The sequence below is a fragment of the Thunnus albacares genome, chromosome 13 (assembly GCF_914725855.1).
Source record: "Thunnus albacares chromosome 13, fThuAlb1.1, whole genome shotgun sequence".
Classification (NCBI taxonomy): domain Eukaryota; kingdom Metazoa; phylum Chordata; class Actinopteri; order Scombriformes; family Scombridae; genus Thunnus; species Thunnus albacares.
The window spans coordinates 11,385,242-11,671,337 of NC_058118.1; the positions used below are offsets into that span (position 1 = coordinate 11,385,242).

Genomic DNA, 286,096 nt, shown 5'->3' on the forward strand with positions numbered 1-286,096 from the left:
CACTGGGCTCCTCACCCTAATTACCTCCAGAAGCTCTCAGCTCTTCACCAGTGTATAATGGTTTTACTAATTAAGGGTAAGTCTTTCCTTGGTAGTGGAACCATAAAAAGGGAGCAAAAGAATTTGTAGTCAGGAATTAGTTGTTTTTTAAACAGGAAATGCAATGATGCACTGGTGGCCAAGCCCTTGCAGCAGTGTTGAGTGAAATGACTTATTGTTTGCAGACATAAAATAAAATGATTGCAAGCAAAGCCTCTGCATATTTGTTTAATTGTAAGGGTTGTTTTGTATGCAGGACCAGTTAGTGTGTCAGTGATTTACTGAAGGACATTATTGTACAAGTATTAAAACATGAGCCTTACTTTTGTAGTTTTGGCTATCATTTCTATCAAATATGGCAATGTTGTACTCACTAAAGTCACTGCCGAGGTCTGTGAACACTGTGACATCACTACAAATGTCTGACTGGGCAAAAAACATGAGCAGTTACATGATCAAATGAGTTGTAAACAAGCCACTAGTTTACCCAGAGTTATTTAAACCAGGAGGTAACACCAAAATGTCTGTGATAATCTTTCATTGCACAGGAAAACTGCACAAACATAATTACAGTAAGGATGGCAAAGATGGACCAAGAAGTCTGTCTGTAAATTATGATGGTTGTTTACAAAGGACAGCTTGGTCAATAATTTTACAGTTCACCTTTGTTTTCTCTCTCAAACGAGTTTTTCTAACCTTTTCAGTGTTGTTCATCAACCTCAGCAATTAATAATGTTATTATTAGATAGGAATGACTATTACTATGACTAAAACTACAAAAACAAGGCCCAAATTATATCAAACTAGAACTATCTGAAAAGGACCAATGGCTAGGGTCCAACTTGTGATTTTCAGTCATGTGATAGACTCTCTGTCATTATCTCTCCTTTTCCTCCTACACTGGAGGATTCATGCTGTAAATCTTCTCTTCCTCTAGGTCAGTATCACTCCGATGAGAGTGTGTATTCTATAAATTGCCCACAGTTTTAGAGATTGAGATCATTAATCCCCATAGTATTAAGTTCAAATATAACATGGGCCTCCTGATGTATGAGATTTATTTTTCCAAACCAAAAGCATTCTTTTTGATAAGGAGTCTGGCACAATTACAGCCATCAAACCAGCAACTAGATATGACTGTAAACCCAGGAATGAGGCAACTAGGGGAATAAATAAATATTTCCACTGGCTCTCCTCCAGGTTTTCTTCTATCTGCTCTTATCCAGGTCAGACTAGTCGGCCTTTTTTGACATATCGCTTCCTTCACAAAAAGTTTAAAAAATGTCTGAAACAAGACCTCCTGTGCTAGACACTGGCCTTTTTCTCAAAGTGCTCAGACATGCATAAGTCATTGTGTCCAAATCGCACAATTCAAAATTTCCACCTTCTCACACACAGCTGCATTCTTGGACTGGTCACAGACACAGAGAGGAAGTCCACATCACTGCACAACCATTGGAAAATATCTGTAGTTGCATGTGTGAAATGTTGACCGTGAAACAAATCCATGGCAAAGTGGAATTTATAGGCTACAGTGAAATGCTACAAGGCATGCTGGCCACCCATCTCCCCTTTGCCCTTACTGTAGCTGCAGATGTGAGAGCTGATAATTAATGTGGATATTTCACAGAGAATAAGCAGAGAACTCAAACATAGTACTGGCACATGTTTATAGTACATACTTGGTTTGATTCCTCTCTTTCTTCTGTTTAATTTTAATGCTGACCCTTGCCATAAGTTTGCTCAGCATGGATTCCGCAAGTTCTCTTCTTCAGTAACCCTCTTGAGGAAAAAGTACGCTTCACTCCAGCTGAAGAAAGACTTCTTTTCTAGGGTAGGTCATGGACCAATGTGGATGTCTTATATTTAGAAAGCTTAGAAATGCTTGATTCTTAAGGATTCTATGCAAAAAAAGAAAAGGGCATCCCTTCATAAATGTGTATGTTAGAAAGACTTTAGTCTCTTAGGTGTCAAATGAAATTAAATGATTGCAATTGACATCAAATAATTGTAGAACAGAAAAAAATGCAAAGTTTCAGTTATAATTTTTCATTAATGGCTTTATTTTTGGAATAAATATACTGAAATCAAAGACACTTACAAATGCCTGTGTAAAAAAAAAAAGGATTTAAAAAGTATTTACATAAATTTTTGCACAGAGCTGAATAAATGTATACATAGTATACGGTACAGCCCATGTAGGTCATTGGTTTCTTTTGCTGTACAAAGTGCAAAAGCTGATTAAAAAATAAAAAATAATAATCCAACTAATGCAGGATCCATCCTGTAGTTGGATGTTGGACTGGACAATGTGGCCCCTTTAAGAAACAAAACAAGAATATAATGGATTACAGGATTTCATTGAGTGTGTAGAAAGAACAGCTTGGCTCAGGCTGTGGGGCCATGAACAAGGAGATCCAGGAAAACACACATTCTGTACAGCATAACAGAGAGCTTGCCAGTTTTTTCTTCTCCTCCGCTTTATTGTTTCATTGATAATAAATTATCTGCTATAACTGTGCCAGACAGGCATGACTTAACAGTCTTCACAACTGGCTGAACACTATGAACTGAGAGGACAATCGTTGTGGTCAAATGATAGAGGAAATGAAGGAAGCAATCAAACATGTTGAACACAGAAAGCAAGAACTGAGCATTGTGTGTGTGTGTGTGTGTGATATCAGGTTAAACCCATACCTCAGATGAGCAGTGGAGTGTTGGATGCAGCCTGATGAAATCATTGTGAGCTAGCGACCACACCAGCTGACAAGGAGCAAACTGCTGCTCTTTGTTTCCTGCCCTGATTTGCTTAGTTAGATCTGTTACGAAAGCCACTGGTGTGACTTCAGATTCTAGTTTAAACTGTTTCCATGACTGGTGCTGAGTGAGGTCTGCAGAAGATCAGTGTCTGCAGTGCAGGTGATTTTTCCTAGTACCATGAAGATGAGAAAGGCTGGCTGCATCATTATTATTTATTTCCCATTTTAGTTGTAAAGATGTTCAAAATGACAGTGGTTGTTACTATCTCCAGTGAAATCTCCCCAATGTTGTATCAACCTTGATTTGCAACAACTATAAACCAACAAATTCAAAAATATATCTTTGGATTTGATTCAAAAAATGCATCAGAGGCCAACTAGTATCTTAAAACTAGGCTACATCTGTATAACAACACAAATAATTTCATTTCTGAATCTATTCCAAGGCTTTAAAAGTCAAAGATGGCCAACAAAGCGTACTATTCTTCATTGGGTTGTCTTTTTCTCTATAATGTGTTGTGTAGCAGACAGGCGTTACATTTTAGTCCAATATATAGAAAGTTGTCAATCCTGTCTTATTTCCTTTTTGAAAAATTGAAGGACAGCAGCCTTCACTGATCTATTTGCAAGACCAAACTAAAACTTAACCTGCTTAACTAAAACCTGTACAGTTCAATTATTATGACACAAAATGGGTTCCAGACTCATAAGGTAAACTCGATTGATCGCTTGTTTTGCCATCAGAGTTTGACCTGGATAATGTCTTTTGAAGTCAGAGTAATAGCAGGGGAAAAATATCTTCCAGCATTCATCCTGCGGCTTTCACTCTCCTTCTTTTATTCTTGTTGTTCTTCCAAGCAAGTGTCCCATGATGCAGGAGGAAAAATCTGCACCTGACAGACATGGTGTTTGAGTGATGCTTGCAGGAGGATTCAGTTCAGTCCATTTAAAACATGACAAAGATTTGTAGTTTATTTAGTTTGTTTAGCTTCTAGTCACTAGCAAGGCCTTAGGTTACAGAAGTCCAGCTCCTGTGGTTTGCGTAAGCCAGTGCAGTGGTCCCTCGGGAGCAGATGCCCAGTTTGGGTTTTGCATTGCAGCGGTCGTCTCTTGAAGCCCTTCCCACAGGTTCTGGAGCAATGCGACCACTGCCCAATATGCCACTCTGGACATGGGTCTCCACAAGCCCTGGTGGCCGGCGGTCTTTGTGAAGAATCACAGTCCAACCCTGGCTTCCCGTCTGCTCTCAGACACTGCACCATCCTCCTCTGGATCCCACTGCCGCAAGTTACCGAACACTGGTCCCAGTTCGTGGATATCCATTTCCCAAGAACAGGATCCTCCTTGCTGTAAGACTTCTTCAGGGTGTCACCTCCCTTCTCCTTGACACTATCCTCAGCCAGAACACTGTTGTGGGAGTTTATGCGATCCTCCTTCTTCAGAGTCTTGTCCTCCTTGGTCTGACGGGCGTGGTAGAAGGAGTAACGGATGCGAGGAGGCGTCATCTTTCCCGCACACAGCACCTCCACAGTGAGGACTTCTCCCAAGGGCTTCACAGCCTGCAAGGTCTCGGAGAGGCCGGCTGTGCCACTATAGCGCAGCAGGCTGCCCTTTACAGCGATGTCCCTCTCCCCAGCCGACACAATGTAGTTCCCATTGAGCAGGTAATGACCCTCACTGTTCTTCACGGCCAAATAGTTGTCATCACTCCTCATTCCCTTGTAGCCTCGCTGACGGATGTCTATGTTGGCTGCGCCCACTGGCAACATGACCACAAAGTTGTAGCCGTGCCTGCATGCCAAAACATATTACAATCAATGAGATCTCATAATGGTTGAATTGATAATGCTATCATGTTGGTGTATGGGAGGAAAAAAGGAAGATGTAAGCAATATTTTCTATGATGATGTGGATTTTACTCACACAGGCTTTGTAAATAGTCCTGACACCTTCTTGCAGCCCTTGTTATCACCGCCGCAGATTCCACACTTATCAAACTTCTTGTTGGAGCCAATTTTTCCATCACAGCCAGCCTTAATACATTTTCCTTGTACACACACACCTGTGGAGTCCGGGGAGCATGGAGTGCCATCTATGACCTGGAAAGGACAAACACTTTAAGGTCAGCCAAGTAAAAAGTCACAGGAAGCAAACATACTCTGATTTAAAACTTTATTCCAGGTCATTAAGATACTTTTTAGGAAATAATCTGATTGCACACAAATATTAAATTAAGCTATTTCTTGTTATATAGCTGTTTTTACTCAGTTCCTGTAATTATTTTACTACTACTGGAAACTGTTCTCACGCACCTTCCTTTTCTCTACATTCTCCCTCATAAATGTACCATTAACAGACATTAAAATAAACAGTAAAGACACAGGTCCCAGGATGATGTAAGACACTATATGTTCTGTAGTGGATATTTGTGCAAGCTTATCACAAACATCACCTTGGTCCTCTCAGCCTCACCTTCAGCTTAACACATGACCAGGAAGGCTGTCAACCAGATCAGCCTCACACTGCGTCTCTGTATGTGGCTGATAAGTTTGCGAAATGTGGTTGTGAGCACACTGACGTTTTTCCATCCTACATTGAATCATAGCTAAAAGCTGAGAGTTATTCAACCATTTCCACTCAATAATCCAGCTCAAGCTTTAAACTAAACTAAACGCACAGTTTACTGTAAATTTATTTTATGGTTCAGTGTTTAAAATATCCAGCTGCTCTATGATTCAGAGCTACGTGTCCCCTGAGTGCTCTTATCTACCCCTCCTCAGCCAGTATGATGGAGTGAAGTGTGAACTCTCTCTCACTGCTGCTCAAGCTCACTCCACACCCTGCTATCTGAAAAAGATAAACTCTCCTCTCCTTCATTCCTTCCTTCAGTCTGTTCGCTTAGACCAAAGGCAGCTGGCTGACATACGTATATTCACATGAAATCACTGTTATCTTGGCCGCATATCTCAAATTCTGAAATATCTAACCTTAGTGTTTTCAGATTTTTGTGTAATCGTCTTTACACTGGTTTATTGGAACACATTTGAGGTGTAGCTGTTTACCTTGGGTGCCAGGACGTAGAAGTAGCCCGTGCCATTCGCCCTGCAGATGAGTTTACACCTGTCATCTGTGCTCACTCCAGAGTACTTTGGTACCCACACCACCGAGGGGGCGATACGGTTACTGTTGAAACTGAGGCCGCTGCTCTCACACTGCTCTTCACGATAAGTCTTACCTGCGCAGAGAGGAGGGAGGGGGTGCAGAGGGTGAGAGGTGGGAATGCTTCAGGGGGAAAAGTGTCATTGGACATAGTTATCTGTTTTTGAGAAACTCTTACCTGTGTCAGGGCAGCGGTTCAGGTTGCAGGAGCGGTATTTGACCCGAACCCCTTGGCAGTATTTACCCCCATTTGACGGAACTGGGTTGTTACACTCCCTTTTAGACAGCTGGACGCCGCCTCCACACGTGCGTGAGCAGGAACCGAATGGGCCCCACTTGCCCCAGCGGCCGTCCACCTGGAAATACACAAACCAGCAGCATATTGCAAAAGGTATAACAACAAAGACCTACCTTAATCACATCCCAGTTAAGGTGTATGTTGATATCAGTCCGTGTGTGACTCTTACCTTCACATTTTGGACCTGTTTGTCAGTGCAGACCCCTCGGTCACAGACCCGTCCATCCCCGCAGTGGGTGCCATCTGCCCATGGGAAGTGCCGGGTCATACACACCAGATGGCCGTTGGACTTTCCAGTGCACCATAGACGACCGCATGGCGGCTGCAGGAAGGGACAGGGCTTGGAGCCTTCACCGAAAGCGAGCTCACACTGACGTTCAAGCATGTAGGACGCTCCCGGCAGCACATCAGGGAGGACCAACGGTTTTGGAGGCTGGTCGAGCAAACACTCCCCTAGAAGAGGAAGATTAGGTAAACAACACACTGAAGCAATAACCTCTGTTATCTCTGCTTTTAGGACCAGCTGAGAGCACTTATATCCATTTATTAAAGCTGATGCTTTAAACATTTCACCGAAATATTTTCCTTTTTCCTCCTTGAAAATAGGGCTTCAGAAAGTGCAGCTTGATGCAGTGTATACCACATACCACACACAGACATATGCACACAAGCATGAGCGCCCCCCATCCCCATCACATCCCCCTAAAAACCTCTCATGTTGATCCCACCCTTGTTGCAAGACTTGCAGGGATAAAGTTATATGAGAATAATCTCTAACTCTTAGATTTGAGCTTAAAATATTGCTTTAAACTCTCCACCAAGATGACATCCAGCTAGCAAACAGTGCCACCGTCGAAGGCATCAACTCCATTTACAATAAATGACACAGAAACTTTTCCAGGAACAGGCTAATGACAGGAAGAGTTTGACGAGCAGGTGCTTGGAAACATGAAAGATCAACGTCATTGGATGAGACGGGTTCCAAGAGGAGGTTTTTATCACTCTAAGACAAACACAATTTCTCACCCTTATGGGGAATTTACACATCCAAAAGAAGGGGGGAAAAACTGGGTTCCCTTACTTTGAACTGTTTATTATGCCATTTGTGTTGTGGTGAATTCACAAGAGATAATGAGGGAGTGAACGAATGAGCTGTAACTGGTGGCAAATTTGTTTCCTCCCATTTCACCGCAAATTTGGCAGAAGAAACACACTGATTAAATAATATGCTGCATAAGCAAGTCATTCTAGACTGAATAAGCTGAACCTCACCTCTTCCTTCCTACTCTCTCTCTCCAAAGAGTGATCATTCAAAACAATAGCTGGCATTGTGAGGAGAAATGAACAGGTTATGAATAATTTTGGGTGCAGCACGGCATGAAAACTGCCTCAAACATGTGGCAACATGTTTTTTTTTTCCTCTCCGCTGCTTTTTGAAGTCTAGATTTATGGCAGACAGCAAGGAGAAACCAAGTTACAACACTGTTACATAGAAATCACACCCTGTGAAGTCAAAATGTTCTACTGTATCTTGCTCCCAACCAGTTTATGTTGTTTTGTTCTCAGACCATCACTAAATAGAAGAAGCAAAAAAGTTGGTCTATTTGAAGTAAACCTGCAAGGGAAATGCTAGGCAGATACACCTCACTGTCCAAACCACTGTGGTGACTCTCCCCAGAACAAACCCTCTAATTTGGGACAAATGTGAGGGAGTTTTAAAATAAAACTTTAGCGTTGCTCCGGGGCCAAGTCCTGTGGTCTGTCATACTTGGCAGACAATCTGCATTCAACCAAATGAATTTCTTTTTGGCTTTTTGCTTGGCTTTTCTATGAGCATGGTACTATAGGAGGTTAGGCGGATGTCACATTTGAAGCATAGATGAACGCTGAAATTCAATCATGCTCTTACTGGCATTTACCTCAAATGATTGTAGTCATATTGGAAATCGAGAGGCTGTTAACCGAGAAGACTTGAGTGAAAACCAGAAAATGTCAAAAGAAGAGTCTGTGATCAACGCCTAACCAATACGAGCAGTGGGCCGCCTCATGGTCACTTAATAACAGCTTGTGTCTGTCTTAACTTTGGCTTCACACTTCTTCAAACACACTATGAGCCTGTTTGCAGTCAAACACAGGGGTCAAGGGACACAGAAACTCACCATGCCCACTATCCAGAAATTCAGTGATGATGGCAGCACTGCAGGGGGACCAGGGGCTGGTACGGTTGATCTGAATGAGCGTGGGAGACATCATGTGGTTATCCTGCAGTTTCCCAAACACGTCCTCACAGGCCCTCACATTGTCGTGCGGCATATTGAACACATGTCCTGTCGAGAGGGAAGGAGATGTCAGGTGTCTTTCACGAATGCACGTTTATCTGTGAATGTTCATACTGTATGCGCTCAGGGACTGGGAATCATCTAATGTGTATTGAATGGTGGATGGTGCTGGCAAGGCCCACTTACCAAGCTCATGAGCTGTGGTGAAGGCTGAAGGCAGGCCGTCGTCTTCGATTACAGAGCAGCTCCTCTTGGGGTCACACATGGTGCCAACGTCAGCCATACCGAGAGTGTCACAGGTGGAGGCTCCACACAAGTCCTGCACAACAACAAAAAACATACATTAGTGCATCTAAGCTGGTCGGAGCTAAAGACGAAGCCAGCAGAACGTGGAACTTGAAGAATAATTCCAGTTTATAAGTCCAACGGGGGAAAAAACAGGTTGTAAACAAACCAAAGGTTTCCCCAGATTAAACCACTTTAGTTGGAGGTAAAAACCAAAAGTAAGTGCTCCAGAAATGTTGATAATTATTACTCATTGCACGAGAAAACTGTGTGCACAGCCATGGTGAGTACGGTAGGTCAAAATTGAACCAGGAAGTCAATCTGTAAACTGTGATGGATGTTTACAACATAAAGTTGGATAATAATTTTACTGTTGGGTTTTGTTTTCTCTACCGAAAATGTTTAACTAACCTAAGGGTTTGTTTGAAACTTGTTCAATCGTCTAACTTCTTGTGTTTCTTGCTCTGACTTCACCATGTTCCCAGACCCCAGCAATAAACTTGGTGAGTAGAATGTTATTATTATTAAACTATGAAAATAAGACCAAAGTTGCAATAAACTGGAATGATCCTTTAAGTTGTCTTGTTGTTATTACAGTAAGATTTGTTTTCCAGAGATTGGGAAAAGATTCAATAGTGTTAAGCAAGGCTTTCCACCACCCAGTCTTTATGTGTTGTTCGTGGGCAACAGTGTTTAGAGCACACCTTCTTCTATGAGGTAATGTAACTGTCCCCAATCATAACATTTCCATGCCAGAGCAGAGTTTCCAAATGACCTATTTCTCCACCGCACAGTTTTAAACCCCAATCTTAGTGAGTATCCATTTGGAGCAGTTGACTGAGCCTCCTAATCACGGGACAACTTCTGCAGTAACCACCGCAGAGAAACGCCCATCTGCCCGGTCCCTAAACAGCACTGTCTCTACATACCCAGTAACACAGAAAAACACTGCTGGTCAGCTATAACAGATAAAGCACAGCACTGGTTTAATCCCACAATCCTCTGCTGCAGTGAATGTACACATAAAACACGGTGCCAAGTGAAGACCTTGAGCACTGTGACAAATCATTCCTAGAATGAACCACAAAACCACAATTGTTGGCCAGTGCAAATCTAGTCCAGATGTGCTCATGTGTGCAGGCGACATCTCAAAGTTTGGGCCATTTATGAGCAAAAACTAAAAACTGCGAGATGAACAGGGGAGAAGAAACAGCAATGTCAATGAGTTTGTTCTCTGCTATGACCTACTTCCCACATCTGTCATCTATCTTTGCATACTGCAATTTAAAGACAATATGCATGTTATCTCAGTAAAGAAATATTTCTATTTCACTTTGTGTAGAGATTTACAGTCCTTTAACTCTCGTGGCCTATATCAGTTTGTGCTTTGATTGCAATATTAAGTATCATGTTGCTCAGAGTTCCAGTTACTTTCGAAACTCTCGACTGCAAGGACTGGAAAAATAGGTCTGATACAGCAAGATCACAGACAGAGTTTATGAAATGCGGAAATATTTGGGTGTTCTCTTTTCCTTGTCAACCCATTATCTATCATGTAAGTAAAGTACAACCTCCCCCTCTCCAAGGAGAAATATACATTTGTCAGATTTACAGTAAGATTGAATCTTTTGGAGACTGGCTGTTCACATACAATGAACTTTTTGTGTAACTTAATGAATTGAGGAATCTTACATACTTTACACAGTGATCATGCTGGCTACAGAGTTTAAAGACATGCACGGTTGCCTCTGGACAACACCGAGTTGGTCTTCATAAAACCTACAAATTACACTGTGGGCTGGTAAACAGCAGACAATGGATGCAAAACCACAGTAAACTAAAACAATACCACTGACTAATTTTGAGTCACCGTGTCATGAATCGACAGACGATGGACTGTTTTCTGATTTATTTTTTTTTTACCTTTGCTAATATAAAGAGCAGAATGCACTTTTACATGCAATGTCATGACCATGTTAGTTGGACTCTGGTATACACTTGTAAAGTGACAGAATCATTAGTATCTTTACTCATAAATAAAGCTGAGATGTTCATTACAGGCATATGCACTAGCATATATATTACTGTTGTATCTAACTATAAGCTTTGTTTGACAGATGGTGATAAATGAGGTGCTGAAGCTTCTTAAACATTATTTACATTCTTTGTTTGTTTAGTTTAAATTACCATCAGTAGGAAGCTGTTTTTCACACTTAAAGGTTAGATCCACTGACAAGAAATTTTCTTTGTTGGACCACTTCTGGTGCAGTTGAAATACAGTACTTGTAACAGTTTGCTGCTCCAAGTAGCTTAGGTCACTCATTCAGTGTAATATAATGTTAACTCAAACAGTGACGCCTGTATTTCTGCTTTATATAGCAGATTACAGCCACATGACTCACTGTCTATAGGCAGGGTTCAGTTCACTATGAACGGGGTCATGTAGACTGGCCACAGCATTTAAACAGAGAGCTTGTGATCCCAAAACCTGGAAACACCCAAGATTTTTTTATTTGAAATATGGAAAATCTGTGAGGTGCCATGACTTAAACAGGAAGTGCATACTGTATGTGCATAGGAGTCTTACAGCGAAAAAGAAACTCTAATGAGTGAGAGAGGAAGAGTATGACAGAGTGAAGAATGTGTTGTAAAGATGCAGTCGTGCAGGCTGACTGCAGCTGTGGAGAGCTGCCCCTCTGGAGCAGCTTGTTTCAGACTTGGAGTGAGCAGGTGAGGTATAAACATTGGAGGGATGTGACATCTCTAACATGAATGTAGGAACCCCTCCTACATCAACCCCTCCCTCCCTCCATCTCCCCCTTCAGGGGCCTGTTTAATGAGGAGCAGGCAAGGTGGTGGGTAGGGCTGGAAAACCCACAGCTGGAGGAGGAATGGGAACGGCTGAGAGAAATAAGACACTTCCGACCAGCGCATCCCTGAGGGCGCTGACTGTCGTTACATTTGGTAAAGTAACATGTATAACAGGCGCTTGTTTGAGGTATAATACGATCATGTATGGTGTCATGTTAGTGACCTTGGCCAAAGGTAATTTATCACCTTATTAAGTTACCTTTAACTCTTTGAGACTGTAATTGCATCTGCAGTTGACCATTTCACTGAGCAACAGGTAATTCAAATGTTATAGGTTATATGTCATGTATCTGCTGCCGAGTCTTATATATCCAAATTAAATCAAACAGGCCAGACTATACAAGGCAGACAGCTCATCATACATAAGTGGGTTACACATCAATGTGAGCAATGATTTCATCTCTGACCCAGTGTCATCTGCCAAATATTTGGGAGTGCAGAAATCTTAGGTGGGTTCCAAGTCTATAAAATCATCCTCCAAGGATCCATGAAGAGCAATCAAGACTATTTCTCTGTTCCGGCTCAAGTTATTTCCTGTGTGACCCCAGCCTGAGTGTCAAAGCTGTGATGGTGTTGATGGACTGCATATTCACTGAGCGTCTGTTCCCAGAGTTCACCAGAGGTGGAGAGCATGTTTTGAGAGCAAACCAATTAACTGACACAGCAGGAGTGCTTGAGGGGGAGCCCGTCATGTAAAGTCTACAGCATTAACCAGGTTCCCGTCTTAGCATATATAAAAATACCTTAGGTACACAGGAAGATGTTAATATTGTTATAATTATAGGCTAATCATCACAGTCGTCACTACAAGATGAAAAAATATTTGCAGAAAGAAAATTAACAGATTTACGCATTTCTGTGCGTAATTGCGCATTCTACCCATAGCTGCTACCCAAGACCCTGTAGTATCACCTCAAATAAAATAAAAAAATTACCTGTCTGGTGAACAGGATTGCTGTGTCCCAGTAGTCTGTATGCTTGTCGTTGTTTTTGTTCATCTTTTTTTGCCAGGTGCAAAAGTTCCGCAGCGTCATGGCTGCGTTCCCGGACACCTTGGGTCCTTTGTCCGCCTCGGATATAATCACGATCTTAACAACTACGATGCTGATGGAGTTGAGAATACTTGGGTGTTTATAGAGCCTCGCTGCCACTGACATCAGTGTCAAGAGGTAGTGTTTGAGGTCATCTCCATGGAACAGCGCCATGGACTCGTCCGCCACTATGAGCGTCTCCACGTATCTGGGGATTGAAGCGAACCTCTTGGCTCTCCCCATCCTCTTCAGCATCGTTTCGGTCACATTGCTGTAGTCTTTTAGTTGCTTGTATTTCTCCAACGATTGCGCAACTTGGAGACTTATGTCGCTGTCCACTGCGCACCTAGAGGTTGAATTGAGCTTCAGGTTGTTGCTGGTTCTGCGCCGGATGACGTGCGCACTTTCTGCGCTTCTGGTGTCATTTTGCACCGGGCTGATAAAATATTCCCAGCCTTGGTAGCCAAATGCACCTTGTAAACCTTTGCAGAGGCTCAAAGCAGCATAAGAATAGCGGTCACCATTCACGTACCCGGAGTAAAAACACCGGCTCAAGTCAGTGGTCACATCGGTATTGGAGAGCCAGAATGCGTCTTGGTTAGAAATGGAAGGGGCAATGAATTTAGAGTCTTGGTGTAAATCGATCACTAACTCCTGCTGGAAAGCTTGTATTTTTAAGACACATTTTCCATTAAGGATATCCACGTCGTTGTCAGAATCCCCTCTGTCATACTGGTGGTTATCCAGTATAATCGGGAAGCAAAGTTCACTTTCCATGCAGCGAACAACTTTTGACAGTGACACCACAAAGTAGAGGAGAAAAGTTGTTCTGATAAACATGACGAAGTTTGCATCCAGTAAAGAATGCAATGACCAACAGAGAAAACCAAGCGATGTTTTAATCTGCAAGATCAGTAGAAGCGGTGAGAGCCACAGATCAAGATGAAGAGCATAATCCAACGCGCAGGACTTTAAAACAATGCAGGTCGTACAAGTCCACTCAGTGCAAACTCCTCCTGGTCATGACCCATTCCCATGCTCCACCTGTGTGTGCTGAGTCGACTGCTGCCTTCTGTGGACTTTATGCATTTTCGTCATGTGTAAAAATATGGAAACTCTACCTCTCGTTTGGAGGGGGCAGTCTTTGGAGACGCTCATTGGATGCGCGTCTCAGCTCAAGACTTTGTCTGCGGCCACTTAAAAATTTTGCAAACAGCAGGCCCATCATCATGTCCCAACACACTGTGATGAATTATTAAATCGTCCACTTCCAGAGCTTCGTGAGCTGCATGACTCCACATAATCGGCATAACTCCCAAGAAGTCATCACGACGGTGACAATTTTGGCCACATTGTGGAGAATAGTTTTTAAAAATACTAAAAAAAATGCTTTTAATCTCACATAAAGAGCAGCACTCTAGAGCAGTATAAATAGGCTATGTCCTCCCTCTCTAATCATAGTATATTTCTAGGAATGAATGATGCTTTAATTTCCAGACATTGGATTAACTGGAACATCAGTGGGTCGATGAATATTACAGAGATATTAAAATAAGGTGATCATGACACAAGTCACTGTAATAAGATATCTCTCACACAGTTTAAGTACCACAAAGGAATACTAGGTTACTGTGATTCATCATCAATTTTCATATCAAGGTCAGATCTGTTGTGTGAATCGCCTACGACATCTGGTGGACAACTAAAAGAACTGGGATCCTTCTGGGATCCAGTCGTGATCAAGTTGTGTCTGATTACTGCCTAGTTGACCGCTTATCCTTTAGAGCAATGACACGAGTGCAGGGCGGTGGTCTGACTGTTGTCATTCTGCATAATGAGTGCTTATACTTTTAATATTTTAAGTACGTTGTGCTGATGATACCTACTTTTGTACTTTGACTTTTATACATTTTGAATGCATGACTTGTACTAATAGTGTAAATGTACACAGCTATAGGCCATTTTATACTCAAGGCTCTGAATTGTAGTTTCTTCCACGTCAGATACACAGATGGAGACGTGGAGAGGTTGAGAGGCAGAGAGGTGGAGAAAGAAAAATAATGGGAAGAGAATGAAGTGACAATCATGTAGGGTGTAGCTGGTGGCTCAATCGGCATTTGATTTAAGCACAGAAAACAATGGGCAGATATTGTAGTGCGCATTTTGTGCAGAATGATTATTGGATCATCCAGGGAGTGGCACCCTTGTCTCTTCAGATGAGGTCGCTCTCCTCCAGCCACCCGCCTCCCTGCTTTGTTTTCAGTTTTCAGTTCGTTGCCACGAACGCAACGGCGGTTGCTATGCTAAGGACCCCTGCGTACGTGCTGTCCGCAGAGATGCCAGTTTGTCACTTTTGCATTAGCATTGTAAATAAACGATGAACATATTATTTACTGTTGAAGTACGCTATTAAAAGTCCAAGTATACAAATACTATATGTGTATGTGTGGCCAGTCAAACTTTACTACGTCTTTTGTTAATTTTGTGAAGCGGCAGTTAGACTTACTGTCGAGCAGTTTTGTTGTTACCATAACCAAAAAGTTAGAAAAAAAGAAAGTAGTGGCACAGTACATACAGTCTATGAGTGGCACACAACAGCAGTACAAGCTGTATCGCTCTAAATGAACATTAGCATCAACTGTTGGCTTTAAACCATAACTTGTGGGTTGTAGAAATTAAAATTCAAAAGTACACGTAATCTGTATTTGTTCAGGAGGGATGAAACAACCGTCTAACAGATAACTGACCGAATCTAACGGTTAGGAAAGTTGTAGCCTCCTGATGCCGCTCGTCGTCAACATGAATTCATATCACGTTTTGGAGCTGGTGGGAGAGGGCTCGTTTGGTCGAGTTCACAAGGGAAGGAGAAGATTTACTGGCCAAGTAAGTAAATAAGTAGCTTTTGTAGTAATATGGTTTGGTAGACTGGTTTGTTTGGCCTCATGCCGTGTTTGTGTCCATCAGGTGGTGGCTCTGAAGTTCATGCCAAAGGTGGGTCGCTCTGAGAAGGAGCTCCGAAGCCTCAAGAGGGAAATTGACATCATGAGAGGTCTCCAACATCCAAACATCGTCCAGCTTTTTGACAGCTTTGAGACTGAAACTGAGGTCAACATATTATAATCTTCTGTTTAAAACACCAAGAATACATCTTAGTTCACAAAATATTAATTTGCTATTTCTAACAGTTTATGATCTTTACATTTTGTGTGAATAGTCAGAGAGGAATCCCTTATATGTGTGTAACAGGTTGTGGTTGTGACTGAGTATGCAGAGGGTCAGTTGTTCCAGATCCTTGAGGATGATGGGAGTTTACCAGAAAGTCAGGTATTCATTTTCAGTTTTGTCACACATTCAGATTCCAAGTTGAATACTTGAGATCATGATTTCACATGACCATTATTTGCTGATTCTCTCCTTCTTCCTAGGTCCGTGAGATTGCCTGCCAGCTGGTCTCAGCTCTGTATTATTTGCACTCCCATCGCATTCTTCATCGCGACATGAAACCACAAAATATACTGTTGGGGAAAAGCGGGGTGGTGAAACTGTGTGACTTTGGGTAGGTAGCTGTTGATTCCTCAATGGAAAATCTGTTTGTAATAATCCTTACCCACATATACAAACAATATGTGATGCAATCTTGAATCAGGTTTGCCAGGGCCATGAGCGTCTCTACGCTGGTGCTGACTTCTATCAAGGGAACGCCACTCTACATGTCCCCTGAGCTGGTGGAGGAGAAGCCATACGACCACACTGCTGATCTCTGGTCTCTGGGCTGTATCCTGTATGAGCTCCACACGGGGGCGCCTCCGTTCTACACTAACTCCATCTTCCACCTGGTGCAGCTCATTGTGAGAGACTCAGTCAGATGGCCAGACACAATGAGCGACACCTGCACGGTACAGTACAGTACAGTACAGCTACAGTGTTACTGTATGTCTTGTTTCCAGTGGCCACACATACTGCAGTCGGCCAAAATATTGTGTTTTCAAACACTATTGTCACTTGGCAAGCTTATTACACAGTGTACACTCAAAGTCTTGTCATCCCACTTCAGAATTTCCTGAAAGGTTTGTTGACCAAAGACCCTCAGAAGCGGTTGTCATGGCCAGACCTCCTGCATCACCCTTTTGTTGCTGATGGTGTTCTAGGTGATGACATAGAAATGTGTTTTAATAGGAATTTTCAATATATGCATGACACTGGTCTGTATTTGAGATTACTGACATATGATGTCGTTTGCAGTGCTGTCAGACACAAATGTTTTCAGCCCTCTGACAGTCACACCCAGCCCAGACCTGGTGGCGCTGAAACTTAAGCAAGTGGCAGCGAAGACAGCGTCAACTTCAGGAGAGAGCAGATTATTGCGAAAGGTCAGGGAACAGAGGGACAACAGTAACGGAGGGAAACCAGTGAGCGGTGACGATGTGAAAGTGAGTCAAAAATGTATTTTTTTATCAACAGAATTAGTCACATGTAAATTCATGGAGGAGCTTTAAACTGACCCATGTGCATTTACAGAAAAAGAAGGATGGAGCGGGAAATGAAAGAGCTAACTGTGCACCGGCAGCGGCGTCCCATAGAGCCAAGCTTCCCTCAAGTGACGTGTCTGTTACCTCAGGTCACTCAGTCATGACAGCTGCCTATCAAAACCCCAATAATCAAGCCCACGTGAGATCAAAACACAGGTGTTTATGGAACTTAATGCTACAAAAGAGCAAGAGACAGCATTTAAATATACACTATACAGCAACAAAACAGACTGAGGTGTTTGTTCACAGTTATGGGTATTTCTGCTGCAGGGGTCAGATCAGCCGGGACTATGAACAGGAGTTCCCCTCCGTAGAAGTTGGACCACAGCTACTGCGAAGATGCACTGAGGACAGTCAGGCCACACTACATAGACAGGTCAGTTATATATTCTCCTCCAGAAACACATCTGCCTGGGTAATTAAGAAATTATCATAGAGGTGTCCCATCAGTTATTTTCTTGTTCTTTCAGGATGATGACAGTGAGGAGTTCTGGGAGAAACTGGCACAAGAATCAGATCCAAGCAGGCAGCAGAAAGATTTATTAAACTACAGTGCCATTATTCCTAAACTGAAATCCAAGATTCTTGCGTTTAAAGCTCAGGTAATTGGTTGCAATTTTCAACTGATCATGAAATGACTTGGAACAATTTTGCATTTAGTCTCTTTTGTTTGGTCAGCTCACAGGTGGTGTTGTCAAAGAAGCGTGGCAGATTCACCAACCGCTGAGGGTCTTACGCAACCTTATTCTGAACTCTGACCTGGAGAATTCGTACCACATCAGCCGTGAGATTGGACTACCCCATCTCCTCTTTGACATGGTCCATGATACTGTGGAAAACTCACATTTCATCAAGGTTATTGTTTGGAAATAGAACCATATTCAACAATGCATCAGTCAGGCATCTATACAACTGTATTCTTTACTTTTTTGGTATCTTTTCCTACTTTTTTGCTGCTCAGCAACCATGGATTGTGCCAGCACTAGGAGAAATTACCATTGTGCTGCTGACCTACTGGGAGAAGCACTGTGACTCGGTGGAAGAAGAACATAGACATAGGTTTGATTATTCTTTTTCTTCACTTCAGGTGATTTTTTTGAACATCACAGTTGTTTTAACTATTGTAGTTCAACAACTGTTCTCTCACTTTAGACTGGAAGAGTTCACCAAGCCCTTCATCACAATTCTCAGTCGAACAGACCTCAATCCTTTGGCAGTAAGTACACTTGAAGTTAGTATATAGTACATAGTTATATTTAGTTTTCCTTCCAGTTTTGTGACATAGTTGTTGTCTCTTCTTTAGCCTCTGGCTGCATCTGTTTTATCCGTGTTCACACAACACGAGGTTTATGTCGAAGTTGATGTGGACAATCTAACGTCCTTGCTGAAAAATCTACTCTTGGACTCATATGAGGTACTGAATCTTTGAGAAGTAATTTGTATATTTGGCAATAATTTTACATTTTTTTTAATATTTTATCCACTTTTGTCTGAGTTGCTATCCTCTCATCTGCCTTGTCAGCTTCAACTATCACTACCCTCTGGCTGGGGACTCTGTGATGGCCTCCTGTCTTTACTTCTACACACACTCTCTGAGGTCAGACACAAACAAAAATGTGAAAAATATTTGCTTGAATGGACTTCAGAGATATAACTGTACTTAACCTCTGTGCTTGCCCATATTTCCTTCAAACAGCATGAAAATGGCTCCAGATCTTCCTGTTTAGATCCAGTTATGTTTCTGGATCTATGGAAAAGAATTGGCACTTCACTTGCAAGGACAGCACCAGACACAGACTTCTGTTCAGCAAATGGTAAAACATACACAACCTATGAATCCCAACCTATTTAAACACACTTTTATGTGTTAAAAAGTTTGTTTTTTGTTTTTTTTCACATCAGGGCTGTATTCCTTTCTGTCTACTGTGCTCCTCGTCTTCACCAAGGATCCATACTCGTGTATTCCTCTGTTTTGTGCGAGCGAATCAAAATGTGTATACGCTCTTGGCTGGCTGCTGAGCGCTGACTGGTTTGTGAACACGATTACCTAATTATCCTGCTGTTTCATTTTTACCATCAATCTTAGAGCGGAACCGTTGCAATAACATCTTTTATACCCTGCAGCCTCTGTTTGTTTGCTGAAGGCAGTCCTGGGAGACTTGAGGTGGATTTGAGTCACAACAGCTTGTCCGTGTTGAGCTGCCACTTGCTGTGCTTTCCTTTTGCCCTGGACCTGCCTTCACACACCATGTCCAGGATTCTGCAGTTGTATGACAGCTGTGGTGTTGTTGCAGGCCTCCTGCAGGTTAGGGCCTTCCCATGCTCCAGTTTACACCCCGCTGACTGTTGTGGCAAACATAATTCTCTGATGCAACACAGGATAACTCTTGCAATACACTCTCATCAGGCACATATTACTGTACATCTTAATGTCTCTGTACTTTTGGGAGAGCATTGTGTTGCTTGTTGTCTGCTGTTTGATCTGTGACGAGGTGTCTGGATTATTTTGTTGTTGTTTTTTTTATTCTTTGACAGGTGATTCAAACTCTTCCACCTCCTCTACTAGAGCTGCCTCTCTCCTTGCTGAGCCGTTTGCTCCTGTGTGATCTCGAGCGCTCTGCTTCCCGCCTCAGATTAGCCGCTGTTGGCTTTTTCTCACCAGCCAGGGGCAGCCAGCTCGCTGCTTCCAGACATCAGACTGCACCAACCAGAACTGCCAGTTCTCTGCTCTCTGACTTGCTGCAGCTGGATGTGCTGTGGGACTCTGCCGTAGAGCTCCTAACTCTATTATCCCAAGTAGCCCGTTGTTCACCCCACCCCGCCTGCCTTCAGCTTCACCTGGAAGCCTCAGTGCTCCACCAGGCGCTTGCTCACTCTTATGACCAAATCAGAGCTGCCACATGCAGACTTTTGGGACATTTGGATCCGTTCAGGCCTCACACACTGACCACCCTGCAACCTCAGATTTTCAAAAGCATGATAGACTCTCTTCATGATTCATGCATGCCGGTCCGGCGGATGGCTTGCAGGGCAGTTGGGAACTGGTTGGGACATATTGCAGCGGGGGCAGGCTTGAAAATGAGTCAGTCCAATGGAAAGGGCAGTGACACTACAGGGTGGGGAAAAGAGAAGGGCAGAGATAAACTCAAGTGTTCACACCGTGAGGCAGGAGGAGATTTGGATACTATAATAGAACAAAGTGTGGATGATGAGGAAAGGAGAAGGTGGACAGAGGAAGCCGGGAGGACGGCGGCCATGCTGGCATCCCTGATCACTGACCCTGATGCCCTCACTCGTCGTCACTGTTGCGCAGCTCTGGGAAACCTGGTAAATGTTGATGGCGCTGTACCCATGCTGTTGGAGGAGGACGTGTCCAGCTTACTTCTGAGAGCTGCATGTACAGATTCCCATAATTCAGTGAGACAAGCTGCCATAGCAACCCTATGCCTGTACAGCCAGCAGGACGCAATACGTCAGGTAATGAAATGAACAGGTTACAGGAGGTCAGATGTTTCTGTTTGAAATGTTTTGGTTACTAGGACCTTTTTGTAATTGTTAATGTTTTCATCATAAAAAATATTTATTAAGTATATATCAAATATATTTAGTTTCTTTATGGAATAAAACAATTAACGCTGTTTCCTTTTAATGCCTTTAGTAGTGTTGCCTTGAGCTCATGCATTTTTTTCATAGATCACTGCAAAATCTTTCATGGGTTTGTAAAATATTTTGCCTGATTTTAAGACAATTTTCTCTCCGTCAGTCATACCTCCATGCATGATTGTGATGCTACTTTCAACATATTCAAAAGTATTTTCAAGTTTTTCACTTTCTTTTGCATTTATTTGAAGGTCCTGATATCCCTTGATGCCAATAAGAAACTTCTTCAGGCTTCACAACACGCACCTCCCCAATGTGACTATCATCAGCTCATTGGACAGCTGTGAGTCCAGACAGTTCACTGAAAATGAAAGCAGTTAAAAATGTCATGTGTAAATAATTCTTCTCCTCCTTCCTTTACTACCTCCTTCAAAATGGGAGAGAACTACTGACAACAATCATTTCCCCTGTTTTTTTTTTTTTAGTGTAGGCTGCAGATCAAAATGGTGCAGATAAAAAGTGACTTTTCTCAATGAATATCTGTGTTGGCTCTGCTGAAAGTATTCCTTAACAGTTTGCTCTTAATGTTATCTGATGCTTCATCTCATTTCACCAGTTGTTCTAATTTCATTAGAAAACATGTGACTGTAATCGAAATTCCACTAAACAACAACATATTTTCTTTGTAATTTGTGGAGCGATTGTTTATCATTTCACCATAATGTAGACTTACAGATTTTACTTTTCCTACTGCCCATTAATGATCATACATTGTCTTTATAAGAGCATCAAATAGATGGTGGATTAACTTCTGCATCAGTTGTTTCTCTAAAGTCTATGTCATAGCAGCGCAGGTTAGTCTTTGGCTGAATTTGGGTTGTATTTAGTTGCAGCGCAGATGTCGTTGATGTTTTTTTGGGAAGGGGGATTTTCTTTATCCGAAACGAGGATTTTAAAGCTCTGTGAGATAATGTTGCGCTTTGTGATTTTGCTTTATAAATAAAATGACTTGTAAAAAATAAAATGTCTTGACTTCAACTCCGCTGCACCGCGCTGAAAACTGCAAACACAAACATTTTTTTCGGATGTTTGGACGTTTCATTAATTGTTCGGTCTTTTTCGATATTGTTTCATTTTGCAGCATAACGTCGACTAAATACGAAGAGCTCAGTAAAAACTCTAATAATTGATTTGATTTCCTCTCAGTAGAGTTAAAGTGTCGGGCCCGACGCGCTTGTCGGGTCCATCAGGCCCTGCAGGTTTGAACTTTGTTTGCTCAAAAAATAATCCATTTGTTTCATTACATCCAAAAGGTCAAAACCTGTTTTTAAGACGAATTATACAATTTATTGTAATTTTTGCATCAGTCAGTGAATGCAAAAATAATTTCCAGTTAATTGACTCGGAGAGAAAAACTCCAAACAAAGACAAAACACAACGGACTGAGTTGATGACACACTTTATTTCTGAAATGAAACATGTCGACGACACACAAAGGTAACATGATTAAATGAAAGTGAAATTACAAAGTGTTATAATGTGAGTTCAGATTATTTGAAATTATGCTGCCATTAAACATTTTTGGTTTTAACAACCGGAGTTGATAGTACACCGCAGGAGGGGGAGGGGCAAACAGAAACTTAAATAGAAATAAATTCAGCGCTTATATTCAAGATTGTCTTCAAATAAATATGCATAGAAAAAAAATGATCCTCGGCATTTTAACAGTGACCTTAATATTTGCTTTGCAACAAATGAATTGGAAAAGATTTCCTCTTGCACCGAAGCTAACAGCAAAAGCCTAAACAAATAATCTAATGAGATTTTTTCAGTTAATTTTCTACAAAGAAAAGGCTATCACACTCCACTCCCTGAACATACAAAAGTTTTTACAAATTAGTGCAGATCAGCCAGAGGCCTAGAAAACTTATTGCCTTAACAAGCAGTTAGAGAAAGACTTGTATCTGAAATCCTAATTTTTCTATTGCAGAGAGAGAGAGAACATTTATGTAAAGACATGCAGAGGGAAGCTGCTAAACTCTACTGGTTACAATATTTGTTCATAAGAAAAAACTTTTTTATTTTTACAAAAGGAAAACCTGTATGTCATTGAAATCTTACCATGTAAATTGAAGAACAGAGGAGCTTTAGGTTTGTAGTCTCCTGCTATGAATCATCTACTGACATTTGTAGGACTGTTTCATATCCTGAGCTGCAAAATAGATTTTATAATTTTTGCAATATGCAAGTGACAAATATTGCCCAAAACACAATAAAGTGTTTCCACATTCAATTTGAGATAAATCAGTTCTATTTCGGTGACAGAATCTGTATTTTTGGACATTATTTGCAATCACCGCTGGAGAAAAAACAGGTGATTTGTTACTTAAAAAGTAATGCAAGTTATCAGGAAAATAAAACAAATACAGTAGACAATGTAATGTTACTAAAGCCGGGTAAAAATTTAGATGATTGTCCTTTATAAAAAAAAAAAAAGAAAAAGGGGGAAAAGGGAACTACATACCAAAAACATACAAATCCCACTAAGTAATAAATATTTAGGGTTGCATTAAACCTGAAGTCAATGAAATGCTTTGTCAAAAAGCACCAACAATATTAAAATCATAAAAAATGGTACATTTTTGATAACAAAAAGTCTTTTTTCTCTCTATCTCTATCAGCGGTTCTTTCCACAATTGTAAAAGTCAACAACAATTTTAATCTTTTAAAATATTCATAGCAATTGAAATATCATGTGCCGTTCAAGGGAGGTTAGAAATTTTTCTAGAAAAGTATTTGGATTGAAAGATGTGTTCAAAATGAAATGATGCTGTTTCACCCGTTGACACAACATACAGTACTTGACTACTTCATCCATTAAAAAGTGTGACACAGTAACTGCAAATAAAAATTTCAAATTAAAAAAACCAAAAACATTTAGTTCTATTGCTGACATCAATTCCAATGTAAGGCTATTCAAAATATTAAACCTGCATAATGAATAACATTACTTCTTCAGAAATAACCCTATTTCAATTAGTAGATTCACGCAGTGTGAGATCTATTAAAAATGATTGTCATTTAAAGCATTACAATGCCACAGTGCAGGCTCAAGTGATTAGAGTGCGAAAGCAATGGAAGCATTGAATAGAGTGTTGATTTAAAATGTAAAAAATAATTCACATTAGCAAAGCATGCATTTACCCCGCCCGCCATGAAAAAAAAAAAATTGAAACATTCAATTCTGGACAATCATAAAGACACAAAAAGCTCCACAATTTCCCTGTTATTCCCTCTTTAAATGTACTTGCAGGAGTTTGGTGTTACGCGGTCGTGTCCTGCTTGAGCCTTTGGCTACGGGCCTTGTAAACTTCAATCAGCAGGTCTTTGACATACTGGATTTCACGTTCTACGGACTCTGCCTTGTCCCGGAGCTCCCGGTTCCTCCCTTCAAGGCAATGCAACTGTTCCTCCAAAGAATCTAGCTCTGCCCTTTTTCGCTGGCGATACCTGCGTTAAGAAAAAGAACGATTAAAACGAAGATCTTTACCTGTGAAATCGTGCCCGAAGTTATATATTTTGTCAAGCGGAAACTAAAACTTACCTGTGAGCGGCAGTTTTGTTCTGATCTCTCTTCTTCTGTTTGCGCTCCCCGCCTTCTGCTGGAATGATGTCCTCTTCGTATTTGACAGCACAGTGGTCCTCCTTCAACCTACACGCTTGTCTGTGCCCTGAAGACTCCAAGTTCAGACTCTCCCTAGCCATTAAAAGACACTCTGGGCCCTGATCCTCGAGGAAGTTACAGTGTAAATCATGTTGCCCTATCTGTAGACTCTCTGCTTTGACGTGTTCATTGATGTTGCCTAAGAAGCTATGATAGGCCTCAGACTGTGGTGTTGCTGGAAGATAACAACCTTCGCTGCTCTGGGTCTTCCATGAAACAGTAGCTTTTGTCACCTCCACACTAGTTTTGATACTGTTCAACACCTCGCTGCTACCAGTGCCTCCGCTGACCTCTCTCATGCTATACATCAACAGATCCTCTTTCTTATGAGGGGCATCAAGTGATCCACCAAAACCAAACCCACCACCAACACCCTTTGCACCACCTATGACATCTTGACCGAAACAGCAATTTTTGTCGTCTTTTGGTAGAACGGCACATCTTCTGACTTCGACTGCGCTGCCCAGACAGTAGCTTTTCCCTACCAGCTGCTCTTCTTCTACGCAGCCGTAGTTGTTGCCTGCGAGGGTCACGGCTGAGTTACCTGAGTTATTTCCTTTGGAACCCAACAAACTGCTATCGTAGCCTTCACTGACCCTCACACCATCAGGAACTCTTTTCCTACCACACCCACTGGGGCGACTGCAGCTGTACGGGGCGTGTCTTGGAATTTTGGATCGCCCAATGGGCCCACCACAGATGCTCAGCAGGTCCAGTTCTCCGGTTGCCAGGGTAACAAGAAGTGGGCTGGATTCCGATTGGTTGGATGTAGAGTATGATGCGTATGGCAGCTGACTGAACGGCTGAGGACCCGCTGGCAGTGGACCCCTGTCGCATTTTCCCAGCCTTGGCCCTTTCTCTGGCAGTGGTTCAGACAGGAAGTAGTCCTCTAGTTGGGCAAGTTCCTCTTGCAGCAGAGAGGTCATGACCTCCAAGTCAGAGGGCACCTGGATATCATTCTGAAGGGGTGAAGGGGGAAGGGAGGCATTGGTGGAGGAGGGAGGGGAAGGAGGGTTCGGGAGGTACGAGGAGAAATCCACTTCTTCCGTCATCCAGTCAGTGAGACCATCACCTATTAAGGAGGGGAAAATATTGCAGTCGTTACAAACTAACAGATGAAGGAAAAAGTTACAGCTAAGTAATAACGTTCATGCAAATATTAAATAAATATCAGTCATCCAACATTGCATGTAGCAGTTTCCTAAAGGCATAACCTGATCGACAATAGTAAATGCAAAGCAATATTTTTTTTAGAATAAAGTTCGAGCATATATTAGGCATAGCTACTTTATTACTTACTGTTCAAGAAGGACGAATGTGCTGCAGTGCCGAGCCCACCTGAAATGGGGAAAAATATAAAAAAGCGTACTCGCTGCAACTCACCAATTAAGTGCTGACTCTCCTCTGACACCTCCCCCCTGCACCCCTGTGATTGGCTGTGGTTAGCCTGTGGGTGAGAGAGAGCGAGGGGGTCTGCCGGGCAGACACGAAGAGTCTTCCAAACAGGAGCTGATGTTGCCATCATTTTGTCTGCTGGTGCTTTGATTCAGTCCAAGTCCAAGCATATGCTGAGAGCAAGCAGGGTCTGACAGATGGGCCACAGAGAGCAGGGCTGGGTGAGCATAATGAAACCTAGAAGGTGAAACAGAAGCGGGGATCAGAAATGTGTCCAGCTAAAATGATCCAACTTGTTCTGTCGGCTGATGGCTGATTGATGATGATGATTGCTGTCCTCAGCAAGTTTTTCAACATGACTCAGTCTGTTTTGACAGAGAGGTGACAATGAAGAAATCACCAGCAAGTCCTCTTGTACGAATCATGGGTTTCAGTAAAATTCACAATTAACTCTCACGAACAAGTACATTTATAGCAAATGTCAATTACTGAAAAAAGCAGAGTAGAAAATAAACTATTCCAAAACCCAAAACCCTCAGAATTGACACGGTCAGTGATACAATAGTAAGACCTGAGTCCTCTGGGCTTGGAACTGTCTCAAAGCAAAATGCACTTGACATCCTCAAAACACATGGGACCTATGACGCTGTCAGGGGCCCAGCTGTTGACAAAAAGCACCAGCTTAACTACAGCATCTCTCTATCTGAGAGAGAAAGATCATTCAATTGGATTAAGGCAGATTAGCTACTTCCAATCTCATGTTCTTTTAGATGAATTACCTTTGATCACTTAAGCAGTTTAAATGACATAATGTGAAATCTAAATGAAAACCTGACGAGACTCTACGACTGAAAGTGGCTGAAATGTGATACCACTTTACAGTACATAGAGGTTGTACTGTAATTTACATTACATATAACTTATCTTAGTAACACAGCTGTCTTATAAACCCTGGGAGGAACGTTACTAAAGAAGCATGATAGGCAAAATAGACTATTTGAAGATATTAAAATAGAAGAAATTGTATATAGCAGAACAACCAGTCAAAGAACAGACCTCTCTGCAACTGTATGTGCAACACAAGGAGATAAACTGCGACAATAACAACATAGTAACAAACTTGCCACAGCTGTATGAATGGCGAGTAGAGAGAGTGTGACTTACTCCATTCTTGCAGAAAAACTGTAGAGCTTTTGGGGGTGCGTTGCAAAAGCAAAGCACGACTTCTTTTCGGGTCCAACTTGTTCACGAATTTAAAGAGCCATTTTTTTTTTTTTTTTTTAGCTCGGGATATCCAGAACAGCGCAAAAAAAAGGACGAGCTGTTGCTTTGTTGTGGTCGACCTGTAAACTGAGGAGCAGCTTAATTGTGAGAAAGCATCAGTTTCTTTCACACCTAGCAACCAACTGCGTCACCGGCACAACCCGTGCTGTGTGTGGATCCCTCCGCCCCCTCCCTCCGCGCCTCACCGTACTGAGTGTAGATCCCTCCGCCCCCGCCCTCCGCGCCTCGCCGAAGGACATCCCACAAACTCACCGCTGTGCGCCTTTGTGAAAACAGCGCCTTTACTCGTTACTTGTTGCTTGTTTCAAACGCGAAACAGCAGGAAACTTAAACAACCCATTAGAGAGGCAGAAGATTTAGCATAATTTACAAAATGAGGATATAATTTAAATATATTAATATGACATTGGATAGTAGTTAACTTTCAATGGAAAGGATGGAAATATCTGTAAAAAAAATCAAGGAAATAGCCATAGTTTTAGAGGACAAAGACTAAATTCAGCGTCAATAATTAACTGTGAAATCTTCCCTCTGAAGTGTAAGAGAAATAATAAGTGGTTCCGGCTTTGTTTTAGTGTTTAAATCGTAATCCAAAAAGTAATTCAATTACTTGTAACGCGTTACGCCCTGTCATTGTTTTCCCCATCGAAGGTTGTTGCTATAGAGACGGGGCAGTACCGACGGGGCGTCGCCATCTCATTGAAATGAAAGTCATCAACCTGCTGATGGGCTTGGTTTACGTGGACGCGGCTGTCAAATACAGACCCGCACTACAGCTCAGAGACTGTACGTTATTATGTGGCATGGTATTGTTTTGGAGTGGGACTATTTGATTTACAACATACTTTGTTGTTCAGTAGAAGTCTTGTGTGCTGTTGCATCTCTGTTGCATCAGTGGTCCAGGCTCACAGCGATTGGCTGCGCGTGCTCCGACTGACGCGCCGTCATTGGTTGGAATAGGTAACATGTGAAATTTGATTGGTCGACGGTAGGCAAGGCAAAGCATCACTTTGTTGTTGTCTTTTTTTTCTTTTTTTCTTCTGCAGTGCAGAGTGTGCACATGTTTCACGTAAACAAACCGGGTGTGGAGAACAGTGCTGCAGTTTTTAAAGCTGAGAAAAGCTTTGACATTTTGTGATGCAGTCTTGACATTTATATTGTCAAAACAGAACAGCTTGTGGCAAGCCTTTTGTAAAAATTTCTGTCTATATAGTTGAGCAAACTGATATGTCATTTATTATCATTGGCCTCAGACTACTAAAATAGGACTCTACTGTATGTTATCAGAGACATACAGTCTCTTTGTATTATTTTACAATTACTCTTGCTCATGATTTCATTTTTATTTGATTGACTTATTTAATCAATAGCTGTCAGCTCATATTGGTATCAACTTTACTGTTTGTTGTGTATTGAAATGACATTGAGTCAGCGAGTAATGGAAGATAAATGAATCACCTCATGTTGTTAACTGTCATCCTAATATACTTTGAGAATCCTTATTTTTATGGTTAACTTAGTGAGACGCAGCTGGCAGAACCAAATTAATTTACCGGTAATGATTGTCAATAACAATTATGTGAGGAATAAAGCTTTGTTTTTCCCCTTTCAGCAAATCCCGAAGCTGAGTGAATGTGCTGTTCTCCTGTTGCTATAGCAATAGCGGACACTGCCCCCTATTTTAGACTTGTTTTCTGGTTGCTGTTGCCATGGGATTTGCATCTCTCTCTCTTTCTCTCTCTCTCTTTCCCTCCATACCTACTGTTTTCCTCCCACCTCACCTCTGTTTCTGCGCCCCTCTCCATCCAACTCTTCCCCCATCTCATTTGCTGAGTTGCATCTCTGTGACATTATCATTTTTCCAAAACCAATAGGCTTACTTCCTTTTCTGCTGAATTTCCATATTGACGGGACACTCTCATCCATCCTCTAATAGATTTGTCCGCCGAGTAGCGTGTCTGTGTATTGAGTGGAAGGCGGGAAACATCCAACTTGAATTGATTGCACATAATCACATTATTCACAATGGCTAAGTGAAACATATCATTTGAATGAAGTTAAAGATTCCTTCCAGTCATGTTGTAAGGCATAAAAATACTGTGCTGTGAAGAATAATTTGTGTCTGATAAGGTTCTTCCACACAAAAAAGTTGATTTAACTAGTTAAAAATTCTGCTACTGCTTCTCCTTCACTGAAAAATTGAGAATCAATGACCAGTACTGGACACAACATGTCACATATTTCACTGAAAAGTGCATTGTGATGTCACAAAATCATCATAAACTAAGATTTCAAGTGAGCAGAGGGAAACTTTTGCTTTTCTCCTTTCAGCAAAGTCAGACACACTGTATCTACAGATTATATTGAATTTGAGTAAAATGTTCTGATTTACATAAATCCGTTTTAATCTGAGTCATTGAAAGGGACAGCCTTCTCACAGAAGAGCTGTTCAGCAAAATGCCCACCAAAGCTTCTATATAAGTGGAGTGAGATTTGTAGAAAGGCAGCCTGATGCAATCTAGATAAATGTGGTCGTAATGGAGACCAGATTGAGATAGTGGTAGCTGGTAAAGTTGGAGGGTCTCCCAGGAAATCGCTGACTGCTCTCTCTGTCTGTATTAATTGGTCCACTGAGGGCTTTCTGTTTGCGCATCATAAGAGAAATCCAAGGTGCTGTTCATGACAGCGCCGCTACATTTCCCTGTTGTCTCCGCTATTAACTACAATTTCCTGTCATTCATCAATAAGATATATAAAATGTGTTAGTCACACAGCAAAATACCATTAATTCTCCATTTTTTTATTTTAGATAAACAAATGGGGACATTGTCTCAGGGCATGATGTGGATAATCTAAATTTTCCAGGTTGTTAAAACAACACAACCAAACTTAACAATCGGTGAATTAAAGGAAGCCTGTTGGGCGACATGAACAACTTTGGATCCAAACTGGACTTGGATGTATTTGAGATATTTGTAATTGTTGTCTGTAGCGACATTAAGCTGCCCATTGATACCCAAATTCATTGTCTGAATATTGTGTATGAGCGGAGAAGTCAGAAAAGTCGATGCTGCATGCCAAGTGCACGTATGGCACGTTAGTGAGGGTTACACCATCATTTCATCATCATCTCTCTCAGAATTTATTGTCCTTAACTTTTGCCCCTCTTTGAACATACGATGAAAACATGGAATTCATGGTTACAACTTGTGAATGGAAGCATCTCAGAGGGGATTTGTGGTTGTTTTTGTGTGTGCGCGTGTGTGTGTGTGTAGCCTACAAATCACTCCCATTTGTTTCTGTGTTTGGCATAAAAACAGTTGATCAAGTCTCAAAAAAAAAAAGTGACAGGCATAATATAGTTTTCAATCATGAATGTTTAAACTAGGCTTCATTTGCATTCAGCCGTGACAGATGTGAACCAGCCAGTCACATGTTTATGTTTATTTACTGCTCCTCAAGGACTTCATGGTAAATTTGAGGTGTTTGATGTAAAGGACTACAGTGTCTGTTTAGTCTTCCTCTGGGATGTCACAGCTTTTAGAAGATCACTAACTCCTAAAGGCATCTTAAATGAAGCCATGCATGGCACACAGAGCTCAGCCTGTGCTGACCTTGCATGATAAAAATTAAAGCCCATAATGTAAAAGTTTACTTCACTATCAGCAAACAAGTTAATAGATTGACACTTGTTCTAGATGGAAAATTGTTTAGCAAGAATGAAAAGCCTTGTATAAGAAGTCGTGGGGGAGAAAGTTATAGAATTTACAGAAATTACAAATGAAGTGAAGAAAAACAGAACAACAATAATAGCAAAATAACCTATATTTACTGTAATATAATAGTCAAGGGTCACAGATTTTTACTTAGACTTATTGTTCGTGCCTCACTTGTGTTCCTCAAAATTTTAGCTCTTTAAGCAAACATGACAAACAGGTCCCAAATGACTTCTCAATGTCATTCACAGCACTCAAGCTGTGTCATGCTGCTCTGCAGAGCTACTTAAACCCCAGAGGCTCAACGTCTGTCACCTTTGAGCTTTACACAGCCAATATTTATTCAGGCCATATGCTTCATTGGCACTGGCGATTTATAACTTAATACACTTATCAAAACTGAAAAAATAGTTGCAGGGTTTTTTTTTTTTTTTTTTTTTTTTTTTTTTTACAAATATGTCTTAAAATACTCACATATTCATATGTATAGTATACTGAAATAATGATTGGTTGCTGTAATTGGTCCTCATGTTTATACTGGCCGCAAAGTGATCCTTTTTTATATTTTTCAATTTCAATATAAGAGATGAGGCACAAAATCCACAGTCCTCTTGACTTACTGTCCCTCTGCAATGGCTCAGCAAGCAAACACCGTCTGAGGGAATTTAAAACTAAAAACATACATTAGTAACTTTGGAAGAAACCAACTTGATCTGACAAACTCAGACTGCTGAAACCTCATATTAGTTTTAACTTAACTAACAAAGAATCAGGATTGTGGGCTTTGTCCCACATCACTTATATCACTTGAAATGGCTCCAGGATGTGAGTGGATTAAGACAGATTTTTTAAAAACACAAAGTTATCTTTTAACTTAACTGTCACATAGCTTTATTCTGTATTGACACTGGACTTTAAATTCTAAATGTTAATTCATCTGTGTAAGTACAGCAATTAAAACTGCTGGCTTAACTGTATGATACCATTACATTTGTATTCATCATCATTTATCATTTCCATCAAGTGAAGCAAGCGCTGACTTAATGTAGACTTGTGGGTAATCTGCACAAATGACATATGCAGTCTTTGTAGTGTCTGTGATGTAACAGTGATTGTACAGTTGATTTTATTTATTATATTTTAGTTGTGTAACTTATTCTTTTATTGAGATTATTAATTCAACTATAAATCACATTTCTACATCAGTGAATTTAGAAACAAACATATACACTGATTGTAAAGGTGAAGGTCATGGTTCCCCAAAACAATAACGTAACAGACCAAAACATTTTAAATAGAGCTTACATAGAGATGAAGCAATAACGTCATTATTTTCTGATACATCCACTTTCATTTTTACACCATGTAACTGTTTTTACTATTTGACAAATAAAACAGGGACTGAATACTGTACATACAGTTTGATATTCGACACTTCATAAAGTTTTCACACTGTGTTGATACTGGAAAGTACTTCACTTTCATGTCTGGCAGTCAGTGAAATAAAATAAAAACACTACCCCACACTGGGGTGCAGCTGTAGTGTTCATATGGATGTTTTCGTTGGCCTCATTAGGTCAACGCTGGCGCTTTTAGTTATTTTCCCCTCTGGATATTTTTCAGATATCATTGTTGTGCTTGCCATGAAATCCGAAAACATGTTTCTTTTTATTGTAATTTAATGATTTGTGTATCGTGTACGCCATGTTGAATTAATGACTGTCATTTTGCATTCCCTTCAAAGAGAGTGAAGATGATTTGTTCAAAGCTGTAAACAGTGAGCATGGAACTTTCACTGGTGTATCAGATGCATTTAGTGAAAGATGCTTTCATCTTGTATGTCTCTGTCTGCTACGAGTGTGTGTGTGTGTGTGTGTGTGTGTGTGTGTGTGTGTGTGTGTGTGTGTGTGTGTGTGTGTGTGTGTGTGTGGGTGTGTGTGTGTGTGTGTGCAGGCATGTTGGGCAGGAGATATTTCTCTTTAATCTCCTAAATTACTCTGAACTCACATGTGGATATGAGAACTTATAAATTACAAATGTCTGTGCTGAAATCTTGTGAAGGACGTGGGAGTGGAAGTTCTTTTGACAGGTGATGGTATAAACTTGCCCTCTGAGCCGAGTGATATCTCCATTTCATCAGAATCTTTGAGGCTGTTTTCAGACGAGGTTAATATCTCCCATTAATATTGACAAAATTGTGTGAAACCTTTACTAATCCACAGCCTGACTGTCTTATTTGTGCTCTAAAGGCCTGGAGGAAAGGTCAATCTGTGTGCGTGTGTGTGAAAGTGAGGGGAGATCACTCTTGGCTAATTAATATTTCACCAATAATAAGGCTGGGTGTCACTCATGCTCATCACCACCGTAATGAGCTCACACTGTTTATTATTCAGCCGGGCGCACCAGAGACTCAAAGAACGGCTCGACGTGTGAAAAGCTCCTCCTAAGGTCAGAGAGGCACAAATGGTGTGAACGTTGTCAGTGTATCCAGCGTCTCTAATGTCTGAGTTAGTAGGAACCTTTACCTGCACTGTGCTGGAGGAGGATTGGATGTTCATTTTAATAAATATCACTAAACATAACATGTTTTTCTCTACAAACCGGAGAATTAAAAATTAACATTTCAAGTGCTGAATCTAATTTGTACCTGTCAGGGGCAAGGTGTGTTTCTGTGATTACCTACGCGTCTGTTAAATATTCCAGTGATCCCCGCAATAAATTAATCACACACACACACACACACACACACACACACACACACACACACACCAGTCATACATTATTTATCCATGTGCACATGTACCTCTCTTTCACTTATTTGAACTAATACGGGCACGAGAAGAGACGCACTGTGTGAATATTTTCATATAGAAACTCACACAAGAACTTGTTTTTGCTTGACCGGAAAAAAGCGGGAAAGTTTTAGCGAGGCGTCTTTTCCATAAGATTTTTTTTTTTTTTTTTTTTTAAGTATGATTTCAAATTTCTCTATGTTGAATCATACATGTTAAGTTGCATGTAATTTCATTTCATGTTTTTTAGCCTGGTTTTATTTTTATGTGACCTACCTAGTGCGCAGCGAGCCGTATAATTAAACACACTGTGCCAGAAATACACTCAGCATGTGGGGTCAATACTTCCGCAACAGCTTCTGTAGATAATCGGAGCTAACGAGACAATTAACTAATTAAACCACCTGACTGTTCTTATGTAAATACAGAAAGTTGCAGTTTCTTAAAGGGGAACACCTATTGTGTGCTCTCATGTAAATGTGAATGGGAGCAGCTCATTAGGGTGTGTGAGATTGTTTTAAAGAAAGCTGGTAATTAATTAACTTGTTTGTGAGGATACTGAAAGACTAATTAAGGAAGCAAGAACACGTTGGTAACTGTGTGTATTCAGTTTAGCCCATTTGTCAGCAACAAACTGCCAGTTTATCAGACAAAACAAACCAACCGTTGCATCATATGTTGCATCATATATTTTCATTTATTAGATGTACATGGTAGTTTTACAATAATGTTATAGGACTTTAATATAATCTCATTTATGAATTTTGTTAAAATACTAATAAAAGGTTTTTCTTTGACATATTTGTGTAAAATACACATTAATGTTGCGTTATTTGAATGAAAAGCCCTTCGGAACAATATATAGAGTGATATCAACATTTGTATTGTAACAGTCTGACAAAACATTACATAAAGTATTTGGCACCAAGTAATGTTTCGATTGAATAAGTAACATAATTATATCTCTTTTTAAAATATTTTAGAATATTTGCTCATAAAATATGTTTATTTAATAGTGTTTTGAAAGATTAAGAGATTAATTTTTCATCTGACAAAAGTTAAGGGAAAAAGTACAAATGTATCAAAAAGGGGAAGGAAAAAAAAGGCATCAGTCAGAATAATAACACTGCACACATAGATCAGCTTCAGAGGTGTAAACAGTTTGAGCTTATATGAAGTAAGAAATCTTCAAAGTATTCCTCCTGAAGCCTCAAGAATTATTTTGTAATTATTAACAATGTGTTTTGGTGACAGAATGTAATTGATCTAGTTGAGAATTCCCTCCATAGATCCACTGGCAGGTTGCTCAAACTATTTTCCTTCTCATTCTGGCTAAGAGATAAATACAACTCATAAATTCTTTGAAAAGCACCTGTCGTTACTAAGCCTTCATTTGCGTGAAGGCATCAGGCTTTTTTTTTGTGAGAACCGTAGATTATTCATCTCCTCAGATGTCCATCTGTCACACACCATCAAACTGTGTGTCACCGATTTCAGCTCCGGCTCCGCTTCAACGGACAAGCAGCAGAGAGCAGCTCAGGTTGGCTTCCAGGTGTCTGGGTGCTCGCCCGGTCCCTGTCATCCTCCAAATCTGTCACCCAGTGGTCCCTCAGCTCATGAACTGCGTGTAGCCCTCGGCACCCGTTACTATGACATCCATCCAGATCCTCATGGCCTCCGGGGACGGGGCCACCATGTAGTAAAGGCGGTCGTGAGTTTTCACACAGAAGGTCAAAGATGGATTGGGGCTCTGGAGGATCACAGGGAGAGAGGGGGAGACTTTTTTTTAGACCAGAGAAAGCAAACTGCACCTGTTGTATCTTTTTCCTCAGAGACTCTTGTCTGAACAATAGAATATATGAAATAGTTCAAACATAATTGAGACAGATAGTCTGTTTAAAATAGACCTTTTTTAGAGCCTGTAACATTGTGCATCTTTGCAAGTTCAGGTAACTGATTAATTAAATTTAAAAAGTAGCAAAAACAACTTAATCCAGGTTAATTTAGATCCTTTACGTGCCTCTAAAAATAGCTATTCATTATAATTTTTATGTAGCAAAGACATTTTAATTATGTTCATGTACTCACAGATGCTCACCCCTGACATTTGTTACTGTTATAATAAATTGTGAGTGACTGTAGAAATGTAGTTTTATTCTAAAATTAGTATATCTACAATTAAGACCTATCAAACAAAATTATACATGCTAGTAAAATAAAAGTTTGTTATACGTGATTGTTGGAGTTAGAGATAGTTCAAACCTTCACTTAGAAAATAATGATTTTGAGTACAGAGTCATCTGTGATTTTGAAATACTGAGCTCACTTTTTTCCATTATGAATAAATAGCAGTTTTGAATTAAACCCGTCAGATTTTATCCCATTCAGTCTACTGATAAATGTATAATTGATAAACATCCATGCAGAACGTTAAGAAAACAGTTGATGAAGTAATGACAAAAAGAGAGTTGGTTACCTTGGCGGCACTGCGTAGGTGATCATAATAAACCTCTTCAATCGCCTGAAAGTAAATGAGCCCTTTCAGCTTGGTCTCATGCTTGTCTGAGAGGAGAAAAAGAGAAAAAAATATTAAGATACAATACATTACGTCTTGTACTGATGCAAGACCTCAGCCAGCCCAAGCACCAGACAGTAAAGCCAGCCAGTGATGTGAGGATACATATTGTGTGTGTTTGTTTTTTTGTCAAATATTAACAGATCAATTGCAAAAGTCTTTTTTTAAAACAAATATTTCTTATTATTTTTGGACCCAGGATCACACCTGTAGAAAAATAAATTAGATTTATGGTATATATGGTATATTTCATGTTACAGTATTCTGCCTTAAAACATCTGGCCTTATATTTACAATGACATCTTATGAAGGCATTTTCACTTGAAATAGGGGCAACCATAGAATAATTTAAAACAACAAAATAAGATATACATTTCCTTATGCCTCTAAATGATCTGTTTAGAAATAAATGACTCCAAAAAACTAATGAACACCAGCCACAAAAACATTTTTAGTTTTAAAGTGCTTCGTCCACTTTGAGTAGGTAAGGCAAGCTTACTGCAGAGGTAGAGGAATATGTATGTGAGTTTCCTGCTGGAACAATTGTTAAATGGTACACATATAAAATGCAAACTGCTGCCACAAATGTGAAATGCTGTGTAATGTAACGGACTCTATTGTACACTGGTGAGGCCCATTATTAATCCTGATGAATGAAGGATCTGGGGACATAATATATATATAATATAATCAGGTAACTTATCCGAGTTAAGATGTAACAAACTGACAAACATGATTAAACAAACTACACTGTCGTGACTTTTCCCAGGAAGTTGGCTAAAATAAATTTCCAAGTGAGCAACAAGTTAATTTTATTGGCATCACTTTATAACCACCATCAATGACGGACTTATGTGTGATTCACTTTCCTCTGTCTTTTCTTTCAGTGATGGATTGAAAAAATATAACTCAACGAGTGTAAAAGTGCCCAAAGCTCAGAGCTATTCAATAATGAATAGCAGGTATATTTGAATGGATGAGGATTGTTGTAGCTTAGTTGGATTACTTTATAGGAGAAATCTGTATCTTTTTGCATTCAGTCAGTCAAATCTTTATTTAAGCCTCAGAAATCATTGCGGTTTCCCTCATTTGCAATGATGTGGAGATACAGAGTTAAAAAAAACAAAATGTGTAGGGTTAAATAGATCAGAAGAGGACAATACTCAGTGAAAACAGCTGCACACTGAGGTGAAATGGTTTGAGATCATAGTCTTGAATTGTCCAGGGGTAGTGAGAGTGTCGATCCTGAGGATGTGTTGAAGATAATACTGTGTGTTTAGTACACACAAACTAAAGGCAGATTTTCCAAGTTCAGAATAAACCTGCAGGACTTGAAGCATAAGACAGTAGAGTGAGTTTGTGTCCTGTGGTCCAGTCCAGCATAGATGTTCTATTGGATGGTGAATGTCCAGTAAGGGATTTAAGGATGAAAACATACAAGTTTATCACGCCTCTGTGCCAGAGAGGACCAACGAACTTTGTCATACAGAATGCAATGGTGAGAGTTGTAGGGGTCTCTGCTAATGAATCTGAGGGCAGAATGAGTCAAGGGGTTTGAGGGTGGAAGCAGCAGCATGTCTGTAGATTACATCACCATAATCAAGGACTAATAGAAAGACTTGCTCAACTATACTTTTCCTACAACTCAAAGGGAAGCTGGATCTGTTTCTGTACAAAAATCCAACTTTTTGCCGCAGTTTGATGATGAGATTTTCAATATGATATTTAAATGTAAATATTTCATCAAGCCGAATACTATTTATACTCAGTGACTCTAGCGAAAAAAGTATGAACTTTGTTTTGCTTGCATTGAGAACTAGTTTAAGGGTGACAAGTGCATCTTGAGCACTAAAAGAAAGTTGTAGGTTATCAACAGCAAGTTGTACAGAATCAGAAAGACAGGGAGGTTTGGATTTTAGTCTATAAATATTGAGATCGCTGTTGTCTCCTCCTTTGTACAAAGGAATTACATGAGCAGACTTCCAGTTACTTGGAATTATACCAGTTGAAATTAAAAGATTAAATATGCTATTTGCTCAGTGATAAATGGAGTGGAAAGCTTTAAAAAGAATGGATCGAGTTTATCTGTTCCAGTTAATTTCCTTGGATTAATGGTTTGTAGTGCATCGGCTACTTCAACAGGAGAAATAGGTTGTAAAGTGAACTGAGAAAAGTGGCTTACAGGTTATATACAAGCACTATTAATAGGTGTGGATCCTGTATACACATCCTTAAATAAATGACCAGCGGCAGCAAAATGCTTATTAAAAGCTGGGCAGATAATACACAGTTATTATATTTGACATGTGCAGGTAAAAAATTAATTGTAAATAATAATTTGATTTGGTTTTCCTTACAGAGGCTGTGCATTTATTTCTCAGTTGCCTAAATGCAAGTCAATGGGATGTGTCCCCTGGGCGTCTAGCAAGAGACCCAGCTCTGTTTCTTCCTTTAAACAGAGTTGAAAGTTCAGGGGAAAACCTAAGATTTGAGCTTTTTGAAAGGAGCATATTTATCCATGATTGCAAGGAAGTTCTTTGAGAAACAGTCTAATGCCATTTCAACATCTGGGATTTCAGAGGTAAAATAAATATCACTATGATAAAGGTTAATTAAAGATTCTTAGATTTCTTTTGACAACATTTCTAGATTGTGTTCTCTTTTATCTGTATCTCTAACACAATCAGCTGGTCAGTGATCGCTTATTCCAAGATCGAAAACACCAGTGGCAACAATTTTATTACTCCTACTGGTTAAGATAAAATATATTAAAGTGGATCTGTTATGATCTTTTGGATTGGGCCTGGTAGGGTCAGTAATCAGATGTGAAATGTTCAAATTGTTGCACAGTTCCTTTAGGTGTTCAGAAGCGTTAAATAACCAGTCAAGATTAAAGTCACCTATGATTATCAGTTCTGAATGAGCATATTGAGAGATTAGGTCCTCCAGTTTAGCTGTGGAGTCAGCTGAAGGAGGCCCGTTGATCGCTATCACCACAGTGGAATTGTTGGACCCAAATTTAATTTTCAGGGCAATAAATTCAAAGCATTTAGGTACAGTAACAGCATACAGGATAGATTCATTAAAACAACTCTTAACATATATAGCAACACCCCCACCTCTACCAATCCTGTCTTTCTATATATATTGTAACTATTTATGGACACATCAGAATTAGTGATGCTTTTTCTAAGCCAGGTTTCTGTGACAACCAGAATATCAGGATCTGCCTGTTAGACCGATATGTTTAAATGATCAATTTTTTTTTTCTTGCCGACACAAACTTCTGATCTTCAAATGAATTCATCCTAAACCATTTCTGGATTTAAAAGTATGAGGATTGTCTAGGCAGAGTGAGGTGGACTCGGAGTGAGGTGGTGAGGAGACAGTAGGCTGAAGGGGAATTGTTTTTAGGTTTGGTGTCATGACAGACCGCTTTGAATGTTGCAGATTTATTCTTGAAGTAATCCTGACAGGAATGGCCAAACTGTTTAATACAAGGAACTTGTTTGAAACCAAGTCTCTGCTGTGTACAGTAATATGTGGGTTGCCTGGGTTGACGGAGGGGAATTACTTGGTTTCAGCGTTAGGTCCATATTACAGGCTAAGTACAATTTGCCTTTTTTGTTAAGATGTTAACCATCACAAGCAAATAAATCATACCTATTCCAAAATGCATTAAAACTGTTCACGAATGGGATGCTATGGGTAAAGCAGTATCCTTTCAGCCAAATGTGCAGCTGCCAGATACAGTTAAAATTTACATGGCCAAAACACGACGAGGGCAGAGGACAACAACACAGACAACACATTGTTGCAATAAATTAGTGCAATAAAATCATGTTTGAGTGTCTCCAATTGCTGAGACTTGATGTTATTTGATCCAATATGTAAGGATGGATGCAGCAGTGGGATATTTTTCAAGCAGGTCAGGGAGTGTTGAGTTTATGTGGCTTATCTGAGTCATTTTTAAAATTATTAATTTTCTTTTTACTGTCCAAAAATTCAATATTCTTCCATAAAAGTAGTTTGTGGAGAAACAATATCTTAAATTGAGATGGAAAAGCCAGACACAAAAACAGTTTTAGGAGAAAGGTGTAAAGTCTTTTTCCCAGCAACACATAAATCCATGAATAGGTATGAGCAGTGCTGTATCAGAGTAAAAGTTAATTAGAAGTGCAAGTCTATTTCAAGCTATGCCTGAAGTCTTTACCATCCTATTAATTTGACTTGTTTTCTTCAGTCATACTTTCTGGATTGTCTCTGTGGTTTTTTTGTAGCCTTTTCCCTGCTGGCGAGGTGGAGATCTTTTGTAAATCTTAAAAAGAAATGTCTCTTTTATATATCAGATTTGATCTTTCAGTTCAACATTTCCCTTCAAGCAGGTCAGACCTTCTGTCCAGTCCTTTGGATTGTCATTCCCTATTCACAGAGTATCTTTAAGCATTTTAAAATCACTTCATACTCAGGAGTTTGGTAGTTGTGTTTCAGTAAAACCTGAGGATGCTTGTAGGATGAAGCTTATCAGACACAGTTACTGGACTCATGAGGTTATCTAGTTTGTGGTTAAACCATAGATGTATAATGTGAAGGACTTTTCTCTCCTTTAAGATCAATTTTCATCAAATCAAATCAATTTAAAGAGTTTCTGGATTCCAGTCTTGTTCAGATAAACAGTGGTCTCCTCTTTTCGTCTCCTCCATGCACACTGGAGCGCCTGGCTAAGAGACAAACATCCACCAACAATTAAAGGCAGTCTTTTGAAATACGTCCGACACTTTCTCTCGCTTTCCCCTTTTTCCATAAGTCAAAACTGCTTAGTAATGAGATAAATGTTTTTGAAATGTGAGTTTCGTTTTATTAGTCACGAACAAGCCAGGAGCTAGCCTCCTCCCCAAGAAAAACACATCCAGAGAAAGTATTGCATCTTATTTCATCACCATCATCACCATCATCTTCGTCAGTAGTGAGGGGGTGAAAGGGCTAGGCAAGTGAGTGGAGAGAGAGAGGAGCAAAAAGAACAGGGGTGTCAGTAATGAAAATATACTTGGAACCTATTTTGAACTTGATTGTAAAATAACGTCTCAAAACACGCTTGTGAATTATTCAGAAAACTAACTGTTCTCATTTAAAATCCAGGGGACAGTCTGATAGACGTGAATTACAAACTGACTTCAATTTGAACACACGAGAACAAGGCGGAAAAAGCCACTTGGTGCAGTTTTAATTAGTGTTTGGTTCCAGTTGTGTAAACGCCGGTTGGGACAGAAGTCGGGTTTACTACTGCAAAACATAACGAGAGCGAAGTGTAATAGCCTCGGCACTGCTGTCGGGTGAACTGAATAAATCAGGTACAGCTGGGAACTTTTTTAACATAAAGTTTAGAGTTTATAAATACTACGTATGAGGGGATTCTTACGTGAGCCAATTGGTTTGATCACTTTAATCTGAGGCCCTTTGTGTAAATGTTGGGATCCTTTACGGGGAATCAAAAAAAAGTTCATATATGTAATGCTATTAGTTCTTTATCCTGTGCAGCTTGGCAGTGCACAAGACTTTGTGCAGTAATTAACTGAAGCTGTAACTTTGAGGCCTCAAAGGCATGAGGGAGGAGACACAAGCTCAACAAAAACCCAAAGTTCTTTATATTTTAAAGGAATGTTAGCAAATTTGGAACTTATTTTCCCTCAACAGGTACTTACCTCAGTTTACATTAAAAAAATGTTGTAGTAGCATATCAATTAAATCATCATTAAGAAGAGAAGCTAATAACCATGACAGCAGATCAGACAACATGTTGGCTTTTAAAGACACTTGTTCCCCTGAGAGACGTCTGATGGTTCTGTGTGACTGAATTATGTTGTTGTCATCTTGAATATGTGTGATTTGTCATGAGGTCTTTGTAAAAGACATTTTGATCTCAGTGAGACTTCCTGAATAAATAAAGCCATGTATATTAGCCCATAATTATGTAACTTTATATGATGGATAAAATGTTGTCGTATCTGTAACTATAACTGCAGATCCTCACCCACGTAGTAACAGAAGTTCCTCTTCAGACGGTCAAAAACGAACCAGCGTTTCTTCCATGATTTGATTTTGCCACCCATCTTCACCAGGTGACCCTTGCACATCTTCTCTGTGAGGATGATGTAGGGGCAGGTATCTATGCTGTGGCCGGACGACTCCACGTGGGCACGCAGGTCAAACTCCTCCTTACGGTTCGGCAGATAACGAGTCATGGGACGGGCCTGTGAAGAAAACACGTCATGTTGCTTTAATGTTGCTTACCAAGAGGTGTGAGATAAGGGAAGGATTATAATTGTTTGACACAAGTCTTCATAAACAAGGTCATTCAGGTCTGTGAATTCTGACCATTGAATTGAAACAGCATTTAAAAAAGTTTTTTCAAAGCTGTTAATTGTGTTTTTTTACATAGGCTGAGCTCTGTCAATACATGGGCCTCCTAATTAAATATTCAGTGTGAGAGTGTGAGACATCTGCCTGACGCTGTCTTATTTATTTTTATTGTTCCTGTTTTAACAAGTCATAACTTGAGACTCGAGTCAAGTCCAAGGCAAGACTTAAACTTGCATCAACAGAATTTTTGGCCACTTGGGTGCAGCGGAAACAAGATGTAAACACAACACTGACATATTATCACTTCAATATGTTACTTGCACTTGTTAGCATACAGTTAAGTATGCTAACAAGTGCATACTTAACTGCTTATTTACAGATCCAGCAGATACAGAGCAATGTTATCATTCATTTAGAGTCCTGTTTCTGGCCCCCTGATGAATGTAAGTCCAATATTCACTCTACTTCTAGCTCTTTTATGGTCTCCAACAACTCCTGAGGGAAATATCTGTCTCTTTTGCTGCTGAATGCACCATTATGTTCAACAGCTAGCCGCTAACTTTGTCTATATGCCGTTCAGCGCTGTGCAGGTGGGTTAATCTCAGTTTTTTGGCAGAAAACAGCTGCTTGCTGCAGCTGAAAAAATGAATCAAAACAATAAAGTCGTGCACATAAAACCAAAACATTGAGCTGAGAGATGCTAAAACGCTGGAGGAGAACTGGAGAGTTGGGTGATAATTCTGTGTAGGTTCATCATTTCGAGCAACACCTTTCACCTTACCCATAGTTATTTGAACCATTATTAATATAAAAATATTGATTGTAGCAGCTTTAGCAGTAGAGTATCTAACCTCCATATCGTGACATTTCCGAGTGAAACAGGATAGACAGGCAGGACATAACATTGGGAGGAATTTGATTTAAATGTTGAAAAGTGGGCATGTCATAATTAATCTTAGCTCTGAGCCACTAAAAGTTGAAGATTGATTGATGGGTGGATGTCATGATATTATTGGTTGAAATTGGTTGGTTCAAACCTACGTAAGCATCATATTTTGTTTTATAGGATGAAAACATGATTGGATTTTGATATAAAAATACAAAGAAATTTTTTTTGCAATTTTTTGGCCATTTATTGTTAAAAAGGTGGATAATATGACCAGGGATGTGATCTAAAACGGTTTAAAAGGCATTTTTCATTTCATCTTGACTTTAAGTCTGACTCAAATTGACAAGTTTTAGTTATAATAATTGGGGTAAGTGTATTTGTATTTGATGATTTGAGAATATTTGTTTATGTACTCTTGGTACTTGTACCACAGAAACTGGCAATTAAATACAATCAGCCAAGATTAAAGCAGGAATTATGAGTATATTATATTTTTTGTGCGCCCCCGCCCCACCTCACCCATTATTCTCTGTTGTTCCTCTCACACTCTCCACCCTACCCTCCATTCTCTCCCCTTTCGCTCCCTTCCCTGACAATCTTTGATCTTCCCTTATACCCAGCCTCTCTTTAGTGTCTTGCCTCTCATCCTCTTCCCCAAGCCTCCCTCCCCCTCCACCCTCCCCCTCTCCCCTCCTCTCTCTTCTTCCCGCCGCTGTCTCCTCCCGCTGCTCCACTGACCTGGGAGAAGTGCTTCTCTCTCATCTTCACCTCCTCCTCCACCAGCCTATGCCTGTGGATCGTCTCGTCCTGAAGCCTCCTCTCTGCCTCCTCTCGCCTCCTCCGCTCCTCCTCCAACATCTGCCGCCGAGCCTGCGCCTCCCTCTCCTGGGAGCGTCGGGAGAGGAGAAAGAGGAACAGATGGAGAGAAGAGAAGAGAAAACAGGGGGGAAATAGGAGACAGGGAGAATATGTTAATGGTAGGCAAATATTGCAATACAAAGTGAATGACTGTCAGAAGAGGCACATGAGAATTCAAGTCCCAATCCAGGGTTTTGTAAAATATATCCCTTAAGTCTGTATATAGAAGGGTAAGCTTTGCTGATGTAAAATGATCCTTTGCAGCTTTCAGACACTTACATACAAGTCGGCTTTGTTTCAACATGTGGAAATAATACAGAGGTAAACAAAGTACTTACAGCATCATTTCACCACACCTTAAACTGACAGATCGCTTTGAGAAAGTGTTTTCTATCCGCTGGAAAGGAGAAATACGAGACTCCTGTGATAAAGTTAGTGTTTATCGACTCTCAGGGAAGTTGGTGTGTTTGGTGATGATATGAACATAACATGTTATCAAAGTCTGTAGTCCAAATTAATCATTTCAATCAAATTGTAGTTAATTATAGGCTTGCTGTATCCATGTTTGAATGTAGTAGTTAATATTTATTGTATTTTGAACTTGTATTTGTATTAATTGCATTAGTGTTTGTATCCACTTTCCCAGGGACTGCAGATGGAAATTAGCTAAATCTGCTACAGTACATCTCTTCTCCCTGTGTGAGATGAATGTTTTCTTTTGGACCTGTCAAATAAATGTAACGAACCAAACTAAACTAAACTATAGCATCATGTGGCTGGAACGCACTTCCAAGTGATCTGAGAGACTTAACAGCTGATTATATATTTGATAGAGAGTTGAAAATGTGGCTATTGTAGAAACAAAAATGCTAACATGATATTTTATATATTTTCATCCTACTCTGTCCATCAGTGTCCATGTGTGTGTGTGTGTGTGTGTGTGTGTGTGTGTGTGTGTGTGTGTGTGTGTGTGTGTGTGTGTGTGCTTCATGGGTCCTTGGCATTTGTTTGGATCTTTTGTCTTGTCAATTGTAAGGTTCTGATTGTTATATGTGCTTGTATGTATCTGTCCTGTAATGGTTTTTTACCAGGTTTCCTATTAATTTATGCTTGTTTCTTTAATGTTTGTTTCTTTAATGTATAACATCAACCTACCCAAGGGCTGCAGACGAAAATTAATAGATACATCTATTATAAATTGACACATTTACATCATATTGATGTTAATTAATGTGTTTTGCCCCTGATAACTTAATAAAGTAAAGTGATACAGCAGTTTGTTGCATTGAACATCAGTTTGATTATTTTGGATGTGATTTGCAATAATTTGACATTTCTTTCCATATAAAAAAGGTTAATAACTTGGCACTGATTTTTACCCATGTTGCCCAGCCCAAACTCCAGAAACAAAAGGTGAAACCATAAAAATAATGCATATTTTCATAGTTTTTAATATATGCCAGACACATAAATATTACTTTTGAGAGCACAGATCCATTTTATGCTCACTACTGGAAACAGCATAAAAAATCTGCTAGTACAGCGAAAGTGATGCCAGAAGTGAGGAGGGGATAACCTCAGGATTACCAGCTGAAACTTTAAATGAACTTGAAGGAGATATGATCAGATTACTTTTGTCCAGTCATGTCAGGAAGAAGCATTCACATCAAAACTCTGCAGCACTAAGGTTGGAAACTTACTCGGGTCTCAATCAGCCTGGCTTTCTCCTGCTGCGCCTCCTTCAACATCTTCTCCATCTCTTCTATCCTCTGGGCCTCTAACCCACAGGCACTACAACACACAGCGGGAAGGAGCGTCTGATGACACGGATACAACAAGGCTCGGGATGAAAAAGTCAACAGACATGCCTGGAAACCAAGCTCTAAAAGCAGTATGAGCACCAGTAAACAGAGTCTTTGAACTTCTAACTTCATGGAAGACTGGAAACTTGAAGGGGTTGGCATGGCAACAGCCAGTGTACTAGTCACAGGAGCAGCCATGTAACAAAACATGTTGTCACGGAAACAAAGCTCAGTGACCCTTCTCCTGGGAGACGGGGCAGACTTGAGTGTTCCCATGGAAACAGAGCCAATTGCACATGTTTCCATCCTCTCACCTTTCTGGGGTACAGGCAGAGTTGCCGGTGGAGACGCTGGTCTCCATGCTGTCTGAGCTCTCCAGGCTCAGGGTGTCGTACGCCTGGTTGCCACTCGGTGGCGACTGATGATGCAGGATGGAGTGATGGACTGTGGGAGACAGATCTGTGCAAGCAGAGAGAGTGAAGACACAGCTGTTGCAGACTCACAGTGCCCTCTACTGATAGTGTTCAGTCATTGCCACTAGATGATTATAATCTGAGCGTGTTTAAAGTACTGTAAGTGGACCTGACACATTGGTGACATACTGTTCCTACTGACTTTAAAAGCAAGAGACCATATGCTTCCTCCATGTTTCAGAATTAATTCGCACAGCTCTCCTCTGCAGCCTTTTTTTCTGTCTAAAAGTTCAGAAGTCATGCCAGGTGAAATAGATGAGACAGGACTGACGGACTCAAGTACCTTTGCTCTGCAGAGCCAACAGCCTCCTGGAGTCCATGTCTAATGGGTTAGACATCTCTCTCAGCAGTAAGTGCAACCCCTGAGAAACACATGAAAAGCATCACACAGTGAACTACTGAGAGGGTTTGATTATAGTTTATATGTGTGAAAGTGATGTGCCCACCTTGGTGGATGCATTTTTCTCATGTGCAACACCACTGGAGTGTGGCGGAGCTGCAGCACTACTGACAGGAGTACACGATCCTGCCTGCCCAACCTCACCATCTGATTTGGATTTCAATAGCTGAATGAATAAAAACAGATCAGTTTAGTGTTTGTTTTTCTTTTGAAGATCCTCGCCTGCTCTTAAACCCTTTTCTGTTCTTACAGTCTGGAGGATTCCTTCAAAAGACAGAAAACTGAATCATTTTTGAGACTTTCCACAGCTTAATGATTCCCCAAACTGTTATCTGTCTATGACATTTTTATAATGTGTCTTATGGTTTTAATCAGAAGATTCTTCAATACTTTCTGTATATTTTTTTCTTTTTTGTGTTTTACGACTTGCTGCACCCAAGTTACCTATAAAGTCTGAACGCTGGAAAGATTGAACTCATCTGGGCAAATGTACTGTGTTGCTTGTCTTTTCTATTTTTTGTTTTCTGAAGAATGTAGCACTGCTGACGTCCTGGTCGAACTCATGATTGCAGTATTTTCTACAGGATGTTAGAAAATGCTTCTCTAGGTGCGACCGTGATAAAGTACTTGATGACTTTCACACTAATATCAGCAAATTTGTGCCATTACACATTCTATGGCAGTGGGAGAGGTTCACAGACTACCCTGTCTTCTTTGTCCACTAGAGGTCTTCCTAGTCATAAAAATATGGATAGTTGAGAAGCTAGAGAGAGGATCTGCTATATTCAGGGGTTTGAGACACCATGTTGCATCTGGCCTGCCATTAGTGCCCTTTAGCAAGACATTGAATTCTCACACTGACAACTAGCTACCATGAGAGCATGAAGCAGTGAGCGAGAAAGAGGGAAGAATTTACCTGCCCGTGTCTGCGTGCAGAAAAAGACTTTGCGGGCAGCGGTGGAGGACATGACTCAGGCTCTCCAGCAGCCATGATGTCCTGGTACCAGCGCTCGAGGTTAATAGGAGGCATTGCATTCCTGCTCAGCTCAGGCTGGCTCTGAGGTGATGAAAAGCATTCAGCCAAAAGGAGAAAGGAGCAGTGAAGCAACAGAATCAGTGTCTGAAGCATCAAGCAGGTAGGAAAGATTAACATTCACCAGTCCTTATAGGCATACCAAGCTGAGATAGCAAAGATCTACTTTGGATGGCTGCAAATGACAAAATAACAGGCACCCTAATGACTAGGAAAAAATAACCAACCTGTGCAGAGAGAAAGGAGGAAGGACCACATGCGATTGTGTCAGTGGAGGCAAGTTGGAATGATGGAATAGAGGAGGAAGAGGAGGGATTAACTCTCTGTATCCCAAAGATCTGGCTTAACTGACTGACCGTGATGTACTCCTTCATACGGACAACCAGATGGCACAGAAACACAGAGAAATAACACATACATGTACAGAACAGAGAGAGAGCAGAAAGTGGAAAAATCCATTAAGAAGATGCATCAATGAGAAAGATATTTTGAGATAATGTGCTTTGGTGGGTTCGGTATCTATCACATAGACAAGTCAGAGATATATCAGAGAGTATGGCAGAGAGCAGGCAGGGTTTCTACCTCACATGGCAGAGTTGGAGCTACAGCGAGGGAGAGGCAGTGGAGAGCAGCAGGGGAAGGAGAGTGAGGTCGCATAGAAGCATTTCCATACATCTTATAGACATCAGAAAGCCTGAGGTACTCCTGCATCAACAGCCAAAAACAAGAATAAGCATATATTCAACACTTAGATAAATCAAGCAAAGATTTACAAAGGAAACACAAAGACATCACAACTTTAAATGAGTATAGATGGCAGTCATTTTACAGTTTAATAACTCTCCACAAATGCCTCAATTCTCGATGGCATTACCATTAATATAGAGAATGTACAAACCTCTAAAAAACTCATGTTCAGTATGTAGAGAGAGGCAGAAACTTTCTACCAGCAGACACACTGCAAGCTTGTTGTTGTTTGTCAGTATTTGCTAACACACCATCATTTTTTTTCTTTTATTCAAAAAAAAAAACAACAAAAAAACTGCAACACAGGCATTTTAGGATTTGTTAGGGTTTTGTTGCAAAGAGGATTTTGTTGAGATTTACCTCCTGTAGCCTAACAGGAGAGAGTTCAGGGGAGGGGATGTGAGAGGAAGAGGAGGAGGAGGAGAAGGAGGCAGAAGAGGGACAGGAGCTATGAGGAGGACCGTCCACATGAGCAAGGTCAGGTTCGCTGATGTGAAGCCAGTTCTGTTTAAAAAGTTCATCTAAGTTAAAGAAATCCACTCGGAAGGAAGGATTTTTATTGCAGTAATTCTCCTCCAGGTGCTTGATATTGTGAAATCATGTCTCTCTCGTGTTCCTGCTCACCTCTTTCATGCTGCTGTTCGGTTTTGGGAAGTTTCTCCCTCCTGTCAAGATGTGGTACCTCTTCTCCAGGGCACATAACCTGTCCTGCTCCTAAGAGGCAGAACCACCACAGACATACATCACTATTATAAATGACATACACTGCATTTAACACAAGGGTTCATTAACAGTGAGAGGCTAACCTTGTGTAACAGCTGCACAGTCACCGTCCTGTCTTTAGCCATCCTCTCACAATCTTGAACCGCTTGTAACCCCAGCTGCTTCACCTGAGCTTCCAGAGCAGCCATCTTCTCCTGAGAATCAACATGTCCACTTTCTTGATGTCACGCCATATAATCTTGTTATATCTTACATACATATATGGGTTTTCCTCTATACTGTACATGTGACCTCACCTTCCTCTTTGCCACACTGCAGTGATACTCGGCTCGCTCTTGAAGAAGCTGCGAACTCTGAGTCTCCTTCTTCTCCTCCAGACTGCTTTCCTCCTCCAGCTGGCAGAACTCCAGCTCCTCAAACTGCTTGGTCCCAGACTCCAGAGCTTCAGCTTTCTGTCCACACACAGATACACATGTTTGAAATCACATTGAGTCATCCTTTAGTGGTTAAAGGATAAAGCTGGCGATATTCCATTTTTTTCTTATGGTTAACAAATCCCACAAAAAGATCAAAACCAACAATGAACTGATCTGACAAACACGTAAAAGTGTTATAAAACTATTTAAACAATACAACGTTTCTCTGGCTGACATGTTCAAACTAGAGCCCATGTCAGCTTGGGCATTAGTTTATTTTGACTCACATAGACCATCTTATATCGCTGCTGTAAATATTTATGCATTAATCTGCAATAGAAAATAGTGCCCAGCAAATACACTGCTTACTCCTGGTTGAGTAATGCTTTCTAAAAACTACAGTGCCCAGCTGTTTTAGAAAATTCCTGAGCCTTTTTGAAAAAAATGAAACTATATATTTGTGACACATTAACTGATTTTTTGGGGCCACTTGGGGGCAGCTAAAACTAGTTGTGAACACAACGTGACATATCATTGACTTTTAAGATGATATGTTGCACTTAGCAGTTGCTTATTTACACATTGAGCAGATACGGAGCAACATCTCATTCATTTGGAGTAATGTTTCTGTCCACCTGATAAATGTAAGTCCAATATTCACTCTCTTTTAGCTTTGTTTTTGATCTCTACCACTTCCTGAAGGAAATATCTGGCTCTTTAGCTGCTAAATGCTCCATATGTTCACCGTGTTAGTCACTAACTGCCATTTGGTGCTGAGCAGGTAGTGGACAGAGAGTTTTTAGAGCTTTTTCTTTGAAAACAGCTGTATGCTGCAGCCGAAAACAATGCTATGAGAGCGGTGAGAGTCAACCAAAACAGTAAGGTTGCAGTCGGGCAACTAAAACAATGAGCTGAAACTCGCTAAAGTTCTGTAAAGCCGAGAGCTGCAGAGTCAGGTGAAAATTCTCTGTAGGTTCTCACTATGAGTAACGCCTCTCATATTACACATTGTCATTTGATACATTGTTTTATGAAAAATATTTTATATATTTATAGTATAGCTGCTTTAATGATTTGCATTTTAAGCAGCAACTTATGATTCCTACTGAGAGGAGAGGTCAGAAAGTATTGACAGATGGACGAACGTATTTACCTTGCAAGGCAGCTGGATTCACGAGATAACACAGTCATGCCAGAATCCATCATGTCAGGCTTTAAGTTATGCGTTTGTCTCCGAACCACCGGTGGCTCGGACCAATCAGTGTCCTATGAGGATTCTCACGTGATCTTGTGATCTGGGGAATCCATCTGGCTCCATGGATGTATTATAAGAACTGGATAGGGATTCTTAGCCCTATCCAGCTTAGCCTTGCAGCCAGTTTTTCACAGTGATAGACACATGGTTCATCCAAACACCTGCCAAGCACTTTTTGAAAGTGTCTGCCCTATTCCAAACAGTTTCCAAGGACGACTTCTCAGATGGTTCTGTGTAACAAACCATCTGGCTTCAGCTTACGAACACATTGTTGGTTTTGGTGTTTTCATGGGATTTGTTTAAAATAAGAAAAATATACAAAAACAGCAGCCTTATCCATAATAGAGTATCCAACATTTCATACCATTAAGTCTGGCAATGCTCTGCCTGAAAACATTAAGGGGACTTGAATCACTCATGGTAAAATGCATGCAATTTTTTTTAGAGCGAAGCTGTTAATAACATTATTGATTATTACTAATTGCATTTGACATTTCAAGCATCCAGAATGAGGGAACAGCAGAGATTAAGCAGGAGTATTAAATTACTGCTGGAGTAGCAAAGCATCGCCTGCTGTATGGTCACACTTATAAAATGCATATATAATGAAAATGACATAATAAACTAATATGTTTAGGTAATGAAGGCAACAGCAGAAAAAGAGGAAATGCACAGTCTGCAGACTTGATGAGTGCTTCAAAACAGAGTCAGTGTTATGTCTGCGGCCGTTTCTGTGCAGATCATACAGGACTGTGGTATTCAGTATATTATAACTCACTGTTGCAAGCCAGTGGGCTGCGTGAGAACACTGACCCTGCTGAGCTGCTCCTGTAACTGTTCCCTTAGAGACAAGGGGCACTTATCAAACTGCCTCTTCAGCTCATTGTACTCATTCCTCTGCTTTTCCAGGACCTTCCGCTCAGCCGACACATTAGCCCTCCCCTAAAAACACATAGAAACACACACGCATACGCACGATCGTATCCACATTCACACACACGTACACACACACACACACACCAACCCGTGGAGAAACAAAAAAAAAAAAATCACAGATAACTCAAATCCATGCAGGCAAGCTAACAAGCCAAGGCAGTTAAAGTTAGGATTGAAGCAGAGGTTAGGTTTGTAGTGGTGTTAGAGGTTGCAATGCTTCACACATTTTAACATTAAAATGGGAGGAAAACAAAAAGGTATATGCAAGTCTGAATCAACATTTTAGTGTCACATCCAACTGAAAGCCTAATGCACGTGAGCAAGATTTCAACTGTTGTCTTTATAAACACAAGAACTGCTGCAGACTGAAGACAGTTTGGGTTTTGTATTTTAGGACAGACAGTAAGCAGTGCAATAGTCAGTTGAGATCCGAGAAAAGGGTCTATAGATACTGTCTATGTCCACTGTTTGCACATTCGGTGAGTGAGTTTTTATAAATTCAAACACAATCAAGAACATGTCCAACATTCACGTGCAGACACTTACTGTGCATGTAAGACACATAGTTATGAGTAAACGGACAGATCAAGTATTTATTCTGTATCACATTGTTTTGTCCTGGGTGCCCACCTTCTCCTTCTCTTTCTGGGTGGCCTTGTCCAGCTGGCTCAGTTTAAGCTGCAGCTGAGAGATTATTTCATTTTCAGCCTCCACCTGCTCCTGCTCTGCCTGCCTCTCTGCCTGTAGCAGAGCTTGCTCCATCTCCACCTAGAGACAGATATAGAGTCAGAGTCAGCAAACAATCGTGCAAAGGTGTTAACTTTGGCACTAAACACAACTCCTCCAGTTACAGGGTGCGTTGATCCAAGAGAGTACACATAGTATTTCATCAACGTGTTTTCTCTGCCAGAGCGTGTATCTGTGTATGTGTTACCTCTTGTTTGGTCTCTTGTAGCTGCTGCTCCAGCTCACTGACTCGGTGCTTTAAGTCATCAATCCTGGCTAAAATCCTGTTCCTCTCCTCCTCCAGGTCGATCTGCTCCCTCCCGGCAAACAGCTCTTCACACTGTCAGATTTGTATTTAAAAAAAACTTTGACAGAAGAAAACACTTGTATACTATATGTATGTGCATGGCTGCATGAATGAAAGTGTGTATTACCTCTTGATGTGTGCTTTCTGTGCTGCTAGACTCCTCTCTCTGGGTCTCCTCGTCATTCTCTCTCACCCTCTGGGGATGGTCTACTCCCTGAAGGGACATCACTGTGTCTGAGCAGGTGCCTTTAGTGCCCCCCAACAGCCCACTCCTCACCACCTCAGCCAGCTCCGCAGCACTGTCCTCATGGTTATACTCTGCACACAGATTCAGGATGGTCTCTAGCCTCTGCCGCTCCTATAAAAGAGATGCAAGTCATTAAGGGGGTGTTGTACTATGATCATATTGCAGAGTAGCTCCAAGTGTCCTTGTGTGACATTGTCCCATTTAGGCAGCTGTCCCTCTGCCACTGCCACTGGATGACTGTAACCTGATAGCGGGAGGGCCAAGGCTTATGTATTTTGTGTTTCAGGAGGGGGTTCATGGTAAAAACTGTCAGAGCTAGAGCTGTTCAAGAAAACAGAATCTAACACACTAATATCTGTGAGAAGAATACATTTAAAACATTGGCCAGTTTTGGTTGCTGACTGAAAGTTTCTCAGATTACAATGAGTAGTATGATTAAGTACACCACCTCTCATTTGGTTTTTACTTTCTGACCAGAGATGCTTTAAATTTTGCTATTTTTGTTTTGATTTTCCAATCTTAAGTTTTTCTTCATTGTGTTATGTATCTGTTTGATATGACATATGGTTCTAGCTTGTGGCCAGTCTATTGTCTCGCATCACTGCAAACAATGGGATGCTTGCTTTAATCCACCAAAATAACAGTACAAAATATGTAATCATTGTTCCTGTTGAACAATAATTAGGAATCTGGCAAGACTTAGAATAACTGTTCCTGATGCTGAAGCATTGTTGTTTCAACAAACACAGCCTACTTTTGTCTGCTATTTAAATTTTCCAGGCTGTGAAAATAACCACTCCAACTCTGTCATGAACATCCACTTCAACTGCAGGATTTATAGCTCACTGTTGTTTATACTTATTCCTTGATGAAAAGCAGCAATACCACTAAAACTGAACCATATTTATCTGAACTTCAGAGCTGGGAACTAAAAGGTTAAGTAAATTTAGGCATAACAATGTGAATCTAAATTTACAATGAACTTTGATTTACTAGGTTGCAAATTTAACATTTAACTTGAAAATGCAGGTCATTTGGAATAACAAAATAGTTCAACACTAAAATAAACTTCTCTATTTACTATTTATTATTATTATTGAAATGTTGCAGCTTAAGTTGCAGTGGAAATATTATTGTCTCATGTATCATCAAGGAAATTCTTTCAATTAACCAGAATCCTCCCAAAAACAGACTCAAACCAGCGGTTGGGCGTCTTCCCCATGGAACTGGTCTAAAATTAACTTTTCTATTACATCTCTTCCTCTCCAGCTATGCCCTTTACTTTAAGAGATAGGTGTAGGTTGGATTCAATGATGTGAAATTTAAAAAAAAACCCTGCATAACGGTGCCAAGTGTGCCATGAGAGCAGTGTGCCAAATATAGTGCATTCATTTCACTGACAGGAAATCCTTCCTTTGTCTCTCTCATCTATAGGTTTAACATTTATCAGTTTTGTGTGCTTCTTTCAAGGCTGCAATACCAACAAATCAAGAACATGGCCCAGGAGCCTAAACATATACATGCAGCTTGTTTTTCATTAAAATGTATTTGAAATGGCAACAGAAATGACAGGAATCAGAGAAATAGTTTGACATTTTTGGAAAATCTGTAAAAATGACAAGTTTTATAAGATATAAAATGTTAAGTAACGTTCATGAGTTTTACAGGTGCTGGAGCATTGACTGTATATAAATATGGACGTCATGACAGCTCCCCAAAAGTGAAGCCAAAACATCTCGATCGCCCCCTGGTGGCTGGCTGGAGCATAGGTCATAAATCTCGCCCTCTCTGTTTTAACAGATGGGACATGGGCTAAACTAAAATATCAAAGTACATGTCAACTAAATTTTCCCTAGAGATGGTTTCTGTAATTTTAGGGTAGTTCTTATCATGCTGTCTTATCTGTCAGGCAGCAGAGGGGGTGCGTCCTAACTCTACTGTGCAGACTCTGGCTCCAAATGACGTTGCACAAGCAAGATGGCAGCTCTTGGGCAGCTCCCGGAAAGGAGGTAGCTTGGCTTCACTTTTGCACAGCGGTAGGAAGTGGAGATGCGTTGTCCATATTTATATACAGTCAATGTGCTGGAGATTGTTTGTTTTTTTAAATCTTAGGACAACTAGTTGTTTCCCCCTGCGTCCAGTCTTTACACTAAACTAAGCTAAGCTAAGCTAACAGCCTCCTGGCTTCATATTGAATAAAAAAATGTGAGAGTGGACAAAATAGTGGACTTGCAAAAACAGCATGTGCATGTGTTGCTGTTTAGCTGTCACTTTCCTACCACCACATGAATGCAGCATAATATCAGTGGGTACAAATTAAAATCATGTAATGGAGGAAATCCCAAATATGGATCATGAACGAAATCTAATCAACATATCCTTAGACCAAGAAATATGTCTCCTTGCCCTCCTTGACTCAATGCAAGGAGAGGAGAGTAGCTTTGACACAAACATACTGTATCCACTGCTGTCACACCTGTACCAGTCCAACTTAGATGCATGTTGTCAGTAACTGTCTTATTTGTTACCAGAAACCTTTTGGTTCCTGAAATAGTCTGTGTACGTTGAAGGCTGAGAGTGAACCCCCCTTCACCCCTTCTCTGTGGTCCCTTCAGCTGTCAGAGGCAGGCTGGTGTGGGGGCTGAAGAAGGGTCGGGGGTGGGTGTGGATTGAGGATGGATAACAAGCATACAGTCTATGATCTTGTGTGGGTACGAATAAGAAAGAGCCTACAGTCAAGCACAGGCAGCTTTGAAAGTAAATACTGCTCGTCCTTTTGGTAAATATAGTGTTGAGCAATGACCAGCCACACCCTCTGCTCTGGACCTCAAGACTTGTGGAAGAATGTTCCCTCCGTGTCACTCGGTCCACATGAGCTGAGCTGGTGGCTGTATGCCAGGAGATTTAGACAAGATATCTTAATGTAGACATGGTGTCACCATGCCAGACGTGTCAGTACCTTCCCCAGTATTTACGTCCTTTTAAATCATGTTGTTTGCTCATGTAATCATGTTCTTTGGATCAGTCCTCATCAATTGTCCTGTGTTGTTTTTAATGCTGTTTGGTGAAGCTAAAATTAATTTGTCAAATTGTGGGCAATAATGTTCCCAACTAAATAAATGACTTAAACTCAGAACCACTCAAACCTATAATAATCAATATTTAACTGAGTTTGGGTTTTTGTCTCTTTCAGCTCATTGTTTTGGTTTACAGCAGGAACAATTATCATATGGTTCAGTCTAACCCCCACTGAGCCAAAAGTTGATCAAAGTAAATACAAATACCACTCATACCAAGGAACAAGGATAAATAAACCAAGAGCAGCAAATGTATTCTTCAAGACTTCCTGAGCAAGCCAAAATGCAGTACGGAGTTCACATCAGCATCCAAATCTGGACTGAACCATTTCTATCATATTGAAATATTTGTCTCTTCTCATATCAATTGCAAATCATAAAGTGCTGATAACTTACCAGCTTCTCCATTTCCTGCTCACGGAGCCTCTCCTCTCTCTGCCAGCGGTGGTATTCCAGCAACTCATCCTCATTGTCACTGATCTCAGAGATGCTATTCTTGCGTTCCCGGGTATATGATTTCATAAGACTTGGTTCTTTGCTGGATGATCCTGTCATGGTCACACAAGGGGTCTTTCTTTGGTTGTGAGGGCTTGTGAGAGGAGATGAACCAGACAGGGGACTCAAGCCTGAGATGAGGGGGTTTCCGGGGCCAGGCCTCAACTGCTTCTCCTGCCCAGAGATTGGTGATGGACTCTGGGCATACAGTGCCCTCATGGCTTCTGCTTTTGAAGGAGCCATGAGTTTGTGGTGGCCCTGGGGGCTCTCAGGGACAGGTTTAGCAGTGAAGCCTTGTGAGGCGAAGGAGGATGCTGAGCCCTGCGATCCTGGAGTACCTCTGCGGGACATGTAAGGGCTGAGAGGAGGAAGCTCTCTCAGGCTGGTGGGTCCAGTCGGCTCTGGTGTCCTGAGCCTTTGAGGGACATCTACATGAGAGAGCGACTGACCCTGATCTCGCATGGGGCTTGGGGATCTCTTCTGTAGGGAGGAACCTCTTACTCGAGGACTGGTTGGAGCTGTTGGGGCAAATTTGACATGGGATGGTTTGCGATTTAGACTAGAGTTCTCTGAACCTTGTCCAGACCCCCTGCTAGGTGGTGTGGGGCTTGATGTGGCCTCTGCCCTTACGTTCCTCAGAAGCTTTGGGCTCTCCTGGGCCCTCTGACCACCACTAGTGCTGCTGGATGCCACAGAGAGTGAAGCCCGTGGATGGGGGACAGGAGTGTTGGACTGGGTGGGTACTGGAGGGGTTTTGTTGCCAAGGTTCTGGCCGAGAGAGCTGCTACTGTTCTCATAGATGGACTCCTCTTTCATGGAGCCATTTCTCCCATTGAGCATGTTTGGAGGACAGGTCTGAGGAACAGGCTGTTTACCAGACCCTGATGATGATGATGATGATGAGGCCTTCAGCACCAGAGAGTCCTGGAGGTCTTTTGCTATGTTGTTGATTTTGGAGTCACCATTGCTGGAAAAAGACTGGTTCCCATTCAGGACGCTATGGGAGTCTGAGGAGGAGGAGACAGAAACACTTGTGCATGAGCTTTCCTGCTGAATAAATGAAGACAAGCACACTTAAATGGACAGTTGCAAAAACACACATAAACAAACACACAGTGGTAGGAATCTATCCTGTGTCACCTTTGTCCTTTTGACATCCACCACACATCAGGTCAGTGTTGTAAGACAAAGGAGGAAGCCCATAAAAGGAAAAAATCACATGCCTGGACATGTTGTTGCACACACATTGTGTCTCAGGGGGCCTAGATGGTGATAAATGTCTCAGAGCCCGTGTTCTCCTGTATGAACCAAACCCAGAGGTCGGGATGTTGTGCTCTTCAGTTGTGTCGTAATCCTTCAGGGATCTGGAGCTGCTAAATATAAAAGCTGCAGCCCTGTGGCTCATTCAAAGCAGATGAAATCAGGGCCTGGTCAGGAAAGAGTGGGCCATACACACTGCGCAGGGTGTGGCGGCTCTTACTGTACTGCTCAGGCACAGACAGCCAAACCAGTAAGGTCAGAGGAGAATGGATTCTAAATATCATTGACAGCACAAGGCAACAGTCCCAGCAGGCGGTGGGCCAGAATAATATAACATGTAAGTGTAACTGCAAGAAGAAAAAAATTACTAGAGGCAAAGCCCTTTTTACACTGTACTGAGTTTTCACACTTGTAAGTGTAACAACAATCTTTTTTCACAACGGGGTCAAACCTTGAGTGAAAACCAAGAGATTTAAATGAACCAGATCACAATGTAGGCCACAGATAATTAGCTCTCAACAAGCTATTTCTGCATCCTGTCCAATATTTCCTTCCAACATCAAGACCAATCAGACTCAAGATATGAAAATCAAGAGCTAGCAAGCTTAGTGTCCATCAAAACTTAGACGTACAAAAAAAAAAATTCCATTTGACATGAACATGCCAGTTATCATCAAATGTCATTCAGTTGTCGGTTGTCATCAAATTATCAAACTACTCAAGTGTAGCTTTTATTATGTTTGCTGCATCTCAGTAACCATTTGTGAGGACATAAGCCCTGAAACATGGATATTTAAGGAACTAATTATGCATTAATCATGTACTAATCATGTATGTCATCCTACTCAAAGGCCAAGACTCATAATTCTCTGCGACTAAACTGCATCAGATTGTACGATCCCTGCTCAGCATTAACGGGAACATCGTCATGTAACTTGTTTATTTTACAATAAGATGGTAGGAACCCAAAGTGGTTAGAATAGTTTATGTGACTAAATATCTATCAGCTCAAAGCATTTGCTCTTCCCAGAATAGCTACTGAGGAAACAAGTACGCACAGTTGTCACTGGCCATCTTATTCCTGGATCACAGGAATTGTTAATCTGGAGTTTAGATGTTGCTTTACTGTATTGTCTTAATTATCAAAGCAGGATCTTTACCAGAGGGATGAGTTCTTGGGGTGCTCAATCCGTGGCTCCCTCCAGGCAGCATGCTCTTCATCCTCAGGGCCTCTTCTGGATGGTTGAAGCGGAAAAAGGCCGATTGACCAAAACACAGCATGCACCCTGCCAGGAAAGAAGACCATGTGGGTTGCAAGCTGATGTGTCATCATCAGAGAGGCAATGCATTCGCATCACCATAAATGTACTGCTACAAAAAATTAAACTGATGTGATGTTGTTGTTTTTTTCTAATCTCTAACTTCAACTATTAAACTTTTTCCAATTCAATTTTGACACAATATCACTGTCATAATGGCTCAACAAATCACATATGTCTATAATATGCTGTGTGTACGCAAACCGTTTCATGATGCTGTCCTGCTTACTGTTGAACCACAGCATTTAAAAATAGGAGGTGTAAGAGTTACACCCATTGTTTTGTGAGATTTATTTTAACACCCTTGGAAAGAAAAACACATTTCAGCTTGACATGTGGTAAAATAAGGAATGAAAGTAAGTATGCATACAGTATAATGTTCATTTGTCCTGTTGTCAATAACAGAACTTTGTCAATTACGACCTTTAAAAAAAAGTTTTCTTCTCATTTGGTTGTTTCTGATGGTAATACTGTATATTCATCCTCCTATTGATTGTTTAATGTACATAAATAAACTTATATAGTAGTTTAACTCACATGTGATTAACCAGTAAGTGAAGTCAACTGCTTCTGTTTTTCCTGCATTTCCAGTAGCTGTCTGATATATTCCTGAAAGTCACACTCTGAAGTTTTCCAGTTATGGATATTCCACAGGGAGTTTAATACTTATTTAGTCCTCCAAAGAGAAGTCAAAGATCCATATCGCGTTGTAGCAACATTATTCCTCATGATATTAAAAAAAAGCAGTTTCCTCCATTCCTGAGTTGTTTTGTTCAGAGTTTCATGATTGTCCTTTGAATGCAGCAAAGCTTGTAAGTATTCTTGTTCAGCAGCTGCTGCCTCCACACACACTCACACACATATATACACACACACCCGGCTTCAAATGACATTCTGGTGTAGCTGCTGGCCAAGATCCCATAGAGAGGGGACTGAGGGGGCGGGACTGTTATGCCTTTTTTACGGCAAGTATGCGTGTTACTGGGAGGACATGCATACTGTTTAGCCACTGTGACGTTAAACCATGTCTTATGTCCACTCTGCGGCCAGTGTAGAAATCTAACACTCAGAAGAACCTAATTTATCTTCCAGAGCCCTTTGTATTGTAATACTGCAATGCATTTGCCATTTTGATAAATCATCTGACTGTACATCAGTGTGATTTCACAGATTATGGGGACTTTAAGAACTTCCAATTAGACTCTGCTTATAGTGGACAAGGCAAGCACTACTGTCCTGCCTAGATCTTAATCATTTGGTGGTTTTATGGCAAAGATTATTACATCATTGATATAAAATTCAAGAAAAACAAGCTTATAATTTCAGTCATTGAAGCATGTGACTGTGTTTACCTTGTGTCAGGCGATAGGGTTTGGTGATGGGAAGGCCATCTGCAGAGCATTGGTTTCCACATGGGTACAAGGTGATGCTGCCCGCCTGGTTTTCAATGTAGCAGTGCTGAGCCGCGATGCCGGGGCCCTGCAGAGGGATATCTGTCACCCCGCTGCCTAATGTGGTTCTCCCTGCAACGACAACAAACATTTTCCCAGCGTCAGTTACTGGAGATCCATGTAGACCTGTGACTACTTATGTGAAGTATTCTTAGGTCTGCGCTTCAAAGCCAGAGTTGATGGACGCTCATCTCAGAGGTCAAGGCCACATGGGGCAGAGTCACAAACAGAGTCAGCACATGGTTGAATGTTGAACGACAGGTGTTAGTCTCAGGAGATGAGCTTTAGCTGGCAGATGAAAGGCATCTTGTCAGTCATTATTAATATAACCATCTGCTATTTACTGTTTTGTAATTTGATTATCAGTTATATTCTGTAGCTGCCTGAAGCATACGCAAGAGATATAACCCAACACAAACACATATACTACTTATTCTTATTTGATAGCGCAAAGAAGATGCATCACAAAGAAAATCCCAGAAGGCTTTTCTCTGGGGCACTACTGTCTCCTCTCTCTTCTTCTATAGTGTCTGTGTTCGGTGCAAGACAAATGATGCAAGAAAATCACAGACAAGGGTGCAATTGCGACTGTGACACAGTATGAGTGACTACAAGATGGTTAGAAGGTGGCAATTCATGACAACTTGTGCCATTTACTAACTTTATTAAATAACAATTGACTTATTTTGAATCAATCATACAGTCAGTGCAGAGATGTCTGGGCTGATACAAACTGTAGTTTACCATGTCGGTTAAAGAAAAAAATGTCCACCGATATTGTTAGCCTGTCATTTAGTTGCAGATTATATACTTTATACATTATCAGGCAGGACCATATATATGACAAGCTGTTAGTGAAGTGTGCTTTGTACATATATGAGGCATAGAAACGACAATGACATGGACATATATGAAAAATAGATCATGAATAATCTTTGCATTTTAGTGAGGATTAATGACAATTTTGATGAGTAATCTGTGATCAGCATAAATTAAATTCTTAGTGTAATAAACCTGACACTGTTTAATACACAAACATTTGCCCAACACACACACACACACACACACACACACACACATAGAGACAGGTCTTCACCTTCTAGCAGTGGTAGCAGGGTGATGGCTGTGCTCAGGCGTCCACTTCCCAAACTAACCAGGTGGGGGCGCTCTGCCTGGACTTTCAGGGACTTGCCTGTCTCAATCAGGTCTAAAGGAGTACTCTGCCAAAACAAAATCATAGAGAAAAAAAAAAACCATCAGTATTTTATGATCTTGAGATTTTGTTGTCTTAGTTACTCACACACAGCACATGAGGTATTAACAGTTAAGGACATGTAGATTTTTCTGACATCAGTTTTGTATAAAATCCCAACAGTGAATAAATATCATATGAGCAGTCCAGTATGTGGACTTGATTCAGGCCCTGACATGTCCTTTATACAACTGAATAAGATACACGCAATAAAATAAATTTGAAGATATGAATGTGATGATACAACACTGACAGAGGGGCTGTAGTGTCTGTTCTGCTACAGCAGTAAATGAGGTGATACATTATCTAATACATACAGTAACTGTAGTAATTAATTATAAGGGGACTGATGTGGTATGACTTGAATGAAATTTTTTTCATAAATGTCAGAAACACTAAAAATAAAGACCCCAACAATTACAGTCCATATCAGAGAGACAGAGCATAGAAATAACAGTTAAATAACATTTACAAGATGTGTACTGTAAATATGTATTTTTTTAAAAGGTAGATATGCCACTTCATACAGCAAGCTCTGATTGGCAGATTCATTTATTTGATTTGAAGTTGATTTACTACTAAAATCTTACGTCTTAAATTCTTGAAACAACTGTAAGGAGTAATAAAGTCAGTTAAACTTGATTTATCATCCCAGTTGTATCAGCTGTAAACTGTCACTGTCACCTGAACTAAGACATGACTCACCTGTAAGACCTGGTGCGTCTGTCGCCCATGTTCCACTTTATTCCTGCTCATGCGGTCCATGTCGGCTGGGCTGTCAGAATGATCTGATGCATGAAGATCCTGAAGCAAACGCACACATACACACGGATAGAGAGAACAGCAGGGGATGAATGGGAGCGCTGGGAATACTGCTACTACAGTTGTACTACAATGGGAACAGTGCTTTCCTTACAAACCCTTCTGCCCCAGTTATAAGCCCACGTGACCAAACTGTTATACTGGGTAATTGTTTCTCTATAACCAACCAGACAAAACGATCCATCAAGAAAACTGACATTGATTTATGCCTCAATCTACAAAAGATTACTGATTTTACACATTAAAGAATGAACACAAGTAGACATTTGACAACAATCTTGGCAGAAAATAGCAGCCTGCCATTATGTGAATATCATCACTTCTGATGTGTAGCAGAAGGTGTGAATAAGCTCTGCAAGTGCCTTAGACATCAGGGGTCAGACAACTACTTCCTCTGATGAGTCACTGTGACTCGCATACAGATCTTTCAAACACACACACACTCTGTGTTTGCAGACAGATGCAACAGATTAGATCCAGCTGTCTGCGCATCACGCTCGCTTCAGACGAGAGGAAAACAACAGCCCACGAGGACCACACATGCCTCAAACAATCACACGTAGACACATAAGCTGCCCAGATGACTCCCCATATTATATCACCATAGCTGATATTCATGTCTCTCACCCACATGTGTTGCTCGCTTGTATCCACTCAGCATTCCAAGTAAAACTGAAATAGACACAACTACCTACTATCTAGTGTCTGTTTTGTCTGATATGGAGCAAACATAAATTACTGTATGCCACATTTGACTCACTGACTTTCACATTTCAAAATAGAAATATCTTTCCTCAGTAGGTGTTGGGACAACTTGTACTTTATGACTAAGTTATGTCTCTCATTTATTGTGTCTTCCTTTAATTTCTCACCAGTCTACATGTCAGGAAATGACCACATCAGCCCATTCACACACCAACACGTGACCGTTGCATCAAACAGAAATGCTTGAGGGCTTTGTCGCTCGATGCTGACATCACTCATCAATAAGAATTTTTGAAAAAAATAGTCAAAAACCATCCTCAGCTGCTGCCCTCCAAGTTTAGCCCTGGCTGTTTGAGACAACAGGGCGTTCTATCTGTGTCTGATGTCACTCCAGACGAGGCTGCCGGGTGAAACCACACTATATGACAATCCTGTCCAGTGTGTGTGAGTCTCAGTGGACCCAGTGACACGGAGAACAGACCGTCCCCTCTGTTCAACACTGACACTGGACCCCTGACGCCTCTTGCTGTCAGCCCACTGGCTGTCAACACTTGCCCTCTTTGAGCCACGCAGTCAGACACAGGACAGGAGAGTGGGCAGGGTAATGTGTCTCTGTCTGTCTGACTCACACACACACACACACATATGCACACATGTGCTCCTGCTCCCACAAGCCTCACTGATTTAACGTGCAGTACACACCCAGGCCGGAGAATAGTTTTAATGCTTGCAAATGCAGGGCCTTCCACTGTAACCTGTGATTATGGGGGCAGTTATGCCCTGCAGAGCTGCCATGAGCTTCTGAAAATAGACACCGCCAGCCACACAGTCTGGGCTGCTACTTTTAAAGAGAAATGACTTCTGGTGAGACTTAAATCTGACAAAACAGAGGAAGAAAAGGAAAATTGTACAATTAGAATGAATTAAATAAAGCGGAGTGACATTTTATAGAGGGGAAGATAAAAAACAGTCAATTTACAAACACTGCAGTGCTGGAAAACACAGTCAACAGTTTACTTACTTCACTGACAGACATGCAACTCTTACCATCTCTCTACTCTTACAGAGTCCAGACAACAGCTAGATCCATGATTTTGTCTGTAGATTCTTATTCCATTCAGTGTCAGAAGCAGTGTCCACATTATTGTTTATGTCTTGCTCCTAGCCTTTTTCATTCACTCACTGAGTTCCTCTGCTATTTCCCTCCTCCCAGCCCCTTCTCCTCCCCATCCCGGTGCAGAGTTACATCCCCGACACGCAGCACAGAGGGGGACCCGGCACTGGCACTGCCCTCCAAAAATGTGCTCTTACTTCCGACTTATTCTTTAATGACTTCCTTTCTCTTTTTGGCAAATAATCTTTGTGAACCCTATTAGTGAAGAAGAACTTCACTTGAACAATGAACTCTTAAGTTTCACAACACTCCATAATAAGAGAGGGGTGTTTGGTCAAAGTTCAGATCCTCCTCAGAGAGTCCCTGAGATGTATTTACTCCCCTACAGGATTTTCACTGATGGAAAGATCAGATGGACCGCACCAGATGATCAGAGGAGGCTAGAAACCAAATCCATGCAATGCTGTGCGTCCCCTCAGCGTTGTCGATTGGTAAAGCAGGTGTTAACAGTCTGACGGGTTGGAACCACGATCCAGGGCAGAAATAACATGTGGTGTAGGAGTAGGAGATGGAAAAGACCTTGTGTCCTTTGACTTCCTGCTGTGAGTCCTGTTCCACTGATGCAACCAAAAAACAAGGGGTTTTCCGCTCTGGAAAACTGTTGAATAGACATTTATGATAATATGAGTAAGCAGAGCATTATAATGCATCTACTGTGTTTGATACATCAGTGATGAAGGGATAGAGAAATACTATGTTCCACAGGAAGTGGGCGAACACATGTCAGCCATCTTTTCACATGTCCCACCGGGGCGATTTGGCATAGAGACAGACAGAGAGTGGAAGAGAGTGGGAGAAAGACCTCTACTATTGATCTCTCAAGGCTTTTCCCATGGTCGGGGCCAGAGGGGAGATGGAGGAAATGAAGCAGATGATGAGTCACTGAGGAAAATAAAAACAAACAAACAGAGGCAGCTAAGTAACCAGATGGTCTCAGAGCAAAGTCTGCAGTGAGGGTTGATGTGAGTCAGCCGCCTTCGGTAATAATGTTGAGGTGTCAGTGTCAGAGGGGATGAAAAGCTGGTGAATGTCCTTTAAACTTTTATTTTGGATGTAGATTTGCTGCAGACACTACAGACACTGTCTGCAGCAAATAAGCTAACACAGCAAAAGAATACTTAAAAGCAATGTCAATTCTGGTTAACAAAAGTTGGTAAATGGTATTATTAGCTCATTAATCCTGACAGCAATCAAATATGTGTGTTTGGCCAAAAAGAATACAGTTTCCACACCAGGATCTTAAGCATTAAATTAAACATACTGAATTTTGATGTGTCATATATTATTAATTGCAGTACATTAGCACATTTAACTTTTTACTAGGCTGCATTTAACGATTATTTTCATTATCAATTAATCTGCCAAGTATTTTCTTGATTCATCATTTAGTCAATGGAATGCTAAAAAATAGGGGAGAAATGGCATTCACAATTTCTCAGAGCTCACAGTGATGTCTTTGACTTGCTTGTTTTGTCCAACTAACAGTCCACAACCTTACGATATTCAATTTACTGTCAAATGTGACAAAGGAAAACAGCAGATCGACACATTTGTGAAGCTGGAACCAAAGAATGTGACTGAAGCGATTACTTGATTATCAAACTAGTTGCTGATTCATTTGACTTTAACAGAAAGTCTACAAATCACACAAATGCTTCAAGTCAGTAACATCAAGTTAAATAAAAAGATGATGTAAGGGTTCAATATTTCAAACTAAAACCATCCAGGCTACATATATAAAAAGGGTTTTTATTTTGCTCTGGAGTTTAAACATGGACAGGTTTACAACTACATTATGTAGAATGATTTAACTTGATTACTGAGCACTATTAAAGTTTGTTGTCTTGCCAAGGCTGTAATTTCATGCAACTTTCCCTTTAAATGGTCTCTGTCGTGGTTGTACGCCTGAACTGACTGCAGGGATGCCTCAGCATTCACACATGTTAGGAGCACTGTGCAAGGATGATAAATGTCCACAATTACTGGAAGATTTGCCAGCTGCAGAATGAGTGTGTGTGTATTTACTGATCACACTGGTGTGAGGATTTCTCACAGGTCTTGAATTATGTGTCTGCCCTGTAGTTACACAGTGCTATACACTGTCTACCCTGACCTGTGGAGCAGCTGTCTGCAGATCTCTGCAGGATATCTGGACATGTGACAGTATACAGATGGAAGAATTCAAAAATGCAATCAGGTACAAAATGCTTGAGTAGGATCCAGCAGGATACAGACAATGCAAACAGTGACTCAATCAGAGAAACAGGTTACATTCCTTCTCACGTGAAATTAGGTAACAGGGACATCCTTGCCCTGAACTCAGACAGCACTTCCTCTTAGACTGCTCACAAATTTCGCCTCTTCCGCTAAGATTGACAGGCCAAAACATAACATTTGCCCTTACCTTGACTGTTAACTTAACCATTTGAGTGGTGGAGCTTGTTGTGGTGATACACAAGCTGGGAGGAATGCTGCAGGCATGAGAAGCTCAACTCAAGACAAGAAAGACCCTTATTCTCAATGAGGAGTCATAAAAGACTGATTCACATGTGGGTTATAGAGATTAACATCGTCTACAGCACAGACCCAGACACTGTATTTACAGAGCATTGCCATACAGTTTAACATGGTGTCTAAACTGTGCAACGTTATCAGAAAAAACTAAACATATCCAACAACATACTGACTATAAGTACACATAAATGCCATCGGTGTCTTATGATTTGCTCCGCTTGATAAAACACCCACATTCTCATATACTGCAATCATCACACAATGCACATCGTACTAACACACATCATGTGATCACCCATATGCTACTCTGATAGGGCATGCACCCACTCACACTTAAAACGAATAAGCAAGAACAGGAAGTTGTTGATATTCCCAAAACCTTTCTCTTGAGTCTCCCACCTAACAGATGTGCTGTTTCCTCTCTAACATCTGTCCACTTGTCTCTCATAATTTATAAATAAATTCAAGAAAATGCAACTCAACTCTACATGCAAACAAGCTGTTGATCATTAAATATTTCTATCTGTTAAAACAAACGTAAAGGTTTCTTATCATTTTTAAGTTAAAAATGTACTCACTCAGGCACATGTGCACCTCACACTCCTGTCAGTGGAAATACTTGATCAGACTGTAATTCCACCAAAGTACATTACTGGACACATGAGCCCCAAAGGCAGCCTGATCTCACACACACATAAAAGTGTCCATTCACATTCACTGGGTTTGGCTCCTAATCTCTCTCTCTCTCTCTCTCTCTCTCTCTCTCTCTCTCTCTCTCGCTCTGTAAAACCAGATGATTTCCACCTGCTCCGACTGCTCTGTAATATTTAAATTAGAAAATAAGCCCATAAGAAGCCAACAACAAATTATTGTAAAAATGCTGAAAAAGTATGAAAACTCTCTGGCACACAGTGAACAGTGAGTGAGAAATAACTGGGTCATATTAGGCTGACAGCCATGAGCTGTAACGTAAGCTGCCACAATAGCCCCATTATCTCCTCTTCTCTCCTACTTATTCTTTCTCTCAATGCAACATACAAACACAGCAAATATTTGTGTTTCTCATTACCCGTGCTGGCTAGGAACATCGTCTTGTCTGTGGGATGAGTCAGTCCAAAGATTAAAAACACGGGGAGACGAGGCGTTCTCACAGCTCCTCGTGAGAAAAGTCTCCCAATGTAGTTCACTTCTAGAGGATGGAAATATGCTGTCAGTTCTTCACTGCTGTTGAGTTTGTTTCAAAGTGAAACATTCAGTACATCTTTCTGCCAGGTCCACCCCTCTTTCCGGCCCTCATCCTCTCCCCACTTATCGTTCCTTTTCCCATTCATCTGAATCTACCCACTCTGTATCCCTGCATTGCTCTCACAAAGCAGATTTATCTTCAGATCTCTAAATTCTTTAGATTTTTACAAGTGAGGTATGTCGAACTTAGTGGTGAACTTGGAAAAGCTTCCCCTCCTTGAGCTAACATTAGGTAATACCTTTTTGTTCCATTCACTGTTTCTTCAAGCTGTAATTAACAAAATGTGGACACAGTGTCTTTTGGATGAAGTCACTTCAAACTAGAGGATTAGACTGGGAAAGCCAATGTTTGTCTGCACTTGGGAAGAAGCATGTGTGACACAGACACTTTGTCTCTCAAGTCAACAATGTCTATAACTTCTGCCTCTCCCGTGAAATTACAAGAATACTGATGAAGCACAAAGACACAGACAAAACAAAAATCTCTAGGAGGTTTCCTTTTTCACTAACAGCTGAGAGGAACACCGCTGGTAAATTTAAAGTGCCAATCAGGAAATTATAGTCATCACAGCCAACGGACATTCAGGTTTTTTCCTCCCAGGCTGGAATTTTTAGCCTGGCTGTTGGTGTTGGACACGTTGTCAAGGCTAGAGTAATTGGTTCAGCCTGTCCTGGGCTCAGTTCAAACTTGGTGCGTCATGCCGCTTTTGCCACTAATAAAACAGTCAAAGCAGACAGAAATATCTGCAAGCTCTAGCTACTCCTGCTGAAAGGTTACAGGTGATTTTAGCTGCACATGTCTGAGAAAGCAAGCAATCTGTGCCACAGATGGCATCAAATGACTCCATGTCTTAAAAGAAAAAGGTTTTTAAAAAATATGCAATTATCAAGTTAAACTAATGGAAAGCTTTTCAGATATTTTGACATAATGTTGCTAATGGTGTTTAATGGTGCTTTCATTTCCAGAAGAAACACTTTCACCATCTTTAAAAGGAAGACATAATCGATATTGCGTGTGATTATGATCAGAATCTGAGTTGAATATCTGATGGAACAATGTGCGCAATGAGCTGTCTTCCATTGTTATTAAATAGAAAACACATGCACGGATAAGAGGGGGGGAAAGAGTGACAGCCCTTTTTCTGAGGAATGACAAGTTATTTGTACAAAACATGTATCCAAACTCTCAGATATGAAACATCTGACCTCTGGTGGCAAAGTCAGGGAAGTGCACTCCCTCTATCATGATAATAACTAATATTTTTGTGTGACATTGACTGATCTATACTATTGCTATTTACCACTATTGTAGCTAATATGTGCCATTTTGAGAAAACAGAGAGGACAGAAACTGATATAATTAAGATTTGAAACTCTTGGATGTTTGCAATTAAATCATTGAACTGTGTTATTGTCTTGACAAGGTGCAGAAAGCTTTTTTTTATGCAACCTGGTGTGTTTTACTGACATGTGGCTTGTATGATGGGCAGATACGACGTGTCTGTTTTACTTTCATTGTAGACTTTGTTGGCAAGCTGAGTTTTCAGAGTTTTCCCAGATCCTTGTGTTCACATTTGTATAAATAGGTAGCAAATGTTAATCTTATGATTGCCATGATGTATTCTGACTTTATCCAAATTGCCTTTGCGTCTGTCACAAGAAGAGTGTCTCATTTCTGGCACTTCTTAAATATTTCGGATGATGGAATTAAAATGTTGATGTTATTGCTTCCCTTGTTTACTCTTTGTACAAATACCATATGTATTTGATTGGATGCCACTGTAATCTTACTGGTAAACAGGCTGCAGTTGTTTGTTTCTTCACATGTAATGAGGAAACACCTGGAGCTTCAAGCAGAAAGAACCGTTACTGTGTTATGCAGGTCATAACCAAACAGATGTTTAAAACCCTAGTCAGGGCACTTTAACCCAAAGAAAACAGTTTAACGAATAAAATTCCACACGTGTTGCTCAAAACAACTCGGTCTAACTGTGAAAATGGGTTTATATGTCATCATATGAAGTTTTCAGTGTCTTATGTTTGATACTTGTGCAGTACAATAGCTCTGGAAAAACCCTCATGAAGATGATGTTTCAGTCTTTGGTGAAACTGTTTGTGTTTATTAAATATTATGGTCATTTTGGAGGGAGTAGCTTGTGATGCTTCTAACATTCAATTCATTGATATAAAAAAGTGAAATTACAGCAGCACAGGGTCAAAAATTACTAAATGAAGACCTCTATGACAGTTTCAGCTAAAACTTAATATCATGACCCTTTTGAAAATAGGATTTACTGCTGGTTTATTAGAGTGAGTCAGTTTCAGCTAAGTGCACTTAATAAATAAACCACGCAACTGAGTGTTAGATCAGGGATTATTATTTTTGACCATGGGGGTTTACACTCTACTACACTTCAGGTAAGCAGTATATGAACTCCAAAAGGAGCCCAAAGCTGCACAGTCATGGTAGTAAGGACCAGATGGACAGCAATCTGCTGCATGACCTGGCCTATGAAACTAGTCGTGCATGTCAGTGAGTCAAGGCCTCACCGTTTCCCCCATCAGACCTGTAATAGCCTGCTCAATGTTTATCAACCTAGCTGCCGAATTACACCACGAATTATACTTAGAGGCAGATCATGTTAGCCTGTCTGAGTCTATAGGACGCTAACAACGAACGGGAACGACCACTTTATTATAAAACAATGCGTTTATTAAATAGAAACATGCGAAAATGGAACAAGACAGCGATAAAGAGGAAAAGTTGCTCTTTCAAATGAGGGTGGGTGGCCCTTAAAAGGGCCTTTGGGGTGGAAGTTGTTAGCCAGGAGGCTAATACTCCTGAGACTGAGAGGAGGCCTTCTTTCCCGCCTTGCCGGAGCTCGGTGCAGACTGGCCGGTCTTCTTGGGCAGCAGCACGGCCTGAATGTTGGGCAGGACGCCGCCCTGGGCGATGGTCACACCACCGAGCAGTTTGTTCAGCTCCTCGTCGTTGCGTACAGCCAGCTGGAGGTGACGAGGGATGATACGGGTCTTCTTGTTGTCCCGGGCTGCGTTACCGGCCAACTCCAGGATCTCAGCAGTGAGGTACTCCAGCACGGCGGCCAGGTACACGGGGGCTCCGGCGCCAACTCGCTCCGCGTAGTTCCCTTTGCGGAGGAGACGGTGCACACGGCCGACGGGGAACTGAAGGCCGGCCCGGGAGCTGCGGGTCTTCGCCTTGGCGCGGGCCTTAGCTCCGGTTTTGCCTCTTCCAGACATTGTTGAGTTGATCTACCGTGGTTCGACACAGCAATCAAAGGTTTCCAAGTGAATTGGAAAAAAAAACAGCCTCACAACCTGGATATAAACCCCACGCTTTGTCCCGCCCTAAAACGCGATTGGCTTTTGCGGTGAAAATAGCTAAATATGATTGGCTCTGAAGGGACAAAGGGAAACGGAAGTCAGACACTATTGGCGTAGTTGTCCTGGTCTTCAACCAATTAGAACGGGCGCTCTAGAAGAAAGAAACGCGATTGGCTGTCTGGTTGTTTAGACGCAAAAGGGCGGATACAGAAGACCAATCCAGTGTCTTCCCTCCAGCTTCAAGTTTTTGGCGCTTACAAATTCTGCGGTAAAGCAGATCTAGTGCAGCATGTATTTTATGCACATTGATGCTGCATGTCACGTAGACACAAGCATATTTTCAGTTTACCTTTAAGGCTCGGTCATGTTTTATCTATTATCAGGCCAATTTATGAATATTCCAGGTATAGTTTGCCTCTCAGAATACTAAATTTGAAGCTTCACAGGGAGGATATGAAATACATCTGTGTCAGAACTCATTTTGATGCCTTTTATACAATCTCAGATGATGCCAATGGGCTCATTTAAACCTAAATGGCTCTACAAAGGCAAATTTTGTATTTATATCATAAAACAAAGGGTTCCATGCCTTAAGGTAACAGAATAATGCATGTTAAAATGGATAAAAATAACAATCAATAAGTCATTCAGTCAGATCCAGATTGAGGCTTCAAAAATAATTTATTTTCAATAAATTAAACATTTTCAAATATAACAACAGAAATAATACACATCTCAAATTTTGCAGCCGCCTTCTGTTTCACACTCCAGCCATATATACATATAATGTGCCTTTAGACACTGAAATGGCTTTGTTCATTTTTTTCAGCATTCTGAATTGGTTGTAGATTTGTAAAGCACATGGTGCATGTTCATCACAGTCCTTATATAATATAAATATCCGTTCCTTTTCATGATGCAAAATAAACCTGAAAATTAAATAAAATTACTTAATTTGGTTGCTCTGAAGTCCCATAATGAATGCAGTAAGTTAAAAGATTTTTCTTTTTCTCTAACATAATGCAAATGTATGTACATTTTTACATCCTGATTCTACCATTTTGCCTTTGAAGGATGCAGCATACTCCTTTGAATCTTAGCTTGAGTATCACGTCAAAAGGATCATATGTTAATTACTGTCTCTAGTTGCTAGTAGCCATTTCATATCTAGCCCTGAGTACGTCCACTCCACACATCACTGTGTCGCAAACTTTGAATAAATATCAATCTTGTTGCTCCCAATGTCTCTGCAGAGCATCTCTGAACACTTCCTTCAGACTTCAAAGTTCAGTTTTTTCCAATCCAAACTGCAGAATTGTTGCAGTATTCGCACTGATGTGAAACTTGAGGTTTACAATTAAAAATAGATGAATAATGCTCTAAATGTTAACACACAATTTAGTTTTTAGGTTTATAAAAGATTTTGCCTGCAAACAATGCAAGACATTTTATGAGAGCACATTAGATGCAACCTTGCTGCACAGTAATGACGGTTATTGCGATAATTTTATGTCCATAAAAGTATCAGCTGAAGTCTTAATAATGTGTCTAAATTCACTTTTGAATTAATTGGAGTCAACAGGAGAGACAAGGACAGCAGGACCTGGACATGTTTTTTTTTAGTTTAGTTTTTTTTTTTTTTTACCGACAACAGTCAAAATTTAAAAAGTTTCAACTTTGCCCACCTTGAAAAGTCTGCTAGAGATCCTACAGTATGTGTTTCACTGACACTGATAGACTGTATTTATTGTTTTAATAACAAGTCTGAGTTATTCTGAAGAGACGATTCAACTGAAAAGAAGGGTTGAAGTTTCAGAAGCAAACTGAAATGCATTTATGAGCAGAAATTTCAATGATATTTCACAAAGTACCTTTATAAAATAAAAAGTACAATAAATATATGATCTTTTTCTTATAGATACAACATTGAACAACATTCTAAAGCCATGTATAAGCAATTATGAATGAACATTACAACTAGATTAAGAGTGTTTTTTTGTTAACTTATTTAAACTATGTTTAAAATTACCTTTGTATGGAAAAACACAGCAATGTCTATTTTACAGTGTAATGCAACTATGATGACTTGTTTTAGTAAAATAAATAGCACTTGTTTCATGAGAACCACATAATAATAAATTACTTTTATACAACCCAAGGATTTTACATGTGCTGCTAAAAAACATAAAAGTCCAAAGTGCGACCAACAGTGTCATACTGGAGTTTTATATCATTAGATAGTTTTCGAGTATTTCCACCATCAGTCACAATCAAACACTCCTGCTATAGTTTGTGTTCGAATGGTCCACAAAGCAGCAAATGCCTCGAAAGAGATAAGCTTCATAATCACTTTTCAACTTCAATAATGCGATTAAGTGTGACTTCTGTCCTGAAAGTGCAATAATTTCTCTCCAGAGGAAAGTCCTTGCAGAGGTATCCTCCCTCTGAGATGTACAGGTGACAGCCCACCTGGAGTGTTCAACCTGTCAAAGACTGGATTCTTACAAATGTTTAGTTCTTCCTCTGACAGTAATAGCAGGATGACACAAGTCCTGTCCCTGCAATGATAATCAGTTATCCAGTGAGCTGGTTCCTCCGTTGGTACTGGTGGCTTTGCCTTTTGATTTGCCTGATGAACGGAAAGAGAAGCGTTTGATGAGACGCCGAGAGAAGCTGCCAGACTTTTTACGGCTGCTGGTTGCAACAGCAGCAAAATTAGTGTCCATGTTGGAGATGTCTTCATGCGACTGGCTGAGGCAGGACTCCTTCTCTCGATGTCTTCTGCGGAACAACAGCTTCGTACCACTCTGTAGAAAGCCCACTGGAGGAAGCAGACAGAGTACATCACTGCGTTAAAGAGGCACCGATCTGTGTAATGAATTAATTCACTGATTTCATGTGACAGCTCTACTGTCAAATAGAATGAATGTTCTTTTTTAGCACTCATAAGTCCTTTAAAGACCGCTTTGGTCTGGTTGGGTGTGTGCTGCAGCATGGACTCCAGGGGGCAGTGGCAGGACCGAAGTCATGTTATATGGCCTATAAATCAGTGATTGCTCAATTGAAGGTTTGATGTTATGTAAGCCTGATTTGTTTGCAGATTTGTTTGCATCATACATAAGTTTTTGCAAGGATTTATGTATCCACTCTAAACTACAATCAAATACAATAATAAGTCCTCAGCTGAACTCAGGCAGCTTCATAAAACAAAGAAGCTGCCTTTACAAGTGGAAACACAGCTGTGTACAAACAGGCCAACTACACATTTCAGGAGGCCGGTAGGGTAGCCAAACACAAACACTCCCAGAACCTGAAAGGAAAATTTGCATCTAACGACCCAGCTGTTGTCTGGAAACCACTGCGGACCACCACAAACTACAAAAAGTAAACCCCTCACAATTATCAACTTGCAAACGACTTCAATTTATTCTACAGATTTGACGCCTCTCAATCTGAGTCTGCTCCCCCATCCCCCTGCCTTCCACTTCAAACCCCCGAGCCACCCAGCAATCCTCCGTGCTTCTCCCCCCTTCCCCCATTGATGATAACCAAGGGGGAAGTCTGCAAACTTTTCAAAACCCAGAAAGCCAGAAAAGCCCCGGGACCAGACTCTGTTTCTCCATCCATCCATCCCCATCAGCTCTGTGCAGACCAGCTGGCCCCTGTTTTCACAGACATTTTTAACCACTCCCAGTCCCTCTGCACAGTCCTAGCCTGTTTCAAAAAATCTATCATCCCTGTCCCCAAAAAGCATAAAATCTTGGAGATGAATGACTACAGACCTCTTGCATTAGCATCCTTGGTTATGAAGTGCTTCGAAAGGCTTGTGTTGAGACGCATGAAGACCATAACAGATCCCCACATAGACCCCCTGCAGTTTGCCAACCGGGCCAACAGGTCAGTAGAGGATATCATCAACCTGGGCCTCCATTTCCTCCTCAAGCACCATGACATCCTAAACAGCTACCCCAGAATCCTGTTGCTGGATTTCAGCTTTGCATTTAACACCATACGACCAGAGCTGTACCAGCTAGGCGTGCCTGACCCGATCTGTCAGTGGATATTCAGCTTTCAGACAGATAGGATTCAGTGTGTGAGGATGGGTAAGTGCAACTCCAGCACCCTGTCCCTCAGCACTGGAGCCCCGCAGGACTGTGTGCTCTCTCCCCTGCTTCACCCTTTACACTAACGACTGCACCTTCACCAACTTCTCAAATTCACTGACGACACAACGCTGGTCAACCTCATCCATAACGGCGACAAGTCGGCCTACATGCAGGAGGTACAGCGGCTGGCATCGTGGTGCAGTGCCAACAACCTGCAGCTCAACGCCACCAAAACTGTTGAGATGGTAGTGGACTTTAGAAAAGGCGACACTGTCTTGCCCCCCTTCACACTAAACAACACAGCAATTCAATAAGTTCAGTCATTTAGATTCCTGGGCACCACCATCAGCCAGGACATCAAATGGGAGAACAAAACACTTTCAATCCATAAAAAGTCTCAACAGAGGCTCTACCTTTTGAGGCAACTCAAAATATTCAATCTGTCACATGGAATGCTGGTGCGGATTTACACCACCATCATCCAGTTCATCCAGACCTCCTCCATACTGTTCTGGTTCCTCTCAATCACCCAGAGAGAGAGACACAGGCTGCAGCCCATCATCCGCAGCTGCAGCCTGCCCTCCCTCCATGACATCCACACCTCCAGAGCCAGGAAACAGGCCAGGGGCATACAGACACAAGAACACTTTTTTCCCCTGCGCCATAAAACTCATTAACTCATAAGCCTAACTCCCCCCTCAGCCTGCAGACCTGCTGCTATCTGTCCCTGCACCTGCCACTAACGCCCACCCCACCCACCCACCCAGTGTAACAGTGTCATCATAACAGTGTCTGTGTTAGATTTTTTATTGAACCCACCCAATGTAACAGTGTCCATGTTATTTGTTAGATTTTTCACTGAATATAAATGTCTTTGTATGTTCTGAAAGCTGAACCAAGGCAAATTCCTTGTATTTCTATACTTGGCTAATAAATGGTCCTTGAATCCTTGAATGTGAAAAATACCACTACTACTACTGCTTTAATGACAAGAGAAGGTGCAATCAAACAATTTGCAAATCCAGTATCTTAATTGCAGAATTTTGTGTTTGCAAATAGCATTAGACACTAATGGAAACTGAACATCTCCCCCTATGCTTTTAGTACAAAGACAAAGCAGCAAACTGTTGTTGTCTTTGTGTGTGAAGTATTCAAGATATTCTCTGAGATCAAACCTGGTAATGTGCAGCTGAGGACTGTCTTACCTTTATGGTCCTTGAGGCTGCGGGTCTCCAAGGCACCAGTGGAACCAGTGTCTGATTCCACATCGTCTACAGATGGTCGCTCCGACACGTCGGAGGGTGTTGTTTCATCCGGGTCCTGGTGATGCCCCGCCCCGTAATGGTTGCCATGCATGGCGGCGTCCATAGCTGCAGCGTAGCCGCTCGATAATGCACAGTCATCTTCTGAGAGCGGAACCTGACGAGCAGTAAATTGAAACAAATGATGTCCTTTTTAAAAAATTAGCATGTTAATTAAGGGGTTATTTTGTCAGAGACAGAGAAACGGATGTTGGAATCCCAACTTAAAAACGCTGTCTGATGTTCATCTTACACTTTCAACATCATGACACTTACACATCCCAGTGAAATGTGTGTCAGGTTTCAACTGCAACCTCTTGCACTGAATACATTTCTACAGGCTTAAAGGCAAAAATCAGGTCAGAAGACTGCTGTAATGTGATCCAATGGAGGGCTGTGACTGTGGACTAAATTTGGATAAAACTCATTTTTCCTGGCTCCATTTCATTGTATTTTATATTCCCTAAAAGTAGCATTTGTAGACTTTGTTAATGGCTCACTGATCATGTATTTGGTGTGAAGTTTGGTAAATAATCAAAGAAAAACTAGCTGTGCAGGTAAATGACATCCTACTGGTAATAGTAAACTGAAAATGATCGAACCAACTTAATAAATATACTGCACTGCAGCTCTAAAAATGAATAGAAGAACATCTCATGACTCTAGTTTTATTTTATCAGTGAAGGCAGAAATTCTACAACATACTACATGTGACATAATTTCCGTTCTCTGACCTTTGACACGCCCGAGATGATCAGCGTGCTCCTTTTTGTTGGTGTCTTGCGCGCTACTTTGGAGGCGGACTCTGTCAGCTGACGAATGGCCGTCTCTGCAACAGGATCCAGGCCGTTCGAGAGGCGGCTGCCCTCTGAGCAACAAAAGCACAAATATGTAAATCAGCATTAAAGTAGTGAACTTTTTTCAAAAAGTACAGTTACTTTTATACAACCCAAGGATTTTACATGTGCTGCTAAAAAACATAAAAGTCCAAAGTGCGACCAATAGTGTCATACTGGAGTTTTATATCATTAGATAGTTTTAGAGTATTTCCACCATCAGTCACAATCAAACACTCCTGCTATAGTTTGTGTTGAAACATTTTTTATTGCAGTGCATGACAGTTTGAAAATGTGTGGCTAATCAGAAATATATACCAAACTACAAAGAATATTATTTTTATGTCTAAGACATATTGCACAGTTAAGAAGGTCTGTCATGTTAATCAGACTGTTTTGTACTTCCATATGAGCAAGTTGTTTACCTGTGACTTAACTACATCAAGGCTTTTTGAGCCTGGACATAGAGGGCATGCTGCATCCCTCTCATCTCGTGTTACACTGCTGCTTGTTGCTTATCCTACTTTGCATCTGTTATGTAAAACAATAGGTCTGGCCTGTCAGTCTAGAACTCACTGCTAAGATTGGGGCTGCTGCCGCCGCCTCTGCCATCAGACAGGATGGTGGGTTTCTTCTCGGTCACTTCCACTTTGGATGGGGAACACAAAGGGGAATCACCTGAAAGACATCATAACTATTTTATGTCATTGTTCATATTATTACAACATTTTTTTATCGCTCGTTTGTTGTACGTCCACCTCGTCACAATATAATAATTCGTGCTGTAAATTTACCTGGACTGCGTTCCAGTTTCAGTCGAGACTGGACCGTGGTCACAGTGGTGACGATGGTTCCGTCTGGCATGATGGTTCGGTCCATGTCGACTTTCTTGGTGGGAGTGAGTGAGGAACGAAGTGGTAAAGCATTGAGCGCGCGAGGTTCCTCTGATTCCACGTACAACAGCTGGAGGAGTCAAAAAAAACAAAACATGACAGAGACTCAGACGCTCTCACAATGATCACATTTAAGTCTTTTCATTTAGCAAATAAAATGTGTACTAGTGGTGGAGGTGGGCACTTTATTTAAACTCGCATCTGGAAATACAGGAGAAATTTTAGATGACTAATCAGTGAAGTTATAACAGGTTGCATGAGAGGTACGGGAGATGTTATCTCACACTCTGTAGGTTATTTTTTTCATCTTTTTGTTGAGAACAACAATGAATGTACCAATATGAAATGTTAGCCTACGTACATACTGCAGATGTTTTGTCTTTGGACAAAACAGCAGAGAAATCTGTCGATTTCAAGAAGGAAAAAAAAAAACAAGTAACCCTAACAATAACTCCTAACCTGGCTGAAAAGGCTAGAAGAGATCAGCTGTAAAGGCGTAACAATGGACTATGTATCAGCTGTTACACAACACTCTCTCTCCTTTTGTTGTGATTCTTTGTTTCATTCCAGCTTGCTTGATGTTAGATAATAAACTGTGATGTAACTGTTACACTTCATAGCACGACAATGTGTTTGAAACAGTTTCACATCTTGTCACTCACCTCTGCGGTGATGGTAGCGTTTGGTGCCAAGCCGTGGCCGGGGCTTATTGACAGTGTATGTTGTCCTGTAGGAACTTTGTGCTGGAGGTCCAAGGCTATGGAGGCGTGGCCGTGCAGGAACTCTACCAAGATTCAAACAAAACACACGTCTTAACATCTTTGTATAAACAGCATGAAAGCTGTTCATTAACTAGTAGTTCTGAGGCTGCAATAGGAGCATCTCCTGACATTTCTATTCCAAAACGCTAACAGAGGCCATTACAGTGAGTCTGCCAACAGAGCATTTTAGACATTAAAGGTTTTGCTTAAGCAGTCTAAACATTACTGCTGATCAGGTTTCTGAACAGCATCCAAAAGTAAATTGCTATCGAGCAGTGCCTTACGTTCCCTTCTGCCATTCCGCTCCAGAAGTCTTATTCTCAGCTCTTTGGTTTCTGGGCTCAGCTCCCTTCAACACACAGGACACAACTCTGTTAGCATTAAAGTGAAACCCCACGTCTACATTAACTGGACTTTTTCTCCAGGCTGGTTTTTCCCCTTTATGTCGGCATGAAAGCACACAATCATGACACATTAACAGCCGTTTGACGTCACAGATGCTTTCTTACAGAGTCATTTCTTCACTCCATTCCAGTGGGGCGTTGGGGTTGCTGGGAGCAGACAGGAAGCAGGTTGTCCTTTCTGTGGAGGGTTGGTCCAGGGTCAGGACGCAGCACAGCTCCCCCATTCTAGACCACTGACCTGCAAACACACCGCGACACAGTGAGACCTCGGGAATCAGCAGGGCGCTAGACTGAAATGATCTGAAGCTGAGAGAATATATCTGACCTTTACTTAAGGTCGCCCTGAGCTGCCGAAGCAATAGGCGTCGCACCAAGACGCTCTGGGGTACAGAATTTAATCCCACTGATAGATGCTCCATGGGGGCCTGAGAGCATGCAGAAAGAAGGGTTCAGAGCACAACAACAAAATCACTTCAGGCACAGGATCCACCATATAGCATTAAGTCACAAATGCATTTATTTCAGTCTTATTGCAGCTGTTGCTGTTAGCAGGAAAACAGGAGATATTTCTCACCAAAGGACTGGATGCACAAGTCTTGAGGTTGAGGACCATGGCTGGTTGAGTGCTGAACAGAGTATCTTCTATCAGTCCTTTAATCATGTCCAGGTCTGCCTCACCCTCAGTACCCTGAGAAGAAGAAGAATCAACAGATTACTCTCTGATGATAAACTGATATGTGTTGTAGCAGGACACTATGGACACAAATTGGGGCTTTTATTCAATTTTTATGTCTGATATCATCTAGGTCAGTCTCTAAACGTTTAGACTGAGGACAATCTCCCAGGTTTCGTTGTTAAAACTGGGTGGAAACAATTAGAGAGTTTAAAAATAACCCTGCATTGCAGAATCAATCCAAAGTCTTTAGAGCGGCCCTTCATGTTGGGGCGATGACATGCAGTTTACTACGGAGGAGGATAGGGGAAGAGCATAATTTCCGGTAAGGCGTGTCCCTGACAGAATGTAAGGGGTGTATGTTTGTTAGCGGCCGCTCTCACTGCCTCTCAAGCAACTACTGTGCATTTAGAAATCCCCGGACGGTAGGCGGAGATCTCTGATTGTCTGGTAATGCGAGACTAGATATCATCTTACTTCTAATAATATCCATGAAAAACAAATAGGATGTAAAAGTTTACCACCGCTTTAGTCTGAAACCAATTTAGTTTGTTCAAAAAACATTGCATTTTGGGGGGATTGAATGCATCCCAAAATATCATACTCATATTTGTCTTGACTACAGAGATCAAATTTAGACTTTTATTCGTGTTTAGATTCAGTGGGTATCCCAGAAGGCCTTTCATCAGTAGTGATAACAATGTCTTGTGCTACATATTTTGTTTTTGTTCCTTATTTTACTGCTTTTGTTACTGTCTTGACATTCAACTCACATGCAAAACATTCTATGTTAAATCTTAATTGAAAGAAAGTGTGAGCATCTTCTCAGAAAAAAAAAAAATTATATATTATTAATTAATTATTGTGCATTTTCTTTTTTAAATGTAAGGAACATTTTAGTTCACACACCCTGGTGCCCTCATGAAGCGGGCATATCATATTAGTGGTATCAATATCAGATCATCTCACCTGTCTCTGCAGCTTGCATGGAGACAAGGTCAGAATAAACGATGGCTGTTTGGAGAGAGTCCAGGACATCAGCAGTCCCTCGTCCTCCACGTCCTCCAGACACACAACCACCTGATGGAGACAGACAGGTGGAGCAGGTTTGGAAAACACATTAGACACAGAGGAAGACAGCAGGTCAACAGGCATGCGGTGGTTCTTTTACAACTGATCGCCACAGTATACTAGTAAAGATGTTATGTGTGGCATTTTTACATCAATAAGTAATTACCACACAATTTAATTTAGAGTCCTCTTCCTAGATAATTGGCAGCCTCTGAAACACTGTTTACATTAGAAAACTACAGGATGGGATTTTTTTATGATACAAAACATGTAGAGGGTCCTGTTCTTCCAGTGCAAAAAGAAATATTTCTTGTTATGCTAGGTGTTGGAAGGAGTGAAGTGCAGATATCAAAATATCAGCAAGAGAGAAAACAAACACTACTGTGACAGGAAGGAACAGAATTTATGGGAAATTGGTTCTTAATTTTGATCAATGTTAGATGTTCTTAACTATGATGTGATTAGTGTGCAGTGAAATACACAAAGGTTCTGTGATTAATGACAACTACAGTAAAAGCAGGACCAGTACATGCAATTTACGGGTACAAATTTGAATAACAATGCAAATGATGCTCTGATATTTTCATTTGTTTTAGAGGTCTGCCATCAAATGTGCAAATTGTGAAATCCAGGTGGTGTGCTTTTGTACCTTTGCCACCATAGGTGCTATACTGATCTGATAGGTATCCATGGAAACGGCAGCTGGTGACTGCTGGGTGACGGTCACGGGAAATGTCACTGTGTCCACCCAACATTTACAGTGTAAAACCTGTCAAACAACAAAAGGCTGTCAAAGGACAAAACTAGAAAGGGAGAAAAAGTTCATCCTTTGAGATGTTTCCGCAAAAACAAGATTCAATCATTACTAACAGACAGTATCAAAGTCCTCATACCATCATATCCTCTCTTTGACTATTGATTTTAATAGTCAAAGAGAAGATATGATGGTATGATCTGGTCTTACTGTTGTTAAATAAAAACTACACGATGACATACACAACTTTTGTATCAGATTTTCTGGCATGTATTGCTCCAATCAAAATTGACTGGATGACTGGACGGCTTTACAAGTTAAACCTGCGTTTATAACAGCTGTAATGAACATTTACCACAAAGATGACCTACCATTCGGTGTGATGATTGGTCAGTGCAGGTCACACTATCTATTGCGGAGGCAGCAGTAAACTGGAGACTGCTGTCAAAAGTGATCTGGATGGAGCTCTGGGAGAGAAAGAGGAAGAGAACAAACACCCTAAATATTACATAAGAGAACAAAGAGAGACACTTGGGGGTGACATAAAAGATTTTGTACTGCAGTGATACAGTCCTTAATGTGACTGGCTAGCCGTTAGTCATAATCCTTATGGATCTCTTCTGAATTAGTGAATGAAACTGCTTCTTTATCACTTGAACTAAAATGCAAATTAACTGGGGCAATTTATGAATTTTAAGCATGTTTGGTATCAGTGGTTGAAGAACTCGTAGACTGTCACATACACTGCTGATCATATAATTCTAATCACACACTTAAAAAATATAAACATTGTACTCCAGCAACCTCATCATCTTTGCAGAAACAGAAATGTTCCTTTAGGCAAAACTTTGTGATAGACTCCAGAGTATTAATGTGTAATTATTTTTTCTCATACAAAAGGTTCACCATGACAAAATGTCAGTGTTAAGTCTGATGCAGAAAAAAACATGAAGTTAATGTAATGTGGCAAAGCAGTGATTGAAGCTTAAGCAGCACTGTGGATTTGTGCATTCGGATGAATAGTGCCTGAAGATACTGGCAAAAGATTTACAACATATGTTTAACCAAAGGCTGGTAGGGAGTACATTCAAGTTAATATGAGGTTTTGTAATAATGCAGTTTCAGTTTCATTAAAATGTGACTCTTTTAAGCTGCTCAGAGGACACTGTGCTTCAGCCTCTATTATCAGAACTGCCTCCGTCAATGCTTAGTCACAGAAAAGCAGCTTTTACTGTCTGTGCGCTAGACTTGGAAGACACCCTTCACAAGAGGAATTAGTATCTCTGTAGAAAAACAATTCACCAGAACCGTGAAAACACCAGTGGCCTACTATCACTCTGTATGTGTGCCAGAGGATCTGTTTCACTGGATGGTTTTAATTGGCTCAGGAGATGTAAGTGAGAGAAAACAAATCCCCTATTGTCAGGGCATATGTTCCTCTAGGTCCAAGTCCAATCTCTATCAAACACAACGGCGGAGGCGGGGCAGAGGTGGAAGGATGATGTAACAAAGTTTGTGTCTGCGTGTGTGTCGGTGTGTCCAGCCAGAAGGGCAGGAAGCCAAGTGCAATGCTGCAAGCTTACGTAGGTTCCCTGGACCAACACTGCAGTCACATGATTACACCCTACAACCGGCTGTGTTTACTTCGGTTGGCTGGAGCCTCTAAAACAGCTCAGTCACCCAACCATTCATTATATCCAAAGTGCAGAACAAATATGATGTGAGGTATTTCAGATTGTGTAGCCTTAGAAAAACATTAATCACGGGGTTGTGTGTGTCTCATAGATGCATATTGCTAAAAAGGTTTGCGTCCCTGCAGTCAAACATCACAGGCATCTTTGCAATGAGGCTAATTAGAAACATTACAATGTTATGAGCAAATCCTCCTGAATGTCAGTGGTTTTTTGGGGCACCCACATTCTGCAAAAATTAGCATGATGGGAACCAATAGAATTACGTTTATATTTAGATAGTTTCTCAGCATTTTGCCTTTATTAGGCAGCTGGGAGTGTATGAGGATAGAGAGTGTGGTATGACGTGCTTGATGTTTTATATCAATCATGCTAATAATCCATGACGAAAAGAAACTGACAACTTAAAAATTCTGCATATTAGGACACATAGCAGTGCAGGACTGTCAAGATGAGTCAATCAAAATCTCGCATGCCTGAACCCATGCCTGGAGGTTGGGTCATCAGATTTTCGTTTCCATTCCATTTTTGTCAGCTTGGCTGGCTGCGTGGTTCTTGGGATGCCCATATTGGTTGGTCCACCAATTTGGTCCAGACTGAAACATCTCTACACATACTGTATTGGATGAATTGCTGAGAAATTGGATTAATTGTGCTTGTGACTTGTGTTTACCTGACCTTTAATCTAACACAATCATCAGGTCAAATTTCAAGCAGCCCAATACTTTCGTTTATGTCTAAATACTTTAAAAACTGATATTCTCATCAGCCTCAGCTGTACTTTGTGTTTCATGTTAATCAGCAAATGCTGGCATGCTAATATGCTAAATTAAGATGGTGAACATGGTAAACTTTATACCTGCTTAACATTGCTGTAGAGTGTAGACTCTTAGTCTTGTGTATGTCAAAAATGCTAATCCAGGACAAAAAGAACCTGCCAACTTTATATTTTTGCATCTTACTTTAGGACACACAGCAGCACAGACTTGCCACGATGTGTCCATGAAAATCTTGCAAGCCTGAGAGACGATTGGGTCATCAGATTTACAGTCTGTGTTGTTGCTGCTATTTGTTAAAAACAGGATGTTGATAGAATTTTCTGTTAAGAATCAGTTTCAATGCCAACATCGTATGTTTCGTGGACCGCAGTGTCAGTTTAAGATTTTGAAGCGTACATGTCTGGAGGTTTGGGCTGAATGGTGCAGCCATCAACCAGTCTGGTGTGTTTCCTCTCACATGTTTTGGTTTACCATGTCCCTGAAATAACATATGGTTGGAAAATATTCTAATATTACTGAATTGAATCTTTGAGGTAAAGCCTAAAACATCTAACTGGTTGTAGGTTTATGGTTTTCTATTCCTTCAAAAATTGATCCCACTGGCTTCTTATGTAGCCATCTGGTGCGCTGTGGTGTTGTGTATCCTCCTGGCAGAGGCCACAGAGCTCATTCTGTCATGGATAGGGCACTGCTAGCAGCATAACCACTTATTTGTCCTTGTGAATCACCACTGTTCAAGTGTGTACGTGCAGGGTATTTCTGGAAAGAGATAGTTCCTGAGGACATCTCTGGTGTCACTTTAGGTTTGTCAGAATCACCCCCTTTGGGTCCGACTGGCTGAACGCCTCAGAAAAGCATGTGGGTCAACCAGAAATACACTCTGCCGGTGGCTTTTGTTGACCCTCATCTTCTTTTCCTGCCTTTTCTTTTAGTAGTGTCTATCTGAGGTTCAGGTTACATAAGTGACAACACTTATGGCAAAAAAATACTTCTGAAGTAAGTTTAGTGATTTTGAGAAAACATATACAAAAAAATCTAGGTGTTAGAGCTGAAAACATTTTTTTTACATGAATACACAGTTTTGCTAAATGTTGGAGTGATTGTCCCAGTTCTCCAAAGTAAACCAAAGTGTGTTTAATGGGTTTTTCCAACTCGATATTTATCAGAGTTCGATCACACTTAAACTGCCTGTCTGGAAAGACTATATTTAGTAAATATATTCTGTAAAGTACTCAAGTAACCTGAGAGATTAATGTCTGCCACAGAAAGACTGTAAATTTTGGCTGATGAAGCGAAACTGGCTGGTAAATTTGCATCTTATCAGCGGCCGTGAGCGAGGGATAGAAAGGTTAGTTTACTGCACTATCATAGCAAATGAGTGCTGAGTGCTTAACGTCCCCTGTCGTTAAGAAGAAATCTACTTGAGCATAATCACAGGGCATTAATCATCTACCAGCAGCTTCCAGTCAGAGAGGGAAGATGTGAACTGTGGCCTAGGGCTAATCACCAGGCTCTTTGTATTTGTTGATCTTGAACGGACAGGGAGCTTCCTTCCCTGCAGATGCACACTTGTATGCTCTATTAGTCCTCCTCTACCACCCACTGAACCCAGTGACGGTAGCTTGACATAATGTGTCAGCTGCAGATGCACACACAGTCTGGCGATGCTATTATGATCCGCAGGTCTGAAGAGGCCAACCGGTCCAGTCCTTCAAGCCTCCTCCACGAGCTAATCCAGCTAGAAACATCTGAATGGCTCCATATCAAGTCCTTTTGCCAAGACAAGATTATATCCAGAGGCTTCTGCAGTGATACTTCAGCAGACAGACACTTCCTCTGGATAAACAAGTGAGTCATGAAACAAGCTGCATCATGGAATTACTGTCCAAAGACGCAGGAGGAAGACCAAAAAGACAGTATATGCTGTGGAGGTTAGCATTTTATGCTGCTGAACAGATTGTTGTTTCTATGTTTAACATGCCTATGTTTAAGGAAAACCAATACCGTGCAAACCATCCTCATAGCTTGTGTTTCATGCACATTAACCGCCAGCTAAATCAGATGATGTGATGTTATAACTGGTATAAGAAGTAAACATTGTCATGTTAATTGTACAAGTGTTTGTGGATACAAGTACAGTACATCTAGTGACCTGTGTGTGTGTTAATGCAGCAAGCGGACGTCCTTCGCCACATATAGCTGCAATGAAGCCGTAGGCCAAATTCATTATTATTAAAGGGGCACAGTGAGAGTGAGAAAAAGGGGGGTGGGGGTCAGTGGAGGTACAGTAGACTTGACATATCTTCAAATCTGTGAAGAACCCAGCTGCAACACAAGGACAGAGCTCAACCACTCTGTTTTTCACCCTGAGGTTGCGATTCTCTCCTCTAACCTATCTCTTCAAAGACAATGCAGCTGTAGAGCCATCAAACTCACACAGTATACTTCCATGTGTTGTAGTGTTTCCTGTATTTTGAGTTATTGATGTAGTCCTACCTAAACATCATGTATGCCCACTACAAACAGATATAGAAATGCAGGCATTAGTATAGGGCTGGGCAATATATCGATATTGTGATGTGAGACTAGATATCCTCTTAGATTTTGGATATTGTAATATCATGATATGGCGTAACTGTTGTCTTTTCCTGGTTTTAAAGGCTGCATTACGGTAAAGTGATGTAATTTTCTGAACTTACAGACTGTTCTATTATTTGCCTTTACCCACTTAGTCATTATATCCATGTTACTGATGATTAGTTATCAAAAATCTCATTTTGTAAATATGTGAAAGCACCAATAGTCATCCCTACAATATTGCAGCAATATCGATATCGAGGTATTTGATCAAAAATATTGTGATATTTGATTCTGTTCATATCGCCCAGCCCTACATTTGTGTTTACTATTTGCTGCTATTCCCTATGTCTATGTCACTACTCCCAACCTCCCTGTCAGGATTCAGTCTCTTGAATCATTTTTAGTCTGGTCTTGTTATTTTGAATCCTGGACTTCAGGAGTCAGGGTCAGGTTTCCCCTCAGGAGGGTCGCAGCATTCTGACGACACTAAGAATTAGTGATACATGAGCTGTAAGCTTGCACTGTTTACATGGACCCCCATGAGTATTGAAGCATTGCGTCACTCTCTACTGCAGTGAAGTCAAGAAGGCCGAAGAGAATATCAACAAGGACAGTCAGACCTGAAATGAATGTGAACTACAGATATGAACATCTTCATGTAAGACTGATAAAAAACTACCAGGTCACCAAGCACAGAGGAGCCTGCTCTATGAAGCTCAATATCTCTATAAATAAAAATGAACCCTAAAACACTCTTTGCCATGTAACAGTTTCTACCTAAAACTAAAAACCAAAATCTAACAATACAAGGCATTGATGACTAAATCCAACATGTTTGATATTGCTACTGAAATATCCGTAATGTTCATCCCTATTACTGTGAACAGCTTAACTCACTGAGTGCAGCTACCCAGTTTCCGGTGAATATCATGTTTCACAGTGATCTTAAGAGCAACCAAGTCTTAAAAACCCATGATGTGAAAGGCCACACTTACAGGCAACACCAGCCTGCATATCATATTAGCTCATTTTCCACATCATGTGTGAATAAAGAGTAAGATATTCCGACAAATTACCCAACTTGGGACCTAGTAAGACTTTCAGATTTTTTGTACCACAGCTCTAGTGAGAGCAAAGATACTGAAGAGGTTATGATACTCTTACAATAGATAGTTTCAGGGCAGTGTGAGTGAGGCAGTCATAATACACTGTCAGCTCTACGTTAAATAAAAATGATAGAAGGTGTATCCGCACACTAAATCAAAGCTCCCTTTAATTTCATTTGGTACTTTTTTCGACCAACTATTTTTCAGGCAAAGGGTGACTTAAAATCATGTAAGATCCAGAAATAATGGATAAAATGTGGCTAAAATTCTCTATCATGGTGTATGTCATTTTATACCACAAATTTGTGATATATAATACATTTTCTGAAAAATAAATTCAGATATTGTTAATGTATAAAACAGTGATACAGGAATTTCTGTTTTTGGTTAAACCAGCAAATCAAATAGTTAACAAATGGAGGTACTTCATCACATTGATGCAAATACATACAAATCCAACATGACCATAGAAACATTAATAAGAGCTATTAATAAGGCAACTATGATGATATAAACGGTTTGGTTAATAGCTGGACCCATAATCACTTTTAACATGGTATATTTTTCATTCACCACTTTTTGATGATGACCAACTATATAGTTTGAGCTGCAACTAACGATTATTTTCATTTTCACTTAACCTGCCAATTATTTTCTTTCATTAAAGGAACAGTTTCACATTAAGGGAAATATGCTTACTAAATGTCTTGCTGAGAGTTAAATGAGTAGATTGATGCCACAGTTTCAGAGTGAAATTTTCTGCCACAGTGCATCATTTCAAGTATCATGTATCATGTTGAGTTTCACATGGAGAAAGGAGAAAAATCATTTGTGAATCAATAAAAAAAGCCCAACATCATGGGGCCTGCAGAGTGAAAGGTTTTGCTGAACGCTGTTTATTAATTAACTTGCCTTTATTTGGATGAATTTCAACATAATTATTTAAAGACCTCTGTCAGCATCAATCTAAAATGCCGAAGAAGTACTTAGGCTAATGCTATAAAGGATTTGCATGCTAATCCCAACATGATGACACCGAAGCTGTATCTTCATCGCCCTGTGTTCCTCCGGAGGGGCTCATGTTTTGCTGATGTAGAAACATAATTGTGAAATGCAAGACAGAGGTGAACGTGAGTCTTTGGGACCACAGTTTGGGCCGTTGCTGTAGTGTCTGTTTTCCAAGCGGCCACAGCAACATGCCTGGCAGGTGGCAGGTGCTTATTGTATGTAAGAAGCAAAAAATATCTCCACGAAACACCCGACAGCAGGTTTTTCCAATCAAGTTTTGAGGGAGGAGGTGAAAAGCCAGATCATAAGGTGAACCAAGTTATAACAAACAAGACAAGGATTGTGTCTTCAATCACAAGGCCACGCCGGCTCTTAGATATACCTCTAGGTATATCTATGTAAAACAATGTTTGTCTTTTGTAATCTCAGTGTCATGTTCCAATCAGTACCATAAACAAAGTGAAAAAGTGATTTGCATACGCCCCAGACACATTCAGAACATCAGATTGCTCTGCATGCAGACACAATGACTGGTAGATATTTTATTGTGATGAGTGAGCTCGGGAAGCCTTGGCTCACACTCTCAGTTCACAAACTGAACGCCACATGGACAAAGAGGCGTGGACAGCTTGTCTCTCTCTCTCCACTGCCACTGACGCATTTATTCAGTCTGGAGAATTATCTTAAAATAAACGTCATATAACTTATCACTGGCAGGTGAAAAACTTGTTTCTACTTCTTTCTAGCCTGTTAATTGCATTTTCTTTTAGGTTCCCCAAGTGTTTCATAAGCCTAAAAGTCAGACAGTCACAGATCAAACCTACAGAGAGCCATGAAGATATAAGGTTCTTACATTAAATCAGGCTTTTGCTGAAAAATATCCATTGCAACCTTAAAAAAACAACGCCTTAAATGAAGCCTGTCTACTTTCTACAATAAGCCTCCCTTGTGTATTTATTATAGCCAAAGGGTGATTTAGATTCAAATTACTAGTTTTATTCCTAACAGAATATCTGTTCTATGAGCAATTACAGCTAGATTGTATTGTGATTTATTTTCCATGATTGTTTGAGAGAAAAACAGCATGTTTGTCCTCTGGAAACTCCATTAAAATCTCACTGCATACTCCAAGGTTCACCCAAAGTCACTCTAATGTTGTTGAGTTTCTTAGTAACTGACAGCAACAAAGGTCACATTGGATCATATAACCATTGGGCAATTGTAAGATAACTAAGCTGGCACACTCCCATTTACCACCATAAAGAAAGAAAGAGATGCAGTTCTAAAGATTCACTGAGCCCTCTAATTACCAACACAAAAATTAAGCTACTTAACCCTTTGATGAAAACAGATAACATAAAAAGCTCAGCGGGCTTAATGCTGCATACCAAAACATATGTGGTATGCAGAGAATATATATAAAGTAACTTGAGGGAATCACATGAAGAAACGTCAACCACTATAGCACCGTGTGTATACAGGACGGTAATGTTTACACATTTTCATGTATCCTTCTCAAAAGGAGAAGGTACTGTCCTCTTCATTTTTAATGAAGGTTCTGAACACGACACAAAGAATATCCAACTTTAAGGGAGCAGTTTGACATTTTGGTAAACACACTTGTTCACTTTGTTGCAGTGGCTTCTTGGAGTCTTGTCATGAGGTTGCGAGGCAACCAACAGAGACTCCCAAGAAGCCACTGACCCGGCCAAGAAATAGCTCCCTGTGAAACCACAACTTTTTTGGCTTTTGTACAGATTAAACAAACCAGAGTTAACATGTTAATTAGCTTTAGAGAAGCTGGAAAGTGTTATTTTCCCCTTTTGACAAAGCCAGGCTAGCTGTTTGCCTCGGCTTCCAGTAGTTATGCTAAGCTAAGCTAAACACTTCATACTTCATAATGAGTGTACAAACATGAAAATGGTATCTATTAGGGCTGCAACTAACGATTATTTTCATAATCAATTAATCTGTTGATTATTGTCTCGATTAATCGATTAGTTGTTTGGTCTGAAAAAGGTCCAAAAGTGGAGAAAAATGTTGATCACTGTGTCCTAAAGCCCTCAAGACCAACAGTCATCAACCCAAAGATATTCAGTTTACTGTCATTAAAAACAAAAGAAAACCTTAAAACATTCTCATCTGAGAGGCAGGAATCAGAGGACTTTTTTTCTTGAAAAATTACTCAAAACAATTAATTGATTATCAAAATAGTTGGCGATTCATTTAATAGTTGGCAACTAATTGATTAATCGACTAATTCTTGCAGCTCTAATATCTTCTCATAAAGAAAAAAAAGGCATTTTCCAAAATGTCAAACTGTTCCTTCCAGATTTACATTTATTACTAGTAAAGCTGGATGATAAGGTTTTATAAGATTTAGCAAATGTGTGCAAAATCACAATGGTTATTGTTGTCTGTTTATCATCATTATTATTATCATTATTATTTGGTTTAAACTTGGTAGACAGACGGCCTTTGGCCAAACAGATCAATTAATTTGGTTATGATGGTGATGAAACTTGGATTTCAATCATTGCATGTGCTGCCATCATATACAGGTGGGCAAGTCTAACATCTTTCTAATCTGGGTGCTAAAAACAGGCAAAGAGCAGCTTGTCATACAAACAGAGTCATATTCATTGCATCATTAGGCTACGACCAAATGTATTTTTTTCCCCCAAAACCAATATACCAAAACAACTGCACCATCACTGAACAAATATTTCAAAGTATTTACTTGAACATCTGAGAGGAAGTCTTTCAATCAGCTGACGTGAGGTGACCCCATATGAATCAAAAAATCGAGTGCTGTTTGTTGTCCATGTTCACTTCTATAGATTGATCTGACCCCTTTAAACTCCCCGTCAACTCATCTCTCCCTCAACACACACACTTTCTAAGCGGGGGATAGAGGATCCATCTCCTCTTCCACTGCTCATAGGAAACATCTGACTGTGTGGCAGACTTTGAATCACAGATCAAAGGAACTGTTTTCAAAGGAGAAAGACCTTTAGAAAGTTATGGTAAGCCTCTAACACATGCTTACTGTGTGGAGCACTGACCACACTGAAACCACTAGTTATGTGTGAAGCAGATCAGAAGCAGGTCAGACTGAGCTGGTTAGTTTGGTGGCAAAACAGTGATGCAGTTATTCGTTCAGACTTAAAAGTGACTTCCAGGTTTCTACTCTAAATGCTGCAGTTTTAATATAATTTGACAAACGCTGCTTTATCACTGGCAACAAAGGTTACGAGCGGCAGGAAAGGTGAGACAACCGTTCTTCTTTCTTGGACAACAGTATCGATTGTGCCTCTTTCTGATGTGATTGAACACCCCTCAACTCCCACCCTCCACCCTCAGGCAGAGGTATCAGACTATTTATATGAGGTGTGGGTGTTCATACTGTGGCTACGCTGACTGGTCTTGCCTCCCCGCTCTTATTCGCATTGATTCAGAGCTGTTACGCAAGGCTCTACCCCCCCATCCTCTTACCGATTAGAGACACTCCAACTCCCACACCTCCACCTCCCTGCCTACACACACACTCTTCCAGCGCACATGGGCACACCGACTGTGTGAGCCCTTGCTTAACTATGTATGCCTCTGCTTAGTGGAGTAACCTGCTCTTTTACACACTGCCATCATGTTTATTCAGTCCTCATCTGCAATATGATTTGTGCTACAACTCCTTCCATTAACAGCTTAAAGATCCCCTCCGATGTATTAAAACAAATAAAAAGACTGTTTGGAGCAATATTGTCTGTCTGATATGGTTTTTCCACAAAAAAAAGTGTAATTACCATGTTAAAATCCTTAAAATAACGTCTACTTCTTCTCCCTCATTAAAAATTCCAGAGTCTATGAATATGCAAGTTTCAAGTTTCCATATAACACTTGTGTAAGTTGAATGTTGAACCAGGATTGGCTCCAAACTAGTTGTGATGTCACAAATTATGCTCGTAGACCCGCCCCTTCAAATTGGATTTTTAATGAGCACAGAGAAACTTTCCACTTTCAACAGATGAATGGGAAAACAGCCTTCTAGTGTCAAATCTGCACATAAATCATTCTGTACAGTGAAGCTCAAACATCCAACTGAAGGAACAAGAATAAAAACACATTTTTGAGCGGAGGGAGACTTTAAAGATCTCAACTTACCCCATGCCTGCAGGCTTGCTCATTCAGAGCTTTGATCCAGGTTCTCTGCCAGTGCTCCCTGAAGGACTTGAAGGAGAACAGGGAGGTCAGCAAGCCTTTAACCCCGGCCTCAGATGCTGGTCCCCCATCCCGGCCCGAGCGCAGCTTCATCAGGAAGCCCCAAACACCTGCAGCCTGGCTCTGGCGGGGCTGCGAGAGGGGGAGCTGCAGCGAGGCTGTTCCTCCTCTGCCCAGCTTGGCTGTCCTCCTTGCTCTCCACAGCCGCAATACGGTCAGCGAGTACTGGAGCAGCCATGCCAGCACGATGAGCAAGGAGGCTAGGAAGAGACCCACCAGACACAGCCAGCCCAACTCCTGGAGCTCCATCACCGTCTCCTGGAGCCTCTCATATCACCAGGTCCAGATGGAAATATCAGGACTGTCAGTCAGAGCAGACCAGCCTCCTTTAGCCTGTGAACGGTGGCGAACAGACAGTCAATCATCCAGCATTTTGATGCCTACTTACACGCTATAACTGAGGAATAACCCAGAATACACAGGAGACACGCAGAGATGGTGGCTATAACCGCCATTAACTTTAATTTGCTTGTTTTGAGTGGCGTTAAAACACCGCTTGTGTGTGTATGAAGCACTGAAAACTGCATTAACATTACGTAGATGTCTGAGAATGAGTCGTGTATTATCACAGAGGACGATGCAGCGCAGGTTAACATACAAAACTCGGCGTCGACACTCAATTTGAGCTACAAACCAACCTACCGTTTAACTTGAACGGTCCGAGATGCAGGCTGGAGGGAATCGAAAGCAAGTAATCGTAACATGAAACGGGCTTCATGGCGATATGACACGCTGCCAGCAATAAATGTGTTTGTCCCATCTCAGAGTCATCTGCGATGTTTCTAACGATGTCTCTCTGCTGGCATCTACTGATTTAAAAGCGGAGCCATCACCTACAGGCTCCAGTAGGTTTAAAACCTCCGCTGCTCATACCCTCCCACTGTAAGCTCTCCAGAAACAGCAGCAGCGGCCCACAGATGGCGCTGTGGAGAAGGAAAGCGGCGTTATTTCTTTTTTACCACCCGCATTCTGAGAAGACCCGCCCTACTCTGCTTCTGATTGGCTCTGACCTTGATGTGCTTATTTTAATCCAATCATTTCACTCCTCGTGCCTAAACCTAACCAATCTAACGAAGGAAACGAGCACTAGCCAATCAGAAGCAGAGTAGGGCGGGTCTTCGTGCAATGCAGGAAAGAAAGCGAAATCAAAAAGGAAGTGAAAGACACAGCCATTCAAAATAACAGCAAAAACCTTAAAATGTCAAAATCATTTTCAAACCAGTTTTTGTAATAGTCGTTCACAGAGCAGAGGGCTCTAAAAGCCCCCAGTTCACCGTACATCAGTTGGGTTTTGTTTGTTAATATTATTAGTCGTATGATAACCTTGCAACATCCTACTACAATGTGCAATACTGGTGCAATATTATTTTCCTGGTTTCATAAACTGTAGTGTGTTTTTTAATTATTTTTTATCAATGTCATTGGTCTTTGGTTTTGTTTTTCTTGTTTTGTATGAATGATGTAAGGTATGTATGTGAGTATCTTAGGGAGATACATTTTTTGTGATGCAATAACGCTGAGCCCAAGAAGAATTTCCCTAAGGGGACAATGAATTATATCTTATCTTATTATTGTTATTTCTGCATGAGAGTAATAGCAAAATATCAAGCTATTATCAAAAAAGTGCTGTACACTATCCATCAAGTTAATCCACCAAGGCCCATCTACCTGCACCAGTGGTGTAATATAAGATAAGTGTACCTTACTTGTGGCTGTTTTTAAAAACTGTCAGTTTTATGCTCTTTCATACTTCTACACCACCTCAATTCTCAGGCAAATTGTACTTTTTACTCAACTATATTTGATAGTTATATTTACTAATTACTTTGCAGATTGAGATTCTACATACAAAACAGATTATGAGCCCATAAAATGTGATGCATTATTATCATGTAAACTAGCCAAGAATAAATACAGTTGTTACACATTAATGCATAAGTAAGAATAATCCAATAATAAATAACACTGACCATTTTTCCACTGACACAGCTGAGGCAATGAAACCGATAGTTGGAGCTCTCATAAATGAGTTTTTGACAACAGATGACAGAAGTTTATCAAACAGATGAAATGTCATCCGCAGAAGAGGATGTTGGGGCCACTTTTGCAGTGACAGGAAGCTGCCAGTAGTAAGCTACACTGAATGATACTAAATATATATTTAGTGCCACATTTTATTTTGTACTTTATTGAGTACCTGAATGAACATGAGGTACATTACATTACATACATAAGAAATAGGCAGAAAATGAAATACAAATTTGAAGAAGAATACAGAATAAAAATAATGACTAAAAAATAAATACAAAAAACAGAACAACAGAATAGTTAAATAAAGACATAAAAACAATACACTCATTAACATTTAATGGTCTGAAAGTGCTGCTCACATTCTTCATGAAAAACTGAGAGGAGAGGCCTTTTGTTGGCAAATTTACATTTAAGAATGAAATTTAGCTAAGATAATTATAAGGAAGCTGTGTGTGTCAGGTGAGCTACAAAGATGCAGAGAAATAGTTCTCTTAAAAACATATTCTTGGAAAAAAGCAAATTATATGCATTTTATGAAAGATTTCTCTTCAATCTCAAAATTGGTGCAAGATTGGATCAACCGGTGGGATGTTTGAGAAACTCTCGCGATATTCTAACCTCGCGAGAGGTCGTCCCTCCGGATTATTTTGAAGACTGTGACCGGAAGTGTCATGTTCTCCTGACTCACGGAACTTTATGGTCAAACTGATAGACGTGGAGTTTAGACAGCCAAGTAGTTTACAGATAATAGCATCAACAGCCCGTAATGAGAAATGTTATGGATTACCTGTGTGATATATGGATGTATTCTTCTTTGACACCGGAGTTACGGAGATGTATGCTGCTCTGAAATGACGGTATGACATGTTTTTACCTCGGTGAAGACAGCCAAAGCTCGTTCATCGATCGCCTGAAAGGGGAACGTCAGATTATCTAGAAACGTGATTTGATCTGTCAGAAACTGACCCACCAAAAAACCCTGCAAACATGTCGCCAGTACCCGTCCTGCCGCTGGTGATCAACTGCTTCATGTCTGTGCTGGGCTGCATGGCCACAATCAAACTCATTCCTGCCTTCAAAGACCATTTCATCTCAGCTAGGCTGTACGGAATGGACCTAAACAAAACAAATAAAAAGGAAGTGTGAGTCATTCTTGTATCTATCTTATGATTTCTTATCCTTCACTGTTTAATAATATGTCAAATTTATGCTACCTTTCTGCCCTAATTTTCGCCTTCTCACCCCTTTTTTGCAGCCCAGAGTCCCAGGGTGTCATCAGTGGGACGGTCTTCCTCATCATCCTCTTCTGCTTCATCCCAGTGCCTTTCCTTAGCTGCTTTGTAGGAGATCAGTGCAAGGGCTTCCCACACAATGAGGTGGCTAGACTGATGTGTAGTAAAACTGTGTGTTTACTCTCAAATATCTAATCTAATCTCGGTGTTGTTTTTGGTCAGTTTGTACAGCTGATAGGCGCACTCTTGGCCATCTGTTGTATGATCTTCCTGGGATTTGCTGATGATGTGCTGAACCTGCGGTGGAGACACAAGCTCCTGCTTCCCACCATGGCTTCCCTGCCACTGCTGATGGTCTATTTTACCAACTTTGGTAACACAGTCATCGTGGTGCCCAAGCCCTTCAGAGCACTACTTGGGCTGCACTTGGATCTGGGTGAGTTGCGTGGTTGTTTAAATTATACATTCATGCATTCATGGGGCTGCAGTCGCAGCAGGGCAATCAAGATAGCCAGATGTCCTCCCAAGTCCCTCCAGGGGGATGCCAAGATGTTCCCATCCCAGATGGGGGATATTTAATCCCTCCAGCGTGTTTTTTTTATCTGGGGTGTCTCTACTAATTTTCAACTGGGAGCCATTGAAAAGTAGTACAGTTGAAATATAAATCTTCATAGAAAACAGAGAAGCAGTTGTCTATGATTTTTTTTTCCCAATACAGCTGAAACTGCTCGGGGCTTTTCTGAGGAAATACTGTACCAGTAAATTTGGGAACTGGGATTTTCATGTTCAGTCATTCTTCCTTTTTCTTTGATAGGTATTCTTTACTATGTCTACATGGGAATGCTCGCGGTATTCTGCACAAACGCCATCAACATCCTAGCCGGAATTAACGGCATCGAGTCAGGTCAAGCTCTGTTTATCTCCGGCTCCATCATCGTCTTCAACCTGCTTGAGCTCAGTGGTGTGTGTGGTTTCTCATCAGCATCACAGATCAGTCCATCTGCACTGCAAGTCATGAGTGTATTTGATATTGATATGTTTGTTTCACTGGAAAATCCCTGAAAGAAGTGAAAATACTTTTGAAATAAGTGAGGAATAATCCAACTGCACTGGCAGAATTTGTCACTCTTTGAAGAAAAGAATTTTACACTAATATGATACAGCAGGACTAATGTGGACATTTTTGGTTTGACATTGGTTTGTTGTAACTTGGTCGTCTTATTTATCAGGAGATTACCACGATGACCACGTTTTCTCCCTCTACTTCATGATACCCTTCTTCTTCACCACATTAGCACTTTTTTACCACAACTGGTAAGTTTAACCTATTAACCTGAGGCAGTTCTATGAAAAATGTTCCCCACATTTGGAAGTGCAGAGGAATATTTGATATGTCTGTTCTTACATTTTTCTCAATTTGCAACCTGTTGTTGTCACAGGTACCCCTCATCTGTGTTTGTGGGAGACACTTTCTGCTACTTTGCAGGGATGACCTTTGCTGTAGTCGGCATCTTGGGACACTTCAGCAAAACAATGCTGCTGTTCTTCATTCCTCAAGTGGTTAACTTTGTCTACTCTTTGCCTCAGCTTTTCCACGTCATCCCCTGTCCCAGACACAGACTCCCCAGGTAACCTGCTGCTCATGGACTTCTTCAATCATCCTGTATGCTGTTATGCTCTCTCATTGTTTGTATTTACTTCTTTTTTTTTTCTCCCTATATTACCGACAATGAAAGACTGAATCCAGACACAGGCAAACTGGGGATGAGCTACTCTAAATTCAAAAGAAAGGACCTTTCTAAATTAGGACATCTCATTCTGAGGGTAAAGCTCTTTCTCTTGTGTGTTCTTTTGTTGAATGTACTTGCCCGCTACTTTGCTTTTGTCCAGTTTTATTGAGCAAGAACATTTCACTCCAGGGCTTTAATATATATATATATATATATATATATATATATATATATATATATATATATATATATATATATATATATAATAAAAATGTAATAAGAATTGAATTAAAAATGATATATCAAAGGGAAAAGCAGAAAATCTTCACATTGGAGAAGATGAAACGAGAGAACGTTTGGCAGTTTCACTTGCTAATCGGCTTAAAACAATTAATTGATACGAAAATTGTTGCTAATTAATTTTCTGGCTCTTGACTAAACATTTAATCAACTGATTGTCTCTGCTTTATTTCACCCACAATGTCAGCATGCAGAGGCATTATTTGATGTAAAACACATAGACTTGCCGTGACCATGCAAGGGCCAGCATACAGTACACCCTCAATTCATGACAGCAAGCAGGTAGCAGCATGCCTGGTGGTGCAGATAAACTTTTAACTGTTAATTAGCCTGATAATTATATAGAATTACCTTTTTTGTTGTTGTTATAATTACAATTTGAATTGCTGATAAAATTGTAGATGTGGGAGTGATTTAGAGGCCTGGTACCAGTGCTTGTAGTTTGGTCTACACGTGAACCAGACAAGTGGCGGACTTCAAGCTGTTATTTGTTGTTATGTGTTTATTGGTTGATTAAAAAAAAAAAAACCTTTGCTCCTCAACAGGTGGCAGAGTTATTGAAACTGCTAGAAGTGCGAAGGGGCCAAGAGGGAGATGGTGAATTTATTGAGTGCAACAACATGACCTTAATAAATCTTGTACTGAAATTACTCGGCCCCATCCATGAGAGAAACCTCACAGTCATCATGCTCATCATACAGGTAATAACAAAACACCTGCTGTACCTAAATCCCCTGGAAGAGTGTTAGTCATTGGAAAATATATGAAAGTTTCACCGGGTGCTCATTTCTGTGTCTGTGGCAGGTGATGGGCAGCGCAGTGGCTTTTGGGATCCGTTATCATCTGGTGCGCCTCTTCTACGACGTCTAGACAGCTCTGCAGGAAACCAGAGAGAATACTGACTGAGAAAATATGATATATTTGTGGAACTATTTCACAGGCTCATTGTTCATACGCCTTTTAATAGATTCCATTACCTCGCTGTTACTTCTCTGCCTCAGACTTTGACCCAGTGCAAAGATTTAAAGTGATATTTCACTTTGGTAGAACATTTTCATATACCGTGTAAGCATAAACAGCTTCAACAGTTGTGTTTGTTATTCTCCTTCCACCATGTGTTTCATGAATTACAGGCAGGATAATGTAACATTGTCATCTGTGTTCACCCTGAAGGTATATTTTTTTATACTGGGTTTTTGTAAGGATAGTAGAGTAAGTGGGGGTGACTTTCAGTCTTCAGAGCTGCCAACATCAGCTCTTAAATTGTTACTGTTTGATAAGTTTAAGAACTTATAGAAGGGCTCACTCACACTTCATTTTGCATGACTATCAATCCATGCAACATGTGAGTTATCTTTTTTTTCATCTGAATAAACGCACACAGAATGATCATCGTAAACAAAAGCAGTGAAAACATAAGGAAGTCCAAAGACTATCACTGAGAATATCGGTGGAGACAGATAAATAGATGGAATATTAGAGGAAATTGAGGTCTTTGAAAGGTGAAGGGTGTCCCGACTACAATAATTAGAATTGATTGTTTTTAGTTTTCTTGGTATTATTGGATACATATCTGTATTTTTATGACGGATATGTATGTTCCCCAGGGGTTCATCAATGTGAAGTCGAATGCCACTGGACTATTTTGTTTAGGAATGTAACTACAAATGGGAAACGGTTTATTGTTGAGATGGAAGCCTCAAACTGAGAAATAAAGGCTGAGAAAATTAAAATAGAAGATTTGTACCGTCATTGTTATTTGCAGTGGTGGAAGATGGTATTCAGATTCTTAAATAAAAGTAGCAACGCTACTATTAAAAAATACTTCATTACAAATTAGAGTCCTTCACAATCTTACTTAAAATATGAAAGTATTATTAGCTAAATGTGCGTAAGAGTAAAAGCATTTATTTTACCCAAATCTAGAGGAGTGTTATTATATAATGATAGTATTTGTATACAATATGTCAGCCTGAAATAACAAGGAATTGCAATGCAAAAACATCTGGGTCACACTTTAGTAGCTAAATTTAATGGGGATCCTTATCAACAGTGTTAAATGATGCTTTGATACTTTGATGAAAAACGTGGATATTGGCATATTGTCGATTTTTAAAATACTTAAATATTGGTATGAGCCTCTGAATTCCAGTATCAGTCAGGCTCTGATACTTTATATAGCGTTGGGTATTTTAATCTGTAACACTGTATGAGCTGATTATAACTACTGCCGAATAACTGTGGAGTCAAATGTACCCAATGTACCATGCGCCTCTGAAATGTAGCAGAGCATAAATATAAGGTAGAATAAAATGAAAATAATCTCATAATTGCACGTACAGTAACTAAGTAAATGTACTTAGTTACTTTCCATTGCAAAAGTGGTAAATAGTAAATACTAGATTAGATGGGAAGGGACGAGAGTTTTGCTAATCGTCCCCATCTATCACCAACAAAGTAGAGCTGGAGGCGGAACAGATTACATCCGGAACCCTGGAAGTGGTCCTTGTTTCTGGGGAGACATCTGCACGGAACAGTCAAAGCAACTCCGATGTTTACATGATTTCTGTGTTTCCAAAACAGCCATCAGCAGAGCTGAAGCTCGTATTTAAGTAAGGAGTTGTCTCATTGTATGTTTTTCGTTTGTCACAGTCTTCGAGGATATTGATTCAGGGGTTTTATTAGAGCCGGAGAGTGTTGTAAAGACTTCCTGGTAGCATCACGCTGGGTGTAAAACAGACACTACATTTTAGAAAGAGATGCCTCACAACAAACGGATACAGAAGAAAACACTGAAGCTGGAGTGTGAGTGGGGGTCGTGTCAGGAGTCGTTCAGTTTGATGGAAAACTTCTGCAAGCATGCGGAGGGTCACCTTGCTGTGAACATGGCGGAGGAGGACGATGAAGAAGAAGCAGAGGGTGAGATGCTTTCAGTCTTATAATGAACAGTATCTACCTGTGGCTGGTCTAATGTTGGCGTATTTCGTGCTGTAACGAGTAACGTTAATGTGGAGGCGAATAAAGAGTGCAGCCTTGATAGTTGTACATATTTGTACTGCAGCTCATAGGATTGAAATGAAACAATGGCTGAAGTTAAAATGGGTTTTTATGGCCACACAGTTTAAAGGACGACTTCATAATTTTTCATGTCTGTCTTAAAACAATAGTCAGGTGCCAAATTGAACATTGAAATAGGTTTTTCTTGCTGTAATCATCCCTCCTGTTCATACTGACCATTAGAAGATCTCTCCAATGCACTTACAATGTAAGTGATGGGGGCCAAAATCTGCAGTCCTCCCTCTGTGCAAAAATGTATCTGAAGGTAATATGAAGCTTCAGCCATCCAAGTGAGTCAAATCATGAAGATATCTTTCAACATTGCAGTCTTTTTACTGTCAAAGTCCCTCTTTTTTTGCTATTTTTGTTACTAAGACTGTAAATGTGGCAGATATCCACTTGATGTGACTAACTCAGACTGCTGATTATATTAATTTGTCCAAATTTGACTACAGTTCTACACCTTTCATCAGAATTGCATCCAACCTCTCCCAAATTAAAGCTTAAAGTTGCCATTTTAACCACAAGTCGTCGCTTAACTTTATATCCAATGTGCTGGAGTACTTTTAGATGATAAACAATAAATATTAATGCATAAATAGAGATGCCCACTCATGCAAACTCTTTGCTTTTTGTGCCAAGAGGAGAGAAACTGTCTCTGGAAAGACTGCGGTTTCTGCTCTGTGGAGGGCCCTGAAGAGGTGCGACGACATCTCTTCTTTCACTGTTACCATACTAAGCTGAAGCAGTTGGGTCAGCAGGTGCTTAACGCCCAGCCGGAGATTGGCAGCTGCTCCATCGGCTACCACAACCGCAACATCATCCCTGAAATTCCAGACAATTTTATCTGCCTCTGGGAGGAATGTGAGGTAAGCTTGGCAGAGGCTGGTGCTGCTGCTAGTGGAGCTAAGAAAACAAACGCCTAAATAAATCACTTGATTTAACAGTTTGTGAGATTTGGTGGAAAATAATATTAGATGCTAGGCCATTAGGCCACATTTTCTTAAACTCAAACTATTTCTTTCTTTGCATATTTGTCAAAGCAACCGCCGTATGAAAACCCAGAGTGGTTCTACCGCCATGTGGAGATGCATAGCCTGTGTATAGATATACCAGCAGGAGACTGTGAATTCCCAATACGCTGCGGATGGAAAGGTAAGCTATTAAACATGATTGATCTTAATATTATGGTTCAGAAATGTCAGTGTAACTTAAGATTTCACAACAAAGTTTCGGTTAAAGAGGTTTAAAAGTTTAGGTTTAAAATAAAATACTGAGGATGTCGGGTCATTGAGTTTAAGTTCTGTGACTGTTCTTCTCCAGATTGCGAAGCCACCGCTAAAGGGCGTCCTAAGCTGCGGGAGCACCTGCGCAGCCACACCCAGGAGAAGGTAGTGGCGTGTCCAGGCTGTGGTGGGATGTACGCCAGCAACACAAAGTTCTTCGACCACATAATTCGACAGAGCGCCATGGAAGGTAAAATTATAGGCTCCAGGGATTCTGACAGCAAGATGAATAGCAATGTGTCTAACTTATTTTGGTTCAACTAACATCTAGTAATTCTTGCTTTGCTTTGTGTGCTCGTATTTATGTTTTCTGTAGGTCAGAGGTTCCAGTGTTCTCACTGTTCCAAACGTTTTGCAACAGAAAGACTACTGAGAGACCACATGAGGACCCACGGTCAGTCCACACATAAAAGCTTTATCAGTATTATCAGTTGTTCCCAAAATGTGTAGATTTGTAGGGGGAAAAATAAAGTGAAGCCTTAAAACACTAGACAGCTATTTTGGCATGTTTGAGCTTAATAACTGTAAATCTGGTACAGTTTCAGCCTTTCAAAACCATTTTCAAATCATTTTTTAGTATATTTTTTAGAGAGTATAAACTCTCAAGACCTCTCCATCCTGTGATCAGCAATTCCCATTACAAATAAATCCCTGTTGTTATGGAAAAGTGTCAGGTTTTCCACCATGATTTCTGGGTTTAACAGAAGAATAAGTACTAATAGGCCTTTATAATGTCTATTTTTACCAAATGACCATATAATAGACTTTAGTATTGAAGTGAGTGAGGGATTCCTGTTGGATGATTTTTGTCTCATCATTGATTTGTTTCACTGGTACAGTGAGCCACTACAAATGCCCACTGTGTGACATGACTTGTCCATCACCGTCATCACTGCGCAACCATATCAAGTTCCGCCACAGTAACGAGAAGCCATACAGCTGCGACTACTGCGAGTACAGGTATCACCTCCTCTGAAGCTGCAGCAATACAAATCAAGATGAAGCTGGTAGACAAGCAGTTACATTTATGTTATCTTAATACTCGCACTCTTGATTTTATTTTCATAGCTGTAAGAATCTGATCGACTTGCGTAAACACCTGGAAACCCACAGCAGCGAGCCGGCATTCCACTGCGACGTTCCTGGCTGTGGCTTCACCTCTCGTACCCTCACCACCATGAAGATTCACCATAAAAAAGAGCATGAGGTGAAAGGGGGACTCTTTTAAATAATCGTTAACTTGCCTTCAGAGAGGAATTTTTAATGTCATTTATCATCCTCTAATTTTCTTTCAGGGTAATTTTGTAGCTCGCTACAAGTGCCACGTGTGTGGTCAGTGCTTCACCAGGGGCAACAACCTTACTGTCCATCTGCACAAAAAGCACCAATTCAAATGGCCGTCTGGACACCCAAGGTTCAGGTAAGTCTTGAATCGATCCATCCAGTAATGCTGAATTTGAGATGTGTGGAATGTCACAGCACTGATTGCCTCCCTGTCACTCTGCCAGGTACAAGGAGCATGAGGACGGCTTCTTGAGGCTGCAGCTGATTCGCTACGAGAGCGTGGAGCTGACAGAGCAATTGATGAGAGAAAGACAAAATAGGCAGGAGGACGAGGACAGTGGCCAGACCGAGGCGGAGGAAGAATCCCCCGGGGCAGCTCTTTCGGAAGTGCAGGTAGAACTGAGAGGGGTGCTGCTGGAGGAGCAGAGGCCTGAGGAGCCGACCGTCAGCACTGAGGAGGGCGTTCAAGAAGAGAGCATGCTGTACGTTCTCACTGGAGGCTTGTCACAGGCAGGGGAGGACACTGTCATGCTGCAACTCCAGGATACTGCTCAGCAGCAAGGAATGCAGATGATTTGAACAGTCTTGCACACACACCCCGTACATGACTGGACACTCTTTAATCCACTGTACTGTTTCTCAGATGCACAGCAAATGTATGAAGAATCTAGTGGAGTTTCTGTGCCTTTAGTGGGGGCTGCACAGAGATGTAGATTAGGTGTAAAACGTCTAAATGAAGGGATGTGTGCTCCATGATGACCCATAAGCCTATATTAGGCAATAAACCAGTTTGTATGTGTTTTGTTTGCTAATGTTGAGCTTGTGTCCAACCTGTTGGCCTGTATTTTTTAAAAATATTTTTTCAGTTCATTTATTTTGTCTCGCACTGTAACATCTTCAGACTTACTAATGCTGCACTGCCAAGTGGATGACCATTCTCTGTGAGATGGAGAGGCTGTCCCAAATTCAGAAATACATCAGTCACACCCTTAAAGGTTTGGAATAATGGTTTTACAAGAATTACATGTTCACCAAAATGTCTGGAGCCCAGCAAAGAGGGGCTAACTTATTAGCTTGGAGAGCATGTTTGTTTGTTTTTTTATGCTTAATCTACAATTTGAATAAACATCTGACACAATGTTTATAAAAATCACATTTTTTTTTACTTATTCAGATGTTTTTAATGTTACATCAAGATCTTTACCAGTACTATGGTGCCCCCTGCTGATATTAGTTGCTCTAGTGCAGCTCTATTGTGTGTTCAATGAATGTTATTCGTATATGTTTGGAACTGACTGATCTCTTGGTAGACACATGGTTATTAGGTGACTTTAAACTGAAATTTTTAGTATCTGGTATTATTGATTGATGGTCAGTTACTTTTCATGTATGTGATTTGAAATCTTTCTGCCTAAATGGAAAAACACATCTGGTTGTGTTAATGAAAAGTGTGAACGAGGGCCGACTTTGTTTGGCAGTTTACCCATTCAGTGAAACTTTCCTGCAAAAGATTTTCAAAATCCTACTATTTGACTCAAGAAGTACATATCAATATCAGTGCAAATGTTCAGACAACAAAAATACTGTTTATCATTACTCTACACCTGACAATAACAATATAACATGATCTTCTCATCCTGTTTTTGCTTTGATTTTCATAAAATTTCTGGTGATCAGGCGACACGCCTTCGTTTGAGCTGTGAATCCAGTCACAGAATGATTAGCGGTGTGTAGAAGATTAGGCACCACACGGAGCTTAGTTTAGTGTTACTTACTGCTCTCTGCTTCCTCGTTCTGCAGTCAGTGAACTCAGCTCTACTGGGACGGTTGCTAATGGCTTTATGTCTGTTGACGTCGCGATGATGATGATGTATAGACCGCTGCAGGACAGCAATATGACATAGCCTTAGTTCCCAGATCCATCTGCAGATTTTTCACAGAAACTGATTGCATCAGAAGATGGGCACCATGAGGTTACATCCACTGCTGCTGCTGCTGTTGGTGTTTGGGTCCTTCCAAAGAGCGATTTCTCAGTTTCCTGAAAGGATTGGAGTGGTGGAAGGTAGTGGTAAGACCTCCTATTATGCCAATATGTTTTTCAATCATGCTCTAGTCTTTTTAGTCATGGGACAGAGCTCATTGCATTGTGGGAACAGTTCTTATGGATCCCTACAGTATGTAACAACAATAACATCTTTCTTAATCTTGTAGCCTGAAGTGCATTTTCAGTTTGGGTTTTGCATAGAAAATCCATAAAGATTCCCTCCAGACATATTTTAAGATGTATGTAAAATACTCTACTTTGAATAATAATTTGTGTCTGATATAGTTTTTCTACCAAAAGAATATCTTGTTAAAAAAATGACATCTACTCCTTCTCACTCATTAAAAAATCCGGAAACTATGAATATGCAAATATATTTAATTTCAGAAGCTGCTGGATGCAAGATGTTCCCTTGTTCACTGAAAAGTCAATTCTCATTTTATATGCACTGGAGGCTTCAAGTTTCCACATCACATTTGTGTAAATTGATTATTGGACCAGGATTGATTTCAAAACTGTTTGTGATGTCACAAATCCAATTTTAAGGGGTGGGCCTTAAAATTGGATTTGGATTTTCTGTAATCACAGACAAACTTTCCACTTTCAGCAGATGAAGATGAAAACAGCCTTCTAGTGTCAAACTCTGCACAAACATCAATCTGCATAGTGAAGCTCAAACATCCAACTGAAGGAACAAGAAGAAACATTTTTGAGTGGAGGGAAACTTTAAGAACCATTATTGTTTTATTGATTATATGGGTGTTTGTGATTTGTCCTGTTCAAGTGTTTGAAAAAGCTAATTCAAATGTTTTACTGTAGGTGAGACGGAATGGATTCCCGAACCGGATTTCATAGACGACATGTATTGGTCTGGGACAGCGCCTCTTTGTTATGGAGGCTGTAAGTCTCTCCACCAGGAGCTGAGGAGAGATCGCTGTGGGGACTCAAGCTGCTGCTGGCTCGGCTACAAGTCCCTGTGCAGAGGTAAGACTTGGACTGCAACAATGTCTGACATGAATGGAGCTTTGTACCATGCTTTGCATTGTCTTTCCCCTGTATGGCAGTGAACTGTGGGAGGCCAGACGTGGACTATAATGGAATAGTGTATGGTAATGACTGGTGGGTGGGCTCTGTGGTGAGGTACGCCTGTCGTCCTGGCTTCTTGCTGGTGGGAAACCCCACCAGATTTTGCCAGCCTAATGGCCTGTGGACCCCGAAACCTACCTGCCTCCGTGAGTAAACGCAATACTACATTAAGTCACACAAAGATTTTATGGTAACACTTTACAAATCATATTCGTAAGTAATGCTTAACTATGCGTGACTGAAATTAGACAAAATAGACCCCATATTTTTGACACACTTACATAGTGGGTGGAACTTAGTTGTTTTTTTTGTATTTGTGTTGTTGTTGAATGCAGCCGAGTCAAAATCATCTAGCAGGTACCAATTGACAAATTAGAGGAGAATGATCATGTGTTTAAGCTCAACAGAAGTGTTGTAGGCCTACACAATAAACTGACAACTGAGTGTCTGTTGTCATAGAGATATGAAGCTTTTTTTCTAGAGAGGCTGAACTAATGCGTGGTCCTGAAATAAACTTTTATATAAGAGGAATTCAGCTAATTTGCATTCGCATATCAAGTAATGTATGAAGTAACTGTGAATTAACATTTCTTAACTGATGATCTATCATAAGTGTGAACTAATCACATAAAGTCATAGTGGCATGATCATTTGTTAATGGTCAGCAACAGGGATTTATGATACATCCTGCATTAATTCATGCATTAAATCATCATGAGTCATTATTTAAGCATTACTCAAGTATATGATTCGTACCTTTATTATAAAGTGTTACCGATTTTATCATCTCTGCCCTGTCAGCTCATCATTTGATTTCACTTTGCCTGTCTCGTAGGAATGTGTCAGCGGGGACGCATTGAAATCAGTGAGAAGGAGCTGAACGGGACCTGCAACTCCACCTGCGCGTACAAGAGCTACTTCGGCCCCCCCAAACAGGGCTGCACTCTGATAGACAACTGCAAGAAGAAGGACACCGGCTGGAAGCGGTTCTTTGCACAGTGTGTCCCTTGCATTTGTGACTGCGCTTTATCATGTGGTGAGTAGCTTCCACACCACACTCTCAGGTATAAATGACCGCCTTTTTTTTAAACTGATGCAATGTTGTCTCAGTGCAAACTTGACTGTGGTTGATCATTGCTTTAAACTTGAATTTGCTGTTTTTCTTTGAGGGATTCCCTGCAAAGAACATAACATTTTTGTCTTTTTTTATTTTTAGTAACTACAGGCTAAAACATGGAGAAAAAACACATGTTGACGGTACAATGAGACATCAAATGAAGAAAGATATGGACAGCTCGTACACCACAGAGCCACACTATGTTTCATCTGCTTCATCTGTTGTGTGGACAACTCAATGGACAAAAATCTGGATGTTTGAGGACATTAATTTAATCTTTCTGGCACTCTAAATCTAATGATTTCTCCTTGGTTTTTATATAAAGGATAATACTCTATGATCAGGAGACTTCGGTGCCTCACGTTCAAATCCCTCTGAGTCAATGGTGAATTATGAGCAAAGCAGAACTGCAAAGTTCAGTTAATCTCTGTGTGATAAAGGGTAAAGAGATAGAAAAGAAAAGTGAGGTGAATTTTACTCAGCTAAAAAAGGGTCAAATAGTTAAATACTTAAAATGAAAATAGTCAACCTCAAGTGCCACGTGGTGAATTTGATTTTTAATAAAAAGCTCATTTTCAGTAAGCAAATTATTGTTCACAAGACAGCACTTGGTAGCTCAGGCACCTTTTTCTGAATTAATTCGGTGCTAAATATGATTTTATGTCACCAGGTCAGATCACCAGGAGCATTACACAAACTCTTTTAACATGTGTGTCTGTAAACATGTTTATGTTTCTGAGAGACAGGTAGAAAGAAAGATGAACATAAGGAGAGTGGGAAGTGAAACCGCTGAGATTAGTGTCTCTGCCTCATCGCTCCTCCTCTCAGTCCATCTGTCCTGGAAGGAGCTGAAACCTTAATCTTGTTAGAAAGGGAGGAGCTTTGGCAGGAAGGTCAGGGGTCAGTGTTAACACGGAGAATGTTGTACACCTTATACACAGATTGATTTTTCAGTAGTATGCTATGTATATTTTTTACATTTAAATTATTATGACAAATGGCCCAAAATATCCATTTTTGTTTGAAAATTAAATCTTTACTTTCATATAGATGGAATTTATTACTGTGAAACTATGTCTGCATTTGAATGGAATAAAAATAAAGAAAACACTGCTGCTCCACCTGAACAACTTAAACAGAAATAGTTTCTCTGAATGTTTAAATGTGTCACAGTGTTTAAAACCATGACACATTTAAGCCCTTGACACTTTCATGAAATGAACCTCTACCAGCTTATTTTTTTTAATCCAGCACTTTCTTGGTTCTAACAGTTGAAAGCAGAAATTTCAAGCTTGAATTTGCAGTAGTCTCCTTAAACAGACTGTAATGTGTTATGAGTAGGGACAAAAGGCTGCCACTAATACTCATCTGGCTTCCAAATGTTATTCAAAAGTGTTCTGAACTCAAACAGCTCTGATGGACATTAGCGTTTCTGGCCTGTGACATTTCTTCTTATATTGGTTTTGAGTTTTTCAAGTATGTTATGTCGTAGTCATTCTTGATACCCCGTATATTTTTAGAAAACTTCTAACAAACTCAAAGAATTGCAGATGACACAAGGAGAAGTCAAGGTCAAACATTCACAAAATGTAAATAAATGTTGCATATGTTTTTCAACCACTGCCACTCTGATTATTTGCTCATATGTTTGATACTGATACAGACTCACTAACATATTTTATTATCTGTGTGCATTTGATAGATGAATTTCCTCTTGCAAACCACTAGATGTCACTGTATGGTTTATTTTCACATTCAGCACCACATTTGACTTTACAGGGACTTGATCTTCCAGAGACAACCATGATAGCAAAAAATTAAAAAAGGAAATGAAGTTTTCATCTCATTGTGTTCCACATCTGACCCTGAAGACTTACTGCTACACAGTGAAGATGGCTCATCACTGTTGGGACCAGGTGCTGAACTTGAGGATGATGTGTTCGTTTTCTTGTGGTGTGTAGCAGCCAATTCCTGTGAAAAGGATTGAAGTGAGATTGTAATATTTCAGATTCTGGAGGAGCAAAGTGTTCAGTTGACAATGTTCTGGCCGTAATAGCATTTAGAGGATAATAAGGAACTATTAGTACATCCTCTTTTCTCCAAAAAAAAACTTAAGTACTCTAGAATAACCCAAAGTATAATTAAAAAAATGACTTGCTATAATTACATAGTTGCACCAAAAAGATGACATCAAGAAATAAAAGGCAGAGATTGAGTAATATTGTCACAACAATAAGATTTTAGTCTAATCACATTAGGGGACATCCTGAGGCAATAAATGAAAGAACAGCCAATTCTCATGTGTCATTACTCCTTATTAAGTCTTCCTCAGATAAGTTCTATTGAAACTCAGGGGAGGATACTCACCCACATCCAGCCTGGTTAACTCTCCTGAGCTTTCTGACAGGATCTCCCAGTACGTCTGCTCACCTTCACTTCCACCTACTCCATTCACACTCTCCAGCAACAGGCCAAAGTCTGGGTCCACCTTCACTGTGAACCTGTAAAATGTGTCCACAGGAGCTGAAATGTCTCATCGCAATCTTAAATACGTAGAGGAAACAGCTGAGCCACATTTAAGAATAAAGGATTATATGCAAAGATATTAAAGGGGATGTCACGGGCAGGTCTTACTTGAAGTCCCGCTGTGTTTCCTGCAGTCTGCTCAGAGCGCCCAGCAGCACACCTCCCTCTGCCACAGAGCTGGAATAGGACTCAGGAGTCATGTTGGACAGGTCATTCACTACAGACAGTCTGATAGGAAGAGTTGCTGGACCTGCACACCATGTTACATTCTCTTATTCATGAAACACACACACACAAAGCTACCAAAATGAGTCATTTAAGGTTAGTTTTTTTTCATATATTCACCTCTATCTGTGAGCATTCCTTGTATGAGTAACAGCAGGAGGCCCACAGAGAGGACAGCAGCTGTTCTAAGTGCCATCCTGTGTGATGTTTCTCTTCTGATGTCTGTTTAATATCACAGCAGCTCAGTACTTATACTCTGCCTAGCCCTCATTTGTGCAAACTCCAGTCCCCGAATACCTTTAATCCTGCAGTCACCACGTCGCTCTGCAAAGACAGCTTTTGTTGAGTTTAAATAATCACAGACTGCAAACTAACACAAGTGTTTGCAGTTACTGTTGATGTGGTGGCTTATGAATGGACACACTTAATGATCATTTAGATGATTAATGAGCTGTCTGGTGGTCATGTTTTCTCAGAAGGTATGAATGAGAATGGTTGGATGTTTTTAATATAATTCATGCATGCAAACTTCATTCCATGGAGGATGTAAGAAAGGTCATCTCTCTTTCCTCAAGGAAATTATGTCATTACACAATCAGGATTTGGCCTTTGAAGTAGAATAATAGATGGAAGTAGCACATGGTGTCCTTCTTTGAGTCTGTCTACATTTATCAATCATGCTTGAAAATGGTAATGCATCACATACACTGGAGCCTTGATCTTTATTTTGGATGCTGACATGTCTCCATCAGGGATGACTTATACAAAGAAACCACAGGTGGCTGGCAACACAGTGTAAATCTGTGGTGAATTACAGGCATATTCATGTAGTCTGGCTTTTCAATCATTGATTCAGGTCTATATGTGTTACCCTGTCTGCGTCTAAGAATAGGAAACTGGTTATCCTAGCAGCTATATGAAGGCAAATCACAGAGAGATGGTTTTCTGTGCTGAGATCGCTCATGTGGAGACGCAAGAGCTCGTTTTAAATTGGTCTGATTAAGAGGCAGGTGCGATTCACTAAAAATGGTTTTGATTTCCTCTCAGGGGTGATGTAAGGCGTGTAGGGCCCGCTTGAACGCGAGTAACCCCGGCTGTTTTACCGAAAATAACCCGGGCACTGCAGCATCAGCACCGGGCAGCTGCGCAGGTGCGAGCTGTTAAAGAGACAGCGGGGCCTAAATTTCACCCAAAAAAACCTTCCCCGTGTTTACACTGTCTGTGAGCAGCAGGACGTAGAGATGAGACGGAGCCAAACTGAACACCTGTATCAATATTGTGATTAGATGGGGAATCTTATTCACAGCATCCTAATTTCATAGGGTTATTCCCATTTCTCTCATTTCCCCAGAGACAGCACCCCCCAAAGTAGCACCAGAATAGAAAATGTAATACTTAAAAGGTTTAAATTGGCATCTGAGAGACTAATTTAACAAAACAGGCCATGACGGTCAACCTGATCGGAATCAATTCAATTAACTGTGGAGTAATTGCTTCTTTTAGGTCAGAGCCCCAGTCTTAAATCACCATAATATCCTGAGAATGTTCTCACATGCGCTTAAAATGTGTCTGTGGTGCTCTAGAGAGTTTTATCTGCGAGACTATATTCATCCTAAAACATGAGGTCAGAAACTGCCTGAGGATTAGGAGGAAACAATCCAAACCAAAACATTGTGTTTTTCCTCCAGTAGCATCCTGCCAGCAACGCCCTGTAGGCTATCCGGCGTGCGTACCACACAGACGCACTAACCGGTGAGAGGCTGCTATATCGAGCTGCTGCTGATGCTGATGCTGATGCTGATGCTGCTGCTGCTGCTGAAGCATCTGCAGCACTGTTTGGTTGTTTTTGTTTCATTCCAGATGTCAGAGACGGAGAATTGTCATCAACACCGCTGCTAGGGAAAAAAAAAAAAAAAAAAAAAAAAGATGTGTGTGAGTGTTGCGACGCGTGTTCAGGACGGATGGATTTCATGAGAGGAATAATCCTGCTGAGGAAAAAAAAAATATGACAGGCATCCTGTTCCCCTGGCGATTCTCAGGGATGCAGTCATAGTTTGAGGCCGGACATGATTTTAATCTGTGGAGTTGCTGCGGGATGGTGCACGCCGCACCCCGAGAGATATTGATGAGGAGAACACGGCTCGGTCCTTAAATGCCTCTCAACCGATCCGGATTTTTCCTGGGCAGTGAGCATCTTGTTGTTGTTGTTGGGGCTTTTTTTCTAATTTTTTTTTCGGCTGACTGGGACGGTTTTGGGGACCTTCTGATGTGGAGGGATTGTGCTGTTTTGTCTGAAGGGATCAACTGAGCACTGTTGCTCTCTTACACCGGGAGAGGAGAGCAGGCTGAGCTTCTCACCTGGTCATTTCAACACACAAGTATGTGCAATGTGCGTGCGTGTGTGCGTGTGCATGTTTGATGCAAACTGTGGGAATGACTGGTCAACTCACAGTACTCTGAATATGTCCTCAGAACATTCATTTATGATTCATCTACCTTCAAAAAAAAAGTCCAATTCCCCCACTGCTCTGTCATTTTCCAGCCTAAAGACTTCCTCATGTTTTCATTCTCATCAGTTTGCTGTTAACAGGTGTTTTCTTCAGAAGCTTGGAGCATCCCTCATCACTGACAAGTCATTGCAGAGCACAGAATCACCACACCAGTGCAAAGCTGGATACATTTAATAACCATATTTCATCTATTATAGGAGACTTTTACTATTTGCTCACGTGTCCTGGCTTTGGAGCCGCACATGACAGAATAGGAGGCCTTCATCTAACTGAGAGGCCATTCAAGTATGTCAGTGTTTTACAGAGCTTACTGTACATGCAGGCTGGTAATGGAAATTCGCTAATGGCAGGGTGATCAATAGAAGCCGTGGTCAGTTTTCTTCACTTGCCCTCTTCACATGAGGATATTTTATTACACACACAGTATAGGTGCTAGACAGCAGCTGGAGAGTACTACAAGTCTGAGTGGCATTGGGTGACAGACGTGAATGTTTTTACAAACTGATTATGTGTACACAATGTGATATGAGTTTAGAATATGAGAGTCAGTCATATACATTTGTGGCTGCTGGTTTTGAGGTTTTCTTTGCTCAATAGTGTTTTCTCTCATCTTTTTGCCACTGATGAGAGTGGTGACTGTATCATATTTGTGAGTATTCACCACTGTGACCTTGTTTCTGGCATGAAAGGTGTCACAAAATGATTGTAGTACAAGGACAAGCATCCGAATGTGCCAATCACAACTTTGCGAAAAGATGTCTGATGGAGCAGCTGCAAATATGTCAGAAGTAGAACAAACAGTATAGCTTCATTGATTCATTTGTGACCCAGAAGACTAAACAGACTTTATTAGCTTGTCTTTCTGTGACCATGTGATGTTAACTTTATTAGCTCAAAATGTTCAAAGCAGCCCCAAAGGTGTTCTTTCCTTAATGGTGATTTTAAAGCCAATTTCAGTTCTATTATGTACATAAAAAGGCAGTTTTTCGACTGTTTCTTAACTATTTGGACAGAATCTCATTATATTAGCTGTGTTATTTGATTATTCCTTGCACTACTCTCAGTACTAATGAGACTGTAAGAAGGAAAATAATTATTGTCAGCTATAAATTGGAGGTATTTTAAAATATATTGGTTGATGCATCTCTTATTGCAAAATTCCACTGTACCAGACTCATAAAGCGAAAGATGTTTCCATTAGAGCCTGACAGATAAGTCAGCTGGGCCGATATTTCTGGCTGATGTTAGTTTATAAAAGATATATCGATGTGTACATGTCAATTGATGAGAAACAAGAACTTGCAGCACAGAAATGTCAAAGTTATGTTTGAGTTCATATAAAAACCGTGTTGAATATACACAGTTTGTCCAGGAGAAAGCATTGACAAATTAATTTTTGAATTGTAAAATGTCCCATCCAGCAAGTCACTACATCGTAGTGACAATTCTTTAAAAAAAATGAATTTAAGTGATCCTGGTGTGTTAATATACTATTTCAATTAAATGGCACCGTATAATATAATATACTATATAATATAGGCATCATGGCCTGTAAAAGTTCATCTCTGGAAGAAATCATCCTCAGGCTACTGACTTCTGTAAGAAATGAGGTTATCAAACCTCAGTTTCCAAATCACAATCTGAAGCCATGTGACATTGCTGTAAGTAAACCACAGTCAACAAGCAAGTTCTGTATTAATGCTTCAGCACCAAAGCTTAAACATAGTCATTAATAAACATAAATATTTCTTGACTTAATAGATGTCATGCATTTTCTTAAATGTTAAATCTCACATTTGTATTATAAAACGTACTTTGCATGTATAGTACTTTTTAGTAAATATTTTAAGTCCACCTTCAACTTGACTGTGGTTCAATTAGTGAGTAGGATAAATATAATTAGTTCACAGTTAACATTGTCAGCCCATTAGTTTCACTGATATCATTTAAACATGAGCATAAACAATCAACTCATAACTGCAACGCTCTTTATTCACGGCTAGAATACTAATCGAAAGTAGGCCAGTTGATTAACTTTTGAAGCAAATGTTTGAATCGTGCACATAATCCTCTTCATTAATTACATAGAGTATTTTTTGTTGAATAATTACTGACTTTTACTTGAATAAAGAAGAAACAGTAACATGATGTCATGGAAACAATGTGTTGTTATAGTTTCAGATTATTGGAAAGCTAATGGATTGCCAGGCTGCTACATGGTTTAACAGGCACTTCAGACAGGCCGCCTCGTCTAGGAGGAAATTTATGTGAATCAGCAGTATAACGGTGCCATGTGGCTGAAACCAGATCCCAACTCCTCACACTCAGAATCTCATTCCACTCAACCAGCCAGTCCATAGAATAAACTATAATCAGATCATGTCCAGCACCTGGTTTTGAGAAGACATCTGCACTCATGCTAAAATCATTCCTACAACAAACCTTTGTGTCCACACATCTGCTGAGGCAGCAGTTTCCTATGGAGGCCAATCAGTCAGTCGACCAACTAGAAAACAAATTAAAAGAATCAGAAAATGACATGTTTGTCTCTTTTACTTGCCAATGTTTGGATGGATTTAATTTCATTTCATCTGTCTTATTGCTGTGTCTGTCATATTTTTTTTCAATATTATTTCTAATTGAATCGCCAAAGCACTTGAAATAAAAACCCTGTCAGACTTGGTTGCTAATTTTTCACTAATTTTTTAAGTTTTTTAAAAAAAATAATAATAATTAACCATTCTGTTCCATTTCCATATGTTAGAAATTTCAAAGGGAAAATGCACTTGGTAGTGTGTTGGTGCATAGAAGTTAGGGGAAATCATTTACATGAAGGAATTTGTCAGGTAAAAATAAATCTGTATCTGAGGTTCTTCATATATGAAAGTGTATAATAAAGCAGGATTGATGTAAAAAAAAAAAAAAAGAAAGAAAAAAAAAGAAAGAAACATCCTCCTCTGAAGCAGGAGAGTAGAATTAAGCTTGAAAACAGTTTTGTAAACTGACATGTCTGTGCTCCTTTGCAGCCTTTCAGCATGGCTGAGAGAACACTGGAGCAGGGCACGGTCAGCATCCCCATGGAGGAGACCAAACTCCCTGGCGGCACGCCTCAGGAGGCGCCCCTGCTCACCCACCTGAAGAAAGTGGAGAACCACATCACTGAGGCTCAGCGCTTCTCCCACCTCCCACGCCGCTCTGCTGTGGACCTGGAGTTCAATGAGCTCTCCTACACCATCCGAGAGGGTCCCTGGTGGAGGAGGAGAGGTACTGCAAGCTCAGTTCACATAGTAACCGTGATGGACGAGCAAGCGAGCACCACCCATGACGACCAATGGTTGGAGTGCAGAAATTTCAAGGGAGGCATTTAAAAGCTTTTGTGACATTTAAGAGAAATATTTTTCCCTTCGTGTCTCTTGCCTTGCTCTAATGTTCTGACACATGTAGCACAGACTAGTCTCCCCACCCTCATCCCCCTACACACACACTCAGACTTCCACCATGTTGTAGCAGGCAGTGTGCCTTTAAGCTTTGCTGCACTCAGCAGAGTTTAGACATAGTAAATAATTTACACTTGCAGGTTGGCACACTGCTTGCCTCTCTTTTTCCTGTGTTGTCTGACGATAGGCGGTGGCAGTGAGTCAGGCCCACGATTGATCCGCTCATGAAATATGAACAGCATTTAAACTCACCACCCTTATTAATGATGAGACTTTGAGTCTCCAACCTTTGGTCATATCTGCTTTTCAGCTAAACCACCCTCTGTAAACTATAATGTATAGCTCCTCTGTATATTTTGCAGGGTGGGGATAGAGGACTTCAGAGGAATCCTTTATTTACATTCCCCTCATAGTATCCTTAAGAGAGGCCATGCATGATGTATTGCAGGTATTCTTGTGCTATTTTCAGTCTTGTGTAATGTGGATGTGCATTTTAAAAGCCCGGCAGAGGAGTGTTTGTTGTTCCATTGTGAAACCTGAATGTAGAGAGAGTATTCATGAGGAGGATCATGGATAGAAAGGGGAGCAGCAGGGGATTCTTGAGCAGCGGTCAATAAATCAGCTTTTATCTGTGCATTGATGCACACACTTTTCCTTTCTCATCATCATAATCAACCTGTGGTTTCTGCCTTTGTCTGTGTTGTCTCTTTGGGGGGGCCCCGCCTCAGTTTATCAGGCTGACGATGTGCGAACAGGAAGTGTCTGAGCTATTACTAATTAAGTGGTGCCTTTCATGAAGAGGCTCTCTTGCTGTTTTACCCTCTTTACAATCTCACTGAACCTCCTGTTGTATACATACTGCGCCTTATAACGCCCCTCTGCTTCTCCAATTACATCTGCCACTCACAGAAAATAACAAGCCGCGCCTAACTTCATAAACACTGTGTTGCTTATGTTTGACATATGCTGTAGTTCATTCTGAGGGGCTTCTTGGTGTTTTTCTGTCATTTAACCAGCTAAGCTCAAAGCTGATTCTCTGCAGTGCCTGTCTGCCTGATCAAAGCTTTAAAACAGGTGTAATCACACACACTTTTGTAGTCAGTGATTATTCCTCCTTGAGGAAAAAAAAACACATCACTGCTACTGAATCATATGCTGAAGCTGGTAGAGGAGAAAAAGGATGACATGCAGCCCGAACCATGATCCTTGAACCCATGATGTCAGATGTGATTCCATGTTTTTTAGCCTTTGAGTCACTGCAACACTACTTATGAGTCATTTCTAAAAATGTCTGTGACAAACAGCGAGGGATTACCTGGAGAGGGCCGTGTATGATTTCACTTTGTTCCGTAAATTAAATTCACAGGATGATACTGTAAATGTAGAGTTGCTTCTTTTCTTGGTAGAACAGTAAAAAGGGGTCAGAAAGGTTAGCTGATGTATGAGCTGCCCTCTGTCTGCATTTGTTATTATAGGCTCTTCTTGGTGAGGGCAGCCATTTATCCGTGTTAGGATAAAGCTGCTGTGACCTGCTTTCATCTTGAGGGTGTTCTCCTCCCACGGGAGATAACTGGTGAAACACTATAGCTCAGCTGTGAAAGGGGAAAGACAGGAAGAGGGAGGGAGAGCATGAAGATGTTTACATGCCTGTAGGTGATTACTGCTCTGCATTTTGCTATTTACTAAGAGTTGCTTCTCTGCGCCTGCGTTGATGATTTGAGTTTGTTAGGAGGAAGAGGATGCACTATGTATTTGTTATATAAAGAATAGTAGCAGCAGCCTGAGTTTGTTAAATGTCCTCATGAGTTAGTATAGAGGAGGAAGGCCCAGTGGCAAAAATATCATGCTTCATTTTGCTTCATTCTGTGTGTACAATTTCACAGCTTGGACAAATTCATTTAATAATGTGCCAGCAGCTTAATAGACTTGTTCCTGTCTTTGAAGCCACTTACTGTTAATCATTATTACTTGAATTTGCTTGAGCTGAGTTGAATTATGCAGTTATATGTAGTTTAAATATATGCACTTAATCGTCATCATTAAATATCATGTGCACATGATTCGTTAATACAAACGAGTTATCGCTTATGATGATGGAAGGTTATGGAACAAGATAAATATAAAATGTACCAATATAAAAGAAGCACCCATAACTCATTGCATCTCAGAAAATTTAATCAAAGAGCCCATTTGTCAAAGATTTTGTGTAATGAGATTAGAATTAAATTAGAGAATTTAGATTGACTGTAGTAAAGAAGCAAATCTTAATTAAGCGTGAGGGAAAATAAACATTTGTTCAGATCATACTGCATATAAACATTTGGTTTCTGGAAACATTATATTCCAGGTGTGTGAATTAAGTTGTCATCTGTCTCAAGGCTCCAAACTGAAGCATTTGATGACCTGCACCTCAACCATGACTCATAATAATTTGTCTAGCAATTACTTTGAGATTACCTGTGAGACCAGGCTGAGAACACTGAGCGTTTACTGTCACACGCTGCTACATCAGTGTGTCTCTGTGGTGTCAGGAGTGGACGGTGAGGTTAGCTACATACTCTGTGGCTCCCATGAGACTGGGTGATCAGGATGTGCCTGCAGCCTCGCACAGATAAGACCGTTATTATGCACGACCTACAGCACCGGGTTAGATCATCAGTATGCACCACATGCCAAAGCAGGGCTGCCTCACTGACAGCAGGCTGCTCTGATGTCTGAGTGGAGACTGTCTGATGTAATAACACTACGAGGGAGGGGGGGGCACTGCCATTAGGCTACTTTACTCATAGAGTGAGGGTTTAAGGGGGCTGGCAGATCTGCTGAGACCCTAATTACACAGTTTGAGACAGGAAGAAGCATCCCTGCAGGCAGTGAATAGATGGGTGAGGCGAGGGAGACGGGTGACAACAAGGCAGGATACTTATTGTCCTTTTTAACTCTCCATATCTGGAAGCTTTCAGAATTTGTCAGTTCTAAAACTGGTTGTTTTACTGTCTCCACAGTGCTTTAAGCAGCACAAAGGTCAGGAAATGCGTCACTAAAAAACCAGAGCCATCTTCATCAGCAGGCCACACCACTACAACCATTATATATTTATTGCTGAGAATAATGCCTTTGGTTTTTCTGTTGGCGCCACTGAGTGCATTATGATATTAAATCTTTCTGTGGTCGTATTTCTTTTTTAAGGTTTTTTTTTTTTTTGAACATTTTAATTCCTCACAGCCAATTCCAGTTGACGTTGAATTCTTTGTTCTGCCCAGATACTCCTATTTTCTATTTTTTTTAAAATGGTGGTTGTAATCAGTGTAGCCTGGACAAGTAATATATTTTGTAATTTGATTTAGTTATAATGATTAAGATAATGTTTATATACTGTACATGACAGCACATTTGCTGGACCTCTTAAGATCGACAGCACTGCTAGCTCTGCAGATTCAGATTTAGCAGCCTGTGACTTCCCCCAGCTGGGGTGAAATTAGGCTCTGACTACTATCTGAATAACCAACCATAGAAACACTTAAAGAACCAGCGCAGCACAGCTCAGTAAATTACAACCAGGGTTCAATGTCTCACTGTCACAAGGTTATAAAGGTGTAATAGTGAGCAGACTTATAATTGACCAAGCAGATGGACACTGACTGTAAAATTAGCACAGGAAAATGCGAACTGAATACAAAATGTAAAATGATTTCATCAGTTATTATTCTTGTCCTCACATTGCTTTCACATCTGGTTTTTGAGTGTTTTCTCTTTACAATTAATTTTTCAATTGAGTAATCTGAAACTCAATACTCTATACAAGAGTACACACAAACTAAAAATGGAATCTCATCCCTTGATAGTTTACCTGTCTCCTTGTGATGTGTGAGAGTGGTACAAAGTAACGCAAATTAGCTCTTAAAATGAAACTTTTATACGCTTGCTTTTGTGCTTATATCTTTATATCTTTACTGGTCTTGCTTTTTAATGTGGTTTTACTAATTATTTCCTTCTCTTTATCTGCTTGACATTCCTTGGTGCCATAAAAATATAAGAGTACCTTCAGTAAATGTTGTTGTGGATGTTCAAAATACACCCAGGAAAGACATATTTGTTGACAATGTAAAAAACATTGTAACATAAATGTGTTTCTTGTAAATTGGCTAGAATAGTCAATATAAAGAAATAATTTATTGATACCAGTCGATCAATAATGGCTTTTTCAGACCCCTGACATGTGTCAAAAAAGATACACACAAACTTTGGAGTTAAATGCCCGACAAACAATTTAAGACCAATAACAGCAATGTAAATAATTGGTCTTTTTCCTCATTGTCAGGTTACAAAGCCCTCCTCAAGTGTCTGTCTGGAAGATTCAACAGCAGAGAGCTGATCGGCATCATGGGGCCTTCTGGAGCCGGGAAATCCACTTTGATGAATATTCTGGCGGGGTACAGGTGAGACTAAGACCTGTATGATGTTTGTGCAGATCCCTGAACAGCTGGCGTATTTGCATAAGATCATTTTTTGACTTCATTTAGTGATTTGTGTGCACAGATCAGCCTATACCCTGCTTAGAAAATGGCTGCAGGATCAGTTAGTTTTCTGTTTGGAAACAGGGAGACGGGCATGAAGGGTCAGATCCTGGTGAACGGCCGACCGAGGGACCTGAGGACCTTCAGGAAGATGTCCTGCTACATCATGCAGGATGACATGCTGCTGCCACACCTCACTACGAGGGAGGCCATGATGGTGAGGTCATCAAAAAAATAACTCCCATTCCTCATTGATGCCAAATGTTCAGCAATCAAATAACATGCTGTGCTCTGTCTTTTAGGTTTCTGCCAATCTGAAACTGAATGAGAGCGTTCAGGTCAAAAAAGAACTTGTAAGTTTGAATATATTGATTGCACTACAATTTTACATTGATTGTTGCATCAATGTAATGATGTACTTTATTATTTTAGTAAAAAAAATGACATGAATTTCAAGAAATGTATCTACATCACAACATACATCAATACTGCAATGTAGGTCATATATAATAGAAGAAGAAGAACCATATTGTCTACCCCTGTTGTCAGTTCCATACTTGCTTCCTCATGTATGACACACTTGTCTGTTTGTGTGTAAGGTGGATGAGATCTTGACCGCTCTGGGCCTTCTGGACTGCGCTCAGACACGCACTAACTCTCTCTCTGGGGGCCAGTGTAAAAGACTGGCCATCGCCCTCGAGCTGGTCAACAATCCTCCTGTCATGTTCTTTGATGAGCCCACCAGGTATGATATCACTGACCTAGTTTCCTACCTAGAGTAATTGTAATCTCAACATAAATCCAGACTGAATACTACATCTGTCTCATCTTGTTTCCCATCCTAGTGGCCTGGACAGCGCATCCTGCTTCCAGGTCGTTTCCCTCATGAAGTCTCTGGCTCAGGGAGGACGGACAATCATCTGCACCATTCATCAACCTAGTGCCAAGCTCTTTGAGATGTTTGATAAGGTATAACCTGAGTGCTTATAGTGCTGGACACTTCCAGCTTTCCATTAGCTGCTGCTCAGACCAAGGCACTACAGGTTAGCGTGATTCATTTTATCCAGCTGACGAGCAGCACCGTAGTCGATATCCCAGCCTGTTGTTTTGTCAGTTGTTCATATATTATTCAGAGACTCAGTGTGTAGGAAACTATGTTGATTACTCTGTACCCTTGTTGTTCCTCCACCAGCTGTACATCCTCAGTCAGGGTCAGTGCATATACAAGGGCACAGTCCCTTACCTCATCCCTTATCTGAAGAATCTGGGCCTCCACTGCCCGACGTATCACAATCCTGCTGACTTCAGTAAGTCCTGCGTCTCCTTGAGTACAAGTTTATGTGCGAGTATATTTTTCTGTGTAATTGTCCTCACTTGCTTGTCCTTCATGTTCCTCCAGTCATTGAGGTGGCGTCAGGAGAGTACGGAGACTTGAATCCAGTGCTGTTTGAGGCAGTTCAGGGTGGACTGTGCTCCGAGGCGGGCAAAAAGAATTCCAGAGACAAGAGCGACCCTTCCTGTCACTCTCAGTGTCACAGTGTGAGTGATGCACGCCATTGTGTCTGTGTTATATCAACAGCAATCATAGCTTCATATCCTATAATAACAAAAAATGAAAGCTCTCCAACCACAGAGCACTTCAAATGTTCGCTTTTATTCAGCCCAAAGAATTGTTCGATGAGAGGAAATTACATTTGGTTTCATTAGATTTCTTCAGTGGTTTCTGATGGATTAACTGCATTCATTAAACAATGAGCGATCTACTCATTTACATGAAATATGCAGGCAGACATGTCAACTCTACAAAGCCACAGTGTGATAGAAATGATAAATGTTCTCCTTATTAAACAAATTTTAATAAAGTAGTCTAGATGCTCTTATTTCAAGGTGGACTCTCTTTTCACTTGAAGTCTACTGGAGACCAAAGGTGCTCTACTTATTTGAACCAATAAAGGAAAAACCCAAATTTAACGCCCACTGAATTGTGTTAAATTCATAAGCTGTTACCCTTCCCTCTCCATATTATTGCTCATTTTTTCCTAAACAGTTCCTCCTCTCCTCCAGTCCATTAATTTGTCTCCTCAGCCTCCTCTCGCTGTCTCCCTTTCTCAGCTTCATGGGTCGCTTTTGATAAGAGCACCATCTAGATGCTGAAACTGTAAACGTAAACCACAAGAGCTCTCTGTTAAACCACTACCCCTGCATGGTGCAGTTTTGCTTATCTACTCCTTTAAACATTTTTCACTTTAATGATTTTCTCTGTTGCCCTTTCTAACTTGATATGGGTGTTTATATGTAGGCATCAGCCAGCAACGCTAACCATAAACAAAGAGATTATAATGTTTTTCTATTCCTATATATGTCCATATCCTCATTTTCTTCTTTGGTTACATGATTTAACATAATATTGAACAGTAGAAACATTTTGCATTAACTTGTCAGCTTACATTCAAAGTGAACTTTGTCTCCTGCATCAGTCTGACACATATTGAATCACTGATAAACAGTCATGAACTCAAATAACACATATTTCTTGAATGACAAAAAATACACAGATGTTACATGAAAAACTTTCTAATTAAATAAATTCAGACTCTCCTCTACTCTTTAGACCAATTGATGATTTACTTGCAGCATGATATAAGAGAGAGGTTAATTTCCTTTTTTGATAATGTTTTTCCCTTTATCTGAGCGTAACTGACTCTTTGTCCTCACTGTCTCTCTCCACAGGAAACAGGAACCCTTGAGAAACATAGCTTTGCCACCAGTTCATTCACACAGTTCTGCATCCTCTTCAAAAGAACCTTCATCACAATATGCAGGGACACGGTAAAATAAATACTCAGCAAACTATTCCTGCTCAAACAGATTCTGACAGTAAAAACATTCAATTCTTGGTATCGATTTAGGGGTTTGATGTCTGTGTCTTTTGCAGGTGCTGACCCACCTCAGGGTGATGTCCCATCTGTGTATTGGAGTACTGATTGGCCTGCTTTATCTCAAAATCGGAAATGATGCCAGCAAGGTCTTCAATAACACTGGCTTCCTCTTCTTCTCCATGCTGTTCCTCATGTTTGCTGCCCTCATGCCCACTGTTGTAACCTGTAAGATGCTTAGTCTTTCGAGGGATTGGAAACATTTGCCTTGTTGTTTTTCTGGAAAATCTCTTAACGCTGCTGTTGTTCTACAGTTCCTCTAGAGATGTCCGTGTTCATGAGGGAACATCTCAACTACTGGTACAGCCTCAAGGCCTACTACCTGGCCAAAACCATGGCTGATGTACCATTCCAGGTAATGTTTCAATGATTTAACACGCCGTAGTTTGGACATGCATGCAGTATAGTTCAAATTACAGACACTAACAAATCTCTTTCACAGGTGCTTTGTCCAATCATGTACTGTAGTATAGTCTACTGGATGACTGAACAGCCCCCAGAGGCAGGTCGCTACCTGCTTTTCATGGCCTTGTCCACATCCACGGCCCTGGTAGCCCAGTCACTGGGTCTGCTTATAGGGGCTGCATCCACGTCCCTGCAGGTAGGCACACCTGCATACCTTAAAGCGGACATATCACGCTTTTTGTGATTTTCTGTTATTTTTATACTGTTATAATGTTGGATGTATAAACATCCAACATGGTCAAAGATCCAAAACTTGAGGTGACCGTGTATAAAAATGCTTCATGAAAGTCAAAAGCCAGGGCTTCAGCCTGTTTGGAAAGTTACCTCTACTTCCCCATCGAACTGATGTCAGATTTTTCGCAGATGCCCACCAAGGGCAGTCTGTTCAGCTGTCTTTGTTGCTAAGGTTGTTCCATAGGCTATTCACATTGTCCTCTCACATTTTTCAGATCAGATTTTTGGCTTGAACATGTACGGATATGTTTGAGTAGTTGACATTTTGAGTAAAGAACAAGAAACGTATGTAGCCTCTAGAACGGCCTCCAGTCTGTTGAGGGGTAGCCTCCTGAAGCTGGCCAACCAGAACAGAGTGTATTCATCGGGAGGGGGGCCTTAAAGAGACCGGAGCTAAAATGGCCTGTTTCATTTAGAGGCTGAACTGAGGGGCTGTATAAAGGGCCAGTAGTTAAATGAGGAGATTTTTGAAGTGAGAATCATGCAAAGATTCCCAGAATAAAATAATAAAGGTATAGACCTGTAAATGTGCATGATATGTCCCCTTTAAGTATCTGCTTACAAGATATTTCATTGAGACTTTTTTTTTTTCAATGAAATGAATTAAAATTAATTTGTTCCACAGGTGGCGACCTTCGTGGGTCCAGTCACAGCCATACCTGTGCTCCTCTTCTCTGGCTTCTTCGTTAATTTTGACACCATTCCCAAATACCTACAGTGGAGCTCTTATGTCTCATATGTCAGGTACTGTAAGCTATTCTGTTTATATGAAGAATGTTCAACCACTATTATTAGACTTTTACTAAATTTATTTTGGCAATTAGTCTTTGTGGTCATGCTATCTCTGATGTAGAATTGTCCTCTTTAAATGGGTTTATGAGGTTTTGTGAAAAATGTCTGCTTTCAGGTATGGCTTTGAAGGGGTGATACTCTCTATCTATGGGATGAACCGGTCAGAGCTGGAGTGTCCGGGTCCGACGTGTAAGTTCCAAAAGCCAGAGGAGGTCCTGCAGCTGCTGGATGTGGAGGATGCAAAGCTCTATGTGGACTTCATGGTGCTGGGGGTTTTCTTCCTGGTGCTCAGACTGGCCACTTACCTGGTCCTGCGCTACAAAGTCAAGTCAGAGCGTTAGGACGTCCACAGGCAACCACTGATGGATTTAGACTCTCGTACATATCCTGGCAGTGCGAGATCATAAGCAAACATATAGCCTCTCATTCTCTGTCTCTATTTCACATACATGTACAGACATACACAAATCCAGCACATAAAATCATTGGGAAGCTGAGCTGCACCATTACCCAAACTGTACAGTACAATATTATCTTTGAAATGGTTTGTTATTCAAGAAAAAGGAAAGTTTAGACTACGGAGTGTCGTGTACCCACCTTCCCATTATTAGTTGTCCTCCAGGTGATAGTATTTCTAAGATGACCATTACTGTGTACCTGCACCATACATGAACAAAATACCCAACAAAGTTACAGAAAGCATGTTTATTTTAACCAAGAAACTGAGATGTGTACTTCTTTGTCCACTTCTGGAAAGTACACCTCTGTGTTAACGGGAAGCCATAGTTGCCATATTGGTGCAGGAGTGCCCAAGTACTTGTTGCCTCTCAATCCAATACCTAAAAAGGTAATCCAAGATCCACATTAGAAGCCCGTTAATTGATTATTGAGCAGCACCCATCACGATGTCCAGATTTCAGGATGGATTCATTCTTATTGCCATCAGGGAAAGTGGAAACTTTGAGTGCCAGAACTTTTGGCAGCCTCTTGCTCTCCTGTAGGATCATTTCATCAGGTATCCTTACTAAGACCCAGAACACGATGGCTTTTCTGTCTGGAATACATTCCTAACAAACCAACTGCAACTGGATGACTTTCCTCATTTTCCATCTCCGATGTGGATAATTTTCATGGCCATTATAGGCCAACCATTGATGGCAGTAGAACATTTAGGACATTTAAGTGTTTGTAAAAATGTCAATGACTTGCTCCTTATTGTTTCTGCCATAAACGAGGAAGCATTCAGTGAACTGTGAAAATACTTTTGAGCAAAATGTGAAAGCAAGCATGAAAGCTGTTTCCAGCCTGATGCGGAGGGCTGTCCTAATCATACTGGTGGCTAAGAGAAAATGGTGTTTTAGGTTAAGTGCAATATCATCTACTATGGTTAAAAAAAAAAAGTGATGTTCGTCTAATCAGTGTCACTCTTTTGACACAACTCTTTGAATTGCTTGTTTTCACTCGTTGTATGACTCTTTAGCTGCCTCCTCCCTGAGCTACAAAAGGAAATATCCTTTTCTTTCTCTCCCTCTCTTTCTCTCTGCTTTGCTGATGTCTGACAGATGTGTGTTGTCCAAAACAATGCTAGATACTTGAAATGCTGGCTGGGCAGTTTCCGTGCCTCTGAACTAGAATGATATGAGTTTCCTCTGCTTCAGTGCTCATTGTTTGCACATACACCTTATGTCAACATATTGTTCATGCTGGTTTCTCTCTCTCTGTCTATCTCTCTTGCTCTCTCTCTCTCACACACACACACATACACATACACACACACACACACACACACAAACACACACACACACACACACACACACATAGACACACACGCATTCACATTTCGCAATGTTTAGAAGAGCCTCTCCTTGTCACAGGGCAATGCAAATATTTTCAAATAGACTTGCTATGAAATATTTCTTACTTAAACTATGCTACTTAGTAATCCTTATTATAATGCATAAAATAATGTGAGTATATAATCAATGATTGTACAGTGGATATGTTATGCTGTAAACAAATGTACATTTGCACTTTTCAATGTATGTTTATTATTTTTTATTTATTTGTATTTAATTTTATTTTTATATATCTACGTATGTGATGAGTGCTGCTTGAAAGTATAACGGGAAAACAGCAACTGAATGTTGCATGTTCACTTTAGGAATGAAATTTATGAAATATTAAATTTCAGACAATAGCGTAATGGCTTTATTTCCTCATCCAAATGTATTTATCCTGCCATGTCTGAGGAGATGCAAATCCTCTGCTTTCTGCGGAACATTTTTAGAATACCTGGAATCAAGTGCGTCACCGGTTTAGATTAAAAAAAACAAAGAAAGAATCAGGAGTGAGATGCTAACATAGATGTGTGTGAAAGGCACGACATGGCAGAAGGGGAGGATAATGAACTACAGTCAACAGAGTCAACCAAATGTATTGTTATGTAGCTTGTGGGCAGAAAATGGTGCAGCAGGGGAGGTTTGGATTCTGTCATTAATAGCAATAGCCAACATTGTGATGTTTGATTGTTATACCTCCTACTGCTGTGGCGTCAGTCAGTGTATATGTTTTATATTAAGAACTTGATTTTAGTCTTTTTGTTCTTATCTGTTTTATTATGTGCAATAACCATCCACAGGTATTGTAACTCTATGAAAATAACTTCATGAAGGAAAAATGTGAAAATGTTGTTTTTTTTTCATCTTTTCATTTAAGTTGTATTTTTGTTACTTCTGTTCAGTAAAAGAGGCAAATTTGGTGTATATGTTTGATCTTAACAATTTAATTAGAGGGATGAAAGTGGAATAACACAAATGTACTGTAGCTGGGTGCTGGATAAGTTAAAGCCACTGGGCACATGTTGCCATTTTAACGTCAGACCCCGTAAAGATAATTGGTTCTTACGTTAGTGCAGGAAAATGTGTAGCATATAAGAGAAATATTACATAAAGTCAGTTTTACTGCCAACACAGCAGATATGTGTTTTAACCTTGCCCGAGTTATATCAAAACCCTGGAGTTGGTAGCAGACCTGCAGGTATGACTTCAGAAAAAGAAACAGCTTCAACCCGGGAACAAAGCAGGGATAATTAGCAGCATCGAAGTCATTAACCAGTCTGGGAAAGTCTCAGCCTGAGGTCTAAAGGCCCGTAGTACCAAAGAACAAAACAAATCATCCTTCCTCTGCTGCAAATGATGAAATATAGTTGGTGCAATTCTGAGTGAGATGATGTTGTCCAATGTTCTCATTAGATTTCTGACCAAAGAAAGCTCTCTGAAAAGGCATTCACAATACTTTTTGGAGTTATTCAAATCCCACTGGAGTTTTCTGAGAAGATCTCTTTGACTCGGATTTAATTTTCACACTCTACTTGCTTTGAAGACATCTTACTTGCCTTCTAAACTCTATTTTCAATCCTCCTAAAATTATTGTGTTTCTTGATATTTGTTTCTTGGTATCCCTTCTAGCTTGGGAAATCTTACTAATAGATATAATTTGGCTCCGGTGGAGATGCTAAATAATTTAATCTTAATCAAATGTAATCACCTGTAAACAGTATTAAGGGGCTCTGAAAGTGATAGTGTGGGGTGCAGCTGATGAGCGCATGTTCAAATCAATGAAGATCACCTCATTTACACTTTTATTTATCATGTCACTATTTCACCTCTCTGTCATAATAAGCAACCAGACTTTAGTGCACTTTATCATTGTGTGGTAAATATCAATATGCAGGCTATCCCTCAAGAAAGGTTTGTCTGTTTGAACACTAGTACAGGAATGGAAGGCTGTTATACACAGATTATTCTTTTTTTGTCTGAAATCATTTGTTTATCATTTACAGTTTAATATATGGTTTTTCAACTCAAAAAAATGCAAGTTCTGTATACTGAACGCTGTTCTAAGGATTATAATAAAGATCATTTATAACCTTTGCCCTCGCTTGGTGAGGTAATTTGCTCAGACTGCTGTTAGTTCACATGTTTTACTTACAAGGCTTACACATATCCACAAATCCCCAGTGAAGCCAATTGTGGTTGTGTGAAATGTTACATTTTTAAACATAACCGCGTTTACCACATTTATTCTCTGTATAAATGTGCCATGAGCAAAGGAAACATTGCTTCTACCTCTAAGGTCACATGTGTTTTTGTCTTTTTCAGGGGCGTGTTCTGCTTGAATAACTAAAATTACTCTACTTAATGTGTAACTTTCTCTCTTAAAACTGGTTTATTCTCAGACAGTGAGTGAGCTGCCATCAGTGCATATTGCTTATTATAATATATACACATTGTGGATTTGTACACACACAAGCAGGCTACATATCAGGCATTTCAACAACCTTCAGAGGCACTAAAATACACAATAATAGCTAGGCTTGTGTTTTATGTCATCTATGTCTCTCTTTAAATAAAAGCAAACAGCCATAATTTCGAACAACTTTGTCAAATGTAAGCATTATTATAATGGACAAGGTTGACTGAGTACAGAAATGAGTGAGTCAAGAAGTAAGGGTATCAATTTTTTTGAAATAAGGAAAGCTGAGTGTGGGCTGAATATCATCAAGAACCAGAAAAATCAGCATGACTTTTACACTTTTTTTTTAACATATTTTAGAGGCCAAAGGCATCATTGCCCTGTTGATTGCGAGAGCAGTAATGCGAGAAAACATAATGCATCAGAGAGTGCGATTTAAGTGCCTCCACAAATGTACATATGGCTTTATTCAGTGTGGTGAAGCAGTTTAGTCATAACTTACACTACATGAGACATGTTAACAAAGAAGGGATAAATATGTCTACATTGTACAAATACACTGTAAATATAAGCCGAGAGCAGGTGACAAAAGAAAAGGAACTGAGATTTTAACAAAGAGCTGGACTCATTGCCTCCATCACAGTCACACTGTCATGTTCTACACCCACAGGACCAACATATAAAAGGACAGGGAGCTAGAACGAGTCAGGATAGGAAACTAGATTTCAGACTTGTGCCTCGAGCTACTCTCATCTTTGCAAATAGAGTAGCTGAGAAAAACAATAAAAAAATAAATGAGGGTGCTGCGGCAGCAGTAATATAGGGGTCAGTGGGGAAAAATGAAACGATAAAATATCATTTATTATGAATTCACTTACAGTTTTCATGGTTGTTATTCAGGCTGAGATGCCATGTGGTTAAACAAACAATAAATACACAATATATAAATCTCCATTTAGCTAATGTTATCAACCAAAGTCATGTAGGAGGACATTCTGTATAAAGCTTGTTTATTTTTTCCCTTGAGTCTAGATTAAGTTGTAGACGAGAGGGACCCCTGCTGGAAAGAATATGATTGTTCCTCAAAAATATGTTGCACAGACAAGTATAGGACTATATCAGTATTTTTTGCATGTCCTATGTATTTATATATCACGCCATCTCTCTGTGGTACTGTGTATGAGCATGAATATGTGAAAACTCATTTAATCTAGACATTATATAGCTGGTGTCTGGTTTGGTCCATAATCTGTCACGGCCATATATGTTTTCTTTACTCATACCAGTGCTAATACATCCTGAATCCAGCTGTGAAAACATACACAATGAAGATACTGAATGATTGATGTTAATTATTTTGAGTTAGGCAACAAAACAGTAGTTACCTTGGGTAGGTTGGTGTGTGCGCTAGCTATTCTGGTTGTTTATGACTGCTGCATAGCAATCGAATGGACTTTATTTGGTTTATAGGGCTCTGCCTCAGCACCCTGAGACAGATTGATGCATTCATTCTCCAATCAAGTGGTGGTGTAGCCAATAAAGGTGCTGCACTTGGGTCACCTTAAATTCAGCAAACTGAGAACAGGGGGGCAGTTAGGCATGCAGTTAGAAGTTGATGCATGTACTCATAATATTGGAGTTACTGCAGGTAGCTATTGTTTCACAAGTGCTCTGTTCTCTAATGCGCTTCACTACTGGTTAGAAACCAGAGGTGATGTGATGTGTTCCTAGCTGGGCCTGAATACACAACAACATCCCAGGTCCAGCCCCTGACCGGACAGAAATGGTAGAGGACTGAGCAGGGGTTCACACTGTCTAAAACACATCAACCTGTGCTGAGTAGAAAAATGGAGGAAGAGGTACTATGTAGGCTACTAGATAGTACTATCACCGGAGCTGCATTAAGAGATAAATGAGCCACAGAGTTTAGATATGAGGATACAGGTGGATGATGACAGACAGCACAGCCTAATGTCCTCTACTGTCAAACCATCCAATCACTGCTTGCTGAGATACGAGGGCCCACATCAAGCCAATTGGGATTTAGAGAGTGCAACACTATAATACACTATAACACTATAATACCCACAGTACTTACAAATTATACATATTTATTTAGTTTAAAATACAAAATGTGCGATACATTTCACTCATTACTGTATATTTGAACAGGCTATATATACTGTACACAACCACCTACTGTATACAAAATTACATGTTTTTTCTTACGATTTAATATTTATCTAGCACTCCTTGCACTCTTCACGTCTTTGCACAATTTGAGTCCTGTTTACAGTTCACAGAAATGGTTTCACCTGTATATAGTCATTCCTTATGTATATTTCTGAAGAATATTGTGTTGTTATTTTGTATAAGCACACTGAGAGCCACTAAACTGGAGTCAAATTCCTTGTATGCATAAACATACTTGGCCAGTGAAGATTATTCTGATTGGGATTTAGGAATGAGTGGATGTTTTGTTAATGTTTTGAACAGTGGCGTTAACCAGACAGTTAACCTGGTGAAACATGGAGTAAAGACATGTTCAGGACTGTACTGAACAAGTTTTTAAAAAGGCTCCTGATCTTTTCCGGGTTCGTTTCCGGGTTCGTTTCCCGACTTCCGGTTCTCGGAGCTTCATCTTGCTGTTTGTGTCGTCTTTGGCGTGGACCGGCATTTTCCCACAACACCCTGCTCCTGCTCTCACAGATGACGAAAATGGCGGACAGCGCATCATCGGTAGGTCTCCAAAAAGATGTTATTTTTAATTTAGAGACATTGACTAGTTTCAGGATGTAAACTAACGCATGTTTTCGACAGGTCGAAATCGTGGAGGGCTGTCGCCTCCCGGTTCTTCGTAAAAATCAAGAACACGAGGACGAATGGCGTAAGTATTGTCCGGTTGTTTTTCCGATGCTAAGCTAGCTAATGCTAAGTGGCGAGCCTCAGCTGTTGTTAACAGACGCCTCGGCCTCCAGTTAAAACACTGTAAACAACAAAACAACACTCATAGGACACACCAAGCTGCATTGTGTTAACCAGTGTTGTTTTAATGCTCTTCAGACACAATGTTTTGACACTAACTAGCCAACTCGCAAAGACATTTTTATAAAAAATACATTTTATTGGGATAAACCAGGGGAAATCCATCTGACATCAGGTTGAGGTTTACGAATGTGAAACTGGATGTTTAAAGCTCAGCAGCTGTTTGGATGGAGACAGTGTGGCTCATTTTAATGGTCAAGTATGATAAAAAGTGGTGGTCGACCCTGTTTATTTTGACAGGTAAGACGTTTCTCTCAGTTTAAAAAAGTTATTGCTCAGCTTCACAGAAGTCATTATGACAGTACGTTACTACTACTATGACATCTCAGCAAAAATACACATTGTTGACATTTGTATCTTCACATCCAAATGGGTTTCGTGCAGTGGTTCTTAAACTTTTTGGATCAAGTCAGAATCAGAGTAATCTTTATCGGCCAAGTATGTTTATGCATATAAGGAATTTGACTCTGGTTTAGTGGCTCTCAGTGTGCTTACACAAGAAAACAAGACAACAATCATCAGAAATATACACAAGGAATGACTATACACAGGTGAAACCGTTTCTGTGAACTGTAAACAGGATACAAATAGTGCTAAGAAGTGAAGCTTGCAAGGAGTGATGAGATAAATATTGAATGGTGAGGAAAAATAGTGACACGTTACTTTATATGCACATAGTAGGTGGTTATGCACAGAATATACAGCCTGTTCAAATATACACTAATGAATGCAATGTATTGCACGTTTGGTGCGTTAGACTAAAATATATATATACGTGTATTGTATAAATCATCTATAGGTTCAGTGGGTATTATAGTGTTATTATTGTGACCCACTAAATCAAAGCAAAACAACTATTCTATATGTCTGAGAAATGAGAAGAGTGATGTCTCTTTGATTTTTTTTTCTCTTTTTTTTTAAATAGCTTTTAGACACCTTAGTTGATTTACCTACCCGGTCTCACAACAAAAATGGCAAAAAAAAAAAGAGAGAGAAATGTGTAGCTGATATTCAGCATGTATGTTTTTTGCCTGTAGTTTCTTTTTATCATCACACGTAGAGATGAAATGATACAATGATTAATCAGTTAATCAATCAAAAGGAATTTAATTGGTAATTTCATCAGAAATGCCAAACATTCATGGCTCTGGGCTCTCTCATGTGAGAATTTGCAATTTGGTGTTAAATCTGTAATATTTTATTGACTATCAATCATAATGATTTTGTTAATTTGAGTAAGATTTCAGTGCAAGTTTTAATTGGACTTTTCCGCTTTTCTTACAGCTTTGGCAGAAATTCTAAGTGTGAAGGAAGTGTCTTCGAGAAAGCTCTTCTATGTTCACTATATTGACTGTGAGTATGATTTGTGTCACTGCTTGTTTGTATTTCTTGGACATAACTGTTAAAGGCTCTTTGTAGGCTGAAATGTATTATACAGAAACATCACAGAAAACGTGTTCCTGTTTGTGTAAAATTTACTTGTGTTAAAAGTCAACAAGCGTCTGGATGAGTGGGTCACAGCGGACAGGCTGGACATGAAAAAGCTCCAGTTTCCTAAGAAAGAAGCTAAAACACCCACCAAGAATGGTCTTCCGGGCTCCCGTCCCAGTTCTCCAGAGAGAGAAGTGGTAAGTGTGTATATACTACACCACCAAATGTTTATCTCAGACACTCAAACAGTGACACAACATGCTCAGAGTTTTGTTTTGTTTTGTTTTTGTATTCATACTTATTTCGGATTCCAATGACTGCCATAGAAACTGTTAATGTTTAATGTTGTGTTAATCATGAAAGATATTAGTTAGACTGTATGCACAATGAATAACCTGAGGGTTAACATGAATGTCAGTTAACCCCCTTCCTTCTCTTCCTTTCTGTTCAATTCAGAGGAAGAGTCTAGATCTCAACGTACAATCTGCCACAGCTCCCTCCAGAGGCAAAACCCTCCCCACACCGGTACAACTTGAATTTACCCATTCTAGAGAGCCATGACTGAGACCTTGTTTACTCCTGGTGTTAACATGCGTCTTGTGTGTTCATGTAGCTATCAGGTCATGCTGAACTGCATGGAAATCCAGATATAAACAACCAAGATACAAAAAAGGAAGACGATCCAGTCGTGCAGATCACATCCAAATGTTTGACAGGTGTATGCTCTGGTCTTGTAAAGCCACATTTCCTCTTCAAATCTCTCAAGGTACCTGGCATGCTCTGTCTATGTTGTAATCTCTCATATAGTGCTGAAAATGGATTGTTCTATGATTCACACCATCTGCATCAAATTAAATGTTTTAAATCACAAATCACATGCACTGAAGACGCTTACTTCAATGGCACATCAGGGAATGAAAGTGAAAAGTTTTTGATGTATTCCAACTGGCATTTCAGGAGAGTAAAAACTTTGAATTATGTCTTACTCCTGATGACACATTTTTAGTTTTAAGAATAAACCCAATGCAGTTACAGTTGATCTGTGTCTGTCGCATTTTAATACCAGGTTTAAATCGGGTATAATTTGCAATGGACTAGTAAATATGCTTAATTCAGTATGCTGTGGTCATTAAACAGACACAGTCTCAGCTCATATCAGTGGACTAACTGCAGGTCTTACACCCATGATTTCAAATAGAACAGGAATACCCATCTTTTAGTCTTTACATTGGTTTGTATCTTACTAAATTGAGCACACACCTCTGGTCTAACTGGAATCAAAAAAATCTTGTTTGTAAACTAAAATTATCATTCAGTTAAATGTTTGGTTTGTCTGTGCTGATTTTAAGCCACATATGTAACACCATTTGTTCGCTGCAGAAGAGGAAAGTAGAGCCCGTTCCCTTGGCGACTCAGGTACCCCCGGCCACCCCCGTGCCCTCCCTGCCAAGTTCAGCTGAAGCCTCTCAGGCATCTGTTTTCCCTGCTGTCAGAGAGACCAACAACACCTTCAAGTCCCGCGAAGACCATGAGCAGCTCTCCTCCCTCACAACAGTAAAACAAATCTTCTGGGATTTTTAAACGTTTGAGTTGAAGGTTTTATTCATTAGTTAATTCATAACTCCTTATTTCTGTATAACACTAGAACGGCACTGCCCGACGACTCGTCCCCTCCCAGCCCGGGAGGAAGAGGAAAGCTAATTGTGGGGCCACAGATGAGGTATGTAAACTTGAATGTATTTAATCTTTTACAGTCCACAGTCAACTTATTATTTTCCTATTTCAAATTTATATCTTATGTGAGTCTCTGCATGTTTTCATTTTGTAGATACATGATTATATCCTCTTAATTTTGAGCACTGCAACTAAAAAATACACAGTTTAAAAATACACAATTTGAGATTCATTGTATTCTGATATACTTCTGCAAAACTTTATGAAACTGTATACGGGCTATATCTGTGGTGGTTTTTGCTTGTAATTTTGGTACAGATGAGGATATATAAACATAGTTTTGTGAGTAAGGTGACTTTAAACCTGCAGTGCGGAACTTTTACATATAAATGAATGTCTGTTACATTCAAGCCTTTTGCCAAACGAGGTCACACAATGCTGATTAAGCCTGTCACTGTCAGATACATTTCTCTGTATTTGTATTTCACAGTTTTTAATTTGATGTTGGGTTTGACATTCGTGCTCTGGCCAGATGAACGCATGCTGCACATGCTCAATGGGCAGAGCATATGCACCAGAGACTTCCGTTGTCTGAGCTGGCTAACTTTCGGTTAGCTCTCTGCTAACTTGAATGAGGATAAGATCATTTGATCGTGCAGCTTTTCTAGACTTTCCAAATGTTATCGGACCAAATGGATCAAATTCTGAAAGTGAAGCTCAAAACAATTTATCCACTATTTTACAGCTGCAACAGTAGCGATGGAGTAGGTTACAGCAGAGCCTATGACCTACGCATGTAGACAGTGTTTTTGTTATTACTCTCACTGCCAGAAGGGGGAGACAAAAGACCCGCATTCCAGCTTTAAGGTGAAGACTACCGTGCACCAAATTTAAATGATTTATTCACTCTGCCACAGAAACTACAAGTATATGAGTATGCTGACATAACTATGCTAATTATCACTTTTAGTTTGTTTATAAGTGTGTTTGCAGATTATGTTTGTCATGGTGTTTAAAGTCCCTGTTGTTTGCTGTTATTTGCTGCCAAACTTAACACACATTTTGTTAGGATCTTGCTTAAATTTCAGACTAACAGAAATTTACATGATAATTCATGACATACAGCAGCAGCCAGTATTAGGGACAAAATGTTGATTCTGCTTTCATACGTTTTCACCTATCATTCACTTTTGGAGTATCTATTTTTTTGTCTTGTGTGCTTCATTAAGTTGAGTTGGTTTATGTTGGTCTGCTATTTCCTTTTTGTTGTGCAAATTAATTGCTGCAACTGCACTAATCACTTTGAAAAGGAAGAGTATTTATATATATGTTGACATGAGTCATTTGAGTATTATGCCAAAAAGATCTATGACTAAATTATCATTGTATGGGGATCCTACAGTTGTTAAAGTGTTAACAATCTCTGACAAAATAATCTAAAATGTATGACCTTTGTTTTTGAGATGTTGGTGGAGTAACCCGGCAGAAGAACTGATTGTAACTTGGTTCGTTTTGATTAGATACACATGACGAGGCAGTTACTGTATACATACTGAAGAAAGATTGAATGTTTTTACTAAATGAGGCAGAAAAATGATCAAATTTAGCAAGTCAGACCTCCGCTGGGTTTCTGAGTTGTTTCTATTTATTCCTTCAGGCTACTCACATGAGCCGCTCAGCTATTGTATGGAGTTTAGAAAACTGCAGCAGCTGTCCTCCCACGTTCTTATATCACCTCTGATGAAAGAGGCCAATGGGTTCTTGAAATAAGTTAACAAAACAGTCTTTCAAACCTCCATGAAATAATTGGCCTAATATTTGTGTTTGCTCTTTTCCAAAATCTCTTTTAATTCTAGCATCGCTTATACCGATGATTGCCAGTATCGCTGGCCAGCTACTGATAAACCCACCCTGGAATGTACTAAAACGACAAATGTTACACTGAAGTTCAATATTGCTTTCAATCTGCCCCCTTTAATCAAACTGTTCAGCGTAAATACAAATCATTTTATTCCCCTCTTTAGTTTCCAAAAGCCCGTGTTTTTGTGTCTCTTTCTGCTAGATGATAAAGGTTTTGCAGTATAACAAGCCTCAAAGTGCCAGTGTCTTTCTACCACCACCAGAGGTCTGTTTTATTTCCTATTATTGCCAATTGATTGTGTGTTGCTGTCCAAATTCAGCTGTGCCTTAGTGGGTCCAATAGAACGGAGGTGTTGTTTACCTCAGACCCAAGTTTAGTCCTTCTGGTAACATGTACAACCACTGTGATTATACACATATACAGAAATCTAAATGTGTTAAACATTTTAAAACTACATTTGATCAAGCAGCTTTTTGTTTTAATAAAAAAATGTAAGTACTTGAAAATAACTGCAGCAGAAGTGCACTGAAACCAGAAAAAACGATGCTCATGTCTAACGTCCACATTGTTTGCCACCAGGATTCCCAGGACAGTTCGGATGGCATCCCGTCTGCACCCCGCATGACGGGCAGTCTGGTGTCCGACCGCAGCCATGACGACATCGTCACCCGAATGAAAAACATAGAGTGTATAGAGCTAGGACGTCACAGATTGAAGCCCTGGTACTTCTCACCGTACCCACAGGAACTCACCACACTGCCCATTCTCTACCTCTGCGAATTCTGCCTCAAGTACCTCAAAAGTCTCAAGTGTCTGCAGAGGCATTTGGTGAGAATCTCTTTGAAACATCATCAATATGTCACCATCTTAAGCCTTCAATCTATTGCTGCTCAGCTTGTTGCTAATTGCTCTCCCGTCTCTCGTCTCTGACAGACAAAATGTAATCTGAGACATCCTCCAGGCAACGAGATCTACCGCAAAGGAACCATCTCATTCTTTGAGATTGACGGCAGGAAAAACAAAGTTAGTGATTGTATTTATATCTGTCTCCTTTCAACATTGTGTACAACGTTTGTTATTCTTGTTTTTGATGTATGTCTGTTATATTTTTTACAGACTTATTCCCAGAACCTGTGTTTACTTGCTAAGTGTTTCCTGGACCACAAAACCTTGTATTACGACACAGACCCTTTCCTCTTCTATGTGATGACGGAGTACGACTCTAAAGGCTTCCACATAGTGGGCTACTTCTCCAAGGTACACAAATTATGCAAAGCATTTTAAATAACTGGTAGAGTGTGTTATGTGTAACAGCTTGGAAACAGTCTTCTATCTAATAAAAGGATTCCAAAATGAAATGTAACTTTTATTTTCTGTATATAGGAAAAAGAGTCGACTGAAGATTATAACGTAGCCTGCATCCTGACTTTGCCTCCGTACCAGCGGAGAGGATATGGCAAACTGCTCATTGAGTTCAGTAAGTGAAGATTTAAAAACGGTTCAGTAAATATCTGTGTATCTGAATTCTTCTTCATGTTCTGTGTTCACCTCACATGTGAAAATCATCATTTGTCAGGTTACGAGCTGTCCAAAGTCGAAGGGAAGACAGGCACACCTGAGAAGCCGCTTTCTGACCTCGGTCTTTTGTCCTATCGCTCCTACTGGTCCCAGACCATCTTGGAAATTCTTATGGACCTTAAACCCGACAATGGAGAGAGACCGCAGATCACCATCAAGTATGTGACTGTTTTGTCTCAACTTTTCATTTTAATGTTTGAATCATTTTAATGTTTGGTTCCCTTTTTCATTTGACTTTTTTTTTCTTTTCCACCTCCAGTGAGATCAGTGAGATCACAAGTGTAAAGAAAGAAGACGTCATTTCGACACTTCAGTACCTCAACCTAATCAACTATTACAAGGTGAGAGACCAACACTCCTCATCATCGTCATCCTTAACCCTGCCCTTTCTGATTGCACCTTCATGTGCAACATGGTGGTTTATCTCAACAAGTCAGCTGTTTAAATTGTGGTTAGACATCCCACTCTGCCTCACAATGCGGACTTTATTTACCACTGCACTTGGTGTAAAACAACACTAGGAGTCGGAGACAGAACAGTGACCCTCTACACCTTTGCCATTGGTCTTTACTCAAAGTTTCATTAAACTGTTGGCTTCTGAAAGGCCAAGACTGGATGCCAAAAAATGTCCCATCATCTGTTTTGACTCTTTAGGTCACATTAGGGAGTTAAACTGTTTCTAATAGTGGAGAGAGTTGCGATATCCAAAGCAGAAGATGCAGAAATTTGTCTAACAGGACTTAGTTGTTGGTTGTGTAAAAATGATGAAAGTTATAAAATTTTAAAATGGTAGATAAAATATTTTAAAAACTGATGAAATGAGCGATATTTGACACCAAGTCTGGACAGCTCATATATATTTCGTCCAGTTAGTGTCCACTTATTTTCCCCCAAAATGTAAAAAGGATGCTGTAGAAGCCATGAAAGGATTTTTTTTTCTAATATTTGACTTTGTCTTCCTTCTTGAATCTAGGGTCAATACATCTTGACTCTTTCAGAGGACATTGTGGACGGGCATGAAAGAGCGATGCAGAAGAGACACTTGCGCATAGATCCAAAATGCCTTCACTTCACACCTAAGGACTGGAGCAAGAGGGGCAAGTGGTAAAGCCGCAGCCTGGTTCACTGAACGCTCTCCCCAACGAACCTGAAGAAAACGGTGGATCAGATCAAGGTGTTCGTCAAGCGGTCTCACCGAGAGCATCGATACACAAACCTTTTTGAACGCGGGACGTCTCTTCAGATAAAAAAACAGTGAACATAAATTGTCACTTGAGATGCATATGCTTTTTATTGTGAATATTCATTATATATTGTGAACTTAAACAACGGTCAAACTTGGGGACAAAGACTGGTGAACAGTGACGCCGCCAAAAAATACAACACACCCTCTGCTGTGTAAAAGATCCTGTTTATGACTGAGACAGTGTGTTTTAAAGTGGGACATGGTGTTTGTGTAATAGTGTAAATGAAAGCCTTAAATGGCAAACATACTGGCCACCTCATGAAGGTGAGACAGTAAGGTTATTGATGATAATTTGATTTCTACAGTGAATCGCTTCATCTGTTGATGATGTCCACATAATGTAAAGCCCACAAAGTGGATTTCTTTTTCTTAAATGCAGCAATGAAAGATTTTTATTTTATTATTTTGGGCCAACACAAACATGTGTTTTGGTTTTTTTAATCTGCCTCATAAAGAAGTAGAGTTAAAATGTTGTCATCAATATTTATGTATCCCAAAGTTCTGTTTATCAATGTAGTTCAACAAATTTCCTTGTTTGACTCCAGAAACATCACTTCAGCTCCTCATACTGGTGATGTCAAGGAAACCTTAGTTGATGGGAAATGTCCTCATTAAACATTCAGACAACTAATATCTGAGCAGCACTCCAACATTTAGTTAGCACTTTTACCTTGAATAGTGATTTTATACAAAGTGTGCAGGCTTCAATACATTTTTCAAATGCCTCTGACTGCGTACAAACGTTTTTATTAAACAGAATGTGCATACAGGGAAAAAGTACAAGGAATTACAATTCAGATCTGTTTCGGGAGTAAGATACCTGCTCATTTAAATTCTCATCTCAACACACAGATGGTAATTTTCATTCTCTTTGAGTGCCTGAATCTTTGCCCTTTCTTCTCCAGTGGCTCAGCTAACAGAGAGAGCAGAACTGTACTGGTAGTTCCTGCTGTAGGCTTCCGGTTGTTTTCACTGTCAACTACGTAATTCAATATGACTCACTTGTAATAATAGATCCAAATTAAGAACCGCCAGAACAGTTTGGATTCATACAAAAATACAAAACTGGACATCCAGACCCGCAGTTAAAACGTTGCTTTTAAGAACCAACAGTCAATTCATCTTTTACAATAGCAGTCCCTCTTTTCATTTCACTATATTTAAATAGTAATAAATAGTATTTATGCTTGATCATGCTGGTAAACTTTTCTTTTTTTTCCTCAGATAATGTCCTGTCAGGATCATCTGTACACATTGTGCACTGAGACAAATCAACTCCCCGGTTAAACATATGTTCCCTGTAACTGTACATAACTGAACCTGATTGTAAAGAAAAAATGCTTTGAAGACAGAAGCCATGTTGAACTCTTAGAGTAATGTAAATTTTGTGTACAGTTGTCTTTAGTTCTTTTTTTTTTTCATAATGTAAACTAACTGCACAATATTAATAGGAACAGAAAAAAGAGTGATCTTACTTTCAATTTGTGTTTTATGTTTACATGTCGCAAAGGCCGTTGAATTTACTCTGTTGAAATGATTCAGTATATCTTTAAGTGAAACACAGTTGAGAGTATGATTTGAACGTTTGATATGAAACGCTTGTTGAATTGATAAAAAAATCTTAAAAACCTTGAAAGTGTCTTTCAATGTGAATATATTGCCTTTTCGTCCTCGCTATGCTGTGTGTTCTTTGACAGAGAGGCTTCAGAATCAGGTTAAACAAAGCTTAATGTGTTTTTTATATAATTAAAACATGGTAATTAATAGATGTGTAGGCTTTGTAAAAGTTAAATCCGTTTATAGGCTTTTAAAATAAATGAAAGAAGTCAGTGCAATACAATTAACATGCAATATGGACACCAGTCATGTATTATAATAACATGCTGTATAGTAGCCACCAGGGGGCAGCATCATGAGTCTCCACCCCCCTCTGTGTGCAAAATTGCATTACAAAAGTTCAAACCGCAGGCTAAAATTAGGCAAGAGAGAGGGTTGCCTGCTGAAAGGGAAATGTAATAGTGCAACCTGACCATTGTAATTGTATTACAGCTGGAGGGACTGAGTCAATTTGGACAACAAATGGGCACCTGGAGTGTATTAAATTTCTCTACCCATGTTACAGGTAGAACTATTAAACAACTGTAAAAATAACTGTAATAATATGATCCTAAAGTGAGCAAGTAGCCTAAAGTTATAGGTGCAACATAACTGTAGTTTTCCTTCATGACTGCTGCTGACACAGATAGGTTTGATAAGAGATGAACTGCGTTACACCATAAATCACATAAACTAGCTTTTATGTGAATCCGCCTGATGCTTTTTCCATTTCTGCAAGTCAGGTTTCAATCATCCCTCCACTGTGAGATTTAGTTGTGCTGCAGCTCTGGTGAAGCCTCTCCCAACATCACATCTCACCCATTTTCTTTCTACACCTGGCAGAGCCACACCAGTACCCATGAGGACAGAGAGGAATTTCACACTAATCTAATGTTAATATCCAAGCTGCAGCGTTCATCCTGGCCTCTGATACATTTCCTCCTCATCCTGATTCCTGCCTGGTGGCACATTCTGTAAGAGCTTTGGTATTTCTGTTTTCTATTTCTGGTATTAAGTGCTGTTAGTCTAAAAAAAAAAAACCTCACATAGAAAATATTATATGTACACTAGAGCTGCAACTATGAAAAATGGATTAATTATTTTAGTCACTTCTCAAGAAAAGAGCAAAACATTCTCTGTTACTAGTTTCTCTAATGTAAATCGCTGCTTTTCTTTGTCTTATAAGATACTATTCTGACACTAATGGTTTTGGACAGTTAGTTCATCGGCCAAAACAAACAATTTGAATGTGTCATCTTGGACTTTAGGGGAATTGTGATCAACAGTTTTCCCAATTTACTCCCATTTTATAAACATTTTATAACAATGAATCAAGCATGTTTATGACAATTATCGCTAGTTGCAGCTCTGATGTACACGGTTGTTGGGTTGTAGCCATTGCACATAATGCTTGCTTTAGATTGTCGGTAGCACTACATTAATATCTATCAGTTAGGAGCAAGAAATGTGAAGAAATGTGATCTATGGTATGAATCATTAATCATAATGAAAGAATAATAATCAAAGAGCAGAGAGCTTTAGTGCTGTATTTTACTTGGCTTGAATTTTAAGAAAGAACTCAGCTGACAGGCTGAGCAGAGCTCATTTTCTGTCATTGTTTCAAACCAAGTGTGTTATGTATTATGTATTTCATAGCTGCAACTGATCAGTCAATCTATAGAAAAATTAATCAGAAACTATATTCATGATCAAGTCACTTCTCAAGCAAAACCACCACCGTTCACTGTTTGCGGCATGTCAGCTATTAGGATGTGATGTTTGTGATTTATGATGGTAAACTGAGTAACTTTGGGTTCTGGACATTTGACTACATCTGACATTTTACAGATAAGCAAGCAATTAATCTTTGAGGATTATTTTCTTTAATCTGTAAAGAAAATAATCATTAGTTGCAGCCCTGTTAGTCTGTCATAGGAAGGATAAAACTTTATAGGGACAAGTATGTTTTTCTGCAAACTCTTAAAACAATCTTAGCAGTCTTGGTGGAACATCTCCACATGGTGTCAGTGTAGCACTGATTGTTGTGAGCTAATTCATACCCAAAATGACCTCTGGTGTGACTAATACTTTGAGCAGCTCAGAGGATTCAGACCATCACAAATCAAGCTCCAGCACTGAAAACTATACTGTATCAGTAAGTAAGAGAAGGGCAGATTGTATTAATGGTATCAGACTGGGGTGTAATCTTTAAAGACAGTTAGACCAGTCTGAAAGTTAAGATTATGAACATTTAGATTTTATTTTCACACAAGCACATACGTATGCATGAACTCTGTCTCACTTGGGTTTAATACTGTATGTGAGGTCATGAAAATTAGACATTTGTATTGTGTAATTTTTCTTTTTGCAGATTAAAACAATGCTGAACACTGGAAGAAGCAAAAGATTCCCACAGCAGCTACAAAAAAAAAACGCCTCCTGACCTCTGATGAACACACACTGAGGTATGTTGTTTGTTTTTTTGGAGGGGGGGAAAAAACTGTTTAACTACTATCAACTTGTGCCTCTGTTTTTTATTTTTCTTATCTGTTCAGGACACACACCACCAGCAGCGCAGGCTCCTTCTCCTCCCCGCCCCCAACCCCCCACACTGCTCTGAGCTTGACCAGAGTCACTGACCTGGTAACACACACACAGCCATATGGTACGGCCTGCACGAGACTCCATACAGTAATTAGGGGGATGGTGGTGCCGCATACTCGCCTCTGCTGATTCTCCTCCTCTTCTCCTGAACATCATGAAATGTTTTTTATCCAAACTCACAGGTGTGTGTTTTTAGAAGGTGCGGTGGCTGGCGGGGAAGCAAAAAGCCATCTGCAGTATGTCGGTGCACTCACTCCTGCGCTGTCATTGTTCTCAAGCAGGTTGATTGTTTGTTATGGTCTACACTGTTTGGGGAGTACACAGAGGTCTCTACAAATAAACAAACTGTCACACACACATAAACAAACACACACACACTGCCGTTTTCACCTTTGCCCCCGAGTGGGCTTTTGAGCCTTTATCTCTCTCGTGCAGAAATGTCAGTTTAGGCACAAAGCAAACGAGACTTGAAACCAGGCTGCAAAATTAACTTTTTGTCCACTGGCCAAATGGCTAGTGAGTGTTTTAGTGAATTTTACCAGCCACTCAATAGATTACGGTTGTTTTTTCTGGCTGGTGAGTGAAGCAAATCTACCAGCCAACATATTTTACCAGCATTTGGCTGGTGGCTGGTGCTAATTTGTGCCCTGCTTGAAATGAATGTGTTCATTAGTCTGAATAAAATAGAGACCAGGAAAAACCTTTGCTAATTGTAGGAGCTGACTGCCTTACTAACATTTAATCAGCATCTACATTTCTGGTTATGCACAACATGATATTACACTTTAAATGAGCATTCTTGAGCCCTTATTTCAGCCATTTTTTAAAAAAAAAAAAATTCGCAGTCTTGCCGGTGAGACAATGAAGCATTTTTGAACTTCAGTTTAAGACACAGAGAGCTCTCCTGTTGGCCACTGCTGTCCGCTGCCTCAACCTCTCTCTGACAAGGAGATGAGGAGGGGGGAGGAGAGAACGGCTGGGTAGAGCCGTGTGTGTGTGTGTGTGTGTGTGTGTGTGTGTGTGTGTGAGAGAGAGAGAGAGAGAGAGAGAGAGAGAGAGGGTTGGCTCTAGTGTGATGTGAATGGAATCAACGCGAGAGGGAGAAAGAGGGAGGAGGACAGCACAAATCAACCTGCCTCTTGACTTAACAACAGAATAGAGGAGCCGGTAGACACAAGAGATCAGGGAAGTGTGTGCTCTGTGTGTGTGTGTGTGCGTGTGTGTGTTGTGTTTCTTTTATTTTTGGACAGAGGAAGAGAACTGCAGACAGGAGGAACTGAAGGAGGAGAAGAAGGAGCCTAACCGTGGAGATAGATAGCAGAAAAATGCTGTCATGGGGAGAGAAGGGGAGGGAGTCGGCAGAGAGGAACAGGATGAAACAAGGCAGGGTCGAACGGAGCTGAAATGTGGAGGTAAGCCTTTTCTTTCTGTGTTGAGAATTACGGAGAATACACATTCCAGCCTCACCGGGTCCTCTTTCTGATGATAATGGATTCAGATAGATGGATCTGCACACCGTGTATGCCACATACCTCTGTACAGGCATGCATATGCCCCTTAAGCTCACACAATCCAATCAGAGACAATGTATGAAAACGACAGAGGATATGTAATAATGGCTTTGCATGATCATATCACCCTCCAGCATGTCCTCCCTCTGCCTCTCTGCTCATTGTGTTGCTGTCAGCTCTTTAAAAATGCATTTTATTGGGGCGTCCAAGTGGCTCAGAGAGCTAAGGTGCCATTTACACGCGACATTGTGGGGTTTGAATCCAGCTTGCAACCTTTGTCGCATTTCATCCCCGGCCTCCTCCTCCTCCTCCTCCTCCTCCTTCTTCTAACCCCCCCCCACCACCACCACCTCCTCCCTTCTCCCGACACTAACCCCCCATCTTTCCTGTCTCTCTCCATTGTGCGCTCTCCAACGAGGCAGAATTGTCTTAAAAACAGTGTTATGACATTGTCAAGAAGCCACTGCAAAACCTCGCCGTAGAGCGGCTGCAGGACAAGGTGGAGGGAGGGATGGATGGATGGAGGGGGTACTGAGAGAATGAGAGAGAGAGACAGAGAGAAAGGGATGAGCTAAAGATGCAGGAACAAAAAGAAGAGCAGAATTTATTTCAAATGTATATTTTCAAAGACAAAAAAAAAAAAAAAAAGAAAAGCCACCATCTTTAGTCTGCGGTGCACGGAGATAAAGAGGATTGTAATACGCCTGCATGTGATGTGCACAGACAATGATGGAATGGAGAGCCACAACCGGATTTGGGGTGTTGTTTTCAAGGTGGCAGAGAAAATGAGGGATGCGGGAGTCAGGCCCCCCCCCATCCCCACCTCCTCCCTCCCCTCCTCACCCTCCTCACCACCCCCTGCACTCTCTTAATTTTGGATGGGGCTGTGTGTTTACGAGGCGTTGGGGTTTCAGGGATGCTGAAGGGAAAGAAAGGCAGGGATGGAGGGCTGGCGGGTAAAAGAGACACGCAGCAGCAGCTTACATAAGCCAGTGCACTCAAAGGACAGGCCTTTTAATTTACATTGAGCCGCATGCAGTGTGGTGGCCACTGTGGTTGATGTTTTAAACCATCAAAGGCATTTTGAACTGGCATGATGGAAGGACTCTCTGCAGGAAGGAAGGATGTGTGATTGGTAGAAATATGAATGTGACCTGATGGCATTGTGTTTGTGTTCCTGGCTAGACTGGCAGGAGGGTGTGATGTTGTTCGTCAGGGTCAACTTTGTGTGTGTGTGTGTGTGTGTGTGTCTGAAAATCCACCTTGTTTTTCTCTACCTCCTGTCGTTTTTTATGGGAAATGCAGCCCGTTCATCCAACTCTGTCGACTTGTCCACTGCACTACATATATAATGTATATAAAATAGTACAGTTCTCACTCAGTGGCCGTGTTTAAGTGGTATAACTAGCAGTTGTAAACACTGGTAGTTCCTTAATTGACAATACTTGTGTATTATTTGATTGATAGAGAGATATTTTAGAATTTAATTTAATTTAAGAGCCTACTAGTACCAGAATAACTGCAGCCATTGTGAAGCACTGTGCTTCATAATTTACTTTCTATCTCCATCAATATTTAATGATAGATTTAGATTTTATATCGCTTTAGTGTTGGCACTTTTTCCTTAAGACATGTTTTCTAAGTCAATTTGATGGAAATCCACTCTATTGGCAAAGTAGTTTAGCAATTAGTGCCTGTTGGTTTTCATTATTTTCTATAATCAAATCACCTCAAACAATTACATGTCTGCCTGCTATTACCAGTGAGGTGCAGCTTTGTAATGTGAATGATAGATGAGTGTAGATAAAGTATTTCATTATGATACTGAGGAAAGAGAGATGTGTGGATCTGTGTCCGGGATATGAGCACATTTCGGTGTCTGATCTGGGCCGGACACACTTGACACACTCGACACACTCGACACTTGACATCCAGTTTGTACCATTGTACTGGAACTCAGTCAGCAGCAGTTTAACTGTTGATGACAGAGTTATTTGACATATTTAATATGTTAAACTCCATCTCCAAAAAGATCCCTGTACACTGAAACTAAAGGTTGACGTTGTCCACGCTCAGAAAAAAAGTCTAGTGCCGAAAGAACGGGATTCAGCATAATGGTTCTGTTTCAGAGTAGATTTTTTTAAGGCAATAACCTACAAAAGTCTTTTCCTATGGGAGGCTTCTGCAGGACATGTGGGACAATCACAGCTTGCATAGGAAGGGAGCAGAGGTGGAGGACACTCTTGAATCGATCGACCCACTTTTATTTTCTTCACCGAACAAGAACCAGGAGAGCTTGACTATATACATGCGTGTGTCATGTCGTAGATTCAGACTGTCACATGTCTCAGCGTCTTTCTCTCCACTGTCAGTTCTTGTCTAGCAGAGAGATAATGCCATGAAGATAATCCTAAATGCTCAATCAGTGACTGTTTATGCCAGCGGTAACCTCTAACATGAGAAGTCATCATCATTGTGAAACCAAATCAATAAAAGATAGAAGGAATAATAGAAGAGGGAGGAATGCTGTCGTTGTTTGCCCTTTTGTAAATGCAGGTGTGAAGGAGTGAATAACCTCTGTGTGCTTTACGCTGAATAATGATAATGATGTTTTTTTTTACCAGCATCACACAGATGTGCAGTAAAACTGAGTCACTGTGAGGGGCGGTAGATCTAGGATAATGTATTCTGAAGTTGTTTGTCAGGATTTAAACTTTGGCTCATGTTATTTGACCCATTTTTTGCAAAATAATACAATGACTCCTAAAATGACTCATCTTTCACAAAGAAACAGTCATTAATCAGCAGTCTTCAGTTAGCAGATTGTACAGATGTGACAATAAAAGGAAATTTAAGGCTATAAAAAAGTGATTTCTGAGGGTATTTTTAGTTTGTGCTGCTTGATACAAGATGGTCCCTGCATGTGAACAAAAAGCTATGAGCAATATGAACATTTTGACCTGTTTGTGCGCTCAGTTGTTCACGTGTCGTGAGGTTACCAGGCAGATTTTGTTTTTGTCTGAGTCAGCATCACATCATTCCTCTCATTTGGAGCCATTTTGCATGGCTACACCCAGCAGGCTCCCTGTGGGGGCTCAGCAAGGAAGGCAGTTGGACAGGCGGAGCCTTCCCTTCGTCGGATGGCAGGATGCCGGCAGCGTAAGCCACTGGGTGGATCCTCTTAGCTTGTGCTCTCTGTTGTCACCTGTCCCCTGCAGCCACTGGTCTTAATGGAAGATCAGGCATCATTAGTTTTGTTCGAGGCCGTTGCCCTTCTGTGGCTGCGTAGTAGTAATTTGCGATATTAAGAAAGAACATAAAAGATGTAAGAATGAGTCATTCAGTGAGTTGGACAGAGCAGGACTGCACAGTGGAGATAAATTAGTATGACAAATATTCAGTGAGATTTTTATCATTTGGTGAGTCAATTCTCAATAGCTGTTGTCTTTTTGAAATGTAGCATTTTAAGACTTTCAAAATGTCCCTGAATGATTTTGCAACACACACTTTCTGCACAAAACGATTTTGTTAGATTCTCAAAAATGACACAGGGGAATAATTCTCTTTAATATCCTCTTCAAAACAAAATCCATCGGCTGTTGAAGTATGAAGTCAGAGATGAAGAGAGAAATGGGTCCTGCAAGTACAAAGAACATAATCATTATTGGTAAAAGATGAGTTTGAGGCCTATTTTAAATAAATGATGTTATTAGAGTTTTGCTAGTCATTCGATGCTCTATGTAGAGCTAAAGAGAGAATAAGAAATGGAGCCAGGTACTTTCAACAACAAAACCTTGATGTAATAGTCCTAAAATATGTGGAAGCTGCTGTTTTTATCCTATATACAATCCCTATAAACATGTAGCCTACTGCGTTCACATGTTGAGAAATGCCCTTCAGAAATACACTGAAACTTATTGTCCTTAATCACAATGTCCCTCTCAATTATGTCATACATACATTATAAACCATTAAGTGGTGCAGCGGCTCCTTCTCATTGTTCACGTTGCTATTACAGGAGAAGTGCACTCAGGGGTATTCAGAGCCACTGAAAGCAGATCGGGGCCAACTATTCACGCTCGCACCACGTCACTTCATCGCCAAGCTTTGGTAGATACAGATCAAAAAAGGCGGACAAGAAGCCTAATGGAAAATATTCTATTCTCAGGCTCATGCATGACAAATTAAAGATTATCAGCATATTGTTATTTACCACCAAAGGACCTTTTTGGTCTGTATGAGGAGGAAGTTGCAACCTCAGTTGTTTCATTTGCGTGGTTAAAGGCATTGACAATCAAGAAGTGAGAGGAGAGAGCAGATACCTCTCAGTGCTGGGTTGTCTGTCTGCTCTCACAGGGCAAAACAGAAACCTCACACAGGAAACTGAAAGATGTGACCATGGTGGTGTATTACGGAAGAGAGGAGAGGAGTGTTTTCCTTTGAAATGAAGTCCTGCCACACTTCCCTTATTCTTGCTCATTTTTAATAATGTGACACAAATATGTGCCTTGAAGTCATAGCCTTTATGTGTCAATTTAATACCTTAGTGGGAAAAAATTAGCAGCAGGAATAATATTGGCTGCAGGCATGCACTGATAAACTTTGCAATTGAGCAAGGTGCTGTAATGGCTCAGTGAATTATTCCATGGAAGCATTAGTCCACACTAGTAATTCACGTGGAAGTCTGCATGTTTTCATTCACAAGTCCAAATCCGCAGAGGCATAGAACCTTCTTGATGATGATAGCCTAGATGTACGAGAGCATCACAGCAAAGCTACAGTAAATCGGCTGCTATCTGCATCACTGTAGTTAGCATAATGGTGCATGAGCTGCTTGTTTTTATGTAGGTCAGAAGGTGCAGAGCCGCCGGTGTAAATGACACGAGGCCAACAAGCAGAGGAGAGGCTGTAAGCTGCAGCAAGTGCTCGCCTGCAATGTGCCAATTTACAGTGACCCCCCCCCCAATAAAACAGTATCTTAGTAGGATATTTTTTTCACATTTTAATCCTTATGATTATTTGTGATTAGCTACACTAGCTCCCAGGTAAAGGTGTAGGTTTTCATGCAAACGCGAGACTCTTAGAGGTACTATTTGCAGTGGTTCCTTCACTACACAACTGCTGCCATCCTCTTCAATTTGTGTTTGGGCTTTGATATTAATGTCAGAGGTGTGTGAACTAGCAGAAAAGCAGAAAGGATCGCTGTACCGATGCCTGCACCATGAAAGTAAACAAGAGACTAGTCAATTTCACCAAATAATGATAGCAATTTGTGTCCACTAAGATCATAATGGACACAGACGGAGCCGGTGTAGCTTGTAAGTTTGATGGCAACAATTTAGAAGTGGCCTTTACCCGCAAGTCATAAACAACACTTATTGAGTGTAACTGAAGACAGCTTTCTTCAGGAGATTTGCTCCCACAAATAAAGATTTTCAGCTGAGAAATGGGGATGAGCATAGGTACTGTTGCAGCCATTTCATGGGCACTCAGCTTCATTTCATTGTACAATAGGGACAGTGAGGAAGCGAGGGAGGTCAGCATCTCTTCCTCTGAAAAGTGCACAAGGTAGGCTAACAGTTCAGATTGCTATTACAGTTTTTCTCATATGCTTTGGTATATTTCTTGAAAGATTTTTAAAGCTCTCAGCACTGAAGATGCATTTCCCAAAACAGCTCATACATGAAGCAAAACATTCTAGTTAACCCACAGAAGGCTATAACTCACCCAAAACCTTTAATTCATGTTTCAAAATGAAGTTACCGTGTCAATGATTAAGTTGCCACCGAAATGACATATTCCTTTGACATTGTGTAAAACCAAGGTGGTCAAAATGTTTAGATGTTTTGTCAGAATGACAGTGGACCCTGAGGAAGTGTGTTCCTCATCTCCTAATTTCCAAACAGTGTGGTCCATCATGTTTTCACTGAAGCTGAATGCCTGCTGTACCAGACCAGATCTTTCTGAAGCGAACTGACTGCTGTTGTGTATCGAAGTGAAAACTCTGCAGGTATTCCACTTTGTAAAGCAAAAGAGCGCTTAGATTTGAATGTAATGTGAGGAAAAACAACACAGTACAATACAATAAACAGAAAAATAACTAAAAATTAAAACAAAACATGCCTACTATATGCAGCAGTATAGTAACAAAATAAAGTTACAGTGCTGGGAATCACAGTCTCCTGTCTGTTTGGTTACAGATTCTCATTGACTTCACACCTTATGCTCTCACTTGCAATGCAACAGAGGAAGAATTGTCTTGTATGCCACAACCATCTCTGCACGCTTCTGTTGTTTTATCATCATATGCAGCATTCGGTGCAGCAAGTAAAGACCACAAGATTTGGTGGTCGATGATTATATGCTTCACTCTTTCACTTTACACCTCTGTTGCCCCCGTCCAATGTTCATCTGAGCAGTTTCCTCCATGTTCACAAGTTCTAGTAACTCTGTTGCCCTTAAGCTCTATAAATATGTTTTACAATACGTATACTCATGACTTACAGCTGTAAACTTACTGGATGGCACGTGCCAATCGGTTGATCTAAGATGTGAGAAACTCCCCGTTCATAAGTGAAGTTCGAGTTTCACCTGACAACAAATTTATCAGTTTAGCAGATTTTACGACCATTCCATATCAATGCAATTCATTAAACATGGGCTCAGCACATTTTGACAATTACACGGACTATTCTGCATGTGATGATTTATACAATGAAAAAATTGTAACATATTTTTGAGAGTAAAACTATTCAACTGAGAAGAAACATAATCTATTTTGTTCACAAAAACATATACAACCAATAATTGTTCAAATTTGTAGACAACTGTACTTAGTCATTTGCCTAAATGTGCGACAACATTTGCAAATGATAACAAAGAAATGCTCTTTCTTTTGTGCACAAATACAAAATGTTGTAAAGAAATCTCACATATTGTTTTGACCACTTCAACTGCCATTTGAGAATTGAGCCAAAGCACCTGAGAAAAACTGTAAAGCAATATCGGGCAATCTCTTTTCCTCTGCCTCAGAGCTGGTTGCACGGATGACAGAGGAGTAACAGTGAACCGTTGAGCTCAACATAATAGATACAGTCATGAAGTTGAGGGTCAGTTCCTTTCCTTGTTGAACACGCCCACACATGCAGAACACACACACACACACACACACACAAAACCGTCACAGAAGGACAGCTGCTCTTCCTGTCAATGTAGTGGACAGTGTGCTGCATCAATAAGGCTTGCACACTATTTTATAGAGTCAGCAGAGACATACAAAGACAAGTACTCAAACTTTCTCACATTTAGGCCTGAAACCTCTCAGCCCATCCCCTCACACACACACACACACACACATACACACACATAGTCTGTCACAAGGTGTATTTTCAGATACACAGGAAGTGGCAGTGCTCTGCCAGCACACAGTGTTGATGTCATGGCAAATAACATATCAAACAATAGCGTTAGGTACTTTCTTTTGCTGTCGCAGAGCAGCACGTAGGTTACAGTAGAAACAATAGTGTTTGGAAATGTAATCGAGAGAGTATTAGTGTAAGGTCGTACTATTTATTGCAAGAGGAAGTAAGGTTTTAATATAGACGATTCTATAGAAGGAGCTTTTCTGAGCTTACTTCCTCTTTGTATACTGAAGGGGGAGGTTCACTGATTATGTATTGTGATGTATGCGTCTTGAGTAAGAAATAAAAACAATGTCCACATTCTCTGATTTGTGAAGCATTTGGGTTTCTACCGTCACAGTGTCTGACTTGTTTTCTGAGTAAACCATGTCAAAAACATCCCAAAAAGAACTGAAACTGGACCAGACATTGCTGAAATCACACTCTGGATGACCTCAGCCACACTGGTTTACTGTAAGACATGAGACACACATGCACAAAGAAGTCAAACACAGACTTGGTTATAAATCATGACAAATTAGTTCACCAAAGCTGTGTCTGTGTGTGCATCCCCAACAGCACAAGACTGGACAAGGGAGCAACCCAGTAGCAATGAATAATTAACAACTTGGTGACCCTCGCCCGCTTTCACCCGGCCTCATTAATAATTTATAAGGCTGAGGACTTATTTTCAATTTTTGAAGGACACATGTAAGGGAGGGTAGCTCTTCTTGAAATTAAAGGTATTTTATTGTGTGGAGGGAGGCTTGACCTCCACATACAACCGTAACAACAGGGCTGATGCAGACAAGGACAGCATTTTACTGACTCATGAATTGAATCATCAAGTCACTGAATCATGCCTCTTCTTTGACATTGAAAAAGTAAATATCAGTGACATTTTTTTCGGATAAAGTAAAAATGTGTTTGGAGGGGAAAACATGCTCTCATAGTGTCCTTGAAAAATCCAGTTTGCATCAGCATGCTGTCACCATAAATGACAAGAGAAACATAAAATAGGGCAGGTGTAGTGATCGCTTTAAATTCTCCATGTTGTGATGCCGCAGTCATCCTAGTCAACAACTTCTGTAACTGTTCCTCTGTTATCTGTCTGCATCACCTTGAAGTGTTGTGAGCAAGTGTTCAAAAAGCATCACTCTGTTAGAGATGATACATGTGTAACATTTAAGGCAGAAAATGTGTGGAGAGTCGCTCGCACAGCAGGGACATGAACGATTACCAGTGACAGGATCAAACTGTGAGTTACGGTCATATGTTTTGGGAAGAACGCCTGCCTGCTGCAAAATATTGCTCACAATTATGGCTTGTATTTCTAAGATTCTTCAAAAATACTGCTCTTTTCTTCCTGCCACCTTGACAGTCATCCTCTTTTTTTTTTTTTTTTAAAGTCAGTCTATTGAGGACAGGTGCCAGTGATGCAGGATAATATTTCTTTAGGGAGCAATAACTTAGACTGACATTTGAAAACTGTTTGAATGGAAAAAGAGAGATACAACACATTACAAAAAAAGAGAGTGCTGCAGTACCATCCACTTACCAGCCTCTGGACTTGGCCCAGTTCACCGTCCGCAGTGTGGTGAGTGGGGGGAGGGCAAGTGTTGTGCATGAGAATTAACTAATTTTCTTTCTCAGTTCGGTGTCACACATCGGGCAGCAAAGCGGGGATGCAACCTGATCTTGAATGTAACAGGGTTGCGTGGGATCAATAATGACAGTGAGTCTGAGCCTGGCTTTAAATTTCCCCAAATCAATCACTATTAGGGAGTTGATTTAGACCTTGTGGTTTAGAATTGGCGAGGCAGCTTTTAACTAAAAGGATAGACAGTGACACTACTGACAGCTGACCTCCACACTGAGGCTGGACGTTTAAAAGGATTTCTAAGCCAAAAGAAATATTCACTTCTCCATCTTTATGTGTTATTTCGTCTCACATGTCAAAACCAGATGACAACATGGGAGTCTGGCACTATGAAAGACTGCTTGCCTCATATGTGCAGGCGGGCAGAGTATTTCGTAACTTTAGCCTTCAATTTTGACAGAAAAACAACAAGCACGACAATAAGTTGCAAGTATAAACAGTCACTGCAAAGGCTTTTTCTAAACTTGATGTGATGGAGTTGATAAGGCCGCAGTCACTGATCACATCTAATTGCTGCTAAGCTGTTAAGCCGATTTTCATGGCTTCACCTGAAGGGAAAACAGATCAGATCTCAGTCGTTTATATCAGATCTTCCTTTTTTTTCCGCCATTAAATACTTCAAACGACTGCACCGTCAGCATTAAGTGCGCTGAATGTCGAGGTTAGAAAAGCTGCTCATTCATACCGCAGTGTCGCAGTCAGGCTGTCATAGGTGTGGAAGTGTTGAGTAGAAATGATGACGTCGATACCCATCCTCTCAGAGTTCAGAAGTCAGTCATCTCTTCCTGTTTCTCAGGACGCAGACTTTGCACGAGCGAGTGCAAAGTATGTCAGGCGGCCATGACTTCCCCAAAATGGTGTGTGCTTAGTATGACTCTCCTCTGACTTCAGATAGTGTCCTCACATCGTTCTCCGGAGACCCATTAACTTTGTCCCGGATTTAACATGGAAGTGGACGTCATTAACTGTTGTCAGTGAAACCAAACATCTACCCTGGGTAGTCATGGCCCTTCAAACCGAATCTGGTGCAAAGGAAGAGATATAATCCTCAGCACCACAGAATAATTTCAGATTTCTCTTTGTGATTTGAGGGTTTCACACAGGAACAAACTCCTGATGGACACAGGAGCTTAGCACACACAGAAATTGATTTTTTTCAGCACTAAAATAAGTCTAGTTTATCTAGAACATGTGAGGACAATACTGAGGTTATTACTGTCCACTGGACTTTTAAGCTCTGAGACGCAGGATTAAACACTGCTTTGTACATGCATTATTGAGTTTCTCGGGGACTGAGAGTGGCTCTGGTACCATAAGGAGATCTGTGGAGGGCAGCAGCCTCCCAGTGGTCTTAGTGAATGCTCCAAATCTTTCAAAAAAAAATCCTGGAGAGCATCGGCTACATGTCTGGGTCATCCCTCCCCTGGAATGATCCTGTGGCAGAAGAGAGAAACAAAGAAGTTGCTTTATGCTGTTCATTACATGAACTGATGCAACGCTTCAATAGCTCTGCACGGGCTACTCAGCTGTTTCTATGAAGTAGTCTGACCATATGAGTATATGTCAAAGTTATGATCCTCGCTGTGGTGAATCAGCTTCAAGGCAGGAGAATATCGCACAACAGTCAAATCAAAGTCTGTGCTGTTCCTCCTCAAAGCCATTTAATACAAAGTGTTCAACGTGGTTCCAGTGGGGGTCAAGTTCCTGTTGATGTGGTGTTAGATTTGTGGCTCAGAGGACACAAGGGGTCACACACTCTTCCCATCAACTCCTGCACCGACTGATTTAAAGAAATGTGTGAGTGATGTGGACGTGGGGGAGTTTATGCAACTTTAACTGGAAACAGTATTTGCTTCAGTTCCTTGTACAAGAGTAAGCACCATTGACGTGTGCAGCTGCCTAATATGGCTAAAAATATTCTCAATAGCAGATATCTCTGTGTGGATGATTGTATGTTTTGGCTTTATGTACTTATTATTTTAGAAAATGATGCATCTACACCATAATGTCAATGTTCATCTTTTTGCAAATTTTGCATACTTGAGGAGATCCACATTGAACCCGTTCATGACACAAAACTCAAGAATGATGTGGTGTTATTGTGCATTGCTATGAAAACAATCTTTAAAAAGGCGAGATACAGCATCATCAGACCAAAAGCAGAACCCATTTACAATCAGGTGGATTGAGAGCTTTTGAGAAAAGAGTTTCCCTTTACTGTTTATTGTCTCAAGCCTTCATGATATCCTTAAGTTCTTTTTTATTGCCACTCACAGTCAGTCCTGCTGTTACGAAATGATCTATAATATTAGGGTCTGGTTTAAGTCAGAGTGATATAAAGTCGGACGGTTGTTCAGCTAGAAATATCCCTGGAAAACATTAAGCTGTTTGTTAATAATTTATGTGTTTTTTTTTTTCTAAGGTAGCACATTTTTGTTTAAGTTTGTTTAAATGAAAAAGCTTCACTAATTTTTTGTTGGCAGGATGTACAATTACATTTAAATTGTCAGCCTAATGCATTCAGCAGAAAACATATTTCATAATACAAGCAACGGGTTATCTAATGAACTGTGCAGAAAGGAGGCAGGGACAGAACACTTCAGTTCCTCTTCACTTTGTACTTCTACATAAGGTACACCACACACTTCTCTACAGTAGTAACAGAGGACACTTTGTATTGGAAGAGAGGTGTTAATATGTATTCTAAACACTAGTCTGGATGACTGAAGATTTGATGGAAGACATCACATATCAGTAATGGTAAGAAAAAGACTCGCTTTTAAAACATTTGGCTCCTTTCCACAAAGTGCCATTTTCTGTTGCTGTGCTTGATTCTGATTCAAAGAGAATGTGGTTATTGCCCTCGCAGTGGTAAACATGGATGAAAAAGAAACACCCAAAAGATTGTGTAGATGCTAATTATGCAAATAACTTGGTGATCCAGGTTCTTTGCGGTTACTCTTCAAAGCCACTTAAAAAGCCAGTAATTTTTTCATTTAGTTTGTAGTCTGAAAATATATATATTATATAATCACTGTCTTATTTTTACCAGTAGTTTAGTGTATTATACCCTTTTTTGACCAGATAGTTTGAGGTACCAGAGCCATAGCTGATTAGTACATACAAGTCTCTTTTGCACATTACAGATGTCTTATGAGGTTTGAGCCACTTCTTTTCACTGGTGTCAAGCAATCCAGAGGATGAAATGGAGAGAGTTTTGTAAACAAATGTTATTTTAACTTGGCTTTATTAGACAGACAGCCTCTTAAATATGCTTGGCACTTAGCATATGTATAGAGTAAGTTAACAAAATAACAAAAATGAGATAAGATGCTGCACAGCTACAACCTTAACAAGGTTGGCATTGCATACACTGTAGCGTATTGTAAGTGTTTCCTGATGGAGTGCCACCTGCACTTTTTCTCATGTTTGTGATTTTATGCTTTTTTTGGTCTAAGTATCCAGTTTTATTGTGAGAAGTACAATAGTGTCTGTGCTTTGGCACAGATTAAGTTGCTTTTATATCTGCCTAAACCAGCTTGTTTCTGCAGCCAGTAAACCCATTAACATCGATGCAAACACACATCTATACAGTATTTGTATGTGGTGTTGAAGAGCTGAGATACAAATAAACTAGACAGCCATTCTCCTGTGTTTTAATAGGGAGCAGTTAAATCATGACATACTCATTTCTCCTCCTTGTTTGTCTTTGTTGGCTCTGTAGTAGTCTGCTGAGGAATATGAACGGGGTCGCTGACATAAACATCATCAGTCATAGGCTCATCTGACAAAAGTGGAGCCATTTCACCTACTGAGTAGAGTAAACTGGGTTACTACAAAGCACTGGTGGACTGGATACCACATTTAGAGGGTGGCACCAGACCGGTTGCTATGGAAACAAGGACTGATTCATGGGTCGGGGGTCTTAAGAAGCTCAGGAGTATGTGATTTTTACAAAGGCAGTGAGTGATAAGTGTCAGTGTTAGTGGAGAGCAGGAGTGTTTCTGACCCTGAAAGTTGGTTTTGTTGTTGGAACAACATGAAGACAAACTAATTTTGGGGAAAAAAAAGATCCCACTGCTAATAATCTACTCTCCCTCTTTGAAACAGAGGAGAAAGAGCATTGCTCACACTTTTTGAAGGCATTGTGAAACACGCAGATGATGCTGCACCTAATGATTTCAGAAAGACACACGTTGTGCCCACATGGGGAATGACGTTTGAGAAGAGTTTGAAGGTTCCCAGAGAGGAACATGAGCAGGGTTTTAATGTCAGCAGCCCTGGCACCATACAGACGGTACACAGAGGCTGCTCTGTGTGAACCACTGCTCCTATGTCAGATGGGGAACCCACACGCTGCCGGAAATCTAGTCCAAGGGAGAGAGTAGCCTTGACCTACCAGAGGTGCTCACAAAAAAATTGTAAAATTAAATGACCTGAAAAGAAATTAATATTCTACATATTACAAAAATGGTAAATATTTTAAGCTTCATTTTCATTTTTTGGAGTCAGTGTTCTTAAATGTGACTGTTCTAGGCCAATAAAACAGGTTTTAAAGAAAGAATAATAGTCTTTCTCCACCTTTTTTTTTTGGTAGCTGGTGGGGGAATTTCTGAAGTCATGGTTATAGCCCTTTGTATACACATGAGCAGTCTGTCTGTTTCTATCAATTTAGCTCCTCCTCCCCAGTCCTGACTTGTATTAGCATTTAAATGTGTGTGAATTTTGAATGTTTTTATCAATATATGTTCATCAAATGTTGCAAATTTTAAGACACTGGTCGCTGGGAGGTGAATCAGCTGGGGATGAGGCTATCATGTCATAGTAGAGCAAACTGTGTCCTTCCAAAAATTATATGGAGACATCTAAATGTGTCACACAGCTCGTGCGGTTGTTATTTTAAAGAAAACAAGTGAAACAAGATCGAAAAAAATAGACTAATCTATATTTAACACAAGCATTCATGCATTTGGATGGCTATTATTGACCAAAATAAAGAAAACAAGCAAAGGAGATGAAGCTGGAAGTGATCAAATGCTGAATCAGACAGTAAAAAACAATAGCAGTTCACCAGGACATGACTGTTTAAAAACTCAGTACAAAGCTGAATCTGAAGTCAGCCACTTCCTGTTAACAGTGGTGACCACCTCAAGCGCCTCTACATGTCTTTAAAAGGGCATGTGAATACCTCATCACATTAGCATATTTTGACACAAAATGAAGCTACTGATAACCTCCAGTCTTAACAAGTCACACATCTTCCATATTTTGTTTAAAGATTTGCAAAAATGTAAAGATTTGCTAATATATTCTCTTACTTTAAGGAAATCAAGAGAGAGTGAGAGCGGGCAAGAAAGGGAAACAAAGATTTCTTGTGACTTCCTCACTTACTCTAGCATTTTATGTGTATGTGAGTGTGTCTGTATGTGTGTGTGTTTCTGGTAACAGCTCTGCACCATTGCACCTGCTGTTCAGGGTGCAAGCACGAGAGAAGAGATGCATGTGAAAAAACCAGACAGGAAGAAGGTTGATATTATTGAGAACGACAAAAGGTTTCAGCTTCAGTTGCTTGACGTCAGTTTGGTCAGACACAGGGCAACTGCGTCAAAAGATGAACTTTATCTTGCACAAACTCCTCTTAATTGGTAAGTTCCAATCGAAACTTTGAGCGATTAACTGTATTAGGACTTAAAAAAGGGAAGCGTAGTGCTTGATATTCTTTAGCACAAAGCTGTTGCCTTTAAATGTCTCTTAACCTCTTCATTGATACATAACAACGTCTTGGTATTATTCACACTGTTTCTTTTTGTTATTATTTCTATATTTTTTGTAAATACTGGTGCCGGAATTAACAACAAAACCGAGAGTCTGTTGTTGTGCGAACATATGTGAAGTTGAGAGACAGTTTACACTCATTTCTCTTGCATGTTGGCACACTTTCAATAAGCCAGGAAGGCCCCCTCCCCTGTGTTAAGACTGTCTATTGTGAGCGTGTGCATGGTGGATGTGGTGGAGCATTAGGCCCGCTATGGAACTATTTAGGGAAACTTTGGAACGGAAAGTGTGTAAAGGAAAGAATAATAATGAAAGAAAACAGAGGTACTAGCATTACCCAACAATAAAACACACGTCAGACCTGGCGGCTGCTTTATTGTTGGAATTCAATACTTGTTTATCAAAACCATTCCTCTCCACAAAGTGTCTCTGTTTACTCACTGACTGGGTTGAATATAAAGCTGTCTATTGCGATAATAGCAACGTGGGTGAATGATGGGAAAGATTACATTGAAAATGGCGTTGCTTTCTTTTTTTATACAGGTGGCCAGTGGACGAGACCAAAAGGGAAGCTGCAGGCACTGAAGAGTGCAGACGAATGGATGTCATGTTCAAAGTGTCGATGAAGGCAGGGCCTTTCCTACACAGAGGGCGGAGAGTCAGGCTCCAGTGATGATCCTCTCATCCTCACTCCACAGGAAGGAGCCCCCTGCAACTGGTGTACCACCAAAACACACATCTGCACACCTGGACGGTCCCCTGCAACGAGAAACAGCTGCACACTCTCCTCATCAGAACTTAATTTACACTCAAGAACTCGGTGACTTGTGATAACAAAGTGTGGCCCAAGGGTTGAGAAAGTTCAACCATCTTAAGTGGTGTAAATGAGGACTATATTTGTTGCTTTCACTCAGCGGGGTTTTTCATCTTTGTGCACAGCTCTCACACACCACACCAGCACCATAGAGACCAGGACAGAAATTTAACTGGGAGAGCAGAAAGCTCTGGACCAGATCGGTTTCTCAGGCACCATGCAGTCAGACGACCTCTTCATCCGCAAATTTCGCCGTCAGAACGTGCGACCACCTATTGCCGCTGTCAACTTTGACCCCAAGCGGGAGGGCGTAGGTGTAGTGGAGTGGCCGCCCAGGAGGGACGGTGATGGAGCTGATGGAGACAGCCTCACTCCAAGCCTCGTGGGGCTGCGGTCGGTGGGCCGAGGCCACATCATGCAGAGAAGTAACAGCGATGTAACTTTAGGAGACTTGGACTCCTCTGGGAAGGCGGGGGGCAAAGTAGCACGGGTGGTTGGTGAGAAGGCAGGTGCAGGGGCTCAGGGGGACTCGGGTGTGCTGCTACACAGGGAATACGGCAGCCTGTCCTCACTGGAGAGACAGACTCAGGCCCAGGAGCAAAGCGCAGATGACCAGGGGCCCCTGAGTCCAAATGCTCTCCGCTTCAAAGACCCTTTCCTGCTTTTAGGACTGCAGGGCAACCCTCCGGAGCCTGATGGCTTCTTTCGGGGTCTGTCTGTTTCCACAGGGGACTCCCCGAAACCTGCCAAACCACCGAAGCCTGAAGGTCTAGGTAAGAAGTCCAAACCTGTGCACGCTCAGATCCCTCCACCTGGCCCGTATGATAACCTCGGTGGCGGAGCCTGGGTGAGGAATTTTGCTCACTACGATGTTCAGAGCATCCTGTTTGACCTCACCGAGGCAGCCACAAACAGAGACAGCATTGGACGGAAAAAGAATATCACCTCAGGGGCTTCAGCCGCCTCCCAGCTGCGCCCACTCTCCCAGGCCACCCCGTCCTCACCTGCACAGGGCGGAGGAGGCAACGGGGGGAACGCAGATGACCCTGAGCAATCGCTGCTGCTGGACGAAGGTGATGGCAATGATAATGAGCTGCTGCTCAGCTGCCCTCACTTTCGCAATGAGACGGGAGGAGAAGAACAGGTGGGTCTGGGTCAATCCCAGGGCAGGCGGTGGCTTTGGTCAAGCCTGCGAACACCCAATGACGCAGTGTCGGTCCTGGAGGAGCCCAGAGAAAGTCACGTCCAACAGCAGGGCAAGAGCAACTACTTTATAGAGCATGCAGATCTGGGAGCCCATTACTATCGCAAATATTTCTACATGAAAGGTACGTGCTACGACGTGAAAGTCATCTTGCATTTTTGCTGATTCTGTTTATGCCCAGTCAATGGAGAGAATGATACCACAGGAATACACTTATCAATTCTTCATCAGGGTACAAATTCTCACATTTCTTATCTTATAATTTATGATGCTCATAAATTATAAGATAAAGCACCTCCATAATTTTTCTTCTTCTCTTTATCGTCATCACAGAACATCAGAATTTCTTTGGTATGGATGATCGCCTCGGTCCTGTGGCCATCAGTTTCCGTAGAGAGGAGAAGGAAGGATCCAGCGGTGCTCAGTACAATTACAGAATCATCTTTCGCACCACAGAGGTAAACCGGCACTTTCCTCTCCTCCAGTTCAGTGTGTGTGAAATTGATTTGACTGGATGCGATGAACATGATTCCTCTCCTCAGATGAAGACACTGCGAGGTTCCATCTTGGAGGAGTCGGTGCCCTCAGCCGCTCGTCACACCACCCCGAGGGGCTTGTCTCCCAAGAGGCTGCTGGAGTTCATCATGCCTGAACTGAACCTGCACTGCCTTCGCTTGGCCTCAAACTCACCCAAGGTCCGGGACACTCTGCTGAAGCTGGATGAACAGGGGGTAAGTACGGCTACTAAAGGCTGCTGCCTGTGAATGCTTTTCAGGACATCGGATGGTTTTAAATAGCATCAGAAAGCTGTTTTTCAAGGTCAGGCTGGAATGTCCAGAGTCAAAACATTTATTTGTAACTTTGACACCATAACATCTACTGTCCGCAGTGATCAATCAGGTGTTTTAATGTGTGAAACATTACATTACATTTATGAATTCCTTCTGCCAACTACCTCTGCCAACGTGCCCACTGTTCACTTACCATATGACCATACATAGCCATATTATTTTCATGAATGATTAGTCAATTTTTTTCGGTTAATTATTATGAAATGTTAAACATAATGACAAGTGCTTGTCACATGTTCCTAGAGCCCAAAGTATTGTCCTCAAGAATCTTATTTTATCTGACAAACACACAACAAAAGAAAAACTAAGATTCAACTTTCGATGATATGAAGAAAATTAAGAAAAACATGCAAGTTTGAGAAACTGCAACCAGCAAATGCATTGTTTCTGGTGAATGGCTAATCACTGAGCCCTATCACCATGAATAGAAGCTTTATTTTTATGACCCGTCACACCCTTGGCTCAACATTGAAACCCACCCACGCAGCTCCTAGCTCCACCTTTGAGTAGTTGAGAAAAGGAAACAGTAAACTGCCAAGTGATGAGTTGAAGGCGTTGTTGGAAATTAAAGCTGAGAGGGATTAATAGGGTTAATATATACTGTATAAGTGTGTGTACAACATTTTACTATATAGATGTGCTTTTCCAAACAACCTTTTTGAGCTGTAAAGTAAGATGTCAAATGTTCAGGACTTCTATTAGAGGGTTAGACTAATGGTGTAAACATGCAAATTTAACAGTGTGTAGTGGATGCTAATTATAAACTCTTTGCTTCTCTGTCTTCTAATTCAGCTGAATTTCCAGAGAAAGGTCGGGGTGATGTACTGCCGGGCCGGGCAGAGCTCGGAGGAAGATATGTACAATAACGAGAGCTCGGGGCCGGCGTTTGAGGAGTTCCTAGATCTGCTTGGGGAGCGGGTGCGGCTGAAGGGCTGGGAGAAGTACAGAGCTCAGCTGGACAACAAGAGTGAGCTGAAAACATGCACCACACCCGGATCTATTGGCAGCATCTCACCTTGTCGCACACCCATTATCTGAAGGGCATCAGTGCACCAGTGAAAGCCTAAGATAACTCCTATCTAGCCACATGTAATCTGAGTAACGCCTGTAAAGTAGCATAGTCACTGCTGATTATCTCAGAGCTGTTTTCCCTTCAGTGAGCAGCAGAGAACAGCAAATGGGACAGATTTCATCCCGGCTGTGACAGTTTCAGTTTGGTCTTCCATTCAGAGATGTCGACTGATTTCACTGAAGCTCTACTTCTGTCTCTTTGTGTGATACGTGTGTATGTCTTGTGTCTGTACAGCGGACTCAACGGGGACACATTCCCTCTACACGCGTTACCAGGACTACGAAATTATGTTTCATGTGTCCACTATGCTGCCCTACACAGCCAACAACACACAGCAGGTAAAATAAACCCACAAATGTTTCAGCTACCTTACAGAGATACGTCATGTCATTTTGTTTCCCTGTCCTCTCCCAAACCAAATTTATCTCTTGGAGGTCACAAAATGGCAATTTTCTCAAATGTTTCACATCTATTCTAAAAAAGAAATAGCATCAGTCTTGGCTAAACACTCATTACCCATCTGTGTTCAGGCTTTCATGCTTTTGGGAAATGCTTTAGAAAAAGCCTCTGTGTTCAACAACAAGCATGACATAAAAATCCTGCCCCCCAGTGTTCACTCCCACCATGAATGTATTCAGCATCGTCTCTCAGACAGCCTTCCTGCTCAGTTCTTTGTGTGAGGTTTATGGTGTAAGCCTTTAAATTTGCTGTCACTTGCAAAGGAACTGGACATGACATACTAATGTAGATTAAAGGTTTAAAAAAAAAAAAAACATGGCAGCGACAAAGCCGTGAGATTCCTCTTTAAACTGTCTGCTTCATGGTGAGTAGTTTTAGTTATATATATTAACATACAATATATTATTTATTCAGTATTTATATCTTTATCTTAATCCATTTTCATATCTAGGGGCATTTTTTCTTGTCAGTAACAAGTTTAGAATAGGTTTACAAATGCAATATGATTAAATTTGAAATGACAAGACTCCTCAATTGCGCAAGTACAGTATTTTCTTTGTATTGAGTTGTGCAAACAGTGAGGGCGATAGCATTTCCTCTGTCAGGAAAACTGGTCATGGCCAAACAAAGTTATTTGAAAGAGTACTTACAGCTCTGTATTTTATTTTTTATTTTATTTCAGTTAGGTTTAGGTATGTGACGTCAGCTGTACTCTTTTCCCAATTAATTATTGATTTTTATCATTTGTCTCATTTGTTTCATTCGTCTCTTAGTTTTAATTAATTGTAATGACTCTGGCCTGTTTGTTTGTTTGTCTCTGTTTCTTTCATCAGTTGCTGAGAAAGCGGCACATCGGTAATGACATCGTGACCATCGTGTTCCAGGAACCCGGCGCTCTGCCCTTCACTCCAAAGTCCATCCGCTCCCACTTCCAACATGTCTTCATCATCGTTCAAGTTCACGAGCCCTGCACAGACAACACCTATTACAGGTCTGATTTGAGCCTATCTGTTACATTCTATTCAAAATATGATTATTGATACGCAGGTATTTAAATAAAAATAAAAATGTCTTTTCATCCCCAAAGTTACTTTGCCCTTCTTTTCCAATCTGAAATCTCTTGAGACATTAATTCATGTCAAGCCTATGTGTCACAGGAAGTAGTGAAATTAACTAAAAGAAGACTGATCAAAAATACTGCACAGACCTTTCTTCATTGTATCATGAGTGATACATATCCATTGACATCAGCATTATGCAATAAAGAGAGGTGTTACTACATACACTTTTATGCAAGTTTAGCTTACATAATAATAGTTGTGAGGCAGCTCGGGGGAAAACACAAATTTTTGCATCTCTGTGGCAAATCCTGCGTAGATATGAGTACACAGAGAGCACCACACAACACTCTCTAGCACTGAAATACAGACACAGATTAAATGTTTCCGCTGTGCCCTCTCTCTTTCTCTGTCATTCCTTCTTTTCCTCTTTCCCTCTCAGGGTGGCTGTGACACGCTCTAAAGACATACCATTATTTGGCCCACTGTTCCCTAAGGGCGCCCGCTTCCCTCGCTCGCTTGCCTTCAGAGACTTCCTCTTGGCGAAGGCAGTGAACGCTGAAAACGCTGCGGAGAAGTCAGAGAAGTTCCGCTCCATGGCTACCCGTACGCGGCAAGAATACCTGAAGGACCTGGCCGAAAACTATGTGACCACAACACCCATCGACTCCTCCACCAAGTTCCCCCTGCTCTCCCTGGGAGGCAAGCGCAAAGACAAGCTGAAGGGAGCCAAAGGGGCTGAGCTGCACAGTGCCGGGGCTCTGGTGTGGGCTGTGATGGTCAACAGCGGGGATGATGGGGAGGCAGGAGAGCACAAGCTGCCCTGTCTGCTTGGAGTGTCGGCTGAATCGGTGGTGCTCATTGAAAGGTACACACGCAGGGTGGTGTTTAACTGCTCCTGCCGGGATGTCATTGGCTGGAAGGCAGTCACAGAGACTAAAGATGGAGGGCCCTGCTTGGATATCTATTATGAACGTGGGGAGTCAGTGTCAATCAGTGTGATGGAGAACCAAGCGGAGGATATAAAAGAGGTGGTGCAGAGGCTTGAGGTGGGTGATTTTGACCTTCCGCCTTTATCTCACTGCTGATTTAAAATTTTGCAGTTGGTGGTTTAGATCTTCTTCTTCTCATCTGCAGCTGGTTACCAGGGGCGGCGAGGCTCTGGAGATCACCCCCCTGCGTGATGGAGTGGGGCAGCCCGGCTTCCTGATGAACGAAGAGGGCTTTGTGACGGAGCTGCAGCGGTTCTGCTACGCTGAGAGCGGAGGCCTACAGCTATGGGCTCGTGTGGTGCGGCTGTGCGGACACTCCCTGGTTCACCTCAGCCCCGAGGAGAGGACCAGGCTGCTCCGCACTGCACACAAGATCCACATCACTGTTATTCCACCGGATGAGAACGGCAAGCCTCGCAGGTGGGTGAGGCTGCAGAGCAGAGGGTTAGGAAGAAGGAGGAGGAGAGGGAACATTAACGAGGGCACGTTTGGGTCAACAGACTCAAGGTGGAGAGCAGACACACAGTGAGACTGGAGAAGAGACTCATGGGGATAAAGTGTGCCGCGGAAAGTGAAGTGTAGTCCCAGTGAGGGAGTGAGAGAGAGGTCGACAGCAAATAAGAGGGTGGGGGTTAGTGGGACAAGTCAGTTCAGAAAAACAAGGGAGATGCCACTTAAGGGTCACAGCTCTGCTATTGATGACGACCTGCAGTCAGTGTCACACCAGCTGGCTAACAACTAATCAATCCCTCTAATGATCTTAAATCATACTGGCACATGATGTCTGTGTGCAGCATACTTTCCATTCAACTGAAGTCAAAGAAAAGGCAGAAACAGCTGTAGCCTGGTGTGGACAGAATTGTTGAAATAAATAAAACCAGTATTAAACCAGACACCTCTGTAGCTCTCAGTTAACTTCAGAGCAATGTTTCAAAGGTAGCAGCAGAAATATCCTCAGAGAACCCCCCTGGTTTATTTATATTTCAGTCCTGACATGCTTGTTCTGTGACAACAAAGCGCAAATTGTCACAAATGTGTCATTATTGTTGATAGGTAGTGGAGGCTCTGTGATTTCAAAGGGATATAACAGAAGCTTAGACAAATATAGAGCTTTTTTTCCATCTCATCTTTTGTTTTTGGCTTTTTCTAGATAAATTATGACTCAACGGTGCAATGAGAAGCTGGAAGGAAATGAGAGGCGTGATGGTTTTCTTCTTAATATGTATCTTGTTGTTTTATGTTCCACAGGAGTTTCTCTGAGCTGTACCAGAAAGCCATCAAGGACGCAGAGTGTAAGCCCGGCGAGGATCAGTCCGGAGAGGCCTGGGTGCTAGATGAGAGGGAAGAAGAGGAAGAGGAGGAGGAGGAGGAGGAAGACAAGCTGAAGGCGGGTTCAGTCAATGAGGTGGACATAATGGAGGTGCAGGTAGAGGGCGAAGAGGTCGAGGAGCAGTTGTCTGATAAGGAGCAAAATGAGAGAAGTCATGGCTTGCTCCTCACACCGCCCAGCTTACCTTTGTTACGAGCCACTTCTCTGCAGGACCAACCGGCCAATCAGAGCCAGGAGGACAGCACCTTGCAGCTCACACGCAGCTACTCTTTAGAGAGACAGCCGTCCTATGGAGATACGTGTGATGGGTGAGTGCTAATAAAGCTCATAACGCTGTTAATTTGAGCTGACATATGAGTGTTATGGAGGCATTATTGTGAAAAATAGAGCTCTTTCTGTATACTGCTTTGCAAGATCTCATAATCTATCTAGATACATCTGCAAATGGGGAGACCATCAGCTAAAAAGGTCTACAGCTCTTAAATCATCCAGCATGGCTGAAAATATCCTCAAATTGAAGCTGACGCATCACAATTTAATCTCAGTCAGTGCGTCACTTTTCCTGCAAAGGACAAGGCACTGAGAAAGGACACCGAACAGGGTTCACACCACTCACAGCAGAGCAGAGTGTGTTAACTTAATGCAATTTTTTAATGTTTCCCATGTGAAACTCACTTTCTCTCTGCCTTTTCAAACTCTGGCACCTAACTATTTGGATTGTTAAGCAGCAGATCTTCATGATTTAACAGTAAAGAGTTAAAATGAGAAGCGATCTGAAGTTTTTAGCTTTTTCAGACGGTAGTAATGGACAACAACTCAGTAAACAACAATAGGAAATCACATGTGTTTCCATTCAATGCTGAGATTAAATGCTTAGAGAAAGAAGAACACATATGTAACAAGATGTAGGACACCTAAATAGATCTGCTTGGCAAATTATTTTTAGCACGCTGCTTGGTTTTACCCCGAGAACTCCAAAAGCCTCATCAGGAGGAAGAGGAAATATTCCTAGGATGATATTAAACTCTGCTGCTCACAGGAATGAATTTGATTACTTTTTACTGTCACACAAAGCAGAACTAAATAGTTTGACCGAAATGGATCAGATATGATATTTTTGATGGATCATTTTGTGAGTGCAGGATAGGAAACATCAATCAGGCCAAAAACCAAAGCAATCCTGGAGATTACTTGTCCGAGTGCTCTTTTTTTTTTTTGCTTTGACCTCTGGATTTGATAAAAATGTCACGAAGCATAAACAGCAGATTTACTTTGTATTTCTCCCCCCATCACCACCACCACCATCACCACGTCTCTCCCTCCCTGCCCGGTGTAAAGGCACGTGTACGACAACGTGGGGAGGAAGGTGGAGCGCCACATCTATGAGAACGTCGGGGAGCTGCGAGACGCCACACCTGATCTGATCCTAGCTGTCAAACCCAAGGTTCCCCTGGAGGACGAACAGGTGACAAACCGAAACGAAAGGACATCTGAGTGGTTTCTCCTCAACAACCCCTCCCCTCTCTGACAGTGTCATTTCCTCTCTATCTCTATGTCTATCTCCATCTATGTGTCTACAGTTCATGGGGGCTGAGTTTGGTGAAGACAAAGCTTCAGCTAGTGACTCCTCTCTCTCGACTTCCCGGTTGTCATGTGTGGACCGAGCTGAAAGAAATTCACGAGCCCTAAGTCTTCATAACTCCATCACCAAGAGTAAGTAATTCCCTTTGGCTAATTTTTTAAACAATTAAATACATATATATTAATTTATCTGCACTGTTATTAAGTTAGCAAAATGAATGGTTGCAGCATTTAAAATGAAAAAGATTAATGTAGGAAAATTAATAGCAGAGATACTTTGACCCTGATCATGGACTCAAAACAAAGCTCTTCTCTCAACAGCTGACACAACTGCTCAAATGATGCCAAAATGGAACAATTACACATGTTTGCAAATCATCTCTGCCTGATTTAAGCCTCAAATTCCTTTTTTTCCAGATCTTCTCTGCCTTAAACCCCTCTCTTCATTATCCTCCCTCTGCTCCCCACTGCATCCCCTTTGTCCCCCTTCTTTCATCTGCGCTGCCCCCTATTCCACTAATCTAATATCACCCCTGCTCTGCTGCCACCCCCTGCCAGGGCTGGGATAAAAGGGGGACAGATGGGTAGTGGGAGGGGTGGAGTTTTAGGCAGCCCCAAATCAAGAAACCCCTTTTACACCATCTGCTCAGCCTCCGCTGAGACTATGAGCCTCATCATTTAGCCGCCATAAGAGCATACTTGCTCATCATCTCATCAGATTCTTATAATTTCTGTGGGGGTGGCCTCTGAAGCATCTGATCTTTTTACATTATGTTCTTTCACAGGAAGGGTTCAGGTCTTTAAAAAGTGTCACATCTTTTTGAAAACAAAATACCAATGCATTAATCTAACTAAAATAGGAGCGATAGTGGTGTCTGAAATATATTTTATCTCATTGTTTTTTTAAGAGTTGGCATAAAAATTAGAAATAATTTACCAATACTTGGTTATTCAAATGATATTAGGATCATTGTCTTGATCATATTTACTTCCACTTACAGAATTGTGTTCAGAAGTAGCCCTCAAATCTTAACTGGTGTCAAAAACGTCTTAAAAAGTCAGAAACATAATTCGGTGAACCCTGCAGGCATGCTGCATACATCATAACATTTCCTCTTTGTCCCTTCTTATTCTGCCTCAGTCTGACATTAACACAGCAGCATCCCCCAGTGGTGACTCATTGTTAGTGTAGAGCCAGAATGAATCTGGCTGCTCATGCAGTAAAAACTGCAGTCGCACTGCTCTGCTGTATTGTACCATTACCATTATAGGTACATTATATTCAGATATGTTTCATACAGAAACTTAATTCATCTCTGTGTCTTTCTCTCAGTTCTCTCAGAAACGACAGATTCGACCGAAGAGGAATGGCAGTCCATCGCTGACCTGGCCACAGCCTGCCGCAGCATCCTGGAGGCTCTGTCACGAGAGGGTGAGGAACTATGTGTATATAAATACCTCGCTTACTGTAAATATATACATATGTGTGTGTGTGTATGTGTGTCTGTGTAAAATCATACAGAAAGCTGCCTTTCTTAGCACAATCACAGACACCAAGATAAATCCAGATTTGTTTATTCTCCCTGTTTTTATCTCATCCTGAATTTTCTGAGATTGAATTTAGACTGTAAATTTTTGATGTACTGGCAAAATAATCTCTTGTATAGAAACTATATGTGCAAAAGTATTTTGACCCCTGGTTTTATACTTTTGGTCTGAGGCTGTTATTCAGGGTTTGGGCCTCTTACATATTAGGGGAAATCTTAATGATACAGAACAATGATATTTCAGACAATAGTGTGCTTCTGGCTTTGTGGCAACAGTTTGGGGAAGACCCTTTCCTGTCTCAACATGAAAATGCCCCCATGCATAAAACCTGCTCCATAGAGAACTGATAAGGTTTTCTGAGTTTGGTGTGGAAGAACTGCACAGAGCCCTGACCTCAACCCCATCCAACACCTCTGGGATGAACTGGAGCGCAGACTGCGAGCCAGGCTTTATCGCTACACATCAATGCCTGACCTCACTGATGCTCTTGTGGCTGAACGGGAGCAAATCCCTGCAGCCAGGTTTCTGGTGGCGTCTTCCCAGTAGGGAATCTTCCCAGTAGAGAGTCTTCCCATTAAGATATATGCTGATATAGCAGCATATCTCCATCTGTGTTCAATGATCACATACAGTATGGGTGTAATGTTCATGATGTCCACATACTTTTGGTCACCCAGTGTATTTTGGAAAACAAAACAGACTTTTTCATATGAGTGCAATGGATTTATATAAAAAGTGAAAAGTGAAATTGTATGAATGACTGTGTTCTGTGTAAATCATTATAATGCGGATATTGTTCCTTATCCCAGACCGCAAAGCCGGAGACCCTTCCCAAGCAGGAGGTGACCAGACAGACGGCAAGCTGAAAGACTCAAAGGACAGGTGGGCTGCAATACACACAGTATGTACATGGACATGAATTAGGCTGTTGAATATCTCAGTAGTTAGTCTCTTGGTTTTCTTTGTCTGAATCATTGCATAAGACCTATACTCTCGCTCAATTATTTAGACTTCCAACATCCAACTGTTTGACTCAATGTGATGGCTTCTCTCCCCCATAAAGAAAGCCCTCTTGCTGACTCAGTGATGGACTTAGGCGCATGCAGGCGTAGATGCACACACATACACGCAGCATGTCTGACTCACTGTCCTTGTCATCTTTTTGTATAACTCCCACCCCAGTTCATTTTGGTTTTTGTTTAGTTTTTTCATACTTTTCCCAGCTCCTTATTTTTCAGAAGCAAAAGAGAAAACGAATCAATAGAAAATAAGCAAACACAGATGTAAAGCTTTTCCTCAGTCCAGAGTTGTAGTATTTACAGCTCAGTTTTTGTCCACCCACATACTGTAGAGATCAGCATGGGTAACTATTACGCATTTAAATTTGGATCCAGCTAACATGTAAAAAGCTTAAAAAAGACACTAGCACAATATTTGGAGTTAATCACCACTCGTTAGCATCTGTTTGTGAGCCTCAACTTGCAAATTACAATAATTACATATAGTTACATATTACATAACATGAGGTTAATTTGTTTTGTTCAAACCAACCAAAAGAATGAAGTATACAACCATATCATTAATCATGACACTTAAAAACACACTGCTGACCTAAAATCTTGTAATGAAGAGGCCTCATTCTTCTAAATACAGTATCATCATCATACTTTTGAAATCACTGGGAGACTGCAGGGGCTTTGCCATGTAGTGCGCAGTCATTATGTAGAGCCGCAGTCAGAAGAAATGCATGATGGGATGACTGCGCTCACTCACGTCCTGTCAGCCGTAGCAATTACTGTTAATTGATCTCTGAGTATTTTCAGGTTTCATTAAAGGCAGCAAGGACGATGTCTTGAGCTATGAGGCTGCCAGCATGACAGACGGCTCCACGACTAATCAAGCAAATGGAAAAGTTCACTCTGTATTAGATAAAAGGAGGAGGAAAGGATTTTTTTCTCTTAAACGAAAGAAAACCATCTTTAAAATGCGGCTGATACCTCTTGATTTGTTGGTTTGAAACCATATTGACTCTGGTTTCATATATGTATTTTCCAATTCTCAAATTAAGTCGTTGCTTTTGACTAAGTGTCACTGCTTCTCTTTGTTGCAGTGACTCTCCAGGCCACCTAGAAGAGAAGGTATCGCAGCTGGAGGCCATGCTGAAGAAGCTGCAGGATGACCTGCAAAAGGTGCTTTGACTTTCATGAATGCTTCAAACGTTTTTTTTTTTTTTTTTCCTCTGTCACGATATTTTCAGTGAGCTGCACGGGAAAGTCACCAGGTAGGAAAAAGTATTTCAATTGTTCAGCTTCTGTCGCTGGAGCAAGATGGTTTGAGTTCACTGATGCAGCCTTTTGTTTACTTGGACAAATCATCCCATCCATGCAACCGCTGACTCAATGTAGAGATGCATTAAATACAAAAACACTCAAAGGCATTTTTATCAATTATTTTGTAATAGTTTTGTACAGTAACAATCTCAGATTTTTGGAATATTTCTTTTTTTGTTCAGTAAATCTGCTGCTACTGCTGTTATTTAAAACAAATCCTTGAACGCTGTAATCAACATTTTCTAATATTTTCTTCTGAACATTTCTACTAAACATGATCCAGTGTTGACATGTTACTACATACATGCTATTATCCACATTGTCAAACATAAATGACTACTGATGAAACAAACCAGCAAACTAATCGCTATGATGTCATCGAGAGACAAAATTTACGGCTTCTGTTTTAGTCGAACCACAGTGTTGCTCTGTTTATTTTTCATGTAAATGTGAACAAATACTGTATGTGATGAGCTTGAAGGTTTATTATGAACTTTGGAAACAGCTGCTTGACAAAAAAAATACTTCTCAACACAAAGTCGACTTGTGTTTTCTGAAGCTTTCAGCCATATCTTGTGGTCTTCTTCAGCAAATAGAGTACCTCAGTCAACTGCAGACAAGTGGGCGTTGTGTTGACATTTTTCTTGTCAATACTGTACAGTATGTGTCTCTGTGTGTACAAAACTATGTGTCACTGTGTGTACAAAGCCTATTATATTATTATTATATTATATTATATTATATGGAAAGTTTATTATTTAAAAGTTCTTGATTCGGACTGTCACTGTTTTCGATTCTGATTTTTCTCATCAATCAATTATTTAGATTATGAACTCAAGGATAACGACAAAATATCCATTTAGTGCTGAAACAATTAGTTGATTAATTGATCTACAGAAAATTAACAACAACTTCAACAGCTGATTAATTGTTTAAGCTTTTCCTTGTTTTATATTATTTGTAAATTGAATATGTTTTTTTGGACTGAAACAAGCAATTTCGAGATGCCACAGAGAAAATGGCGAAAACAAATAATCAGTTCTGTCAAACAAACGATGAGTTTGGTGACTGATTGTTTCAGCACTGTTTTGGAGTGTGGGTTTCTTCTCCCTCTCTGCAGTGCGATGTGCTTCTCTACACTGTCTGTGTTGTTTTATTTCAAGCTCTGTGTTTATGTGTGCCCACTAGTTTCCTTAAAGCCAGCCTGCCCAACCTGTCGCTCCCCTCCCGTTCCTGCCACAGCGATCTGAGAGACGGCTTTTGTTTTGTTGTGTGCCGATGTCTTTCAGGAGAAAGAGGACAAGGCGGTGCTGCAGGCCGAGGTGCAGAGCCTCAGGCAGAACAACCAGCGGCTGCAGGAGGAGTCGCAGAGCACGGTGGCCCGCCTCATCAAAGTCACTGAGCTGCTGTGCAACGTCAACAAGCCCTGTTAGCCTCACCACAGCACGCACAAACACACAAAGATGCAAATCGTACAACGTGCTTGTACACTTAGTACACTTATTTTGTCCGTACATATTTGCTAAAGCAAACACACACACGCACACACGTATCCTCTCCAATCCGTGTATTACCACAGTCTCAGTCCTGAACCCTGGACCTGCCTGTTGGTGAGGGAGTATGCAAATCAACTCATAAAAAAGAAAATAATGACATTTTAAACATCTCATGACCCTCACAGACTGACCAACAAACGGCTCTCAGGCTGCTGTGTTGTTGCGCAATGCCAGAGTGCTTCTCTTGGTGTGTGTATGATAATGTGCGTGGATGTGTGCCACATGTGTGCGTGTGTGTGTGTGTGTGTGTGTGTGCGTGTGTATGTATACTGTATGTGTGCATCTCTTACTGTACTTTGCTTCAAATACTTGACAAGCTGGGCTGAATAGCACTTGCATAAAGAGTGGCAATTAAGACTGAGAGACACTGTATAGCATGTTTTGGTGGTGTCTTATCTGAAATGACCAAAATTGTATATATATATCACCAATAATATATGTGAACAGTAGTATTGCTATTCTCTCTGCCAGGCGTGTAGTTGCAATGTCTGCGTGTGGCGCTGATAGTGTGGAAGGCCTTGAAACAAAACACAAAAAGGAAAAAAAAAAAAAAAAAAAAAAAAAAGGGAACGTGACAATGACAGGCCTGTAGGCAGCCTTCTACTTCAAAAGATGTAATGATGCTAACTGACTAGCCTCAGAGCAAGGTCTGTTATGTAAGGACATCACTCTCTGCCCTCTTCACTTTTCAGTAGTACTGTATTTAAGAAATTCTGGAGTTTTTAGGGAGAGACGATTTTTAAAACCCCATAAATGAAAGGGACATAAACTGGAAATGTTAAAAAAAAAAAAAAAAGAAAAAAAAAAAAGATCTGAGCATGCTTGTTCCTCCTGGAGGGGTGTGTGAAAACAGAAACTGAAAAGGGTTATACCTCTCCTGAAGACACAGACAATGGCAGGAAAGAACTGCTTCAGCTTCCTTCCATGATTGCCTGTAGCAGTTTTCTTCTAACCTCACTATTGTAGCAGCCATACTGTAGAAGTTCTCCTCCTGCTGGCCTGAACCACAAAATGCCAAATGGCAGCTTTTCTTTCAGCTGGCAAAATAGCTTTAGGTGTCTGAATAAAACACCTTAAACGAATAGTGAAAAATACAGAATATTGTATTTAAATATGTTTTGTGTTTGGCGGATGTCTACAGTGACTATTTTGGGTAATTGTTTAGTATGGCTTATGAGTGGTAGCGGTAAGGACAATAGATGAAATCTTACCATTCCCACCCTGATGTGTGTTTGTGTATGTTTCCGTGTCGTTCTTGCACTTTTATTTTTGTCAAATCAGCACTGGACAGGGCACATACTGTACTTTATTTAACCTGCCCGGGTTATACCCTGCTCAACATAAGAAGGTGGATAAGATCTCATCCCCCTGACACCACCTTACCTCACCTTTTTGTGTGTCAGCTGCTGACGGCGCCAATAACAAAGTGTGTTCAGAGGAGATGGACTGCTTTTCCTCAGTGCCAACGATAAAGCCCAGGCAGCTCTCCTGAATCCCACCGAAATCAAGCGGAACTGACCCAACCACAAACTATGAACTCTGAACAACTCTGACATAAACAGATGCCAAACGTTTGCCAGTCACTCAGACTCTCAATGCTCTTGTTTCTTGTACAAAATTCCTCTTGTAATTTTATTTTAGAGTCACTGTGAATACCTGGTACCAGCATATTAAGATACAGTATATACAGATTAAATTATGAATCTAAACTTTATCAGTATGTGAAGATACTGTATGTACAGCTCAATTGTTCCATGTTACTTAGTGCATTGGGTCGTGTACGCCCTCCTTTTGCAGGATGATTATGCAGACAAGTGTTCATCGTGGCCATGCAGGTTGTTTCGTCTCCTGTACATGCTGAAGCCTCATGAGTTAACAGGGAGAAGCCGGTGTGAGAAGACCTGTTTTACTGTGTCTTGTATAGTTATTTAGATTGTAGGAGGTTGGCCAAGCATGAGAATGTGCCAAGCAAACTTCCAAGCTCCCCTTCTGTATGTGTGTATGTATAAAAAATGTAACTTATTAATCATGCAAATGTGGATCTTCTTGTAGCTGTTTAAACTGGAGGGAAGTCGCGAGGAAAAAATGTGAAATAGAGCAGAAAGGAAAGGTGGGCTTGGTTATACACTTTAGTTTCTTTTTTAGAAAACCAACAACCATCATATGACAAAATACTATCTGCAAATCTTGCTTAATGTGACTATTATTATCATTCTAGTACTGAGCTATGTCAGCTGTAGCTCTCACATATTTAATAAGGTCTTAAACACCATTAGGTACGCCTTAATGAGTGCAACTTTCAGAATGGATGGTCAAACTGGTGTTATGTGAAGGCTTATTTCTCTGACTTTGTGCCTACCTGAAAATGTAATGTATGTCAACCCAGCTTAGTGATCTCATTTCTTTGTCTTTTGGTTGCACTGGATGAGGGTTTTTTTGTGTGTGTATGTGGCATGATTAAGGATTTCTAAGAGACCGTCACAACAGCTGGTCTTTCATCTGCCATGTGAGGAAAAGTCATTGGGTGACACATAAAACAACAGATAGTAATACATGTGTGTTGTTTGGTCTCAAGCATCACTGAAGGTTTACAGCTCAATGAGTACCACCGATTGTTAAAAGAAGCAAACCGACAAATATATGATTTTTAAAAAGTGAATTAAAAGGAAAAAGGTGCTTAACATGAGTGATGATGCATTGAAATCAAGTTTAAATTGACATGAATGTGCTGAACCACGTATGCTTCCCCTGAGGGATGATTATTTTGGTATTTAAATATTTAAAAATAAATTGTCTCAGAAAACCCAACAGAGTATTCAAAAAGATGATGGTAATGACCTAAAAGGAGAAAAAAGGGGAAAATAAATCTGCTATGATTTACTTCATGACCTAATCTGGAAATGCAACAGTCTAAACCTGGTGCAAAGCAAAGCTGATACAGATGTTTTGTCTACACAGTGACACATAATTTTGGGATATTTGTGTAGTTGACTTTAGGAAATGATGGCATGATTGTGGGGGATGTTAGTCATTCCATTTAGTTTGTGGAAGAAAAACAGCAAAAAGTATGTCCTTAGGGAAATCCGGGATTTTATTCACACACAGACCAGACAGCAGAAAGAACATGGTGGTCCACAAAACAAGATCACTTAAAATATTTTAAGTGCTTTTATTGGCTGAATTGGTGTTTGAGTGAAACAACAAATCTGGTAACTTGCAGGCCATTTGAAATATAGTAAAACTGACTTGTACAACAGAAAAGTTGTTGCACAACTTCTGTTAACATCACTGAAGTTAAATGAGGGGTGTTATTAGTTTGCATTTTATGTCTTTATTGAAATCATTCAGCAAAGTCAGAGTCAATTAGCCCCTACTGTGAATTTATAATGTTCATGGAATGTAAATGAGGGAATTATTGTAATATTATAGTAATAATGTGATGGGGCAGATCTGTTACTATGGTGACTACAGCTCTGTTGAAAGAGCTGGATGGATTTTTTCAGGAGCAGGATTTCTGAGGCTCTCACTTCCTGAACTGGACTCTGATGAACATGGGAGGTGGATGCGGCAGCTCTGAAACATCAACTTGAAAGCAGCTCAGGAAGAAACACTTTTGAGGTTTGACAGCAAAGAGATGATTGGTGTCAGATGGAGGTCGCGGCCAAATCAGATTGGCTGAGGAGAATAGAACATAAAAGAAGTATGTATAAATATAAACTCTCTGTGGAACCAGCAGGCTCCTGGTTAGAGGTCTTATAACACTAAGCTTCTATTGTTGAACAAGCAACAGTATGAGTAGTACACAGAAGTATTCAATCTATTTATATCAGTGAATAAAATAATATTTTTGGTATAAAAGGGAAATGCTTTTAGGTGGTTTAATTTAATTGTAAGTTCAGATAAAATTATTTGGTTTTTATTCTAGATCAGCATTTACACTAAAACAAGAATTAGCACCAGACAAGACACAATGTAGAGAAAAGCAAACAGCTAGCATGATCTGTATTAACGAAAATGTCACAGTAAATTTCAGCCCAGTGCAACTAAGATACAAGTATTTTTTTCCTGTCTTGCCAGCTGGTTATTTGCAGCGTTGTTCCAGGTGTAAATCAATCCCACAGCTGAAATGAAACCCAGCAGCTCTGAGAATCAGGATTAAAAACCAATCATCTCTTCACAATCACACTGCATCGTGTTCTAAATCAGATTTTTGTGGTTTTTGCATGACACACACACACACACACACACACAAACATTTTGGATCAGCTTTTAATTAAAAATGTATTTTCATCTTGTAGCTTACTGCTCATTAGCTGATGACATCTCTCTGAATAAACTGTCTTTGCTTTTGAAGCAACTTGACAAGGATTCAAAAGCTTTGATTTAATCTCAAGCCTTCGACTTGAATGTGATTTCATTGTCAGTAAAGATAAAACATTGTCAACTAATGGCGCTGAGGATTATAAGGGGTTAAGCACTATATATATGTGGACTGAAAATGAAAGTATTGACGTTGACTGAGTTTAGCTGTATTTTAAGAAGTGGAATCTCTGTGATCGTCACACTGGACCGATTTAAAATGGATCCAATAAACAGACAGTCTCACTTCCTGTTTGACACTTTGGACAAAGCTCTGTCCCCTTCAAAACTCCACCAGACTGTTGAGATATTATGTGTTATTTAACATCCTACAGGGAACTGAGAAATGCTGACAGAACAACTATAGAAACTTTTTGGTTTAATCTGGTTCATGATTATTGAAATTATTTGACCTTAATCACACAATCATGATGGACTGTTATGTTCTCATACACCACATGCCATGCTACAACTCTTACTTGTATCTTTTCTGCATTTTGTCTGCCAGCATATTCACTAAACACCAAAAACTAACATACTTATGGACTCTGCATCAGCTCTGTCATGTCAGAGCAACACCAACACCTTCAATAATATACAACATCTTTGACTGAGACTCAGAGCCAAGATATAAAAATAAAACCATCCTGCAGTCACATAACACATACAGAGATTTAGAGTGATAATACAGTTTTAAAATACTGTTTGGATGCGCATTCCCATCTGCATGAGGTAAGACAAATACATTTTCCAAAGTTTGTTCTATGATCATAATACAGCACGACAACATCATACAAACATTTCCCAGGACTCTGTCCTCTGGAAGGCTTTCCTAAACACCAGCCGTAGAAAAACGCTTTATCTTCACTGCCCTGACACCAGGAGGAGAACTGATGACAACAATGCGCAGGCCTATGTCTTTATTTGGGGTTGGAGCGCAGGATGGAGTCTTCACGAAGGGCTATGTGTCACACACAGCTCAAGGGCTTAACGCCAGTTTGACTCATCCGTGTTCTGTAAATACAGAGGCCATGTGCTGGTGTGAGTGTGTTTAGACTCCTGGTTGTATTTTAAATGGCCAGACCACTGTTGCTCCATACACAACAAGTGGATGAGGCCTTTCTGCAACATCACTGCTGTGTTTCTGCCATAAATGAGACTTATGTGTGTCATTGTTTGTGCATGTACATTTTCCTTCTGCATGTTGTCCGAATATATTGAACTATAAAAAGTGAGCAGGAGAGACAAACATTGCATATATAAGTCAGATTTCATTGGTTTGATCAATATAAGCATCTGGACACATAGACAGGTACATGTAATATAAAGCAGCCCTTCTAATATTTATAAATGCAAACAATTGTTAATCTAACTTAACAGTTGCATTAAATAGAGTATTTCCACTTTTCATGTTGAACAAAATCATTACAGACATACAGTAACTTTCAACAAACAATTTAAATAAAATCTAAACAAATTTAAAAACAAAGCTTCTTCAATTTCTGCCCTTGAAATTGTGCTCCAAAGCAACACACTAATACACACATTAAACAAGTTTCTGTTAAAAACAAACAAACAAATAAACAAAAAAAAAAGTTAATAAGTGATGCACTTCATATAACAAGCCATGCAGGTCATAAACTAATCAGAAAGTCCTGCCCTTTTATTATAAACTCTGAAGTTAAACATTAAAAAATGAAAAATCACTAGGGCACTGCAGGCTTACTTTTGTTGGATAAGGCTACTTTCATTTTTTAAAATTTCATATCACTCAAGTGAAAATCTGCCTTTTTTTAAGGTCTTAATTTTTAATAGAAGACACTAACCAGACTACTTCTACTGTACAGTGCTTGCACTTGTACTTTCTTGGAAACTGGCAGGGGTGGATTATTATTAGTAGATAGCAGTGTTTCTTTATCTTCACCCTGTTTCTGGAAGGTCTCTGTGTGACAAGTAGTTTTTGTTTCCCAAAACAGACAGCAGGGCAGTTCAGCATTTTTATTTTGTATTATTTCAAGAGCCGGAAGTTAGAAAATAAGACTAGATTTTTTTTCAACAATATTTTATTGGGGTATGACCAGAATTGTGTCCAGAAAAACACATAAAAAGATGAAGAAGTCAGGGCAAAGCATTCATTTTTACACACTGAACTCTGCCAGCTAAAGATAAAGGAATAATCTTCCATCTGTGGATGTCTGATCTCACTTTTTCCACCAGGGTTGTAAAATTCTCTTTTTGTAGAGATTAATGTAGCGAGTGATTTTTATACTTAGGTATTTAAAACTAGTTTCAGAAAAATGAAAAGGAAGGTCTCCTTAGTTGATCATTAATGCCAAGTTGTTAACCGGAAAACACTTGCTCTTTTGTGATATTTAGTTTACACCTGAAGAAAGAACCAAATATTTTCAATACATCTAATATTTCGGATACACAGGCAACAACAAGGTCAGTGACATACAATAATAGGTCATCTGCATATAAGAACAAACAATATTCAACACCCCAAAAAGGGGATGCTTTCAGAGCTGTGGAAAAGGGTTAAATGGCTATGGTGAATAAAAGAGGTGATAGGGGGCAGCCCTGACAAGTTCCTTGTGAGAAGGGGAAGTATGGAGAACGTAGATTATTGGTACAGACTCAACCCTGTGGGGAGGAATAGAGAAGGCAGACCATTGAGGCGAATTTTTCCCCAAACCAAATTTTTTCAAGACGGTGAATAAATATCCCCATTCCACCCTGTCAAAGGCTTTTTCTGCATCTAATGAGATAACTCCCTCTGCGGTGTCCAGTGAAGATGCAGAATTAATAACACTTAGGAGCTGACGTATGTACATTAGAAAAAGAATGGCGGCCCTTCATAAAACCTGTCTGGTCCTCTGAAATAATATCCACCAAAACGGTATCCAATCAGCCTGCTAAAATTTTTGCCAGTGTTTTAACATCCACGTTCAAAAGCGAAATAGGACGGTGGAGGTACAGTTTGTAGGCTCCTCGCCAGGTTTTAACAAAAGGGAGATTGATGCTTGGGTCAACATTGGCAGCAAAGAGCCTATAGACATGGTATCATCAAACATTTCCAAAAGGAGAGCAGCTAATTTATTTGTAAACTTTTTTAAAATTTCATTAGGGTACCCATCAGGACCTGAGGATTTGCCATTTTGTATAGTCTGAATAGAGCTTACCATTTCCTCCAATAAGTAAGGTTTGTTATAACTCCAGATTTAATTCTGTACTAATAGGAGTTTCTAAGAAAATTATTCATGGGTGATATGTCACTTGGGGCTTCTGATGTATACAGGTTGGAGTAGTAAGATGAAAATGTATTGTTAATGAGAGTAGGGTGTGTAGTTAAATTTTGGGGGAGTCCACAATTTGAGAAATCATATGTGACGCAGACTTACATTTTATTTGATGAGCAAGGAGCCGACTCGCCTCGTCTCCATATAAGTCCTGCGTGTATGGAGCAACGGTTGTTATGCTTTGGCAGTAGACATTAAATTGAACTCTGTCTGGAGGCCAAATATCTTTTTATATAACTCTGAGGTAGGTGCGTCTGAGTATTGTCGATCCAGGTCTAAAATGGATTTAGTCGGTTCTTGTACTTTGATCCTGCGCTGTTTAACAACGTGAGCAGAGTTAAGTCCCTTTCACACATGCAGTCTATCCCTGAAATGTTCAGGAACATTTTCTGCATGGGTTCATGAGAGAATGGGAGCAGGGATCAATATTCAGGGAAATCTGTACTGCTAATTTCCTACCTCAAGACCTATGAAATAATTCAGCTCCTGAGAACAGCTTTCAATATTTCTCAAAGCACTGAAATAGAAACAGCATCAGTTTTGTTACTAAGAAGTGATCAATGGACGTGGATATATAAATGATTTGTCTGATAATAGAGAGGGAGTTTGGTGGCAGGAGATGGGAAGGACAATTCTAGTATGAGAGGAGCATGGTCTGAGATCACAATGGCTTTATATTCTACTGATTTAACAAAAGAAAGAAGAGTCTTGTCAATGAAAAAATAAACTATTCTAGTGTACAAGTGATGCACATGAGAGAAAAATGAAAATTCCTTAGTCCTTGGGTAAAGAAATCTCCATGGGTCGACACATCCCGTTTGGTTCATACATGTTGATACGGCCAATTTGGGGTCAATCACACAGGTTAAGTTCCCACCGAGGATTAAAAAAATGTAGATTTTAATATATTTTCCCTTTTTCTGTAAGGCTTCAAAGCTGATTTGCGTCACCTGAAGTAAAAATGTGTTGAAATACATAATTTTACGTGATGTAACTTGATTCAAGTTACTATGTGTTGGCCACAAGCCATCTCGCCATACTGGCAGACCAGTCAGTGATCTATCTATCCCACTGATCGGTGATGCATAGCAATTAAATATGGATAATAACAATGCAGGATATAAAATATTCCAAAAATCAGCTTTACAAATGTTTTATGGAAGGAAATTCAATCAAATTAAATTCAGTATAGTTAAGTTAACTTAAGTTATGCCTGTAAGGGCAATTGTATGTGGCTGCTTGATGCTGAGATCAACAGATATACACAGACACACTTGATAGGAAAGCAAGACAAATTAATGTTAATCACAAAGATAAACACGGAATGCATTTGACACGTTTGTTAGACCTCACACAAACACACAATGCTCTCTGGAAAGAACCCCTGAATGTAAAAATAACTTGTTTGTTACTTGCTAATCTCTACAGATCACCTTTAAAGGGTCATGATTACACATCGAGTTTACCTATCATGCAGAGTACCGCTCAGTCTGTCAAAACAGTTGTAAAGTTTTCTGTGGCTCTGGAGGAGCTCTGTCAAATCTGAAGAACTAGTGATGTCATCAGTTGTCTCAGTTTGGACCTCTTTATATACAGTCTATGGTGTGGACACTTTTTTAACAGAAAGTCTGCGTTATAAAACGGGTGAGTTTGAAAGATATTGCGATGAGGGAATAGTCTGACTCATATACAGGGCTAAGGGTCAGGATATCTTGGCCTCTGCTGCTTTGATCTGTCCACAAACTATGTGCAAGTACAGCACAAAATTGCTGAAGTACCACTTTACTTACTGCATTTGATACTGATGATTATTCGGAATAATGTAATGCATTTAGTGGTGTTCACTCTGAGCCCCAGCACTGTATATTTTCCATATTTGCCTGCTCTATTCATGCCTGATAAACTACATCAGGTGTGTTCAGCTACTCAAGAGCTAATCAGGTGAGGGCAGAAGAGAGAGATGGAAAATTTGCTGCAGTGCTGGGACTCTGCAGGACCATCCCCAACAGGTGCTGCCTTTAATGTGTCTACCCTATGTTCTGTATGCTTTAAAGGATATTCAGTATTTCAAGTCTGTCCTAAAGCAATAGTCTGGTCCTAAAGCAATAATGGTGCACGCATGAACATTAAAACACATTTTTCTTGGTGTAATCATTCCTCCTGTTCATACTGACCATCATAAGATCCCTTCATAATGCACTTTCACTGTAAGTGATGGGTGACAAAATCCACAACCCTCCTTCTGTGCAAAAATATATTTAAAAGTTTACTTGACGCTAATATGAATAAGTCATATCCATTTGATATCTTTTAGAGTTAGTCTTTTTAGTGCCAAATTCCCCCTTTTTGTTACAATCTGTAACAAAAAAGGGAAACACTGACCGTCGAGACACAAAGAGGGACATTTTTACTTTGACTGTTGAAGATATCTACTTTATTTAACTAACTGAGAGCTGAAGCCTCACATTATCTTCAGATAAACCTTTAAATACATTTTGCTCAAAATGAGGACTGTGGATATTGGCCCCCATCACTTGCACTGCAAGTGCATTTAAATGAGATCTTTTAATGGTCAGTATGAACAGGAGGAATGATGTTTTGATGTTCATATGGGCACCTGGCTGTTGTTTTAAGACAGACTTGAAAAATTGTGAACATAGTCTTTAATGCTTGGGGACGAATATACTGTTAGCAGCTCAGCAGGGGTCCAAAAGTTCAAAAAGATGAAGGTGTCACACACATTTCTTGTGAACTAGGAGCTCTGAGTTTGTCGCCGCCTGGTGGCCATGCAGGTAAACACACAGTGTGAGAAGAAAGAGAGAGAGCGAGAGAGCGAGAGAGAGAGAGAGAGAGAGAGAGAGAGAGAGAGAGAGAGAGAGAGAGAGAGTGAAAGCACACAGAGCTCAGAGCATGTCGCCTCCTGTTGTTGCACCTCACTGTGGGATCTGCTGTCGACCTTTCAGACTGCACACATGAACGCAGAGAGCTCTTTTACTCGCTATGTGCGACCTGGAGGTTTGGCGGAGTGAAGCAGCGCAGCGTCTGCTCTGAGTCTGGAGGGAGAAAACCAGGCGCTGAATTTTTCAAAATTTTTTTAAATTTTTTTGACACTGTTCAGCAACTTGGCAGAGAAGTGGCTTGCTTCTGTTGCCGCTTGAGGTACGTAGCGGCGGTGCTGGTGGTTTGTCCGGAGCTGTTTGCAGAGAAAGTGGAGGAAACAAGTGTCAGAGAGAGAGCAACAGATGTTTTTCGTGGATATGCGGCCGGCTGAGGAATGAGAGCAGCAGCGAGGCACCGGCGGCCCTTCCAGCGGTTCTGCTGCTGTGGAGTCGGGCTGGTCGCCGTCCTTTGGCTCACACAGGTCATCCAGGCACCAGGTGAGACCTTAATATAGACATACAGGCTGCGCGCGCCTGCGAGCGTGCACAGCAATAATAATCCTATGGACGTTCTTAGATATACAATGGAAATGAAAAACCTAATCTAAAACACGATATACTTTATCATCATATGCACATATTGATCACTGTTTGAATGTATTTGAATTTATAGACATTTGATGTGTGTGTACCCTGAAGAAAGGAGCCCACATTTTATATTATATTAAGATAACATGATAAAAGATTGACTGACTGATCTACTGTACAACTGAAAATGAAGAGGAACCATGTAAAATAACCAGTCCTAAGGAAAGGAATAAATGTAAGAAACATTTTACCCACACACAGTCTAAAACACATCCATATATTAATATTCTTGCTCTAAACAAAGAGCTACTGTATGTATGTATTCAGAACATGTAGTGCTTTGTCCTTATTTATGCTTCTATGTGGATGTAAAAGTCTTCTTTTATATGACTAAATACACAGTGTCTGGTGTAGAGGTGTGATCAGTAATATTACAGTAGACAGGTGTGACATTCTTCATGAAAATGTATCCAAGAAGAAATGACAAGTAACAATCTATATAAGAAAGAAAGCAGGTGCAGAAGTTGAAAGTCCAGTCTTGATTGCTGTCCAGGAATGTGTCATTGTTAAAGCAAAGCTTTTCTCTGCGAAGTCACAAACAGTGCTGCATGTCAGACAGTTGAAGCACTGCTTTAAATATTTAAATCTTAGTTTAGGATTTTCCAACATGACTGCTAACCTTTCCCAGCATCTGCCCTTTGGGCCATGATTCACACTGCAGGAAGATGACAGTTTGATGATTACATGAGACACGAATTTGACATATTTAGATCCAATCAATGTAGATAAGTTATCGGTTAATGCAGATCCAACAGGTATTCATTGAAATTTCATCCTTTATCTCAGAAGAAATGTATTATTTGGTATATTAAAGGATTATTTTTTTCTTAATAGGTGTACTCCACGTCCAATTTGTTTCTTTTCCCAGGCTGTCACTGTAAGAATGTGTTTTAAATAAATTCTTGCTAAACATAGATAAATAGATTGATTTATTGTATGTATTTTGGATTATTTACAATCATTTCACTGAATTTATAACACGTTATTGACATAATCCTGATTATCTGATTTCCCCATGGACTCATTACCCCGTCAGTTTTTATAATAAAAAAATGAACTTAAAAATATGACACAGCGAGTACGGTACATCTATAAAAGGCCATGAACTGTAGTTCCTGCCACATAAATCACTAGATTTCATTACGATTCATGTACCCACCTCTTCTTCTCTACATTTCTTTCTCCTTAAACCTCCTTAAACCTCCTTAAATCAACAACCTCTATAATATTAAGTACCATTCTGGGTCACATCATTAATGGCCAAAATGAGGTTATTATTTAATGTTACAGATTCAAATAAGTGAAATCTGATCCAGATGCTTTAATGTCTCATCTATCAGCAACACACCTAAAGGTATCAGCCCCCTCCTGCACCTCGTTATCCTCTCAACACCTTTGCTGATGTCGTCACACACTGTCACAAACACTCGTCGACACTTCAGCACCAAGACTTTTTTTTCTCTTCAGTCCTGTGTGCATTGCAGAGATGTGAATGAGTGAACTTGTTCTATCAGGAGTGTTTGATTTACATTTGGTCTCATCCTGATATTGCATGCTGTCCTTCATGGAAGGGTGTTCTGGTGAATGAACCATGTCATTAATATTTATACTTCACCTTTAAATTATGAGTGTGCCATCAACCAGAAGAGGTTTTTTGAACCAAGACCAAGGCCACTCAACTCAAACCCTATAAAAGCACAGGGCAAAGCATGCAGTCTGCTGTTTGTAAGGGCGACAGGCGGGTTACTCTCACAATATACTCGGAAAATATTACACATAGTGTAGCATCTTGAATAACACTGCTTGTATAACCATTTATGGATGTGCTCATTCGATTCTCTGTACCAATATCGGTCTGATTCTGGCTAAACACTGGATTTGACATCAGAAAAAGAACTTAAAACAAACAGAAAGTTTAAAAGTATTATTCATCACCACAAACTTGATGAAAATCTTATGGTAGAATATGACAAAGCTGTACAAGCAATGTCCAGACAGCAGCAAAGCAAACAAGAGAAATTAGTCGACTTTATTCTTCTAGATGACCAACCGTTCTCCATATTTAGATATGTGGGGTTTCATTGCTTAATTGAACATTTCAAGCCTCACTAGCCAGGATTTAATCTCTATAATGGCTGTTCGTCATTTATACAATCAAGCGGTGGACTCCTTTCAAAGCATTTGAAAAAACATAGCAGCAGTGATTGTAACAGCTGACACATAAATCCTGACTGTGTCCCAAGTCATGACTTTGTCTAACAGCATGCTGGATAATAGGGCTGTGATGATAAGGCGATTAGTTTACTAGGATATCAACAGAAAAACTCATATTTTGATAATCGATTAATCATTTAAGTCATTTTTAAAGCAGAAAATGCCAAACGTCATGTAATTTGTGAAGATTTGCTGCTGTTCTTGATCTTGTGTGATAGTAAACTGAATATGTTTAGATTTTGTACAGACGGTTGAGAAAAACAGACATCACCCATGGATTTAGGAAACTGAGACAGATATTTTTCATTGTGTTCAGGCATTTTGTAGTCCAAACAATTTATCGATAATGGATAATGAAAATGATTGTTAGTTGTAGCCCAACACAAAATTTGTCATTTTCCGAGAGACAGCGCTAGCTGCACACTGATTATGAAAAGCCTTTTAACAGTTTAGCAGATATTAAACCAACAATAACTGATTTTTTGGCAACTTAGGGGCAGTGGAGACAAGTTGTAAACACAGTACTGACATATTTTCACTTTATGAAGGTACAACTTGCAAACAGTTGCCTTTGTCTGTCTGTTGGGTGCTGGGCAGATAGCATACAATCAGTTGATCAGAGCTCTCACTGAGAACAGCTGCATGTTACAACAGAAAACAAGGCTGAAGAGAGCAGTGAGAGTCAAACGAAACGGTAAAGTTGTGGGCAAAACCAAAAAAAACTACCTTAAAGATGCTATGAAGCTCAATAGAGCGGGAACTGCAGTCAGATGATAATTATCTGTGGGTTTGTCACTACAAGCTACACCTGTCAATGCATTACAAGTGGTACAAGTAGTCATGTGATCCATTGTTAATATAAAAATATCGATTATAGCCACTTTAAAGTCATTAATTGTAGAATTTGAAAATTTCTGATTTTGGAGCTCTCCAGGAGGGATTTGACCCAGAGACAACTAGGCTAGATGAATGGGCTGAAAGCACAAATACACTGCATGAATTTGGCTCATTTTTCTATAAACAAATATTATCAGATTAAATGGTAAAATGTTTAAATTACATTAAAGTTATACACATAGTGTGACGAATGGAATAAAGCTGACTCTAGTAGCCTTTTGAAAAAAGCAAATTGTCACATACAGCAACAAAAGACATCTGGAGCGAAAGATGCCACCATGTAGCAGTGATACAGCAAGAACAAAGCCTTAAAGTCACTTAAAGCATCAGAAATTGATTTACGTCTTTATGGAGGAACATTTGTTCTCTAATTGCGCTCATGACAGAATCCTCATTTGAGCTTTGGGTCCTCATTAGGATTTTTTAAACTTTAAACTTAGTATTGTCTATGCTCATTGTGTAACTGTGGTTTGGATCCCATTAAAGGTCAAATGAGATGCTGATCAACTCTTCAGCATGTGTTTACTGCAACATGACACTTTATAAGTGTTCAGTCTGAATGTCAGACTGGAGATCTGGAGGACTGTGCTGTAATCCACATGAAAACAGAGCTCAAAGTGTTGAGAAATACAAATATTATTTTTATAAAGTTTTGTCTTAAAGACTCAGGTTGCTCGCCTGCACTGCCCCTATTGAGGATTTCACAGTCAGACATTTACTACCACAGACTGCAGTCTAGCCCTGCGGAGGCAGTGAACTGAGACCTGAGGAAGCCGGTCTGTCCAGTCGATGTGTGATTGACAGGATCAAATGTTGTTTCTGTTACAGAAGGAGGCAACAGTGGTTTGTCTTCCCTGAAAGGAACAGCTGAAAGTATATGGTGTTGAACTTTTCTTTCAGTCCCTGTAAAAATCAAACAGGTGCTAATTACTGTAATGATTTGTAGCAGTTTGTGCGAGTTCAGCAAGGTGTATTTATGGGATTTTGACTTCTTTTCTGCTTCTTTCTGCTAGAAGACTAAAAAAAATTTGAGCAAAAGCTTCAGCTTAGAGGTTTGCTTATACTATTGTGTAGCAGGATTTATGATTAGAATGAATTATGTCATTTTTCACTTCATTTTATGGTATTTACACATACCTTTCTGCTTTCAACCAGCGTGTTTATGTTGAGGAGTGTGGCAGCAAGATGAAGATATTTCCGTAGAAACACCAGGTTTCATAATTCATCAGCGTTCATCTCTCTCTGCTCACTGATCCTTCTCTAACCTCCTTCCTTTATATTTACATTTCAGCCATTTAGCAGACAGTCTTGTCTGAAGCAACAACCACTACAGCTTGGATTGCTAAAATGATAAACTTTTAGGGCAAAGGTCAGGGTCAGAGTGAAGACAGTGGTACTACGTGCTTGGAAAGTATGCAAGGCTGTGATCTTTATCTCCAGTTTTAAATAGCCTGAAACAAAGACCACCTACTATACAATCATAAAAATTAAGACACTTTTAAGACATTAAACGTTAAGGACAAAGAACAGAATAAATGCCATTTATTTCACAAGTGTGGATTGTTTAGGCTGTCATCTATTAACTACATTGATCACAAGACAGCTGGGTGGTTTAGGATTAGCAACACCAGCACATTTAAACCTACTGGAAGATACAAAGACTTGCAGAGGATTCAGGGAGTCTTGCTTTTTTAACCATCTTGAATTTAGGAATGCTAGAATAATTGGAAAAAAAATACTATACTGATAATCTATGTTTAAGTTCATTTTGTTTTTACAGTCAGATCAGCTCATCATCAGGGTTTCACCTTTGTACAAGTAATTTATGTTGTGCTTTATTTCTCAGTATTATTTTCATTAAAAGCTACTGTATTTCTAATGAGAAATACAGTAGAAAAAAGCCCCTAGTTTATATAAACTATCAGCACCAGTTAGTGTTGTATTTTATAAGTTGTTTGTCCATACCATATTAGGATTTTCTTGAGTTACTAAAATCTCAAATCTGCAAAAGCATTCCATTTTTATCTCTCAGTTTTCTAATGAGACAGGATACAGTTTAGACCCAGTTATAAGTGTGAAGATGGTGCAGAGCCATCAGTGACAGGAGCTCATTTGAATTTCATACGAATCGAGCTCCTCTTGATACCTCAACATGAAAGCCTTCACGTCTCCTCTCAGCCACGACCGCTGCCCTCGTGAAATGCATTGGCTCATTGAGCTGCTAGGTACAAAGGGACACTACAGCGCCTGGCAATCACGAAATGCATCAGACACAAGGACCAAGCTGCCTCGTAAATAAGAGGACAGTGTTTAGTACAGGGTGTAATACCTTGCCTCTATCTTCTCTAGCCCTTGGTGGAAAGATCTCTGTGGGTGGCAGTGAAGGATATCTGTATTCCCCCCCTTCCCCCGTTGAAAAGATGAGAGAGATGATGAGACAGATCTATCTGTGAGGTCGCCTCAGTAAAGCCGTAAAAACAGAGATTAGCTGTCGAGGAATGAAACACACAGCTGAAATACACACCATAAAGATTTCAGTACTGATGATGGCTCAGGACAGCTGACTGCAGCATGGGCTGAATTACTGAACGTGTTGCTATCTCCCACAGCCAGAAACATGAAACTATAGTCTGTCTAGTCCACAAGAATAGCTCTGCACACGATTATTAGGTTGGAGAAAAGCAGCAGTAACAATACTTGGATGGTTTTCTGAGGATGAGTGGACACTAATTTAACACCCAAACTAATAAAATACAAGATAAATTGTTTGGTTATTATCTTTCAGTCAGAGGTTCTTTGGAAAACTACTGACACTAAATCAAACAAAGGATAAAATGATTGGTTCATTAATTGAATAGTTGATCAATAGTTACTGATTCCAGCTTCACAAATTTAAGAACTTCTCTGCGTCTCTGGTTTTTGTCTTTGTTCATTGAATAAATAAAACAGGCAGTTTGAAGAAGTCACTCTAGGAAATCATCACAGCCAAGAGCATTTTTCATTATTTTGTTTCATTGTATTTGGGCTGCATCTGATTATTTTCATTATTGATTAACCTGCCACTTACTTCCTTGATTTGTAGATTATCATTTGGTCTATAAAATTTATAAATAATCAGTTTACGTTCATAAAGGAAAAAAGAAAAACAGCAAATCCTCACAACTGAGAAGCTGGAACTTGTGAATGTTTAGCATTCTCGCTCGACCAATAACTGAAACAATTCAATCGATATCAAAATGGTTGCCAGTTGATCGATCTTAAAAATAATCCACAGATTAATTATGAAGACACTTGTTAGTTTCAGCCATAAGTCAAAATACAGAGGTTTAGTTCTGTGGTTACAGTGTGTGAGGTCTTGCTGGTTGTTTGCTAAAATGACTCTGGTGTGGTTTTATAACAGAGACGGAGTCTTCGGGGTCTCGGCCAGGCGTGAATGGCGGGACGCTGCGATGGACACGCAGGCTGATGCAGGAGAAATCAGACAACCAGAGCCTAGAGCAGCCGCGAGCAGGTGAGTCACTCCTCTCTACCTGGATAAATGTTGTGTGTCGCTCCAGGACAGACCAGCAAACCCTCCTAGTCTGCTACGCAGACTTATCATTCAGTGTCAGGGCGGGGAATATGGATAATATCTTCTATCATAATGTATGTAATATTATATCACAATATCGATATGTGTTGTAATATTTTACAAACTTTATAATGAAACAACATGCTTCAATCACAATCACAACCCAATACAGTATATTGTTGTATTGCAAACACCTAATTCAGTATTTGGAATTACACGCACCCAACAAGACCTCAAATGCTTCATCATATTGGTGAACAAGTTCATTTGGTCATATAGTATGCGGAAAGCACAGGGAGTCAATTTCAGATCCAGAAATGGTTCAGAGATGTCATTTTTCTGCCATGTGTGTATACGTGCATGTGTATGTGGTGTGTGTGCAGGTAAACAAGGAAGGCGGAGTGTACCAGAGAATTATGCCTCTCCCCTGCAGGTGAACTGAAAGGTCACGCGGACCGAACAGTGTTAGTTGTCAGGAGTGTGTAGCCAGTGTCAAGCTTGTGCAGTGAAAGATTCAAGGAGACAGATGAAGTGTGCAAGAGGAGGCTGCCAGAGTGAAAGTCAGATTAGATTTTCTAAGGTAGTCTGTCTTTAGCTGACGCCGAGTTACTTATATTTGCTTCCTGTTGGAGTCTGGTTGTGCCCTGAATAGTTTAGGCAGATTCAAACTGCTCTTCATGAATTTATTACTGAGACACGCAGCCAATCGACAGCCATAATAAGACCTCTGTTTCTCTGGTTCCCAAGCTGATTAGCTGGCTGGCTAACATGAGCTGCATTCATCACTGCTGACAGTTTTATTATTAAAAATTCACATTGGAGAGGAAATCTCTTTATTGTTATGTGTGGGGGAGAAGCACGGAGTAGATAGAATAACACAGCTGCACAATGAAAAATTTTTTGCCTTACTAAGTGAATACTGTGCTAATATTACTGGAGGCTGCCAGTCACAATGTTGAATTGTGTGCAAACTGCACACTTATTTGCACCTTCATTGTTGAAACCTGAGTACAGAATTTCAGTCTTATTCTCAAAGACAATTATGCAAATCAAGTTATGCTAATGAAATATCATGCAGGCAGTCTGTTCAGGCCTAAAGTGGACTCTGCCCACTGAGGAAGTGCAATCTAAAAAAGATGCACACACAATGAATAATTTTGAGCTTTTAAAAATAGATTTGAGTGAAACACGTTTGCCTGACATCGCCTGCATGTGAGGATGTGTATAGTAAAATATGCAGTTAAACTCACTGGGAAGCGCCTTTATTTTACTTGTCACAGGAGATGGGAATGGTCTCCATGTCAGGGTGCCCTCATTTATTTGCAAAAGGTTTATATAATGTGCATCTGACACTGGCACAACATGGCTGTTCTTCTGTTTGTAAGGCAGAGCTGCAACAATTTGTTGAATGATCGATTAGTCGGTTTACAGAAAATGAATCTGCAAATATTTTTGATTGTAATTTGTCATTTTTTAAGCAAAAATGCAGATGTTTGCTGGTTGCAGTTTCTCAAATGTGATGTTTGAAGCTCTTCTGTGTTATACATGATGGTAAAACTGAATTTCTTTGGATTTTGAACTGTTGATCAGACCCAAGAATACATTTGAAGACATCACCATGGGCTCTAAAAAATAATAACAGGCATTTTTTCACAATTATCTGACATTATATAGATAAAACAATTCATTGATTAATGATAATGAATTCGTAGTGAAAATAATTGTTAGTCGCAGGCCTAATGTAAGGTTTGATTTAAAATAATTTCACTTAACACAATAAAATAGAGGTGTAGCCTCGACTCGAAACATACCCTTTGGTCAATGCATAAAACAAAACAAAACAATCAGCTATGATGGTAGTTTTAGTTTTTTACAACATTTTCTTTATAATCGTTTTAGCTGCTGATGATCTTATGTGGAAATTTAATACCACAGCTCTTTGTAAATAATATATTATATTGGTTATAGTTTTAAAGAGCTTATATATTCAGAGGTGTATGAACATAGACAGTTGATCTGGCACTTAGAGTGAATTCACACTTACAGGCACATCGCTGTCTAGTTGTCTACCACACATTCTCTTAAATTAGAGGTGTGTTTTTCACTTAGGAGACTTACTTACTGAGGACAGAAAATAATCTTTCCACTAGTGCTCCATTTGCTCTGCACAGCACATTTGTGTTTTGCTACCTGATAACACACTTAACCTTAATTGAGTTTCTTGTTGCAAACAGCTCTCCTTCATTATCTCTTACAAACACACAAGCCTTCTGCAGGTAGATACTTCATCGTGGTAATACGCTGGAGACAAGCAGGCGAACAAAAAGCTGGACAGGTACTATAAGACACATACTATAAGACAATGAGCGCGGCTCCAGGCTCAGGTTGCCGCCCTCTTCCTCAGCAGGCCGTCTGACAGTGATTGCATAATATGTAGTGTGATTAAAAAGCCTGCCGTGGACCTTGGGGGATATTATCTTGGGGATTGCACAGTAACGTCCAGCCCCAGGCTCTCTTTCTTTCTTTTCATCCCTCCATTGCTTAACAAGATGGATACGGTGTGATCCGCCTTCAGCTGACAGGCCGCTGAGACCGTTGTTGCTAGGCAACTGAATGCTAAATTTTGAAACCCAGACAATTCTGTCTTTCAAGCATTAAAAGTGCAAAGCAAAGAACTAAAAATAGACCGTGAGGAGAAGAGGGGGGAGGCAAATGAATTCAAATGATGTAAATGAAGTAAACGGCTCATACTGTGTGTGATGTCGAGGCTTGTTATGTTGTTTATTTTGGCAAGCAACAGTCAGCTGAGAATAGTATTTTTCCACAGCCATGTTTTCAGGGTTTTTTTGGGAAAGCGTTGAGAAAGAGAGGCTGGCAGATAATCTAACTAAAATTATCTTCAAATGATCTTGGACTTTTATCAGGGCAGTCTGATTATGGATGCCACACAAGGCAAACAGCAGCAAATGTAACTGTTGGATTTCACTCTCTCCTTTTAGTTTTCTCTGTAAGGCATGTACTCCGTTCCCAAAAATGACTCAACATTTAAGGAATAAAAGGCACAGGTTAAGGCTCTCAATGTGAGGTTTCTAAAAAATTGCTCTTTAAAGTTGTTTGTTTTACTGTTTCCATTTGAGCCACATCCCCAGCAGTTTTTTGTTCACTTCTGTCACAACAGTGTAACATGTTAAGTGTTTTTATTGATAGGCGAGGTGGTTGGTGCGGTTTGAAGGCCTGCTGTCGTTTCATCGGCGCTGTATTCAAACTGCCTCAAAGGGAAGCGAAATCAAAGAACAAATGCATAATTGAATTTACATCACACACCTGGATGAAATATTTATTTTTTGATTCCTCATGAAAAATGCAGGCTCGTTGCTGTTGGTCTGTGCATGTGCTTGATACATTAACGTTGGTTTGGTTGGGGCATGATACGACTTTACTCGGTGTGCCAGTCGATACCGTAGCTTGACTCCAGGACACCCTGCAGACTTTCTGATCGATAACATTATTCTGTACCGCCCACTGCCCACAGCTACAGTCTAAAGCCTCTTGCAGCAGATTGACTCAGATAGAGAGCTTAGCTCCTCACATCACCGCTGTTTTCACTTTGTTGGGATTTCACTTCTAATACCATGGGAAGAATTTGCTTGGCATTGCAAATATACTTGAAGATCTTATCTGCTGCACAGGCTTTATTGATCTGGACTCTGCTAAAATACATATATAAGAAAGGTTTGTTCTCACCATAACAGGGAAACATAAACCGATTTCAGATAAGAAAAAGACAAAGTGTTCAAGTGTTTAAACAGCAAACAGTGTTTTATATTTGCTACAAATGTGGACTCAACTAAAAGCTAATAAAGTCTTATATAGCAGACACTTAGTGTGTAACGGCTGAAAGCAGATGCATTAGAGCAAATTTACGCTTTGCTACTTGACAAACAGTGTCCCATTTAACATGCGCCTCCTGGCTTTTATAGTGCTTTGGAGTTAATATGTAAAATTGTTGTTCAGTGTGCTTTTTTCATCGCTGAATTAGTTTCTGTTATAATTTAACACTACCCTTCTTCAGGTGCACCTTTAACAATACTAGTTTCATCACCTCACTTAACCTCACATTTGACTCTAGTATATAGTAGATAAAAGTTTTGCCTCTTCTGACATTTGAAGAAATAATCAGCGCTTCAAGATCTTTTGAAAGGAAGTGATCCCTTTCTAGCCATGCTAGCGGCATAGCTTTGAGGATGGTAATGTTAGTCTGTCAGTCGGTCGGTCCACCTCATTGGTTCAGGCTGAAATAATACAACAACTATTGGATGGATTGATGTAAAATTTGTAGAGACATCATTGGTCCCCAGAGGATGAATCCTACTAACTTTGATCCCTGACTTTTCCTCAAGCATCCCCAGCAGGTTGACACATTTGGCTATTAGTGAAATATTTTGACAACTATTGGATGGATTGCCATGAAATTTGTATATTCATGGTGTCCAGAGGATGAATTCTACTGAGTTTGGTGATCCCCTGAAACCTTCCTCTAGTTTTCACTTATCCAGTGAAATATCTGAACATCTACAGACATTCATTGTTGCTAGGCAATGGATCCTACTGATTTTGGTGATCCCCTGATTTTTTCCTCCAGCACCACAATGAGCTCACATGTGGTATTGAGTGAAATCTCTCAGTAACTGTTGGATGGATTGCCAAGAAATATGGTACACAACAGGGCTGCCAACTCTTATGCATTGACAGTGAGACTCACGCACTTGACACTTTTCACAGGCTCTCACGCCTCACGTCCATTTTCTCACACAGTGAAAAATAAATTTATAACTGATAACTTCATGGTGTCAAAAGAGGACACTGACAGTGCACGGACAGACAAGACAGAGCAGCATCGTGCAGCAGTGAGTTATTCAGACGATCAGGGGGAAAGCAAGGAATATACATAAATCTATTATATTGTAATTTACTCCCATGCACGTTGCTCAGAGTAATCTCAGTCAGCGGCTCTTCTGGTGGCAGCACAGCGTCTCTCCCTCTCCTCTGATGCCGTGTGCATGCAGGCAGGAGAGAGAGCGAGTTACTATGGTTATGGGGACGCTCTGTGTATCTGTCGCTCTGAAACTTTTCTCGCGATTCCCAATAATAGATTTTTAGGTTATAATTGTGAGGCCATTTCATTTATCCAAATTGTTTCTACTTTGTTGCAATTGTTAGACTTTGAATATGGCCTTGTGAGTATTAAGAATAGCAACCCTCAGTTTTAACATTGTTTAACCAGGTTTAATTATCCAAATCATATTGTGATGTGTTGTAAGGCTATTTCATTTATATAAATGTTCATCCTTGTTTGATCTTGATCTAGCCTGCAACCTGCTAAAATTTTAGGCTACATAATGTATTTATATATATAATTTCTAATATGAAATAGCCATTCTCCTAATAATTCTTCTTTTCATAGCACCCTCAATCTAACTGATCTAGACTGTTTTGACTTAATCCAAGAGGTTAAGTGTTGTAGAAATGCAGGAAATTTGTTTTAAATTATAATTTTATTCTGTGGGAGTTCCCCCAGGACACCCCACCCCCACCCCCAGGCTGAAGGGAGGTCGAGTCGGTCAGTTGACCATGAATAATGCTCATTTTATTATGAACAAAAATAAGTAATACTAAATTATCCCCACCCCCGTTCGATGACCCCCTGACGTTTCCTCCAGTGGTATTATCAGGTCAAAAATTTCAATTTGTCCAATTCTTTGGTCCATGTCCAAAACCTTTTGTGTTTTCTGGTAACTGGAAAAAGTTAGCATGCTAACAAGCTAAACTAAGATAAACATTGTAAACATTATACCTCCTGAATTTTAGCATGTTAGTATTTTATGGTGAGCATGTTAACATGCCAATGTTAGCCTTTAGCTCAAAGCACCACTCTGCCAAAGTATAGCCTCACAGAGCTGCTCGCATGGTTAAATGAAGGAACTTTGAGCTTATATATACAAAATTACTAGAAGGTGTTCACATTAAAGTCATAATTTAGGATCTCCTTTGTCTTGCTAATAAATGAAATGTATTTCCTGCTTTACCCTCTTATCAGTGATGTATAACATATATTAGTGATTCAGCCAGTTCATAAAGTTGTTGCTGCTCTGGCTAACATCTGTGTGCACCCTGCTGCACATGAAGTAATGTCCTTTATGTTTTCACAGATGTAACAGCAGCAGTTTGTGTGCAATAAATGTGAGAAGGTTGAAGAAATATACGGCGCTATTTACACTTGTGGATTATCTCTTTAAGAGTACTTCAGATGGTGTAGGAATGAAACAAAGACATGTGAGCTGCTGTGAAGACAGCGACAGTCAGAACTGGATCAGAGGTGAAGGAGTTGTGGGGGCAGTTTGTTATCTGGCTGTAAAGCACAGAGAGACATGATGTTACGGGTCTAAGTACGAGGTGCTTGTATTGTCAGAGTAACCGTACATCGACGCTGCAGCTCAGATCTCCCCTAAACTCACAGAGGCTCGACCTCTGATTACAAAACTACTGACTTTATCAAGCGGATGGCACATCTGGCTCAAATCCCTGATTTGGGAAGTTGCAGATGTGCTATCATCTTTAACCCGGGTGTTTCAGCTTGCGGTTTTGTGTTGTGAAACCATGGCATACGAGTCATGGCAAAGCACATTCCTGTCCAGCAGCCTTCAGTAAACCAGTATGCTGTTTGTGTCTCCCTTTCTCTTTGTGTCTCTGTGCCGTTCTTCCCCCTCCCTCACTCTCTCAGACCTCTCCTGAGGGTTTGTAAGGAAAAATAAATATTTTTAGACATTACGGTCCAGAGCTGCTGTCACTTCTCTTTTTTTCATTTTTCATAAACTCAAACCATGGGAAACTCATATTCACCTCCCCCTTTCTCACTGTTCACGCAATCGCCTTGCCTTTGGCTTCCTACTGCCACCCATCCAAAAAAAAAAAAAAAAAAAAAAAAAAAAGCTGCCCCCAGGGAGAGGGTCGCCATAGCAACTGCCTTCACCAGAGCAACTCTGCGAAGCGTCCATCTGAGCTACATGTTGCAGCTCTGCGTTTCCACCGATGGCATAACCTGAGAGTTTATGCTCTGGGCTAGAAAGCAGACTGGAAGACTTCCAGGGCTGTTAGACAGGATGCAGAAGAGGGTGAAAGAAACAAAGCCACAGAGCGAACACAGATGTCCAACAGCTGATCAGCGTGACAGGCCGCTTGAGAAGACGCATACAGCGCAGCTTCACATTCAAGGCTCGCTCTCTCGTGCAATAAGATGACAGAAAGTTTACATGCTAAGCCTTGATGATTTACTGGATGAGCCCTACACTGCAACAACAGCTGGCACACAAAGAAGATAGGCTTTTTCCTCAGTTCTCTAAGAGAGCAGAAAACAGAGAGACAGAGCCAACCTGGAAATTCGCTTTCACTGTAGATGTTGAAAGTGAGAGGATGCACATAATGCTGTTTATGGCACAATAAGCATGCAGACAGACAGGCAGCTCTGCACTCTTTCACACGCACAAATGTGTAAACACAACTGCACAAACATTTACATTTTCAAATTCAACAGGGCCAAATTGCTGTCCCATCCTCGGGACCATATGGCCTCCTCCTCTCACTCACTGATACTGCAGTGTCAAAGATCAGATCTCATATCCCTGATCACAAGGGACCCTCTCTTAATCCATGCAGTCTGTTGTTCAGTTTCCATGCAGCAGTGTGCATTGTGACGGCTGCCCTGTGCTTATTGTGCGCTTGTCGACCCGCTGTTGTCTCACACAGCAGAGGAGCTATTAATAGCTCCATGCTCCCCAGTAGTTTAAATTCATCCAGCTCAGCTCAGAGTTGTAAATTGGAGCTGTACCACACTCTCGAGGCTCTGTTTTGTAACGTCAAGGGAACAAGGGGAAGCTAAGCTGTCATTAACAGTTTTTTCTTGTTCGTACACTCAAGTAAGAACAGGAAGCAGCTGCTAGTTTCTCTTCCACTTCACTTCCTGTCTCACTGCACTGTGCACAACAAACATCGTCTACATGACAACACAACATGTTGTTAGAAATGGTGTCTGAAATGAGACACACAGTATGATGAACACACAATTATAACAATGACTCCTGGTCTTTAGTTTCTTCTCTTAAATGTTTGAATGTAAAGAAAGATGATAACAGAGGTTATGAAGCTTTGCAGATGTACATGATCAGGAATCAGGAGACAAAGAACATTATAATACATTTTACAGTGAAACTTTTTATACAAGAACGGGAGGAGGAGGACAAGAAGTAAATTGTGTAATGCATTACCCAACTTTAAGAGAAACATTTCACATCCCCTTTGTCTAATATGAACAAATCCTGTGCAGTTTGTGAGACTGTTGTAAGTCTCATAGCCCAGATAATTTGTATATTTTAGTTTGTTTTGTCACATTTTGCTTTTAGTGAAATGAACATCTGTTTAAGATTGGAAAAAGATATTTAAAAAGTTAACTCATGCGATATGAAATCTGTTGTCTGTCTCCCTGCAGCCATTCATGAGTTTCCAGACGACATCTTCAACAAGGAGCAGAGGAAGAAAGGGGCCGTGTTTCTTCATGCGCTCTGTGTGAGTACCTCACCTGAACTCTGCATATTTTTTCTTGGGTCTGTTTTTGTTTATTTATGTCCTTGACTCATCCTGCTGAGATCTGACATCATTATAAACAGATGTGTATCACTGCACTGCACAAGTATTACAAACCAACACTTACACAGTAGATATATTATATACAAAGGGAGATTGTGTATATGTCCGTCCACTCTCCTATCTGAGCTCATCTTTACTTTCTAGGCGATCTACATGTTCTACGCTCTGGCCATCGTCTGTGACGACTACTTTGTTCCTTCCCTTGAGAAAATATCTGAGGTGAGGAAAACATCACCAGCCTGCCTGCAGATATAATTTGCTTCTTTTAACAGATCAAAATTGGATTATACCAATTATTAGCCATTTCAATAAGTCTATATCCGTCTCGGGTGTTTTTCTTCTCTTTCAGAACCTGCAGCTCAGTGAAGATGTGGCCGGAGCGACATTTATGGCTGCGGGAAGCTCTGCTCCAGAGCTTTTCACCTCTCTCATTGGTTAGTTGCTCAGTCATTCTAGACAGCTGTGCCAGCTGTGCCAGAGAGCATGTCCTTTTTTTCCCCTTAAACGGAGAAATTTCAAATAGTCTTCCCATCCTCTGCAGTGCCAGAATCATCCAGTAGATGTCAGCAGAGTTTAATTACATACACAAACATATTCTTTATTTTTCATCAGTGTTTTACATACATTACAACATAAAGAATCCCCTTCAAATGAACAGGATATCTAAAAGTATTGTCGTAGTTAATTTACTGTCAGGCTTTTTAAAAAAAATTAATCTCTCTATTTCAGACATGTCAATAAATGTTGTCAGTCCATTTAATTGAAAGTCAAATTCATCTGTATTCTAGATACAGATTTGTCTCAAAGAACTTAGGAGAAAACAATCAAATAAAACTAATAAAAAAACAACACATAAAATAACTGTTTTTGCATCTTTTCATGTGAGGCCAGAGCTGAGTGGACTGTGTGTTTAAGTGGAAATAAGAGTGTCATTCGGCCACAGAAACCAATGGGAGATGACAGATTGCGAGGATTTGATCTAATCTGAAACCAAACAAACACAGATTCTGAATGGACATATTTGACTTTCATTCCTCCTTCCTGTGTCGCCCGCCTTCAGGTGTCTTCATCACTAAAGGAGACGTCGGAGTCGGCACAATCGTCGGCTCCGCTGTCTTCAACATCCTGGTCATCATCGGCCTGAGTGGGATCTTTGCAGGCCAGGTAGAAAAACTTTTCTTTTTAAACTCATACTGGATGCACTTGTTTAATGAGTGATTAAACATTTTTATCTCTTCTCCACAGACGGTGGCTCTGACATGGTGGTCCCTCTTTAGAGATTCCTCCTACTACATCCTCTCTGTACTGACTCTCATCATGGTGAGATGTGCATTTTGTCAGTGAAATCTCTGTTAACCTTTTACTTTTCCACATTATGTTTTTAAAAATGTATCTTCTTCTTTCTCTCTAGGTTATCTATGATGCCATGGTTGTCTGGTGAGTCCACATATGTATACCACATTCACTACCTTGAATAAATGCTGTTGTAGGAACTGCTCGATGTTGAACACAAGATGATATTTTACACTGCTTACTTGTTTTCGTAGATATTAACTGTATAAACCAGTTTAGATTAATTTTTGGGCTTGGTCTGTTTGAAAAGTCTTCAAACTATACCTGAAATGTGATTTAAAAAGAAGAGTTGGATTACATGTTTACAATGGATGGAAAACGAACTGACATATCTGTTAACATGAACTCACATTCATGTCATTTGTACACTGAGGCTGATGGTAGGAGGGTGATTGAAAACGTCTCAAAGATGCACCTTCAGGCTCATTTATAACCGCAAATTGATAGTTTTATTATTCTACTAAAAATCTTTTGACTATGTACAACTCTGTAAATATCATTCACTACTAACAGAGCAAACAATGCACATCATATGATCACATTTCCATACAAGCACTCCTACAGCGAGAATCTGTATTCACACCGACACAGATCTTCAAATTTCTCTTTCCTCTCAGGCTCTAATTGGTGTCACAACCTCTTTCACAAATGACTGTTATTTCAATCATGAAGATGAGGACGTCAACAAGTTCAATAATCACTGATTGTGGAACTTAAATCGATTTGGGTTCCTGGTTTGTACTCAACAAATAACAAAACACCTGAATATGTGTTTCTGGTCAGCCTCAGCTCATTTCAGAGCCAGCAGAGGTGATGAGTGGAGATCAGTTCAATTTGAAATCTGCTGTAAAATGACTTATCATTTGTTTAATTTGTGTTGAGGAGGTGTATGTCATCAGTGGCAGCCGACATCTTGTACTTGGTGATGGTGTGGAAGCCACTTCACACATGAACAGTGGATTTGAAGCTTAGATTGATTTGTTTTGTTTCGCTTTTCCTTGTTAACAGGCTCATTCGGTGCTCTTCAATGCCTGCTTAGCTTCTTAGCTGCCTGTCCTGAATGTTTTCTATTCTGTCGACCTGAAGCCTTTTGTATGAAATGGCTTTTCATTGTTGTATTTGTCAGTGGTTTTAATGAAATTGTAGATTTATTCACAGACTTAATGTCAGCTGTAACAGTGGATTCATCAGTGATATACGGCAGACCGTTTATTGAATCGCAGTGTGCCAAGCTAAGCTTGCCCCGCTGTATTTCACCTCACTGCTGTTCTTCTGAATGCAGTTTGGCAGATTTGTGTTTTAGCTGACTTTGCCAAATCACTGCATGCTCTGAATATCTGAGATATGAGTCTGCACATGCGCAGCAGTGGTGTGGTCTTCCAGTCTGTATCCAGGCTCAGTGGAACAACTGTCTGCACAGGTTCAGTTTGGGTGTTTGTTGGAGAAGCTAATGAAGTGTTGATGCATTTTATAGAGTTGTGCTTATGCACCAGTTCTGTTATCTTTTACAGTTACTGTATTCTTATTTTTAAGAAAAAAAAATAGGTAAATGTAACTAAGTGCTAAACAGGAACTCCAGCTTAGAGACTCTGAAAACTTGATTTCAGATGTCAAGTATTTTTAATTGTGACCAAATAAGCAACAATCAAAGGTAAAGTTCAGGAAAAAAAAAATCTTAAATTCAGTTAATCTCGTTTCTTTAGGACTGTGTGGGTGTGTGACTGGTAATGCTTTATTTTACAGATCTCTTACTTTTATACTAATTTCCTGAAAATTTGAGCAATAGCATTTTTTAAATTTTTTTGACATTTTACAGAGAGGGAGGTGCAATTTGATACAAATTATAAGATATAACAGAAAAAAGTGTTAATTTGGTTTAGTTGTTAAGTACCCACTCATTATATTTTGGTTCATATGTAGCTCTTAGTAAATTAGGCTCGACAATTCTTTATCTGAAAGAAAATACTTTGTTTTCAGTGTATAGTTTTGTGTGTCAGTAGCATATTAGATTTCTTCAATATTTCCTTAAAGTAGCTGCTGTGTAACTTAATTCTTAGGTCATTTCTTAAAAAGGGTTATGTAGTTTAGTAGTATATGGGAAGTGTGCTCATTATAGAGTTTTTAAGAAACAACCTGATATGCTAATATATAGTTTGACACACAAAACTACACACTGAAAACAAAGTATTTTCTGTCATTTAAAAACTGTTGAGTCTAATTTATTAAGAATTTTAGCAAATTAAAAGCTAAACCAACTTAACACTTTTTTTTGTTTTTTCTTATAATTTGTACCAAATTGCACCACTTTCTATGAAAAAAAAATGTGCTAAAAATTAACTGTTAAATACCTGCAAACTACACAGAACATTTCCAAGAAATTAGTATAAAATTTAAAGGACCTGTAAAATAAAGTGTTAGCCTGTGATTTGATCAGATTTGATCGACAGTTCTTGCAGTACAACCAAACAACCCTGCAACAGTCATCACATTTTGATTTAAATGTGGCTAACCGCTGATTGGTGCACAGAAATACATGACATTTTTTAATTGAGCCTTGCTCACTTCAAACCAGCGAGAAAAGCAAGGATAAAAACACAATTACAGAAATCTCTCGCGGGAAAGTGTTCTCACTTTGGCAGAATATAGTGTGCTCATGAAAGACCTCATTGTTCATAGTAAGCAGATTATACTACATTTTACCTTTGTGCATTTTAATCAGAAAGAAAACTTGCTTTAAGATAATTATGAGTAGAGGAGGGTGATTATGTATCAATGCAGATAATGACAACATGCACCGCTTGTCTTCACATAAATCCTGTGCGCATACATCCTTCTGCCATCACCTTTGTTATTATTCTCAATTTTTTTTATTTATGATTAAAGAAAGACTAAAGGTTAACTTACTATTATTTGTGTTATGAAACGTTTAATTGGGGTTCAGTTACAGTGCAAACACCAACTGTGTAAATCTAAATGTTCTACTTGCTGTGCAGGTGGGAGTCCTTGCTCCTCATGACCATGTACGGGATCTACATTATAATCATGAAGTAAGTTCACTAGAGACCAGACTCCCTCATCAATCATCAAGCCTCCACACACCTGAGTTCTGATAAACACTTGCACATGTAGATGTAAGTAAACAGCATCTGTTTGGTCGCAGGTTCAACTCCCAGATTATGGTGTTTGTGACGCGCCAGTTCAGGAGCGTCGGGCCGTGCTGCCTCAGATCAGAGGATCGCAGAGACGACAAGACGGGAGAGGATGCCTCCGCTTGCAACACTTCCATGGTGCTCCTCAACAAAGGTCAGAAGACATTACTGCTCCAGCTGATCACCATATCCAAGGGCTTTTTAAAATTTTAAGTTTAAAATACTGTCTTCTCCAAACTTTTTCCACAGGTCAAGCCTATGGTCAGGAGCCCCCTCCTGTCGTCATGGTGGATGAGCTCCTCATCCTCAACCCTCACAAACTGTCCTTCTCAGAGGCTGGCCTGCGTATGATGATCACCCCCCACTTCTCCCCTCGCACTAGGCTCTCCATGGCAGGACGCATGCTCATCAGTGAGGTATCTGACACACACACTCACAGCAGACATTATAACACACATCGGCTCGGGGCTCTCCAACAAAAAACTCCTCGCTCTCTTCTCACAGAGACAGAGGCTGATCCAGAGTTCGAAAAACCAGCGTGGCAGCGAGGCCGGGCCCGGGTCACGAGGGGAGTCAACCAGCAACAGCCTGAAGAGGACGGAATCCTGCAGTTTGGAGAACGGAGGCGGGAGACCTGGAATAGGAGATGCAGAGTCAGGAGACAAGCCGGGGGTAGAGTTGAGCCAGCCAGAGGAAGAGGAGGATGATGAAGATGGGATTTTCAGTCCCGTGCGCATACCAGGTGAGGAAGATCCAGCACTTGACACACTCAATAGTTTTTGAGTTTTTCAATGGTAGCGTTTATTGAGTTTAATGACCTATGAGTCAACAATTTGACAGATTCCATGAGTCTGACTTCCTGCTCTTCACAGGTGGCTGTTGTGCACGGGTGAAGTGGGTGATAACGTGGCCTCTGGGCCTCCTGCTCTACTGCACTGTACCTAACTGCATTCTGCCACGCTGGCACCGCTGGTTCATGGTCACCTTTGTGGCCTCCACCCTGTGGATCGCCGTCTTCTCCTACCTCATGGTGTGGATGGTAAGAAGGAAGCAGAATCACTCCAGTTGGGATTCAACAATTCCAGTTCTGAGCTTCAAGAGGCTTTTGGTTTACCACAGAAATACAGTTGTTTACAAGCTGATGTGTCCTAATGTTTCTAACAGGTCACCATCATCAGCTACACACTAGACATCCCAGACTACATCATGGGCATAACGTTCCTGGCAGCAGGGACCAGCGTGCCAGACTGCATGGCAAGTCTGATTGTAGCTCGACAAGGTAAAAACTGTCAGACTCTTTATCCTGAATCTCCAGCTCCAAATCTTTTTCCTGTTCCCTCTTTGTGGTGCATTTCTCTGTCACTTTTCCCGTCTCTTTTCAGGCATGGGGGACATGGCAGTGTCTAACTCCATAGGCAGCAATATCTTTGACATCCTGCTGGGTTTGGGTTTCCCCTGGGCTTTGCGTACCCTTGTGGTGGACCACGGATCATCAGTATGCACTTTATCTCTACAACAATCTCTTGTTTTTTCCTTCCGTCGCTGATTTTTCTGGGTTACTCGTGTGTGTGTGTGTGTGTGTGTGTGAGAGAGAGAGAGACTTATTGATACACAGAGAGAGATTTTAGGTTCATAAATGTGACATGTGCTTTACTTTTCACAGATCTCCATAAATAATAAAGGACTGGTGTATTCTGTCGTCCTGCTGCTGGCATCTGTGTTTCTGACGGTGAGTGAAAACAGTTTACCACAGTTTCACAGTTGTTTTGATATCTGTTAGGTGTTTGTCATTGTGTGAAATAAGTCAGCTTGGTTGGATTTAATTCACTTTAAGACATGGTGGACTACAGCTGGACTGTGTGTCTTCCATCCCTCTCCTGATATTATTCAAATCTGCATGCAAACACGTCCTCTGGTTGTAACTTTGAGAAGGAATTTCAGCTCACAGGGCACGTTTGATGAAATAACCGAACATTTTAAATGTGTGGTTGTCATGCAGTGTTTTAACTTCATTAAACCTGTAAGATTTGTGATAGGAAAAAACAGAAACAGTTGCTTAAATATTTTGTTTTATATAAATGGTATTTTTTTATGATTTAAGTAACATAGAGGCCTTACACTTTCACCATGCCGGTTTCTTTATACTATATATATACAGTACAGAAATTCCAATAATATGTGTTAGGTATATACAGTGTTGTGCTGTTGATCCCATCAGCTCTACAGAGCATTTCAGCTTCTTTCAGTTCATTACTTTGGTTTTCTGTCCCACAACTTTTCTGTCTAGTTCAATGATTTCAGCAAAATTAGCAACTAGCTAACGAACATAGTGGAGCATTTAGCAGCTAAAGAGCCAGATATTTCCCTCAGCAGTTTGTGGAAAGCAAAACCAAGCTAAAAGGAGAGTGAATATTAGATCCATCAGGAGGACACAAACACCACTCAAAATTAATGCTAATGTAGCTCGGTGTCTGCTGCATGCATAAAAAAAGCAACTGTGTGCTAGCATTTTGCCCTAGCAACAACCTAGCAACATAGCTCTGCCCCAAAGTGGCCAAAAATCAGTTAATTCAGATTTAAAGGATAGGTTCACAATTCGATCATTCCTCCTGTTCATACTGGTTATTAGAAGATTCCTGCTTATCAAAAATGTAAAAAAATAAAATAAAATCAATAAATACTGATATTTGATCAGAAAATCCAGCATCAACGGCTCTACTTCATGCCTGCTTTAAACACAAAAGGATTCACAAATCATTTTTCTCATACTGCCTATGAATTATAGAGCTAAAATTTGGTTTAAAAAAATGTGTTCAAGGTGAATGCATCTTTTTGTCTCTTCCTCACCGCCATCTCTCTTTGTTTCCAGGTGATGAGCGTTCATCTGAACCACTGGAAGCTGGATCGCCGGCTGGGTCTGGGTCTGCTGTTTCTCTATGCCATCTTCCTTCTCTGCTCCATCTTCTTCGGGCAGCTGTGAGGCCTTAAGGTCAAAGGTCAACCCTGTCAGACAACATGCTGAGTACCTACCTATCTACCACAAGTCCTCTTTCCTGAAGCCAAAAAAAAAAAAAGTGACTGTTGTTGTGTTCCTCGTGAGAGTTTCTGTGCACCTCTTTAGGATTCAATATGGTAATACTGTACACATGCAACTACACAAACACACACTGAAGTCTTTATTTTATCAATAGCACTTTTTTTTCTTTTCGTACAGTGCAGTGTTTGAAAGCAGTCAGTATCTAAGTATCAAATATAATACGTACCAAAATAATGATGACATGGCAGATGGAAGCAGCAGATTTATTTGGAAGTGACATAAACTAAAACAATGTGATTTACAAGACAAATCAATAGTTCTGTGCCTCATTAGTATTAATGATGTAGTGTCTAATATTTTAATGATGTTTTGTTTTAATAAACTGTGTTATCACCTTCACATTAAAGCAATAATCAGTAGTACATACAGTACAGTAGTTTTACAGGCTCAGAGGCTCCTCTCAGCTCCTCAAAATCACTATAATGCACAGCTGCACAACTACATATATTTATATTTTAGTTGTCTAAAAACACAAGTACAACCTTTTACTTGTTCACAAACTTAGATTATGCACACTGAAGCACATCACCTGTTAATATCTCATGCAGTGAGCACAAGGGTCTTGTTCTTTTAGGGACTGTTGCTTCCCGTCACTGCAGCTCTGTTTCCTTTGAGACTACTGTTGAATTAATTTATTTATATTTTTAATGTTCATGCTCTGAATGCAGCCGCAGCCAAGTAAATGAAATACTTTTTACAAAATGGAAAGCAAAAGTCATTTCTGCTCATTATAGCCTTTATCTCTTTGGCACATGATGAAGTTAACAGCTGCAGTTGTAATTTACAGTAGGGGTAACGAAGCGTTGAAATGACACTACCCAATAAAAACCCTGCTTGGCTACAGTCCAGAACACATTGTCTTTAAAATACATCAGGGACCAGGACGCGTGACAAGAGGATGAAATCAAAGGCTATGTAGTGAAAGGAGAAATTCACTCATTGAAGACCAAATTAACAAAGTTACCGGTATTAAAGGGATTTGTTCTATTTGACGTGTTACCCTGGTTTTGGAGGCCGTTTCAACAGCATAAACAGCTTTAGGTTAAAATGCTGGAACGATGTTTTCTCTGAAGATTTCACAGATGTTACAAACAAAAGGTACTTGAATCTGCCATGTCATGCTTGAGACAATTTACTCAAGAACTCTACAAAAATGACCAGATTAATTTTATTGTCTGTTGGCCTTAGGTTTCAGTACCCTTGTATGTTTTGAATGTACATCCTAACAGACTTTTACTGTTTGTGTGGAAATATTAACATGCATTCAAATGTAGCAGGTGGCACTGAATTACAGCGAACAACCTCTGAACAGACGGTGAGCTACTTAAGTCCTACAATACAGGACATGTACATGTACGTGTCAGAATACTTTTAGAATAGAAACATTGATATGAAAATGCACATTATTGTGACAATATTTTGACCATTTTGCCTCACTACTTATAAGCAAGTATTGGTACAGCTAAATGTACGTAAAGAGATTAACAGTGTTACAGTATTTTTAGAAGTCTTATTACTATGAAATCTAATATATAATGTACTTCTATGAGTGTCACCAACTTTGATGACTTTGAGTGCAGGTTAGTTGTAATACTTCACGTTTAGGTACGACAATCGATGTTTGTATTGTTTCTTGTACATTTTATGAGATTACTTCACTTTGGTGGAACATTTTTGTTTTTAGCACATCAGGACAGAAGCAGACAAACCTGCCATAATGTCCACAATACACATAAGTGAGTATGTGTGTGTGTGTGTTTGTTTGCATGTTATGGCAAGCAATGCTGCATATTCCATATTCACACTGCTGCTCTTCTGTCCTTATATGAAAATTAGGAAAACAGAACAATCTGAACATAATTTAGATTATATAATGATTTTTAGTGTGGTGAGGACAACAAGTTGCCGCTTTTGGTACTTACTGTTATGAAACTTGTGAATTCAAGACTAAATGTTCCACCAAAGGGATTGGGGTGTTTTATTTTTCAAATGGCTGTATAATTATTATTATTGTCTACTCGACAATACTTTTTACTGTTTGTAAATGTTAAATAATTTACATAGTTTTACAATAATGAATGTCTGACAGACTAGTTTTGTGGTGTTTTTGATATTTAAAAAAGAAATAGATCATGTATGCCTACTTGTGAATTATTGTAACAGGATGAATGCATATTTTGTCAGTTTGTGGAATACAAAGGCTGTAGCACTCTCTTTGTTTTCAATTCAATTGCAGTTGTGTCTTAAAATCTCTTCAGCACTAAGATTTTCTTTTTATTTCAGTATTCATTCGTTTACACACTCAACCTTATTTCATGCAAGGGAACACGGAAAACTAAGCGCCATCATTTGAAAAATGTTTTTAAGAAACTGCTAGAATATTTCAATTTGTGAGTGTAGCAGCAGTCAATCCCGTTTTGTTAACAGCTACAATGAGTTTTCACTTGAAGCTGACAGTGTCTATTGAAAGCAAAATAACTGTTTAGAATATTTATTTGTGGATTTCAGTGTACAGTGAGGACAAAGTGCTGTATTTTAGTGGAGAGGAAATTCCACTTATCTTAAATGACATTAAGTATTTATCCCTTTTGACACTAAATTGTCCAACTAGCAAAACAATTCTCAACATCTGTTTGTCATATTTTCTTTTTTAGCCCAAGTTTTAAAAGTGAAGTTGCATATAAACACACCTTATCAGATCTGCTCAAATGCCATGCCAGGAATTTTGTTACCTATCAATGCATCTTAAAGAGGTTATCGGGTGACAGAAGAGCTGTTAAAATGTACAGAAATAAAAGTACAGGAGTTACACATTTTAAGGGTAAAGTGCAGTCTAGGTTTGAGGAATAGTTTTGTAGGCAGGTTGTTAACAGTCCCTGCTACGTGTGACCTTTCCTGCAGAGGACAATGATTACATTTTTTCTTGATAAATGACTTAAACATTCACTAGTTACAGCTTCTCATGTGAGGATTTACTGCTTTTCTCTGTGGGACGAAAGGTCGAGTCTAACAAAAACTTCAGCACCTTGAGCTTTGGGAAATTGAGCTAACACTTTAAATACTTTCTGTCATTTTATGGACTAAATGGATAGTTAATTAGACAAATGATCAACAGTGAATGAAAATAATTGTTAGTTCCCTTCTTAATTTAACAGTTTGAGTTTATTATTTGCTTTAGCTGAGGCAGAAATTGTCTTTGCGTGTCTTCATGCTTGTTAAACACCCTCAACCTTCACAACTCATTGTGTTTCGCCAGCAGTTTGTGTTCACTTGGCTGTTTGGAGTCTCTGCTGTAAGCTCTTGCATTCAAACCTGGTAATAATCTCATACAGAGACACAACGGCACCAAACCAAACAGCTGAACTTGTGGTTTCGCAGCACTCCAAGAATGTTCTGTTTATTCTGCTGTGGTGTTGGAGGTAGAAGATATTTTAGAGTTCAAATTTAATGCTTTAGAGGTCGTATTGAATCATAGAGGACTGTTGTATCTTGAGTGCAATAAAAAAAAAAGTGCAATAACAATTCATCTCTTTCACCTGTTATTTTGTGTAGGAAGCAGTGGTAGTGAATGGATGGAGGCTTTGATTGAAGCTGAAAGGTTAGAAAGGGAACTTAGTTTAGTCCATGACTGCCATCTAATGGAGAAAGCCAGAAATACACACAGATCTTAAAACTTGTTTGGGTTTTTTTTTTTCCTACCCTGCCTTTCTACAACAGCACTTCATATAATACTAATGCTCAATTCACACATCTTCCTCGGGTTTCTCTATATCGGTCTTGATTATAATCAGACATAGTAAACATACACAAACCTGATCTGCAGTTCTGTTCTGGGATACAGAAAACTTTTTACTGTTTGAAAGTCAAAGCAAATTGTTTGAGCATCATTGTGAGTGTGATTATTATTATGGAGAAATTAAACTAAATGAAAATGTTTCCATAGTCAATGATCCTCTCCATACATGTTTTAAGACATATAAAATTATTCTGCTTTGAATAATAATGCATGTCTGATATTCTTTTTCTACAAAAAAAAGTACAATTAACACATTAAAAACCTTAAAATGGCATCTATTCACCTATTCACTGTAAAGTCCATTTTCAGTGTTTGTACACTGGAGGCTTCTAGTGTCAAACTCATCATTCTGCTCAAAGATCCAAGTGCAGCAACAATGAGAAAAACACATTTTTGAGTGGAGGACTTCAAATTATCAGGTACTAAAGCCATGATGCCATTGATTCAGGTAGTTCAAAATTAGCACATTATCTCAAGGGTTTCAAAATTCTATCTTCTCAGATACTCAAATTTCCTATTCTTTATAAGGAAAAAACAACCAAAACTCCCCCCAAGGGTTTTAAATACTTAGGAATAAAGATTACGCCTTAAATAGAAGATCTGGTTCCAACGAACTACAACCCAATCATAGCCTCTGTAACAGATCCTATAAAAAGATGGACGCTACTCCGATTTTCCCTTTTCTGTATTTATTTTAATCCCCACCACTGAACTCCCAACCTCATTTTTTCCAAAAATGAAGATTATTACAAATTTTCTCTGGAACATTAGGAGACCAAGATTACGTGAATCCCTTTGAGAGAGGAGGGTTGCAGCTAACCAGTCTTTCCTGGTACTACCGGGCAGCCCAAATTAGAGCAGCAATGTGTTGGTTTTAGAGGGGAACGTCTATACCTTGAGTGGAAATAGAACGTAGTACAACAACTCCATTACCACTGAATCTGTATTTGTTCTCTGACTCTCCAAAGAAGCTAAAATAGAGAACATAAAACCCTTTTGTTAGAAATACAGTTGAGGTCTGGTTCAAAGTACAAAGTTGTTTAGGTACAAACTTGCCGATATCCTCTTTTACCCCTATATGGGGTAACAGGAGATTTATGCCTGGAACACATGATCCTTGGTTCAAATTGTGGGCTGACAAAGGCCTCAACAAAACCAGAGACTTATGCAATAATGACACATTTCTGACCTTTGAGACTCTAAACAATAAACACAATATCCCCTCAACACATTTCTCTAATTATCTGCAGCTTAGGAGTCTCCATAGTGGAGGAAGTGATAGTGCATCACTCTAGTGGTCATGATCAAGTGTCTATGATCTACAACCTACTTGAAACTAAATCAGAGGAATCCTCAGACAATAGGAGACTTGCTTGGTGTAATGTCTTGAATACAGAGATAACAAAAGATGAATAGGAGCAGATAGGCCACGAAGCCCGAGTTCAAACTATTAACACCAGATTTAGACTCCTGCAGTACAAATGGACCATGCGTACTTATGCAACTCCGTGCCTACAACACCATTTTGATTCCAACAATTCAGACCAATGTGTGAAATGCAATGCTGAAAAGAGCACTCTGGTTCACTGGTTATGGGTTTGCCCAAGGGAGAGATGTACTTGACACATTATCACAAATAGTTTCAGCTAAATAACTGTGTATTCTTGGTCTGTTCCCCGAGACCCCGAGGCTCAATAACACCAAGAATTTTTTTTTCCATCTCTCTTCTTCAAGCTAAAACATACAATATCTGTTGTTTGGAAAATCCCAGAAAACCCTCAGTCACCCTCATCAGTCAGTGGCTGAAAAACCTCTCTCAAAGTCTTGCCTGAGAGAAATTAACCTTTGCTATCAAAGGAAAACCTGACACCTTTTATAAAATATGGGGGAAATTCCTACATTTTCTGGAAAATACCTAGATGTGACCATGACAAGTCAGTATGAAAGATACGACCAGATAGTGTAAAGCTTCTTCTGTGTGCCAGCTTAATGACCAATTGTCATGTTGAGACTTAATGACCATTTTTCATATAAGATGCCTTATATACACCTAAATAATTATGATTTATGTTTCTTTTTTTCTTTTTATATCATTACATTACACATTATTAACCATTGTTTAGGTTAACTACATACTTGCTTTACTAAACAATGTCTATGTCACTTCATTATTGCTGCTATTTATTTTATTTTATTTTCAGGTAACTGCATGTTAGTGGACAGAGGGGGAGGGACATGGGAAGAAACAAGAGTCTTTGTGAGGGATACATTTCTATATGTCTGGATGTGCTGAAATTCAAAATGCCAAATAATACATTTGTTGAAAAAGAAAGGAAAACAAACACATCAGCGTGTTATAGTGCCTAGTAGTTTATTTTCCTGAAGACAGATTTCATACAATAAAACATTCCATCACAATCCAAATGAAAGTTCACCCTAAGAGAATTCACCTACTTTGTAAACCTATGATCTTGGTTCAAACATGAATTTGTTATGAACGATTCTCTCCCAAAGCTTGAAACCAGAAAACCATAATCTGATATGAATAAAATAACATGACAGCCAACAGGTAAACCTTCTTGTTTATGGCTTTCCTCTGGGTGCAGCCTGGAAGGTGGATAATGGGTCCATCATTACTTAACCACTCTGTTGATGGTGCAGCTCCAGAATTTGCCTCTTAATCACATTATGGGCTTTGCTTCTTGTTTCGAGCTTTGGAAGAGAGCGGCTCAGTTGACGCCGGGATCACTGGATTAACTAGAGAGCAACTTCCACTTAAGTCCCCAAATGTCCCACACATCAGGTACGCAAACACCATCGATGAATACAAAAACAACCAGCAAAAATATTCTAGTAGCCACTGTCTCTAAATAACAGTAAGTTTAAAACGTGATGAGAAAATAAACCAAGTTATACTCGTGTAATGCTTTAGTAATTGTTAGTTGGCTATTGAAACGACATGATAGCATGGTTAATTTATATTACACCACTTCCCAACACCTTTGCCAACCTAATGCTGAGACGACTATGAAGTATATGAGAGTGCAGACAATTACTGAGCATGCACTTGTTTAACTGTAGAATATGCAGTCATTGAAGCAGGAACTGCAGCTGTCATTACTATGTATCCCTCTGCCTTTGTCCCATCTATCTACAGCATGTTTCAACCCTTTAAATACTGTTTCTGTTTGAGGTAAAGTCACTGCTTTAGCAGTTCAGCCAGACATTTTCTGTTAGCCTTGCCACAGAAGGAAACCATTGCATAATAAAACAATAAAAGCAGTGACAAAAAGAGCCGCCTCGTCATAGGACTAAACACATACACATTATAAACTCTTTTCTACTATATGGAGCCATCCATAATCGTTGCCACAGTCCCAGGTCTGTAATAGCATTTTACAGTATCGCACATTATCAGGCAACAGAGCGTAAACAGGCTCTGCCATGAGTCCCTGTCATCCCAGCATCCTACGGGAGCTCTTATATTGCTTTAACATTGTCAGCAAGTGACCATTTGCAAGGTCGCATAGTCCTCAATTACATTAAAATAATCTAGTGGTGTCACAACATCAGCAGATGCTGAATATGGTGCATGATCAGCAAACTACTAGAACACAGCGATGAAGGGTTTTTAATCCCTTTACCTGGCTGGTAATGCAAGTCAGATTAGTTTTTGATTTGACTGGAAGAATCATCATCATCATCATTATCTTCATACCATTATGTCATCTGTCAAAAAAAGACCTAGGGCCAGATGTATAAACTATGCATACGCACAAAAACCATACATACGCCATTTCCCACACATTAACTGGTATTTCTAAAAACAGACTTTGCGATGACAATGTGCCCACTCCATACATACTTCAGGTGTACACATGTATTTCCAGAACCAGCTGCGGGTCGTATGAAGGTGGAAATGAAAAAAATATGGTGAGAGACGCAATCTAAATAAAACATTGTTTATTTAAGATGTTAATCAACTGTACTGTGTGATTTTTATGCGTTTGCATGGCGATTTGTAAAAAGGTGCAAAGGTGCATTTATAAACTTAATATAGATAAATTACTTTTGTGTGATCAATTTTATCATTCTTCTAATTTACATAGGAGGCTTCATTTCGCTCTTTTTTTTACTCCTTAACTGGGACACACCTGTACAGTCTGTTTCAATATGATCACTGCAAACTAATCATTGATTATATCACTGAAAATTATGGAGAGATATCACTGCCGATGATGGTTTACAGGTCTATGTGATGAATTAATGATAGGGATGCTATAGCTGCACAGCCGTGCATAATGACAGCTGTTCTGGTTGTCAGAGAACCTCACCGGTCCAACACAATCAGTGACACTGCACTATTTCTTTGCCGTTTGTTTCACTGAAAGGTCTGAAGACTGGTGGAGCAGGGAGCATATGAGATTTCTACAACAGAACCATGTGTACGCACCCCATGCATATTTCTCGCTTTGTGCGTAAACACAGTTTTAATCATGAATCTACACTGAACTTTATGCATCTGGCCCCTGGTGTGCAGCTTGAAGACAGTTTTTCCAATGAAAGTTTCAGCATCATGTCTGCGTTGTGTCGCTGCAGTCGTCAGGACCAGAATGAGGAGCAGACACATTTGTCAAAAAGGCCCCAGAGCCTGAATGAAACACGTCATCAGTATGTCCTCAGGCATTTTCCTGAGCTCTGTGCAGCTCGTTAGCCACTGGCACAACTGGAGCGACTGAAATCTGACCTGCCGTCCCTGAAGTCATTCAGCCTTTGGAGCCATTTTGACAAGCATGCCAGGATTTATAGTCATAGTTCCTGTTTTTGTCAAGTTTCTGAGTGAGCCGGTGTGTGACCGGTGGCAGTGGATGAGATGAAAAATCATTTATAGTCTCAGCGGATCCCTTTGACTCTATCAAATGAATCACCAAATATCAGTAGTGCCATAAAAGAACACATGGTTGTGGAATTTTTTCCATAATGATGAGATGGGCACTAATAAAAAAGACCATTACAGGACCATTCTCTTTCCAATTTATACATACTTAACACTATTTTATACCATAGAAATATATAAATATTATAAAATGTCTATTTTTTAACGATGAGCAAGCATTGGCATGCTACTTGATTCCAGCGAGCTCTATTTCTGCTCTAGTCATAAAATCAGTACATTGCAGGATAAAGACAAGGTTTGAGCAACTTTGTGTAGGTGTATGTGTAAAAAAGCTGAACAGGAAGTGATAATTTGGCTGTTTATGCTGTGTATCTCAAATTGGCTATGCGGCAAAGAGTTGAAAATAAAAATCTATGGGGCTGAATCAGAGCTTGGAACTGTGTAACAGTCATATCTGAAGCGAAGTGAGGCCAGTTTGGTAAGGTATACTTCCCTTTTTTACAATTTTACAATTTAATCACCTCTTCTGAACACACTCCCTCCGAGGTCAGCTTGTCAGGGGGGTGTATATCATCTGTTTTGAAGGGTAAGCATACTGCTGTGGGATGGCTGAGTGAAGAGTGTGTGCAGGAGGAGCGGCCATCACGACGGTGGGGCGTTCTGGTTCTGATATATGGATGCCTTGTCTTTCAAAAGGTCCAGACATAGATGACAACTCCAGCTTCCTGAGTGACAAAACAGCAGAGAAAAACTATTAGTGTTAGTTAGACTTTTAAAGCTGTTGCTAACATTGACTTTGGATACATTTTAACCTGTATGTCCATGAGTCTATTTAAAAGTTCTTTAACATTTGAGACTTTTGGCTTCTTTTGTTTAATGAAAATAAGGGTTTGATAGAAAAACATGTTTAATTTCTCTTCATTTTCTGATGAGTACAACACTGTCTCTTTCATCTGCTGAACTTACCCTCTGGAGGTTCAGACATGGGTGGGTTGAGACAGTACATGTGATAGCCTCTATCACAGTCATCACAGAACAGAAGCTGATCCTGTAAGGAACAGGACAATGAAAACACTGAGCACATCAGACCTTACTGTGCACAAACTACAACACGTGCAATATCTGAGCGTAGATGAACTCACATCGTTCTCTGAGGTGCCGCACATGTTGCAACACTTGCACTCTATGCACTGCCACCGGTATGTCTTCACAGCAGCCATCATTACAGGAGTGAACTGCAGGCAGGAGGGGTGGCCTGCATCAAGGAAAATTGTTTTATCACTTCAAATATTTCCACTCTTTCAGTGGCTAATCACTTCTAGCAGCCAAGCGTTTTTGAATGTACCTGAGCGTCCACAGTCGGAGCAGGACACCAGCTCTTCTGACTGGCCAGTCTTGTGGTTGGTTTTGGAGTCTCCCAGGCAGAAATCACAGTAATTATTAGGCAACGCCAGACCGTCTGGGCCTTTCTTTGGAGCTGGAATCAAGATGAAAACACCCAGAGAGCATCAGTGTTCAGTTAGCTAAAAGTCCATCCGACTGTCCGTCTTTACAGTGACCACAGGAATCTAATAAAGAAACCTCTGCTGACCTCGAGGGTGCGTCACTTACTTTTAGGCTCCTCGGGCGGCGGCGGGGCGGGCTCGTTGATCTCCACCTCTTCCTTCTCCTCGCCTTCCTCCTCGGCCAGGTGGGAGTGGGCGTAGTGGTAGCTCAGACCAGGACGGTTCTTGTAGCGCTTCCCACAGACTGCCACCAAAACCAGAAAACACAACATGTATGAAAACAGAGAATGCATGAGTAAAGTCCTCACTGCACAAAAGATACTATTAGTACTGCTGAGAGTAACAGAAATACTCTTCACTACAGTATCATTTCTATTGTCCAGATTGTTTTAATCAGTGCTTGTCTTGGGCATTTTCAGATACAGTACAGTAAAATCTAAATGTATTTGTCTACACATCTTTCTATGGTCTAATAAAATGATCTGTGCAATGTCTGCTCTATGCTTCAAGACTCTGATATGATGGTACACATTAATACAGTCCAACTTCCTCGATGTGGTGAAATGATGACGTGTGGGACGACAGGGAAATCATTTATAAACCCACCAGGTTTCTGTGGTCTCTCGCCTTTTGTTTAATATCAAGACTGGCACAGTGACAGGATATACTTGGCAATGAAATTAGAGGGAAGGATGAATAATGTTTGGGGATATGGAAAATATTCTACAGGGCAATGTTTTGAGTTTTTCCTCTTAGGTGGAGCTCATGTATTTAAGCACAGCGCTAAGATAATACCACATAACATATCAGCACCACAGTTAGTAAAAGGAAATGCTGTAACTGCAGAGGTGTGATCTTCACAACATTGGTTTTGAGAAACACCATCTCAGCAGTTTATGTAATGACTAGTTACACTGAAACTAAGAAATATAATTGCTTCATCTCATTTTACTTCTTACATCCATCTCTCTAAAGATTACATTTGAGAGTGTATGACCTCTCTATGCTGACATTAAAATTATTATAATATCTCCACACTGCTCAGCACACTGTTTTTTTGTTACAAGTTAATGGTAGATATAAAATCCTCAGATTTACATTTGTGTGAGGAGGATTTACTTGACAAAGATGCCACTGTGTGCGGCTGTTGTCACAGGGAGGGTGTGAGGTTCGTCATAAGATAAGGCACAACACCCAAAGACAAAGTACTTCTTCTTTCACTTCCACAATTTCTGTCATTTTCATTTCCTCAAAAGGAATTAGTATCCGGTTTCTTTCAACTGTCGCCTGAAGGAGTGATTAGACTTTGGGACGGTGTAAGTCAAGCCGCTAAAGAGGCAGCCAGTCACATGCCAGATTTACAATTTTTGGAAAATAGTCCCTAAAGTACAAACAGGCATGAAATTGATTCAAAGCAGAGGCGGCAGGTCACTCGAAAACATGGAAAGTGGAGTGAGACTTGATAGGGTGCAGAGGAGGTGAAGAGGAATAAAGGGGAAAAAAAAAAACTAATGCAGTCAAATTACACACATTAAGTAGTGAGACAAAAGACAAAGCACAGAGAGAAAGAAAACAAGCAGGATCCAGCATCTTGCTTATCTAAATCCGTGGGACGTTCAGGGCCACATAGAGGGGAAAAAATTACATTCACAGGCCACAGCTTATCTGTTGCAGGCTGAGAGGGCTCATATCTTTGGCTGATTACAGACTACAGTTTAAATAGGGTGTGTAATAACATGGTGTTGACCTCTAAATCTAGTTAATTACACTGTAGTAAATTGTGTAGAACATTTACCACATGAACTGAACTACACAAAGAGCAAATCTACTTGGTAACACAGACAGAAATAAAAAAAAATAAAAAAATAAAAAACAGGCAGTGAAGACAAAAGGCAGGCAGACTGGAGTAAAAAAAGGAATGAAGGAAATATACCTCTTTCAGAAGGTTTTGAAATATGCTTTTGTTTGATAGTGTCTGAAAGAGAGAAGAGAAGGAGAAGAGAGAGCATAGACAGAGGCTCAGAGAAACAGGCTCATAGACCGACAGGGAATCAGTGAGTCAGTCAGTCAGTCAGAGAGCTGCAGCTGAAAGTGAAAACACCTCACAAAGAGGAAAAAACACATCAAGAAGTGCAGATATGTAGTTGGACAACACCAAAGAAGTGACAGAAACATCCCTCAACCCCCATGGAAAGATTGGAAATGCAAGTCAAAGTGAAAGAAATGTATGATATCATAGTGACAAACAAAAAAATATATATACAGCTGAGCCTAAACTAGCTTTATAAACAGATTTAGGAAGTCTTACAAAGAGCAGAAAGAAGACAGAAGAAAGAAGGTGATGGCTCAGTCTTACAGTCTTACAAACTATTAAAATCTGCAGTGACACCTCAACTCCGACCCCAGTTCACATGCTCTGTTCCCCCTCCTCCTCTATCCCCCCTCCCCCTTCCCTCAGGACTCACTGTCACAGGCGTACGGCTTGTCTCTGTCCTCCAGTGCTGCTGTATCCAGCTTCTTCCTGCTGCTGCCCACTCCTCGACCCTGAAGACAAGACACATTATTAGATCCGACAGGCTTTAGGAAAAGAGTGTTCATGTCGCTGCGGTTGCTTACCTTCCCCTTCCCTTTGCCTCTCCTTTTAGGCGTGTCTTCCTCGTAGTCTTCGTCGTCCAGGTCATCCATGAAGTCGTCTGGCTCGAGGATCCTCTGCATTGACAGGAGTGAGTGCGGAGAGAGGATTAGGTCTCATCTCGCTTTTTCTGTCACCTTAATATTTTACCTCGCAACTGAATGAAAACAAGAACCTTTCTAATCCGGGCAGCAGGGTTCAGACCTCCGGTGTAATCGCTGAGGTTGGAATCTTCTTCAGACCCTCGGATGTCTGCGGGTGTGCGTTTCTCCAGGGAATCCCCCTTCAGCAGGGCCTCCAGGCTGCTGCCATCCGACGACAACAGAGCATCCTTCTTCAGTCCTAAATCTAACTCTGTGAATAAATAAAAGAAGGATTATACTCTACTGTGAAAACATATATTGCCGTTTCTTGTTTCTGACTGGCTGAGTCACATTCAAATAGCAAGTATTCACATCAATAAATTATTATTAGCAGCCCATAAAAATTTCAGCTGTGTGAAATCTTGCAGTTTTTCTTAGTAAAGCGCAGCCTTAAATGCTTTTTTCCCCAAAATCCTGACATGGCAAAATGTTAAATAAGATGTGGTACCTGACTTGACAGGGGGGAAGATAAGCCGGGGGTCCTCTGGAGGATGAGATCTCCGTTTCTTCCTCCACCTCCTGGATGGGTAGGTGTAGAGCTGCCCTGGAGCCATGCCTGAAGAACGTCAGAACAGACTTTTCAACATTACACTGAACCTATTTAAATACATCATTTGTCAGCTTTATGACACACTGACAAAGAAGAAAAGTCTCCACATCTGTGCTTTAGCTTTCTTTAAAAAACGGCATTTGCTTTGGTGGCATAGTTAGAATTCTTATTTACCACCATGAGGGCAAATCTAGCTGCAAGCTTGATGAAACTGGACTTGGTTTGTATGTTGTATGTATGTTTTCACTCTACAAACAATTTAGCCCTCTGTCATAAGAGGCCATATTTGTGTAAAGGTGTTTATTCTTCATAGTGTTTTTAGCTTTTTCAAGAATCAGAAGCCAACAAGCCATTTTAAGCTACAATGAAGCTCACACACAGCCTCTCTGCAATTTCCTCTCCATTGCTGCCCTTTATCAGCAAATCTGTGAAAAACTGATAATTACTTCTTTTTTTTTTTGGCTTACAGTTCATTTTGTGAGATATCACATGTTTTGAGTCATACCTGGTCCCCTGTGTCTCTTCTCCATCCAAATGTAGCAGTTGCTCTGAGCCACACCAGTCTGAGAGTCGAGGAACGGCATGCGGACACTCCTCTCAGCACAGAGCCTGGCATTGTAGTTATGACATTGCTCCATGGCATCTCTGTAGTACTGCTCTCCCAACCTGGCGAAACAATAACCAGAAGCTATCAGGTATATTGTGGTATACAGACAAACATCTGCAGGTGTGGTTATTTCAAAACCAGTGCAGTATTACTTCAAACTTTATCTGTCAGATTGGTTTAAAGCCTAATGTCTTTCTCCCAAGTGCTGACACCTCAGAAAAGCTCAAAAACTACACAATGTGTTTGTACTTCAGACTAAATCATTAGGGAGAGCGCAACGGCAGAGTGCTCTTTTGTTTGTACATCAACAACGAGCTTGGTAGTCAGTGACAGTTACAAGTGTGCTGTGTTTTAAACCTAAATACTCAAATTGTGCCGTGTGCTTATTTCCTTTCAGGAGAGCTGCAGGCTGTATCGCCTCCAAATGAGACAAGCAGGTTCATGACAGACACCTTACTGGTTCTTCAAATTGCTGACTGGCAAGGAAAAGTTATTGTTATTCAGCAGCTGCAACTATAGAGGCTGGAGCAAGGCGCTTTAAAGTATAAATACAGTAACATTTGTGGAAATGCAGCAGGCGATCCTTAACAAGGGTAATGTGAGCATTGTATGTAATTGCATAGCCTAAATGTTTAACGCAGCTGTTCACAGCACCGAAACTTAAATGACAGATTTCATATCGCTTATTGTAAGGTGTGATGATTTTGCATAATGTAAAATATCTGTCTGTGTTTCCTATCACTCATTTAGTCGAGACTAAACTGGAAACTGTAGGCTTCTGTCATGGAAAATAGTTCACAACAGAGACTGTTTCTAATTCACCATTCAAACTCTTAATTAACTATTTAATTAAGTTAAAACATATATGAAAAATTGTAGTACGTAAATATTTTTCATCCCACTGTCATTATTTTTTAGTGTTGTTGTTTTCTACTTTAGTTATCAGGACTGTATGAGCTTAGTTTAGCCAATATGCCACATAAATAAAAGATGAAGTTGACAAAGAAAAAGTTTAGAAGAAACTTTTATATTTAGCTAGGTGATGTTTTCACGTGTTACCATGGTTACTAGTGGTTCAGGTAACCGCTTATAACACCTGGGTAAAGTGAAAAATACGGAAACGGAAGCACGTTTTATTTCAACCGGGTGTGAGTCGCTGAAACTGAAAACATCCACTTTTACTGTACAGTTTGTACGAGTTATGATGTGCGAATCACAAGTGTGATAGCTGCAGTGTCTATAAACCCGGAGTCTCGAGATGAAAGAGGTTATCTTCATTCATTATGAACCAGTCGCCCCAGTCTGCGCTGGCGTTCAGTCTTTAGCTTGTTAGCGTGTAAGCACACCTAGCTGTTGTACTTCACCAACGATACGTTAGCTGGCTACAAACACGTCGCAAGATACCACAATATCTAACAGAAATACACTTATACTCGAATCGACGTATGTTCTATAACACATATGATTCATGTATGAGAAACGTCATGTCTGCTAACTATTACACACTTCCAGGATGTGAGCAGACACGACGGTCCGACAGCGGTTGGCTAACCTTTCCCAGTTAAGTCAAGTTGAAAATGTAGCTAAAGATAGCTAGCGACACTGCCGGCGGCTGTGTGATGAGACAGCCGTTACGGCGTGGCCGCGGTGTCCGTCACCTAACCAGGTGTAAAGGTGTGTAGAAAAAGTCTCAACACTTACAGTTTGACAACATTCTCAACAACAGCTGCCATCTTGCTTGAATACACGGGGGAGAGTGGCTGCCGGGTAATGTGTGCCCTGCGTAAGGACTTGTAGGCAGATAGAGCAGGAAAAGGTGACACCCAGCTCCCCCTACCGGTGGCGCTGTGGCACTATTAGAGATTTCATCATACAAGAGTTGACAGTCAGCAGCTCACGTGCATTTAGAGTAAATTATCCTTTAACATTGTATCCTTAGAAAACCAATAATATATGTAGTGGGCTCCAAAAATCTAAGACCACATTGGAAATCTCTAATATTTTCACAGGAACCTGGAAATAATCAGAAAGTTTGAGGATTCAGAGGCATTTAAAACACAAGACATAAAACGATAAAGAAATATTTAAGATTCTGCACTATTTCAAGGTCAGCAATCGAATTTAAGCAAATTTGTGGTGTTGATCAACTTAACTCCTTTGTACAAAAGGTCAGATTTCCTTGAATTGTATCCCTGAATCCACCTGAAGCATGCGTTTAGGTGGATTTGATCTACTCACCAGAGGCTCGTTCATGTAACTGAACTTGCAGCCAGTGTTCACCTGTTATGAATATGGCTGTGCCTCAAGTTTCCAGCAGATAATTGTTTACTAAGTAGCGTTGTGATAGTGGGAAACATGGCATCAGAACTAAGTACAAGTGTCAAGTTGTTATTCTAAGCAAAGAGGGGCTTTCTCAGCGTCAAATCATAGCAGAAATTTCATAATACAAAAGCTGCAAGTCTTCTTTTTTTCTTCTTTTTTTCTAAGCTGCAAGTCTTAAGTCTAAAAAGTAAAAAATAGATAAATATATATACTTCTGCTTTTCTGCTGTGAAAAATATCAATGTCTGTTATCATTTTTTTAATACATACAGTAGAGTTTAGTAGTATCACATAACTCCCAATATATTTCCACCCAACCTCCACCTGACTAAAGGCCTTTAAACAGCAATAAAATAACAATCTCTAATCATTTTAATCTGATCACAGTAAACATTTCTGTTTGTTTTGGTGGACATGACAGACAAGACTGTGTTGTTTTTAAAGGCCACCAAATTCCCAGTTAACATACAGTATATGGTTTATATAACGCATTTGGATTTATTGATTCTGACTTCACATAACATTTTTTGTTGACTTTTCTCATCTTGTCGCCTCATTGCTTTTAAAACTTAATGGTAAGCTGTTATTTAAACTGAACTTAACTCCAACTGCTTCAAATATGTAGAGATGTTCGCTCTGTCACCTCTTTCTCAATATAAACTGAAAATTTTATCTTACTGACTCATTATTTTCAGAGGTCTTTGACCGTCATCCTCATCCATACCCCATTTTTTAGTACCTTCAGTACAGTTTAAAACCAGAGCTCAGGTTTCTCTTAACATCTCTTACTGAGGGTTTGCTCTGCTCTTCACATCCTCTCATTAAACATAAACCTAATGCATATCCATGTGCATTACTTGATCATCCTTGACCTCATTTGCTGCAGTCGCATCATTAATTAATTCTTAATGACAGCACTGCAGCAACTATCTTCTCTTCATCCTCTGCACCCATACTGCAAGAATTATATCTTACATGCAGGATACTATGTGAACACACAAATTTTCAGATAACAAATCCAGTCTGATCTCTTCTCACTGACATTTTATGAGCTCTTTAAACTCAGTTGCAGCATCAGATACAGCAGAAAACACTAAACTGCTGTTTTTTCTTATATTGTAATGTTATACACGGAAAGAAAATCTTTCTCTCCGTAATGTAAGCTACAGTAAAACTAGTATGTGGTGATTATAATTATAATGTATATAATTGTATGATTATAAGAATTTAGACATTATTATATTCTCAGTGTAAAAACAACCACTTGTTGATCTTGATTTTCAGCTCCCAGAAGCCTTTGTCTTGATAACTTCAGCAGCCACGCAAGTCTTGGTCCCACCATACTGTGGGTAGAACAGTCAGGGTTTCCTGGTAAAGGCTCTGGATCAGTGCTCCTCAAACCTTTTTTGGCTTGTGACACTTCAACACAAAGCAATGTCTTCTTGTGACTCATCATCACCCCTCGTAAATGTCTATGGGTAATGGCTAAGGCAACCAAAGATTAATGGTTTATTTTCCTAGTTCTTTTCTGTTATTTATCATTTTTAGTGGCCTGAAAAGATTCAACTTTACAGTAATCCACAAGGGAAAAAATATGAGAGCTGAGTAAAACACAGCATACACTTCCAATATCCAATCAGTAATGTTTTTGACCACATACACTTGATGTACATTGACATACATAAACTGTTTGAGTCATTGTTGAAAAATTGGCATTTCTTGTGTTGAGTTAGTCTCACCTGTACGCCTAGCAGATTATAAGAGGCGTGGTGGCTAACCTTTTTAAACATCAAAAACCCCCGACAACATTGTGTTTTTGATTAAACCATGTTTTATTATTCCTAATATTAGATGTAGATACACAAGTCAACAAACATTATTCTCGATTTGTAATGAAAATGCTCCACAGCACACTGACATCGTGTGGAAGGGTCTGGTATTACAGACACGTACCTGAAAATGGACAGCAGTTATACTTTTTGCAATAAGTTGCATTAGTAACAGTAGTAGTAATAGTAACAACAGTAGCAATAATGATAATAATAGCAATTAATAATAGTAGTGGTATTAACAACTCTGAATTACAGAGGAAGGAACAGACATTCGTCAAAAGTAATGAGAAATAAAAGGTAGGTGGACAGGTTTATCAAATGCTGCAAGACAGACCACTGGATGAAAAAATACAAGCTCCCACTAGACAGCAAATATCCTGCCTTCTTCTAAAAAAGGAAGCTCAAATTGTCACCAGTCTTTTTTCACTCAAATCTAATACTTAACAAGTAAAAGTTGTTTTTTTTCTTCATTAAGTACCCCCATTATCACAAGTACTCTCAAAACCAAAAAACTCATCTCTTTGACATTAATAATACATACTTTCCATCGTCTGGTCAAAGCTCACCAGTAGCACAATGTTATTTTAAAAGGATGCCATATGCAACATCGAATCACAGCCAGCTGAGGACATTTCCACAAGACTGGATCGCCAGGGTCGTTCTGCATTAAACATACAGTACAGTATTTATGTGCGATTGTGTATGTGTGCGTGTGAAAGAGAGAGAGCGTTCGTGTATGTCAAGTATGAGAAATATTTTTGCTTCACATGACCAATTTGGCCAAAGTAATTTGAATCGTTCACATTCAAATGAGCTGATAAGAAAATACACTGTGTGACCTTTTAAACTTGAACTCCCTTACATCAACTGGATGCTGTGTCTGAAGTCCAGAGCACAGATAAGGTAGCAATAGTTGCTAAAAACAGCTCATCCACTAGGGAAGAATGACACCTCCATTTGAAATTGTGCACAATGTAACTGCGCCGGCTCAGTTATGTATGCAACGACCTTATTAACTTCCCAGATCATAGTTTAGTTTACTTAAACTAGACTGAAACTAGGAGCTCCGTCACACATCCAGGATACAAAGTCTCACTGACAGAGACGAGGCAGGCAGTTTGATAAAGTTTGGACCGGGTACTGTCAATAGTCTGGATGTTGAGATACTTCTCTTCTCTGATTTGGAGGGTCTTTGATTTGAGCAATGGTCCCACTGGTTCCACATTCATTTGGGACTGGAAAATAAGGCCAACCTGTTTACACAGTTTAAACCAGTGCAACCAAATGCAAGTTTACTTCCAGCTTTTTGTGTTATCACAACAGTTTGGTGTGACATTCCTGCGAACTGATCAGCCCTCCAAGGAGTGGTCTACACAACCATGCAATTACCAGCTTTAAAGAGTCACTTTCAAGACGTAATAAATTACAAATAACTGATCACCTGCAACCAGTAAGATAATCCATTAAAACTCTTCAATTCAGAATTGTTATCCAGTCACTTCCTGTTGCGTTTTGGCAGTAAGAAAAGGCAAATTGACACTTGGATGGAAGTGACTGACAATAATTACAGTTATCAGCAACCACCTCAGTGGTGTCAACGTATTTATACTGTATAAAATTACTCTACTGCCTACAGTCTCACAATATACTGTAAATACCCTTCTCATTTCAAACATGTACAGTATGTGAGGAAAATAATAAACACCTATCATATATTGGAGTACTTTTATCTCGTTTTGGATTATTGTAAATGTCAATTACATATTATATGTTGCTCTCCAGCCCTGAATATGAAGTGATCTTGTGTTTTCAGAGTACAACAACACAGAAGAGAATTGATGGCAACGATGAGACACATACAAGTATAAACCTACATGAAGTCATGCCACATATGCAGGAGCGTGAGGCTCAGTTAAGAGAATTTAGGACTATTCCCTCTGCAGGAGGGCAGAGCCTGTCATAGTTATTCTTTTCAAATTCAGTCTGCATATTGTACCTGCAATATATAATCCACTGACATACGTTAGATCATTGCCACAGGGCACATTTTAACATTCTCTTCATACTTTAAAAGCTTCCTTACGGACTGTTTGAATGGAGGGTGGGTTTGTAAAAAGGGATTTAGTGTATCTGTAGTGGGTTCAAGTAAGGCTCAGTACACCTCTCTCTCTCTTCACTGCCTATCTAATTTCACTTCCACACCCCTCACTTCAACCTGTAATGAGACCTGTCAGCTGTCCATCTGTCCTGCTCGCGTCCCTGCGGTCTGCCACAGAAGATGTGCTTCAGCTTTTTATCTACAAACTGCCCCCATGCCTTCACACCAGTAGATAGAGAATGGAAATAGATATTAGAAGACTGAAACAGAAATAATGAAACCATCTTGAGAAACTTCATTTGTCAGCTTACATATAATAAAACCAAAAGCAAAGAAAAGCTAATTTTCATAAAATCATTCCAGTTATATCATGTTGTGTTTGTGTCTGGTTTTCGTCTGCATTTGCTCACCGAAAAGCAGCGTCCATCTGGCCACGTTTGATCAGGATTAACATAAACGTGCAAAATCCACAGCACCACAACTCACACACACGCATACACACACGCACACACACTAGAAAACTAATCTTCTCTGCTTTGTACAGACAAAAAGAAAGTTGAAAATCAAGCAGAAAAGATCACTCCAAAGAAATAATCAAATACAGGCAAAATTAGATAAAATAAAAAATAAAACCACTTATTAAATATATATATATATATATATCATTTTCCCAATTAAAGTTGTGATCACTTACTGCACACTGCTAAAATTAAATGAGCTTTATTTTTTTTTTCTCAAAAACACCTCATAAACTGTCATTCCTAAAAAAAATAATAATAATACATACAAGGGCAAGCCCAACATTCTCCACTATTTTAACCAAATGTGTTTCTCTCCACAACATGAATCAAGATGATCTACTGTCAAATTAATTAGTTTGTTTTATCAAACCAGCAATAGCAAAAGATAAATAATAATAATAATAGCAATAATATCGGTCAGGTTAATAACATCAATACCAAGAACAGAAAAAGAGACTGATGTAATCCTTTCCAAAGAGAGAGCTTAGAAGTAGGGAACTAAAACCAGACCACAAAGGAAAGCCACCATCCATCATTTTATTAGTGACACAGCATCAAAACAGCTCAGCTAGTCAAGACTCACTGAAGAGAAAATATTCATGCTGAAGAAGAGCCGATTTGGTGGATTGGTCCTGAACTGAGACAGGATCCCTGCTAATGCCAACCGCACCTTCAACATCTTGGTTGTGTTAGTGACTCAGACTAATAAGCTCTGCTGGTTGGCTGAAATTGCCTTTGGATGAGGGCTTTCATTGTTGGGTGCAGTAAAATGTGAAATATGGGTGAACGGAAAAAAGTAAATGACAGATAAAAACCGGTGAGGGAGAGAATCAGAGAGAAAGAAAAGAAACAAAGTCCTCTGTAAGCCACATACAGCAGCTGTCGACAAATTCCTTGGGGCCTGCAGTGAGAGCAGTGTGTTTGCATGACCTGTTTGTACTTTCCTTTCTGCCTGTTTCAGTTTGTTGAAATTTTGACAAATGTAGTTTCCATCGATAATTTTACAAATGTTCTATTTTTTCTTGCCAAAGAAGCTGAACCTCTTCTCGCGATCCTTCTCTTTCCCGTCTTTGTTGCGCATGGTAACACCTCCGGCATCACCTGAGCTGGGGGAGATGGGAGGCATCGTCATGGCACGGCTGAGGGCCCGCGGACCTCCGGGCGAGTCTCCCGATCCTGTTGGAATGGAGCTGAGGATGGAACGGATCCAGGAGCTCATTTCCGCCTTTAGACAGAAAAAAAACCTTTATTATAATTTATCACTCAGGCAGAGTTGAAACACACTGGAAAGACTGTTACACACAAATGGAAACTGTATTCAATATTTTCATTTAGTAGAGTAATTCTGTTCTGTACATCTTACCTCATCCTTTGCTTGGAACAGGTATTCTTTTCCATCTCCTAGCCTGCAAACACAGTGTTGAAGAGGTACATTTTTAAGTCAGCGATAAGCTATAATCTCAAATACATCTTACTTTTATGTCATTTTCTTGGTATTCCATCATTGCCTCTCACTTTATGTATTAAAGCTAACAAATGTATCAGTAATCTGTGTTCTGAGGTTTTTATTTGCCATCTTTCTTCTCACCTGAGCTTAAATACATGTTTCCTCTTCTTATAGTCATGAGCTACCTCACAAACAGCCTCTCCAAGGCTGATGGGTACCTCTCCGTGGTATGGAATGCCGTTGCTAGCGCTCTTGCCGTCTTTATAGAAACCAAGACTTCCTTTTCTTAGGACACAGTACACATTCTGCCATGACCTGTGGAAGTGAAGAAATGAGATTAGGAGCAGATTGTGTTGCTCATAAAAACAGTTCATCAAAAGTACATGTATTTTGTATATCTAGAATGTCTTTCTTTTTTGTATTTTTCCATTGTAACCCAATTCCTCTGAAATTCTTTGAAATCTCTCTTTCGACTGACATTTGTTACAATATGCCTTTGACATTCTTAGAAAGGTTAGATTTTCTTTGAAAAGTAGTAACACTACAAAACACAACTTCAAAAGATAAAACAGATTTAAAAAACATTTCTACAGCATATCTTGCCCTCACAGGAAGGCAGAAGACAAGTTGACTGACTGAGACACAACCAAATCTAATCAAATCTTATTCAAATCTTATTTTTCAGCAATTAACTTTTAAATAACTTAAATCAAGTCTTCAGTGTCGGGTCTATTATGGCAAACACTCACCTGGTAGCTGCCTTTTTGCTGTGGGACTCCATCTCCTGTTTTCGACAGAGCATACCCTCCATGGTTTCTGGCTCAGACTCTGCTCCACCCCTGCTTGGTAATGTGGCAGACGGATCGAGGCGAGAGGATGCCAGCCCGCTGTCTCTACCTGGTCCGTTCACCGACTCGGACTCCGAGCCCTGTGGTTCAAAGAAGAACATTAATGGTGGTGAGGAGGTAGAAAAAACACACTGGTTGGATGGAGGCAGTGAGCAGCAAAGCAGCCATTCACAGGCATACATGGAAAAGCTATGATGACGTTTGCTTTGACAGCACTATATGATTACCTGAGATAACAGCATAACGTAGTTTCAGAAGGTCCACATAAATACAGCTGCAGTACACTGATATTTAACTGGACAATTACAGTCCCTCATATAGGTAAGATGTACAATTACAGTAACCATACATGTGGGAAACATGCATAAACTGGACATGAATACTTCTAAAGTCTATGATATCAGATTTTTTTGTAGCAGAGGCAGCATTGATAAAGTTTTGCAAGGTAAAACCAGTATTATTAAGATAATATTTGCCTCTTTGGTTAAGTATCTATTTACTGAGCAACTAGAGATGAATAAATGATCATCTATACTGTGACACAAAGACAAAAACATATAGACATACACACTCTCAAACGCAGTTCCAACTATCTGAATCCTTAAATGCACAAAATCTCTTAGATGAGCATTGTGACAAGTATTCTGTCTTTTATTTACCATATGAATCTTGAATCAGAAACAATAGGATGCCTTTTAAAGTATCTAGTAATCCTATATTTAAATCATGACAGTAGAAAGAATCATTATCAGCTGAGGAGACGTTGTTTGTCTCTTTTTCTTCAATAAACCCTTTCCTACAAAGAGCTGTTAAATGTCTCCACCAAATGACATTCACACTCATCACAGGAAATGTATACATATAGGGGAAGACTAAAACAAGCTACATATACATAAGCTTTTAACAAGTACAAGTGTCACCACATTTACAACTCTACAGTCACTCCTGTCCTGGTCAATATGAGCACATATACAACAGCAGACTTCAACATGAACATGATCCATGAAAACAATCTTTTCATGAATCTGCATCATGCCTTTAAACAGTGATGGGACTCATTGATGAAACTGAATAAATGAATAAATAAAGCAATGGTTGCATCTGTGACAGAGAGCAATGGCTTCTTAAAAGAAGAAAAGAGGCACTGCAGTTGACCAGGAGCTGAGCAAAGGCTGTGAAGGGGGCGAGGGGGAAGCTACAAAGCTGACCGTGTCTTGGTACTCACACGCTCCGGCTGCTTTGGCTTACACACACGTTTAGGCTCTGATTTCTTTCCCACTGACAACGATAGCGATAATGACTGCTGATAAAAACGCAATAAGAAAATGTTAAGACGTCTTTGTCTGTGGCAGAGAATTAGTAAGTAGGTTGCACTTCTAGAACTTTTTTTAGACACATTACAATCTTCTAATTGCTGATATCAACAACTGTGTTGGTCAACAATAAAATCGATTAAGTTCATTTCATACAAAAATGGCTCCCTTTTTTTCACAGATTCTTCTCTGTGTTAGCTGCAGACTTAAAACACAAGATGACGTCTAGTTTCTACAAGCAGCCAGTGTAGACTGAAAAACATGAAGGCACCAGGTGCTTCATTTGCCAGTGAGGAATTTCACTGTGTTTGTGTAACATGTATTTACTGTATGTTACACAAACTCCCTCCTCACAGGTGCCCCTTTCCAACAGGAGTCGCTAGTGCAGCGATGAGGACATGATTTTTTTCATCTGCAACCCCAAAGTGCCACTGTTTCCACACTGCTTCCACACTACACTACATCAACAATAACTGTCAGCAAAGATTTGCTTTTCATTTTCACTATAAAACATTGCTGATAGATATTGTTGTCAGGTATTTTACTTGAATTAGCATTTCATAAATTACTATTAATGGCCACTCTCTGGTAATTTGGGATTCAGAAAAGTAAAATTCCACAATTTTTTTTCTCTTTCTATTCGATAATAGCAATAATGTCATTATATGACAAGGGACAATGTTGTTGATTGAAGTAAAACAGACGAGACAGGGACACACACTCACATACAGTTACACTCTGTTCTACATATATGACATACTTACAAGTTTGGACTTCTTTTAGAACAAAGAAAATGTGTGATATGTTGTCATGAAATTCATGGTTTGCCACAAAATATTGTCATGTTTTTGATAGTTTGTCAATAATATAATAATAGCAAAACTTAGCATGTGATAATCTCATTGCAATACTGATGCTAAGACATTACAGGACATTACACGCTAGAGCCCTAACATAGAAGATTACAATGGAAACCTACAAAGATGTTGACACTCAAGCATTTGGAATACAAAAACATGTCTCACCTGAGATGTGTCGTCACTGTGTACTCCATTCACTGACACCGACTGATTGAGTGTTGTCTGGTCCAGACTGGTTCTGTGTTTGAGAGGGTAGGGAAGCATGTTAATTAATCATTATTAACAATGTTTATACTGTACACAACAGCATTCTGCTCTACCAGTAGTTTACCTGGCTGCAGAATCATGTGCTTGACTTTCTGCCTCAGATTGTCCCACTTCCACTGCTGGGGGTGGTGTTGGGGGTCGCCGTGCCCTCTCCTCTTCCTCTCGCCTCCTCTGGATCTCCTGTTCCTCCAGCTGAAAAGTGGAAACTCAGTACTGTTATCTAAAATTAAACCTCTCGAGTGAGGAAAAGTCAATGCCTCCATTCATAGATGAAAGGTGGACATCCTGTACATCCTTTATCTACCAGGCCGCTGCGTTCTCAAATACATGTAAAATTTTGATCTGTGATGTTAGTCATGTCTCTACTTACTGTAGTGAGTTTCTCCAGCAAAACAAAGCGTTCTTCCCAGGCAGCAGCAAGTTTCTCAAAGGCCTCATGGCGCTTAATTAGACTTTCCACCTCATCCACATTTGCACCCAGCTCTGCCGTTCGTACCAGAGGTTCCTGCCCTGCCAACCAAGACTCTGCCACATAAGCATCGCGTCCAAATTGCAACACCTCCAGCACTGAAATGCAGGGAGAAGGAGGACAGAAAGAAAAACAACAAGAGAGAAGGAGAGAACAAATAATTAGGCATTTCAGTAAGACCAATGCGTTGGTGCAGGGAAGATTGCCCCAGCAACGGTTCCACAAAATAAGTAAAAATGTAGGCAGACAAACCAAAAAGTTGGTCCTGGCTCTACTTTCACCACAGTGCAATGCAACATTATCTGGCAAGCACAGCAATAAACTGAATTGGCCAATCCCATTTGTGTAAGCAAACGCGCCATGTAGAATACCTTGTAGTATTGCCTTGTTTACCTTGCAAGTCATGACAGAAAAAAGGTCATGGCTACCTTTTTAAAGGAGTGTAACCTGCTGTGGGATATCTGGGTGTTTAACAAGCCTTCAAACTGGACATACCTGTTTGCATTTGATCTTTTAGCTCTGCCCTGTAGCAACGAACTGAAACCATTACATCCCACATGTTGTTTTGCTATAGCACTACTAGAATGAACGTGCCCTTATACAGACTCTAAAACATGTCATGCTTGCATACCAATTTGTAAATGGTCCATCTTGTCTTGCCACTTTTTGTTGATCTTGTCCCTCTTTTCTTGAAGTTGTGCAAGTTTCTCCCGGATCTGTGAATGAAGGAACATCCAGTAATGAGAGGGCACATGAAAAGATTGGCATTAAGTAGATAACAGTGAAACAGAATCATTATAAAATCACCTCATCAGCTGCATAGTGATTATTGTTGATGAGAGTATTTCCCATCTCAATACAGGCAGTAAAGCTGTCTGCTCTGGTCTCAATCTCTGACTTGATGTCCTGATGATTGGCAATGACCAACCCTGCTGAAGACACATCCCTGGGACAACAAAACAGAAAGAGAGGTGAGATCAAAATAAACTTATAACACTGATTATACCGGCATTATCATAAAGGTAACTGGATAATTTAGCATAAAATGACATTCACCTGGGGCTGTCATGTGCATCAATCTGCAGGTTGACGCCATCCATCCAGAGCATGAGGTCTCGCACCATGTTGAAGAAGCGGAACTTCTCCACAGTGTCTTGCAGTAGGATCCTGCGAGCCTGACCAGCCTCAAGCAGGCCCTCCCAGGCAGAGGTAACAGCATGTTCACTCCTGTGAATGTCATCAGCTTTCTCTCCAGCGTAGGCCTTCTGCAGCCGTGCTGCATCATCTTGCACCTGGTTCACCTAAGAGGTCAAAGGGAAGAGGGAACATTCAGTCTTCTATTCACATGTTGCTCTTGGAATCTCACATGAGATCTTTTATATAACAGATAAGCTGACCTGTCCACTGAGGGCCTGGATGTCATGTTCGAAAGCGTTGTGCTGTCTGTGTAGATGTTGGACAGTGTTCAGATCACGGCCAAGGTCAGAGGGCAGCACTTCCCTCTTCTCCTTAACACGTCCAAGCACCTCCATGGCGTCCTGATGGAAGCGGTGCAACTCATAGGAGGCTGCCAGCATCTGTGTGCGCGTGTCAATCAGCTCCAGCAGATCAGCCCAGGCCTCATTTAGCCCGTCCTTCCACTCAGCCACACTGGCGTTCTCCGGATGACCCGATTCAATCAGGTCATCTGCCAGTGCATTTACACCATCTACACGTTCTTGGCCAATGGTGCTTGTGTCACGAGCAAACTCCCGGAACTTGTCCCTCAGCATCTGTAGAAAGAAAAATCAGGGCAAAAATGAGCAACATAATTAATTCAGCTAAATTTCCCTAAGCTTCATTGTCTCCAAAGCATATGAATGAGAAAAAAACTCACTGTGACATGCTCATAGTCCTGTCCTAGTTCATGTGAGCCAGCAACCACCTCCCTTTCAGCAATCCACTGTTCCAGGTCATCCACCTCCCGCTTCAGCTGGGTCAGCCGCAGTCTCTCCTGAAGACGCCCACGACGCTCCTCAGCAAGGTCTTTCAACCCTGCATACAGCTTGTCAACTTGTGCTTGTCGTAAGGTGATTCTCTCGCTGTTAAATATAAATGAGACCAAACAGATGAGTAGTTGTGATTGTAGAACTTCACACATAAGAATACGTGTGGAATCACAGCTTACAGTGTAACATTCAGATCTACTTGCGCTCTCTCACCTCTCCGGGTGGTCACCGGTGACCATGAGTCGGCTGCTGTTGGCTAGCTGGTGTATAGTCTGGGCATAGTCTTCAAGTGCCTGTTCGAGGGTCTGGTGCTTCTTGACCATCACTAGTGCACTTTGCTCATCCTGGGAGACAAATAGGAAATTGTTTAGTTTTGTCAAGACAGAAGATTGTGAGAGAGTGGCACTTAGAGCAATTCTAGGTCTTATTTTGTCTTGATTCACCTTGGCCTTTTCCTCTGACATCATGTGTAGCTCCTGCTCTCCCATCCAGGCCTCCGCCTCTGCGCTATCAGCATAGAACTGCTGGGCGCGATTGGCCTCTATTAGGCGGGCATGACGCTTGTCTGTCTCAGCAATCAGCTGGTCCCAGAGATCCCTCAGCTCAACAAGACGATCCTCAAGGACAGATTGTCTCTCGCCATCTACCTGGGTCTGAGTCTGCCCTCGTCTGTGGATGTCATCGATGCGAGGCTGATGGCCCTGGATCTCCTTCTGCAATGTCTAGTTCAGAAATAGGGAAGGTGTTCACTTTATCTGGTGTGTTTCTGCCCCTCACATTCACCTTAGGTCTATACTCAGTGACAACGTTAGTAATTTAGAGATGACAATAGGTGTAAGCCACCTTTATCTTTCATCCTAAAAAAACTGCTTTTTAACCATCTCTTTACCTGGTTCTTCTTGATTAGCAGCTGTACCGTGGGCAGGTCTTTTCCATGGTCTGTGGAGGTCGCCAGAGGCATCCTCTCTTTCACCCATAGCTGAGAGAAAAACAGAATAAATAAAACATGGCATCAGGCAAAACTGGATCTGAGGAAACACTATTATACTCCATACTCCTCATCTAATTTACAGTATGCATTCAGTAAGGTAATCCCACTCACGATTTCATCCTCCAGATCTCTGTTGAACTGATGGGCCTCTTTGGAGGCGAGCAGTTTCTGTCTCCTCAGTTTGAGAGGTTCCTGAAGGTTGGAAAAGTTGTCAGTGACACGCCTTTGCTGACCATCTACTTCAGCGAGTCCAGCGTCTTCTTGGGACAGGGCCAGGGCCTGAGACTGCAGAGACTGCACCTCCTTCTCTCGGACCTCCATCTGGTGCTCCAGCATCTACACAGGGTCAGTACAGAAATATAAGGCAAGATGGTAAGACATTTGGTGATCTCCACTTAACATATCTGGCCAATTCCACCACATGCACTCATGGAGTTCAGGATCTCTACACATTAAGCACAAATGAAAGGTTAAGCACAGATGAAATTCTTCAATTAATGCACATAGTTTAAACTCTGTCAATTAGAACTTATACCAGTTATATTATATGATTTTAAAGCTGTGTAATACAACAGTATTTCTCCAGAGCAAAGATGACAGATTGTGCTTTGCTTGCACAGTGTACCTGATGCTTCTTGAGCAGGATGTTGACACTGGTCAAATCCTTGCCATAGTCGTCACTATGCAGCTGACCCTCAAGGTTTTTCAGCCAGACATCCAGAGCAGAGCAGCTCTGCGTGAAGAGCTCTGCCCGGTTAGCATCAAACAAACACTGGGCCTTGGTGCGAGTGGTGCCTTCCAGCTCTTCCCACTGACGCTGTAGGTCCTCCAGGGTCTGCTGGACAACAGGTTTCAGCTCTGGCTTCTCCGCCACCAGCGCCTGACCCTCCTGTTAGAGACAAGAAACACAGACACATTTAAATTAATTTAGCTGCTTTGGCAACACCAGTGCTGGCAGATTAACGACATGTTATCTAACCTTATTCCTGTTCTAACTATTACCATTATATAAACAGAACAACTGTCCACATATCACTGATAGACAACTGATCCTGGAAAAGACCAATTAGCAAACCTGGATCTCAGAATTAAAATTACCCTTTAAACTTACATCTAAAAAAAAAGTCAACTAGCAGAGATGAGTGGATGTCAAAAGACTGTTAATTTATCATAATATTTTATTTCTTCCATGTGTGTTTGTTAATTAATGACAACAACTGATATAAAAAAAATGGTCACACCTTATCAATTTTGTCAAGCCAGTCTTTGTTAGAGGCCAGCTCTGCCATGAAGGCCTGGTGTTTCTGCCACTTGCTGTGAAGATTTCTGGCCTCGTCATATGACATGTCCTGAGCCGTCAGCATCTTCTCATTGATCCACAATGTGAGCTACAGAAAGGAGAATAGCATTATGGAATAACCATTATCATTAACACAATTATAATGAAATACAAGTGATGAACACTAATTCTATAGCAGCAAGCAACTTGACTTATTTATTCACCATGCTATTGTTTCATTTCATGTTTTTTTTTTTGTTTTGTTTTTTTACCTCCTGCCCATCTTGAAGGAAGTGCTGCAGTTCCCGGTTATCCTTAAGCTTTGTCAGCAATTCATTTGCAGCCTCCTTATTCTTATGATGCCTGGAAAAAAATCACAAGAAATCTAAATGGTACACTCTGAAAATAACAAATCAAAAAGGAGAACTTAATTTGTAGGGCTTTTTCAGCCTTTTTAAACTTTTTCTAACCTCTCCTGGATGGAATCAACTTTTTCCTGAATCTTATCAGAGTTTGCATTACAGTCATTAATGAGGCGCCGTCCAGCCTCCACCACACCAGTTATCTTCTCCTCACTGGCCTCTGTGGTGGTGAGGAAATCCTCATGCTTCTTAATGGCCTCCTCTGCTCCCTGAAGACTGGTAGGCATCTCTGTGTGGGACAGCACATACTCCTACACAGAGAGGAAAGGAATGTTTTAAAAATGCATTTCTTATATGCAATTATCTAATTCCAATGTTTTTTTTCTTTGAGTTTGAGTTGACTTTCAATGAGTTTAAAACATTGAAAACAAGTGCAAACTGGAAATATATTGAATAATTCAAACTAGAAGGAGCCACACATATCATTTCTTGTGTCATTCAACAATTTCAATGATTTTGCAGCAGCTGTCTTTGAATCTCTACTCATAGGTTTATCCAGTTTTTACATGTGAATGAACATTACTTTCGATTTAATTTGATTTTTGTTCTACTTAAAACAATGATAGTAGGTCATTTTATGACATGAAAATAGACCTAGTGTAGCGGCCTACACTATATATATCTAGGCCTATGGCCTACTTACAGTGCAGCTTACTTCTCTCCTGCCATTTAGGTGTAGGAGGTGTATGAATGCACATAACTGGACACCACTGACACCATAAACAACCACAGCCATTAATATATGATATAGGGTAAACATTGAGTTTGTTTTAAACACCTGATAACCAGAACAAATTCCTTGTGCTGCACTGAAACCATAGTGGGAGTGTTTGCTCTAGATCAGTATTATATGGTATTTCAGGCATACAATTATTTGGCTTTGAATTTGGCTTTGATTGTTGAATTAGACTGTGCCAATGAGGCCATGCATTGATGCATGATTTTTCTATCAATGAGGTCATAGCTCACTGTCATAGGATTCAATTCCATAGTATTTTTCCTAACCTGGCTGTTGAGGAAAGCCTCTGCCTGCTTTGCATCCCTCAAGAAAGTCTGGAAGTCAAAGGCTTGAGCCAAAAGACTGTGTCGGTTCTCCCACATGCGACGCAACTCATGCCAGCCAGTATCCAACGCCTGGAGCCTCTGGGCCAAGAACATGTACTGGGCATCTGTCTGACCTTGAGTCACCTCCTCACCAACTGCTCGCATCTTCTCATAGTCCTCCTTATAGTTATCCACCTCATTCTTGATGCTCTCATGCTGCCCTAGCAAACTCTCCGCCTCAGGCAGAGAAGTGGGAATGTCCTCTGAGGCCACGGCTGTCTGGGTGCGGGACAGCCAGGACTGGAAGTCGTCCAGATCCCTAAGGAAGCCCTGCAGCTTGCTGGCTTCACCCAGTGACTCCTCACGTCGTTTCATGGTGGTGTTCAACTCCTCCCACACCTCCTGAATCTCTGCCAGGCGTCCTTGGATCTCTCCAGCCTGATCTGGATGTTCCTTGGCCAGCTTTTCTGCCTCATTTCTCAGGTCATCCAATTTGCCCTGAAAAGACATGAAAAATGATTTAAATGCAGAAATGATGAGAAGATACCTCAGCATAAATCACTGCATGTAACCTCTCCATACCTGAATAGCCTCCAGGTCCCTCTCCATGCCAGTGAGTTTGCGTTGTAGTGCCATCACTCCAGCCAGGTCATTGCCCAAGCTCTGAGTAGATTCAATAACCTTGGTCTTTTCCCTCATCCAGGTTTGGATCTCATTACACTCCAGGTGGTAGTTCTGGATGTTAAGGGCCGACTCTAGGGCCTGTTTCTTTTGATCGGCCAGTCGCTGGAATTCCCTCCATCTAGGGACCACACCAAATGAAATATTTAGGTTAAAAATGCCAATCACAGTACAAATATATGTCTGTGTTAAAAAGTGGGTTATGTCAGCTCTGACCTGTTATTCAGCTGGTCCCGTGTGTGGTGGATTTGGTCTCTGCTACAGTTGTCGGAGCTCAGCAGCTGCTCTGCCACCAGGCTCACATCAGTGACACGAGTGCCTAGGTTGTTCATCTCAGGTTCCAGTGTCTCAAATCTGCAGCCATAAATGATAGACTTACATCAATTCACTTATTCAAAGACTAATCTCATTGGACTATCTGTAGATAATACAACTATTTGTGAGAGAAAGCAGTGACATTTTGTACACTTTTAGGACAAGATTAGAACTACAAAATGATGTATTGATGGTTGTAGAATTTTGTCACAATTTTTATCTTGTGTGGAAATTAATCAACACTAGCTCTTGTGTTGATTAAGTAAGCCTCAGCTTCCATTTCTCTGACTTAATTGGGTTTTGAGGATTAGAATTCAGCCATCACTATTTTTCTAATAAATTAAATCTTCTGTAATAACATTCTTCCCTTCCCCTCCTCCCAGACTAACCTCTGCTGCACCACCTCTAAGTCCTCCAGTTTGGTCGGGATCTCCATGCCATGTAACCACTGCTCCTTTTCTTCCACCCAGAGCTGGCAAGCACCAGCCTCACTGAACATGCGGTAGAGGGCCAGGGCACCTTCCAGAGCCTGGCGCCGAGCTGCTGACAAAGATTTCAGTTCTTCGTAGCGCTGCTCAATGGCAGGTAGACGACCATCCACCTACAATCAGCAATAAACAATAATTTAGCACTATGGACAGCATGTCATAATTTAAGAAGTATGAAAAACAAAGAACACATACCTGAGGGAAATTAATATAGGCCTGTGGCAGTGCTTGGACCTGCTCGTGCAAGGAGTCGATTACAGGATGGTGGCTCTGGATCTCCTCTTCTATTTCCCTCTGCTTGCGGGCTAGAGTTTGGGTGGAGAATTCATCATGGCCCACCTCCTGACTGGACACCTGTCTAAGAGTCTCCATGATCCATGCCTCCATGTCATTGGCATCTGTTTGAAACTGATGCAGGGCCACTGCTTCCTTAAGCCTCTGCTCTCTGAGCTTGGTTGTCTGGGGAACAGGAAGACAAAGAAGATTACAGAAAAGAGTCAATATTTGGAGAAAACAGCTTTATATTTCTCTTACAAAAAATAGTCATCACCACCTACCTCCTCCAGATGTGTCCACTGTGCTTGGATGTCTTCAATCCTCTCTGTGACCTCTGGGGCTCCATAGTGTCCCTCCTTAATCAAAGTTTCCCCGGCAGCGATGCTGTTACTCAGGGGGCCATAGCGGGCTGCCATCTCATCCCTGAAAGCCTCATGTTTACTGAGCAGGTGAAGGGCAGAAGTGAGGTCGCGGCCACAGTCTCCACTGGCCAGGATCTGCTCTTGCTCTCTGATCCAGGCTGCCTCCTCTCCGAGATCCCACAGGAACTGCCACAGGCGGCGAGAGTCCTCTAGGCGCTCTCTGCGTGCACCAGCAAGCTGACCAAGCTCCTCATAAGCTCGTCCAAGCAGGTCAACCTTCTCACTAACTAGTCCCGGCTCACATGGTTTGTAGGCTGGCAATCAGAAAAGGCAGGAATACATGGTGCTTAGATATTGAGCACAAATAGGCCTGACTAAAGCTGTACTGTCTGTACAGAGAATGTGTAAAAGTATGTTTGAAACCTCACCCTGTTCATAGGAAGTGAAGCGCTTTGCAGCTCCCTGCACTGCCTTGATCCTCTCTGCCTGGGCTGAAGTATCAGCCTCTACCAGAGTGTGTTTCTGCAGTAGGTCTAAGACATCATGCAAATGTTTACCACTGTCCTGAGACTGTAGACGACTCTGAAACAGGCAGAGAACAGAGTTCAGTAGAACATTTTGTCATTTCATCTTCAAAGAAAACTGAACGGATATTTATACATTTTGAACCATAATCATTTTATGTGCTGTGCAATGCGCTTGATGATATTTTAAATGACCAAAAATCTAAACTAATAGACAACAACAGAATTTCAACAAGCAGTAGCTTCAGTCCATCAACTTAAAAGAGGAGCCAGAGCCATGCTCAGCAGAGAAAATTCCTCCAATTCCTCCAGAGCAGAGGGCCATTAATGACAACAGGACGTTGGGCCACAAACACGATTAAAAGAATTTCATAATAAACTGTATATAAGTGTTCTAATTATATGGCGATGTGTGTTGCATTGAGATATTAACAGCATGTCAAAAAACAAATACACACACACATATCTCTACCCCAGCCGTCCCACACAGAATTAAACAACTTCTTATACTCTTTCTCAGTTGGGAAAATCCCAAACGCTAACTTTGGAATAGGTCAAAGCTCAATAACAGCAAATACTGCTAGATTTGTTCAAAGGTAGTGAGTGGCTGAGGGTAAGCAGACCAGTGCTGTGCAGTTTTAACATTTGATCTAAGGCAGAAGAGAGAGGCATGGATTCTGTTTTTTTAAACAGATACAGAATTGAAAGATGTTTAAGACTATTAATGATTCACATCGGAATTAGGACAGAAGCTGAATATTTAGGACACCTGTACAATGCATTCACTGGCACAAGATAACAGCAAATTAAATCAACAACTACAAAGACCTATTGATTATAACTGGTAACCTTGTAAACCTTCTATTAGTGTTTGCATTGGTTAACCATTTTAATCAGTCAGGTGGTTACCTGGGTAAAAGGCTACTTCAATGGCAGCCAAAATGTAAAATGCTTTGTCCATTAGGCAATTGCATTTGAAAATACAAGCATTTCAGACTCCTTATGGGGTAAGTGAATTAATATCACAGCATGTGGGAATGGGGTCACCAGATTTAAGCATATAAGGAGAAAGACACATACTCCAAATGGCTGAGGTCCCCCTCAGCTAACCACAGTAAAGCAGCAATGACTCAGGCTAGGCCTGTAAAAAGCTAATTACTGCTGTTAATGGCCCTCTGATGAGTGCAGACACTAAAGCTGCAATGGACATATGTGAACAACATCTAACGTAATTGAGAGGATTAGGAAATTCCTTTTTGTTAATTAAAATCAAAGCCAACAGAATGTAGGATGTAATGCGCTAGTTCCAAGTTAAAACAACTGTTCAGTGGTTAAAATAGTATAAGCAAGCATTTTGTTGAGTGGTTCAGTACCTTCATGTCTGCCATCCAGTCCATGATATAGCGCATCTCCTGGAACAGTCTCTGTAGGTCACGATGGGCATTCAGCCGCTCTCTGCGTGCAGCAAGAAGCTCCTTCAGGTATTCCCAGAGTCGAAGCACATTATCCCTTCTTGCAATTATACGCCGCACATCATGGTATGCCTCTGCTTCAAGCTCTTTGGCAACAGCCTCTACAGCAGCCACACGCTCCCAGTATGCCCCAATGTCTGTCTCAATTGCCTCATGTTTACGAGTGGCAGCTTCCACTGCTCCCAAGTCAGTTCCAAAATTGTCCTATTGACAAAGGAAAATTAGCTTTTCACAGTAAAAATATTCAACATATTCAAGTCTGAAATAAGAATGCATCTGCAGCCACACATCATTATCTGTTTTTGATCAAATCACACTTTCTTCCATCTACCTGGGACACCAGCCTCTGGTTCTCACTCAGCCATGTTTCTCGCATAGCAGCTTTGCGATCAAAACGTGCAGCGAGCATTTCCAGCTTCTCCTGGCGAATCAACTCATTTCTGAGTGCAAGCTCACGTTCATGCTCTGCCTTTTCCAGTCTCTCCCATGCCTACCACACCAAAGGAAAACACAGGGAGTTGGTAACATCTTGCAACTAGGATAATAATACTAGTGCATACATGATGATACCAATTTTGCAAAATTTCATTAACTTAAATAGTTATAGATGATATCCAAACCTTATTGATGTCAGAGATGAGTTTGCCTTCTCTTGGCATGTAAACTTTCTGGTTGTTTGCTCTCATCTTGCTTTGGATAGTAAAGAGGAGAACTTCCAAGTTTCCTTTCTCTGTAAATCTGTGGAGACAGACATAACCTATGTTCAACAAATAGCTTAGCATTAAGTATCCTAATGGTAACAAGAATTGGGTCATTTAATGAATTGTATTTACTTGCTATAAAGCTTTTTGTTACTCACTTCGGGGGTTTCTCCACAGTTCTGTAGGAGTTGAAGGCCTGGAGCTGGTTCTGCACAGCACTCAGTGAGTTAGCTAGCTGCCGATCATTAAGCGTCACTATAGTCTGCTCAATCCACTGCAGCAGCTCTGAGGCCAGGGTCTCATACTTCTCTATCAGCTGGTCTGCTTCAATAGCATAGTCCAGGACCTACAACCAAGAGAGTTCTGTGAATCAAGGCAACTGGTGGGCCAACACTCATGGTTACATACTCATACACATAAATGTATAAACACACACACAGCTAACCTTGCCAATTCTTTTACCCTCCACTGCCAGGGCTTTCATCTTTGAGAAGTAATGGTAGTAGGTCGCCACATAGGTAATGATGGACTTCTCATCAGGCTGATCAACATTAACATCTGGAAAAAAAGAGAGCATGATCCATCTACACCTGATGTCTTCCCCATTTATTTAATCTACTGACCCTAAACTTTAGCATGCACAAACAACAAGGTAGTGCGGTTTGTCCGCCAATCAGAAGATCTGTGGTTCAATCTCCGGCACCTCCAGTCCATGTCAAAGTGTCGTTGGGCAAGATACTGAATCCCAAATTGCTCCCAAAGGATGTGCCATCGGTGTGTGAATGGGTGAATGTTGGCATGTAGTGTAAAGTGGTCGGAAGTCTAGAAAGGCGTTATAAAAATGCAGCCCATTTACCATTCCATTTAACACAGTTAAGTATGTCCATCTTTGGACATCATTAGTGTGATGTGAGTGTAGCTGACATGTGATGTAGTGTTGTCTAAGCTATAATCAATCTGTTTCATGCCACAAACTTAGAGCCTTGATGGACAGTGTCCTGCCCTCAGTGTGACTTACAGGAGTGCTTCATGTTTTTGTGGAGACTCACCTTCTGGATCAAGCAGCTTGGTAAGACCCAGCTCCTTCTCAGCCACATTGAAAGCATTTTGGAGATTGTAGTGAGCATTGGACCTTTTCAGTGTGTCAAACTCAATCAGGTCAGATCTGCAGAGGCCAGGGAACAATTATGATTTTAATATGAACAGATTGCAGGGGAGAGCAGGGTGCAAGCAGATGGCAAGATCATTCAGACAGAAATATAGCATCACCTTCTTGTGGTATAGAGAATAAACAGAAACAGAAAGAGAAGTAATATTTTGCAGTGTACTCCAATACATGTCTCTTTTTACAGACCAGAGTGCAGACAATAATCCACTGGATTTAGGTATAGTCATCTGCATGCAAACAGGTTTTTCATTGATGGATTAGGCAAACTGCTCCTGCCAGTTATCGCTTATTCTTGCCTAAACCATGTCTTCATTTTGAACTCACATAGGCATTAATAGGGTGTAAAATTGGTTCGGGAGCCTATATTATCATTGACATTTTAATGACCAATAAGCAAATTGCTGTTTGTATGTACACACACACACAAATGACAAAAACAGCTTTTCTCATTGAGGTCTGAACAATCATGAAACCTTTTTCTCCAAGCATTTTAATTCACATACGTGATTATGTTTCAGAAGGCTTTAAGATTGTGAAGAAAAGAAAACCCTCAGCATTACAACTTTGAATATTCTAATTGCCTTCTGTGCTGTCTCCTCTATTCAGTAGTTTGAGTGGGGACCTGATCATGTAAATGGCAGAGTCATGGTTTGCATGAGTATCCTGTGGTATGGTTCAGTAACTCCACTGAGAGCAATGTTAGCATGCATGTATCAAGTATCACCTTAGGCATTCATTGTAATGAATTATGCTCTCTGTTCTATTTGACTCAGGCGTCTAGCTATACTTTTGGTTTTCAGCTAACAGATTTATTTAAACACAAGCTATTTAAGCAGCAGTATTACCAGCAGGGTGTGCAAGTGAGTTACCAAGCATGGCTCTGCATAGAAAATAAGTGGGTTATTATTTCTGTGATCTAGGTCATCTTACTCTCTATTTTATTTTCATCCTTTTAGCCATACTGCAGACTGTTTGAAGGATGGGAGGAGTAGGAGGAGACCTAAATAGAAAAGGGGATAAAAACACCCCAGAGAAGTGTGATGGTGCTGCAACAGGTGCTTCTCATTAGGCAAAGAAAGATAAAAGAGGGGGTGAAGATACAGGACACATTTTTGATTTGCAAGATAACTATTCAAAATCTTTACTTTGAAAAAGATCTCTGTTGAAATGAATTGCATTGAAGCGTATGCTTAACAGGGGCCAGTTTCATTGCACATGACAGTGTAGCAAGTAATATCAAATACAAGAAGAGGTCAATGAAGAAGAGGTCACCTGTGTTTGTGCACAATGGCATTGAACGCCAGGCCATCTCTCCAGCTGGTAGTGAAGTTGTGGATGTTGACATTAGGATATCTGCAGAGGCCAGAACAGAAGCGATTATTCATTAACTCAACACACAACAAGGTTCATCAGTAACAACATCATTAGTACCACAAATAGCGTAAATGGTACAATATATCTTCAACATTAGCAGTATTTATCCTGTAAGCCCTCCCTCTGTCTCTCTTCTCCAGCTCCTTTCTCACCCAGCAGTTTTCATTTGGCACCAAAGCAGCAGGGCATCTTTGGCTGATTTCTTCTCCTTGTTATCTTCTGTCTCCACACTGATGTCCTGGATCTGTCAGCAGAGCATTCACTCAGTAAAAACTGTGCCCACATCATGTTACACAATTATTACAACATCATTACTTTAATCTATTATCTGTCAGTACATTATGCCAAGTTTAAGGAAGGGCTAAAAAATTCACAAGTGATGACAGTAAGTACATGACAAAAATAATTGCATCAAGAATTTGCATTGTAAGCCACTTCTCAGCAGCATTAAATTCTATTACCATTTTGGTGAGTTTGCCTGAAGATGGACTGGTCTACATGCAGAGACTTGGTGTCCCAAAGTCAAACTCACTCTTTGAAAAAGGTTAAGCAACGTGGCAACTGGGCTGAGGCAGGAATGAGCAGAGCTCCACACAACCACTCCATATGTTACCTGGAAGCGAAGGATGATGGTCCAGATGAGACCCAGGGTGAGACGGTGATTCCCATCCACAATGTCGTGTGAGCCCATGTTTTCTAGATGGACTTTTTGCTCCTTGAGAAACTGCAGGGCTTTGTCAACGTTCTCCAGGCAGTGGATACGCATGCGACCCTTAGTGGGCTTTGGCTGTGAGGAAGAGAAGGAAAAGAAAGGTTGAAATTATTATTACATAAAGAGGAAAGGGAGCAAGAATGTAAAAAAAAAAAAAAAAAAACAAGTAGAAACTAGGGCAGAAGTAAATCACACTAAAAGTGCATGATTTCTTCTTCCTCGTGACTTGAGGTGCAGGATGAGGGTCATGCTGAGGGCCTGGGTCAGGGTTGGGACAGAGAAGGGTGGTTTTTGTATGATACTGACCAGCTGTTCTCCTGAGAGCACTTCCAGCAGGCGGATTAGCATGCGGCCATCGCGTAGGTCAGTATACAAGTCACCGATGCGACAGGTCACTCGGCCTAAGTGAGAGTTCACCCATTTGGTGAAGGTCTTCTTCTGTACTGCTTCACGCTCATCTGCAAAAAACACAACAGGAGAGGGGTTGAACATCAAGATTACAATTGACTCGGCTCACTGAGATGCCACTGGCCTCACTATCATTACTGTCAGAGAAATAAACATTTAAAAGGAGTCAATTTTGCTCTAAACAAACACCAATGTAGTCTATGGCTTTAATCACTTCTGAGAGCAGACAGGTGACAGTAAATCATAAGGACTTAAACCTTTTTCCTGAGCAGTTCATTTCACAGATAAGCTATGCCATTAAGTCTCTAGGATCACTGTATCGACAGCTTAGTGAGAGGTTTTCACTGTTCAGACCAAAGTTTACTGATGGCCTGCCCATATGTCCATGCTAATTACTCTAATGATGTGAGTTTAGAGGAAAAAAGTGACAATGCAAAATTGCACATGAAGGCAGTGACGTTCAGTGAGCATTTTTGTCGTTACTTTGTTAGAGCGGGACTAAAAACAGAATCAATATAAATTAAGCTGTAACAGCAGCTCAGACATATGGACCAGGGAAGTAAGAAGCTAATCCTGCTCCGCCACCTAACAAGGTGACCTCATTTCTAGGACACAAGGTCTCCCTGCCTTTTGAAAACACTATTCTAGCATAGTACCTAATGCACTGCCCCTAATGCAGGCCTACACAGAAAAACCCTGAAGACAGAAAATAGATCAGAGGAGCAGCTCTGTATTAATGAGTTAAACAAAACAAAGGCCTACTTATAGCTGCATGAAATGAAATATAATAGTGGAGAAGATAAATGGCCCTTTTACAACAATGAAAATAATAAAGCTTTCGCATTTTTATATTCATCAATAAGCAAACCAAACCATAATAAGCCACATGTTGAGTAAAGCTGGATTTTAAAAACCTATACACCACACATAGCTCCATTTGATAAAATCAAATGCAAGCAAGAGCAATCTTTGATGGTGACTGGTATCCTGCACAAAAGTGCAACATACAACACTTTCTGGTGTTGCAACAACATGCACTACTAACACTGGTCCACCAATAAGTAATGATTAAAGGTCGCCAAAGGCAAGACTTGTGGCTGTAAGCTCTTCCAAAAGCAACAGTATTCAAAGCTGAAACTTCCAACCCCAAGGCAAACTCCAAATATTGAGGCAGTGGCTGTAACATTGGGTGATTGTGAAGGTTAAAGCTGACAGCAAGTTTAATATACTCATAATGAAAGAGATCCATGAGATTAAATCACGTGGTCAGCACCAGTTCTTCTGGAGCGCTAATAATAAAAATCATCAAAGTAAACCCATTAGTAACTCAAAAAGCATGAGTTTAGAATAGGCTACTTAAAATATGCTACAGTATTAGTTAAAACTTTATTTAATAAATTATCATTATTTTCTGAGGTGATCAAAGACAGCATGTTGTGCAATTAACCACTCTACTAACTGTCAGCTAAAAAAAGAACAAATTTTGAAATTTCTCTCCTTCAAGGGTGGAGTAATACCGCAGGACGTAACGCTTGACCTGTTGCAACCTTGTGGTGGTTCCTCTATATTTATACTCTACTACTATATTAGAAAGATCCTCTTTTGAAATACATAAAACAGACATAGTATAAATGTATTTTAACATCAAATTACAAGCAATCTGATACTCATTTTCTAAAACAAAAAATTATGTTTTTAACACAATCAAAACAGAAGACTCAGTCCCCTAAAGCAGTGACCTCTGCTTTACCTCACTGTAATTCAAGTATTAAAAAGGTATCATGTGGAGTTTTTAACCTCAAGTGGCCCTGTCCAGTGATATTTTGATGAGCAGGCCTCTGTATTGTATATTAATGTTCCACCAACATGCTCATGAGGATGCATATGTATGCAACGAGCATTGGGGTGTTGTAATACCTTTTATCTGCTGACTGCAGAGGGCCACACCTGTCAGGTGTCATGTTTTTCCAAGTTGAGAGTCATATTTCAGTGTCTTTTGTGGCCATCTCACAGCCATGCAAACAAAATCTCTGGAACTGCCACATCGTTGAAAAACCATCCCAAAAAAGTGTTTGCACAGTGATAAAATGCCAATGCACTGTGGAACGCTCTTGCTTGCTTCATTTGCTGTTCTCCTGACAACACTGTGTGCTTAAATGCACTGGCCAGCAGTAGAGGAAGCAATAAGGAATTATTTTCCGTTATTTGGTATAAAGTTGTTTGGCTGGCCATGTTCTGTAACCAGAGCTGAGGGTGACAGAACAGCACATAGAGGCAAGCAAGCAAGAGCATTGAATAGAGAAAGAAAAAATATGTGAAAATGATTGGTTTCACTGGACTAGAATCACAATAAATTTACCTGCTCGCAGTATAGATAACCATCACAGATTATTTGGATGTATCCTTATAACTACTACTTAGCTACTTAAAATCAAAATTTTCAAATGAGAACTGGACTGTAAAAACAAACACATTAAAACAGGCTGTTTGTTAGACTTTAAGAACACATACCATGTGTTTTGGTGAGAAATGAATGAATGAATGAATGAAAACCAAATTGAAAACTCCACAGGATACCTTTACGTCTGGGGCGAGAGGAATTTTCCTGACCTTTCCTCACAGCTAAGATGTGTTACTGTAGTCAGATGGTAATTGAGTTCAACTTGTGCAACAATTTAGTATCATTTACTGGTTATATCTCCCTGTCCCACCCCTTTCTTTTCCCGCTTGATGGCTTGGTAACAAGTGAGGAGAGCACATACATTACAGACAAAGAGTTCAATAACACATAAACCTATATCTCAAACACACAGTACACTGAGATGGATATATTGGTTTTAGAGTGATTACCGCCTCACTGGGGGAACTATGCAGACAACACAAAGAGATCACAGGTAATAGATACAAAAGTACACATACACATACACATGAATCAACAGGTTTTATGAAGAGGGCCCCAAAAATATGTTACTCTGTGTTTTAACACCAACAGATATATAGAGGAAGAATCAGCTTTATTGTCATTGTTCAAGACAACAAAATTATATTGCAGCTCCCAATCTCGTTGATAACAATGTTCCAACAATCCAACACTTGAAGACAAAAAAAATAGGTGGCTGTATGTTAATTCAAAGCAGGTGACAGGGCTGACTATAGTCATGGCCTACAGGCACGTTTGTAGGGCTGGAGCTAAAGCACAAACAGGCTTTTCTCTGCTACCCCAGCTATCAGCCCTTTGTCTCCAGGATACATGTGCTTTTTCCTGGTTTACCTAAACTCGATGATATCAAACAAACAAAAGAATGTTATGGCACCACACTCACACAGCTACTATCAGTCAAATGGCCCTGCTTTAGTTCAGACCTTGTTTTAGGTTGTGCTGGTTGTTTGCTTGTCACATTAAAGAACGGACTCTCACTAAACCTGTTTGGTTTCTTTCCCTGTCTCTCTCATGTACCACACACACACACACACACACACACACACACACACACACACACACACACACACACACACACACACACACACACACACACACACACACACACACACACACACACACACACACACACACAAAATGGAAAACTTGTTAAAAGGACAACGAAACGATTTGACGCTGTTCAATGAGAAAGCAGAGGTTAATTACTGTGGCAGGTGAAGTACAGTGGAGGAGCCTACATTCCTCCTGAGGCTTGGTCATGTTGTGACAGAGCCCAGGAGTGAGGAGGAGACAGTGGGGCAGTGGGCAGGGGTCTTAAAGATGACATGCTGTTTCCCTGCCGGTGCCACGCTCCCTAATAACAAGGCTACCAAACAAGAACACAAGGCAGACAAACACAGACATCACTGTCTGATGTGTTTGCTCATTATAGCAAGCAAACACAAACTTGTCATCAGTTGCTGCTAAGGTAGATAAGGGCAAAACTGGTGCAGCTGTTTTCTCTAACAATGTGACATTTGCAGATTGTGTTGTTACTGCAAGGGAGGATATGTCAACTGTAATGTTTGTACATCCACGTCTAAATGGTTAATCATTTTTTACTAACCTGTAAGAATGCTCAGCATCTGAAACAGAAAGCTTGTCAGTGTTTATTTTTAACAGTACCCTGATGGTTGAAGGTGAGAAAAGATACAGGAAATGGGGGCTCTGCCTTCCCAACGTTTTCAGATATCTCCTGTCATGCAAAATACCTGCAGAGCCTGCCAACATCATTACACTATTACACAAGAGAGGACAAAGGAGAAGAGTGGGAAAATATGAGCTTTAGACAGTAAGCTTAGTAATTAGTAGCAAGTCTTACTAAGTCTTATATAATCTTAGAATTTTACTCTGTCTTGTATAATCTTTGCGCTTTTAGACAAAAAATCCCACAAAGCGACTTTCCATATCAGCCTTGAAAAATGCACAACTATTTTGGAGCTCTATCTGTCCTTGAGCCTCTTCCAGTAAGCTGGAAAAACAAGTGACTGCAATTTTCTATGTCATGTTGTTCTCCATTGTTTACTAATGGCAGATCAGAACTGGTGGTTAGAGGCATCGCTGAATGTTTCAAAAGCATATTTGGGCATGTCCAGTCACTTTGAACATGTTTGTCTCTGGTAGTAAGCTCTAAGTATATGTCAGGACAGGGAAGTAGTGTTCTACTGTTGAAGGTGCAGAGCTTTGGCTCACTGCGGCTTTCCTATTTATCCCCCAAACAAACTTAGGCACTGTTGATAATGATGATTATCTGCAGGTAATCTAAGCAAATATGCTGCCAAACTTAATCCTGTCTGTGCGGCTGATAGTAGCTAGGATCATGTTTGGTGATAACACAGAGACAGTAAATCTGTGGGCCAAGTCTCACGCACAACTATGAAGGAAAATATCACATCTATGCATCAGAACATCATCTCTGCAATTTCAGAAAAAAAGAGTAAGTTTATATCAAGTGTACCATTGTATTCAGGCCATTGTTTCACATGTAATGTTTAGTTGCTCATTTAAAGACACTGGACGCATGAGTTACAGCATTAAATTATTAACTGATCAGAGAAAGTAATGTCTTCCCAACTTTCACATTCCTGCATACAACAAGCTTATCTAAGTCAAGTTCAATGTTCACTGTTGCATCAAGGTCTTAGTAAATTAACTCATGAGGGAACTAGAGCGGCACATAGTTGAGTAATCTATTGCTCTATTGACAGAAAAATAAACGCCAACTATTTTTTTTAATAATCGATTAATTAAAACTTTTTTAAAGCAAATCTTACATGATACATGATATTTGGGGATTTTTGACTGTTGGTCAAACAAAATAGGCAATTTGGGGGCAGGCTCCAGTAGTCTATTGGTTAAGATGCATACCAGATAACTGAAATGTTCAGTTTGACTCCAGCCATGGAGCCTTTGTTGCATGTCATCTCCCTCTCTCTCCCCGTATTTCTGGACTGTATCCTGACTGTCACTATCAAGAATAAACAATGTCAAAAAAAACAAGAAAACTGGCAATTACCATGGCTTCAGGTCATATTTCACTGTTTTCTGTTAATCTATTGACCAAATGGTTAAACAAGAAAATAATCAGCAGATTAATCAAAAATAAAAATAATGTTTAGTTGCAACCCTGGAGCTCTGGAGAACAAACATCACTGATTCAATGAAATACACAAGAATTACTGTTATGATCAATATTTCCCAATTCCTGCAAACACATTTTCAAAAAAAATTTAACCCTGTACTGTCAAAAATTGCCTCACAATAATGCAAGTTCACCACACAGACTTTAATTCATTAAATGCCACAGTGTGCAATGTAATTGAAGCAGAGTCTTTTTTAGTATCTGTTGCTGTATACACAACATACACTGCCCAGTATAAGAGGTCAGCACTGCTCTTTATCCACTGACCATGCCGTGACACTAATGAAATCCTGTTTGTTTGTCCACAACTGCATACTGCAGATTTTGCCCACTTTTCATTTTCCTGACTATTACTGTCAAACATACTGGACTATTGTCTTATATTGGTTATTTCCTGACTCCCAAACATATAAGAAGAAAGCTGAACAGAAGTATAGATTACAGGCTGGTAATCATTATGTACTGCTTTGATCTCGTTTCATGTCCTGCCCAGGTCATGCCTTCCTCCCTAGCCATTCCTAGTTGCCTTTCTAGTTGGGTTGAAATGCCCTTGGTGCATAAACTCTTGACATCCTGTCCCTCACCCACCCTGAGCTTGCGTAATGAGTGCCTCTGGTCACCCCGTCCTCAGTAAGAATGAGTAAACTACTTCCATCAATCTGTCTGCTTTAATCTGCTTTAATGACCTTCTCCTGGACATTCCCACACAGACAAGATTATGGTATTGTGCCAAAGGATACAGAAAAAGCGCACTCATCAGTGGGGGTCTGACTTTTCTCTTACTTTCAGTTCTAGTCTCATTTATTTGGAAAACAAAGTCTAAAAATAATAATACTCTAACATTTCTGCTACATTTCATCCAATATACAAAAAAATGTTTTTGAAAATGTGACTATTTTTTACAACCCTAAAAACTGTATGTATTCATACAGATGAGGTTATTTTTCATGTACAAAGCATTTCTGTAAACCCCTAAATCCAAGTTCAAGCACAAGTTTACCTTTAATTTATCCAAAAAGTTAAATAACTTGGTCCTGGGTGCCAAAAATACACAACAAAAATACAGAATACACAAGGATAATTCCAGATTTGGAAAAATCAAAATATGGTAGAAAACTGGAACTTTGTAATAGCGCAATCAGAAGGCACATTTTCTGATATCTGGCATGAATTTCACCAACTCTGTGTCTCAAAACCAAAAATGAAGGCTACAGAATCTTTTCTTTCAGCCATCAGCCTTCAACTGTGTTGCTGTCTAAGATTAAAGAGTAAACCTGAGGCACTCATTTAAGGGATACCTTGACATCTTGTATTTTAATCTGTTATTTATCTTCATGAAGTACTCGTCACATAGTGAGAAAACACCTAAGATACACAACAAGTGGCTTCTAAGCTTTGTGGTTAGCATTCTTTATTGACACCAGTGGGTGGCTTGATCTGAAAGTTAACTGTAGTGCATGATACTTGGATGGATGACGTGCGCAATGCAAAAAGGACGAAACATTTTAGAGTAGTTGTAGGAGGGGTTGGTATTTATAAATCAGGTTTCAGCAACAGGGGAAAAAGTGACACATGACGTACAGAGTGCTTAGAGCTGCTGTGAATTCTAGAGATCAACTCAATCCAAGGAACGGCTTGACTCAAAATCTTTCTAAAACTCCCCTCAGTGACTGCCTAATACTTACCAACAGGACGGAGTCACACATTAACACTTTTCCCTTGAGGGTGAAAATGGCACAAGCCACTTTGAATGTGTTAGTTTTACATAAGGTTACACAATGTGCTATAACTTTAAAGTCAACATTTGCTTCAGTTACTTGTGGATGTCAAGTCTAAAAAGCTGTAGTGTAGCATTTCTGCATTATTATCAGGCCAGTTATTTGAAATTAAAATGAAAGTGAACAAGGAATGTGTGTACAAAACAAAATGTTACACATACAGATGCACATGTCTTGACATTTCCCTCCCTATAAAAGCGGAACTGCCCTTCCCCTTCTTATAACTTTGAAAGTAGGGCTGTGGTAAAACTGCCGCCTTGCCACATGTGGGATGGGTTATTTATACACTTGTAACAGTTTGGGGTCACAAGATTTCTTCATATGATGAACAAAACTGACAAGCAAATACAAGTAAGAGTCCTGTCTTACAGCACTGCTCTTTTTCCCTTTGTGAAGGCAGTGAAAGGTGCTGAATGTGCTCTTCAGGTCATGCCCCTCTGTGCCATCTGCAGCTGTAGCTGATAATAAGGAAGATGGGGGAAGTGAGGGTTGGCCAAGGCCAATCCCATGAGAGAAGAGACAGAAACAGGCACCTCTCAGCCATAACATCTGGACACAAAAAGGGTGTGAAATGTCAACAAGACAGTAATTGTCCTTTAGCCTCCAAAACTGCACTGTCTTGTTACACTTGCAAGTGGGCAACTGTCAATATTAGTAAAACTATACAAACAAAGGCATTTGCGTGTGTGTGTGTGTGTGTGTGTGTGTGTGTGTGTGTGTGTGTGTGTGTGTGTGTGTGTGTGTGTGCATGCACGTATGGTGAACTCTCACCAAGGTAATGTGACTCTGAGTTACAGCTGGAGGCCACTAGAGTCAGAGCTTTCACTTAAGAATTTTAGAAATATTAGGTTACACGTTCAATTGACAGTGAGCTACTAGACTTGAAACTTTACCCAAATGTGAATGTTCATCTCTTCAAGTATCAATTCAAATCCTTAAATAAAGTATAAGAACAAAATTCCTATGATCAAGACAACTAAGCATTCATTTTGGAGAAAAAAAAAAAAAAAAAAAACTACCACAAAATTAAATGAGGAAAAAAGTAATATATGTATATATATATATTGGCAATACACAGCTAGACACTTAATGGAATTGAATTGAATGAAGCCATATTACAAATGCTGCTGAGTGATAGTCCAAACTAAAGTCAACAGCAGTTAACTCAGAGGGTACACGTAGCGAGGACAGTGACCTTTTGGACCAGGACCCCATGGTCTAGTCTAACTCACACTGTATTTATCTGGGCACCAGGACATCATTATATTGCCTTTTACTTCCAGTAAAAGGCAATATCTGGAAAAAATATGATGGGTGGGTAGGCCAAGAAAAAGAAAAAAAGCTACTTAAAATAGCCTTTGTCCCACCATCTCCCTTGGCCGTAGTTATACAGTTACTCAGTTTATCTTTTACCTGATAGATATAATTTACCAGCGAGTCAGAAAATGCAAGATGTGTTCAGTGTTTTCGTCTTAGACTGGTAAGGGACCTGAAAATCTGCCTTTACCAATTTCCAGCTACCACTAATGTGTCTTTAACTAAGATTTGTTTTTCCACAAGTCTCTGTCTTAAAATGTTCAAATCTTTACATGGAAATCAATTATATAGCTGAGGTGAAATATTAGTCCAAAAAGACAAGTTGGCAACCACTGATCTTGCACAAGTTGCATAAAAAGGTGACAAATAGTTTAAATGAATGCAAACACAAGGGACTTGCACACAAAACAATTTTGTGAATGCTTCCATTTGTGTAAGATAATGACACCAAGCAATGTACAGTACATGCACATCATCTTCTTCATTCCAGCCGACATCATGATTTAACACGGAGGGAGGGAGTGACACAAAGAATGAGCCTCAAGAGTTGTCAAACTGGAAATACAAGCGGGTGTTGCCAAAATGCATTTGTACGTATGAGTATGTGTCCCTGTGTGCATATTTACAGCTCCATCAAGAAAATATTCATGAACCGAGATGACTAACAAAGAACATGGGGAGTAAAGTATGTGTGTCCCCCATACATCTGTTCCTTATCTTAATTCCCCTATCTATGTTCATAAACAACGTTCCAGTATGAATCAACCTCATTTCACAATATCCTTGGTGTAGGGAAGTGTGCTAAAGTCCTGTCAGCGTAAATTTGGTGACTGATCTGTGACCCCTAAATTACACAGTGAGTTAGAGGCTTTGTTTCCTGACACGTTGAAAAAGATGAGTAGGTATGTACCCTTAGCTTCTTTATGTTCAAGGTTGCACTGCTGGCTCTGACAATGGTGTAAATCTTGTACCTTCTTTGAAGTAAGACACTATCTCGTCTTTGGTCTTATCTCCAGAGCATTGGTGCAGTCAGTGTGGAGATGTAGACGTTTTTTTTGTACATACATAAATACATACATTCACACGCTTTCAGCAGAACAATCTCTCCCACAGTGGCAATGAATATCTTGTGCAGTATGTTAGCTGAAATATTTTTGGTCCAATACAAGAATGTCAAACATGCAAGTAAACCGTAAGACTCTCCTTTCCAGACAGCAACCGGGGAGGGACCGGAAGCTAGCAAAACACTGTGATCTTCACACACACCACTGAATGACATGCCAGTTGCATATCCTATAGCACACACTCATCTACTGCAAATACCTGACCTCGTGGCCTGTGACTAAGGGGTCTAAAGCTCAGAGGAACTGGCCACATAATGATACAAGAATCCTAATAGGTACACATGGTGATCAAACAAAAACCTTTACATGGTGAAAAAATGTTCCAGGTCACACCCCAAGGCGATGGTTTGTTTTACTATTTTTATTGCTATTTAACACAAGCATTTATGGATGTTGATAAAACGTATTAAGTAGTTAATAAACTAAAGGGCTTTGGGAGTTAAAGAATTATCTTAAAATGCAGTTTTAGCTGAAGTTTTAGCAGAGGCTGTTGTATGATAGATTATGAATATGTCAGCACTTTAGTTTCCACATCATTTCCTAATACCTACATGATAACCAATGGTCTCTGTGATTTCTGTGCGTACGACCTCACAGACCTCACAGGCTTTGGCCAGAGACAGAGCCGTGCATTGTAATAAGATAAAAAAGGACAGGTGGCCCAGTAATCAGGTGCCAGACTGCCTGCCTGCTTTAGAGCTGAACTGAAGCCTACAGCACGTCTACCCTAACTCTCTCGATTCCCTCCACTTTAAGCTCTGAAATAGCACTGAACTGAGAGAGGACTCTCTCCAACCTGCCACTTATACCAGAAAAATGCTGAGCCTTTTGGGGACTCATTTACAACCTTAAGCACCTGCTGTGGGCCTATCATTAGTGCTCCACCCCAACAGTCCAGTTCTATTTAATATTTCCTGTTTGAACAAACAACAGGATATATGTTAAAGGGTAACACTTATCGCTCTTAGTCAGTCTTATTAATAACTTTTAACATTAACAACAGATTCCATAAGCCACACACCAGAGAACTTGAGACTCTGTGATGTCCATAGGACAACTGTATATTCAAAAATATTGGCTGAGCTAACCTAAACATCCTAAACTGATAAACATATATTTTTCATTTCCAAAGGGGATGGAATTTCCCTCACAAATTAACAGGTCATCATGACTCTTACCTTGCAGCTGTTTAAACCTTCCTTCCAGGATGTTAGAGTATTGCACCTGATTAACAAATGCTGCTGGTGACAAACAGGGCTCTCTGTCCCTGTGATCCCACTCCATGGCCATTCTTGATTTCTCTCCTAAATATTCCTCTCAGATACAGAATGAATGGGAGTTCTCCTGCATAGCACAGCAAAGGAAATCTTTCCCGCTAAAAAGATATCAAATCCTTTAGCAGGTTCTTCAGAAGATAAGAGTTTTGTATATCCAAAATGCCTTGGTTTATCCTCCTCTTCTAGATTCCCTCAATGCTGTGCCTCAGTAAGGCACAACACAAGCTTGAAAATGTGGCTGTCTGTCCTTTTCTTCATCTATTGTATCTTCCACCTTGTCCAATGAAAACACAGCGGTGAGTGCAAGGGTGGAGGATTTTTTCAAAGAATAATTTCAAACAAAACTGAAGAACAAAATGTTCTCTTGTTTCACCTCCTCGCGTGAAGTATTTCACCACACTCGTGGCGGTAAAAACTTTTGGTTGCACTCCCTCAAGGTTCTAGCAAAGGAACACTGGCTATTCCTTCCCTCCAAACTCTGAACACGCATTTGCTGGAGCAGAGCACAGCAGTGCAGGCTAACCGGCTGTGGTCGGATAGCTGTGTAAACAAAGCCTGCTGTGCCGTCTGAAAATTGTGTCATTTGCATAAGGTGTGTTTGAGGGAGGAGCACAAAGGGAGAACACGGTGGAAGGATGAGGAGAGGGAGGAGGTGTAGAGGTGGACTAAACCATTATAGCTCTTTGCTCAGTGTAACTTGAGGCAGATTAGTCAACGTCACCAGCACTGGGGGGTGTGGCCTGCCAAGAAGGTACAATCACGAAAGTCCCCATGAGATTGAATCTTCTTATGCTGTGTGTAGTTCCTTCTTATTTCTATCACTCTCTAAAACAACATTTGACTCTCCTTTTTCTGTTTACAGGGTCAGTGTTATGCTAAGGCGTTAGGACAGGAAGGAAGTGGTTGAGAGAGTCTTAACAACACAACAAGGTCTTTTCACCCTGAACAAGATTTGAAATTATGAACGTGTGTCTGTTTGTCAGGCAGATGATTAGGTAGGGGTGGGGGTGGAAGTGAGTCATTACTTGCCTAAAACAATTATGAAACTACTGTGTTGGCACACTTGATGTACTACTAGATTAAGGACAAATATAGAAATGATGTTTGGCTTGTTGACAAAACAGTGGTTCTTGTTGGCGTTTTCATGTTTAATGTGGTACATTTTTTCCACAGTGAAATTAATTGATTGCAAACAAACTGACTTGTCTGACTGCAGCATTTTACTGCATACTTCAGATTCTCCATTAAGTTTATGTGTGCATGACTTTCATGGCTGTACTCTGTAATGCAACACTAATAATAAAGATGTATGTATCCAAATCTATGTAATGCACAACAAGATTACTGTCAGCAGAAACTCTGCATTAAGAGACATTTTAAATATATTTTTGAATGGTAAACAATTCAGTGGATAGACGGTTTACTCTTTCTTGCAGCTGCTAATTGAACATCCTGAAAAATGCAACTTTAAGGCAAAGTAACAGATGTAGTAAAAGCCCATGAGTGCAAAAAAAAAAAAGTACACAAGACTATAAACACAGTGAGGACTAAGGTCATAGCTTTCTTACTAGCGGATGGCTTTTTGGTCTGGTCAGGGGGCAGTGGTAAAAAGGTCTGGTTGTTTTTTGATCTGTGTTTGCCCAGATGAGCAGGGAGCATCTGGATAGGCCTCATTAGAGGACCAACTGCCCCAGGCCGTCTGTGACAGGGTGTTTATGGGGGGGGGATTGGACTAATGAGATCCAAAGCGAACACACTTCCTTCTGAGGCAATGCTATGGTCACATGCGGTGAGAAATGAAGAGCAGATAACTGATAAACTGCAGTAATGGCCATATAAGATCCCAATGGAGATAAATCAGACATCATAATCCCAATTAATATGAGAGGCAGATGTGACAGTAGGTTTGTGTGTCTGGCATTTGCAGATATAACCTATTATTTTAAAGCAGTTTACTCGATATACAACAGTAACCTCCTGAATCTTGTGAAATATGAAAACAGTGAGAAAGTCACTGCTGAAAGGGAGATGAGGCAGAAACTCTTGCATTGAGCAAAAAGTTATTAATGATAATTAATGATGGTCTGGTGTGGTGAATGGACACAGACGAGAAACAGGAAAAGATAGGAGCTGCTGGGGGAGTAAGCACTATCAGAGGGAGGGAGAGATCTATTGCTGAGCATGTAAATTTCATCCATTCAACAGCACAACCCCATCTAACGACCCAGGGAAGGTGGACGGCTGGAACATACTCCAGACACTAGCAGTAAATATCTGAGGGGGAATCCCTGTGAAGCAAGTAGGGTTGATTTCTCATGAGAGTGCTAAAATCACTCAAGTCTTAATCCACTTGTACCAGTGTGTTAATAAAATGAATATGGATGCTTTTCAAAGTGAAAAAGCCTTACTCTTTCCCACTGTGGAGGCTTCCACAAGTAATTACATGTAACTGTTTGAGTGTGAAGCAGGGTGTCGTTTAAAAAAAAGGGTAAAGTTGCACAGCTTGCCTTGCTACCCCCACAGTACAGGGAGTAGATAAGTGGTTATTTATGCAAATTACAATGATATCCACACAGGGGAGGCTCTCTACTGTGAAACAAGTGTCAGCCACTGCTGTCACACCAGGAGTAAAATGATTCTAACAGACAGGAACACTGTAAAAGATGTGAACCAGGAAATAAGGCATCATATTACAGGGAGAAAAGTAGAAGGTGTTATTGAGACCATAAGTAAGCAGCAGTTTACAGAAACTGTAAGCTGCAAAAGGTCTTGACAATTGGGGAGAAGCTGTAAAAGGTGGGCAGGAGCTGGGCCTAGGGGGAAATAGTTGCTGCAGCATGTCAAAGAATGTGGACATCAAGCCCATACTTGTCAAACTGAGATGGTATCACAAGTATTCACACAGGAGTGCACGCACACACACATTTTACTCTGGTCACACGAGGCACACGCACACAGAGCAGGTGACAAACAGCAAATAGTATTACAGCCCTCTGTTGCTGTCCATAATCATATGACAGGAAGATAGATAATAAAAAGGTACACTGCCTATGCAACCAGAACACAGGCAACACCCAAATTGTGTGGTTTGTTGGCATGAGGAAATGAGTCAGCTGTATTTGTGAGTGAAATGAGGTTTATCTTTTAGAAATACTTTGACTACAGCAGTGCTCGAAGATCATCAGAGCATCTGGGTTTTTGCTGCTTAAGTGTGTGTCTTGGTGCCTTCCTGACTGTTGCTCCCCTCTGCTGGGTTCTCCATGACACTGCAACTTGTTTTGACTATTAACATTTGGGATTTTATCTGTAGAATGTAGACTAAACCAAGGTGCGCACACAAACACACATACTAAAACAGATAATAGAGCCATCAGGATTTTCACCTGGGCCACCTTAGTTTGAGCTTACAACAAGATAGACTGGGCAGACAGACAAGCACTTGGAGTCACTCAGCTTGGAAGGATGTCAAGACTGTCAAGGGTAGGCTAGTAAAATAGGGACTGGCATTATTAAACAGCCTCCTCATTCATTTCAAAAAGACCACTTGCTTTTTAATACATTGTCATCCAGAAAAAAAGTTTAATCAGGATAAACTTTATTTTAATTTGTTATAATTACTACATGAATTGACTTGAGAGAACAGTCTAACATTTTGAAAAATTTTAGACAGTTTGCTAATCTTTAAGAGTTGCCACATTAGTGGAGGATTTTCACCACACCTGGCCCCAAAGTCTGGTCTTACTACCTCATTCCATCACTGCTTATTGCTCTTGGGTAAAATGACTGTACAGCTCACTGGCTTTGTCCTCCTTTTGAAGTATTTCTGTCTTGCCCTATAAAGAGACAATTGTGCCTTTTGGGACAGAAAAGAATTGAGTTTGTAACTCAGACTACAGAGCCTAATTAGATTTGTGCACATTACTGTTCATTTGAGATTTTGTCTCAAAATGTCTGTTTTTAAAAGTCCTGTTCCATTATTTAAAAAAACAATGTTATTTTATAAAGAGTTATCATAATGGCCTAAAAATAAGGAAATGCTATGGTATGTGTTTTCTTGCCAAAGTAAAAAGGCAGTCTTAAAAATGCTTAAAAACATTCATGGAGGAATTCTAGTGGTCCCAAACCTGCTGCCATTAAAAGCGTGTCAGTATGTGACTGAAAAACAGATGACAGCTGGAAGCTTCGGAAATCAGCTGAACCCAACCACTGTTTGATACTCTTCTCATTGAGATGGTAAATTGTGGGGGAAAATGTAGAAATACTACATTTTACTGATTAACCCACTGTTTCAGCACTTCTAACTTTTTCTGTACACTTCTACAGTCTTCAATCTACAACATTAGAAACATGTTTCAAAAGCATTTCTAATCAGGCCTTATAAAAATCTTAAAACTATGCAATGTCATTGTCTTTTAATATAAGACTAAGTTGATTTTATATGACATAGAGCATACTCATTAAAATTCTACTCTAAGAGTAATATGAATTTGTTTTATGGAGTCCAAAATAATTGCTGAATTTTGCTGAATGTTTCTTTGGCTCACATTTGAAAGTGTACTTTCTGTTGGCTGCATTATTCAAATTATTATAACATCATTCACACCATACTGTCCAGCTTAGCAGGACTGAATGGATCCAGCACTGCAAATTTTCCATCAACTACAGCTGATGATTTGATAATAAGATAGTTTTGCTGCTTTTATTTTGCAGCTCACTGTAGCTATGCTGTGGAGACTGCTACACATATTATCATATTTATTACCAACTGTAAAATAACGTCAATATTTACATTTGTCTTTAATGAATCATTTAATGCAGATAAGATTTTCACCACCTGTTTGATAAACTACTGATTGCATCACTCCTAAGGTTACACAGGGGCTCATAATCAGTGGTGTATCCAACAAACTATTATTCCTATTAATCATTAATGGACAAAACGCAGGAGAATTCCAACTTTACAAGTGAATCTTGAAAAGTTGCAATATTAGAAACATCTTTAAGATAACAACACAACTAATTGCAGCCTCAAAAATTACCATAGTGCTGAACCCCTCTCTAACATTATAATATTCACAAAAGTAGGTTTTTTAGGCTGTTGTATTGGATTGAATTAGCTTGCCCAGGTCTACCGAAAACACTGATAACTCAGTGTATGTGGTTCTGAGGGACCACTCTGAACAGGTATGGCAAAATTCAAATTTTACACTTTTGTAAAGTTCAGTGATAGTAAAGAGTGATAGTAAACTGGAAATGGGAGTGTAAGCCACTTACAAAGTCCTTATTTTATTGAACAATGTTTCATATTGTGACAAGATTGAAAAAGAACTACCTATTTATCAATCACCTCACACCTATATTAAAAACAAGTGCATGTTGACACCACGGAAGTTAATCCATTGGTGGGGCTTGAAGTATATCATACCTGCAAGAGCCTTGATGCGTGAGCGCTCAAAGAGGCGAGCTGAACTGTTCTCATTATCCCAGTCAGTCTCTGCTGCCAGATCCCAGCGGTTGTTGATGTCATTGTACTGCTGCTGGATCTCCAAGCTGTCAAAGTCTGTCGGCGAGATGGTACTCATGGTGTCCAGGCTAGAGGAAAACACATCCAACCTGAAATTCAAACGCAAAAATACATACAAAGTCAGCGCATTCAGGGAAGGCAGGTGATATTACGTAATACCAGAGGCTCCACAAGACTGACCCTTGAAATGTTTGTGAGCTTATTTTTGGAAGATTTAGTTTAGAGACTGAACATATGAGAGATGATGTAATGTTACATACATCACCCACACTCTCCTCACAGCTTCACAGTTACACTCTAGTTTTATATTCTTAAATGACAGTCATATGCAAATAGCAGTTTGAACAGTACAACTGCCAGAGTGTGTAATGAGATAAAAACTTGGAGATAAGTACAGCAACTGACATGAAGTCGTTAGGTTAGCCAACCAATAATTGAATAGAACTGCTCCTGTAAGCCAGGGCACCTCCAGTAATCTCATTTTAGTGTGAGTGTTGAAGACAGAAAAAACCTCAACCCTAATTCGATCTTGACTTGTACATGTGCAAAACCTATAAAGCTACACACACACACACACACACACACACACACACACACACACAAACACACACAAAATGATGATATGAGAAACCTAGGAAGCAAAACCACCACAATCATACAGCAGTACAAACACAAGCGCACACACGTACACGCACACACACACACACACCACCTCGCAGTAGGCCTGGGTGGTAAGGATTAAACAAGTGTTTAATATTGTAAATATCGATATATATTGGATTTGTGCAGCAAGATTTTAGGATACCTGCTGATGCTTTCAGAAGATTTTTTCACTAAACAAAGTTTGCAACAAAAATCATTAATAATGTGGATATGAACTTAACAAGAGGTGACATTAATTATTTTTTTCACTCAGCTATAACAGTCAATAAAGCTTGGAAAAGTCTGTCTGTTAACTGGAATGGAGTCTTTGATACCAGGAAGACAATTTTAACTATTTCAAAATATTACACTGACCAAAATCCCCAGACAAAACCTAGCTCATGTCACAATACTGATATTAAATCAATGTATCACCAAGCTGTGTTCTGGTGCCTATTCCTAACTACTAATAAAAATGATATCATGTTAAATTTTATGGCTACTTTCACTTGTTCCTCAAAACAGTAGATGCTTGTGGCACTGATGTGCATCCTGGTGCATGTGTTGTTGGTAGAATATTTGATACAAACAGTATGGAGACCTGCTCATCAAAATATTGCTCTACAGCAGTACTAGTGGTCAAAAACCCACATAGTTCCTTTAATCAGTCTATACTCTCAGTCTCTGACCTTGCACTCACTGCTAGATATGCAACATCCCTCTTATTCTGCTGCTTGTACTAATTCAGCATCCAGTTATAAAAACAAGGGTACCATCATACGACAACAATGAATACTTAGTAAACAAGAAGGTCAATTTCTCCGACTGGCTGGGTCTCTGTATTTTATAGACAGATTTTATTTAAGCCAGATGCAAATGCATCTTTCCAATCATTGAAATGAATGGAGTATAAATTCTTTGAAAACTGCACAAGATGTTGTATGTTGTATGTTGTATACATGTTGTATATTCATGCTAATGTGTGTGCACATGCCTCAATTGGCTGTTAGAGACAGGTACAGATAGCTTCTACATCAAATTCGGTAAATCTTATTATACTATACTATATGTTAAAAGCTTAGTAACATTGTTAGTTCCTGAACTTGTGAGTGTTGTTAACTCAAAAGTTTAGCTGACAGGAGAAGGGGAGGAAAATCTGATATTTTAATATAACTTGAGATAAAAATATACCACGTCTGAACAGAGGACATACAATGCAGGACATCACAACTCAAACGTGTGCTATCATGTATAGTGTGCAGTTTATTGAGATTAATAGGAGTTGATTTCACTCTATTGTTTAAAATAACATATAACTGCATATGACCAGACAGATCCTGTCCTTAGTATTATGCACTGACACCCGATGGGGGATCAACATCAAGATTAATCCCTCCACCAGAGAGACCCATTAACTAGCTGGGGCCATTTGTTTAAGAGCATTGAACAGATTTATAGACTAGGTTGAGAAGTCAGTTTGCTAATACCTGTTAGTTTATCTTTTGTTGTGTCTGTTGTTATGTCTGGTCGCTGTAACTGACTACAGCAGCAAGCCAGGATACTATGATGGTGGATGAGAGAGAGAGAGAGGGTGTTGGGTATTTCTAGGCCTAAAATGACTGAGGACTGCAAACCCTGTCGTCTGGCTCAAGGTTCAATTCATTCATTTTTTAATCCATGGAAAGTGTAGTCCTCACATTTTGGCCATATAAACTCTCCATCATGTCTGGCATGATGAGTTTGTGTTAGATGGTGATGTGCTACAGTGAGAGGATGGAACAAAGAGATTCCAGGGAACAAACACGATGGTACTCTAGAAGATTAAATTGGCCACATAAGCAACACATCACAGATTAATTAGGCCATATATTCATTCTCTGTTTGATGTGATTGAAAAACACACTAACAGTTGATGACAGAGATTTATCTGGTTGAATGTAAAGCTTTCGGTAATGTGTCCACTAGGAATATCCATGGACAAGTCACGTGGAAATCGATAACAGACAGCGGCCAGAATCGATACCTATCAATACTGTATACCGCCAGGGTACAGCCAGGTTGGACCCATATCTATTTCCTGTATCATAAAGTGCAAAACACACATCATAGACAGCCAATAGCATCATTGAGCATACTGTATGAGTCAAAGAGGATGAATGAGAAGGTACAGATAAAATGGGGGTCCGTGGTCTCATTTGTATCGGTTTAGAGGTACTTGACATGAAAAAGTTTGTGAACCACTGTATTAGGCTACCCGGATACATTGGGCTTTGTTTTTAAATGTGACTATCAACCATAGAAGCTGAGATTTTGTTAAAATGATGATAGCTTATTCTGCTATGCAGTACAACATTTACATAAACAATATGTTATGTAAAATGAGTAGTAGTAAAATAAATGTACAACTTCTTAAGACTTTGATCACTAATTTCTCAAATATTCTTTGATGGTTTCAATTTTTAATCAACAAACCACAGCACTGCCCATCATCCCACCCCAAAATTGCACCATATTGTCAAGTTAAATCAAACACGTGACACACATTCTAGCTATTAAAAAATAAAACAAAAGCTTGGCAAATCTTATTAGGAGCAGATTAAGAAGTGGCTGGGAATAGAAACTAAATGCAGGGATTAAGGAAGAAGGCTGCAGAACAACGCCTCCTCACTGTCCCCCAACCTGTCACCTCCCCATTCACTGGCACCCCAGGAGTTAGCCACTGAACCCACTGTGCAGTTGTGTTTCTGTGTGTGTGTATAGGTAGGTAGTCAGTTTGCTGTGTTTATTCTTAAATTCCTCATATATATCTCTTAATTGGATATTCACTAGAATGTAGCAATAATCACTCAGTCAGTCCACTAATATCAATTTTGACAATTTGACCCCAATCAGTTCACGCCCTCAACACCATCGTGTCAAATTATGCAGCAAATGAATTAAAAAAAAACAAAAAAAAACAAGCAGGCTTACACCACACCACAGATGGTGGTGGTGCTGCTGACAAAGAGCTAAGTGGTAAGATTTCTCTGCAGCTTAAATAACCAAAACGTCACAACATGGAAGCAGGCACCACAAAGAGAACAGACTATCCAGGGCAGGCCTGGCAGTGATGAAGTCCATGACAATCTGTCTGTGGGAGTGGACCAGGGCGGGGGATGGAGGGGGCAGGACCAGTGAGATCGGCAGTCTCTCCTTGTTGTGAGTATGAAGAGGCTCAGCTCAGTGTCTGCGTTAATCGCTCCTCAATGGATCAGACAAACAATCCCCTGACCTACTATACAACCTACTGTACTCATCCTCCCACACACACAGTGGCATGAAACCACACACACGCTGAGCTGACCTATTACATCCCCCACCACCACCAACCTTCTCAAACACACACTGCTTCTAAAAGCCACACACACAAATCCACCCACTCAGCATGCAACCATATATATATATATATATATATATATATATATATATATATATATATATATATATACCAGCATCCAGCACACAAAATGGGTCGGTTCAACACCTACAATCAAGCCTGAGTGATGTACAATTCTTCCCCCTGGACCAGAGCAAAACCAAATCAGGGAAGAACTCCTAAACAACTGTATCCTTGCTCAGCAAGGGGAAAATGAATAAAAGGACCCTCTTGAGCCCAATATTTTCCATACACAGTGGAAAACTGGAGACATCAGATGTTAGCCCCAAAGCTACTGCAGTGCAACTCCCAACAATACAGCTCATATCGGAAAAAAAAGACAAAGACAGGCAGACAGACAGATGTGGCACAAAAGGGGGCATAAAGGAGGTTCCATGAAAGAAAATCCCCTCGAGGCCTAATCCACAAATACATAACAAGAGACACACATTAATGTAATGAAAGATTTATAATCTGTCACGTATCCTTCATATATCAATATGCCTTTGAAAAATTCATTTTCTAAACACCAGTGCATTCGAGACAAACCAAAAATAACACAAAAGATGCTGCTGTCAGAATCAGTCTATCGTTGCAATAACTGGGGAACATTGCAGGGCTGTATGGACACAATACAAATTGAGTGGACTCGATACTAATTTAATGACAGTATGTCTTCAATATTGATAAAAAATGGTGCGTAACAAGACAATAACAGAGCTAAGCTTTCTTTAAACTCAAAATGGAAGGGGGACATGTACCATGTGACTGTTAAGAAAAATAGTGCTTCTGAGAAAGGGAAGACTGAAAGTGGGGCACCTAGGAATGCCTCAGGGCTAAAAAGCCCAGTGTCTGACCCAGCAGACACACATCAGGCTATCGTTCACAGCACAGTGACACAAGCTAAGAAAGCAGGGCAGAGCCAGCGGCATGATAGGCAGCGCCACCACCTCTTTCTGTCTCACTCTCCATCATCCCTCCTCCCCTCTCAGAGCTGGTTCACTTCGCCCAGCTGGTCTGTTTGTCACAGCACCCATTAATCAGGGACAGAGAAAAAGAGAAATAGAGCCCACAATCAGTCGCCTGCAGGGAATTAGGCCGGTGCACATTAGCCAGCCACACAGCCACTGAGCACCAGGGGAATAGGGTAGACACACACACACACACACCACTCCCTGTACTGCCAAACAAAGGAGCTAGAAGCTTCCACACAACTCCTTACCGAAAGCCATCATAAAAATAAGCTTGACTCTATTTTTTAAAAATGGAAGGCAGGAAAAAATAAATGTGTCTTGACTGTCTTACTGTTCTGACCATCAGGGACATCATCAGTGGAAAACTGGGCAACAGAACTCAAGCTAATCACAAGTAGTCAGGTACAGTATGATACTTATTCATAATACATCATTATTATGCATGATGATTGCTATGCAGTCAAGAACCTCACATAAACTAATTTTAATGAGGTAAAGCTGAGGTGACACCACTGTGTTGCCCCAAATTAGTCTGCCTGTGATACTCAGATGAGTCTGGAGGGTGGGGGGGCAGATCCCAAAATGCAGCGCACAAAGCCCCCCCGTCAAACGGGCCCCATACAATGGAGGAGTCAGCAGAGAGTTGAGGCCAGCCGTTCAAGCCTTTCCTGTTTGCAGAGATGAAACAGCCAGAGACACATATGCATTAGAGGCCCCTCCGCAGGCTGCTGATCCTGGCCTGAATGCCCTGCTGAATAGGACACCAGAGGTCCTTTGTTGACCTGTAGCATCACATTCATCAAACACTCAAGCGGCCAGCATGCCCTCCACACATGGATGTAGACATGTTACTTTGGTTTTGGGCACCAGCTCTGAATAGAGGATAACTGTACATTTTTATGATTTATTAAAATAGATGTATTTTCTTATTTTTGGATTGCTATTTTTGTCACCAAAGGTTTTTTTTTTGTTTTTACTAAATCAATTAGCAGATTTTAAATAAGCAGTAAGTTAAAGGTAGAGTCAGCGATTCTAATCCAATACACTTTTTGTCAAATTCAGCAAATATCTCCTCACGGTCTGCTAGCTGTCTGTTCTGTGTGTGTGCTGAAAATCCGGTGTCCATACACAGCACTGACTCTGTAAATGAGCATGTAAACACAGTGGCTCGGACCGAGCCACATGACACTACTCTGGCCAATCAGCAGGGGGCGTTAATGCTCGTGCACAGGATGGGGCGAAGTCATCAGAGCAGCTGTCTGTGTGAGGACATGACAGTCTCCCGTCTCCAGCTCCCGTTGAATGGTGAGGGAGGGCTGGCGAACTGGAGGGAGAGAGGCCATGGCCAATTCACACAGAAAGTGTTTTCTCACAACAGATACGCTTCCATTTTATTAAATCTATCAATCCACACTGCAGCCCAACCGATCTATCAGTCAGCTGCCAATATTGGCCCATCACAGATAAACTGTTTTGGTTCAGGGGGTTTGGGGGGGCAAAAGTTGGGAGACTCAGCAGCCACACATTTCTTGGGGAAACAACAATGAGACTTTTCTTGGTCTTGACAAGCTGTAGCATTTATTAACTGACACACTGTAGCCTGTACTGTGCATGTACTGCCAGATTGACAACTTACTGCTAACCTTTTCCTCTGCTGCGCTTGAGTTCACCGTCACTTTTCTGCTGCTCACTCTCACTCAACCACTCATTCACCCACTACGCATATATACTACCCACTGCCCTATTCCTTAAAAGGAGCTACGCTACCAAGAGTTTCCCAGGCAACGACACAGAGGTCAACTCACGTTTGAAACAGCGCTGCACAGAGGCTCCCAAACGCTGTTGATTTCCAAATGAATGGATATTTGGGGTTATTTTTGGCATTAAAAAAAAAATGTTTGGCCTGGCAGGGGTTCTCGTTGGCCTGGCAGCCCGCCAGGCCTATACAATTATAGGGGAACACTGGCAGTGTAATAAACATGGCGCAACCTAGGTACTGGATGTGCCTGTAACTATAAATTTGTAATATCAGTCAAATCAATATCACTTATTAATATCAGGCAGCAGCTTACTAATGTTTTTCACCTCACTGGTTTACTTCAACGCCTGTGGAGATCTTGTGATTCCCGTTCCCACTGGAGCAGAGTGAAACCCTGAAAGCCCTTTGCATGTAAACAGGAATATTAGTGGAATATTCATTTTCATTAGCCATGTAAACAGCTTAGTATGAATACTGTCTTTTATCAGGAATAAGGGCAAAAACCGGAATATTTTGTGCATGTAAATATAGTCAAAAATGAGTAAACAATCAGTAGAAGTAACACGTTTCACATCTGAACTCTCAAAGAATAATCTGTAATAATCTCACTGATACAAATTATGTGCATCTCAAAAGTTTAAAGTTATGTAACATTGCTTTACAGGGAATTTGAGATAATGCACCTGATACATCTTCACAATCTTCTTCCCACTGTGGCAATTCTGGCCCATCCAAAGCATTAGTCTATTTATAATACCACCACGTTTAGATTCAGAATGGCCACAGATTAGACAATGCAAGGCAGACATTATAGTGGTTTCTGCTCCTGTCCTGTATCTGTTTCTGAATGAGTCCTGGGCTTAGCCTGTGCTTTGAAGTACATTTGGCTGGAAGTCATAGTAGCAGCATCAATCTCCAGGGATGCCAGAAATTCAAATTAAAAACATGAATGATGAAATATTCATGCAGATCAGGCTAATCCACCGTGGACTGGTTCTTGCCATTTTTAAAACACACAAGACCAAGTGCAAGGATGAGTACTGTCAGCATGGCTACATGTCCCATCATTTTGTATCACGTGGAGGACTCAAGGAAGGCTTACTTGAAGTGGTCTGCTTCTGTGTGTGTGTGTGTGTGTGTGTGTGTGTGTGTGTGTGTGTGTGTGTGTGTGTGTGTGTGTGTACGTGTGTGTGTGTGCGCACGCGCGCATGCGTGCACGTACGCGCGTCGGTGCTGATGCTAATGCATTGTGCTCATCAGATTCATACTAGATTCATATTAGTGGTTTTCTTGAATTTACTGAAGTAAGAAATTTTTTATTGGGTTCGAAGTCTTTACACGTATTCAAATACTCATACCACCCAGATCAAAATCAGAATTGTTAGAACTGCCAGAGAGATACTGCACTTTCAGACTCCCGAGGGGGTGCACAACATTTTGTGACCCTGTGTTCAGAATTTCTGCCTCTGCATGAAAAGTCAAGGAGGCACTGAACATAAAACAACCTAATCTTAAAAAAAGAGTGGGTATGTTAATTAATACTGTACTGTAAATACAGCTTTAATAGTGCAGGAGGTGCTGCAATTACATAAAATTTGAAAGAGCTCTGAGAAATCAGCCTTGTTTTCCATATAGCTGTGTGGTTTTGTTCAGCTCCTGGCTGCTCATAAATGGCCCTTTGATTCCTTTATTCTTTCTCCGTCAATTTTCTGACATTATTAAAAATAGAGGAGATGAGTTAACTGCCCTCGCCCTGAACTACTGAGCATTTAGCTGTGTTTGTGGCTCCAACTTTGAGTGTTACGCAGTGCACTCCAGTTATCATACTCACTCGTTTTTAGGTTTGTAGAATACAAGCCTGAACTACAAGGCTCTAAGTTTAGAGTTAATGAGGTCAGACTCATTAGACTCACCAGAGAATGTTTGTCTAGTATTCCCAATATTATCAAATTGCTTTCATGTAGGCAAAATATTAGCATCTCCCATCAAACAAGTATGATGCAGCAAAGTGCAAAGGCTGAGTTAAGCAGTATGTTTAGAATTAGCTGTAATATGAATTGTATTTATTTTAGACACATAGACAAAGAATAATGTAATTTATTGTTTGTGCAGGTCATTGCAATAGTCACACTATAAAATCAAAGGTTTAAAAGGCAAATATAGACACAAGTGAATTAAGGCTTGTTGTATGGACCTGCATGCCAAGTATGAGTCTTCTCTGGAACATAAACGCTATCAAAGCACTAAAATATCTTTAGACTAACCTTACTCATTGGCTACATTTACATTATAGATGCAGGATAATTTGCCATTAATATTTATGACACAGCTCTCCTAAAAAAGTAAATTCATATTTTATGCAGATGACACAGTTGATCAGGAGAGTGCTTTGGTTAACTTGCCCTCAGTTGGTCTTAAGATAAAAATAAAATGAATCTTATGTTACACAAAATGAGTTAAGTTTTGGAGATAATTTTGATATTCTTTGTCCTGCATCACTTCTTTTTAAAGATGTTGTAATAATCATGCTGATGGTCTACTTTTTAAAACTCTGAAAATAAACAGGTACATCCTTTTGAGTGAAAACTTCATATTTATCTCCAGAATGCTGACTTTTCAGGAACAAAGTAAAACTGCATCAGTCTTGTGCTAATAAACCTATCTGAATTGATCTAACTTGTCTAAAACATCTCATAACTCGAACGGATTTTAGGATTTTGTGATCTCCTAGGAGAGCATGTTTTTACAGATTACTAAATATTGTAAAAACCCATTAACCAAGCCTACAGTTCTTTTCCTTGTATTTACATGTATCTAATGTTTTTCAAAGCATTTTCTCAATTTTCTGTCCAGCAGTTAAAGGACCAGTGTGTAAGATTTAGTGGCATCTAGCGGTGAAGCTGCAGATTGCAACCAAATGAATACACCTCCCCTCCCAAGCATGTAAAATCCTACAGTGACTGCAAAACTCACAAAAAATGTGAAAGGCCCTCTGTAGAGCCAGTGTTTGGTTTGTCCACTCTGGGCTACTGTAGAGACATGGCGGTGCAACATGGCAGACTCTGTTGAAGAGGACCCACGCCCTATGTAGATATAAAGGGCTCATTCTAAGGTAACATAAACACAACAATCTTATTTTCTTATTTTCAATTCTTATTTTCTTGGAATTATACACTAATTAAAACATACTTATGAATATTATATTCCATTTCTACCAAGTATTTTCTGCTAGATGCCACTAAATTCTACACACTGGACCTTTAAAGCGAGAGCACAGCAAAGGATGGAAGTGCCTCTTCAATTGTTTATTTCATTGACCTCAAGTCATCATCAATGTCACTTTCTGGGCTTAACAACACACAGCATACTTGCCAACAGCTTTGCTTTCAGGGGGTTTACATTTGACATAACTACATTGGAAAGACTGGATAAATTTAGGAGGAAAAGCAAAATGACGACCCCTACTAAACTCTCCACTGTACTCCGAGGTGTTGTACTATATATACCTAAAAAATAAATGTTAACTGATAAGCTGCACATCAGAAAGCAGCAGTAGTTGCATGAGGAGTATGCTGGGTTAGTGATATGGTTCACTGCAGCACAATGAAAGTGTGAATGGCAGGAATTGAAAAAAAAGCTTGTTCGGGAGGGATTTTGAGAATCAGCACTATGGGGGGCCCACATTCACAGTCCCTTTCCATTGTTGAGTGCTGTTCATCTAGCCAGCCATCCAGCCAACTAACAGCCATTTCTCATCCATCTATCATCACAACCCGTCTGTCTCACCATCAAAAAATCCTCTATGGTTATTTTAAGCTGTGGCCATGAAAACAATAATTATAAGATCTCACCGGGATTTTCTAAGGCAAGAATTATCAACAAACACACTATATACAGTCTAATAACATGATGTTAGTGTATTTTTCCAGTTTCTTTTGGTATATAACTGCGCTAACTGAATCACTAAGCTTAGTCTAATGTTATACAGTGACTGAGAGAGAACTTTTATCACAGCAACACACAAAGCCCATCCCACAAGTCAGAGTTCATCTTCCCTTCTTCAATACATTTGAAAAACACACGATATAAACTCACATTTACAATACAAGAATTCCTCTTTCACATAGCCTACATCTATCTTAATTGGCCAGCATGTAGAATTACCTTGTCAAACAACAACATGGATGGCACCATAAGCTGCTAATATGGATATAATAGATAAATCTGCAGATATTCTCTGCAGATTTATCAAATACATGCATTGGATGGATTTTTTAGTACTCCACACAGGCAGATCCAGTATTGTATGTGTGGCAGTTTGCCCATAAAGATCTGAAGGAGGACTACTCACAGCTTATGGTGTTTTGTGTGTTTCTGTTCCGCTTAAAAGACAAACGAACAGAGGAAGCCTGGATAAGCCATGAAAGAGACAAAGAAACAAAAGAACTGCACAAATGCCGATAAATAATTCTAATAAGTAAAATAATAAATAATAATAAGTACACTGTGTGTTTTGATGCACAATTACACTATTATTTTCCTTCTAATTTCCCCATTTGAGGTTTGGTCGTGTCCCAGCAGGCCTCGGCTGTTAGATTTCAACCACAGCTCCAAAGAGATGTTGCTAATTATTAAATAGATTGTATGTGGCCTGCTTCAACCTTACACCTACTGCTGCCTGCAGACAATGCTCCATGAGCATCATTTCAAGAGGTGAAGTGTAAGGAAAGTCATCATGTCGCCCTCTGGTGGTACCATTACAAGCTTAATGAAAAACGGCCTGAGTTACCCATGGGGAATTTTGTGTAAATTTCACTAATTTATTTGCTGAATCGAAGATATGGAATTTACTGGAGGTTGAATTTTAAATACATATGTTTTATAGATCATTACAAACGACTGATCTGTTCTTATATTTATGTTCATATATATCAATATTTGTAAAAAAAAAAAAAAAAAAAAAAAAATGAAATCTGTGTGCGGGAAGATAAATTGGCATTTACTCCCCAATGAATGTAACACACAGTATGGACAGATGATATTGATCTAGATCTAGATTAATCTAGATTTGAGGGATCTAAAAAGCAAAAGCCACTTTTTAACAATACAGATCTTAACATAAGAAAAGGAAAACATCTGAGCTACAGAATTTCACAATCCTACACGATATATGTTGTTTCATATCACAGTGTTGATTATGTATCGGCAGATCTCCCTGCTTTAACAGGCAGGAATGAAACCGACCTCAGACTGTAGGTTGTTTTTAAATGGACGTATACGAATAATATCAAAGTATGAAAGTTGCAACTAATCTATTTGGTTTTTAATCATACTGTCTTACTGACTTGATGAACAGAGTTGTGTTTTGTAGATAATGACATGGTGGTAGGAAAGTAAAACTTGAAAGTACTGAATGCTGCAAGCCACACAGAAATGTAGGGTGCAATGCAATGCACAATAAATCTAGACTGCATTCTGTTTGTCTTTCCTCGTGCCAATTTTCACATTTAAAAATGGAATTAGAAAATAATCTTCATAGGGTATTGATGTGTTTACTTGGACAAAACCTCCAAGGAGGAGACGTCAAACTTGCTTGATTAATTTCTCACAGTGTTAGGATTATATTTGGTTGCTCTATTGTCATCCGAGCCATCAAGTCAGACAACAGACTGTATATAAAGCCGTTGCTTGGTTTGAGGACAGTGGAGCAGGGAGCAGCAATAACCAAATATAAATGGCTGACCCTCTACAAGAGGCTGCAAAATGTTTAGAGGGGGTATCTGGGGGCAAGAGCTACCTGAGCGGTTCACCTCTGGGCAAACAAATCCTTTTGTCCAGAAGAGCCAGACCTAAGCTAAAATAATCGATTGCAGAGGATTGTCTGTAATCGATACAGGTTAGGTCTGCCCAGGTGAGTGACAGGCCAGGTCCTCGCTAAGTAAAATAACAATGAAATTAATGAAAAAGAGTCACTCGGCAAAGCCTAGGCAGGAAATTAAAAAGACTGAAGTGGGGTATGGCTAAACAGGACTCATTAACAATAGGCTACAAATAAAGGAAAGTGACCATCAAATTACAACCCACTTGCTACAATGATGAATTGATTTTGTTGCTTTAGTTATCTACTAAAGTTAGACATGTATTTATATTTAAAAATCTATTTAATTGCTATAATTTTTTCATATTTATCGGTGTTATCTGTCTTCCATAAAAACCTGTTTCTAGGTCACAAAGAAGAGGAGGAGGCACAGTGGGAAAAGGAGGAGGCATTTTAAGTGCAACAGAATGAATGCCTGGTTTTCTATCCTACCCTCTAGATGCCTCCATGTATTGCATTCAGCTTGCAATTAAAGTGTAAATCAGTCCCTGCATATAAAGTGGACTGAAAAACAGAAGTATGTTGTATTGAGAACCACTGACATAGAATAGTAATGACTATCCTCTAATGGAGAGACCATAGGTTTGGTTCCACAAAACCACCATATGCTTGAAAAAAAAAAATTCCTGAGCCACTTTTAAGTGTTCTGGCCAAGAAAAGCAGTTAAATGCCATCAATATAGATGTTTTTCACAGATACAAGTTGCTCAACCCCTTTCACATAAGAGGGGATTCCCACTTAAGGATAGCCAATGTTACCCCTCTAATCCTTCCTTAACTACTGTACAGTGATCTCCTACAATGTCTCATCCTTTCAGCTTTCTTTCTTGGATTTCCTCTATAGATTTCAGAAAATCATCCAATCCATCCTTGAATATAACCCTTCTTTGCCAATGGGGGCCTCCCACTAGCCAATGTGATCCCTCTCCTCCTTAACTACTGTACAATTTTGTTGTACAGTGTTTCATCCTTTCAGTTCTCATTCTCTGATTTCCCCTATAGATTTCAATAAAATCACCAACCATTCAAGAAAATAACCCTTTCATCACTTCTACTCTCCATCATGGATGTTATCTGCCATATATGCTATACAAAAACCTTTTCATTTCAAAGATTTGACAGGCATTAAGATTAAAAAGCTAATTTCATTATTATGCATGCCTGTGTGTTTTTGTTTTCTGTCGCTGTAACAATTTTTTTCCCCAATTAGCTGTTGTCTCTGGGCCATGAAACATGGTTATACACGTGGTGGCCAGCAAATGTCAGCTCTCACTATCTGCAAAATGACATGCTTGACGAGGATGTAGCGAACGTATACTCTTCAAAACAACTTGCTCATTGGCCATTGTTTTCACAAATATCTTTTGCTAGTAAGCCCACCTTTTAAAAACACTTTTACCTGATGCATCCATGCCATGACTCACAGTCTAGGCCAGACACGCAGTATAAATCTCAGTCCTATCATAACATAACCACACAGCCCACAATGTCGAAAGCACAATTGCAGCTTTTCAAGATGCCAGCACTATACCACATCTTAGTAAGAAACCAAAAAAAAACTACCTGGCTAGGAGGCAGGAAACAAGGCTTAGTTGGTTAAATAGCAGATGTTGAATCAAACATCTACATGGTGATTGTACAAAACACGCAGATAAAAATGTGGCTGCGTTTGTCATCGATTCAAACAAAGGCAAGAAGAGACAGACATAGAGAGATGGTTCCCCAATAACTACACAAGGCGTTGCAGCCAGATACACCTCTCAACCAGGCAGCTAACATACCACAATTACATATGGGTTTATTTGACCTAAAATCTCTTTCAGACTTTCAACAAAGGTATTTGCTGCGATACAATAACGTTATCTGTTGGCTTGGACAGCTAATAGCGGTAGTAAGCTAACAGCAGTCACCTGAATATCACAGACTCCCCTCGCTCATTAGCTTTGTTATTAGTGAGTAGCCTACTGGTTGTGGAGGATAAAAAGACAACAAAAAAATCACGCTTACCCCTTATATTGTCTTCTGTTATAGAGGTTGTCGATATTATTTCTACCGCGTCACTATATGCGATATTTCAGCAGACATGAAAAATATCTTCCCTCGCTACCGACGAGTGCGACTAAGCTAATTCAAATTTTAACGGTTAAAAATCCCAGGTGACACTGATAACGTCTTTCCGTTAAATCCGCATCCTCGAAAAAAAAAGACCTTTTTCCTCCGCGCTGCTAGCAGTGCAGCGCGTTACGAAACCAAACCAGGCTCTCTCTCTCTTTTTTTCTTTTTTTTTTGTCTTTAAATCTAGCTTTCATACAAAACGGTCAGCGGTGGGGAATATAGGCGAAGACGAGAGCCCGTTTTGAGGCAGGTATGAGACGGATATCCGCAGCAGCAGCAGCAGCAGCAGCAGCAGCTTCTTCCCCCCGCGGCCGAGCATCCGAAGGGCCGTCCGCTCGTGCCTCGCTCACTCCGGCTCCCCTGTACTCTCGTTCAACAGGGAGAAGAAAGAAAAAAGTGGACGTGGTGGTGGTAGTTAGGGGTGTGCGTGGGTGGTGGTGGTGGTGGTGATGGTGGTGGTGGGGGGGATTGTGGGTGGGTGTGCGGGTGGGTGGATGCTGAACCCTTCACAGTCACATGGGAAACACCGTGTGCACATATTCAGTATTCTCAACAATAACCCTGGGAGAAGCAGATGCTCAGTCCCTGTGTCTGGTGCTGTCCCTGGTGCTAAAACTGAAAGCCTTCACATGTCATTTCAAGAAAGACTTTTGAAAATGATGTGTAGCCTTGCAATCTGGTGATGCATTTAATCAGGATATTCTACAAATGTCAGCATAGAAAAACTAGTATAATTTAGATTGAATGCACCACCAGTCCACATTGAGTTGCAGCCACTTTTGAGCATCTCACTGGTCCTTAAAGCCTCAAAATCTCCAACTGGACTGACACAATAATCTACTCTAGGATTTAGTAATAAGGGAATCAATAGGATGATGTCTTTTACTTTGGTTAACCTCATTCAATGTCATTAACAGACATTACATTCATAAATAAAATACAGTACTGCAAACATATGCAACAATATTCACACATTATATTGCAGAATTACATTATAGTAATCCATTAAAACATCTCACTTATATCAGCCCTACTTATTGACTCAAAAATTATTTTTAAAAATTAAAAACCCATAAACACCACAACCTTGGTGTCCTTTTTTCAGGTTTTCCTCCCATCACTTTACCATTTCATCTCTGAGAACTGCTGCTGCACTAAATTATTCCTGAGAGGGTATGCAGCACCTGGCTGGTGTATGACATCAAGCAAGTCATAAGGAACTGGGTTATTCATAAAGTCCTGAAGGATTCTCATGCAAGAGAGTCTCAAGACTGGGATAAGTGTTTTCCCCTGTGTTTTTTTTTTCTTTTCATCACACAGTATAGTAATGAGCAGAGCAGTGATTTGATGGTTATTACAGTTGAGTTCGAAAGGATCCAGTCAGAGACTCCAAAGAGGGACAAACTCTTGTTGGTGGCCTCTAGACAGACACTAAAGAAAACTCCAACACCTACATTATTTTTGGGTATTTGTGTTCTCTGTCTGCACTGTATCAGTCTCTCTATAGGGTGGGTATCTGTGAGTGTGGGTGTAGCTGAACCAACAAAGTGGTAGTGGTGAGGGCTTTATGTGATGATGGGTCTGTTAGGGAGGGCTGAGCAGTTTGGAAAATAGCACGCTACTCATTATACACAGTTAGTGGTAATGAAAATGCTCTGCTGTGTTGTTAGTGTGGTTGCAGTGTTTTGCATTTTTGCTGTGAATGTATTATGTGTGAAGCTTTCCAAGTGGGCCGGTTCCTTTAACTGCAGCTTTAGTATAACTGGTTGATATTGATTTGAACTATCAATATATTTCAGCTGCTGAAACGTTTGTATTGCGCTACAATCCTGACTCAACAGACCTATTACAGTGGGCTTGATGGACAGTTGAACTAAGGTGAGACAAGTCTCCATTGGTTTAAAATGGGGTCTTGTAGTCAAAGAGTACTTGAGTCAAACTCAAAGGATAGGAAGACAGAGGAAACGATAAATCTTATAAGAAATGAGGAGCCATAGAACATAAGAAAATTGTTACAAATTGTTTACACAGAAGCACCATGATTTTAGTTTGGATCAGAATTGTTATTTGCAGGATTTGAAACAGAATATTTAACACACAATTTCACTCTTTGAAAGAAAATGTATTGTCTAAGCTTGACAACATAAACTCAAAGGTATGCCATGAGTCTGATTGCTACTGTACTTTAAAATATTTTTAAAATATTTAAGGGGTTATACACAATATATGCTCCCATAATGGTATATTCATAGTTATTTTAATATAGATGGAAACGTTTTTTTCAAGTGGTGGCCTAGAGAAATGAGGTTTGAGATCAACCTGAGGTCATTACCACTGTTGAGATGCCTTTGAGCGAGATCCTTAATCACCAGCTGCTCCAGCAGCACCGCTCAGTTGCCAGCAGATAAGACTGAGGTTGTAATGGGGAGCTTCCATGTTTGAATTTGTGACCAGGATGTTCCTGAGAAAGAGAACACTGGTCTAAATGAAAGTACCCTGATAAGTAACCAAAACACAGTGAAATATGCCAAAGCCTGAAAAACAGTTTTAAA

General features: G+C 40.3%; 15 protein-coding genes and 2 long non-coding RNA genes across 35 annotated transcripts; 10 read left to right on the forward strand and 7 right to left on the reverse strand.

Annotated features, from left to right (window-relative positions):
• Positions 1–2,118: 2,118 nt before the first annotated feature.
• On the reverse strand, positions 2,119–14,346 carry LOC122995175 (A disintegrin and metalloproteinase with thrombospondin motifs 15-like). Its single transcript, XM_044370207.1, has 8 exons — positions 12,626–14,346; positions 8,721–8,853; positions 8,415–8,582; positions 6,425–6,708; positions 6,136–6,313; positions 5,861–6,033; positions 4,722–4,897; positions 2,119–4,589 (listed from the first exon to the last, which is right to left on the reverse strand). The coding sequence occupies exons 1-8, from the start codon at positions 13,559–13,561 to the stop codon at positions 3,797–3,799; spliced, it is 2,841 nt and encodes a 946-aa protein (XP_044226142.1). The 5' UTR covers positions 13,562–14,346; the 3' UTR covers positions 2,119–3,796.
• On the forward strand, positions 6,636–7,876 carry LOC122995177. Its single transcript, XR_006406749.1, has 2 exons — positions 6,636–6,726; positions 6,862–7,876. It is a non-coding gene; the product is annotated as an uncharacterized LOC122995177 (long non-coding RNA).
• Positions 14,347–15,257: 911 nt separating the features above from the next.
• Positions 15,258–21,874, forward strand: stk36 (serine/threonine kinase 36 (fused homolog, Drosophila)). Its single transcript, XM_044370206.1, has 20 exons — positions 15,258–15,604; positions 15,686–15,826; positions 15,968–16,045; positions 16,147–16,277; positions 16,368–16,617; positions 16,776–16,869; positions 16,964–17,151; positions 17,240–17,406; positions 17,521–17,626; positions 17,721–17,852; positions 17,929–18,105; positions 18,212–18,309; positions 18,403–18,466; positions 18,554–18,664; positions 18,773–18,847; positions 18,947–19,064; positions 19,153–19,279; positions 19,375–19,555; positions 19,786–20,727; positions 21,102–21,874. Exons 1-20 carry the CDS (start codon positions 15,503–15,505, stop codon positions 21,195–21,197), a joined length of 3,378 nt encoding a protein of 1,125 aa, XP_044226141.1. The 5' UTR covers positions 15,258–15,502; the 3' UTR covers positions 21,198–21,874.
• Positions 21,875–22,293: 419 nt separating this feature from the next.
• Positions 22,294–27,411, reverse strand: atf5a (activating transcription factor 5a). The gene is made up of 4 exons (XM_044370208.1): positions 27,134–27,411; positions 25,958–26,206; positions 24,455–25,646; positions 22,294–24,360 (listed from the first exon to the last, which is right to left on the reverse strand). Exons 2-4 carry the CDS (start codon positions 26,097–26,099, stop codon positions 24,174–24,176), a joined length of 1,521 nt encoding a protein of 506 aa, XP_044226143.1. The 5' UTR covers positions 26,100–26,206; positions 27,134–27,411; the 3' UTR covers positions 22,294–24,173.
• Positions 27,412–35,189: 7,778 nt separating this feature from the next.
• Positions 35,190–68,803, reverse strand: phldb1a (pleckstrin homology-like domain, family B, member 1a). Of its 8 annotated transcripts, none has more exons than XM_044369548.1 (25): positions 68,647–68,803; positions 63,068–63,166; positions 62,207–62,330; positions 61,012–61,182; positions 59,501–59,626; positions 56,982–58,087; positions 53,389–53,619; positions 53,163–53,294; positions 52,859–52,996; positions 52,106–52,234; positions 49,918–50,073; positions 49,705–49,815; positions 49,523–49,612; positions 49,259–49,402; positions 48,734–48,856; positions 48,379–48,519; positions 48,035–48,175; positions 47,165–47,284; positions 47,002–47,080; positions 46,560–46,704; positions 46,144–46,234; positions 44,324–44,470; positions 42,368–42,587; positions 36,238–36,323; positions 35,190–35,511 (listed from the first exon to the last, which is right to left on the reverse strand). In XM_044369548.1, exons 2-25 carry the CDS (start codon positions 63,125–63,127, stop codon positions 35,371–35,373), a joined length of 4,152 nt encoding a protein of 1,383 aa, XP_044225483.1. In that variant the 5' UTR covers positions 63,128–63,166; positions 68,647–68,803; the 3' UTR covers positions 35,190–35,370. The 8 variants fall into 8 exon arrangements, with proteins under 8 accessions (XP_044225483.1, XP_044225484.1, XP_044225482.1 ...); XM_044369549.1 differs by lacking the exon at positions 68,647–68,803 and adding an exon at positions 68,156–68,261; XM_044369547.1 differs by lacking the exon at positions 68,647–68,803 and adding an exon at positions 64,937–65,113.
• LOC122994818 lies at positions 54,625–59,599 on the forward strand. Its single transcript, XR_006406665.1, has 2 exons — positions 54,625–55,544; positions 59,492–59,599. It is a non-coding gene; the product is annotated as an uncharacterized LOC122994818 (long non-coding RNA).
• A 2,710-nt stretch (positions 68,804–71,513) lies between the features above and the next one.
• LOC122994817 (histone H2AX) lies at positions 71,514–72,152 on the reverse strand. The gene has a single exon (XM_044369557.1). The coding sequence runs from the start codon at positions 72,081–72,083 to the stop codon at positions 71,655–71,657; it is 429 nt and encodes a 142-aa protein (XP_044225492.1). The 5' UTR covers positions 72,084–72,152; the 3' UTR covers positions 71,514–71,654.
• A 677-nt stretch (positions 72,153–72,829) lies between these two features.
• Positions 72,830–95,338, reverse strand: c2cd2l (c2cd2 like). The gene is made up of 15 exons (XM_044369556.1): positions 95,051–95,338; positions 94,292–94,741; positions 83,338–83,433; positions 82,862–82,981; positions 82,111–82,221; positions 81,043–81,156; positions 80,794–80,893; positions 80,574–80,706; positions 80,349–80,413; positions 79,966–80,087; positions 79,205–79,373; positions 78,987–79,088; positions 78,309–78,442; positions 77,479–77,692; positions 72,830–74,988 (listed from the first exon to the last, which is right to left on the reverse strand). Exons 2-15 carry the CDS (start codon positions 94,655–94,657, stop codon positions 74,738–74,740), a joined length of 2,097 nt encoding a protein of 698 aa, XP_044225491.1. The 5' UTR covers positions 94,658–94,741; positions 95,051–95,338; the 3' UTR covers positions 72,830–74,737.
• Positions 95,339–97,089: 1,751 nt separating this feature from the next.
• dpagt1 (dolichyl-phosphate (UDP-N-acetylglucosamine) N-acetylglucosaminephosphotransferase 1 (GlcNAc-1-P transferase)) lies at positions 97,090–100,791 on the forward strand. Its single transcript, XM_044371605.1, has 9 exons — positions 97,090–97,581; positions 97,695–97,815; positions 97,894–98,107; positions 98,486–98,632; positions 98,901–98,985; positions 99,111–99,299; positions 99,408–99,495; positions 100,247–100,402; positions 100,506–100,791. The coding sequence occupies exons 1-9, from the start codon at positions 97,427–97,429 to the stop codon at positions 100,569–100,571; spliced, it is 1,221 nt and encodes a 406-aa protein (XP_044227540.1). The 5' UTR covers positions 97,090–97,426; the 3' UTR covers positions 100,572–100,791.
• A 1,415-nt stretch (positions 100,792–102,206) lies between these two features.
• LOC122996007 (histone H4 transcription factor) lies at positions 102,207–106,466 on the forward strand. Its single transcript, XM_044371506.1, has 10 exons — positions 102,207–102,313; positions 102,455–102,620; positions 103,401–103,627; positions 103,802–103,913; positions 104,082–104,234; positions 104,361–104,438; positions 104,884–105,004; positions 105,113–105,251; positions 105,340–105,464; positions 105,553–106,466. Exons 2-10 carry the CDS (start codon positions 102,461–102,463, stop codon positions 105,905–105,907), a joined length of 1,470 nt encoding a protein of 489 aa, XP_044227441.1. The 5' UTR covers positions 102,207–102,313; positions 102,455–102,460; the 3' UTR covers positions 105,908–106,466.
• An 84-nt stretch (positions 106,467–106,550) lies between these two features.
• si:ch211-117m20.4 (CUB and sushi domain-containing protein 1) lies at positions 106,551–110,951 on the forward strand. Of its 2 annotated transcripts, none has more exons than XM_044371507.1 (5): positions 106,551–107,396; positions 108,192–108,356; positions 108,437–108,604; positions 109,294–109,494; positions 109,675–110,951. In XM_044371507.1, the coding sequence occupies exons 1-5, from the start codon at positions 107,288–107,290 to the stop codon at positions 109,686–109,688; spliced, it is 657 nt and encodes a 218-aa protein (XP_044227442.1). In that variant the 5' UTR covers positions 106,551–107,287; the 3' UTR covers positions 109,689–110,951. The 2 variants fall into 2 exon arrangements, with proteins under 2 accessions (XP_044227442.1, XP_044227444.1); XM_044371509.1 differs by having other exon boundaries at positions 106,551–107,390.
• Positions 110,952–113,756: 2,805 nt separating this feature from the next.
• On the forward strand, positions 113,757–131,146 carry abcg4a (ATP-binding cassette, sub-family G (WHITE), member 4a). 2 transcript variants are annotated; one of them, XM_044369558.1, is made up of 15 exons: positions 113,757–114,704; positions 117,863–118,100; positions 122,592–122,709; positions 122,872–123,004; positions 123,090–123,140; positions 123,387–123,532; positions 123,633–123,756; positions 123,980–124,094; positions 124,187–124,326; positions 125,518–125,616; positions 125,723–125,891; positions 125,978–126,078; positions 126,166–126,324; positions 127,048–127,166; positions 127,330–131,146. In XM_044369558.1, the coding sequence occupies exons 2-15, from the start codon at positions 117,872–117,874 to the stop codon at positions 127,553–127,555; spliced, it is 1,929 nt and encodes a 642-aa protein (XP_044225493.1). In that variant the 5' UTR covers positions 113,757–114,704; positions 117,863–117,871; the 3' UTR covers positions 127,556–131,146. The 2 variants fall into 2 exon arrangements, with proteins under 2 accessions (XP_044225493.1, XP_044225495.1); XM_044369560.1 differs by lacking the exon at positions 113,757–114,704 and having other exon boundaries at positions 117,792–118,100.
• A 2,953-nt stretch (positions 131,147–134,099) lies between these two features.
• Positions 134,100–143,939, forward strand: LOC122995464 (histone acetyltransferase KAT5). 2 transcript variants are annotated; one of them, XM_044370730.1, is made up of 16 exons: positions 134,101–134,207; positions 134,289–134,355; positions 135,798–135,866; positions 136,005–136,141; positions 136,401–136,469; positions 136,558–136,710; positions 137,325–137,498; positions 137,590–137,664; positions 139,681–139,743; positions 140,059–140,307; positions 140,413–140,502; positions 140,596–140,736; positions 140,863–140,956; positions 141,056–141,215; positions 141,317–141,398; positions 142,031–143,939. In XM_044370730.1, exons 1-16 carry the CDS (start codon positions 134,178–134,180, stop codon positions 142,163–142,165), a joined length of 1,788 nt encoding a protein of 595 aa, XP_044226665.1. In that variant the 5' UTR covers positions 134,101–134,177; the 3' UTR covers positions 142,166–143,939. The 2 variants fall into 2 exon arrangements, with proteins under 2 accessions (XP_044226666.1, XP_044226665.1); XM_044370731.1 differs by lacking the exon at positions 136,558–136,710 and having other exon boundaries at positions 134,100–134,207.
• A 3,630-nt stretch (positions 143,940–147,569) lies between these two features.
• zmp:0000001168 (signal-induced proliferation-associated protein 1) lies at positions 147,570–180,030 on the forward strand. 6 transcript variants are annotated; one of them, XM_044370491.1, is made up of 16 exons: positions 147,570–147,915; positions 163,393–164,991; positions 165,201–165,325; positions 165,410–165,598; positions 166,511–166,685; positions 167,025–167,128; positions 168,083–168,240; positions 168,750–169,356; positions 169,445–169,719; positions 170,548–170,937; positions 171,968–172,094; positions 172,210–172,342; positions 173,544–173,642; positions 174,568–174,640; positions 175,869–175,947; positions 177,378–180,030. In XM_044370491.1, exons 2-16 carry the CDS (start codon positions 163,881–163,883, stop codon positions 177,519–177,521), a joined length of 3,789 nt encoding a protein of 1,262 aa, XP_044226426.1. In that variant the 5' UTR covers positions 147,570–147,915; positions 163,393–163,880; the 3' UTR covers positions 177,522–180,030. The 6 variants fall into 6 exon arrangements, with proteins under 6 accessions (XP_044226426.1, XP_044226432.1, XP_044226428.1 ...); XM_044370497.1 differs by having other exon boundaries at positions 175,880–175,947; positions 177,378–177,472; XM_044370493.1 differs by having other exon boundaries at positions 177,277–177,471.
• An 8,149-nt stretch (positions 180,031–188,179) lies between these two features.
• On the forward strand, positions 188,180–215,332 carry LOC122995598 (sodium/potassium/calcium exchanger 3). The gene is made up of 17 exons (XM_044370909.1): positions 188,180–188,679; positions 195,341–195,451; positions 204,054–204,130; positions 204,356–204,430; positions 204,561–204,645; positions 205,272–205,375; positions 205,457–205,531; positions 205,623–205,648; positions 208,558–208,611; positions 208,725–208,867; positions 208,963–209,129; positions 209,218–209,455; positions 209,586–209,752; positions 209,878–209,992; positions 210,096–210,208; positions 210,377–210,442; positions 211,583–215,332. The coding sequence occupies exons 1-17, from the start codon at positions 188,577–188,579 to the stop codon at positions 211,691–211,693; spliced, it is 1,830 nt and encodes a 609-aa protein (XP_044226844.1). The 5' UTR covers positions 188,180–188,576; the 3' UTR covers positions 211,694–215,332.
• Positions 215,333–217,958: 2,626 nt separating this feature from the next.
• On the reverse strand, positions 217,959–227,755 carry dpf2 (D4, zinc and double PHD fingers family 2). 2 transcript variants are annotated; one of them, XM_044370638.1, is made up of 12 exons: positions 227,642–227,755; positions 225,839–225,999; positions 225,232–225,339; positions 224,816–224,994; positions 224,625–224,717; positions 224,474–224,552; positions 223,942–223,983; positions 222,115–222,252; positions 221,849–221,980; positions 221,646–221,758; positions 221,470–221,551; positions 217,959–221,228 (listed from the first exon to the last, which is right to left on the reverse strand). In XM_044370638.1, the coding sequence occupies exons 1-12, from the start codon at positions 227,671–227,673 to the stop codon at positions 221,146–221,148; spliced, it is 1,242 nt and encodes a 413-aa protein (XP_044226573.1). In that variant the 5' UTR covers positions 227,674–227,755; the 3' UTR covers positions 217,959–221,145. The 2 variants fall into 2 exon arrangements, with proteins under 2 accessions (XP_044226573.1, XP_044226574.1); XM_044370639.1 differs by lacking the exon at positions 223,942–223,983 and having other exon boundaries at positions 227,642–227,753.
• A 2,317-nt stretch (positions 227,756–230,072) lies between these two features.
• Positions 230,073–283,976, reverse strand: LOC122994956 (spectrin beta chain, non-erythrocytic 1). 3 transcript variants are annotated; one of them, XM_044369782.1, is made up of 40 exons: positions 283,437–283,976; positions 268,664–268,851; positions 252,020–252,171; positions 251,615–251,788; positions 251,154–251,245; positions 250,900–250,980; positions 249,509–249,624; positions 248,905–249,017; positions 248,618–248,805; positions 248,379–248,496; positions 248,090–248,248; positions 247,660–247,962; positions 246,191–246,344; positions 245,682–246,076; positions 245,320–245,583; positions 245,026–245,237; positions 244,538–244,675; positions 244,223–244,442; positions 243,602–244,138; positions 242,645–242,847; positions 242,447–242,537; positions 242,137–242,283; positions 241,521–241,784; positions 241,007–241,231; positions 240,794–240,883; positions 240,348–240,626; positions 240,118–240,248; positions 239,793–239,997; positions 239,314–239,688; positions 238,973–239,217; positions 238,724–238,862; positions 238,548–238,632; positions 237,818–238,014; positions 237,512–237,639; positions 237,346–237,418; positions 236,233–236,310; positions 234,909–235,087; positions 234,301–234,474; positions 234,076–234,118; positions 230,073–233,937 (listed from the first exon to the last, which is right to left on the reverse strand). In XM_044369782.1, exons 2-40 carry the CDS (start codon positions 268,818–268,820, stop codon positions 233,725–233,727), a joined length of 7,137 nt encoding a protein of 2,378 aa, XP_044225717.1. In that variant the 5' UTR covers positions 268,821–268,851; positions 283,437–283,976; the 3' UTR covers positions 230,073–233,724. The 3 variants fall into 3 exon arrangements, with proteins under 3 accessions (XP_044225717.1, XP_044225715.1, XP_044225716.1); XM_044369780.1 differs by lacking the exon at positions 236,233–236,310; XM_044369781.1 differs by lacking the exons at positions 236,233–236,310; positions 268,664–268,851; positions 283,437–283,976 and adding an exon at positions 263,140–263,780.
• Positions 283,977–286,096: the final 2,120 nt, after the last annotated feature.

What these genes read in the sequence shown, in the direction of transcription:
- LOC122995175 (XM_044370207.1), bottom strand. Translation starts at nt 13,561, where the DNA reads ATGTTTATCAGAACAACTTTTCTCCTCTACTTTGTGGTGTCACTGTCA. An exon ending in CACCACAGCTCATGAGCTTG is followed by an intron (nt 8,583 to 8,720) that starts GTAAGTGGGCCT and finishes CCCTCTCGACAG; the next exon opens with GACATGTGTTCAATATGCCG. An exon ending in GGACTATTTACAAAGCCTGT is followed by an intron (nt 4,590 to 4,721) that starts GTGAGTAAAATC and finishes TTTGGCATGCAG; the next exon opens with GCACGGCTACAACTTTGTGG.
- stk36 (XM_044370206.1), top strand. Translation starts at nt 15,503, where the DNA reads ATGCCGCTCGTCGTCAACATGAATTCATATCACGTTTTGGAGCTGGTG. An exon ending in GTGAAACTGTGTGACTTTGG is followed by an intron (nt 16,278 to 16,367) that starts GTAGGTAGCTGT and finishes ATCTTGAATCAG; the next exon opens with GTTTGCCAGGGCCATGAGCG. An exon ending in TTCTACACACACTCTCTGAG is followed by an intron (nt 18,848 to 18,946) that starts GTCAGACACAAA and finishes TCCTTCAAACAG; the next exon opens with CATGAAAATGGCTCCAGATC.
- atf5a (XM_044370208.1), bottom strand. Translation starts at nt 26,099, where the DNA reads ATGATGGCAACATCAGCTCCTGTTTGGAAGACTCTTCGTGTCTGCCCG. An exon ending in GGAGAGTCAGCACTTAATTG is followed by an intron (nt 25,647 to 25,957) that starts GTGAGTTGCAGC and finishes CCTCCTTAATAG; the next exon opens with GTGATGGTCTCACTGACTGG. An exon ending in AACAAAACTGCCGCTCACAG is followed by an intron (nt 24,361 to 24,454) that starts GTAAGTTTTAGT and finishes TTCTTAACGCAG; the next exon opens with GTATCGCCAGCGAAAAAGGG.
- phldb1a (XM_044369547.1), bottom strand. An exon ending in AGACGCACCAGGTCTTACAG is followed by an intron (nt 62,331 to 63,067) that starts GTGAGTCATGTC and finishes TTGTTTTGGCAG; the next exon opens with AGTACTCCTTTAGACCTGAT. An exon ending in CCAGGCTGATTGAGACCCGA is followed by an intron (nt 44,471 to 46,143) that starts GTAAGTTTCCAA and finishes CGACGCTCCCAG; the next exon opens with GAGAGGGAGGCGCAGGCTCG.
- LOC122994817 (XM_044369557.1), bottom strand. Translation starts at nt 72,083, where the DNA reads ATGTCTGGAAGAGGCAAAACCGGAGCTAAGGCCCGCGCCAAGGCGAAG.
- c2cd2l (XM_044369556.1), bottom strand. Translation starts at nt 94,657, where the DNA reads ATGGAGCTCCAGGAGTTGGGCTGGCTGTGTCTGGTGGGTCTCTTCCTA. An exon ending in CAGGGCGACCTTAAGTAAAG is followed by an intron (nt 80,707 to 80,793) that starts GTCAGATATATT and finishes GTGTGTTTGCAG; the next exon opens with GTCAGTGGTCTAGAATGGGG. An exon ending in TCATCTCGGGCGTGTCAAAG is followed by an intron (nt 77,693 to 78,308) that starts GTCAGAGAACGG and finishes ACTGCTCGTCAG; the next exon opens with GTTCCGCTCTCAGAAGATGA.
- dpagt1 (XM_044371605.1), top strand. Translation starts at nt 97,427, where the DNA reads ATGTCGCCAGTACCCGTCCTGCCGCTGGTGATCAACTGCTTCATGTCT. An exon ending in GCACTTTTTTACCACAACTG is followed by an intron (nt 98,986 to 99,110) that starts GTAAGTTTAACC and finishes TTGTTGTCACAG; the next exon opens with GTACCCCTCATCTGTGTTTG. An exon ending in CCCAGACACAGACTCCCCAG is followed by an intron (nt 99,300 to 99,407) that starts GTAACCTGCTGC and finishes CGACAATGAAAG; the next exon opens with ACTGAATCCAGACACAGGCA.
- LOC122996007 (XM_044371506.1), top strand. Translation starts at nt 102,461, where the DNA reads ATGCCTCACAACAAACGGATACAGAAGAAAACACTGAAGCTGGAGTGT. An exon ending in GCCTCTGGGAGGAATGTGAG is followed by an intron (nt 103,628 to 103,801) that starts GTAAGCTTGGCA and finishes TATTTGTCAAAG; the next exon opens with CAACCGCCGTATGAAAACCC. An exon ending in TGCGACTACTGCGAGTACAG is followed by an intron (nt 105,005 to 105,112) that starts GTATCACCTCCT and finishes TTATTTTCATAG; the next exon opens with CTGTAAGAATCTGATCGACT.
- si:ch211-117m20.4 (XM_044371507.1), top strand. Translation starts at nt 107,288, where the DNA reads ATGGGCACCATGAGGTTACATCCACTGCTGCTGCTGCTGTTGGTGTTT. An exon ending in TGGAGTGGTGGAAGGTAGTG is followed by an intron (nt 107,397 to 108,191) that starts GTAAGACCTCCT and finishes GTTTTACTGTAG; the next exon opens with GTGAGACGGAATGGATTCCC. An exon ending in CCCGAAACCTACCTGCCTCC is followed by an intron (nt 108,605 to 109,293) that starts GTGAGTAAACGC and finishes CCTGTCTCGTAG; the next exon opens with GAATGTGTCAGCGGGGACGC.
- abcg4a (XM_044369558.1), top strand. Translation starts at nt 117,872, where the DNA reads ATGGCTGAGAGAACACTGGAGCAGGGCACGGTCAGCATCCCCATGGAG. An exon ending in TTCTTTGATGAGCCCACCAG is followed by an intron (nt 123,533 to 123,632) that starts GTATGATATCAC and finishes TTCCCATCCTAG; the next exon opens with TGGCCTGGACAGCGCATCCT. An exon ending in TCTTATGTCTCATATGTCAG is followed by an intron (nt 127,167 to 127,329) that starts GTACTGTAAGCT and finishes GTCTGCTTTCAG; the next exon opens with GTATGGCTTTGAAGGGGTGA.
- LOC122995464 (XM_044370730.1), top strand. Translation starts at nt 134,178, where the DNA reads ATGACGAAAATGGCGGACAGCGCATCATCG. An exon ending in TCCTCTTCAAATCTCTCAAG is followed by an intron (nt 136,711 to 137,324) that starts GTACCTGGCATG and finishes TGTTCGCTGCAG; the next exon opens with AAGAGGAAAGTAGAGCCCGT. An exon ending in AGTGTCTGCAGAGGCATTTG is followed by an intron (nt 140,308 to 140,412) that starts GTGAGAATCTCT and finishes CGTCTCTGACAG; the next exon opens with ACAAAATGTAATCTGAGACA.
- zmp:0000001168 (XM_044370491.1), top strand. Translation starts at nt 163,881, where the DNA reads ATGCAGTCAGACGACCTCTTCATCCGCAAATTTCGCCGTCAGAACGTG. An exon ending in CAAATATTTCTACATGAAAG is followed by an intron (nt 164,992 to 165,200) that starts GTACGTGCTACG and finishes TCGTCATCACAG; the next exon opens with AACATCAGAATTTCTTTGGT. An exon ending in AGGTGGTGCAGAGGCTTGAG is followed by an intron (nt 169,357 to 169,444) that starts GTGGGTGATTTT and finishes TCTCATCTGCAG; the next exon opens with CTGGTTACCAGGGGCGGCGA.
- LOC122995598 (XM_044370909.1), top strand. Translation starts at nt 188,577, where the DNA reads ATGAGAGCAGCAGCGAGGCACCGGCGGCCCTTCCAGCGGTTCTGCTGC. An exon ending in TATGATGCCATGGTTGTCTG is followed by an intron (nt 205,649 to 208,557) that starts GTGAGTCCACAT and finishes CTTGCTGTGCAG; the next exon opens with GTGGGAGTCCTTGCTCCTCA. An exon ending in CAGTCCCGTGCGCATACCAG is followed by an intron (nt 209,456 to 209,585) that starts GTGAGGAAGATC and finishes TGCTCTTCACAG; the next exon opens with GTGGCTGTTGTGCACGGGTG.
- dpf2 (XM_044370638.1), bottom strand. Translation starts at nt 227,673, where the DNA reads ATGGCAGCTGTTGTTGAGAATGTTGTCAAACT. An exon ending in GAAGAGACACAGGGGACCAG is followed by an intron (nt 225,340 to 225,838) that starts GTATGACTCAAA and finishes GACGTTCTTCAG; the next exon opens with GCATGGCTCCAGGGCAGCTC. An exon ending in CTCCGACTGTGGACGCTCAG is followed by an intron (nt 221,759 to 221,848) that starts GTACATTCAAAA and finishes TCCTTGATGCAG; the next exon opens with GCCACCCCTCCTGCCTGCAG.
- LOC122994956 (XM_044369782.1), bottom strand. Translation starts at nt 268,820, where the DNA reads ATGAGTACCATCTCGCCGACAGACTTTGACAGCTTGGAGATCCAGCAG. An exon ending in CCATCATCCTTCGCTTCCAG is followed by an intron (nt 251,246 to 251,614) that starts GTAACATATGGA and finishes CTCTGCTGACAG; the next exon opens with ATCCAGGACATCAGTGTGGA. An exon ending in GCACATGATTCTGCAGCCAG is followed by an intron (nt 237,419 to 237,511) that starts GTAAACTACTGG and finishes TCTCAAACACAG; the next exon opens with AACCAGTCTGGACCAGACAA.